The sequence below is a fragment of the Erpetoichthys calabaricus genome, chromosome 3 (assembly GCF_900747795.2).
Source record: "Erpetoichthys calabaricus chromosome 3, fErpCal1.3, whole genome shotgun sequence".
Taxonomy (NCBI): domain Eukaryota; kingdom Metazoa; phylum Chordata; class Cladistia; order Polypteriformes; family Polypteridae; genus Erpetoichthys; species Erpetoichthys calabaricus.
In genome coordinates this window covers 2,921,536-3,187,183 of record NC_041396.2, presented here as the reverse complement: position 1 = coordinate 3,187,183, position 265,648 = coordinate 2,921,536, and the positions used below count along the sequence as shown (strand labels likewise).

The 265,648-nt window shown below is 43.2% G+C and overlaps 3 protein-coding genes and 1 long non-coding RNA gene across 9 annotated transcripts; 2 read left to right on the top strand and 2 right to left on the bottom strand.

The window, feature by feature from the left end:
* Nucleotides 1–40,734: 40,734 nt before the first annotated feature.
* Nucleotides 40,735–46,211, bottom strand: LOC127527277 (uncharacterized). Its single transcript, XR_007934579.1, has 2 exons — nt 46,066–46,211; nt 40,735–41,241 (listed from the first exon to the last, which is right to left on the bottom strand). It is a non-coding gene; the product is annotated as an uncharacterized LOC127527277 (long non-coding RNA).
* A 9,567-nt stretch (nt 46,212–55,778) lies between these two features.
* On the top strand, nt 55,779–101,902 carry LOC114647644 (ankyrin repeat domain-containing protein 7-like). Its single transcript, XM_051924229.1, has 5 exons — nt 55,779–55,984; nt 72,448–72,562; nt 85,356–85,531; nt 95,321–95,423; nt 101,804–101,902. The coding sequence occupies exons 1-5, from the start codon at nt 55,842–55,844 to the stop codon at nt 101,900–101,902; spliced, it is 636 nt and encodes a 211-aa protein (XP_051780189.1). The 5' UTR covers nt 55,779–55,841.
* Nucleotides 86,421–133,347, top strand: LOC114647712 (polyamine-modulated factor 1-binding protein 1-like). Of its 5 annotated transcripts, none has more exons than XM_051925405.1 (18): nt 86,421–86,524; nt 86,721–86,858; nt 95,321–95,464; nt 100,488–100,558; nt 101,804–101,938; nt 102,121–102,206; nt 115,175–115,330; nt 119,933–120,069; nt 120,540–120,678; nt 121,813–121,979; nt 122,096–122,162; nt 124,885–125,028; nt 125,103–125,257; nt 125,380–125,470; nt 125,555–125,707; nt 132,240–132,373; nt 132,461–132,554; nt 132,992–133,347. In XM_051925405.1, exons 5-18 carry the CDS (start codon nt 101,917–101,919, stop codon nt 133,166–133,168), a joined length of 1,722 nt encoding a protein of 573 aa, XP_051781365.1. In that variant the 5' UTR covers nt 86,421–86,524; nt 86,721–86,858; nt 95,321–95,464; nt 100,488–100,558; nt 101,804–101,916; the 3' UTR covers nt 133,169–133,347. The 5 variants fall into 5 exon arrangements, with proteins under 5 accessions (XP_051781365.1, XP_051781366.1, XP_051781364.1 ...); XM_051925406.1 differs by having other exon boundaries at nt 86,718–86,858; XM_051925404.1 differs by having other exon boundaries at nt 86,421–86,554.
* A 1,300-nt stretch (nt 133,348–134,647) lies between these two features.
* On the bottom strand, nt 134,648–265,447 carry ephx2 (epoxide hydrolase 2, cytoplasmic). Of its 2 annotated transcripts, XM_051925408.1 has the most exons (19): nt 265,179–265,447; nt 250,141–250,225; nt 241,857–242,016; nt 217,297–217,487; nt 201,268–201,390; nt 195,293–195,367; nt 191,936–192,031; nt 191,545–191,623; nt 173,733–173,767; nt 172,430–172,456; nt 160,820–160,905; nt 158,805–158,916; nt 153,091–153,165; nt 150,222–150,267; nt 143,354–143,456; nt 143,198–143,267; nt 140,219–140,299; nt 137,801–137,859; nt 134,648–134,835 (listed from the first exon to the last, which is right to left on the bottom strand). In XM_051925408.1, the coding sequence occupies exons 1-19, from the start codon at nt 265,280–265,282 to the stop codon at nt 134,751–134,753; spliced, it is 1,692 nt and encodes a 563-aa protein (XP_051781368.1). In that variant the 5' UTR covers nt 265,283–265,447; the 3' UTR covers nt 134,648–134,750. The 2 variants fall into 2 exon arrangements, with proteins under 2 accessions (XP_051781368.1, XP_051781369.1); XM_051925409.1 differs by lacking the exon at nt 172,430–172,456.
* Nucleotides 265,448–265,648: the final 201 nt, after the last annotated feature.

Here is a 265,648-nt window from a genome sequence, read left to right as displayed (position 1 = left end):
TTCTGCCTTGTGCTTCATGACAGTTAGAAAAATGAATGGATGGATGGATCCGAGTGTATTTGGTATCCCAATGAAAGGCACCATATATAGGGTGGTCCAGATCTAATTATTCAATTTTCATTACGCTATAACTTAAGTTTATTACATAGAGAATTCATAGCACCTGCCCTGCACATAGAGATTTCACTTAAAATTCTTTTTGTTGCTGATTGATGGCAGCACCTGCCCTGCATTCCAAAATGGCGGGGAGACGGTTGCCAGTCAAACAGTTGCATAATTAGATCTGGACCACCCGGTACGTACTGAAAGAATACAAAATACACAACTAGAAAGGTTTTCGCCTGTCCATTTACTGATCCCATTTAATCCAATTTGAAGGTTGAATGGAGTTATAGTCTACTTGGTCTTGATGAGCCACATGAATAATATACACGTCCGCAGACTCACTGAGCGTCACATTTCTAAACCAATTGGATGCCTCGTGACAGTGACTTAGAAATGCAAGGAGTGCTACTGCTCTCATTAACCTGATCCAACAGAGAACGAGCTTCTGGTTACGATAAACCATCTAGAGCCAAAATATCTACCAAAAAGAGCCCTAATAAACATACTGTACATACAGATGAGAGAGTGGGCATCAAACTAAAAGAAGTGGCAGTTCAGGGTGATGTTTTTAGATTGGTGCAGAATTGGCTCAGACACAGGAAGCAGAGGGTGATGGTGTGAGGAACCTCATCAGAACTGGCTTATGTTAAGAGTGGTGACCATCAGGGGTCAGTGTTAGGGCCGCTGCTATTTTTAATATATATAAATGATTTAGATGGGAATATAAGGAACAAGCTGGTTAAGTTTGCAGATGATACCAAGATAGGTGGATTAGCAGATAATTTGGAATCTGTTACATCATCACAAAAGGACTTGGACAGCAGACAGGCTTGGGCAGATTTGTGGACGATGAAATTTAATGTCAGTAAATGTAAAGAATTACACATAGGAAGTAAAAATGTGAGGTTTGAATACACAATGGGAGGTCTGAAAATTGAGAGTCCACCCCATGAAAAGATTTAGGAGTCATAGCATTGGGTATGACAAGGATGGACAAGATTAGAAATGAGGACATTAGAGGGTCAGCTCAGGTTGAACGGTTGAGAGACAAAGTCAGAGAGGCGAGATTGCGTTGGTTTGGACATGTGCAGAGGAGAGATGCTGGGTATAATGAGAGAAGGATGATAAGGATAGAGCTGCCAAGGAAGAGGAAAAGAGGAAGGCCTAAGAGAAGGTTTATGGATGTGGTGACAGAGGACATGCAGGTGATGGCAGTGACAGAACAAGATAACGAGGACAGGGAGATATGGAAGAAGATGATCTGCTGTTGTGACCCCTAACGGGAGCAGCCAAAAGAAGAAGAGTGGACCATAAGCTATCGACTTCCAGACATTAAGGCGGCTAACAGAATGTCAGGTTATATAGCGCCTTGATGTGTGGAGTACAAGTCACAGGAGGTTCTGCTCAAGCTTTATACCACACTGGTGAGACCTCATCTGGAGTCCTGGGTGCAGTTTGGATCTCCATAAGGACATAGCAGCACTAGAAAAGGTCCAGAGAAGAGCGACTGGACTGATTCAGGGCTACAGGGAATGAATTATGAGGAAAGATTAAAAGAGCTGAGCCTTTACAGTTTATGAAAAAGAAGATTAAGAGGAGACCTGACTGAAGTGTTTAACATTATGGGAATTAGTCCAGTGGATCAAGTGACTTTAAAATGAGTTCATCAAGAACACGGGGACACAGTTGGAAACTTATGAAGGGTAAATTTCACACAAACATTAGAAAGTTTTTCTTTACACAAAGAACAACAGACACTTGGAATAAGCGACCAAGTAGTGCGGTGGACAGTAAGACTTTAGGGACTTTCAAAACTCGACTTGATGTTTTTTTAGAAGAAATAAGTGGATAGGACTGGCGAGCTTTGTGGGGCTGAATGGCCTGTTCTCGTCTAGAGTGTTCTAATGATCTAATGTACTGTAAATGTGTGTTATGTGAGCACACTGCACATGTTAAAAATAAACATAATCTGATGCAAACGAAAAACCGCTCTGCATCATCAGATTACACAGCAGCATCAACGGATGAATGGTAAAGGTGAACAATTCGTTGTCACAGGTGCCATGCGTGCTCTCTGTTGTTCACAGCTATGACGATAGTGTAGGAGTCGATGTAAACTTGAAAGAACTGACACGTATATTCATGAAAATATGAAACTGTAAAATATGCATTTGAACGAAACTCTGTTTCGAAATCCATCAAAAGGACTGTCATTAAAACAGCGGAGAACGAGGAGCCACCAGACATGCAGATTTCCGTGCTCAAAACGTCCAAATCACAAATCTGCCTAAGGACACCAGTAGATACACAGACGACGCTACACAACATTCACATTCTGACTTCACATCTAGACGACCAGCTGAAGGAAGTTACCAGGGCTGTCTGATTGGGAATCCAAACACGACAGGCCATCTTATCGTGCTATATACCCATAGACCACAGTGCTTATCTAAGATCCATTTGCTGTTGCTATGCCATATAGTGACACAACAGTCAAAGTGACACAAAGTGTGGGTCCAAGTAGCTGCGGTGGTCTCCTCTGTTGCAGCACTCACTGTCACGTACAAATAAATCATTAAATAACCTTTGTGGTACTGAACTCCTGAATTGAGAACAGCAATTTTAGCTTTTTATTTTCATTCGGTTTCTTTTGTTCTCTTTCTGAAACCCCAACAGCTTGAAGTGCACGGACCGGAGGACTGGGGGTCGAGAGATTTAGAGCCCTGCCAGCGGCAGATTTCTAACGCATTGTCCCCAGATGTGTACTCTCATTTGCTCACAAGACTACAGTCTGCTAAAACAGCCCTGGGCACAATGCTGGAATCAACCCTGGAGGGGATGCCAGTCCATCACATGGCACAATGTAATTCAGCTACTATGAAAAACAAATAGAAAAAGTCAGGAAGTTAGTGAGCGAGTTTGTTCCCTGCTCTGAAGCTGTAAGGTGACTTTCCCGACGTCACCCAGATGCAATCTGACAGGTGTGAGACGTCCATTAACATGCCGGGCCGTTCACCTTCATTCAGGCTGGCAGTGGCTCTGCTTGCGAGATGCCAGCTCTCCTCTGGGTGCCTTTTGCTTGTTAGCTCCCTGTCACTACACAGCTCTGTGCCGCGTCTCTTCTTCCCTTTAATTACATAGATAAGGCACTCAGTGGGAGATCCAAGCCATGTGATCTTCTCACATCTCGTCTCTTGTGTCCCTGAAGTCATCCTTCACCGTCACCTGGTCACCTTTATCTTGGCTGGCACCACTGACCCGTTGCTCTTCTCCTTCTTTTTTTAGTTTGTCGATTATCTTGCAGTTCACACTGCTGCGATGCATTGTAGATCCTTGGCGTGTGCCGCTTGTGATTTATAATTGAGGAGGCTGCTGTTTGGACTCCTATGGGACTGCAGAGTGGGCTGACCATGCAGAACAGGACTTAAGGAACATGTCCTATAAGGCAGGTCAGGATTAACACCAATATGGAAGAATATACCGGACACAAAATAAAATAAAACAAACATGTATAGTGAAATGTGACAATAAATAAATTACAAGAGAACATGCGAGAATAAATAACTGGGGAATTGGTGAAATGAAGGCTCAAAGCTTGGAGAGTGTGCATGTGTGGTGGATACGAGTGCAATAAGACGATGACCAGCATGACTGCGTGAGGCAGACACTTTAAATCAAGAGGCTCTATACATCAGCAGTCTGTGTCTGAAGTGACCAGAAGGGTCCGGCTGCAGACATCCACTGTGACGCCACATCCACAGAGAACACTGCGTTCATGCGCTCTTGGACAGACGGTAAATTCGAGTTTCTGAGTCTTGACATTCCCTTAGAACGCCCAATAAACTTGGAGCTCCATGTCGGACAATTTGAGGAAAACGACCCAATTGTCTGAGTTGTGATGAAATGCTGATCTTTCATTTTGGTCCATTATATAAAACTAAATATTTAATCCCGGTCAGCCTGAAATGCCACAATTTGGTAAAATTACATTTGGAGCATAATGATACGGTCACACACACACACACACACACACACGTGTATGGGAGGCAACTAAAGGGCTCAATTGAAGTTAACTCCATGCCAGACCAGGGGATGGCAGTGTGCACTAACCCTTTCAATTTTCATCCGCAGACCGACCACTTCCTGAAAGACACAGTTGTCCAAATGGGGTGGGTTTGAGGATACGACTGTAAGTGAAAGCAAAGATGGAACTCTGGAGAGAGGCCGGGGAAGCGGGCCCGAGAGGTTTCGGGTCCTAACCGTCCAGCAACGGGTCGGCACAACCGGTAACGATACTTCCGCAGGTTCACCTACGGAACCCGTGTTAGGACATTTACATCCTCTAGATAGGCAAGTTCGATCGTCTGACGCCCATTCCGCCTCTGCCATTCTAGTCTGCCGATTTCTTAAGTCATCTCTTAGTCATTGTTCAGTATGCACTGCCTGCTCATGTGTCCGCTCCCAACTCCTCACCTGAATTGCTTTCGTCTGTGTACAGTCCACATGCACTTGTGAGTCACGTTGACTGTTCATTTTCCACACACCGCCTCAGTCGCATGCACCTGTGAGCCACGTTCGGGCCGGGTGAGGTTTCCCGTGTTGAATCCAATTAAGCCAAAGGCTCCACACCTGGTGGTGCCCTTCCGTCAATTCCTTTCAGTTTCAGCTTTGCAACTATACTCACCCCGGAACCCAAAGACTTTGGTTACCCAGTTGGCTGCCCGGCGGGTCATGGGAGTAACGCAGCCGGATCGCCAGTCTGCATCGTGTATGGTCGGAACTACGACGGTATGTAATCTTCTTCGAAACTCCGACTTTTGTTCTTGATTAATGAACACTTTCTTGGCAAATGCTTTCGCTCTCGCGCCATGGTCGGCTGTTTAGTGAAATGTTGGTGGGCGGGGCTCTGTGAGCTGGCAAGCGTGGCTGTCTTGTGTGCGTCTTGCTTGCCATGGACTTAGTGAATTATATATATAGATAATAATAATAATAAATTTTACTTAAAAGTGCCTTTCAGAATACTCAAGGACACTGTAGAACAATACACATAAAATCTAACAGTCCAATACACAAACAAAATGAATGAGAACAACAAAAGGCAACGTTAAAAAGATAAGGCTTTAAGTCTACATTGAAAAACAGAAAATGAGGTACAGGCACTGATCTCCACAGGCGGGTCATTCCATAGCCGAGGCCCTGATACACTAAAAGCCCCGTCGCCCATAGTGAGCAGTCTGCACAGTGGAATGGTTAACAGCCAGGAGTCAGAAGAACAAAGTGGGCGTAATGGAGTATATGGACATAATAAAGAAGAGACGTAAGGTGGGGCCCGACCATGAAGAGCCTTAAAAACTAAAAGGAGAAGTTTATATCGAATGTGGATAGAGCAGGTCACCTCTGTGTAACTTTAGATAGATAGATAGATAGATAGATAGATAGATAGATAGATAGATAGATAGATAGATAGATAGATAGATAGATAGATAGATAGATAGATAGATAGATAGATAGATAGATAACTTTATTAATCCCAATGGGAAATTCACAAAATCTGCACATAGTGTAATTTATTTAGACTCGAGCAGGGATACCAAACAGCACTGCATTGCAATAGTCAAGGTGACAAAAGCATGAACAAGCGTCTCAGTATCAGAGAGCAATGGACACAGCCCTGAAATTTATTTGAGGTGGAAAAAGGCAACCCTGATAATATTAATATGAGGATCCAGAACACCAGCAAAATTTTTAATCCGTGCAAACAAGGATGTATTAAAGCCAGGAATGTTTACTGAGGAATTGTCTATTTTCTTTAAAGTGCCTAGAGAGGAAATAATCAAAGCCTCAGTTTTATCATCACTATTTAGTCTGAGAAACTTTTCAGACAACCAGAGATTGATGTCAGCCAAACAGGCAACCAATGCAGGAGGAGGTGATGTGTGCATAAGCCCCATGTGTAAATAAATATGTGAATCATCAGCATAACAATGAAACAGTAAACCGTGATGTTTAATAAGGGCACCGAGAGGAAGCATATAAATGATAAAAAGCAGAGGGCCAAGAATTGATTCCTGAGGGACAACCAGGAGCAAATATGATGGGTCAGACCTAAACCTACCAACGGCAACAAACTGCTGACGGTCCTTAAAGTACGATTTAAGCCATGCAAGAGCATTTCTAGCAATATTTAACTCATTCTCAAGTCTAAACAAAAGAACGTCATGATGGGCCGTATCAACAGCAGCAGTGAAGTCTAAAAAGATCATTAATGTTAAAAGACCACAATCAGCAGTGATTAGGAGATTATCATTAGTTACCTTGACGAGTGCTGTCTCCGTGTTGTGATCGGCCCTAAATCCAGACTCAAATTCCTCAAACAGGTCATTAGAGGTAAGATGGTCTTTTAAATGGCCAACAACAGCACGTTCTAGGGCAGGGGTGTCAAACTCCAGGGGCCTCATGTATAAACAGTGTGTAAGCACAAAAATGTTGCATACGGCCATTTCCACGCTCACATCACGATGTATAAAAACTAAACTTGCCGTAACGCTACGCACATTTTCACACCAGCTCAGTCCCTGGCGCATGCAAGTTCTCCGCTCGGTTTTGCACACTGGTGGCACTCAGTGTCAAAGCAGTGCTTTTGTTCCTGTGTGGTTTCCCTTTCTTTTTTAGATCCACCTCCCTGACGTGGCTTTATCAAATACATTGAAATTAACCACATATCGTTTTATTAGTTTAAGGCATCTGATTGTAATCAACCTGTAACCATATATTGGTGCACAGAATGTCCAAACTATTCCAAATACCATAACTGTTTTAGCATTGTTACTGTCAGTGCACCACTCGGAGTATTTATCCCACTGTATCTGAGTGTGGAATCACAGCTCTGCAGCAGCTGATCAGAAAGAGAATTATCAGTATACAGCTACAAGCACGCGCTGCCTCAGCCATGTACACAGTCTATTTGAACAGCTCCCATATGGCAAACGCTTCAGAGCCATTCCTGTACGGACCTCGCGGTTCAGAAACAATTTCATCCCAAGAGCTCTAAACGCACTTAATCAGTCCATCAAGTGCTCCTGGTAGAACTGTTTGTACTTATAAGTACAATCACCTCACTGTACACTTGCACTACAGTTATAATAATGCACAACCTGAGCCACTTATGCTTTCATATTGTATATTATTCATTGTTTTTAATCGTATAGTATATTTTTCACTGTTTTTTTTATCATTTTATTATTATTATTGTTGTTGTTATTTTACCATTTTATAGGATTTGCATATTGAATCTCATTGTACCATACAATAACAATAAAGGAATTCAATTCAATTCAATAGAAGAGAGCACGTATTTACAGATGATGACAACTGGCTTGTAAGTCGATTCAGATTTCCAATTGTTATCTTCTTGGAGCGCTTCATATCATTTTTAAGATGAAATACAGTAAAGTATATATATTACATTATACAGATACATTTTAACTTCATTGTGGTAGACGGATTGTTCCTGCCTCACACTGTATGATTGATGGGATTGGCGCGACCCTGGATGGAGAGATGGATGAAATAATTAAACACGAAGATATTTCAATGTTCCTTAAAAGTTTTGAAGAATCTGCATTCTAAGCTTACAGATGGCTTTACGTCTATTACAGAGCTGATTGTGTGGCGACTGGTTACTTGGAGAAAGAAAAGCAAGGACAGGAATTGGGGGTTAGTACGTTTGAAAGAGAAAGTACTGCTGTAATAAATTATTTCATCGAAGGTCACGCACAGCGCAGCAAGCATTTTGTGTGAGGCATGAACAATCTCTGGATGGGGCGCCAGCTCATCACTATCACTGCGCCACTGTGCCCCCTTGTTTAATACAGGCTTTACTTCATTTCACATGAAAATGATACCAAGTAAACATCTTAGTATTTAAATTGTTCAGAGAGCTGTAATATCATGAATGTAATGGATTCCATGTCCTGTCGGCGTAAGAGAAAGCCTGTTTAAGAAGCACGCAGTGATTCACACACATACAGGACATAGAAGAACACACAGAATATGAAGCATTTAATGTGCTACTTTAGTTACGATGGTATCTGAGAAACTGTAGTAAATTAAACATTGATTTTAAGATAAACTTTACGATGTTCTACTTTAATGACAAAATAAACTACGAGATTGAAATGGACATTTGACCTTTTTCCCCACTGTGTCCTTATTTTTTTTTTCCTTTTCTCTGTACCCTAATATGCTTCCATATGACATTCAGACAGTGTCAACTTGCAATGACTCGCCTTTTCGTGGAAACTTCGATATCCGACCATTTATTTTTTTTATTTCGGGCACTGTGCATCTTTCTGAACTTGAACATTCGAGTTTCTCTGTACACTGTATCACTTGATCGACTTCCTTTTGTTGTTTATACCACTGCTTAAGCTAACAAATTGTATGTTTTTCCTTGCCTCAACTTCGCATTCGCTGGAATTCTTTTTTTTTTCACGTGCCTTTTCCATTGTCTTCTAACCAAACACTGAACGGAAAGGGCAATTTATATTGATTTGTAGATTAACATATGCAAAATTCTGGGAGGAGTCGGGGTGGGGCGACAGACGTGTGCATGTGCGTTACTTTTCACGCTGGCAGGGATTTATGGAGCAGAAGAACGTGGAACTTGACATACGCAGATAATGAATATGGATTTTTTTCATGCGTACGCACATTTCCACTTTTGTCCGTACGCCATGTTTTAGTGTGAATTTGTAGCGGGGCTACATAGTTAGTGTTGTAAAATGTCAGTACTGAGTGCGTCTCATTTCCATTGTCCCGTTTGCTCTTTATGTGTGTGTATCAGTAAATAAAGTCCGATGATGGAAGAAGACCACAGCCTCTAACCTGGAAAACACCTGTTCATTATTAATTAATTACAGCCGTCACAGGACTATTTAAGCAATCAGAGAAAAGGAGAGAGAGGAGAGGATGGAGAGGAGAGAAGGAGATTTTTGACATTCACGACCACGAGCCATCTGTACCTGTTGTATTCCACATCGCGCATTTCCATCCAGTTTGTTTTTTCTATCCGCCGGACTTAATTCAATAACCTCATCACGAGAGACCCCGGGGTCGGAGTTCATCATCCACCACACGCCGAGGATTCACGGTGAGGCTGCTCCATTTTGTCCGGGAAAATCAAACGACTCATTTTTCGCTAGTTCAGTCAACCGCATTCAGGACAGTTTTTATAACCGGACTCAAGTTCACGATCATTCCGTATATCATTCATTTTTTGTTATTCGTGTTGTTTGTTATATGTTACAGGGGCAAAGGAGGTTTTTGTTGTATTTATATATGGTGGTGTCTCGTTGTTGGTGTGGTGGAGGGATATTTATATTTATATGTTTATCTTTTTATTTTTGCATTTGTCTTGTTGTTTCAAAAATATTTTGAAACAAGGGGGATGCGGCTCTTGTTGTCTTTGTTTTTATATTCCAGAAGGTTGTTTCTGGGTATGGCAGTAGCTCTTCTTATTTGAGTGTCTGTTGTTTTGGGGTGTAATCTTGTCTGATGAAATCTTGTCTGAGCTCCTGCAGTTGTTGATCCCGGTCTGTCGGGTCTGAGCAAATACGATTGTACCGTATTGCTTGGCTGAAAATAATGGAGCACCTTATATGCTTGGGGTGGAGGCTATCACTTTCAGGTAGGTCTGTCTGTTTGTGAAAAACAGAAGTTACAAGGGTGTTGTCTTTCAATTGAACAGTGGTGTCAAGGAAGCTGACTTCTGTTTTTGAGTAATTCAGCTTCAGCTTTATGGTGGGGTGAAAACAATTATATTCATTATGAAAATGGAGGAGGTCCTTCTCACTGGATCCCCCTTGTTGTCACCTACAACCCACATCTTGAAACACTTCGAAAAATTATAAAAGAACTTCAGCCAATACTAAACAATGACCAAACACTGAAAAATGGATTTCCTGAACCTCCCCTCCTGGCATACAGACAACCACCAAACCTTCAACAATTAATAGTCCGAGGCTCCCTAAGTGAACCAACAGAAAATGGCACATCTCCATGCCTACAGAAAAGATGCAAAACATGTGCCCACATCTATGATACAGACCGTATAGTTATACCACACTGCCCACTTGAACATCACATAAAGGGATCATTTTCTTGCAGATCATCTAATGTAGTCTACCTAATTTTCTACATGAAATGTCCTGACACTGCACTCTATGTGGGAGAAACTGGACAAACACTCCGCCAGAGAATGAATTTACACAGGTTCCACATTAAACATGGCAACACAGATGTTCCTATGGCGGCCCACTTCAACAGCCATGGACACTGTGAGAAGGACTTTAAAGTCACAGTGCTTATGGGCAACTTCAAAACACAGCAAGAGAGAAAAGAATGGGAAGTTAAACTCATGCTAAAATTTAATACTTTACAACATGGATTGAATAGAGACAAGAGTTATGGCCAGATATGAGGATTGTTTACATCTCTCAGAATGACAGACAACCTGTCTACAGACCCACATTGTTTTGGAAAAAACTCATTACAAACTTCAAAAGACTTTGTTGGACAGTTAACTTATCCAGAGATCTTGACCATACTTTGTTCTTTTCTCTCTTGTTAAATTAACCCTAGCCTGAATGAATCTATTAATTTTTTACATTTAAAATTTCTCATTTAAAGATTTACCAATGTTGATTCTTGTCCTAGAGTGTGTATATAAACATAGGAAACTTCAGTTTCTGTATTACATCTTGCCTGAAGAAGGGGCCTGAGTTGCCTCGAAAGCTTGCATATTGTAATCTTTTTAGTTAGCCAATAAAAGGTGTCCTTTTGCTTGGCTTTTCTGTAAATAATGTATAATAAACATGTGTTGGGTGAACCATCGGTGTCCGCCTGTCTGTGTCCGGGCCAGTGTCCACATTAGATATAATGATCATTTCTAATATTTGGTTGAAAGTCCTTTATAGTCAATGACTACCTGAAGTCTGAACCCAAGGCCATCTCTAAGTGCTGGGTTCCCACGTGAGTGATGCTCTGCCAGACTGTTTTCAGGTGCTGCTTGTTTGTTGGACTTTCTGCCTTCAGTTTTTTCTTCAGTAAGTGAACTGCGTGTCCAGTTAAGTTGAGCTCAGTTGATTGATTCGGCCATTGAAGAATACAGTAATCCCTCCTCCATCGCGGGGGTTGCGTTCCAGAGCCACCCGCGAAATAAGAAAATCTGCGAAGTAGAAACCATATGTTTATATGGTTATTTTTAGATTGTCATGCTTGGGTCACAGATTTGCGCAGAAACACAGGAGGTTGTAGAGAGACAGGAACGTTATTCAAACACTGCAAACATACATTTGTCTCTTTTTCAAAAGTTTAAACTGTGCTCCATGACAAGACAGAGATGACAGTTCTGTCTCACAATTAAAAGAATGCAAACATATCTTCCTCTTCAAAGGAGTGTGTGTCAGGAGCAGTGACTGTCATAAAGACAGAGAAAGCAAACAATTCAATAGGGCTGTTTGGCTTTTAAGTATGCGAAGCACCGCGGCACAAAGCTGTTGAAGGCGGCAGCTCACACCCCCTCCGTCAGGAGCAGGGAGGGAGAGGGAGAGAGAGAGAGACAGAGTTTGTTTTTCAGTCAAAAATCAATACGTGCCCTTCGAGCTTTTAAGTATGCGAAGCACCGTGCAGCATGTCGTTTCAGGAAGCAGCTGCACAAAAGATAGCAACATGAAGATAATCTTTCAGCATTTTTAGACGAGCGTCCTTATCGTCTAGGTGTGCGAACAGCCCCCCTGCTCAATCCCCCTACGTCAGTATCAGAGAAAGTCAGCGCAAGAGAGACAGAGAAAAGTAAGTTGGGTAGCTTCTCAGCCATCTGCCAATAGCGTCCCTTGTATGAAATCAACTGGGCAAACCAACTGAGGAAGCATGTACCAGAAATTAAAAGACCCATTGTCCGCAGAAATCCGCGAACCAGCAAAAAATCCACGATATATATTTAAATATGCTTACATATAAAATCCGCGATGGAGTGAAGCCGCGAAAGGTGAAGCGCAATATAGCGAGGGATCACTGTACTCCACTATTTTGCCTTGAAAAGCACTCGGTTTGCTGTCCCAATGTGTTTTGGCTCATCGTACTGTGAAGCGCCATCCTGTCAATTTTCCAGCATTTGTCTCAATCTGAGCAGACAGTATTAGCGCCCTGAATACTTCAGAATTCATCCTGATGCTTCAGACAGCTGTTACATCATCAATAAACTCCAGTGACCAACTTCCATCTGCAGTCACGCACGACCAGGCCGTAACACTTCACCTCCACCCCATTTCACAGACGATGTGGTCTTCATCAGATCAAGAGCCATTCCTTCTCTTCTCCTTCCATCATTCTGGCAAATATTGATCTTAGCTTCTTTTGTTCCAGAACTGGACAGGCATTTAAAAAGTGTTTCCTGACAAAGTTTAATCTGTCCTTCCTGTGCTTGAGATTTATCTTAGGGTAAACCCTCTGTCTTTACTTTCATGAAGTCTTCTCTCGATTCTAGACTTTGGCAACCTCCCAGAAAGTGGTCTTGGTTTGGCTAAATGTCGTGAATTGGTTCTTCATCACCAAGGACAGAATTCTGTGACCATCCAGCACAGTTGTCTTCTGTGGTTTTCCAGACCTTCTGGTGTTGCTGAGTTCATCAGTGTGTTCCTTCTCTTTAAGGTTGATTTGACCACACCGGGTGTTTCTCTGGTCTCTCTGATGGGTTTGATTTTAGGGGTAACTACTGACTCTGACTTGAATTTTAAATCACATCTTAATCAGATTACTAGTTCAGCATTTTTTTCACTTAAGGAATATAGCAGAAGTTAGATCTCTTATAACTCTGAAAGATGCTGAGAAATTAGTTGACGCTTTTGTTTTTAGTCATCTAGATTACTGTAACACACTCTTCTCAGGACCACCAAAGAAAGACATCAATCGATTCCAACGAGCGCAGAATGCAGCTGCTAGAATCTTAACTAGGAAAAGAAACTCCAATACACATCACCCCAGTCTGAGCGTCACTTCACTGGTTTCCTGTGTCATTTAGAATTGACTTTAAAATACTGCTGATGGTTTACAAAGCCTTCAGTAATCTGCACCATCCTATATTTCAGAATCTCTTTCACCTTACACTCCAAATCGTAACCTTAGATCTTCAAATGAGTGTCTGCTAAGATTTGGTGAGGCGGCCTTCTGCTGTTATTCACCTAAAATCTGGAATAGCTGACCGATAGAAATTCATCAGGCTAATATGGTGGAGCACTTTAAACAAACTGCAAAAACCCCATTATTGTAACATGGCTTTCTCATAGCTTCATTTTAGTGTAACCCTGATATTTTGTGAATTTCCCCTTGGGATTAATAAAGTATCTATCTATCTATCTACCTATCTATATTCTGTATATGCATTTAATTATCAATATCATTCCTGGTGGCTCTGTAATCCGTACTAAGCCCTACTTTCTCTGCTGTTCTTTTTCTGGTTTTCTGTGGTGGTGATCTGCACCATCACCACCCAATCAAAGCACCGTGATGTCCCTACATTGATGGATGGAAGGTCAGAAGTCCACATGACCATCATCATCAAGTTCTTCCATGTGAACCCTAAATACCATGAGGACTGATTGAGATCATTGATGTTACGTAGAATGCCTAGAGGGGTCTGGGTGGTTTTGTGGCCTTGGACCTCCTGCAGATTTTGTTTTATTTTCTTCAGTCGTCTGGAGTTTTTTTTAATGTTTTTCTGTTCCCCCTGGCCATCAGACCTTACTTTTTATTCTATGCTAATTAATATTGCCTAATTTTATTTTTTAGATTTTGTCTTTTTTTTCTTTCTTCATCTTGTAAAACACTTTGAGCTCCATCATTTGTATTGACACATGCTATGGAAATAAATATCGTTGTTGTTGTTTTGTTTTCTCTGCCTAATGATGGCCTGTTGTTACTTTCATAGACAGTTCTGTCCTAATGCAAATTCCACACTTGGAATGAACTGCAGACCTTCTACCTGCATAATAGTTAATGAGGGACCTGCTGACACCTGACTACAGGGCAGCTTGTCCGTCAAATGCCCAAATACTTTTGAGCGACTGGAAATGGGGGGCTATGCAGAAAAATGGCTGTCATTCTTAAAAGGCAATTATTTTGATACCCCCCTTACATGAAAAGTGAAAGTCTGCACTTCAGTCGCACTTCGATTGCTTTCGTTCAAAGCCACTGTGGTGGCGTACAGAGCCAAAATTATGAAAATTGAATCACTGTCCAAATATTCATGGACCTGACTGTAATTAACATGATAATTTGTAGGCCATCATCTCCCGTACACATTACACAAAAACATGCTTAACTGAAATAAGACGTTTAGTTGCAGAATAACAAGTGAATGAGAATTGTGCAACTCGTAATAATTTCTTTGCGAATCAAATAAATGAGAATCAGTTAGACTGGCGGTGACTGACTCGCGGTGGTTCATGCAGTTCTTATGAATTAGCTTTAAACATTGTGGACGCTGAAAGTCGGGAACGATAAGGAAACGGACACCAATATAAAATAAAAATCAGTTTCTTTTATTCTTGGTGAGAGGAGGCTGCTGCACACCCTGTCACCTTCCAGTGTGCTACAAGCCGTCAGCCTGCTAGTAGGAAGCCGAGACTTCCTTTAATACTCAAGAAGAAAAAAGAAAAAACGCGGCAGTTCATTTTGAGGTCCTACATAGACCGTTATAGCTTGCGGTCACACCCTGGATTGCAACATGTAGGAGCACACAGTGCTTTTTACAGATAAAAAGTGGTCAGTATTTTCACAATTTTAAAAAATACACTTCTGCTAACTTCCACGTACATTAAGACCAGTTATAGCAAGTTTTGTCCTAATGGTTATAGGGTGTATGCAACTCAGCGGTTTTAGACAATGCTCACTTCCTTATTCTTCTGCACCATCAAGGTTACAACACTTCAACGGCTATGTGGCAGTTACAATTTAAGAATCTTATTATAGCTTACATTTCGCACATAATGATCATCACCCATAATAATTGGTTATACAATATCAAAAGCTACTGTAAGAGCCATTTTCCTAGTTCTAGAAGATTTATGAATATTTCTTAGATGACAACGCATAATCTATGCGAGGTTCCTATAACCCCCATAAATAGAATTGTATTGGTATATTCTTGCCATTTCTAACAGCTTGGAGTAAACATTATTCTTCAGTTAGTTAGTGACAGCCTTGCCATGAGTAAGGTTTGGAAGGCATAAGGTTTTAAACCGTGCCTGGGCACATGCCTACAGTATGTGCCAACCAGCTTACAAGCCTTTTGAGTGTGTGAAGTAAATATGTAAGAAAACAGCACTTCATTTATGTGTTGTGCCGTACGTAAAGCGTACAGGAGAAGAAGCTAAGAATCTTTAAGTAGAGAAGAAGAAATTAAGAACCTTTAAGTATAGAAATAACTAGTTTTTCAAGAAAAGCTAAGTTTATAGAAGATACATTTTTCCCTTTTTTTTGCCTTTTATTCTACATGTGTAACAATTTTTTCTTTTATTCTTGTGTGGATTATTTGCTTTCAACTTTCACTAAATATTTTTAAAATGAACTTTTGGACTTTGAGATTTCTTTCGGCACGTGTTTTACCCGTGCTTCACCATACCTATATCTCGGCAGCTACAGCTACCTTAAAAGTTCGTTTAGTACATTTGTCTTACAGGAATACACTCTTATAGCTTAGTGTCTGTATTAGATTACATGTGTTCAGTTAGCTTTAGCACATTCTTATTTAATATATAAGTGTCACGCTTCTTATATTTCTATTAGCATCATACTTTTATCATTTGGAAAGACTGACGCACCTTAATTCTAAATTTTCTTTCTCATCTACAAGCGTCACCCAGGACACGTGCGCACTTTCCTCAGAATCTATTTGTTTGTGCTCATGAACTGATTCATACGACTCATGAAAAAATCATTCAAAAGGACTGAATCATTCATGAATCGCCCTTCACTACTTTACTGCCAGATAGGACGCCATCACCGCATTGGATTTCCGTTCTTCCATACTGTCCTGCGCGTGTGCTCTGCCACCACTCTCCTTTTCCTTTTCTCTCAGGACCTTACTGCACCCTGCCCCGTGGCATCACACTTCTTTTTTTTTTTTTTTTGATCCCTAACTTTTCCATCCTGCATGACCGCAGTTTTAACTCCCACAATTTAAATCTCTGCCCATCTTCTCCTGTTGCTGAAACTCACCACAATAAGGGGCTTCAGCTGTGGTGACTTTGAAATTCACTGTCATGATCTGAATGAAGCATTTGAATTTCATTACCGACCTATCAGGGCTGTTAAATGCCACCTTGATGATAATGCCTGAACACGGAGAGAATGAGTGCCCTGTGGCCCCTGGCATTTTCGTCTAATTAACGGCTGTCTTGCAGGTTGCAGGTCATCTGATGTGAAGCTAATCTGCATGGTACACAGCATCATTGAGCAGGCACGGGATTAGACAGAGCCAGAACACTGATTTAAATGGCAGCTACTGTAGAAAGGCGCCATCCGAGTAAATATCGAGATGTTAGATGATAATTCTTTACATATTATATGGTCCTTTCCTTGCTACTCAAAACACTTTAGTGAGTGGGGAGCCACTTCAACTACCACCTGGCAGCCATTTTTGCGCCAATACGCTCCCCACACATTGGCTCTCTCTTTCTCACTACTTCAACACCAAACAGCCAATTAGAGACAGGGGATGATTTGGGGGCCAGTCTATGGTGGGCAACTTAGCTAGGACATTGGGATTCATCCCACTCTTTCCAAAGGAGCTTTAATGACCACAGAGAGTCAGGACCTCAGTTTAATGTCTCATTCCAAAGGACGGCACCATACTTACAGCACAGTGTCCCCATCACACATACAGACCACAGGGTAAGCGTCCCCTGCTGGTCTCACCAACACCTCTTCCAGAAGTAACCCAAGCTTTTCCTAGATGGTCTCCCGTCCAAGTATGGGCCAGTCCTGAACATGCTGAACTTCAGGTGGATGACTTGTTCTGAAGCACATGTGTATGGCTGTTGTCATCATCCAAATGGGCCACCAGGTCCTGGCATGGACTGCAAGGGTCATCTGTATGCCTAGCCACCCCAAGAGTCAGACTGGCATTTGATTTTTATGAGGTGGTGATACAGTAGGACTATTAAACTTTCACTATTCTGAGAAAAAGGGTAAAAAAAAAAATCCTTCAGTGCAACGTTTCTCAACCTTTAAGTATTTGCGACCCGAGTTTTCATAACAGTTTTAATCGCGCCCCCCCCTAATGTTTTTTTGAAAGGAGCCCACTAATACCAATTTGTTCTTTTTTAATTAATGATATATATCATAGATGCATATTTTATTATACCTACTTAACTTTTATCGACATTGTCTAACTCTCCATTTATTTTTGTAGTATTAGAATGCAGTTTAAGTTAATTTGTTTTGGTTTCAATAGATGTATTTTTCATATTTTTGATTCTTGTTTTCTTTTGTTCACATCTTTGCCCGCCCCACAGATTGAGAACCACAGCTTTAGTGTGAGCAAAAGCTTGAGGGCACAGGACAGGCCAACTTGAAAATGAAGAGGGGCTCTGGTATCTGCCAGCTTGGAGCCCACCTTCCTCTTCTCACTCGGCTTTCAGGGTCTCCTTTATTGTGGGGTGTTCTTTTACTACCCATTTGTATCTTCAGTTCCAAAACTCAACTTGATGTTACTTTAAAAGAATGAATAACATTTTAGAATAAGTATTTTAATTGAGGAAGCAGATTCTCTCCCCTTTTTTCTCTAATTCTATTTATTTTCATTCACTAGAGGGCTTTGCCCCCTGATAGCTTCGCTCGCCCACCCCCTGCCATCCCCCCCAGGCACGCTACGCTCCAGCCACTTTGCGTCTCTGCCGCTCGCGTTGTGAAGGGGAGCTGAACACACGCTAAGGAGACGCGGTCTGATCAGCTGCTGCCGAGCTGCGTGTTCTGTGCGTCGATCATTTACATTTACATCATTTAGAAGACGCTCTTATCCAGAGCGACTTACAACAGTGCGATCATTTAAAAGCCTGTACAGGAGCTGTCCTTTTGTCTCACTTCCTTGTCCTCCAAGATGATCACGTATCGTCTCCTGGAAAGCCTTCCAAGATTTGATTTTTTAATTTAATTAAATTTATTAAAATTTGATTTATTAATTTAATCTATTTATTTATTTCTACTAGTTTAAAGTCTTACTCTGCTGGCCTAGCTCTCTTTCTCGAGGGTGGGGGTTGATTTGTTTCGAACCAAGTCTTATTTATATGGAATGTTATTTGATTTTAATAAAAGCAATAAAATCCACAAAACAAAAGAAGAATTAACTGGATAACACTGGTGAGCTTTGCTGGGCTGAATGCCCAGTTCTGGCCCTGGTTGTTTTAATGTTATCCTCAATTGTTAGCTGAATGAGGCAGATGGGAAAGCAAGAGGCAGGTAGGACTAGGGCATTGGCCATGGACGCCCAATGAGTTTAGCTTTCTTATTTATCTAGCACCATTTTCATGTAACATGATCAGAGCGCTGGACAGACTTCAATCCAAATGTTACCTTTAAACCCTGTGATAAGCTGCCCAGACACAGACAGACAGACACCATGTTAAAGTCCACCACACGTTTATTATACCTAATCACATTCCAATAAAGTTCACAACCCAGTGCCTCAAACACCAAACTCCCCCAAGGTCCAGGCCTCTCTCAGTCTCTGCCTGCTCTTCAGGCCGCCTCCACTCTCAGGCACACAAACCTTGTCCACTCCTCCTTTGCAGGGAGGCGGCCCCTTTTATAAGTACCCGGATGGGCTCCAGGGGATCCCCGACACTCCCTAGACACTCCCTAGTGTGGCGGAAGTGCTGGCTGTGTTCCCGGAAGCCCTCCAGGTGTTCCCAGTCTTCTTCCCCCCAGCACTTCCTGGTGTGGCGGAAGTGTTGGGGTTCCGGGTCCTTCAGGCATGGGGAGACCACGGGCCCCTACAGGGTTGGGCTTCCAAGCCCTGCACCCGTGGCCCCCAAAGGAACCAGGGAAGTCGCCCCCTTGTGGTCTGGAGGAGGCATAAGCCCTCTGTGGTGTTATGGGTCCACAGCTCTCCATCAGAGGCTGTTTTATTTTAAATAAATAATCGCCGCGCTCGTGGCTTAGCGAGGGGGCGTGGTGGCTGTAGCAAGCCGCAGGGCAATCTGCAGTGTGGGCGTTTTTTCACCTTAGTGCACAGGTGAGAAACTGCCCACATCCATGGTTGTTCCTGTGGCTAATGAGCTGCAGCTGCTATGTCCTCCCGGCATATATAGCAAAGCGAAAGGTGAACGAGGTGAAAGAAAGATGGAGGTTATGGGAGGAAGCGAGAGAGAGCATGCGCCGGTACAGGAAAACGAGTGAGTAAAGGCTTACAGCAGCTGGGATGGTAGCATGGGTGTTAGGCCGACACCTCGTGCGTAGTAGTTGTTGTCACTCCTGCAGAGTTTTGTTTGAAGGACGGGAGTGACAGGAAGGCGGAAGATTCTCCGCGGATGGCAGCGGGAGTCTTAACATGGGATAGGGTGTCCTCCACGTGAGAGCCGTGGCCGTGGGAGGGAGTCCCACGTCGTTGTCTGGAGGAGCCGACTGGAGCCAAGGATCGGTGAGGCAAGTCGGACAACTGTGACAGGAGTAGGCAGAAGGCCAGCTGCAAAAATGCGTCTCGTCTGTTGAGTAGCCCAGACGGGTGTAGCAGGGGAGTCGCCAGTCTAAAGTGAAGAAGCACCAGGTTTATCGTTTGTTTTTTAAAAGACTGCTTCCAGTGACATTTTACCTCATTGTTTTAAAGGATTGTTTTGTTTGGATTTTAACCTCCACTTTTCATTTAATGGATTATTTATTTATTGAACATCGCACTACTGCACTTGATTTGAACACCTGTTTTGATTGGTATTTTAATAAAAGCACTTTGCACTTTTTAACCATCCTCTTGCTCAATTGTTTATTGCCTCACTGACTAGCTCATCTGTGACATTACCGACGGTGATGGGTTCAAGGGCTCCCTAATAGAAGAGGAGCATGGAGCTGAACCCGCATCGTCACACCCTCCTCCTGTCTTTCTGGGCATCCTGGCTGGGTGCCACACCCAGCCGCGTGCCACAACCCTAAGATTGTCCAGGTCAGAATCACCTTGGGAATTTCATCCATCCATCCATTTTCCAACCTGCTGCATCCGAACACAGAGGTCACGGGGGTCTGCTGGAGCCAATCCCAGCCAACACAGGGCACAAGGCAGGAACTAATCCCAGGCAGGGTGCCAATCCACCACAGGACACACACAAAGACACCCACACACTAAGCACACATTAGGGCCAATTTAGAATTGCCAATCCACCTAACCTGCATGTCTTTGGACTGTGGGAGGAAACCCACGCAGACACGGGGAGAACATGCAAACTCCACGCAGGGAGGACCCGGGAAGTGAAACCAGGTCCCCAGGTCTCCCAACTGTGAGGCAGCAGTGCTACCCACTGTGCCACCCCTTGGGAATTTCATTTATATAAAAATCATATAAACAATAATTATAGAGAGAAAAGCACTATGAAATATGGAAAGATGAATGTATGCAAATTGGGTTGGCAAATCAACACCACTGAACCTATCACTTCCAAATTCTGCATAGATTCCCCATTTGTACAGGTGAACATCACACGCTATGTTTCAGTACCCAAAAATCAGGCTGCATGATGCACCCCAGCTATCCACCCCCTCACTCCTGTCGACTAAAGGTTCCATTCGGCTCCAGATCACGTTTCCACCTTCCCCTTTAAAAGACACTTGAATCAGGCACAAACCCTAAGGGAATTCTTAAGACAGCAGAATTTACAAGAAAAACAACACAGATGTAGTTAAGTCTGTCGAGGACTGTCTTTTTTTTTTTTTTTTTTTTTCATAATATTGTCAGCTGATCTATTTATATCATTTTCGAAAAATAATAAACAGATGAATAGATTAAGGGTAACCAGAAGGCCTCTTTTGTAATGTAACACAGGGAGAAAAACAACAACAATCCCTGGCCAGATTAGAAAAACGTATGTGTTTTGGCTTGGTAGAGTATTCCATTCCTCTACTTTCTCCTTTTGTATTATTAATATGTAGCCTTTGTCAGAATGCCTCAAATCTCCCAGACTTACCACTGTTTATAAGGTACTGTACCATATAACTTCTCTCCACCTTCCCTTCTACATCTATAACCTCTGGCAATTAGGTGTAGTAAAAGACAAGCAGAAGTTACACATAAAATAATGTATTATTGATAATATTCATAATAATATGCAAAGTACACTTGAATATTGGCAACCATACAACCTGATAAATGGTGATGTGTACTTCAGGCGGCACACAGACTTGTTAGTTACTTAAAATGTCTCTAGTTAAGGCATCATTTTGTGCTCAGCGTTCTTCAGAACAGGCCGCATGCCTGTCTCAATATGGCTGCCGAGCTGTGGTCTCCATTGTGTTGTCCTTTCAGTTCATCAGTTTGGTCTTCATCAGATGTTAGAATGTGGTTGAGCAAACAGATTTATAGATTCTCTGTCCAACCCCTAGAGCCAATAGGACATCATGGTACTTAAAGGCTTCTGATACAAGCCAGTTCGAAACAGCCATACTTCAGTCCAATGGGGGGATAGAACATCTTCACACCTGCCCCCCCAAACCATATCTTATGGTAAAGATTTTAGAGAAACATTTACCAAACTTGTTTAAGGCACTTCCCCCCAACTCTGTCGTAAAATTCAAGGAGACCCATTCCTAAACTGCAGAAGTAAACATGAATGCTTCTCACTAATATTACATTTGCTTTGCCTAAATTACAAATAAAGACATACAAAATATTTATCAACTTGTATGCAAAATTTCACATCACAACAGTATGACAGAAACTCATCCTGAGGTTTACTCAACGCACAGTCAAGGCAGCCACACGTTCAACCTGAAGGTGGCACCAGGCTATCCGAGCACACACTCACTTAAGGGAATAGTGACAGTCTTCTTTTAGAGGTGACAAAAAAGCCTGTAAGAACAGAAAGCGCCATGACTCCACCATTAGGTCCCAAAGGCAACATTACCCAAAACCCTGGTGTGCCTCACCTAATGACAGATAGGGGGGCTGGCACCCTAGGGAATGTGCCCTGGGATAGTCCACACTGTCCCTACACACATTACAGAATCCATAAGGCGTGTGAGTCAGGGACTGCCGTCTCAGCATGAAGCCTCTGGAAAGCTGCCATCACTTTCACTAAACAGACAGACGCGGCTTAAAACGCCAAAGGTGTTCAGCTCAAGTCGCCCATGTGGAGCTTTGTGCTGAGAATCAGAGCGGCGCGGAGATCACAGAGATTCCTGTCTTATCGGGGAGCTTCATTTGAATTCCGCCTTTGAAGGATGCCGTTTCACAAAACGTTAATCTGCAGACTCATGAGGCTTTGAGTGATTGATCTGCAGGAACAAAATAAATAAATAAATGAAAAAGTCCAAGTTTACGGCTTAAACGATGAAAATCAAAAGCAATTGGAAAAGAAAAAACGTTCAGGGAGGCTTAGCGTTCTGAAATAAATGATGAAAAGATTTAAAAAAAAAAAAAAAAAGGGCCATACTGATAAAGTGCAGGGCTGTATAGCGCCTTAAAAGTACCTCTGACTATCAGCTGTATCTGCTATCCTGCTACCTACAGCATTTAGAGCCATCAGGTTATAGGTGGTACAGTGATCAATATTGACACCTCATAGACTCCGTGTGCTGGATTTAAACCTCCTGCCTGGACACCGTCTGTGTGGAATTTGAATGCCCTCCTTGTGCCTGTGTATTTATTTAGTTATGTTTGGCTGGGATTGGCTCCAGCAGACCCCGTGACCCTGTGCTCGGATTCAGCGGGTTGGGAAATGGATGGATGGATGGATGGACGGATGTTTGACGGGGTTTTCTCTGCTTTCCAAAAATGAGAGTTTCAGGGTGAATGACATTTCTAAGCAGTCCCTGCCACCCACACCACTTTCTGTGGTGGCATCTGATCCTACTGGATTAAGCAGGTGACAAACTGTGGGCCCACGTTAACCTGAGTCAGGGTGGCACACAGACCAGGGTACCTTTGAAGCGGCCTATTAATGCTGCTCCATTCAAACCTCAAATGATATGAACAATTTAACTTTCCAGCACCACATTTCTTTCACTACCTCCAAATTTGAAACTTTGTTAAACAGAACCCACCCAGTTTTCCTCACCTCCCACCTCCCTCTAATATCGATCAGTCTCAAGGACACAGACAGCATTTCTGCAACATAAAAAACCATACAGCCCCTCCCTTTCAAAGATCCAACAGGACAGTGGGAAAAGGATCTCTTAATATCTCAGAAAAGGAGTGGAAGGCAGCAGTGCAGAGAATTCACTCGAGCTCCATATTTGCAAAGCATACAATTATTCAACTCAAAATTATATATCAAGCTCATCTGTCTTGTTTAAAACTGTCCAAAAAACTTTCCAGGGCGAGATCCAACCACGAACGTTGCAATCAAGTTCCAGCCTCACTGGGCCGCATGTTTCGGGCCTGCACTAAACTAACATCATTCTGGAGGAAAATCTTTAAGTGCCTTTCAGACAGCCTTGGTGTCCCAATCCCTCCTGATTCACTAACAGCTGTGTTTGGTGGGCTACCAGAGTGGCTTAAAGTGGAGGACAAACAAACTGTAATGGCCTTTACTACACTATTGGCACGTAGACTTATCTTGCTATTCTGGAAGAATCCTAACTCTCCTATTCTAAGTCAGTGGGTCACTGATGTTATTTACTATTTGAAATTGGAAAAAAATCAAATACTCACTTAGAGGATCTGTGCAGAACTTGTTCAAAACCTGGCAGGATCTAACCAGTAACATTTTAAAATAAGCATTTAAATTGAGGAGGAAGGTTCTCTCCCCTCTTTTACTCCATTTATCTTTATTCATTTATTATTTTATCTATTCACTTGTCTTTACAATACAATAGTTTATTTTTGTATAGCCCAAAAATCACACAGGAAGTGCCGCAATGGGCTTTAACAGGCCCTGCCTGTTAAATACAATACAGTACAGTACACAGAACAGAACAAATCCTCAATAAAAAATTAAAAAATTTTTTAGAAGTACGGAGCAGAATTTAACAGTAGATGATATAACTACTAGCATAAAGTCTTACCCTGCTGGCCCAGCTCTCTTTCTCAGGGGTGAGGGTTTGTTCGTTTCGAACCATTTTTTTTTTTGTAAAACTTGAGTTGTGTATGAAATGTTATTTGATTTTAATAACTTCAATAAAATTTTAAAAAATAAATAATTAAAAAAACCCTCAAATTATAATTCAGGTGTAAATGTTCAGAACATCACGATAGAGGCTCTTGCCTGATCCTGTGTTATTTAAACTAACTCGGACATAGAGTGTGGTTTGAAGTGTGTGTGTGGGTGTGTGTTATCATCCTGTCTAGACTGAAAAAGCTCTCCAAGATCTTCACAAAGAAAGTTATAGATGCCTGGGAGTCAAACAACTGAAAAAGAAAAACACACACCATTCCACTGTCCAGAAGATTACCTTGTGGCGGTCCAGTGCCGCTAAGATTCACACCGTGAAGATGACAGCGATTTATTTCTTTTTTATAGAGGATCCCAGGGACACTCCCAGACTTGGCCTGCCCGCACACACTCAAAACAAAGCACACTGAAGAATAACAACAATTAAAGAATGTAATGAAATTAAATAATATAAATAATACCACCCCTATACCCCTATGTAAGAACTGTACGCTGCTATGCTAACAACAAGCCATGGATTACAAGTGACATCAAGGGCCTTTTGAACCAGAAGAAAAGGGCCTTTAAAGACGGTGATCAGCATGAGCTCAAACGCGTGCAGAAGGAACTCCGGGTCCAGCTCAGGGCGGCGAAAGAGCAGTACAGGAGAAAGCTGGAGCAGAAGTTGCAGAATAACAGCATGAAGGAAGTGTGGGATGGGATGAAGATCATCACTGGCTGCAGCTCAAAGCGGGGTACCACCATCGAGAGAGACGTGAAGAGAGCAAACCAAATGAACAACTTCTTTAACAGGTTTGACCACCCTAACCCACTCTCACCTCGGAGTACTGCACCCTCCACACATCCTTCTGCTGATACCAACATAGGAGAGACATCCCCACCCACAATTACAGCAGCGCAAGTGAGCAGAGAGCTGAGGAAACTTCGTGCCAGCAAAGCAGCAGGTCCAGATGGAGTATCGCCACGACTGCTAAAGGTCTGTGCATCAGAGCTGGGGAGTCCTCTACAGCGCATCTTCAACCTGAGCCAGGAACAGGGGAAAGTCCCGAGGCTTTGGAAAACATCTTGCATCACCCCAGTCCCAAAGGTATCACGTCCTGGTGAGCTGAATGACTTCCGGCCTGTCGCTCTAACATCACATGTGATGAAGACCATGGAGCGGCTGCTGCTTCACCACCTGAGGCCACAGGTCCAACACGCCCTCGACCCTCTGCAGTTCGCATACCAGGAGAAGGTGGGAGCGGAAGATGCCATCATCTATAGGCTACATCGATCCCTCTCCCACTTGGACAGAGGCAGTGGCGCTGTAAGAATTATGTTTCTAGACTTCTCTAGCGCCTTCAACACAATCCAACCTCTGCTCCTTAGGGACAAGCTGACAGAGATGGGAGTAGAGTCATACCTGCTGGCATGGATCGTGGACTATCTTACAGACAGACCTCAGTATGTGCGTCTCGGGAACTGCACGTCTGACATTGTGGTCAGCAACACAGGAGCGCCGCAGGGGACTGGACTTTCTCCGGTCCTGTTCAGCCTATATACATCGGACTTCCAATATAACTCGGAGTCCTGCCACGTGCAAAAGTTTGCTGACGACACTGCTATCGTGGGCTGCATCAGGAATGGGCAGGAGGAGGAGTATAGAAACCTCATCAAGGACTTTGTTAAATGGTGCGACTTAAACCACCTACAACTGAACACCAGCAAAACCAAGGAACTGGTGGTGGATTTTAGGAGACCCAGGCCCCTCATGGACCCCGTGATCATCAGAGATGACTGTGTGCAGAGGGTGCAGACCTATAAATACCTGGGAGTGCAGCTGGACGATAAATTGGACTGGACTGCCAATACTGATTCTCTGTGCAATAAAGGACAGAGCCGCCTGTGCTTCCTTAGAAGAATGGCATCCTTCAACATCTGCAGTAAGATGCTGCAGATGTTCTATCAGATGGTTGTGGCGAGTGCCCTCTTCTACGCAGTGGTGTGCTGGGGAGGCAGCATTAAGAAGAAGGATGCCTCACGCCTGGACAAACTGGTGAGGAAGGCAGGCTCTATTGTTGGCATAGAGCTGGACGGTTTGACATCCGTAGCAGAGCAACGGGCACTCAGCAGGCTCCTATCAATTATGGAGAATCCACTGCATCCATTAAACAGTGTCATCTCCAGACAGAGGAGCAGTTTCAGTGACAGACTGCTGTCACTGTCCTGCTCCACTGACAGACTGAAGATCATTCCTCCCCCAAACTATGTGACTCTTCAATTCCACCAGAGGGGGTAAACGTTGAACATTATTCAAGTTATTGTCTGTTTTTTTACCTGCATTTTTTATTACTCTTTAATTTAATATTTTTTGCTGCTGGAGTATGTGAATTTCCCCCTGGGATTAATAAAGTATCTATCTATCTATCTATGGTGATATTATAATAAACATATAAACAAAAACACCACACAGAAAAGTCCATGGAATACCACACCGGATGTAATGAGAGATGACGAGAGTAAGTCCAGAGATCTGTATGTTGTAAGGGAATGAAAAACTGTCCTACTGGTAGACACTGTATGGATGGTTCAGGAACGCTCCTATACTTGTGGGAAAGCCGTGAATTCACAAACGTCCTCAGCACACAGGTAGACAGACGATCCAGACCCCAACAACGAATACAATCCAGGACACAGCAATTCAATATGGCTTAACAGAGGTAGTCCAGCAGGTAAATGCAACACAAAATATAACAACAAAAAATACTTTTTTTCTTTTTCCCTTGGCCAACTTCCCTCCTTTTAAACTCCTCTGACCACCTTTGACCCCAACAGGGACTGCTGGGAGATGCAGTTCTAACTAATAGTAGCACTACTACAACCTACAAGTGGAAAAGACTTCCAACAACTTACCCAGGATAGGCCACTTCAGCAAGCTGAGCCCAAGAGCAGATCAAGAGATGCTGACAGAAATCTCAGAGAAGCCAAGAATTTCATCAGAGGACAGGTAGCTCTTGAGACTGCTGATGTCAAAGTGTACGAGTCTACCATTAGAAAGAAAAGAGGCCGCACAAATGAGATGAACATGGGAGCTGGGCTAGGAGGGAACAAAGAATATCAGGGCAAGAATAACATTTGCCCGTGAAGACCAGGACTTCCGGAAAACATGAGGAAAGTGTCCATAGTACCAGATGGCAAGTTTGGTGAAAATCAAGCACATCATTTGGACAGGTGAACCCATAATCAGCTGTAAAGCATGGTGGTGGAAATGTTCTGGTTTGGAGCTGCTTAAGGGGCAGGGCAGCTCACCATCCTTAACCCCACTGAATGAATTCTTCATTGTACCACAGAGTGTCCAAGGATAATGGGACATCACCTGTCAGATGACTGAAGCTTAACCGAAAGCAAACCTTACAACATGACAATGACTCAAAATGGAGCAGTAAATCCACTAAGGAACAGAAGGGGGAAAAAAACGAAAGAAATGGAGAGTTCTGGAACGGTCAAGTCAAAGCCCGGATTGGAGATGCTGTGGGGTGAGGGGGTGTGCACACAAGGTACCCGTCAAACATCACACAGCTGACAGAATGCATGGAGCAGAGGAAACAATACTGACAGTCAATGTCAGAGACTGAAAGAAAGTTCTAGAAAATAAGGGGGCAACACCAGCTATTAGAGCCAGGGGTGGACTTATTTTTTTTCCCCCACAAACGGATATGGAATATCTGTTCATTTTTCATAGAAATCATTACCATAAGGTCAAGGTTTTATTGTTTTCTTTCAAATTACATGCCCTTTATCTAAAGACACAGTTGAAATGAAGATCCAATCTTGGCACGTCCACATGCCGTCACACAGAAAATTATTAGGAACAGTTGCTCTTCCATCCATTTCTCTAATCAGCCAATCTTGAGGCTGCTAATCTTGCAGACACATCAAGCACCACAAATATGACCCCAGTGATTTTGACTGTTTGAGTATTTCTGGAACAGCTGATTTCCTGGGATTTTCACACACAAGTCTCTAGAGTTGACTCGGAATGGTGCGAAAAACAAAAATCATCCAGTGAGCGGCAATTCTGGATGAATATGCCCTGCTGATGAGGGGACAGCGGAGAATGGCCAGACTGGTTCAAGCTGATAGAATGGCGACAGTAACTCAGATAACTACTCTGTAGAACTGTGGCAGAGACAAAGGCTGGATAGGAGATCTTGTTTTTTCAAACAGGCTGCCCACACAAGGCACCCCCCTCAAACATCATTGAAGGAACTCTGCATGGACGCCAGGGAAAAAACTTTAAGACAGTTGATGTCTGAGACTGCTAGACATTTTTTTAGAATGCACAACATGTCGAAGCTCGAGGCGGATGGGCTACAACAGCAGAAGACATCATCGGGTTCCAATCCTGTTAGCCAAGACCAGAAAGATGAGGTTGCAGTGGGTGCAGGATCAACAACACTGGAAAGATGAAGACACTTTGTTGGGGAATGTAGCCTGGCCTGAAGAATCTCGATCTCTGCTGAGGTTCACAGGTGGTATGGTCAGAATTTGCTGCCAGCAGCATAAATCCATGCGCCTAACCCATCTTGTGTCAACAGTCTCGTCTGGTGGTGATGGTGTAATGGTGCGAGGAATGTTTACTTGATACACTTTGAGCCTGTTAATACCAATCATCGCTTGAATGTTATGTCCTATTTGAGTACCGCTGCTGACCATGTGTGTCCCTTCCTGGCCACAATTTACCCATTGTGGGGGATCAGGCCGGACACAGACAGGTAGACATCGTTGATTGCACCACGTTTATTTACAGTTACAGTATTTACACCGATGAACACGCACAAACCCAGTGCCACAGCACCAATCACCCCAAAGTCCAGGCCTCACAATGCCTCTTCTATAAACCTCCACTCCTCCGAGCTCCGTCCTCTTCCACCTGACTCCAGCCATCGAATGGAGGGAGGTGACCCCTTTTATAATCACCCGGATGTGCTCCGGGTGCCTCCCTACAATCTTCCACCGGCACTCCCCAGTGTGGTGGAAGTACCGGCGCTGCACCCGGAAGCACTCCGGGTGTCCCTGATCCTCTTCTCTCCAGCACTTCCAGGTGTGGCGGAAGTACTGTGGTCCAGGGCTCCGTAGGCATCGGGGCTCCCCCTGGCGGTGACCATGGGCCCCTACAGGGCTGAGCTTCAAAGCTCTGTACCCATGGTCCCCAAAGCCACCAGGACGGTCGCCCCCTTGTGGTCTGGAGGAGGCGTAAGCCCTCCTCCTGTCCTCCTGGGTGTCCCGGCTGGGTACCACCCCTAGCCGCGTGCCACACCATCTTCTAAATACCGAGTGTCTAGGCATGAGTGTCCTGGATAAAAAACCAAGATGCAGGCCTTTAATGACCTCCTGGGCGCAGCCATCAGCAGTGTGTGTTTACAGAGAGAGTGTCATCGAGAGGTCTACTTACCTCGGCAGTGACATTCATGACTCTGGTGACTATGAAGTCATTAGTCTGATTGGGAGAGCAAGGGGGTCATTAGGTCGCTGGAAAGGGGTTTCTGGCACTCCTGATATCTCTGTAAAAGGACAAAGGTCCAAGTCTTTAGAGTCCTGGTACAATATAGCAAGAAATGGACGCTATCCAGTGACCTGAGATGAAGACTGGACACTTTTGGTACTGTGTCTCTTCAGGGAATCCTTGGGTACCATTGGTTTGGCTTTCTGTTACTCATAGAGTCCCGAATGAGGTACATAACCTGAGGTGATCTGACTCGAAGGCTCCTCTTTGACCCAAGTGCCTGGACCAGGCCAAGGGGACACCCACGTTAACACCTGGCAGGTCATTTCCGGAGGGTGAGACTAGACCATGCGTCTGCCTGGGGGGTTTCCAACCAAGATCTTAAGCTGTTTCGTCGTGTGGTGGGTGTGGCAACATGCTGTACCAGTACATGTTCCCTAACTTGACCTGACCTAATGACTACTTCCACCATGATAACACACCACACCACACCACAAAGCATGAACAGGACAATGAAGTCAGTGTTCTTCAGCAGACTTCCCGGTCACCATATATGAATCCTCTTTGGAATGTGGTAGAACAGGAGATTCACAGTGTGAAAGTGCAGCATTGGTCAACATGCACCAGAATCTCAAAGGAATGTTTCCAACATCTTGCAGAATCCAAGAATTGAGGCTGTTTTGAGAGCAAACCGAGGTTCTACTTAGTATTGGAACATTACAGCAATCAAGACGAGAACGGACCAGTCAGACTAACAAAGTTTGCCAGGTCTCTCCACTTTGTTCTTCTAAAATAACATCAAGGCTAACCACGAGACTAACATTAGATTTGATGTTAGTAGTATAGTCTTCTTAATAAATTGTCTTATGTGGGTATGCTTACAAAAATCATGGGACACAGTTACTTTTTCACAGGACTATAATAATATGAGATTCTTAGTATTTTGTAGGCAGTGGTTATATTCCAGTTAATGGAAAGTGCAGTAGGTTATTTGTTCAGAGTTTTCTTGTTGTATTCATATTTTTGTGTGTTTTACTCTGGTTTTTTGTTGCTTTTTAAACTTCAGTTGCTTTGTATATCCTGCATTTATCTTTATTTAGTATTTATGCAAATAATATTTGCAACGGGCGGCATGACGGCGCAGTGGTAGCGCTGCTGCCTTGCAGTAAGGAGACCTGGTTTCGCTTCCCGAGTGTGCATGTTCTCCCCGTGTCTACATGGGTTTCCTTCCATAATCCAAAGACATGCAGCTTAAGTGCATTGGCGATCCTAAATTGTCCCTAGTAGGTGCTTGGGGTGTGTGAGTCCTGCGGTCGGCTGGCGCCCTGCCCAAGGTTTGTTCCTGCCTTGTGCCCTGTGCTGCCTGGGATTGGCTCCAGCAGACCCCCCCGTGACCGTGTTAGGCTATAGTGGGTTGGATGATGACTGACGGAGTCTTTGCTTCCAATGTTGCACATGGCTAATTGCTCTTTCTGAATTTCTGTGAAGCGCTATGAGTATGTGACAGGCCCTACATAAATAAAATGCATTATTATTTATAAATCTGGTCATCCAAGATGATCATACAGTTAGGTCCATACATATTTGGACAGAGACAACTTTTTTCTAATTTTGGTTCTGTACATTACCACAAGGGGGGCACGGTGGCGCAGTGGGTAGCGCTGCTGCCTCACAGTTGGGTGATCTGGGGACCTGGGTTCGCTTCCTGGGTCCTCCCTGCGTGGAGTTTGCATGTTCTCCCCGTGTCTGCGTGGGTTTCCTCCGGGCGCTCCGGTTTCCTCCCACAGTCCAAAGACATGCAGGTTAGGTGGATTGGCGATTCTAAATTGGCCCTAGTGTGTGTGCTTGGTGTGTTTGTGTGTGTCCTGCGGTGGGTTGGCACCCTGCCCAGGATTGTTTCCTGCCTTGTGCCCTGTGTTGGCTGGGATTGGCTCCAGCAGACCCCCGTGACCCTGTGTTCGGATTCAGTGGGTTAGAAAATGGATGGATGGACATTACCACAATGAATCTTAAATGAAACAACTCCGATGCAGTTGAAGTGCAGACTTTCAGCTTTAATTCAGTGGGTGAACAAAACGATTGCATAAAAATGTGAGGCAACTAAAGCATTTTTTGAACACAATCCCTTCATTTCAGGGGCTCAAAAGTAATTGGACAATTGACCCAAAGGCTATTTCATGGGCAGGTGTGGGCAAGTCCGTCATTATGTCATTATCAATTAAGCAGATAAAAGGCCTGGAGTTGATTTGAGGTGTGGTGCTTGCATGTGGAATATTTTGCTGTGAACAGACAACATGCGGTCAAAGGAGCTCTCCATGCAGGTGAAAGAAGCCATCCTTAAACTGTGAAAACAGAAAAAACCCATCTGTGAAACTGCTACAATATTACGAGTGGCAAAATCTACAGTTTGGTACATCCTGAGAAAGAAAGCAAGCACTGGTGAACTCAGCAACGCAAAAAAACCTGGACGTCCACGGAAGACAACAGTGGTGGATGATCGCAGAATCACTTCCATGGTGAAGAGAAACCCCTTCACAACAGCCAACCAAGTGAACAACACTCTCCAGGGGGTAGGCGGGCGTATCGATATCCAAGTCTACCATAAAGAGAAGACTGCATGACAGTAAATACAGAGGGTGCACTGCAAGGTGCAAGCCACTCATAAGCCTCAAGAATAGAAAGGCTAGATTGGACTTTGCTAAAGAACATCTAAAAAAGCCAGCACAGTTCTGGAAAAACATTCTTTGGACAGATGAAACCAAGATCAACCTCTACCAGAATGATGGCAAGAAAAAAGTATGGAGAAGGCGTGGAACAGCTCATCATCCAAAGCATACCACATTATCTGTAAAACACGTTGGAGGGAAGCAGTGTGATGGCCTGAGGGTGCGTGGCTGCCAGTGGCACTGGGACACTCGTGTTTATTGATGATGTGCCACAGGACAGAAGCAGCTGAATGAATTCTGAGGTGTTCAGAGACATACTGTCTGCTCAAATCCAGCTAAATACAGCAGTCAAATTGATTCATGATACAGATGGACAATGACCCAAAACATTCAGCCAAAGCAACCCAGGAGTTTATTAAAGCAAAGAAGTGGAAAATTCTGGAATGGCCAAGTCAGTCACCTGATCTTAACCCAATTGAGCAGGCATTTCACTTGTTGAAGACTAAACTTCAGACAGAAAGGCCCACAAACAAACAGCAACTGAAAGCCGCTGCAGTAAAGGTCTGGCAGAGCATTAAAAAGGAGGAAACCCAGCATCTGGTGATGTCCAGGAGTTCAAGACTTCAGGCTGTCATTGCCAGCAAAGGGTTTTCAACCAAGTATTAGAAATGAACATTTGATTTCCAGTTATTTAATTTGTCCAATTACTTTTGAGCCCCAGAAATGAAGGGATTGTGTTCACAAAATGCTTTAGTTGCCTCACATTTTTATGCAATCGTTTTGTTCACCCACTGAATTAAAGCTGAAAGTCTGCACTTCAACTGCATCTGAGTTGTTTCATTTCAAATTCATTGTGGTAAAGTACAGAATCAAAATGAGAAAAAAGTTGTCTCTGTCCAAATATTTATGGACCTAACTGTATAATTGTCAGTAATGACAGGCAGCATGGTATAGTTGTTAAGGCTTTGGACTTCAAACCCTGAGGTTGGGGTTTCTAAATTTCACTATGGACCCTGTGTGACCAGGAGCAAGTCACTTCACCTGCCTGGACTCCAACTGGAAAACAAAACCAACTGTATCTCAATTGTTGTTGTCAGTCAAATAATAAGTAATAACTAGCCCTGTGTTGGAATCCCCTTCTCTGCCACCTATTTAATTCAAGTTCTGACCTGTATGTTTTTTTACAAATTGAAAGCATAAAAATTGTAAGCTTTCTAATTTTTATTCCATATCAAACCACACTGTTGTTCATACATTAAAATATGCAGGGTTGCACACATATATATATATATAACCTTTAGTTATACTTAATATTTAAGACTGAAGAAAAAAAAAAAAAAAGTACTTTAAAAGATTGCAAAGGGGAAAAAAAAAGGAGGTTAAGAACCCCTGCGTTATATTTCTATATATTTATAGAACTGTGTAAAATGTACTCCGCGGCAGGGTCTTGTGGCGCCCCCCCCTGTAGCCTTGATAAGTGTGCGGTGTTCAGCAGATTTTCGTCAGACCGTTTCAGACCGACAGCCACTTTGCCAAAGTCAGATATGGTGGACAATCTACAAGCAACCGTCACTTCTTAGCTTTAATTCTGTGTTACAATCTCCATACTTTATTACTTGTATTTATTTGCAAAACACTGACATTCAAATCCAACATTTCTGAATTTGCAATTTAAAGTTCCGGATTGCAGCCAGTTATCCGTAATAATCCCTCGGCATTAAAGACGGTATAAAAACAGGCAGCCAGACAAAACTGATGAAGCAGAAAGGGTGTGTGGAATTATGGGAAGGGATGATGAACTAAAACCTAAAGAAATAAATGGCAAGTGTGAAAAAGGGAGGACCAATGGAACAACCGCTACTAATAATTTTATAAATAATTTGCATTTATATAGCGCTTTTCTCACTACTCAAAGTGCTCAGCAATTGCAGGTTAAGGGCCTTGCTCAAGGGCCAAACAGAGCAGAGTCCCTACTGGCATTTACGGGATTCGAACCGGCAACCTACCGATTGCCAGTGCAGATCCCTAGCCTCAGAGCCACCACTCCACCCATAATAATTCTTTACATTTCTATAGCAGTTTTCTCACTACTCAAAGTGCTCTCCACACAGGGAGGACCTGGGAAGCGACCCCACAATCTCCTTACTGCAAAGCAGCACCACTACCACTGCGCCACCTACTAGATAAAGAGGTGCACAGTAGGAAGGAGAAGATGTCACCATGAGGAATCAGACTGGATGGAGTTATCTATTCGTTGTGGCCTCCCACGCATAAGATGTGTTGGTGACTCTAAACGAGTCCAGTGTGTGTGTGTTGCCTGAACTGACACTGGCATCTCATCTAGAGTTGGTTCAGGTCTTGCGCATCAGTTTGCCATCATTCCTGTAGTGAGAAAATCCGCCGGAGTTGTCATAGTGAGGAGTGCACCGGGCCGCTTCTAAACATTTTGAGGCTCTAGGTAAGTATTTTCCCCTTATCCCAACCCTCCTCTCTTTTCCCAGTGTTGGTGGTAGGACCCCATACTGGCTCCATGGCCCTACATGATCATTTAACTCAATTCTGCCTAGAAAGGGCTTGTTAAAATTTAGACCCAAAGTCTTTAACTGACAGTGAAACTTGACTTTAATCTGTGCCTACAAACCTGGAGCTGAACTTTTAAATGTAAAGTCAAGAAGATTGATGATGTGCAGTTACCCACTTGGGAATCTGAATCATCAATCCACCAGCCTTCAAGGCCACTTTATTGCCTTTAAAGATGAAGGTCCAAGTAGGAGTGAACTGATGAGAGGCTTGGCTTTTATTACATCCCATCATTCCCTCCAGCACTTATAGCTCCTTTCTCATTCAGAAACATGGCTTTAATCATCCCGGTTTTAATCATGTCAAACATTTCCCATAATACCGGACCATCGCTGAAAACACAATAAATTTCATCAGAACTTAATGGTCCTCAGGTCATCAATTCAGACTGCTAGGTTGTAAAGGACTGATGGGGAGAAGTGATAGTTATTTTCAGATCTTTAATAAAGCCGGTGCTATCCTCCCCTTTCTGTCATGTTCCCTTGCTCCTCAGCATCCCTCAGTCCTTCACTCTTTGACCTTTTTGAGGTGTATTGGCATATAATGTCTGTTTGCCTGTCCACGTGAAACAACTCGGCCCCCCGAGTGGATCACTTTTGTTGAAATGTGTCACGCTTATTCTTCAAGTAAATTTGTTGAGACTGTTTCAATTGTCCATCGAGATATCTCTAACAGAGCGTGATGAACAAAGTTCTGAAATTTCAAAACCTCCCTCTGAGAAGCAGTGGAAGATCTGCAGTCTCCCTTGACTTAATGCAGAGAAGAATTCTGTGTGTGCTGTGCTCAAGCTTCTCACAGAGAAATCCACGCGTGATGAACGGGAGAGGAAGAAAATTATGAAAGCGTTGTTCAAAAAGCATAGACTAAAGAAACAAGTCCTCATTATTGCTGTTACAGTATAAAGTACCTCACTGCTGCATTATCTGCACATTATTATTGCGAAAAACAAATGTGTTCAACCTGCAACTAAAAGGTGTTTAAACTATTTAATTACACACGAAGGTGCAGCTCCCCTGTGTGACATAAAGACAGTATGGACTTAGAAGGGGAAATGCAGCCGAAATAAAGGACGAAGATCAGCACGTAAAATGGGTATAAAACAAAGACTGCACCTCATGTAACAGTTTTATTGGGGCACAAAAGGCAGTGTGCTGCTAATAGCAGGATGGAGCAGAACTACAGCTGGCGCTGTTGTCAAAGAGTTGCTTAAAGGTAAAACATAAAGATGAAGTTGGGGTTTCAGTTGGTCAGTGCCCGAGAGCGACTTTCAATTCTCGGCGTCTTGGGACTGAAATTAATATCTTGTCACCTTTGTTATTTTCATTATACAATAAATCACTTTGTTGCCAAGTCCTTAGAGTGAAAGGCTCTATCTACCTATCTAATAGATATTTGCCCCTAGGATGTAGTTTGGCTTTTATAGAAGCTCTTTAAATAAATAGTTAAAACAAAACATTTACATACACACACACACACACACATATATATATATATACACATATATTGTCATACACATGCGCATGGGAGGCAGCTAAAGAGCTTGAGTAAGGGCAATTCTGAATCAGGCCGGGATGTGGCAGAGTGCACCGACTCTTTTTCTCCCTTTCCTGCAGACCATTCACGGCAGATTCCAACTGGCCCTCTTGACGTCACTTCCGGGTCCAAGCCTATGGAAGAAGACCTTGCCAGCTCCGGCCCCTGTGATGTCACGTCCGGGCTCGAGCCTATGATTGAAGACCCTAATGAGCCCGACCCCTTTGACCTCAGTTCCTGTCTTCCCCTTTAAAAGCCTCCACCTTTTTCCCTATTCCCTCAGTTCGGTTTTGTGCACATCAGTGCGGTTATACATTTTGCAACTTTGCAGCCAGGATACCAATATATGGGTGGCTGCCCCAAACCTTTTTATGCCTCTTATGTCTGGTGTTTGTGACAACACACTCCAAAATAAATAAAAAAGAAGAAGATCAAAAAGAAAAAACTTTAGACTTGGCAGTCCCAGTGGCACTACATAGGCATATTGCTGTTGGTCTAAAGAAGTCCCAGTCAAGTTTTCCCAGACACATTTATGCTGAATGACCTCATAGGTAGTGTGGCAGAGAGAGGAAGTTCAGCATTGTTCAGAATGGCCATCAGTTTTTATTTCTCATTCTCACCTTTGCTACCACCTTCAAGGAGTCCAGAGGGCATCCCGTAAATAAGCCTGCCCCTGAAATTAGATTTTGGATTGGGTGGCTTTCTCTTGAATGATGTTACCAGCACAACACAACACACTGGTGATCACAGACTTGTAGAAGATATGTGGGTAATGAAATCCTTAGGGAATCCATTAGGGAAATGTAGCCTTCCAAGGTAAAAGAGCCTGCTCTGTCCTTTCTTATACATTTCCACTGTGTCACCAGACCAGTCCAACCTGTCATCGATTCAGACCTCAAGTACTTGTATTTACATAGATTTAGACTATTACACTCGGTCTAATCCCTTTCCTTACCAATACACCCCATAAGTCAGACTCAGACCTGATGTTATATTTATTGTCACGCACACATTTTTTTTTAGTGTTTTTTATTTTTTTTTTTGGTAATTTCACTTTATTTTTCATACAGTATTAGTTGGGCCACTAAGTGGTATGTCATTGTTACCAAGAGGAGATTGCATTTACTGCACTAATTATAATACTTGTGTGATTGACATTTTGATTTTTCTTATTTAAAAAAAAGACACCACCTATACAGACCCTACACTACTATTAGCAGCACACTAACCAATGCCATTTTCACATCACTTGAACTGGAATCTTCTGTGAACGAATGCTACTGAGCCATCATGAACAAACTATGCTCCATTTTTACTAAATGGCATAGTGAAGTACTGTTGAAAAGATAATATTTCAATTTAGTCTATACTAAATGCATGTAAATCACTTTATTATCACTTATTTACTGGGAGGAACGGTGGCACAGTGGCAGTGCTGCAACCTCATTGTAAGGAGGCTGACGTTTGTTTCCTGGGCCCTCCCTGCTTAAAGTTTACAAGTTTTCCTCTGGATGCTCCAGTTTCCTCCCACAGTCCAAAGACATGCAGGTGAGTTGCACTGATGATACTAATTTGGTCCTTGTGAGTGTGTGTGTTTGTGTGTGTGTTCACCCTGCAATGAACTGGAGCCCTGTTTAAGATTTGTTCCTGCCTTATACCTTATGATGATATGCTATGAAAGCAAGAACCGTGTTCAGGTCCAAGCAATTTTGAATATGAAGCTTTGTTATGGAAATTAAACAAAAATGTGCTGACTATAAAAAGATAGAGATAGACAAATAGATATATGAGAAAGGCACTATACAAGACAGAAAGATAGGTACTATATAATAAAAGCAAAACTTCCCCCTGGGGACAGTTCTTAACAGAAGGTCTTCGAATAAATACATAAATAGGTAGATAAGTAAATAAATAAATAAATATACACACACTGGAATTACTATAAAGCTCAAAAAAATTCAAAAGAAAGAAAAAGTTCTGACTTGGCTGTCCCAGGCAGAGTGAGGCATTATGCAGGCATATTGCTGATGGTATAAAGAACCACCAGTTGCGTTTCTTGACCCACTTCTGCTGAATAATTCACTGGCTGAAAGTCCTTCATGTCGGTGCGTCAGAGAGAGGATGTGCAGCACGGTTCAAATGGCACTCAGTTTTGTTTCGATGCTCTCATTTGCTACTCTGAGGGAGAGCGTGGAGGCCACTCAGCAACAGGCCTTTTAAAGCCACTAAAGCTGGCAGGATCCTGTCTTACTGTCTTCCTCTAGTGCAGTGCTTCCCAAACTCAGTCCTGGGGACCCACTGTGGCTGCAGGTTTTTGTTCCCACCTGCTTTTGTTTTTAATTGAACTCCTGAGCTACTTAAGTGAACCGTTACAGTAATCCCTCCTCCATCACGGGTGTTGCATTCCAGAACCCCCCGCGAAAGGTGAAAATCCGCGAAGTAGAAACCATATGTTCATATGGTTCTTTTTATATATATTTTAAACTCTCCCACACTATTATAAACATTTCCCACACAATTATACAGCATAAACCCTTTGTATTCTCTTAGATATTAGGTAAGATTCGTTGAAATTATGTATGTAAACACAGTTTATATACAGTAAAACCTAAATATTACTTTAAAGATATCGAGCGTCTCCGATATCATATATGTTACAGCCTTTACGACAGACAAGCCACCAGCAATAAATACGTACAATGCAAGAAAAATTGTATACAGTAAAATGTGTGTACAGTGACACTAAACTATGTACATGTAATAAGTACTGTACGTAGATAATTAATTATGGTTACTCACCAACAATGACACGACGACTTGTCCGATAACGATGAGTTTAATTTTACTGCACAACAAAGGAGAGCGTTACAGCTCTTCTAAAGGAGCCTCTTCAGGCGACTGTGTAGCACCACCGTCCTTCTTCCATCACTCTTCAATCCAAATCCCTAAAGCAGATACCATCCAGACTGCTGCCTTATTACGTCCACTTGCAACTCGTTTTGCGCCCTGGTTAAAGGACACTGCGGCTGTAGACCTTATATGCTTTTCCTCCTTTTTAAATAAAAAGAATCGTGGACTCATTTATGCTGTAATGGTGTCCTGCAGCGGTGTAGCTGTTCCCTTCCTTCAACATATCCAAAACTTTTACCTTTTCTGCAATCATTTGCATCTTCTGTTGGTGCTTGGACACGGCCCCTGAAGCAGTAGCAGGAGCACGTTAATGCTGAATGAGTGAGATTAGACTTCCTGGTTAATGCAGCACTCCGTTGCTGAGCCAATCAGCACACAGGAACTTTAGCTGTGTGCTCTGATTAGGCAGCTTCTCAGTCATCCGCCAATAGCGTCCCTTGTATGAAATCAACTGGGCAGACCAACTGAGGAAGCATGTACCAGAAGTAAAAAGACCCACTGTCCGCAGAAACCCGCGAAAAATCCACGTTATATATTTAGATATGCTTACATATAAAATCCGCGATAGAGTGAAGCCGCGAAAGTCGAAGCGCGATATAGCGAGGGATTACTGTACTTCCCAAGTTCTCTGTTTTGGGAACAATATAGAAATTAGAAAAATAAGTTTGCTAAAATATATTAAAAGGAAATTACTTGGTTTTTCTCATACGCCTTGGGGTCAGAGCTTGTACAGCGCCCCTGGAGCAATTGAAGGTTAAGGGCCTTGCTCAAGGGCCCAGCAGAGTAGCATCTCTTTTGGCAGTGACGGGGATTCGAACCGGCAACCTTCGGGATGCCAGCACAGATCCTTAGAGCCACCACTCCGCCCTATGAAAATTTCACGACACACGTATTTCGCCCTAATTTTGGGCTCATCAGGCGTACACACTCACTGCACCCCCTCTCGGAACCTCGGATGTCAGCGTCAGAGGCAAAGCCTCTTTACATTGCGCCACGGCGTGTGGTTCGTATACACACACATATAGTGGCAAAGGTGCTATACAGGCGTCGACCCGACACAGACTGACAGCAGAGGCACATATAAAAACAAACAAAAAGGTTTTTATTTTTTCTTCAGCTGTGGGGCACATCTTCCCCATGTCCCACAGGCCCTACACAGTCCCAAAAAGAAAGTCACCACAACACACATAAACAAAACACCACCACAAAACACTTCTTCCTCCAATCCTTCCAGGCGGCTTTGTTGTTGTTGTCGTTGTCGTCCCGACTCTGGCACCTCAAGTAGACGCTGCAAGCTCCTTTTGTAGCCCTCGTGGAAGTGCTCCAGGTGGTAATTGACCTAATTAGGCTGCACTTCCGTGTGTGACTGCATTCCAGCCGACATGGGCTCGTTAAGCCATGCAGCTCTTCCGGGTGGTGGCCACGGAGCCCAACAGGTTTGAGCCCTGAAGTTCCACACCTGTGGCCCCCCAATGTAACCCAGGAGGGTTGCCACCATGCGTTCCGGGGGACGTAGAGTGCATCCCATGACTGCTCCCCTGGATCCAGTATCAAAAGGGCATCCTAACCAGGCATGGGTCCGGGCCATCTGCCACAATAAAATGTACCAAGCAGTTATACGGGAATAATGTTTTTTTCTTTTTAACAATATTTTCATCTTGATTTTCGTTCTACTTTTCTAGGTGTTCTTATTGTTTTATTAATCCATTATTTACTAATTAGTGGGTCTGGCACTAAAGTAGTTGCAGCCTCTGATTATTCAGTGAGCTGTTAGCAAGCGTGTCCGCTCTGCTCGTGTTTGTCAATGAGATAAAATGAAGGGGGAAAAATACACAAAGGCCGAGAAAGAATGAAATCAACAAAACAGAGTTCAGCATTTTTAATCTCTAGCAAAAGCAGAAATATTTCTAAATGTCTTATACATGTAAAAATCATGCTGCTGTGCTTTTCTGAATGTAGAAGAATAATAATCTCAGTTAATTAAATGAGCTCAGTGTTATCAGGTGTTGTCACTGATGAGGAAACTGATTGGAACAAAAACCTGCAGCCATTAGGGTTGGGGGGGGGGACCGAGGTTGGGAAACACTTCTCTAGAACAGGGGTAGGCAACGTCGGTCCTGGAGTGCCACAGTATGTGCAGGTTTTTGTTCCAACCCAGTTCCTTAACGAGAACTCAATTATTGCTGATGAAGCACATATTGCTTAAGTGTCATTTTAATGCTTCATTTTAGTGGTCTCGCTTGTTAAGGTTCTCCAACCTTAATTGCTTATTTCAATCTTAAACTGCTGCTTTCAGTGTTTTAATTGCTCCTTATTAGCAATAAGATGTAAAAGACAAAGCAGCCAGCAGTTCTCCAGCTAGCTTTTTTCCAATTACATCTGTGTGTGTTCATCATTTGTGAATTTCCCATCGGGATTAATAAAGTATCTATCTATCTATCATGCACGGTTTGATTTAATAAAACACTTAATAGAAAAATGTGACAGACTGAAAATGATCTGTTTTAGGCTTCAAATCATTTGGATGATATCCTTGGAAAGGAAAAAAAATCTACGATATAAAAGCCTTACATTGCACAGACTAACAAGCCATAAAATTAAATAAGGTCTGAGATTGGCAATGATTGGTTTCTAATTAAGCAATTGGGTTGAATGAAAACCTGTAGCCACTGCGGCTCACCAGGACCGACATTGCCTACCCCTGTTTTACATCTTATTGCTAATAAGGAGCAATTAAAACACTGAATGCAGCAGTTTAAGATTGAAATAAGCAATTAAGGTTGGAGAACCTTAACAAGCGAGACCACTAAAATGAAGCATTAAAATGTCACTTAAGCAATATGTGCTTCATCAGCAATAATTGAGTTCTCGTTCAGGAACTGGGTTGGAACAAAAATCTGCACATACTGTGGCACTCCAGGACCGACGTTGCCTACCCCTGCTCTAGAAGATAAACTGGAAGTTAAGCACCATTTTATTTTTAACTTACTGCCTTGACACTTAATTACTTAATATTACAAGATACACACCCTTCAAAAAAAATTCACCTCCTCAGAAATGCTGTTGTACAACTTTGAATTACAGAGGAGTGGATATGACAAAGACTCTCTAATGTTAAAGTTAAAACAAACAAATGTCTGAGAAGTCAATAGAGAGAATGTTACCTTGAAATTCAGGGAAAACTTTCTTTGTCCCCAGCAAGAGTTTAATTAAATTGATAGATGGATGTGAAAGGTATGTGGGTTATCATTTTTATGGAGATGATACTCAGCTCTACTTCAATGTTAAAAGTGGAACTTCATCAGAGCTTTCTCAGCTCACAACCTGCCTTAGTGAAATTAAAACCTGGATGGAGCAGAACTCTTTAAAATTAAATTGCAATAAAACTGAACTCCTGCAAATTGGGACTAAAATGCAACTTCATAAAATGAGCTCCTTCCCAGTCCATCTTGGCAGTGATCTCATCAGACCTGCCTCTACTGTAAAAAATCTTGGTGTCATTTTTGATTCCTCCCTCACTTATTCCGCCCACATAAATCACATTAAGAAACTTTCTTACTTTCACCTCCGTAACATATCCCATGTTCACTCCTTCCTCTCCTTCTCTAATGCTGAGAAACTTGTCCATGCTTTTATCACATCCCGCATCGATTATTGTAATTCCCTACTGGCAGGTGCCCCTTCTAATCTTATATCACAGCTCCAGCTTATTCAAAACTCAGCTGCAAGAGTCCTGACATGAACCAGCAGCAGCGAGCACATCACACCCATCCTGCTCCGTCTCCACTGGCTCCCTGTGTCCTACAGAATCGAATATAAAATCCTACTAATAACCTACAAAGCTTTAAATAACCTCACGCCAAACTACATCAGTGACCTTCTCCATCACTATGTGCCTGCCCGCCCACTAAGGTCCTCTGATTCTGGTAATCTTGTTGTGCCCCTCACTAATCTACACTCCATGGGTGACAGGGCCTTCAGCTGTATAGCGCCCAGACTCTGGAATGACCTACCAAAATTAATCAGGTCAGCTGACTCCATGAATTCTTTTAAAAAACAACTCAAAACTCATCTGTTCAGGAAGGCTTTTAGCTCTACTTGACTTTATTACCTTTCTCTCAGTTTACTTCTCTGTCAAGATGCTAATGTAACCTGTATGTGTGTGTGCGACCATCAATTATGTTGTCTGTTTTTTTTTTCAGAATTTACTGTCTTAATCTTCTTTATTTATTTATCTGGTTTGTACAATGCTATATACTGTAAATTCTGCCGTTCTTTATTATATTCTTAAGTGCCTTGAGCATGGGAAAGGCGCTATATAAATAAAATGTATTATTATTAAAGGTACTGTATGATTGATAGATATTTGTCCTCAGGGGGAAGTTTTGCTTTTTACAGAAGGTGTTTAAATAAATAAATACATATAGGTAGATATCCATCCATCCTCTTCCGCTTATCCGAGATCGGGTCGCGGGGGCAGTAGCTTAAGCAGAGATGCCCAGACTTCCCTCTCCCCGGCCACTTCTTCTAGCTCTTCCGGGACAATCCCGAGGCATTCCCAGGCCAGCCAAGAGACATAGTCCCTCCAGCGTGTCCTGGGTCTTCCTCTGGGCCTCCTCCCGGTTGGACGTGCCCGGAACACCTCACCAGGGAGGCATCCAGGAGGCATCCTGATCAGATGCCTGAGCCACCTCATCTGACTCCTCTCGATGCAGAGAAGCAGTGGCTCTACTCCGAGCTTCTCACCCGATCTTTAAGGGAAAGCCCAGACACCCTGCGGAGGAAACTCATTTCAGCTGCTTGTATTTGTAATCTCGTTCTTTCGGTCACTACCCATAACTCATGACCATAGGCGAGGGTAGGAACATAGATCGACTGGTAAATGTAGAGCTTTGCCTTACGGTTCAGCTCCTTTTTCACTACGACAGACCGATGCAGAGCCCGCACCGCACCTGTCGATCTCATGCTCCATTCTTCCCTCACTCGTGCACAAGACCCTGACATACTTGAACTCCTCCACTTGGGGCAGGATCTCGCTCCCAACCCTGAGAGGGCACTCCACCCTTTTCTGGCTGAGGACCACGGTCTCGGACTTGGAGGTGCTGATTCCCATCCCAGCCGCTTCACACTCAGCTGCGAACTGATCCAGAGAGAGCTGGTGATCACGGCCTGATGAAGCAAACAGGACAACATCATCTGCAAAAAGCAGTGACCCAATCCTTAGCCCACCAAACCGGACCCCCTCAACGCCCTGGCTGCACCTAGAATTTCTGTCCATAAAAGCTATGAACAGAATCGGTGACAAAGGGCAGCCCTGGCGGAGTCCAACTCTCACTGGAAACGGGTTCGACTTACTGCCGGCAATGCGGACCAAGTTCTGACACTGGTTGTACAGGGACCGAACAGCCCTCATCAGTGGATCTGGTACCCCCCACAGGATTCCCCGAGGGACACGGTCGAACGCCTTTTCCAAGTTCACAAAACACATGTAGACTGGTTGGACAAAACTCCCATGCACCCTCCAGGACCCTGCTAAGGGTGTAGAGCTGGTCCTCTGGTATAGGTAGATAATTAAGTGAATAAATATATACACACTTTGGGCTGAACACAGACACTAGAATTACTATAAAGCACAAAAAATTCAAAAGAAATAAAAGTTCTGACTTGGTTGTTTCAGTCACAGTGAGGCATAATGCAGACAGATTGCGGAGGGTATAAAGAACCACCAGTTGTGTTTCTTGACCCGGCTCTGCTGAAAGTCCTCCATGTTGGGGCATCAGAGAGAGGGCATGCAGCTTTGTTCATAATGGCACTCAATTTTATTTTAATTATCTTGATTTTATGGGGCGCTCATGAACTTGGATAAAATAACTAAAAACAAAATTGAAAAATGAGGCCTTCTTCGACTTTCATGATCAGTGAACTTTGTCGCTGAAGGACTCGCCATGCGGACGACTCACTTGTTGTTAAGTTGCTTTCGTATATAACGGGAGAGAAACACCGCAGTAGCCATGTCAGTTTGTTTAAACTTTTCACACTCTTAAATGAAGTTCTTATTGAAATATTTTGAATACAGTGCGCTGTACACATTCCTGAAATGTCTGAATCGCCCATTGAAAACCACTGTTTTTTATTTTTTTTTGGTTCTTTTTTTATTTCGCCTTATACAATTTCTTGTATTAAGAATTTGTTCATTTTCGCATAGGGTCTGAGCGCAGGGTCAGACATTGTACAGCGCCACTTCGGCAACTGCAGGTTAAGGGCCTTAGGCAGGAACCGGGATTTGAACCAGCAGCCTGCTGGATACCTACGCAGTTCCTTAGCCTGGGAGCCACCACTCCATCCTAATTTGCCAGCTTGTCTATTTTAAAACAGAACATTTGTTTTGCGACTTTAATACGACTTAGCTTACCTTGAAAGTGGTTATACAGTATTGACGTGTTTCTACTGCATATATTATTTTTCTTTCTTTCGCCTACTCGACAGCCGCTTCTGATGGTAAAACAGTGAAAGACTTGCAGCCGCTCGCGCTGAAATAAACACAACTCGGGAAAGTGCGAAGTCAGTTGTGGGCGGGGTTCAATGATGGAGTGTTACCATATAAGGAAGGAACAAAGTTAGCAGAGTGTTTATTCAATTCGCTATTAATGCTAATTCTTATTCAATACGGCAGTAATGATGTTGTTTATTGGTTATTCGTCGTGACAAACAAGTACCTCCCCTTACCGTCCCAGAATTCAGCGGGAGGTCTCGTTAAACGATAAGCGGTCAATACACATGCGCGAGCGAATCGGGCTGGCACGAACAGGGCGCGAAAGTTCCTTCGCTACCTCCCGCACTTGTCTTTGCGGCTGCGCTGCGTTTTGGCGCGCACTTCAGTCACGGCGGCTTCTTGAAATCAAGGCAGGGTAGTGGCATGGCGTTCGTGTCTATAAAAGTCAAAAGATAAATGCAACTTAGTGTTTTTAGAAATTAATGAAAGATGGTTTTGTCGACACGATACTCTACTGTAGACAAGTGAAGGGGGATTACAAAATCGTGCATGTACACCTTTAAGGATGCGAGGTGCTGCGGTGTGCCAACACAGGCGCGAGTGCGGCCAGCTGAAGGTCCTGACAAGGCAGGAGCAAGTGAGACGTAATGGAGATGCAGGAGAACGTTTCCTCAAAGTCTACCGGTAACTCTTAATATCCTATTATTACGGTTTAAGATATTGTTAGTGAATAGACTTGCATGATTTTGTTTTGTTCAAAGTAATAACATAATGTTTTAACAGTCATATGAAGCTAAGGCGTGTTTGGTGCTACATAGCGTGCAGGTTTTCGACACATGCTATGTAATAGTATACTCTTTTAAAATGTTCTCCATTTAAAGTTGTTGTATTTTTAAGACTTTAAACAAAATCAAGATAGATTGCAACTGTTATAGTTGTAGGTTTATATTGCAATTTTTGATTTATTCTGGCTGTTTTTCACATGCTGTAAATAAGAATAAGTTAAGCATCACAATTTCTGTAGGCCAGTTTGTTGTCACCCAGACTTGTTGTTGATGGTTCTTTAATATATACATAATATAAAATTATAATCATTGTCTTGCAGTTTACTATAAAAAGAGTGGGATTTTCTGTGTTTTCTGTGTACTAAGAGCTCATTGCCGTATGGTTTGTGATTTTGATTTGTTTCTTAATAATAATAATAATAATTTATTACATTTATATAGCGCTTTTCTCAGTACTCAAAGCGCTATCCTCACAGGGAGGAACCGGGAAGCGAATCCACAATCTTCCACAGTCTCCTTACTGCAAAGCAGCAGCACTACCACTGCGCCACCTGTGAGGTAGTTCTTAATTCAACAACTGATGTTCCCCCACTTTTAAGAGCTTCCATTGCTTAACTGAGAAGACATTAAGACTTAATAAGTGCTGAAAGTGAAATAAGAGATGAAAACTTACCTTGCTTATGTGACAAATAAGTAAAAAAAGTTTTACATTGATATGCTTAGCAGACACTTTTATCCAAATGACTTACAAAAGAGGTAAACAATTGAGTAACAGAAATAATAAAATAAAGAGCTTAGAGGTTATGGGTTTATTATACACTAGCAAAATACCCGTGCTTTGCAGCGGCGAAGTACTGCCTTAAAATTGTTATTAAGAAGAAAAGTAAACATTTTTAAACTGAGGGAAAATATACAAATAATTATTTGTTAAGGATCTGATTGTATACCATGTTGTCAGTTCGGCCCTCCGGTTGTAATATGACCAAGCTGTGTGCTGAGCTTACTCTTGAGCATGCAACATACAGTTGGCCATGTGAAAAGCAATCTTGCCTCAAATCAATGCCAACCTTTTGTAGGGTTTGCCCCTGAGACTTATTAATTGTCATTGCGAAGCAGAGCCTTACTGGATATTGGAGGCGTTTGAATTGAAATGGGAGATCAGAGGGTATAACAGGGATGCGAGGAATAAAAACTCTCTCCCCTGAGCCACTGCCAGTAAAAATAGTTGCCTCAATTAGGTTCTTTTGCAGACTCGTGACCTGAAGTCTCGCGCCATCACAAAGTTTCGGTGGCTGTACGCAAATCCACAATCGACTTTTTTGAGCCAAACCTGTTGTTTTCATATGAGCCGCTTTTTATTATTGGGATCGTACATAGAAACAGAAGCTCTACTAACTTGTGGATTTGCTTGCAAGTATTTAGCGACAGCATCTCTATGAACTTGTGGATTTGCCTGTGAGTATTTAGCGACAGCGTGTCTATTAACTTGTGGATTTTTCTGCGAGTATTTGCCGGCAGCGTCACAAAGTTGTTTCCATCTAGCTGCATCAGAAAATGTACCACAACGTCTGACACACCTCCTTTTTACTGTTTTCTCACAGCTTGGATTGCTGCTGTCATAATTGGTTTGAGTTTCATGGTTTGTTTCAATTACGTTAGTATTTGCAGGACTTGTTGTGTTGAAGTGACATTCGGCATCTGTCAAGCGTTGTAAGCATACAACCGGTTTCATCGATAACTTCGCATCCAGCTTTTGAGAGTTGAAACATTCATAAACATCAAAGTGTCCACTACTCAAATTGTCACCTGTGAATCTAAGATGTTTAAGAGGCATTAGCGGTTCTCCAAACATGTAAAATAGGCAGGCAGCCAACTACGTGGGAGGCTGGGGGACGCAGGACGCAACCCCGCCTCACACGGCGACCAAGCTGCAGGCTATGGACGTATATATGTACGTAAGTAGGATTCAGTTATGACAGTTACGCGTAGAATTTCGAAATGAAACCTGCCTAACTTTTGTAAGTAAGCTGTAAGGAATGAGCCTGCCAAATTTCAGCCTTCTACCTACACGGGAAGTTGGAGAATTAGTGATGAGTGAGTCAGTGAGTGAGGGCTTTGCCTTTTATTAGTATAGATACTGGCTGGTGAGTTAACTGCTCTCCAGAACAAGCCAGCTGTTTTTACGTTCGACAAAAGTGAAACTCTTACACCATGGGATGGGAACAAATGTGATATATGACAACATCTTTAAACCAAACTTTTTAATTTTAGCCACTGACTATGCAAAAGTGATATTTTGACTTTCTTGTATACAAAGTATAGGGAAATTATTGTAATCGTCCACAAAATTCGATGTCGAGGTTTTGATGAATCTCGACATTTTAGACCTCCCTGAGTCTGAAAATACCATTTTAGGGATTGTCTGTCTGTGTGTGTAAACACGATAACCTGAGTACGCTTTCACTTTGGCCAACCAAATTTTGCATACAAGTAATAGGTACAAAACGTAGATTTCTGTCAACTTTTGGGCTATTTCCACTGACCAGAAGTGGTACTTTACCTGAACACGTAACTCTATTTATTTATTTTTTATTCATGCAGCCTCACAGTCTGATTTATTCAACTTTACTTCTATAATAATTGTTCAGTGTATTATTAATTTGATTTGTTGTTGATGTTTCTTTAATGTGCATAATATAAAAACTGTAATCCTTGTCTTGCAGTTTACTCCTGAAATATCCATCCCCATATCTGAGTATATGAGCAAGTCTAGGGGAGACCACTCCCGATTTTTATTTTAGTAGTGCAGAATAAAGTCAAACATGGCAAGTAAGGTTGGGAGCTTGTACTGATAGAGCATTGCCGCACCCAGCACATGCTGAACCACCAGGATTGGGACCCGAGTGCAGCAGGTGACACTTCAGTACCACACTGGAGCAGTGCGAGGTTTTTTTTGTTTTTTTTTTTATAGTGACTGGAGTGCCAATCGTGCCACCAACCCCAAAGTTTTCCTTGTAGATTGGAGGACCTGCTTGCAGGGCTGGATGCTGGTTAAACTCCTACTCCGGATGAAGCCATCCCTAGCCACCACTCTGCAAAAACCTGTTAAAGTTGAGTGTGGTAGTGAAAGACTGAGGAGCGAAGCTCTGTGGTGCCCCCTTTCATTGGTGCCCTGAGCACATGCTTATTTTGCTTAATGGTTAATCCAGGGCAGGTTGTGTTGTTGAAGCAGACCTCTGAATCAATTTGGACACAGCCTGTTTCTCACATGGACAACTTTATGTGGCATTTTCAATGGTACAAAGTCCTAAGAACCTTTATATATTGGCTAAAGATGGAAAAACTTACAACATTGTATATAACAAGGCACTTCAATAAACAATACAACCACATTCAGCACTTTGGTCAGCGGCTGTTGTATGTAAAGTGCTTTATAAATAAAGTTGACTTGACTTGACATTAGTGAGTCTTCATTGTTTGTTATTTTTTTATGTATTTTTTTTATTATTTTTATCAAACAATTAAATAAATAAAACACTTAAGTTTTCTTCCGTGCAACGCCGGATATTTCAGGTAGCTCCCAATACATGTTACACTAATGTTGGAACAGACATACATACAGATAGGTGCAAGCCACTGGTACATCCACTAAGGTAGCTGTAAAAGTCACAAAATAAAAAAGCAAAAAGTCATTTATGTAGAAATGAATGTAAGCCGAAAGAAACTATGTAAGCGTTGATGTGTAAGCATAGAGTAAACAAATACGTCCTTAGCATTTACAGCACGTTACATGAAAAATAATCTTCTGGCTGCACTGTTACGTGCAAATTGTAATGATTCAGTAATATTGTTTTTTATCAGTATGCTGCTGCTGGAGTATGTGAATTTCCCCTTGAGATTAATAAAGTCATCTATCTATCTATCTATCTATCTATCTATCTATCTATCTATCTGATAGATAGATGGATGGATGAAAGGCACTATCTATCTATCACCTTTCATCTATCTATCACCTTTCATCTATCTATCTATCTATCTATCTATCTATCTATCTATCTATCTATCTATCTAATAGTGCCTTTCACTTCTTTCTTTCTTTTCGGCAAAGCACCAGACCTGTTCTTCATTAGAAGCCAAAGCAGGCATCAATTTATCCTTCAGCCATAAATTTTGCATCTCCATTGGGTACTCCTTTCAAGCGTGTTCTGTTTAAGAAATTTAAACTGTAGTAACTCACTGACCCTCAACAGCACATCAATTGATGACATTTTTACATCCCTTGATTTGGATTCAACTGTCTGTGAAAGCTTTTTGAGGCATCTGCTTGGGCTCCGTTTTATTTTAATTCCGTATAACTTCTTTCTTTCTAAAAGAGTGAACCTAAAAGGCAAAGAGAGACGCGAATGGGTTACTGCAGCGTTGGTTTCTCTGACCCCCTTTGCTTCTCCAACCTGCCTCGCTTTCTCCTCCCCACCGCAAACCTCCACGCAGCATCCTTTTGCCATCCCAAACCGCCCCTTCCTTTCCATGTCCCCTCCTTTTCATTTTGTGTTTTTCCTTACCAAAAAGAGTCCTGTCTAAAACCAAACCCAACTCGGAATTTGGTGTTAAAGGTAAATAAAACAAGGCCACTGTACATATGTGACACTTTAAAGTGCTGTTAAAAAATGTGCGTTTAATGGGGTCTGTGAATCTACGTAATTAAATTGTATTATTGCTGTATATATTGTTGAACATCAACGAAAATGTAATATCTGACAATGAAACATCTCAAAAAGTTAAAATGCTATATCTTTTAAATCAGTTACTTAAGCCCCCGAATGCACCGGATTGTTACACCATACCCATATTTTCAGGTTTTTTTTCTTTCCTTTTATTAATCAAGTGACACAAATCGAGGTGTTCTGAGATCAATTGGCTGAGGACAATAAGGCCAGATCATCGGTAGATAATTGTGAACAAAACTCCTCAGGGACACTCACTCTTTTAATCAAGAAGCTGCCATGCCAGAATCTTTAAGCGGACACCTTTTCAGATTGGACTTAGACTGTCAAGGTGGCCAACAAATGTCACTTGTGTCACTGGAAAGGCCCCCGCCTGTCACACACTGTATTCAGCTAATAACAGCGGCATTTCGGCCACCTCTTTCTTTTGGGCCCAGATTTTGAAGGTCATTCTTGGTCATTTAATTCTATTGGCCTCTTTCATTTGATTGACTGAACGGTTTGTATATGCCCGGGAGCTGTACGAAAATGAAGATTGGAATATTGATGGAATGACTGATTAATGGATGACACCGTGGCCAATGGTTAGCACAAAGTTTACACAGCTCCAGGTTTCTGGGTTCAAAGCCCATCTCTGGCCACTTTCTTTGTGGTGGAGTTGTCATGATTTTTGTTTCTCTACACCAGGGGTCTCCAACCTTTTTTTCCCCTTAGAGTTCCTTTTACAAAATGAAAATGGATGAGAGCTCCTCATGTTTTCTAACGTTTCTTCTCATCGCTTATTTCAACACAAACAAACTGAATACGCTTGTTTTGCCTGAACATTTACAAGATGTTGGTGTCCACAACTCACATTTTGCATTAAAACATCACAAAAAAAAATTTGTTCATCTGCAAGTGCATTTTGTATGTCTGTATGCATTTTCTAGTGTATCTCACAATATTGAATTAAAACATGAATGTTGTCAGAACAAAACAATGCAATTCCAAATCCACAGATGTGACTTCTTCATTTGTCATTTTGTCACATGTCACTTTATTCACAGGTCCAGTCGCATGTGTGATGTGTTTTTTAGTGAGTCAGATGACTGGCACTGAGGTGTCTGGTGGAGTGGAGCCCCTCAGGTTCACTCTTATGGAGTCATTTAAATGTTCGTCTGTCAGTCTTGTTCTGAACTTTGATTTCATGACATTCACGTCAGACTCACAGAGATATGGAGACCCAAATAAAGCAGACATTTTCAGAGCTGTTTGGTGAAGATTCTTTATAGTCATCTGGCACTACTAAGCTCCAGAAATGCTGAGAACGCTGTTGAGACTTTAACTACACATTATTTTGAAGGTTTACTAATATATAATATATAAAATACGATGTCTGTCTGTCTGTCTGCTTTAAACGAGAGAACTACTTAATGGATTTAGATCGTGTTTTTTTTCTCTAATTTGCTTGAACAATCTGGTTGATTTTGTGACTTCTCTCATTTCGCTATGTATCATTATTCGCTTGTGGTACTGGTTTATTAGCACAAATCCGAGATCCACACAATGGGCCGTGGGGTGGGGTGTTTTGTCTGTCCTCACTCACTCGCCAGCTTTGGGGCATGTTCCTTAACTCCGTTTAACTAGCGAACAAGAGAACAATTGAATTCAACTTTGCTTGATATTTAAAATAAAGTGTTACTTAGGTCTTGATGAGTTTGAGTCTGGTGTCACACACGTGTGTTTAGGAGACAACTAAAGGGCTTAACTACATGTAATCCCACGCCAGACCAGGGGGTGGCAAAGTGCACTAATTCTCCCTCTCGCTCTCTTACGGACCATTCTAGGGAAATCCTGCCCGGCTCTGGGGCAGCCAACAATGTCACTTCCGGTTCCGGTCCTGATGACATCACTTCCCCTACTGGCCTTTAAAGCTGCCATCTTGTGTATACGAAGTCAGTTCTGTTTTGGACTCAGTTGTGTGAATATGTCTCTTCTATTGAACCAGTTTTGCAGCCAGGAAAATTTAAAAGTTGGTGGCTGCCCCAAACCTTCTCAACATCTTATGGTTGTTTTTGTGATACCGGATGTTCTCTTAAGTGTGTGCCACATTGAAAAGATAGATTACATTTCAGATTGTGGATCGTGATTTTGTGTTAAAAGGTTCGAGATGTGATTTTTTGCAGAGATCGCCCAACCCTAATTTGACCAATCAAGTTTTCAAATTTATGTAGGATTCATTAACCCTTTGGTGAGCTACAGTACTTGGAAAGGGGTTGTGAGCTAACAGTAGCTTGCGAGCGACGTGTTGGAGACCCCTGGTCTAGACAGATAGATACTTTATTAATCCCAAGGAGAAATGCCCATACTCCAGCAGCAGCATACTGATAAAGACAATATTAAATTAAAGAGTGATAACAATGCAGGTATACAGACATACAATAACTTTGATAATGTTAACGTTTACCCCCCCAGGTGGAATTGAAGCGTCGCATAGTGTGGGGGAGGAATGATCTCCTCAGTGTGTCAGTGGAGCAGGATGGTGATACCAGTCTGTCGTTGAAACTGCTCTTCTGTCTGGAGATGATCCTGTTCAGTGGATGCAGTGGATTCTCCAGGATTGACAGGAGTCTGCTCAGCGCCCGTCGCTCTTCCATGGATGTCAAGCTGTCCAGCTCTGTGCCTACAATGAAGCCTGCCTTCCTCACCAGTTTGTCCAGACGTGAGGCGTCCCTCTTCTTTATGCTGCCTCCCCAGCACACCACCGCGTAGAAGAGGGCGCTCGCCACAACCTAGATTCTTTGCTTTTATTCCCACATCCCAAAAAGATGTCAGTTAGGTTGACTTCTTTGTAAGTGTGCCCTTCAGTGGACTGGCATCCTGTCCAGGGTTAGATCTTCTGTTCCAGGACAAGCCCAATTGCCATGTGATCATATTTTAGAAGGCTGTAAGTGCCTCATTAATATCTATTATGTGGCAGAATTTGCACACTCCTTCCCAAATTTGCATCTCCAGTAGGCAGGATGTCTTCATCATGGGGCACCTCAACAGACATCTTAGGTGACACTGATCTCCCATCTAAACTCCTAGACACTTCTTTTGAATGGTGTGGTATTTGAACTTGTTAGTTTAAATTGATTATGAGCTTGGTTTGTTAAAAAATGTGATGTTTCAGAGCACTAAATGACATAAAGATTGATGATGGGACAGGCAGTTTCTAATGGCACCACAGGGGTGTCAAACTCCGGTCCTGGAGGGCCGCAGTGGGTGCAGGCTTTCATTCTAACCATCTCCTTAATTAGTGATCATTTTTTGCTGCTAATTTAACTTCTTTTGTCTTTGGTTTAATGGACGTGACTCGGACCCCTTGTTTCTTTGTCCTTAATTAGCAGCCAAACCATAATGAGACACAAAACAAGCAACCACATGACCAGCTCCCCTGTGCCCATCGCACAATAGCTGAAAATAAAGAAGGGTGAAGGTCTTAGTAAAACAGACGATCAACAGTTTTGGAAATGTCTGCTGTGGCAGAACGAGAGCAGCAACAAGCCATGGAATTAAATGACGGGTTCAATTAACAAGAATCAGCATCTCATTAAGAAACTGGTTGGAGTTTGAATCCCCAGTTTAATTGATAATCTGTTGGCTCGTTTCACGTCTAATTTCTGTTTGACTGTCATTTAATGAAGTAAAGAATCAATTCAGGGGACTGAATCCTTAAAACAGGGCTAAAGAAAAGAAGTTAATTAGCAGTGAAAACTGGTCACTTATTATGAAAAAGGTTAGAATGAAAACCTGCAGCCACTGTGGCCCTCCAGGCCTGGAGTTTGACACCTGTGATTTAGGGTCTAATGTCGCGGGCCAACTGAAGGTGAAGGAATGTCCTCTGCAGAGGACTGGCACCCTGTCAAAAAGTTGTTTTCTCTCTTGCATCCAGTGCTGCTGGGACAACCTGCAAGCCCCCAGTCTGAGTAATGGAATTAAGTGGATTGAGTAACTGAATATGTGGACCAATGAACTTCTGTCTAATGTAAATTTTTAAGCTGCCCCTGAACTGAATGGTTTGTGCTAACCACGCCTTCACTATTTAACCAATCAGAATGTGGCCAAAGAGCTACCCGCCCTGTAAAACACCCTGCCTGCCATCAGCTCAGTGCTTTGCTATGCCAGCACTGCATAGACTGGCCAGCATGAGTCTGGGGTCAACATGAAGAAGTTCCTCCATTATCTGGGACTAAAGGACAATGAGCTGCACGCTGCAGCCAGTGTGGGCGACCTTGACAGGCTTGAGCAGCTCCTGAACAGAAAGGGGAAGAAGGCCAATGTGAACAAGGCCGACAAGGAGAACAGGTAAACATAACGGCTTGTCCGTCTTCCTCCTTATACCTACTGAAGGTGGCTCTTTGTGGGCTTATTTCATCATCACTGCTGTTTGACTTGTTTGTGTGATCTGAAGCAGTCAAGGCCTTGGAAATAAGGCCTTCTTCTTGCTTTACACTTTGGACAAACTAGTAAATTGAATGCTCCACTTGTTTCTCTGCCATTTTGAATTGCTGCCCTCCAGAGTTGCCAAGTGGTATTGATTACTGATGACTGCGATGTCATGTCTTGCTATTTTCTAATCTGTTTAACTCAGGGCAAGGATGTCGTGGGCTGGAGCCCATCTAAGATAGTTTAGGGCACAAGGTAGGAAAAACCCAGGACCAGCTGCCAGTCCATTGCAGTGTAAAAACACAAACACACACCAAAGTCACACACGGGTCAGTTTAGCGTCTCCAGTTCCCCTGCTTGTCTTTAGATATTGGCAGGAAACATGCCAACGCCACACAGGGAGGACCACGGGCATGGACCTTGGTCTACTTACTGCGAGGAAACCGCGCTGCCACTGTACCACAATGCTGCCTCTGACTGCTGTGTATTATCTGCAATTAATAATATTGTAACTATTTGGCATTGCAAAATGTTCATTAACTAAGAACTGTTCACCCACATCTGCAGTGGTCCCTGCTGGTTATATTTCAGTGTAAAGGTCATTGTACCTAGTCACCTTAGGCAAAAAAATGTAACCATTTCATTTTTAAATTTAAAACATCAATGCATCCATCCACTTGGATTCTAGAACCATTAAGTGAATAAAAAAAGAGCTCTTTTGGGATATATGGTGCATTCTTTCATAAATGTTTCTGTACATGTTCGTATTTTGAATCCATTGAGATGGGTTGGCAGCCTGTCAAATGTTGTTCCTTCCATGTACCCGATAATTGTGTTGATAAGCTCCAGCTGCCCAATGACTATACCATGGATAAGCCGGTTATAATCCTTAATGGATGGATGGGTGGAATCCACTTTGCCTGTTACCCAGTTAATGGGGTGCTAACCCTGTGTGTCCCAAGGCTGAAACCAACCCCTGGATGAGATTCCAGTCCCTTGAAAGGCACAGTCAACAATACACACACCCACTAAAACTGGATAAATGAATGAAATCTCCAGTACTTGAAACAACAATGAGATACAGTGGGATGTGTAATCAGTACGGCCTTTGTCTTCTCAATTTTCAAGGAGAATTTTCCAGCGTAAGGCATACAGTGACCAGAGAATGAGAAGGGAATGTGCTCATCCTTACTAGAGAACACCCCTTTCTTTCTGGCATCTTAGTGGACTTCTGTCTCTTTATGATTTATGAAGGCATCATATACAGTGTCTTTCATATTAGACCATCATAAGTTCTGTATTTTAATACATTCTTGTTTATCGTGGCACCAGAGAATGCTGTTTTTTTGTTTTGTTTTGAATTTCACACATCACAACTGTCCTGTAGTGCCATTTATTTCTATTTATTAAATAGTGGCTTTAATACAGGGGTCTTCAACACGTTGCTCGTGAGCTATCGGTAGCGCACAACCCCTTTCCAAGTAGCTCGCCAAAGGACAATGAATCCTGCATACATTTGAAAACTTGACTAGTTAAATTAGGGGTGGGCGATCTTTCCAAAAAATCATATCACGATCCACAATCTGAATTGCAATCTCTCTTTTCAATGTGGCATACACTTAAGAAAATATCCAGACTTAAACTCATCAAGACCTAAGTAACACTTTATTTTAAATACCAAACAAAGTTGACTTCAACTGTTCTCTCATTCACTAGCTAAACGGAGTTAAGGCACATGACCCAAAGCTGGCAAGTGAGTGATGAAGGCCCCACTCCCCTTCCCCTCGGCTAGTTGTGTGTTTCTTGGGTTCGTGCTAATAAATCAATACCGCACGCGAACTCTGATACATAGCGAAATGAGAGCCGTCGCAAAATCAACTGGAATGTTCAAGCAAAATATAGAAAAAAGCCGATCTAAATCCGTCAAGTAGTTCTCTCATGAAAAGCGAACAGACAGACATTGGATTTTATAGTTTATATATTAGTAAACCTTCAGGGCGGCACGGTAGCGCTGCTGCCTCGCAGTTAGGAGACCCGGGTTCACATCCCGGGTCCTCCCTGCGTGGAGTTTGCATGTTCTCCCCGTATCTGTGTGGCTTTCCTCCGGGCACTCCGGTTTCCTCCCACAGTCCAAAGACATACAGGTTAGGTGGATTGGCGATTCTACATTGGCCCTAGTGTGTGGGTGTGTGTGTGTGTGTCCTGCGGTGGGCTGGCGCCCTGTCCGGGATTGGTTCCCTGCCTTGTACCCTGTGTTGGCTGGGATTGGCTCCAGCAGATCCCCGTGACCTTGTGTTCGGATTCAGCGGGTTGGACAATGGATGGATGGAGTAAACCTTCAAAATAATGTGCAGTTCAAGTCTCAACAGCCTTTCTGGAGCTTAGTAGAGCCAGATAACTCTAAGAATCTTCACCAAGCAGCTCTGAAAATGTCTGCTTTGTTTGAGTCTCCATACCTCTGCAAGTCTGACATGAATGTCATTAAATCAAAGTTCAGAACAAGATGACAGACGAATATTTAAATGACTCCATAAGAGTGCACCTGAGGGGCTCCACTCCACCAGACACCTCAGTGCCAGTCATCTGACTAACTAAAAAACAGATCACACATGCGACTGGACCTGTGAATAAAGTGACATGTGACACAATGACAAATGAATAAGTCATATCTGTGGATTTGGAATTGCATTGTTTTGTTCTGACAGCATTCATGTTTTAATTCAGTTGTGTGAGATAAACTAGAAAATGCATACAGACATACAAAATGCACTTGCAGGTGAACTCAATATTTTTGTCATGTTTTAATACAAAATATGTTATTTGAATAAACATGTGAATTTCCCCTTGGGGATTAATAAAGTATCTATTTATGAGAAAACATGAGTAGCTCTTGGCCATTTTCATTTTGTAAAAGTAGCTCTCAGGGGAAAAAAGGTTGGAGACCCCTGATTTAATATATAACTTTTAGTGCCTGTTATACTGTATCTATCAGGTATATAGTGCCTTTGATATCTGTCTCTAATTCATTGTTGTTCATCATAGTGTATTAAAGTGAATTGTACTGGCCTCCCTACAATCCAGTTAATGTGACAGTAACATAGATTCCTGGCCTTGGGGACTTGTGCTGCAAAAATCTCAACCTCCTTCTTCTCCACTAATCTGGTCTCACTTACACCCCTGAAGTCTTTATGCTGATGTTTTTGCAGTTCTCATCAGCAAGGATAAGAATGGCAATCCTGCACAAATATTGATAAGTGGAACACTAAGATAAGTCTGGTCCCGTTCCAGCTGGTCAGTGGTCCCCAGAGCAGCCCTAGTTTTAATTGCATTGTTGTGGCCTCCCCCATTATATTGACTACACAGAGCATCTAGTTTATTAGGTACACCCCCACTTTCATTCCAACATGTCCTTGCTGTCCACACAGAGTTGACAGTTGTAAGAGACTTCTGTTTTGAATACCAGAACTATGAAGAGTGCTGTTCAGTTTATGACGCTTTCGTGAATAGGTGAAAGTCTGCACTTATTCTTATTGACTTACTAGAGGGCTGCTTGCTTTGCTCGCCAACCCCCGTGCGGGCCCTACGCGCGAAGTCATTTCCTGGATTTGCCGCTTGCAACGAATCGTGCTGATCTTTTGGATGAACACAAATATCAACTCTGTCCTTGATATCTCCGTCTTTCAAAATTATTAACAGTGACAATTCGTCACATGTTGGTTCATTATCTATGCGAGTGTGATCTTTTTGATTCATACAGAAATCCAAGAAAACTACTTTGTCCGTGTTTTTCAGATAAATTTTGTGTAAAATGTGATACTTTTGGATGTATGGATTTGTTTCCATTATTGGCTCTAGAATTTGTAATACGTCTGATCGTTTAACTCTTTCGATTCTATGTTGCATCGCTTCTCCGTAATCATAAATATAAACCTGACCAAATTGTGGTTTCTTTGAAATTAAACTTTTAGCTTTAATTGTTGTGGGATCACAGATTCTCATAGCGTATGGTCCTGAATCGTGTAAATCTTTGTTTTGAGGACTGATTGATGCAAACACGAACAGATAATTCTAGGTTCAGATATTTTGCCTGTAGTGTTTGTGGATTTCACTTTCACCTAACAACAAATCTTTTATTTCTTACTGATACGCCTCTTCATTGGGAAGAAACACTTATTTTCCTTGATGGCAACACAAATTAGACAATCTACAAGCCTCTGACATAAACTTTAAAGGCGAAAAATATCTACAGGTGTCATATCACCTATGTCCATATATTCGATCTCTTTTTGCTGTTCCGTAATTTCACCAAGTAATAATTTCCATTTGTTTGCTCTAATGCAATCTTTACTACCAGCCAACCCGCGGCGTAGCATACGCCGCATAATTATGTATTGATGGGTGAACACTTCCTGAACGACACAGTTGTCCAAACATTAGTGAAAACAAAATCGAGGCCGGTGCATTCTTTAACTGCCTTGTAGCGCAGTGGTAGTGTTGCTGCTTTGCAGTAAGGAGACTGTGGAAGATTTTGGGTTCGCTTCCCAGTTCCTCCCGGTGTGGACAGCGCTTTGAATACTGAAAACACTGGTATATCAATGTAATGAAGTATTATTATTCTTATGCGTCCAGCGCTCTCTCTCTCGCGCACGCACCTGTATGTGTGTGTGTGTGTGTCGCTCACTCTCTCTCGCTCACTGCACGTGTTCCTGCAGGCATAACAGTAAATGAATGAAAAGATGGAACTCTGGAGAGAGCAACATACAACTGTCCGTGACTGAACACTGGTTTTGGCAGATACATGCATATCTTTTTGAAAGTTTGGCCCTGTGCATTATTAATTGTCATCGCAAAGACAAATCTAACAGGAAATTGTTTGTCGCGGATAATTTGCCTTTTACTTTAACACGAAGACAAACTGTTTTACATGCTGCATACCAACCGCATAATCACGCCGCTTTTTTATGTTTTTTAAGTAGAGGGAAAAAAATTAACATTTGCAAAATTCGTAATGCTGCTTTCAGTAAGTACAATGCACACGCATTTAATTTGTCGGCCACTTTTTGCCAGCCGTCTTTTCAGGTTTGGGCTGCTTTTGCAGTGTTACCGCTTGTGCATATTAAATCTTGAAATCCTTCGAGTAACTAATTAACTAACTAACACCCACCCAGCTTGTGTGAAAAAAATGCACCCGTTATTTCATCATTTTGTTGCAGCCTATCAAAGACTTGCTGCCACAAACTCCTCACCTGAGTCGCTGTCGTCTGTGCACCTCTGGGCCATGTTGTCCTTTCATTGTTCTTTGCAGTTCCGGCTGCTTTTCTATATATAATCCTCCAAGTCACCCGACTATGGTAGTGGGGGGGAGGGGTGGGTGTGTACACAGGGCAGGGACGTGTTCAGAGGGAGCGTATGACCCGCACTCACTGGGTATTCCTCGTTCGTGGGGAACAATTGCAAGCCCCGGTGCCCATTACGAATGGGGTTCAACGGCTTACCCACGCCTGTCGGCGCCGGGTAGACACACGTTGATCCATTCAGTGTAGCGCGCATTCAGTACCGGACATCACATACCTGTTAATGCTCAATCTCACGTGGATGAAAGCCACTTGTCCCTCTAAGAAGTTGGACGCCTACCGCTTGGCAATCGCGTAACTATTAAGCAGGAGGGAGTCTCATTCGTTTTCAGAATTAACCAGACTAATCGCTCCACCAACTAAGTACGGCCATGCAACGCCACGCACAGAATCGAGAAAGAGCTATCAATCTTTCAATCCCCTCCGTGTCCGGGCAGGGTGAGGTTTCCCGTGTTGAATCAAATTAAGCAAGATTTGTGTGTGGCGAGTTGTTGAGTTCGAGCACATGAGCAGGCACTGTGAATGTCTTGAGAGCGTGGGTGGACGCATGCCGGGGAATAATGAGTATCTATATATCTTCTTAGATATAGACAGCGTCTGATAGTTGTGATGGTTTTACACTCCAGTACATTGCGGTGAACGCTGGTAACAGTCAGGTGGGCAGGCGTATTAGAATTGGTGGGTGTGTCTCTCAAGCTGTTCGAGTTCTTGGGCGGTGCTCTGTCGTTTGTATCCCACAGTCGGATAACTTGGTGGATTATATATGGAAATGCAGCTGAAACCGAAAAGAATAATGAAAAGTCAACGTGGCTCAGTGGTGCATGTGTACTGTAGCAGAGACGAAAGTGAGTTGTTCCATCCGGGCACATGAGCAGGCACCGTGAATGCCTTGAGAGCGTGGGTAGACGCGTGCTCGAGTTGGTGGGCTGGGCTTTGTGAGTTGACTGCTTTCAAAGCGCTGCGTGCTTTCATGGGTGTCTTGCTTGCTCTGGCGGCGGCTTAGTGAATTATATATATCAATACACAGCCTCTTCTTAGATGGTCCTGCCGCGTCCACCCTTGTTCTCGAAGCATACACACCGCCTGGTCATGGGCGGGTAAATGTCTTCCGTGTTCCTGCAGGACCATCTAAGAAGACGCATGTTTGTCGCAGATGCGAATTGCTGTATGTAGCGTGTAAAACAGTTTGCGATGGTGCACGCGGTCGTGCGTCATAACCGAAAAGTCAACGTGGCTCAGATGTCCATGTGTACTCTAGCACAGACGAACATAAATGACAGCGTTTTTTCCGAGGCGTCATGTCCGAGTTGGTGGCCGTGGCTCTGCGAGTTGTCGTCGTATCCAATGGTCTTAGAGCTGGTGAGCGTGGCTCCTTCCTGCATGCGCCATGGGTGTCTTACTTGTCGGCGGCTTAGTGAATCCACGCCCCTTCCTGCGTGCTTTCATGGGTGTCTGGTTGCTCTGGCGGCGGCTTAGTGAATTATATATATAGATCCTTTTTTTTGAGACTTTTCGATTTTACTACTTTCATAAATCTCTAACCTGCTCTGCATGTGTATCGCTCCAATGTTTTTGAACCTCTTTATGACATTCTACTTTGTCTTCTTCTGTCTTTTATTTCCAGCCACGGGCATGGTTAAATCTCTTGGCACAAAGTCTCGTCTCGTGGGACTTGAAATTATCTCTCTAAAAAAAGTCTCATCTCGTCCCTCGATTTTTTAATATAATAGAGAGATTTAGGGAGTGCTTTTATCCGAGGAGACTTGGAACATGTGAGATACAATTGGTTCCATTTCTTTTGTTCTTTCAGTTGGACTACAGGCAGGTGAAGTGACTTACTCAGGGTCACACAGTGATGTCAGTAGTAGGATTTGAACCCACACCCTCAGGGTTTGAAGATGAAAGCCTTAACCACTCTGCTGCCCTCCCTGTTTGTGGTTCAGATGTGTTTTTACTTTCTCATATACAAAGTATTTGAAAAGTATGGTAATCATCCACAGATTCAATGTTGAGATTTTGATGAATCTTGATGTTTTAGATCTCCCTGACTTTCTCGTATATGAAGTGTAGGGGGAAGTATTGGAATCCTCCAAAAACGACATTTTGATGAATCTCTTCGTTTTAGGTTTTAATAAAATGTTTGGAATTATATCTGTGTGTGTAAACATGATAACTTGAGTTTGCTTTCACTTAGGTCAACCAAATTTTGCATACATGTAATTAGGCACAAAATGTAGATTTCTATCAACTTTTGGGTTATTTCCGTTAAACGGAAGTGATACTTTACCTTTTATTACTTTACCTTTTATTCATACAGCTGCAGAGTCCAATTTATTTAACTTGAGTTTTATAATAATTGTTAAATATGTTATTAATTTGATTTGATATTGAAGGTTCTTTGATGTACATAACATAAAAATACAATCCTTGCCGTTTACTCCTCAAATATCCATCCCCATATCTGAGTATACGAGAGAGTCGAGGGGAGAGCACTCCCGATTTTTAAACAAATAACCCAAACATGCTTGCTTCAGTTTATTCATAACATGCAGGTGATAATCAGTGAGTGTGCACAAGTATATACAGACAAGGGACAGCAGTGAACAGCACAAGACATAAATCTGCATTAAAAAAAAAAAAAAAACTTGTGAATTCTATTTACATAATTCTTATCTGAACAATTGAAACAGGAAACGTTATTCCATTGTTTGCTCAGGACAAGCTTTCATAGTGCCTTCAGAACGTATTCAGACCCTTTCACTTTTTTCCATATTTTGGTTTTTTTTTTTTTTTGGATCCTTTTGCTGAAATCAATTAAACTCATTTTTCCCTCATCAAACAAAAGTTTGTACCCAAGAATGACCAATCGAAAATAAGATTTTAGGAATTTTCTGCAAATTTACTAAAAGTAAAAAAAAAAAAAATAAACCTGAGAATATCACATTGCCACATGTATGCGCTTTGCCTTGGGTCAGGTGCATCCTGTTGTATTGATCATCACTGAGATATTTCTGCACTTGATTTGGGGTACACCTTTGGTCACCTTGATTGGGCTTGATGAGGAAAGACACAGCAGTGTCTATATAGAAGGTCTCACAGCTGACCAACAAAAATAGACCATGAGGTCAAAGGAATTGCCTGCAGAGCTCAGAGACAGGACTGTGTTGAGGAACAGATCTTGAAGACCAAAAATTAATCCTGTAACACTGGAGAATCTAAAGATTACAGGGGCCGCCATAATTATTAAATGGAAGATGTTTGGAGTCACGATGACTCTTCCATAATGAGCCATCATGGGAGAAGGGTTTTGGTAAGGCCGTACTCTGGCCATACACTGGAGAAAATGTATGGTGGTGAGAGAAAGTTCCAGGGAAACAACCATTAATGCAACACTCCACCAATCTGGGATTTATGAGAACTATGGTACACAGCTAAATGAGAGATGTCGCAAAATCAACCGGAATGTCCAAGCAAATTATAGAAGAAAACTCGATCTAAATCCGTTAAGTAGTTCTCCCATGAAAAGCAGACAGACATTGGATTTTATATCTCTCTATATATAAAAGAAAATCCTTGAATGGAAAAGCAAGGCTACGATACGTGATCTTCTCAGAAGACATTTTAAAGACCCGCAAGACCTAAGACGCCCTATTTACAATCTATCAAATCCATATTACTAACCGAGAATGCTAAACCGGATGATGGACGCAGGCACATCCGGCCATGGGCCGTAGCTGCAAAAAGACGTACTGCGCAGGCGCAAGAAAGGGCGGACGGGATACACACCAAGAGGGGGATTTAACAAGCCCCTGGAACACAAAAAAAAGAACACAAAACCACCCCACACACCCTACAAGCAACGGACGGGACACACACAAAGAGGGGGATTCAACAAGCCCCTGGAACACAAAATGAAAGAAGACGCTCGCGCAACAACAATCCTCACCCCCCCAAATCAATAAGAAGTGACACCCAAAGCCACATATCTAAAGGAAACGTCCATATTAAACATACGTCATCTCAAAACCTTCACACTAGGCAGCATAGGTGGATCTCATTAAAATAAAGCACTATTAACCGTTCAACTGGAGAAAAGGCTCCATATTAACAGTGAGTGCGATTCTCCTTATTACTTATCCATATTTCGCACGCTGAGGAACAAACAAGTCATGCATACATGGTCACGGGTACAAAACGATTCGGATCGGATAACGGGACCAAACACACGAACACGAATGAAACCAAAAAAATACACGGCAGCGCATACAATGCGCTTCGGAAAATACGTGAGAAAAAATGTCTCGGATCAAAAAACGCAAAGCTCAAGTAACCCCGTTACAGAGACGTGCCCAAATGAACAGACACAATGAACGTAGATGCATACAGTGTGCGTCTCAAAGTGCTGCATCAAAACAAGCACGATTTCAAAAGAAAGAGCTCGCGTCTCAGACATACAAAAAAGGGAGCAAAGCAACGCGCATATGACCGGCCAGAAAACAAGCAAGCAGGACTCAAAAAGCAGAAAGCTCAACTGACCGACATACAAAAACGGACAAGGCACGATACAAACAATGCACGACGTAGAGTGCAACGGACTTTGCGCAAAGCGGAGGCGAATCAATTAAAAATCAAAAATAGCGCGTCACAAATAATGGACATGCAACAACGCGGCACTCAAACACCACAAGCAAAACATGCCCGTCGCAGACATCAACACCAGATGTCTGCTAAACGCTTACGCCAGTTGGCTGACAACGCTTTCAATAATGAGTCCACTATTGAGGAAAATTCATTGGGATTAATGAATGTCATTTGCAATCATTGTCATTCACTTAACTTCACAGAAGAAACAACTGGCAATACAAATAATGAATTTACACGTTGTTGTCAAAAGGGGCAGATTAGACTGCCTCCTTTACATTCATATCCTGAATATCTACAGAAGCTTCTAACTAAGGATGTGCCTGAAAGTAAAAACTTTATGAACTGCATTAGATCCTACAATAGTTCATTTGCTTTTGCATCTACCGGAGTACATATCAGGCCACCAAAAGGCAATGGCCCATACTGCTTTCGCATATGTGGTTAACACAACGCACTATATTATGTCCAAAAAATATTAATGTTAATCACATTATTAACCAGGTCATTTCAATACTTCCTGGAGAGACACTGCTCTTTCTAAGCTCTGACAAAGTTGACTCTGATGACGACAATGAACATCTGAATTTCCCATTAGAATATTTGAACACTATTAACCCGGACGAATGACCACAACACAACCTTACCCTTAAAAACGGAACAATAATCATGCTATTAAGAAACCTTAACACTAAACAGGGTTTATGCAATGGCACACGGTTAGTCGTCAACACCATAACACACGATGTTATTCAAGCTACAGTTCTTTCAGATTCACATGCTAACAATACTGTTCTCATTCTTGGAATTGACCTTACGAGTTCTGACCTAGAATTACCTTTTACATTGAAACACCAACAGTTCCCCATTAAACCTGCATTTGCCATGACCATCAACAAATCACAAGGACAAACCATGGACAAGGTTGGCATCTACCTCTCTGAACCCGTTTTTGGACATGGACAAGTTTAATTTGCCTTCTCATGTGTTCGACGTTCATCTCACATTAAAGTTAAAATTAAAAATGATCCATGCCAAGGAAGACTCATTCAAAGACAAGACACCATCTTTACTACTAATGTTGTATACAGAGAAATATTCCAATAAAACATTACTCTATGCCAAACACTCTATTTTGTATTTATATAGGCATCATCCAAACCTGCACACTATTCTATATCTAATTCATACATCTCACTCTTTGTCATGCCCCAACGCCAGGGGTTGGCGAGCGAAGCGAGCAGGGGGCGGAGCCCCCTAGTAGGATAATAGGCAGCAAAACATTCAGTCTTGTGAAGGATTTGAGCACACACACATCCAGTGCTCTCAGCGCATATAAAGCGTATAAGGACAGTACGTTTATAAATGAAATGTCGACATCTAAGCGAAGAAGAAAACAGCGCAAGAGAGAAAAAGGAGCAAAAAAGAATAATCGAGGTGCAAATTCAGAAAATAAGGAAAGTAATTATCAGCCCGGAACAAGTGGAATTGATAAAAAAGCATGTCCAATCCAGCTCAGAATTAAAAGACAATGAGTAAAAGACAAAGTAGAACTTCATAAAGACGTTTATAAAAGGTGGCGCTAAACACATTCAGAGCAGGTTAGAGACTATGAAACCAGTGAAATTCGAAAGGCTCAAAAAAAACGTTGGTGCTATACATGTGGAGAAAGTTACTTTATTCACATAATTTTACTTATTTATTATGTTCCACTATCCTGTTATCTTTCAATCTATGACTTTTTGTTAATCTAACTGATATTCTTCAAACTTTGCACAGTTTTTTGATAAGTGGATCAGGATTCATTTCACTACATGTTGTCCTGTATAACTATGCATGTGACAAATAAAGAATCTTGAAAATTTCAAAAACGGAGTTTACCGCACATGCATTTATTGGTTACTTTGTTAATGTATATATATTTATCTGTCTGCTTATTTAAAAAGCTAAATTTACCCCAGGAGTCAAAAACGTTCTGTCTAGCCCTTGTACAAAAACCTAGACAAAAGCCGGAGTTTCACCTTGGTAACCCCATGTACTTTTAGAACTGTGAGAGGAAAATAACACGACTTTACAGACGGGAGTCCAATGCAGAACTCTACTTACTTTTTTACTTTTTAAAAAAAAATTATTCACTGCTGATGATTCCAAACAGAGAAACCTGTCCTGATCTCATTAAAAAGATTCAGCATATTAGGACTCGCAAGATTACAAAAATAGTTTTTACAAAAGTTCTGAAATAAAAGTGAAACTAATGAAATAGCAACAATTCAAAGAAAAAAAAATCTTAAGTGTGTATCCGGAAAACCAAACACGGGGGTTGGCGAGCGAAGCCCCCTAGTATTATATATTAGTAAACCTTCAAAATAATGTGCAGTTAAAGTCTCAACAGCATTTCTGGAGCTTAGTAGAGCCAGATAACTATAAAAATCTTCACCAATGGGCTCTGAAAATGTCAGCTTTGTTTGGGTCTCCATACCTCTGTGAGTCTGACATGAAATCAAAGTTCAGAACAAGACTGACAGAAGGACATTTAAATGACTCCATAAGAGTGAACCTAAGGAGCTCCACTCCACCAGACACCTCAGTGCCAGTCATCTGACTAACTAAAAAACACATCACACATGCGACTGGACCTGTGAATAAAGTGACATGTGACAAAATGACAAATGAATAAGTCACATCTGTGGATTTGGAATTGCATTGTTTTATTCTGACAGAATTCATGTTTTAATCCAATAGTGTGAGATACACAAGAAAATGCATACAGGCATACAAAATGCACTTGCAGGTGAACTAAATATTTTTTGTGATAATGCAAAATTTGAGTTGTGGACACCAACATTCTGTAAATGTTCAGGCAAAACAAGCTTATTCAGTTTGTTTGGGTTGAAATAAGCGATGAGGTAAACGTTAGAAAACAGGAGTAGCTCTCGGCCATTTTCACTTTGTAAAAGTAACTCGCAGGATGAAAAAAGGTTGGAGACCCCTGGTCTAGACTTTATAAACATGTTGATTAGTCTCCACTCTGGCTTTGTCTTTTTACCCGTATGACCATTGAATGGAGTGGCAAAAACAGGCAATACAAACAGCGTGGCCAGTCTGAATAAGCCAGACGACAGAATGAGAGTTTCTTTGTGTTAGTCCGGCTTTCTTCATGTATTTCCTAGACTAGTGGGATATCATAGTGCAAGCTGACTTCCCATGCTTCTTCATTCCAGTACCGTTTAAGCATACCTCCGTCTCCATTCCAGCCCATACTTTTATTTCTAAATGTCCGCCCCACTTCCTTAGGCTCCTAACCTCCCCGTCTCCCTTCCTCTCCAGGCTAACTGGTTACAAGTAGATCAACAGGAAGCCTTCAGTCCTCAGTCCATCTGCCAGTCAGTTAACCTAGCGTTGTGTTTACCCCTGGAACAACAAGCTAAAAACGCAGAATTGTTTTCAACAAAAAAAAGTGTTATAAAGTGTATCAGAAATATGTAAATACCAAAACATCAAATATAAACACAGGAGGACAGATGAGTCTACTTCAGCACTGGTGCAGATTTAGTACCCATCTTCTGTTCTGAACAGTCATCAGCGCACAGCCCAGTGTTACAGTTGGGACAGTAGAAGTAAGTTACTTTTCTTGCTGTTTTTTCTGTTGCTTGCATATGAGAGGGTGGACTGTCAATGCCTAAACTGTGTGACTGATGACACTCTTTGTGTTATTGTGGGCTACCAGAGTGCAAGGCTTACTGACGTCCACATTTCCCCTGACACGTACAGTACATTGACAGTTACTGCATTGTGAGCAGTGCTTAAGGTGTGACGTATTTCTTGTCCTTCCACTTGATCATAGTTACTTTGTCATGCAGCTACTTGCATCACAGTGAAGCTTTACACAGCAAAATTAACCAGGCGTATTACTGTAGTTTGGATGTACAGTGCTACATGTATTGGATTCATCCTTTAAAGACCAATTCACATTGTCTTCACTATTACTTGATTCAACTAATGGTTCAGTTTCAGTTTGTTCTAAAACTGGCTTTACAGCTAGCTGTTTACATGCCATTTTGTGTTTTGGTTGAAGGATCCACCCCACCCCACTTATACTGTAAATATTAATGAGTTAAGATAGAGTGGTAGAACACATAGAAAAATGAATGCTTCTTTTGCAGCATGATGTTATTTCAACCACAAGATGGCAGCAGAATACTATCCCAAGAGTTATCCATGCTTAACACTGAGCTTACTTGGGTTTGACCATTTTTACTTAGCATTCTGAGCCCTAGTGTCGTGTGGGATTATCACCAAGGACATTAATGGCCGTTCATCTCACCCCACCTGTAGACAGTTTTATCTTTTCAGCCAGCACTGGTGATGCTCCCGCTGTGGACATTTACTGCCATCTTGAGGTAACAGTCCAATACCCAGCAACACCTCAACCATCTTTTACAACTGAGGATGATGAGGAACTGGACATATAGATAACTAGCCAACCCGCGGCGTAGCATTCGGTGCATAATTATTTATTGATGGGTGAACACTTCCTGAAAGACACAGTTGTCCAAATGGGGTGGGTTTGAGTATCGACTGTGAGTGAATGAAAAGATGGAACTCTGGAGAGAGCAACATACAATTGTCCGTGACTGAAAACTGGTTTTGGCAGAGAGAACCTCGTAATACCCATGTGTTTTGGTATGCTTGTTGAGAAGAAATGACGTTTCTAATGATTTAGTGCAGTGTTGACACTGAAAGGAATTCATCAGGGAATGTGTTTTGAGATGGTTAGTAAGTATCTGCGTGCGTGAAAGTGTTTGTTTGTCGCAAATTTTGCATACAAATGTTTGCACATGGTTGAGGAGATCTATCTCAGCCGTGAAGTCCTTGTTACAAAATGTGCAACTGAAGGTGTGAGTGGAATGAGTTTGTAAGTTGGTTCTTGAAAGCGCGAGTTGTTTTGAAGCATTGCTGGCATTGTTCACATTGCATCATTCGTTCAGTGGAGGGTGTTTTTAAATGTGCATTGAGATATCTCTGTAGTCGGAAGGTTTTGGGGCAAATGTTGCATTGAAATTCCGGTGTGAAATGCGTTTGTAAATGTTTTTCAGGAAGACGATAGTGGGCAGGTGACATCACATCAGTGTAGCGATCACATGGGTATGTACTCTGTGTGCACATACCGACATTGTCAATAGATGGCACCAGAAGGTCATCACATGTGTATTTGAGAGGCAAGAGAACTGCTAAACTGCTAAAGAGCAGGGATATGGAGAGACGTTGGGCCAGATTATAAACTCGAGGAGAGGCATGAGGACGTTCTTGGAAGTGAATGGTGATAGTAGCTGGAAGCATTTGGGACATTGCCATAATTTCTGCCTTGCCACCATAAACTCCGGAAGTATTCATGTAGTCAGCGTATTGTTGAGCAGAGTGTATGACTATGGTTCCGTGACTAAGAACAACGAACAGCACGTCGCCGAAGTTATCCCAATGTTGGCAAACAAAGGTTACAGCCATGTTGCGAAGTTCAAGAGCAACAGTTTCGTCAATGACATTTTTCCAGAAAAAACCGACTGACAGAAAGAAACAGTTACCTGATGCAGGAATTTGTATAACATTGAAAGAAGTGTTGTGTCCATGAAATACATTTGAAGCGGTGGCCATGGTAAGCAAATGAACAGTCAACGTGGCTCACAGCTGCATGTGGACTGTAGCACAGACCAAAGCGAGTGAGGATGTGTTTGGTGAGGTGTTGGGGGCGGGCACTTGAGCAAGCAGTGCCTCGAGAGCGAGGGTGGACGTGGGAGAAGGGTTATAGTTGGCAAGCGGGGCTCTGTCGTGCGTTCTCCATGACGTGGGAGGAGGGTTAGAGTTGGTGGGCGGGGCTCTGTCGTTCGTATCCCATGGTCAGGTGATTTTGTGGATTATATATAGAAAAGCATCCGGAACCGAAAATAACAATGAAAAGTCAACGTGGCTCAGAGGTGCATGTGGACTGTAGCAGAGACGAAAGCGACTGAGGCGGTGTTTGGTGAGGTGTTGCATGCGGGCACATGAGCAGGCAGTGTGCATGCCTCAAGAGCAAGGGTGGACGTGGGAGGAGGGTTAGAGTTGGCGGGCAGGGCTCTGTCATGTGTTTCCCATGGTCTTAGAGTTAGTGGGTGGGGCTCTGTGAGTTGGCGGGCGTGGCTCTATCGTACGTATCCCATGGTCTCTGTCATGCGTACCATGGTCGGCTGCTTAGTGAATTGTTGGCGAGCGGAGCTCTGTCGTGCAAATCCCAGGGTCTCTGTCTTGCATGCCATGGTCGGCTGCTTAGTGAATTATATATATAGATGGATGAGTGAGCTGCGTTCTGAGCGTCACTAACATGCTCTCCTGTATTTTTTTTTCCTCCAGGACCCTTCTACACGTTGCCTGCGCTGGAGGACACAGTGACGTTGTTTCTTTCCTTGTGGAAAATCAGGCTGAACTTGACCCCATTGACGATGAGCACCAGACACCCTTAATTATGGTAGGTGGTGATTTATCATGACCCATCAAGGCAGATTTACTAATGGGGCTGTGAAAGTTGCACAAGAGTGAAATGGAAAGAATAGCTGCCTGCACCCAGTCAGAAAGAGTAAGAAGGCTTAATCGATCAAAGCTATTGCCAATGCACAATGCTTTACTGTTTTGTCTTGGTAGAGAAATATTTTGCTCTATACTTTCCCATTTTATATTATTATGTAGCCTTTGTCAGAATGCCTCAAATCTCCCAGACTTACCACTGTTTATAAGGTTTTATAGTATATATCATTTCCCACCTTCCCTTCAGTCTCTATAACCTCAGGCAATTAGGTATAGTAAAAGACAAGCAGGAGTTAAATTACAATTTAAACAATGTATTATTGTAATATTCATAAATAATAACAATATGCAAAGTACATTTGAATATTGGCAACCATGCAACCTGATTAAATGGTGATGTGTAGTTTCAGGCGGCACACAGACTTGTTAGTTATTTAAAAATGTCTCCAATTCATTTGTGGTCAGCTTTCAGCCACATGTCCGTTCAATATGGCTGCCGAGCTGTGCTCTCCATTGTGTTGTCCTTTCAGTTCATCAGTTTGGTAAAGATGCTTCTTCATCAGATGTTAGTAAGAGAGATAGTGTGAGGTTAAGCAAGTAAATTTATAGATGTTCTGTCCAACCCTTAGAGCCAATAGGACATCATGGTACTTAACTCTTTTAGGGTGGATGTCGACTTTTGTCGACAGGAGGGGTTGAAGGCGAATGTCGACAAAAGTCGACATCCAGGGATAGGGGGCGACAATCAGCTGTTAATGGCGACAAATCTCACTGTCACGTCACAGGCATTCCCTCTGTGCTTGGAGGAAGGCTAGACTCATTGACTCAGCAACTTAACCTTGCGTGTGCGTGAGTTGAGAAATGTAAACAAAGGCAAGATGGCACCGACATGTGAAAAGGCAGCGAAGCAAGTGCAGAAAAGAAAACACTCGGCAGACAATGTTTTGCGCATTATCGCGGAGTCGGACTCTTGATTTTTCAGAATCGGATTTTATTGGCAGTGATCAGGAGATCGAGCAAGAGAGTGAGAAGCAGGCATCAGCTGATCAGACACCAGCCGATGCCGCGCCAGCGGATCTGCTGCCAGTTGAGTGCCTTCGCGCAGCCGATGCATCTACGGCAAGGTTCGCATGGGATAAATACACAGACATTGATCCATTGAGAGCTGATCTGGCTACTGGAGTTTACAAGACGGCATGGCTTGCTGTTGGACACGACAGATCACCAGCTGCTGTACTTCAGGCTGCTCTCTCCTGATGCTGTTTTTCAGCTACTGTCAGATGAGACAAACGGGTAGGCAGAGATTTTTTTGAATCGCGGGCTGCGTTTGCATCGCATTCTCGTTTTTCAAAGTGGAAACCCACAACGAAAGACGAGATGAAGCGCGCTGTGGCATTACAAATAGAGATGGGACAGAACTGGTGATATAACTTCAGGGAGCATTGGTCCAAACGTGTTTTGTCCTCTGGTGGCTTAGGTACGTGCTGCTGCAAAGTTTTATTCACTTCTGTAATAAACAGAAGCAAATCTCATGGGGTGAGCCAGGCTATAATGCCATACATAAAGTTCATAAAGTTTCAGAAGATGAAAAGAGGTGACAATACGGTTTTCATGTAGGCAGAAAACTTGGTGGCAGTGGCATGGCACGATGACAAATGGGTGACTTGTCTCTCTACAGTACACACTAACAATATATGTGAGAAAGTGCAGCAACAGACAATTGAAAAATAGGCACCAAAGGAACACACATTGTAAGGAGTACAATGTGGCAATGACTGAAATTGGCTGCTTTGAGCGAGATCAGACTTTGCTGTGTAAAATGTATGTGATATGTATGTGAAATCATAGAGTATGCAGGCTCATACAACATGCAAGACAGTAACATTTGTCAAAAGTAAATATTTTTTGTTGATTTGATATGTTAAACAATTGCTTTGTGTTCTTTTTTAAAAAATGTTAGTTTTTGGAAAAATATTCAGCCCTGGGAGAAAAGAAACAAAAAAAAAATTAGCCCTAAAAGAGTTAAAAGCTTCTGATCCAAGCCAATTCCAAACAGCCATACTTCAGACCAATGGGGGAAAAGAACATCTTAACACCTGCCACCCCCCAAAACCATATGTTGAGGTAAAGCTTAGCAGTTAGGCAGCCTGGCTTTCTTGTGGGGGTTGAAAGACTTTACACTCACCAAACTGATTTAAGGCACTTCCTCCCCCAACTCTGTCATAAAATTCAAAGAGACCCATTCCTAAAGGGGGGTAATCATGAATGCTTCTCACTAATGTAACATTAAATTACATTGCTTTACCTAAATTACAAATAAAGACATATAAAATATTTATGAACTTGTATGCAAAATCTCACAACACTCCACCCCGATAAATCTTTTGTGCAATGTCCTTATACTATAATTAAACAGTCATAATTGTATAAAGAGTCTGTTGAATCTTACATCACAGCATTTACTATACTGGAAATTCAATCAGAGGGTGGTCTATCAAAATCATATACTGTAAAAATGTCAGTACATGTAACAGTAAAAATACTGTAAATGGTGAAAGTAAAATGCCTTTTCTGAAAAAAGGAAAAGTTACCTTATGTTCTACTAAAAATTACCTGTATATCTTAAACAATCCATTTCCTTATTTTTTTACAGCCAAGTTCTGTAAAGTCTATTTTTCTACCTTCAAAATATGCTACATACCATTTACAATTACACACTGTTAATTTTACCATGTAAAACTGTTAAATAGCAAAGGTGAACAACTGTAAAATGTAAAACGGTAAAGACCTGTTACAATATTTACATAAGGACACGCCCCTTTTTAGAGTATTGTTCCTAGTGATCCACATACCTTTTAATTTTATTGGAATCACACAACATTCCATAAAAATAGATCAATTTTTACAAAAATAGGGTCGAAAACAAATCAACCCCCACCCCTGAGAAAGAGAGCATGGCCAGCAGAGTAAAACTAAAGCTAGTAAAAATAAGTAAATAGACGAATTAATAAGTGAATACAGATAAATGGAGAAGAAAAAGAAATGGGGAGAGAATCTGCTTCCTCAGTGCTTTAAAAGTTTAATCTAAAATGTCATTGATTAGATCCTGCCAGGTTTTGAAAAAGTTCTGCACAGATCCTCTGAGAATTAGATTTTTTCCAGTTTCAAATAGTAAATAACATCAGTGACCCCACTGACTTAGAATAGGAGAGTTAGGATTCTTCTAGTTTAGCAAGATAAGTCTTTGTGCCAATAGTGTAGTAAAGGCAATCAAAATTTGTCCTTCTCCACTTTAAGCCCCTCTGTGAGCCCACCAAACACAGCTGTTAATGGGTTAGGAGGGATTGGGACACCAAGGCTGTCTGATTGGCATTTAAAGATTTTGGTCCAGAATGATAATGTTAATTTGGTGCATGCCCAAATCTTGTGACCCAGTGAGGCTGGAACTTGATTGCAGCGTTCGCAGGTTAGCTCTTGCCCTGGAAACATTTTGGACAATTTTAAACAAGAGAGATGTGCTCGATATATAATTTTGAGTTGAATAATTGTATACTTTGCACATATGGAGCTCGAGTGAATTCTCTGCATTGCTACCTTGCACTCCTTTTCTGAGATGTTGAGTGAGAGATCCTTATCCCATTGTACTCTTATATCTTTGAAAGGGAGGGACTGTAAAATTGTTTTATATATTACGGAAATGTTGGCAGAGTCCTCGAGACTGATCGATATTATAGAGGTAGGTGGGAGGTGAGGGAAATTGGGCAGGTTCTGTTTAACAAAGTTTCTAATTTAAAGGTTGTGAAAGAAATGTGTTGCTGTAAAGTTTAATTTGGAGTGTAATTGTTTGTAGGATGTGAAAACGTTGTCTATATACAGAACTCTAAGTGATTTAATCCCAACTGTTTTCCCAGACATTAAAAACTGCATATGTTTGCAAGAGTGGAAAAAGTTGGTTCTCGTGCAGAGATGCTGTACATGATCCACGTACAGTACCTTTGAACAGTTGGGGAAAAAACTTAAATTACAAAGTTAGCAGACTTACATTTCCCTGAGTGCTGAAGGTTTTTTGAGGTTATGGAAGCTGATGTACGGTGGGTTATATTTGATAAGCTGGCACACCTGTAGGGCACCATACACCACAAAAGCAAACTTTGCTTCTCCATCAGACAATGTGCTATAACTTCCTTAAACACTGAGTTCTTTTCAATGTATATAATTAAATGATACGTTTGCTATTGATTGTTGTTACTTTACTGATATTTTCTAATGGTTTATTGATTGGTATATTTATTACAGTGCATGGATTTCAGTTTATGGTTAAACATTCACTTCTGTTTGAATGTGTTGTAAAGAAAAACCAGGTGTTTACTGCAAAGTTTTACCGTAGACCTAAAAATATTATCCCCTTCATTTTTAGGGTAAAATTCTGGCAGCCACAGCTGCTAGTGCTTTACCATAAATGTAACATTATTATTTATTTATCTTTTTACAGTGTACCAGTTAATGACACACTGCTTAAGGATCCAGAAATCCTGGTTTGATTGCTGATCAGCCAATGAGGATTTTGAACATTCGACTGGCAGTTGTTTGCTGTGCACCCTGAAGTCCTGCAAGTTCAGTTCGTTTGTGGCTGAATGTGTGCAAGAGGATGTTTTGTCATCCCACCAGGGGTCAGTACCTGCCATTCACAAGATAGATAGATAGATAGATAGATACTTTATTAATCCCAATGGGAAATTCACAGATGAACTCAGAGAAATCTTTGCCATGTAATTGAGCATCTTAAAGACAAGGAGAGCTCTTGATTTGTTTTCCAAACTCAGTAATAATTCCATGTATCCCAAAACCAAGACTGCTTTATTGGTCAAAAATAGAAAAGAAGGGATGAAAAGAGGGATAACACAAAATACTCGGAGGAACAAAATTATAACTGCTGCTTCCTCTATGGGCCTACCTTATTAGTTTTTGGTCACCTGTCTATTATGTTAGGTGCCTTATCCACCAAAATGTATCAAACCACAATGATCCCTTTAGCGCCCATACATCTTAATGACTGCTGCCTTCTGTCTTCCTCATTCCATAAGAGATCTGGGCAAGAACTACTTCCTGGAGTATCTAAGAAACAACGTCTGGAGTCAGAAATCTCTTGAGGAACCCCTAGGGTCATTGTCATCAACGGTGCTTGATGAACCCAGGGCAAGTTCCCATTGAATTAGGCCAGATACATCCTCCCCCAAAAAACAGGTCTCCTGTCTACCAAATCACATATCGGGGTTCACATACTGAACTGGGGTGCTTCTTTTAAATTACCAGGTGTTCCCAGTTGCACTAATCCTATCTCTCTGTCACCAGAGGCATTCGCTTAGGGACAGACTGACCAGAAGATTCCGACTAGGAATCACTTCATGGAGCATTCCAAAATTAACATAAAAATCATGTAAACATGTTTTCACTTTGTCATTCTGTGTTATTGAGTGTAGATTGATGGCCAAAAATGTCAAATGTGTCCATTTAAATTAAAATCTACAACATAATAAAGGGTACAGAAAGTACAGGGGTCCGAATACTCTCTGAATAGCCTAACCTACGTAGGGTCTGCTTGTTCTCATTTATTAGAGACCAGTAACGACGCACTACACAATAACGTGCAGTGAATCCACTTGACTTGACATTCCTAGTTTTTTTCCTCTGTATGTTTTTATCATTCGTTTGCTCAGAGGTTGACGCGCTTGTTGCTTCTTGAGCAGCTCTTCTCTTCTCCACCCTAGTGGCCCGGTCCTTCTCTTCTTTCGTCGGCATCTTTTCGTGTTAAAACTGATCAAGTCAGTGTTTGTGTAGCAATTACTTACTACGTTTTCTTTAATTTTTCACTTAAGCTGGCACTTAAATCATTCTTGAGGCAGATTGAAGACATAAGATGTGAAGAGGGAGGGGAAATGACGGCGAAGGTGGTAGGGAATGAGAACGGCCCCCGTATGCATGCGCCACACGGCCTCCCTGCTGGCCACTGCCGAGAGTTGGTTCTACAATAAAATAAAATAAAAAGAGGAATAGCCTTGGAGGTCAATCACCCTGAAAGCGAATAGTAGACGTCACGTAGTATATGTGTGCCATATGTCAGGTCAATAGTTCAAACGGTTTGTGAGCTGCAGGTGATTCAAAATCCTGGAAAGACAAACGAACAGCCATGGTAGCGTATTAAATACCAGTAACGGTGCACTGCTATGATGATAACGTGCAGTGAATACATTTCACTTATGGTTTTTAGACTCTTTCTCTGTACGTTTAGCATTCGTTTGCTCAGAGGTTGACGCTCTTCTTTTTTCCACCCTAGCAGCCTGCTTCTTCTCTTCTTTCATTGGCATCTTTTTGCATTAAAACTGATTAAGTCAGTGTGTTGCAATTACTTAGTACGTTTTCTTTAATTGTTCACTTAAACTGACACTTAAGTCTTCAATCTGCCTCAAGAATGATTTAAGATATGAAGACGTAGGGGAAGTGACGGTGAAGGCAGTAGAGATGAGAACGGCGCCCGTACACAGGTGCCACACCGCCGCCCTGCTGGCTGCTGCTGAGAGTTGATTTTACAATAAAATAAGAGGAATAACCTTGCAGGTCAATCATCACCTCGAAAGCAGACAGTAGACTTCATGGAGTATATGTGTACTAAATGTCAGGTCAATGGGTCAAACAGTTCGCGAGCTACAGGTGATTTAAAATCCTGGACAAACAAATGGACAGCCACAGTAGCGTATTATATATAAGGATTAGAGGTCCTTATTGTAACATGCACTACGAGAGCATATTGAAATTTGTGTGCCTCACTGGGTTTGTGTAGGAAACTATTAACAGGCAATCAGGTGATGATATGTAAATAAATACAATAAATAAGATTAGCCTAATTCTCATAGTGCAATACAGAATTGCATAGTTACATAGATTGTATTAAACAGTAGTCAGTTGGGGGTGGGCTGGTGTGAAGAAGGGAGCCCAGGTGTATCATCCAGTGCAATTAGATCTAAATTAGCAGGTGAATGCAGTATGGGGCAGGTATGTTCTGGTTACCAAGAGTTAAGTGACCTTATGGACTTGGGGATGAAGCTGCCTCTGAAGCAGATAAAGCACATGGTGAGACTCTGGTATTGCTTCCCAGAAGGGAAAGCTGGGGGTGAGGATTCAGCTGTCCTTGGACATCTGGTGGAGATGATGATGATGATGTGCAACTGTGGAAGATCAGCCCCAATAATTTTAGAAACTGTACTGACACCCCTTTGGAGGATCTTTCAGTTCTGACAAATCAAGTTACCAAACTACACCGTGATGCATCTGCTCAGAAGATTATGGCTTCCACCCCAAAGTTCTTTAGCCTGCGCTGTTTGGGTTTGGGAAGTCTTTGCTGAGCCAGTTTAAGAATGCAGGTGGTTTTGACAATTCATGAAAAGAAGTTGCAGATCTGGACGCCCGGGAACCCTGAAGCACCTAACTGTTGGGACGGGGTAGCTGTTGATGTTATTTCTGAAGTCAACAATGACCTCCTTTGTTTTGTTGACCTTCAAGGAGAGATGGTCATCATTGCACCATACAGTCATGTCTTTTACCTCTTACTTCCATCCTGTAGGCAGCTTCATCATTGTTGCTAATGAGGCCAGTCATGTTGGTGTTGATCCATGAACTTGATGATGCTGTTGCCCCCTAGCTTTGCTACACAGTCATAAGTAAACAGTCTGTATATCTGTGGGCTGAGGCAGCACCATACAGGGGATGCCAATGTTGGTGAACAGTGTGGAGGAGTTCTTGTTGCCAATCATCACTTACTGGGTCTATTTTGTCAGGAAGTCAAAGATGAATCTGCTCAAATCAAGGTCTCTGAGCTTTAGAACCAAGCTGGAGGGCTCAATGGTGTTAAAGGCAGAGCTACCGTCGATGAACAGTATCTGACATAGGTGTCCCAGAGCAGTGTGCAGGGTGAGGGAGATGGCATCCTCTACAAGTCGGTTGTACAAAGTGTAGTGGGTCCAGGATAGTAGGATGATGTGGTTAAAGTGGATCATGATCCGCTTTAACCACAACACTTAATCACCACAAAAGTTATCATTATGGGCAAATCACCACAAAAGTTATCATTATGGGCAGGAAACAACAGATTTCTTTGGCACAGGCATGATTGTGGTTTTCTTAAAACAGAGGCACGGTGCACAACGACAGTGACAAGTTGAAAATGTCTGATGACACTCTTAACAGCTGGGCATGGAACAGATTGACATCAGGGCCTGCTGCTTTGAGGGGTTTAACCCGTTTATAGGTTTTACTCGCATAGTCTGTGAAATCTGAAGAATTACCTCCAATTTTTGGGATTATATGAGTTTTCAAGATCTTCGTATGAAACCAGTTTGCTATCCAGAGTCACATCTCCATCATAGCGGCATATGAATTTTTCAACATTTGCTGCTTCTGCATTTGTCATTCTATTTGATCCTTCACCTTCTATTGCAACACTAGGTCATTTTTGATTGTGAATTATATAATTTACGTGCTTTCTTTATGAGATATTTCTTGATTACATACACCTTCCTAAGCACCATACATTGTCCCTGTGACAACATAAGTTGCTGTATCCTGCTCAAACACATACTGTAAGGGACCTTTCAGCATCAAGACCGGTGCTGTGTATTGTGGATTACAGGACACTTCCAGTCAGCCGGGGTTGTCCACAGTGCCCTTATTAGTGTGTGCTCAATGCTCCACTTCTTGGACTTGGTCTCATCTCATTCTTGTTCCACAGACCAGAAATCCCAAGTTTTTATTGAACAATGACCGAGGATGGATGGAGTAGCTGTCTCGCTGCCATTGCTGTCACATGTGCTATTAATACCATACCATACCATTTTTATTTGTTAAGTGCTTAAAAACACAGCATTACAACTGACCGAAGCGCTGTACAGTTAAATCAAGCAAGACTAAAAGCAAAATATTAAAAAACAAACATTAAGAGAGAATTAAAACAGAGACACTAAAAACAGGTCAGGGGACCCAATAAAACAGAAATAGCAAAAAGCAAGTGGAAATAAGACAGGTTAAGAATTAAAAGCCAATGTGAAGAAGTGCGTTTTTAGGTGTGATTTGAATGTGGCGACTGAAGCGGCTTGCCTAACCACTAAAGGTAAGGAGTTGCAGAGCCTGGGTGCACAGACGGAAAAAGCCCTTTCACCACGAACTTTAAAGTGTGCCTTGGGAACGGTTAGGAGCAGCTGATCTGCGGATCTAAGAACACGAGGGGGATTGTGACGATGGAGCAAGACACTCAAGTAAGCAGGGGCTAGACCATTTAGTGCCTTATAGGTTAAGAGGAGTATCTTAAAATCAATTCTGAAGCTAACCGGCAGCCAGTGTAGGGTTTTTAAAATCGGTGTAATGTGTTGGCTTCTGCTGCTTCCAGTTAAAAGCCTTGCAGCCGCATTTTGAACCAATTGGAGTCTAGAAAGAGTGGCTTTACTAATACCATATAGGCAGGAATTAGAATAGTCGAGCCGGGACGTAATGAATGCATGGATTACTGATTCCAGGAGGTGGTAAGGCAGAATTGGTTTGAGTTTGGCAATTCGCCTGAGATGGAAAAAGCAGGATTTTACTGTGCTGTTGACTTGAGCATCCATTTTCAGGACCGTATCCATTTTGATTCCAAGATTGGAAACAGACGAAGTTACTGGAATGGGAAGAAAGTCGAGGCCAAGGGGTAGGGTCTGTTTGCGGTCAGGACTAAAAACAATGACCTCAGTTTTTGAATCGTTCAGGTGAAGGAAGTTTACAGCCAGCCAGTCCTTAATGTCAGATAAGCAGTCGAGAAGATGTTTAGTGGAGTCAGTTGACTTGAGGGAGAAATAAATTTGGCAGTCATCAGCATATAGGTGATACGAGATTGCATGTTTTCTAAAAATTGCACCTAAAGGCAGGATGTAAATTGAAAAAAGTAGTGGCCCCAAAATGGAACCCTGGGGGACACCACATGGGAGTGGGACTGATTCAGATGAAAAATCGTCTAGCATGACTCTAAGAGTCCTGTTGCAGAAATATGACCTGAACCAGTCGAGGGCTAAGCCAGATACACCAGCCCAGGATTCGAGTCGGGAGATCATGATGTCGTGGTCGATTGTGTCGAAGGCAGCAGATAAATCAAGAAGAACCATAATCACGTAGAGTCCTGAGTCCAATGCCAAAAGGACATCATTTAGGACACGTAAATGCGCGCTTTCTGTACTGTGTTGGGGCCTAAAGCCTGACTGAAAAAGGTCCATTACCTGATGGTCTTGTAGGTGATGAATTAATTGCTCATAAACTACTTTTTCGAGTAATTTTGACAGGAAAGGTAGTTTGGAAATTGGACAAAGATTGGAGAAGATGGCAGGGTCAAGATCAGGTTTTTTCACGATTGGATGTACAACTGCGTGTTTGAAAGCACGAGGAACTATAGCCAAAGATAGACTACTAGTTATGATCTTTAAGAAATTATATCGAATCACAGGAAAGACATCTTTCAGCAGTCTGGACAGCACCACATTGTCCGGAGAGCCCGAAGGCTTCATTGAGGCGACGATTTTTTCCAGATGGGGGAGCGAAATGGGTTTAAAGCTGGTGAGGGAGCCGTGTACAGGAACGGCTAAATCAACAGAGCCAGAAGAAGAAATGGAGATCTGGGATCTAATGTTGGTGACATTATCCAGAAAAAACGGAAGGATCTGATTACAAAGAGCAGTGGAGGGAGAAGAGAAAACAGTTGCAGCTGGAGAGAGGACAGCATTCAGTGTTTTGTATAAGACACGTTGATTGCCAGAATTTTTTGAGATGATGTCAGTGAAAAAACGGTTCCTTGCACCTCTGACTGCTCTCTGGTATTGAGACCACATGTCTCTCATGCAGTCAAAGGTAACAGTGAGACCATCTTTCCTCCATTTACGTTCTAGCCGCCTACAGTTTTGCCTGATGGAGCGAGTTTGTTCATTTAGCCATGGGTCATGCTTGACTTTGGATTGTCTCCGTTTGAGTGGGGCTACAACATCCATCACAGAACAGCAGGAAGTATAGAAGGTTTGCAGTAAAACATCAGCATCCGTGGATTCACATGATGTGGAGATTGATGAAAAAGCAGCTGCAAAATCTTCAGCAGCAGAAGGGGAAATGACACGGAAGGGACGGGTAGTGGTGGATTTACCATGCTCAGCAGAGACCAAATCCAAATTAAACAGAACAGGCGAGTGATCAGAAAAACTGGGAGGCAGAATGTCCAAGTCACTGATTCTGAGACCGCGAGAAAGAGCCAGGTCCAGTGTGTGAGCCTGTCCATGTGTTGGTCCATTGACTAGTTGAGAAAGACCAAAGGAGTCAATAATGTCCAGAAAGTCTTTTGCTAGAGGTTTAACGGGACAGCAAACATGGATATTAAAATCACCCAAACAAAGGAAGCGATCATATCTGCAGGTAATATCAGCCAAAAAAGCTGCAAATTCGTCTAAAAAGTCCTTATTATATTTTGGGGGGCGATAGAGGAGTGTGCACAGCAGCGGTTGAGAACAGACAAGTTCAAACATACTGAGCTCAAAAGTTAAAGGGGAAAATGAAAGCGGAAGGGAAGGGCGTTTGCAGATAAAATCATATTTAAATAAGGTCAATAAGCCCCCGCCGCGGCGCTGCGCTCTCGGCGTGTTGATAAAGGAACATCCCGGGGGCAAAACTTCAGTGAGTGAGAGCGTCTCGCCCGGTAAAATCCAGGTTTCAGCAGCACATAAAAAATCCAGGCCATTGGAAAGAAAAAAGTCTTTCAGGATGAAAGTTTTGTTCACGACCGATCTGGCATTTATCAGCGCAAAACGAACCGGCTGGGACGACGTTAACAAAGACGCACCAGCCGTGGCGGCTGACATTGTTGTGATGCGGCGTAGGTTGTTAAAGTTCACCCCCCGGCGGCTGTGACGGAGCGAGGCAGGGAGGTGTACCGGAGCATCCGAGGGCAAGAGGCATTCCGGGAGCATTGACTCATAGTGGGAGCCAGGAGAGTTGTTCCTAGAGAGGATCTGGGAGGCTCAGAGCCGAGCCCTGGTGCCTCCACGCTTCCCCCGGCGGCGGCGTTTCCATCGGCGACCGGCCAAGCCGTGGACAGTGATGAGGAAGGCCGGGACTTCCTCAAACAGTCGGCCAAAGGTTTGACTGAACTCCGGAGTCAAATGTCGAGAAACCCCCGCACTCGTTCGTAGAGCCAGAAGGGTGAAGCGATCATAACAAATCATCGAGTCAGGAAGAGCATCACAGGAGCAAGTAAGCCGAGAAAAAAGCAGGACTAACGAGAAACAAAAAAGCCAGAGCGGCTGACGGCGTGCCTCAACAGTCGGCGCCATCTTGGTACCATGGCCAATTGTTTCCCAAACTGCCATGTCATCCATTGAGGAGGTGACAAATTGGAGTCTTACCATCAAAGAGGGCCCCTTGAGTGTTGGCTGCATTGACCCCCGTTAGCTGATTAGCATTTCCCAGATGGCACCCCTCACTTGTGCAGCACCAAAGTGGACATGGCGGACTTTTGGTAACCCTGAAGCAATTTTTGCTGCTTAAGACTTGGCATTTTAAATTGCATAAATGTGAAGAAAAACCAAGGCAGGGCTCCCTGTCAGCAGGAGATTTCACTCGTCCTTTGGTTTGCTTATTGGCTGAGGATTCCTCTGTTATTAATGTCATCCTTCCATTTTCAGGCAGTCCAACACATGAGAGAGGAATGTGTCCTCATTCTCCTAAAAAACGGAGCCAATCCATGGCTGAAGGATATCAATGGAGATACTGCTTTGCACCACGCTGCACTTGTTTCTGAACTTCCTCTGGGCCAGACACCTGCTGGACTACAATGCGGCAGTGGACACCCCCAAACAAGGTGAGATTTACTTGATTCAAGTCCAGGCCAAAGAGGCAAGTGTCATGTGGCTCAGCCTTGTTAATAGGGCCGATGTGGATGGCAGGATAACAGAGCGTGAGAGGAATCTGATAGGAACAATGAGATAAACAACCCAAATTTAGGTGTGGCAAAGCTTCCATGGACTTGCCCAAGAAAGCTCAAAAGTGGAATTGCTGTTTTAGGTGTAGAAATGTCAAATGGATCCATTTAAAGTTAAATCTACAACAGAAAGCATGCAGAAAATGAAGAAGTCTGAATACGTCCTGAATGTTTGGGTGGCTGGACCTCTGGATGTTTGCTAGGTTAGATGGGTGGATTGACAAACTCCTGTATCTGTGAAATGGATGGGTGGGATGGATGAATGGATCAGTTGTTGGTGTGGTGGATGAACAAATGGCTGCGTTTGATTGCTAGATATATGAAGGGTGGATGTAGAATGGATGAATGAAGAACTGGATATTTGCATGGCTGGTGGAATGGATAGATGGGTAAGTAAATTGTGGCTGAATAGGCAAATACAGGGGGATAGACAGTAAATGGAAGTTGAACTGGATGGATAGATGGATGTCTCAATAGCTGAAGTTCAGCCGGAGTGGAGACTCCTGAGGCTAAGGATCTGCCACGGTATCTGGAAGGTTGCAGGTTCTCTTAAGCAAGGCCCTATACCCGCAATTGCTCCAAGGGCGCTGTACAATGCGCTGTGCGCTGTGCTCTGACCCAAAGGGATATGTGAAAACTAACAAATTCCCAATACAAGAAATAAAACCAAAAACAAATTATGTGGATAGTTGAATGGTGGTGTGTTTAATTTTCTGGGTCATTGAGTTAAATTTATGAATAACACCTCCAGCTTCCCTCTTTGCAGACTGGCTGTACCCCCTTGATGGTGGCTGTTGACAAGAATGACCAAGAGATGGCCACATTCCTCCTAGAATGCGGAGCTGATGTCAACGCCAAGGGCAGGACCGGGCGGTAATGGAGCACTTCTCGTTTTATGATTCGGTAATAATCAGTGCTGCCACCAGCCATGTATGTTGCAAATGGGGTTCAGGTCCCATTTAGCCTTCATGTTCTTTTCACAGACTGGGCCGAGTGGCTGAATTGAGCCTCATCTCCGTGCCCACCAGTCTGGAGAACGACAAATCTGAGTTGTTCTTCTTTCCAGTAGGACATGCCTAATGTTTGCTGCCAGAAACGGTTCGGTGGACATGACCCAGCTACTCCTGAGTTACCATGCAGATCAAAGTGCCATGGACTGGCGAGGCTGGACGGCGAAATCCTATGCCATGCGCTATGGTCACAAGGAGTAAGTACAGCAGGACATGTGCCTCCAAGAGGCCTCCATTGTAGATGTAAGTGTGGTGTGCTTTCTGAAATCTTTTATATGATCCCTACCTTTATGGACATTAAGGGTCAAATTGTCGCCTTGGCACCACTGAGTTTGCAGGTAGACCTCTTCTCTATAAGCCTTCTCATCATTGTGGGCAATCGGGCCTATCATGGTGATGTCATGAGTAAACTTAATGATGTAGTTGGAACTATGAACTTGGAGTACAGAAGGGGGCTCAGTTTACTATTTGGTGAAATGCCAGTATTGAAGGTGATTGTGGATGATGTGATTCTGCCATCTGCACATGCTGAGGTCTGTTGGCTAGGAAGTAACAAGTCCATTACATAAGGTGGGAATTAGTTCTAAATTGAGGAGTTTGGTTGTCGGCTTGTCTGGTCCAACAGTGTTAAATGATAGTGAGCAGCAGGGTGGTTTCATGCCAAGAAAGAGCACCACAGATGCGATGTTTGCTCTGAAGATGTTGATGGAGAGTTTAGAGAAGGCCTGAAGGAGTTGCATTGCGTCTTTGTGGGCCTGGAGAAAGCAAATGACAGGGTGCCTCGACAGAAGCTGTGGTATTGTTTGAGGAAGTTGGGAGTGGCAGAGAAGTACATAAGAGTTGTACAGGATACGTACGAGGGAAGTGTGACTGTGGTGTGGTCTGCTGTAGGAGTGACGAGGTGGGATTTACATCAGGGATTGGCTCTGAGGCCCTTACTTATTTGCAATGGTGATGGACAGTTTTGACAGATGAGATTAGACAGGAGACCCGTGGACTGTGATGTTTGCTGATGACATTGTGATCTGTAGAGACAGTAGGGATCAGGGTGAGGAGACCCTGGGAGATGGTGGAGATATGAGAGGAGAGGAATGATGGTCAGTAGGACCACCATTACAGAATACATGGTGTGAATGAGAGGGGGGTCAGTGGAATGGTGAGGATGCAGGAGTACAGTTGGCGAAGGTGGATGAGTTTTAAATACTTGGGAGCAACAGTACAGAGTAATAGGGCTAGTGGAAGAGAGTGCAGGCAGGGTGGAATGGGTGGAGAGAGTGTCAGGAGTGATTTGTGACAGACGGGTATCAGCAAGAGTGAAAGGGGAAGGCTCTACAGGACGGTAGTGAGTACCAGCTATGTCAAATGGGCTGGGAGACGGTGGCACAGGAGACGGAGCTGGGAGGTGGCAGAGTTAAAGATGCTTAAGATTTGCATTGGGGTGTGACGAGGATGGACAGGATTAGAAATGAAGGACATTATAGAGGTCAGCTCAGGCGGGACAGTTGGGAGACAAAGTCAGAGAGATGAGATTGCGTTGGTTTGGACATGTGCAGAGGAGAGATGCTGGGTATATTGGGAGAAGGATGCTAAGGATAGAGCTGCCAGGGAAGAAGAAAAGAGGAAGGCCTAAAAGAAAGTTTATGGATGTGGTGAGAGAGGACATGCAGGTGATGGGGGTAACAGAGCAAGATGGCGAGGACAGGAAGATATGGAAGAAGATGATCCGTTGTGGCAACCCCTAATGGGAGCAAGCAAAAGCAGATAATTAAAGTAACATCCTATAACAGGACAAATCGGTAATCTGGCAGGAGAAAAGCTGTTCATTGTATCTTTTAATTACTCTATGGCAAAATGCCTTAGAAGGAGCATCCTTCAAAAGCAGTCTGTTACAGTCTGGTCAGAATGATCAGAGAAACAAAGAATAGAGGTTTGTTTTATAAACTATTGAATTTACATGCAGTATCAATCAATGCATACATTTATTCTGGTTGGTTTACACCCAAATGACTTGTATAACAAAAAAGTCTATCTCTTATATATATTTCTCCTCTGGTTTCATCCTGCTTCTACATCAAAACCCGGTCCCGCCCACATGCAGCTGACAACGGCATTTCTCGATTGCTATTCGTCGTCTTCCATGTCATGCACTATACTGGACTGCTGAGCGTAACACAGCCAACAAGTACTTGAGGTGCTGCCCACAACGGTAAAGTAGCTTTACACCTTTGCGGGAGCCACCTGTGTCTTTACAACAGCTTCTTACACAGCAAACATCAGAAGCTAAAAATTATCGTGAACACATTCGAGAATACAACTCTTCTCTAGCGTTTGCTTCCATGGGTGCACAGATAACTCAACCTCCTGGCCGCGGACCATACTGTTTTAAAATACACGGGCAAATTTATCACCAAATCTCTCCACTATACGCCAACACTTCTACCTCTCCAGGATATGGACAGTTGTATGTTTTTGACACAGCGTAAGCTACTGAAGTACGCTTACAAAATAAAGCAAACTCTGCATGCAGCGAAAATGTACTTCTCCAGCTAGATTCTATGCTCAGAACCATCAACCCCTTCGCTATTATATTATATTCTGGTTCTTCTTATACCTTTTGAGTTGAGCCACCATCATTGAAATTTCTGTGCATATAACGACTGTCCATTCTAGTTTATAGGACATCTGCTGATTTCTTAAGTCATCCTTCAGTACATTTTGTGTATTACATCAACCTTTCTTCTGGTACATTCTTTATTTACTTGACCATTTCAGTATTTTCCCTAAACCAATTCTTATATTTCAGCGTACATTTTGTTGCTCACTTGACCTTTATTTGGTTTCCCACATTTATTAACCCTTTATGCTATTTCTTTAAGATGAATGCTATGTTACCCTAAAATTAGTGGTCATTCAGACAGGCCACTTTTGGTTTCTTGGTTGTAAACTCTCAGCAAAGTATTAAAGATATTCCTACAGGTTTTTTAAATGCACCTTGTACTGAATGCCTTGTGGATGTGAACTTGTTTACATGTCCTCCTTACATCAAGTGCAGAGACAGGGAAGGATGAATCATGCGAGGGCTGCGGGCATTTAAAATGGTGGACTGCTTGTGGTGACAATCAAAGGGGCATACAAAGGCATTAAGTTCATCAAGAAGAGAATAAAAAACATAAAACTGAATAGTCATTACTTTTTAGTCAGTAAGCATCTCTAATCTCTGCCAACGTTTAGGTGAATTATCATGGGCTGCTATAGTCTGTCTCAATCTTATCCTCATACTGACGTTTCCACCTTTCTGATTGAGTTCTTACCTGTCATTTCGTGGATGTTACCAATTTGAATTGCATCACTACTTGTCCTTCAGTAAATTCCTGAAGTCATTGAATTTTTTTGCATTAGAAAATAAGCAGACTGTTTTCATAGGCATGCAGTCATCCACACATTTTTGGAAGAATTCTCAGTAGGTCAGCCGATTGATTTATATATGATGAGGGGTTTCGAGCAGCATCACTGTTTACATAGTCCAAACAGTCCTGGAGCTTGTGCTGTTTCTTTAGTTCAACCAGCACTGTGGCATGTCTCCTGCTGTCTCTTTACATTTCAGCCTTCACTTGATAGCTGACAGCAGGAGTGCAAGACGGTGATGTAACTGTCCGAGATGGGGGACGCTATAGCAGACAGTAGCATCTTTTGTTAGGATGTAGCAGTGATTCAGAGTACTAGAACCCATCGTGTAGGCATTATGCTGATGATATTTAGGATAGATAGCATAGCTTGGTCACACACACCTCCATTTTTGTAATTTATGCTCTTTATGTATGGGTGGGATCACAGTCCACGTTGTATTCCACTTGCGTGTCTTTCAGATGTCTGGAGCTACTATTGGAATTCATAAAGGAGGCCATATTACTTTTCATTGACTTCTTCATCTGCCAACTTGCTCATATCTCTCCTTATTTTAATTTAGGTTCATATTTAATTAACACTCTTATTTACACCATGGACTTCACAGTCTGTCACCCACTGTCATTTGCGTCATTGCATTCACCTGCTCTTGGTCAGATTAGTGTTCAGCTTGTATTCCACTTTCATGTTTGTTTGGAGCTGCGGTGGAGCCCACAGAATGAGTCCATACTACTCTCGACTGATGTTCTACTGAACAACTTGGTCACACACACCACACACACCTCTTTTTGCTAATTGAGGCTCCCGTTTAACTTTGTTACCAGTTCCTTAAACTAGAGACTTTTGTGTCGCTCCCTTTCATCCATATTAGTGCATTCAACTATTCTTTGGAGGGTCAGATTCCCACCTTGTGTGCTGCTTGGATTTCCAGATGTCTGGAGCGAACTCAAAAGAAGGTAATTGCTTCCCATTAACTTCTTCTCTGCAACCTGGTCACCCACCCACCTCTGTTTCACTCATTAAAATCTCTGTCACCAGCTCCGTGCCCTCCATGCCCTGGTGTCACCCACTGTCACTCATGCCATTGCATTCTCCTGCACATGATGGGCTTACATTCTGGCTTAAACTGAAGATCAATCCCCAGCCCCCAAAGGTTCACAGACCAAGAGTCAATTCAAACGTGTCACCCCATATGATAGGGCTTCCTGGTTATGGTTGTGTACCAGAGGAATCCATTTTCCAGTATTTTAGCAGAAGATGCATGAATTTTGCACATTTTGAGTAACGTGAGTTTTATTTGCCAAGGATGATATAATATTGGAGGGCGGCACAGTGGGTTCGCCTCCCGGGTCCCCACTGCGTGGAGTTTGCATGTTCTCCCCGTGTCTGCGTGGGTTTCCTCTGGGTGCTCTGGTTTCCTCCCACAGTCCAAAGACATGCAGGTTAGGTGCATTGGCAATTCTAAATTGGCCCGTGTGTGTCCTGTGGTGGGTTGGCGCCCTACCCGGGATTGGTTCCTGCCTTGTGCCCTGTGTTGGCTGGGATTGGCTCCAGCAGACCCCCGTGACCCTGCGTTCAGATTCAGCGGGTTGGAAAATGGATGGATGGATATAATATTGTTTGCTTTTGTCCAGTGTTGGTTCCATTAAAGCATAAACTTTGATAGCTCCATTCTGCATGAAAACATGAGATTAAAATGTTTTACGCCATCATTATAAACCACACAGGGTAAGTAACATTTGTAACGTTTTAAAACAAATGACATTTTGGGGTGTAAAATTCCTTTAAGGTCACCACCCAATGTACAGAATCTTTCTTTGACGATGTCGCAGCCATGTTTTGAGTCCATCCTTCTTGATATGGGGTGGAGTGGTGGCTCTGAGGCTAGGGCTCTCCAAAGGCAATCGGAATGTTGCTTGTTCGAATCCCATAAACGCCCAGAGTTAACTCTACTTTGTTGGGCCCTTAACCTGCATTTGCTCCGTCCTGGGTATGACGCTAATCTGCATCCAGCCCTGCATGTAGGCCCTCCAACCTGCAGGGAAAACTTGGGGGTTGGTGGCAGACTTGGCACTCCAGACACCATTAAAAAAAACTCGCCCTGTTTCCATTCCACTCGTATGGTGCCGAGGTGTCACCCATTGCATGGCTGCACTCGGGTCCTACTCTGGGGTCCCGAGTTGGTTTGTCATGTGGTGGGTGCGGCAGTGTGCTGTATCCGCGCCTGCTCCTAACCTCTCTCTTATAGATACGCTTTGATGAATTCTACTTAAAATGTCTTTGAGCTCACCCCTTTAAAATCTTTCACGAACCTTACCTTAAACATCATCTTCCTAGATCCTCTTTAATGGCTGTTATCTATACATTACTCTTTACTCACCTTTGAAGTTATTCTTTAATGGCCCATTGCATTACCTTCACCCTTTACAGTATCTGTCATAGGCCATATTTCAGTGATTCTTAAACTGTGGGGCAGGCCCCCCAAGGGGGCATGAAGTAACAAAAAGGGGGGGCGTAAAGTTGTGAAAAAAAGAAAACAAGAATCGAAAATATGAAAAATTCATCTATTGAAACCAAAACAAATTAACTTAAACTACATTCTGATACTAGAAAAATAAATATAGAGTTATATAAATGTCGATAAAAGTTAAGTAGGTACAGTGGTGTGAAAAACTATTTGCCCCCTTCCTGATTTCTTATTCTTTTGCATGTTTGTCACACAAAATGTTTCTGATCATCAAACACATTTAACCATTAGTCAAATATAACACAAGTAAACACAAATGCAGTTTTTAAATGATGGTGTTTATTATTTAGGGAGAAAAAAAAATCCAAACCTACATGGCCCTGTGTGAAAAAGTAATTGCCCCCTTGTTAAAAAAAATAACCTAACTGTGGTGTATCACACCTGAGTTCAATTTCCGTAGCCACCCCCCAGGCCTGATTACTGCCACACACCTGTTTCAATCAAGAAATCACTTAAATAGGAGCTGCCTGACACAGAGAAGTAGACCAAAAGCACCTCAAAAGGTAGACATCATGCCAAGATCCAAAGAAATTCAGGAACAAATGAGAACAGAAGTAATTGAGATCTATTCAGTCTGGTAAAGGTTATAAAGCCATTTCTAAAGCTTTGGGACTCCAGCGAACCACAGTGAGAGCCATTATCCACAAATGCAAAAACATGGAACAGTGGTGAACCTTCCCAGGTAGTGGCCGGCCGACCAAAATTACCCCAAGAGTGCAGAGACGACTCATCCGAGGAGGTCACAAAAGACCCCAGGACAACGTCTAAAGAACTGCAGGCCTCACTTGCCTCAATTTAAGGTCAGTGTTCACGACTCCACCATAAGAAAGAGACTGGGGCAAAAACGGCCTGCATGGCAGATTTCCAAGACGCAAGCCACTGTTAAGCAAAAAGAACATTAGGGGCTCGTCTCAATTTTGCTAAGAAACATCTCAATGATTGCCAAGACTTTTGGGAAAATACCTTGTGGACTGATGAGTCAAAAGTTGAACTTTTTGGAAGGCAAATGTCCCGTTACATCTGGCGTAAAAGGAACACAGCATTTCAGAAAAAGAACATCATACCAACAGTAAAATATGGTGGTGGTAGTGTGATGGTCTGGGGTTGTTTTGCTGCTTCAGGACCTGGAAGGCTTGCTGTGATAGATGGAACCATGAATTCTACTGTCTACCAAAAAATCCTGAAGGAGAAGTCCGGCCATCTGTTCGTCAACTCAAGCTGAAGCGATCTTGGGTGGCTGCAACAGGACAATTACCCAAAACACACCAGCAAATCCACCTCTGAATGGCTGAAGAAAAAACAAAATGAAGACTTTGGAGTGGCCTAGTCAAAGTCCTGACCTGAATCCAATTGAGATGCTATGGCATGACCTTAAAAAAGGCGGTTCATGCTAGAAAAACCCTCAAATAAAGCTTAATTACAACAATTTTGCAAAGATGAGTGGGCCAAAATTCCTCCAGAGAGCTGTAAAAGACTCATTGCAAGTTATCGGCAAACGCTTGATTGCAGTTATTGCTGCTAAGGGTGGCCCAACCAGTTATTAGGTTCAGGGGGGCAATTACTTTTTCACACAGGGCCATGTAGGTTTGGATTTTTTTTTCTCCCTAAAATAATAAAAACCACCATTTACAAACTGCATTTTGTGTTTACTTTGTTATATTTGACTAATGGTTAAATGTGTTTGATGATCAGAAACATTTTTTTGTGACAAACATGCAAAAGAATAAGAAATCAGGAAGGGGGCAAATAGTTTTTCACACCACTGTATAATAAAATAAGCATCTATGATATATCATTAATTAAAAAAGAACAAATTGGTATTAGTGGGCCCCTTTCAAAAAAATGTTAGGGGGGCACGATTTAAACTGTTATGAAAACTCAGGTCACAAATACTTAAAGGTTGAGAAACACTGCCATATTTAAACCTTTTCTTGAAGAACATCAATCATTTCTTACTTCAGATTGTTCTTATTAATCTTATTCTTGCTTTTAAGGTCACCCCTCAGATAATTGGTGGGACAGGAATTAACCCATGCTTTGAGGTCGTTGTCCAATGAATCATTTACACCTGTCCATTGTAATGAGGATGGCCCACCAAAGTATTTTTTGATAAGCAATGACGTATTCCCTACCTCGTGTTTAGGTTACACCAGGCCTGGGTATTGATTTATAGATAAAAATGGTTGAGGGGGTGCAACTCCATATTGATACCTTGATAGTTTCGGAATGGGATGTCAAACAAGCTCATATTGAGCTGATGGTCAGGTGTCCACAAGTTTTTGGCTATAAAATGTATCTGGATCCATTCCTGAAATTGAAAATGTCCACGGATAACTTATTTGACAGATCTGGTCACACACACACCACCTCCCTTTTGCTAAACGAGGGTCTTGTTTAATTCTGGTATCTGCTCCATGGATTCCATGTTTTGGTTTCACACCCACCAATGCATTTAGTTGCTCCTCATGAGCTGACAAACCAGCTTGAATTTCTGTGTCTTCTAGACCTCTTAAGGAGCCGCAAAGAACTTTCCAGTAACTTTTTACTTGGCCAAACTGGTTAAAAGCCTTTTTTATATTTTGCTAATTAAGGTTCTTCTTTAACTCTGTTGTTGACACCATGGACTCCTCACCCTGATGTCCACCACTATTGCTCACACCATTGTATTCGCCTGCTCTAAGTGGGCTCACAGTCTAACTTGTGTGTTCTGTTTTGTGTGTCTTTCAGATGTCTGGAGCTGCTCCTGAAACAGAGATCTCAAATGGAGTCTGAAGCCTTCCTCATGTATGACAGTGAGCTTTGCACATCGGAGGAGGAGAATCGCAGCCGGGTTGTGGCATGCTGCTGTAGAGGGAGACACGTGTGTTCAAGGTAAAGAATGGAAGGCTCTGCAGATGATGTCTTTCAGTTGTCGTCTGCTTGTACAGATGGTCACGTCTCAGGGTTTAAGTTCAGGTGACTGTCAGATTCCATTTGTAGCCCGTGTCCATCGGCCAGAGGTGCTGATGCTGCTATGCTTGAGTCTCTTCACCCAGAGAGTGGATCCCAAGTCTCAGTCATCCCATCACTACACCACATCACTGCCTGCTTTCCCTCACAGCCTCAATATTCATTTTCTTGGCACTTTCACAGCAGGAAGAGCTCCGTACAAAATAAAAGTGGGACAAATGATTCTGGCTTTGTGCACCTATGAAGTTCTGCCTGACACCTGCTAACTTGTCTCACTGTGCTTATTGGAATGGCTTTCTTTATAAGGGACCTACTATTTGGTTTTGTTTCATCCAGGTGTTTTTATTTTAGATAACAAAATGTTTGAAGTGAATAGAATTTCACATGATGGAGTCTAAAGTAGCGTGGCCAGCACTGAACTGAGAATCTTCTGTGTGGACAACAGGCAGTCAGTTTAGAGTCTGTGTGTCTTGTTGGGGTTAGCTGCTGGGAAACTGCCCCCCCCCCCCCCCCCCCCCCCCCCCCCCATTGTCTCATTCAACAGCTTCATAAATGGACACCCATTCAGAGTTGGAATACATTTATTAGAGGAACCCACAGGAATGGTGGTGTGGTGCATATACTGTAGCAGGGGTTCCTTTTAAACCTTTTTATTATGAGGGATAAAATAAAATAAAAATCAGTGCCATTCTGTTTCTACACTTTGGAGTCCCAGACATGTTGAAAAGGATATAAGGCCTTTCTTAGGACCTACAAAACCACACTGGGCCTTCCCTAGCCTACTCAGAACAGACCTGACGCCAAGGTGCTTTACCTGAAAATCGAATATGTTCTACTGTCAATCTTATTAAGTATTTCAATTAGAAATCCCCTTTTTCTGATTAGAGTGAAGGTTTGTTTTGCACTTTAGTGGTTACATTTTGCTTAACAACACCCTGTTGGTTTTGTATTTAGTATACTTGGATTTATTAGAATTATCGTAGTATTAATTAATGAGAGTAATCCAAGTAAATGTGGTATATTTTTGTTTCTGTTGTTGTTTTAACCTGTGGAAAGCACCTTGAGTTGTATGTACGCGTATGAGTTGGTTGGTGGTATACAAGTAGTTTTGTTTTTGTGTTTATACAGGCCAACAATGGGGATTAGAATTCCACTTCACAGCATGTCTCACCCTTTTGATATTTTCTGGTGGTGTTGCAGTTCTTATTAGTCCAACAAACACGTCCTTCAGACTACCAGTTAATTTAAAGTTTATTGACTCACTTTAGGGCGGCACGGTGGCACAGTGGGTAGCGCTGCTGCCTCGCAGTTGGGAGACCTGGGGACCTAGGTTCGCTTCCCGGGTCCTCCCTGCGTGGAGTTTGCATGTTCTCCCTGTGTCTGCGTGGGTTTCCTCCCACAGTCCAAAGACATGCAGGTTAGGTGCATTGGCGATCCTAAACTGTCCCTAGTGGGTGGGTGTGTGTGTGTGCCCTGCGGTGGGTTGGCACCCTGCCCGAGATTGGTTCCAGCCTTGTGCCCTGTGTTGGCTGGGATTGGCTCCAGCAGACCCCCCGTGACCCTGTGTTTCGGATTCAGTGAGTTGGAAAATGGATGGATGGATGAATCACTTTATGATAGAGTTTCAAGGAGGAATTCATCCTTGCCAAGGTACATTAAATTTAATTCGAATCTTATTTGCACATCTGTTGCGGACTTAAAATCAATGCATGTGGTAATGGTGAACACACAGTAAGGTACTGACCAGTTGTCCATGACCACTGAAATTGCATTTAGCATGACACTATATGTACCCCCATCCTATTGACTCTGCAAATATCACCCACCATAACACCCAAAAAATCATCGCATCCTTGTGCCACACCCATTACTTTAATTTCCAACTGGCGTCACAGTCCCTTCGCCCCACAAGCTCATCAGTCTTTCCTTCTTCACTCCCCATTTGTTATTCTTGTGTTTGGCAGTCTTAGTTTCAATGGTTGTGAGAGGAGTTATGGTGTCACAGGGAATATTTCTGTAGCACAGAAGCAAAAGCTCTCTGTAATACTTGAACAGCGTTGTTTATAGGCTGCATCCCAGATTGAATACTACCCCAATAAATGTTATTCTAATAGAAGGCAGCGTGCCACTTGCTACTGAATTCCAGCTTGAATGAACTCCTCTTATTTCATTACACATTCAGAGGGGTGACACACTACTGACATTTCTGCAATTTAATTTGGGTCATGACTCCCTAGTTTTAACAACCACTGGTGTATGGGGCCAAGGGCGACCAACCTCCACTTTCTGTCTACTGCCAACGTCTGTTCTGTCTACTAAGGACTAATTGCCAAATTATTCCCTGAAAAAATCCCCGTGCGCCTGGCTTAAACAATCCCCCCCAACCCCAGCACTTACTGATGCTTTGCAAGGCCAGCGTGACATCCCAGAGCTCTAGCAGTCATGTTGGATGGGAAATGTTAGGACTCAATCTGCACTACCTGCCCAATCTGCATTACGACTGTGCAGAATTTACATGCACTTATACCATTAGCATACTCCACCTCACACATTACAATGCTGCTTGCTCTGATTTCACGTAGACGTGAATAATTAACAGTCCATACACTTGTGTAATGTCACTACTCGATTGGTACTCCAGCTGAATTTGAAGCCTTCGTGCATTTATTAAAGAAAGGGGAAAAAAAATAACACATAACAGTATTTTAATTTGAGTGATATGTTAGTTTTAGACCATAATGAGTAAGCTGACCAGACAATCCTAATTTCAGGCAATACATACCACATAATGTTTATTGTATTACAAAATGTCCAAGTTTTAACAGTCTGACCATTTCATAAAGGAATATTCTGCCATAAACGCAACTCCACCAAGCTATAGCGTTATGCATGAAAATTGAAGGGGAGCCCATATTTGATCTCTTGACTGATAAGTTGTGTACCATTTGAGACTGTGAAAATCTGGTTACCCTAAGAATGAAAATATTATTCCAATACTTTATTGTTCTGAATAGATTAATTGTAAGTTGTTTCTTCATTAATGGATGAAGCATGTTAAGCTCCGCACTATTTAGCGCAGAAGAGGAAGTGACTTCCATGCATTTTGTCAAGTTGATCAGAATTTCAGAATAGTTCTGTGTTTTCACTGAACTTTAATTCAGAAAAGGTTTGCTCATCAGGTACTAAGCACAGAGATGGACCTAATTCAAGTGATGGGAACAGAAGATAAAATGTAATCAAGTGAAAATAACTACATTTTTAAACCAGAGCGCCGTCCTGTCATTCATCAAACACTAAACAGTAAACTGACAGTCCAAGAATCTTAAACATAAGATATCAATACAAATCAAATTCACACAACAATCAAAAGTTTTTCTCCGTAATCTCAGATAAACAGGAAGTGCACAGTGGTGATGTTAATGCTTAAAAAAACTCAAGATGAAAAAAACAGGAACACAATAGCAAAACGGCATCACGGAAACTTCAAAAACATCCCACATTATAACACTGCCATCATAATCTAATACTTGGTGGGCTTTTCTCACCATTAGTGTTTCTGACCACTCTGTCATTGTTTGTTAAGGTGGTCCAGAAAATTAAACAAAGCCAAAATACAAAGCATGGATATAAATTGAAAAACAAGCCTGTTAGTTGTCAAATCAAAATGGAACAAAATTGAAGTCTGTATTCGGAAATGAAGGCGGTTGCCAGAAAAGCTTTTTAGAAAAATAGTGCAAAATATTTACTAAGCATCCACAAACATGGACAATGAGGTCTATGTGGCACTGACGACTAAACCATAGCGCTAGCGGCATCATTCGACGCGACTCCTGAGGGCACACACCTAGCAACTCTCTCTTGAATCTTAACAGGACCAGAAAATGTCAACATGCTTGACAAACTAAGAAAAGTGGCCATAAATCTAGAATCTCTGATATTTTAAACCTAAAACATTGCTAAAAATCAATCCATTATCCAACCCGCTATATCCTAACACAGGGTCACGGGGGGGTCTGCTGGAGCCAATATCAGCCAACACATGGCGCAAGGCAGTAAACAAACCCCAGGCAGGGGTGCCAGCCCACCGCAGGACACACACACACCCCAAGCACAATTTAGGATCGCGCAGTGCACCTAACCTGCATGTCTTTGGACTGTGGGAGGAAACCAGAGCATCTGGAAGAAACAGAGCATACACAGGAGGACACAGGAAGGGAACCCAAGTCTCCTTGCTGCAAGGCAGCAGCGCTACCACTGCGCCAACCGTGCCGCCCCTAAAACACAATGATGAGGAAAATTCATCAAGCTGAGGCAAAATTATAAATGGGACAAAATCAGAAACAACCTGACCAACTACTTCAAATCCTCTCTGGCCACTCACCTTCACTCGTGCCAACTTGAGTTCAAAGCTAAGCTTGCTATGTGAAACCACTTACGATGTTCTTTTTTATGATATCTATAAAATACAAGATACAGTATTGTTGCTTAAAATCTCATTAATCAATCATCATCAAATAGTAACAGATTTTTTCAGAATTAAAGCATACAAAGAAAGAAAGCAAAAAAAATGTAATTCAATATTTGATGATAATGCACATTATTCACCAAAAGTGTGTCAAGAAAACACTACAGGCGCTTCTTTATACCAACAACAATATACCAGTATGGTGCCTCACTGGGACTTTTCTTTCTTTTTAAAATTGTCTTCATTTTTAAGTCATTCTGGTGTGTGTTCAGACCACAGTGTGTGTAAAAAATATTTATCTATTTATGTATGTATTTATTTTAATAACTTCTATAAAAAGCCTAATTTCCCAGTGGGGACAAATAAAAATATCTATCTATCTATTATATAGTGCATTTCACTCTGTCTGTCTAACTATGTGCATCATTGTCTTCTCAGGATTTGTTTCAGCTCTTTTTGGTACAATGTGCTTCTTTTCAGAGTTCAGACAAAACCTGCCACCTTTCAGATGGAATGAACAAAGTGCTTTGTCTCTTGGGGCAGGACCTCAGGTGGGTCAAGGACTACCTCTGTCAGTTTCATCTTGGATTTAGAGCTTCTCTTCTTGTATAAGTCATGAAATTCAGTTTTGATCATTTCTGCATAACTTTCTTATTTTAAAAAAGTTGTTTCTTTATCATTTTAGTGGAAACACCCCTTTTTCCTCTTTTTTTTGTTCTATGGCACCCACTAATTTGTGACTGTCTTTGCTTGGCCATTGTCATATTGTGAATGGTTGCTATGCTTGTTGTCAGTGAGGATAATCTATAAAGATTTCTTGCACTTCAAAAAGTAATTTGTGCTCTTGTACCTTTTGATTTTGAGCCCTCTGAGTTCAGGGACCTCTAAATGAATGCCCTTTGGGGACACTAAAATCTATGTGAAAATATGTTTTTTAATTTGTCAGTATGTGTTATTGAGCCCAGATTGATGAGGTAAAAAATGGTGAATTTATCCATTTAAAATTAAATAGTTAATTGTGCAAAAAGTGAAGAGGTCTAAATACTCAATCCACTGTTGCATGTGTGTGTGTGTGTGTGTGTGTGTACACCAGTAGATGCATCATGTGAAATTCATAAAATGCATTGCTGTTTTTACTTCAAGAGAAGGTCCATACAGTGTCACTCTGGCCACATAAAGAAGATTTTAAATTAAAAAAAATAAAACAGAAAATATATAAGCAATAGAAAGTCTGTGCCAATCCCATTGGAGCTCATTGACTGTCAGAGAGTGAAGTCACTGATGGTCTGACTGCTGGAGTCTCAGACTCGGGTCCTGGAAGGCCAGTGTGTGTCCTCTTTATAAAGGAGTTGTTAAAGGAATTTGTTATTTATTTGCAAAGAGCTCTTCGTTTTGCATCATCAATGATGGCAAATTGCAAGAATGGCTAAAGGAGTGAGGTGAAGTTCTTACTTTTTATTTCTTGTGTCATTTCTAATAGTGTTTTCCGTTATTACATTATCATGTTAGTTTTTTATGTTTATGACAGTTATGCCAGCGTTTGCTGTTGGATTCTTATCAGCAATGGTAATGGCTGTGAAATGTCATTTATTGCAATGAAAACCTGCTACATGTAATTATAAAATGCAATCCAGTAGAAGTCTCTTTGCATTTGTCAAGCTGAATACACCCAACAGAGTGTAAATATATTTAATAAATCCTCTTTGTTCAAGGCAAGGCCAATGAGGCCTGTTATATGCCACCTTAGCTTTTGCCAACACTCATGCTTTTCTCCTCTTTCCTACTCGTATTTCTAGGAGGCTGAGCAGAAACCAACTGATGGCATGGGGCTCATGCCATTCAATGGAATGAAATTTGGTAAAATGGAGACGTCAGAAGAGTTCTTCTTCATCTAGTAAATTTTGGATGGATGATACTGAAGATTTGCAGAGGTACATCTTGTGTTAATCTGTAGCTGAAGTGATCTGCCAGTTCTTGAAGGTACTGCTGTCCCCGTGCCAATCACGATGAGTGGCAGAGCAGTTTTTCTAAAAGGCTTGTAGGTGTGAGTGCAGAATGGAAAGTTGTGAGCTCTGATTTACTCTTCTTCTTTATTCTCTTTCTCTAACTTCAGATGTGAAATTGAAAGTCTTGGTCTGGTGGCAAGGTGCTCAGCGGCAGGACCTCCAATGTAGACATTTTCAGAATGGCATCCAGGAGGTGAGAATCTGTTTTCTGGTTGTATTCAAGTATGCGTGTGGACAGGCAAGTGATAAAACTTCACTTTGGTGTCCTTTGCTTGTGCAAGGCCTCCCTCTCACTGCTGCCTCTGTCTCCCTCCTCTTTCTAATGATGGCTTCATTTATTTTTTTCTCTGCCCTGTCAGCCCTTGCATTCTCTCTTGACTACTTTTCAGGGCTCAGGTGTCTTTTACATAAATCGTCTACATACTACTAATAGTCTTTGGTCCATTTTCAGTCAAGAAACATTTATCAGTAAATTTTCCCGTTCTGCCAACTATGCCCTTAATAATTTTAACCAGCTAGTGTCACCAGTTTGACCACAAAGGTAGGGAATATTGGGCAAAACTTTGTCATATATTTCAATTAATACCTTTGAAAAGTTGTGCTATACAGATGTGACTGAAAACCTCTGACAGATAACTTATTTATGCTTTGTAAGACAGTTATCAATTTTACAAACTTTAAAAATGTAGATTGTCACAATACCTCGGTATATTTTGCGTTTGCCAACCTATTCACTAGAAGCGTTATTTATTATGATGAGTCTTATCTCCATCCATCCATCTTCCAACCCGCTGAATCTGAACACAGGGTCACGGGGGTCAACTGGAGCCACATTCCAGCCAACACAGGGCACAAGGCAGGAACCTCCCAATCCCGGGCAGGGTGCCAACCCACCGCAGGACGATAGTAAATTATTCAGAGAGTAAAGACAGAAGAAAGAACAAAATTAGTAAAATAAAAAACGGGTCCACACCAGCAGACCTAATAATAGATCATCAGAATACAAGGGCAAGATTGAAAATCATAGTCAAGAAAAACTCCAAAGATCAAAAACCAAAAATAAGCAGGGAGAGTCACAAACTAAAGTAAAAATGCTATCCCAAATCACAAAATGTTTGAACAGGTCTAGGTGGAACTTTTAAATAGTCGTGCTAGTGATGTCTTTGTCACTCTATCCAGATGCATCCTGGGATACAAACATCAAGAAAACAACCAGTGTGAAGCCCACAACATTGTGGTGCATAAAACCAGAACCAATTGGCGTTGACAAAGACATGAAATAAAAGTGAACTTTTAAATGGAGGGCTCCGATCTTTAAAAAAAAAAAAAAATCCACAAATGATACCCAAGAACATTTTTATACTTGTGGAAAACCTCGAGAAAAAATTAATAAAAATCCCCAATTACAATAATATGGGAGAATGCCCTATTGTATATGAAGAAATGCTAATGTTGGTAAAGGCAAACCTCAAAGTAAACAAAGCTGGTCTGTAGTCCAATAATCAAAATCCTAAAATAAGGTCAAAGTCCATAAACAATTTCTATCCATTAGAGTAAGTTGCTGAACAATAAATAATAAGGATTCAAATATTTTAACATAAGAAACTGTATAAATATATAATACTTTGTGATGGCCAAGGGCGCGTACAGCCACCCTAACATCAACACAGACAGGCAGCAGGACACAAGTGCAAGCAAACACACTTTATTTTCCTTTGTTCTCTGTGGAAACACGCCTTTGCCCTGTTTCCCACCCGAGTACACGCACAGTCCCAAGCACATGTCTGTACATAACCTTCTCTTCCTCCCCTCTTTTCTCTCGACTACCACTCCTCCTGGTGAGCTTCGTCTTCTCCCTACCCAACTCTGCTCCCGGAGTAAAGGCTGCTGGCTCCTTTTATAAGGCACCTGAAGTGCTTTAGGTGCTCATTGAATTACTTCCGACAGCATCAAAGGGCTCAACAGTTCTCCAGGTACCCCCTGTGGGGGGGCCAACGGGCCTCAACAGGGTTGAGCTTCCATGCTCCCAAAACCTGTGGTACCACCAACGCCAAATCCCCCTGTAGCCCTGGAATCAGCTAGCTGCTCTCTCTTGACATTTCTTGTGCTGTTTTTCCTTTTAGTAGCCTGGAGACCTAAACTGCACACAGGACTCCAGATGAGGCCTCACCCAGTGTGTTATAAAGTTTGAGCAGAACCTCCTGTGACTTGAACGCCTCACATCAAGGCGCTATATAACCTGATGTTCTGTTTGCATTCTTAATGGCTTCTGAACACTGTTGGGAAGTTGATAGAGTCCACTATGACTCCTAAATCCTTCTCATTAAGGTGGACTTTCGTTTTCAGACCCCTCCCCATTGTGTGTTAAAACCTCACATTTTTACTTCCTGTGTGTAATTCTTTACATTTATTAACATTAAATTGTCATCTGCCACAAATCTGTCCAAGCCTGCCTGCTGTTCCAAGTCCTTCTGTGATAATATAATGGATTCCAATATTATCTGCTAATCTACCTCTTAGTCGCAGTAGAGGCTTTTGTCCACCTCTTGAACCCTCAGGTACCCACTCCAAACACGAAGTAAAAGCACAAGAACTCTTTATTTTTCTTCTTGTACCGTGCACAAAGCACCCTTTCCACCACACTATTCATAAACAAAAATACTCTCAATAAACCAATACAATCCTCCACTCCAGACACTTCGCCCTCCTACCTCCCAGCTTAGCTCAGGTGTACTGGGCTTCCCACATTCCTTTTATTGCCCTGACCCGGAAGTGGTTCCTGGCACAGCCCACAAGGTCCGTTTCCTTCCGGGTCAGGGCAAACAGTCCTCTTCTTTCATCCCAGGAGCACGACTTTTTCCTCCAGTCACGGTGACTGTGATGCACTCCCGGGTTATAGGGCACGCAAGAGCCCACTAGCCCCCCCTACAGTGACTCCCGGTGGCCCCCAAGGGTATCCAGCGCCCCCCAGGCGCAGGGGCTGTGTGTATAAACTACAAAGTCCATGATGCCCTGCTGGAACTTCGGGCAACATCCACGGCTGCTGGGAGAGCTCCTCCTGGCGGCCTGGGGGTGAGGACCGGAGTAAAAAGCCGGCATTCCTTCACACACTCTTGTATCATCTGCTAACTTATCCAGCTTGTTCTTTATAGTCCTATGTAAAGTCATTTCTATATATTAAAAACTGCATCGGCCCAAGCACTGACCCCTTTGGAACACCACTCTTAACGTCGGCCAGTTTCTGATCAGGTTCCTCGCACCATTACAAGCATAAAGGTTTGGGGAAAGTGACCCTGTATACTTGAAGAATGTGAAAGAATGTGTAATAGCAGCAGTCTTTACAGACTGGAGTCCAAAAAGGAATGGAGTATGTTAGTAAAAATGGTGGATTTATAGTCGAGAAACAGGAAGAGGAGGAATCTTGGGGCCAAAACTGGAAATGATGTCATTAGGCTGCGACTTGTTGGGAGGCACAAATCACATCATTAGGAGGTGTGATCTTCTGATGGTCTGCAGAGGGAGAAGGGGAAGAAGCATCAGAGGACAGTGCCAATCCCTGGTTCAGCGGAGAAACACTTACATATCAGTCTGCAAACTGTCTCACCATGCACACGTGTGACGAGCTTTTGAATACTGGAGTCAACAGGATATTTCAATTTTTTATATTTAAGTTCTAAAATACGGTTTATTCTTTGGCGTTCTGGGGTATTAAGTGTTGCTTGAAGAGGGGAAAAATACTTTAAATGATTTCAGCACAAGTCCACAACGTAATAAATTGTTAAAAAAGTGAGGGGGTGTGAATATTTTCATGCTATGTGTACATATTTATGTATCTTTATTCATGTTTTTTGTATTGGATGTCTCCTCAAAACAGTTGAACCAAAAATGCAAGTACACATGTCATTGTACTAAAGACACCTGACATAAGACCTGACTTGAGAATGAAGTAAAGCACAAAAGCAAGTTAACAGCTGAATGGCTCAGAAGTCCTGGAGTGGCTCAGTCAAAGATTTGTCTTGAACCCAACAACATTTATTTCCATAGCACATTTTCATACAAATAATGGAGCTCAAAGTGCTTTACATGAAGAAGAAAGAGAAAAAAAGGCAAAGTAAGAATTAAAAGAAGAGAACACTAATTAACATAGAATAAAAGTAAGTCCGATGGCCAGGGAGGACAGAAAAAACAAAAAACTCCAGACGGCTGGAGAAAAAAAATAATAAAATCTGCAGGGGGTCCGAGGCCACGAGACCACCCAGCTCCCTCTATGCATTCTACCTAACATAATTGATCAGTCCTCATTGTATTCAGGGTTCCCATGGAAGGACTTGATGATTGACGGCCACATAGGGACATCATGGTGATTTGATTAGGTGGTGGTGGCGCAGGTTGCCACCACAGAAAACCGGAAAAAGAACAGAAGAGAGAGTAGGGGTTTGTATGGATTTTGGAGCCACCATGAATAGTTATGATAATTAATTGAATATGCAGAGCATCGGGATTAAATTAAAATGAAGTTATGAGAGAGCCATGTTAAAGTAATGTGTTTTCAGCAGTTTTTTTTAAAGTGCCTCCACTGTATCGGACTGGCGAGTTCCTATTGGCAGGCTATTCCAGATTTTAGGTGCATAACAGCAGAAGGCCACCCGCCTCACCACTTCTTTTAAGTTTAGCTCTTGGAATTCTAAGCAGATCCTCATTTGAAGATCTAAAGTTATGATTTGGAATATAAGATGTCAGACATTCCGATATACAAGATGGAGCAGATTATTTAAGACTTTGTAAACTATAAGCAGTATTTTAAAGTCAATTCTGAATGACACAGGTAACCAGTGTGGTGACTAGAGGTGGGCGGTATGACCAAAATTCTATATCACGTATTTTTCTAAATTCTGCCGGTTTCACGGTATTCGACGGTATTTTTTTCCCCATGCCTGAGTGGATGTTAACCACATTTTCCACTGCAATTACTGCAGTAGACTGGCTAAGAATAACCTATTAGACTGTTATGAGAATTGTACTTCGTACAAAAACACATTTTAATTTGCACACAAGTATTAATTCAGGTTTGCATGGCCCCATAAAGTGATAGTTTTCAAGGGGGTGGCACTAAAGAGAAGGAATCACATGGCATGACAGATGCAGTCAAAATATACTGTAGAACCTTTTAATTGAACAAATTTTGCAAAAGCTTAAACTATGATTTTTACAACATATTTTCAAACATCCAAAGAGGCATTTAGACTTCGTAAGATATCCAGAGGTGTTTGTCAAAAGTTGGACTGCACTGAACACATCTTAGAAAAGGAATAAATAGTAAATATTTTTTGTAAACCAACTACACTTTCTGTTAATGTTAACAATCTCTGTCCATTGACACGTTAAAGTGACTTTTTAAACAATTTTACCACCATTAAACTGCATAATATTTAAACTAATAAATAATAACAATAAAATACATAATAGTATTATTACTGATAGTTGCACCATTACTTCAAGGCTTCAAGCCCAGGTGCATTACACAGTATTCACCAAATTAAAATAAAATAAAACAAGTGCAAGTTGGTGATGACATCTTACCAACTGTACCATCATTTAGGCAAACTGCATTAATATGGACCTTGCTTCAAGCTAAGCTATATACATAAATAATAAAACTGCAACTTGCATTTATAATGCTGTTTGTGGTATAGCCCTATGGAAGCGCATTAGGGCCACTGTGAAGAAAAAAAAATATGGACACGGAAGAAAAAAACAAACTATATGTCAAGAATAAATTCGACATGTTGACTATGTCAAGATTAAAGTCGACATTTCCACTTTATTCTCATAGTTTATTTTATAATTAAAGTAGAATGTTGTAAACTAAACTTCATCCTAAAATCAATGTTTAATTTACTAGATTTTCTCAAACCCCATCACAAGTTAATGCAGCACATCAAATACTTTGTGTTAAGTGTTCCCCGACCCAGTCGTTAATCACTACGCTTCTTAAACTGACTTTCTCCGCACGAAGAGCAGGCGCCTGCAGCAATCACCGCACAGAATCCATTCACTTCATGATATTCCTGCTCTCTACCAAAACCCCAGTTCCTATCTTTCTTTTTTCTTTCTCCACATTACGAATCACCGCACAGATAAACGTCTTTGTGAAATTAAAACTAGTTATTAACTTAGCCGACGGAGTGTTCAGAAATTTAAAAATATTGTGACGTGTCTTGCCATTGCATGAACTATAGGGAAGGGAATCAGTGTTGGGGTGGAGTCTTGAGGGAACCCTGTTTGTAAGGGCTTGGGGCACCTCCCTAGAGAGAGATGAGTGACAGGGATATGGGTTAATTAATGGGGCGTGATAAAAAGGTGTGTGTGGCCAGAAGTTGGAGTTGGAGGCGGAAAAACAGTATAAGGTGTAAGGAAGGGAAGTAACTGTTTGGAGAGTAAGAGAGGTAGATAGGACGAAGGTGATTAGTCTTTGTTATTTTGGAGGTGTCCCCGTGACCCAGACAACGGGCGGCTGTAGGGCACCGTTTATATCGCGGCTGATTGAATAAAAAGCCAGTCGGCATTTTGGAAGGCTTCCCCAGACAAGCGGCTCCTGAGTGTGTTATTCGACGGGACGTCACATTGGTGATCAGAAGTGGGATTTGGTTATTAGACAAACGGAGTCGCGACAGTGTGGAAATGAAACGAAGTAGCAGTCAAAGTCCGGGTGAGAGTGTATTTAAAGAAGTGTTCACGCCGAATATAAGTTCGCCTAGGCAGTTAGCACTCATGGAGGAGGGCGGGTTTTCAGCCCGCGTGAAGCAAGAGGGCGACTTCGAGCCTCCGTCGGAGCAGTTTGCATTTATGAGGCTGAATGCTGTTGAGCCTGCAGCGCGACCCCATTTTATGGAAGACGCTCAATTTAAAGCGAGGCCGGATGGAGCGATAGAAATGAAAGAATTGCAGCGCTTCCCGAGTGTGTTGGCGTGGACCGAATTTAAACAGCGCTTCCTTTATTTAGCAAATAAGTACGGATGGGCGGAGGATTATGGAGCAGGGCAGTTATTGGCACATGTAGATGGAGAGGCAATAAACGTGTTGGCTGAAGGATTGCGCGAAGGGCGCCGTGGCTACACAGAACTGTTATGCTGCATGGACAACACGTGGCTGAGGGCAGCTAGGGAGGCGGTGCATGTGAGTGATGAAATAAAGTCACAACGGATGGGTGGGACTGTATTGAAGATTGGCAGATTTGATGGAACTGGGTCTTGGGAAGCATACAACACTCATTTTCACATGATTGCCAGGGCAAATGGCTGGAGTTTGGAGGACCAAGCTGTACAGCTGGCTGCAGCATTAGATGGTGATGCATTGGTGGTTCTGACGGATGTGCCAGAAGATGAGCTGTTAAATGCCCATGCTTTGGAAATTGCATTGGAGCGACGGTTTGGCCATATAGAAGCTGTGACTACAATAAGACAACAGCTGGAGCAGAGGGTTCGCTGGACAACTGAGGCCCTGGGGGCATTTGCAGCAGATGTACAGTCTCTGGTGCGACGGGGTTATCCCCATTTTGACAGATCCGTGCAGGCAGAGTTGGCTAAGGAGGCATTTCTGCGGGGTTTGAGCCCACCATATCTCCGACAGCAGGTCCGTTTCGCTAAGCCTGAGACCTTGGAACAAGCTTTGTCTGCAGCCCAGGAGGCAGAACAAATACTTAAAGAGGGTTACAGCCAAGCACCTCTCGCATCAGCAGAGTCGACCAAGGGGAGGAGACCGGAAGCTATCCACCAAACTAAGGCCATAGATGTAGAACAAGAGTATGAGGCAGTGGCTCCAGTGACTACCGTACAGAAATTCAGGAATCCTTCACGCCTAATGCGCCCACCCCGCTGCTGGTACTGTGGACAACATGGACACTTACAACGTGACTGCCCCAGTAGGGCTAAACAAGAGGACTCCCAACTAAGCATTGTACCGGGGAAAACGACATGGGACCAGTGTAGGAGGGACAACGCTGGCCCCAAGAACAGTCCCTGTTGGTCAGTTGGGTGAGGGAGATTACTGTCACCTTTCAGTTTTGGTTGGCGGCCATGTATGCAAGGCACTGGTGGATACAGGGTCAACTGCATCTATTATCCATCCTGACATGTTGGATGTGGCGGTCCTATGTGCAGCCGATTCTACTAAGTTGATGACAGCGACAGGTGAGATGACCCCCATGTTAGGCAGAGCACAAATAGACATTTGTATTGCTAAGAAGCAGTGGGTGCAGGATGTCTGGGTGGCTAATATCAACAACTCCTGTATCTTGGGACTTGATTTCTTACAAGCAGTTGGAACGCGAATAGATCTTCAGATGGGGACTCTGTATCTTCAAGGCATTGGGACACTCCCCTTGTTAGGGCACCAGCAAGGAAGGAGGGAACCACCAGTGGTGGCTCCCCAAGAAGAACATGTGCCTATTTTCACTAACGTCACTCAAACCGTACCAGTAATGAAGGTTGTCCGCACTGTTTGGAATGCCAACAGGGATGGGTTAACACACAAGCAACAGCGCCAGCTCTGGCAGTTGTTACATGACTTTAGGGACCGTTTTGCTACCTCTGCAGATGATGTTGGCCAGACATCAATACTGGGAGTGCTTTCCCTATCAAACAGCGCCCCCGCCGTATGCCACTAGCTAAACAGACAGCAGCTGAGAACATTCTACAGGAAATGAGACAGGCCGGAATTATCGAACCCTCTGAGTCTCCCTGGGTCTCTCCTGTGGTCCTTGTCCCTAAGAAGGATGGCAAGTGGCGATTTTGTGTTGATTATCGGCAGGTAAATGCTGTAACCATCAAGGACTCCTATCCGTTGCCTCGCATTGATGAATCCCTGGACTTGGTGGCAGGATCAGCCTGGTTTTCATCACTAGACCTGCGCAGTGGCTACTGGCAGGTGCCGCTAACACCTGAAGCTCGACCTAAGACTGCATTCTCCACAGGAAAGGGGCTCTGGCAGTTCCGAGTTATGCCTTTTGGTCTTTGCAGTGCTCCAGCTACCTTTGAACGGTTAATGGATAAAGTCTTGGCAGGTATGTCTGGTACTCAATGCCTTGTCTACTTGGATGATTTACTGGTTCATGGCAAGACATTCCAGGAAGCTCCAGAGTCCTTGAGGGAAGTTCTGCAGAAGCTTCGTGTGGCCAACCTTAAACTTCATCCTGATAAGTGCCACCTTCTCCGGAGAGAAGTGTCATTTCTGGGTCACCGTGTGAGTCAAAGAGGTGTCACCACAGAGAAAGATAAGGTGTCTGTTGTGCAAGAGTGGCCAGAGCCACAGGATCGAAGGCAGATTCGTGAATTTCCTTGGACTGGGCCTCTTACTATAGGCGATTTGTACCTGAATTTGCCACTATTGCTGCACCCTTGCATCGTTTATTGAGCCCAGATGAAGCATTCCAGTGGGGGGAGGACCAACAAACCGCCTTTTGTAAATTGAAAGAAGCCCTTTGCGGTGCACCGATCTTAGCTCCACCCAATATTGACCTGCCATTCCTCCTTGACACCGATGCCCAGTGATGTGGGTTTAGGGGCTGTGCTGTCACAGCGGCACCCAGAGGGAGAGCGTGTGGTGGCTTATTATAGCCGTGCTCTCAGAAAAGCTGAGAAGAATTCTTGTGTGACTCGGAGGGAGCTCCTCGCCCTGGTGGAATCTGTTCGTCACTTCAAGCACTACCTGTGTGGCCTCTCTTTTGTGGTCCGCACTGATCATGCTGCTCTTCAGTGGTTACTGTCTTTTCGAGAACCTGAGGGTCAGATTGCTTGTTGGTTGGAGGAGCTTCAGACTTACCACTTTCAAGTAGAGCATCGACCTGGTGAGCAACACAAAAATGCAGATGCTCTGTCTCGACGACCCTGCGCCGATCAGGGATGTGCCTATTGTGAAAAAAGGGAGCGTCAAGATCAAAGCTGTGAGGATCTTGATAAGGTTCAGTGCCAAGCTCTTTCAGTGCCAGGTTGTACCCAAGAATGGCGAGTTAGTCAGGAATGTGATCCTGGGGTCAAGAAGGTTCTCCAGTGGAAAGAGGAACAGCATCGTCCCTGCTGGGAGGAAGTGTCACTTGAATCACCTGCAGTCAAGGGTCTATGGTCCCAGTGAGACAGCTTGGTTGTGGAAGAGGGGGTATTGAAGCGACAATGGAGGGACCCTGCAACTGGAGAAGGGAGGTGGCAGATCGTTGTACCACAACAGCTGCGTGAAGAGATCCTGAGGAACATGCATGGAACGCTTGGAGTTGGTCATTTTGGAGTCACCAAGACCTTAAGGCGGGTGAGGCAGGCGTTTTATTGGGGACAGTGCAGGCGCGATGTAGAGGACTACTGCCGCAGGTGTGATTTATGCACAGCCAGGAAAGGACCCCAAGGAAGGTCTACTGCCCCACTACAACAGTATCAGGTAGGGGCTCCAATGGAACGGGTGGCAATTGACATTCTTGGGCCATTTCCCTGCTCAGCTATGGGGAATCGGTTTGTTTTAGTCGCAATGGACTATTTTACCAAGTGGCCCGAGGCCTATGCACTACCTAATCAAGAAGCTGAGACTGTTGCTGAAGCCCTAATTACAGGATTCTTTAGTCGGTTTGGGATGCCTGTCGAACTGCATTCAGACCAAGGGAGAAACTTTGAAAGCCAGGTCTTTCAAAAAGTATGTGAGAGACTTGGCATCCAGAAAACCCGAACCACCCCTCTACACCCCCAGAGTGATGGGCTAGCCGAGCGGTTTATCCAGACTCTGACTACACAGCTGGCTCTTACCACCTCTAAGGATCAAAGGGACTGGGACCAACAGCTGGCTCTGGTTCTGATGGCCTGCCGATCTGCTGTGCAGGAATCCTCTGGATGCACCCCTGCTTTATTAATGCTAGGACGAGAGCTGCGAACACCGTCTGCACTTGTATATGGTGTTCCCCCTGACACCCCAGCTGAACCTCCAGGCCCTGACTATGCTCGCAAGTTGCAGGATCGATTGGAGGTGGCACATAACTTTGCAAGGGGCCGGATAAGAGTAGCAGCAGAGAAACAGAAGCGCCACTATGACATTAGGGTTCGGGGGCAGCCTTTTCAAGCAGGTGATCAAGTTTGGGTGTATGGGCCAAAAAGACAGAAGGGACGCTCTCCAAAGCTGGACAGTCCTTGGGTGGGACCCTGTCAAGTATTGGAACGGGTGGGGGAGGTTGTGTACTGGGTCCAGTTACCACCTCCGGGCAGGAGAGTGTTTTTGCATCAGGACCGTCTGGCCAGTTACAGAGGTTGTGCTCCTTCACAACCTGCACCCATGACTGCCACAGCACCTTCCACAAATCCTGGCTCAGACGTTATACCACTTGCCCGGCCTGACTCCACTAACAGACGCCCACGCCAGCGAAGACAGCTGCCAAGACATCTGCATGATTATGTGCTTCCTCGGGGACGAGGAGCTGAGGAGGGGGGCAGTGTGACGTGTCTTGCCATTGCATGGACTATAGGGAAGGGAAGCAGTGTTGGGGTGGAGTCTTGAGGGAACCCTGTTTGTAAGGGCTTGGGGCACCTCCCTAGAGAGAGATGAGTGACAGGGATATGGGTTAATTAATGGGGCGTGATAAAAAGGTGTGTGTGGCCAGAAGTTGGAGTTGGAGGCGGAAAAACAGTATAAGGTGTAAGGAAGGGAAGTAACTGTGGGGAGAGTAAGAGAGGTAGATAGGACGAAGGTGATTAGTCTTTGTTATTTTGGAGGTGTCCCCGTGACCCAGACAACGGGCGGCTGTAGGGCACCGTTTATATCGCGGCTGATTGAATAAAAAGCCAGTCGGCATTTTGGAAGGCTTCCCCAGACAAGCGGCTCCTGAGTGTGTTATTCGACGGGACGTCACAATATCTTCGTTATACATGTTTAATTATGCCATCCATTCAGAGTTGCGCCCATCTCTGAACGAGTCGCCAGCACATTGCAGGATGAATACAAGCAAAACATACACTAGCAAGTACAAAAACAAGTACAACTTGGCTTACAGTATTATCCAGTAGTATAGAAACAGTATTTACACATCTGACCTTTTAAAACTAAAGTATCTCCAAGCAACGGACGTGACTCCTTTTTTTCGGCAAAAGTTCTTCTGTTCATCACATGTTCAACTTTACTTTTAGTTCAGTTTCGGAATGCTCTCTGTCCATTTTCACCGCTCAGCACACCTATGCTACCGCCCACTATTTGGTGGTGTAGCAGTGAAAAAGAGCCCTAGTGCAACAAATCTGTGTTTAGCAGTGTAGCAGTGAAAAAGGTCCCCACTTGAACAGTTTCCCGCTGCGCCACGTTCCGAATGTCGTTTAGGCAATTTAAACCGGTGTTGCGGTATAAGAAAAATCCATATCATAAAAAAAACAAAAAACGGTTTTCGGTACGAACCGGTATACCGCCCAGCACTAGTGGTGACATCAAAACTGGAGAAATGTGCTCAGATTTTCTTTCTCTAGTTAGGATTCTAGTAGCTGCAGTCTGCACTTGTTGCAATTGATTGATGTCTTTTTTGGGTGGTCCTGAGAGGAGTGCGTTACAGTTATCTAGTTGACTGAAAACAAAAAATAGGACCTGAAACGAGCAGCTGATGCTTGCTAAGCTACCAATGTGTCTGAGTAAAAGGAAAGCGAAGTGGGCTAAAAATTCTCAAAAGCAATATGAATGACTGCGATCAAATTATAGGAGGCATTGTATTTGTGATTATTGCTAATAAATGTGCTTAAACCAAGTACTTTAACTATGGGGGTAGTTACTTTTTCACATAAATGACTGGAATTTAAATACAGGTAACTGTTCCCTGAATAAAGAAAGTTGTGCTTTAAAACTGTATTGTGTGTTTCCTTAGTTCCCTTTCTCTAATAATTTCATTTCTTCTGATTCAATTTACTGTGTGATGTACGCATAAACAGAAGACAGCAGGAAGGGGTCAAATACTTTTTCACAGAATTATTTTGTATATTTTAGTGTGTATGACACATATATTGCACTGTATATTTATTTGGCATGCTTTTTTGTGTTTTGTCTCTGTATTGCTATTGTTATTGTAAGCTATTCTGAGAAGATAGTAACAGTTTCATTGTGCTACGTACTCATGTCAATAAACCTGATCTTGACCATGATCATTATCTTTTGATTCAGATGGCAGTGCCACCAAACCAGCAGCACAATAACAAGGACACAGCAACTGTGGGCAACTTGAGAGCTGCTTCAATGAATGCCAGAATCCAACAGCTTGAGGACCTCAGAGACCAGGATGAAAAGCTGCCAGTAGAAGTCAAGGACCTGAAGGCACAGGTGTGGTGAGCTGTGGTGTTCAGGCATCCAGTATGAGGTTGTTGAGAATGTGGGGGTTTGTGGGGGTCCTGTTACTTTGAGAAGGAACAACATTCAGTCATTTAAAAAGAAGGTAGCATTGCACAGTCTGTGACACTTTGGTGGAGCTGTAAGGACTTTGTTTGGAGTGGAGACTGGAGGTGAGTGTCAAGTGATATCATAATAGCTTCTGTGAGACATGCCATTCTTGAGGGACTGCCTGGCCTGGCAGTGTTTGTTTTTTTTCCCACTTCTGTTTGGTGGACTGCACTGAGGTCTGAAGTCTTGACCCATTCTCCAGATCTGTGCTCTTCTTTGAGTCAGGCACTGACTTATTCTGAATGCTTTCTTGTCTTCATTTTGGTCTGGTCTCTACTATACTGTTGGTCCTCAGCAAGAGTAGAGAAGTTGAGAACAGGTCAACAAACTGGGGGTGTTGGTCAGGTGATGCACAGCACTGAGAATTGTGGGGGGGCTTTTGAAATTTCTCCATTTGGATTTAAGGTTTTTAGTTTATTTCATTTGACATGACATGATGGAGACTGCTTTGTGGATCTGCTGGAGAAAGTCTTTCTTCAATAAATTTGTAAGCTGTATTGTGTTTTAATTCATGTCCATAGTTCGTAACTAAAACCAAAGCAAATGTTTTACATTTTGCTTAGTGGCTGCTCAGAGTGTATTTTGCATTTTCAAGCGCAGGCATTAATCCTACCAAAACTGAATGTAATTAAATGAACGATCAGCATCAACAGTTACAGTGAAAGACGTTTCAGTCACTTCTGTGTTCACCCAACCCTCAAGATGGGGAATGGGGAGTTGATAAGGCAGGGAATCCGATGTCTCATTGAACAGGTGAAAGCTGGCGAAGTAAACAACGACTTCTTTCTCTGCTGTGTCGAGCATTTCCTGGAAATGGCTGGCATAATAGAAACAGCAACAGAAGAACAATTTCCATCTGCTATATTAGGAACCTTAGAAGACTTTCAAGAGTATGCGATTATTTAGGTTATCAACTGGGGTGTCCATACAATGACATTCCCATCAAATATGGTTTTAAATACCAGCAGATGGGGGTGACCTTATTGGCAATTACTAAACATCTCGATGTGTTGATCAGGACTTTCAGAAGAAGAATGAAGCAATATGATAGAAGGCAAGCATAGCACAATATTTAGATAACATACAAGTAAACCTTTTCAGTGAGACTTCAGGCTCCACATTGGTGAAATTGATGCTTTCCTTCAGAACACAGAAAGGTTTAAAAGTGGACCTCATCTTACCCCAGCTGTTGACTCTCCCTGCTGCACTTTTGACACTGATTGGGTCATTTACACTTGACAACATGATAATTAGAACATTGGAACACTCTAGCGGAGGACAGGCCGTTCAGCCCAACAAAGCTCACCGGTCCTGTCCACTTATTACTTCCAAAAAAACATCAAGTCGAGTTTTGAAAGTCCCTAAAGTCCTACTGGCTACCACACAACTTGGTCACTTATTCCAAGTGTCTATTACTCTTTGTGTAAAGAAAAACATTCTAATGTTTGTGCAAAATTTACCTTTAACAAGTTTCCAACTGTGTCCCCATGGTCTTGATGAACTCATTTTGAAATAACCGTCTCGATCCACTGGACTAATTCCCTTCATAATTTTAAACACTTCAGTCAGGTCACCTCTTAATCTTCTTTTTCTTAAACTGTATATGGTCAGCGCTTTGATTCTTTCCTCATAACTCACCCCCTGTAGCCCCCCATAATCAATCCAATCGCTCTTCTCTGGACCTTTTCTAGCTCTGCTATGTCCATTGTATAGCTGCACACAGGACTCCAGATGAGGCCTCACCAGTGTGTTATAAAGGTTGAACATAACCTCCTGTGACTTGTACTTCACACATCAAGGCGCTATATAACCTGACAGTCTGTTAGCCTTCTTAATGGCTTCTGAACACTGTCTGGAAGTTGATAACTTAGAGTCCACTACAACTCCTAAATCTTCTGATAAGGTGGACTCTCGATTTTCAGACCCCCATTGTGTATTCAAACCTGACATTTTTACTTCCTATGTGTAATTCTTTACATTTACTGACATTAAATTTCATCTGCCACAACTCTGCCCAAGCCTGTCTGCTATTCAAGTCCCTCTGTGATGACATAATGGATTCCAAATTATCTGCTAATCCACCTTTCATGGTATCATCTGCAAATTTAACCAGTGTGTTATTTATATTCCTATCTAAATCTCATATACTGTATGTATATGTGTGTGTGTATATATGTGTGTGCATGTGCGTGTGCGTGCGTGCGTGTGCGTGTGTGTGTGTGTGTGTGTGTGTATATATATATATATATATATAAAATATAGCAGCACTGCCCCCTGCTGGTCACCACTCTTAACATCACCCAGTTCTGATGAGGTTCCTCTCACCACCACCCTTTGCTTCCTGTGTCTGAGCCAATTCTGCACCCATCTAAAAACATCACCCTGAACTGTCACTTCTTTTAATTTGATGCTCAACCTCTCATGTGGCACCTTATCAAATGCTTTCTGAAAATCCACATCAATAATCTCATCTGCTCCACTTTGATCGTATCCTTTTGTTGCCTCCTCACAGAATTCCAGCATGTTAGTAAAACACGACCTCCCTCTCCTGACGCCATGCTGACTGTTCCTAATAATTTCTGTCCTTGCCAGGTGTTGCTTAGTCTTATCCTTAATAATTCCTTCCATTAATTTTCCTGTGATGCCCGTTAAGCTTACTGGCCTATAGTTGCTTGGATCTGCCCTGTCACCCTTTTTATAATAACGGGATGATTTTTGCCATTTTCCAGTCCTTCAGAATCTCTCCAGTACGCACTGACTTCCTAAAAATATAAGTCAAGGGTTTATATCTGTACTCGCTAACCTCCTTAAGAACTCGAGGACAGTAAATATTATCTGGTCCTGGTGATTTGTTTGACTTCAGTTTATTTAATCTGAGCAGCTCTTCTCCCTCCACAATTTCCAAATCCCTCAGTACCTCCTTAGTAGTCCCTGTTACCTCTAGCAGGTTATCCACTTGCTGACTTGTGAACACCTCAGAAAAATGTAAGTTTAGGGCATCCGCTATTTCACTGTCTGTATCTTTTAAAAACCCTTTACTATTTCTTATGCACTTGACCTCCTCAACTGTTCTTTTACTACTAAAACAGTGAAAGGATCTCTTAGGGTCGTCTTTCTCCTTATCTGCTATATCCCTCTCTAATTGTCTTTTAGCCTCCTTGATATCCTTCTTAATGGTTGCTCTCATGTTCTCATTCATACGCTCTACAATTCACTTTGCAGTCATTAGTCTTATATGCCTTTATAAAGCAGTATTTTCCTTTGCAACTTCTTTTTTACATCTTTATTAATCCACTGTGGAGTATTTTTTTTTTAATTTCCTATGATTAATGCTTGGTCATTGAATCAAAATGCAATAAACTCAGACCGGCCGCTAAGCAAAATGCAACCCATTGGCTTTGCTTTTAGTTATGACATGTGATGTATGGAGGTGAATTAAAATGTGGTTTGCGCTTGCATTGAGTTTTAAACTGACACAGAAAATATGTGCTGTACTGAAAAGCAATCGAGGATTTGGTTGATGTGTTTTTAATTATGACACGATTTAAAACATACCAAAGTTAAAGGCGCCACATGAATACACATTGAATTGGATTGTAGCTACCACCTTGGTTTGCAATCAATTTTGGTGCAAGTACATTTTTTTGATCTTTTATTGAATTTATTAAAAACATAACATTCTATACAATCAAGTCAAAACTAAATTCAAATTCAAATCATTTTGATTTGAAATGTTTTCACATCAAGGAGATTTGTGGGTGGTATCGTGTTTAACTTTAAATAAAGTCAGAATATTCTCATAATCTCCACATCAACCTGCTCTGCTGCTTTGTTTTATTAACCAGAAACGTCTAAGCAAACCCTTTATTCGTTCTGTTTTTTCTTAACCTTTACGTTGCGGTTGATTTACCTCAAGTGGCAGGAGCAGTGAGCGGCCGGTTTACCAGCCTCTTGTGCCCGTGTGTGTCTCCTGCCATTTGACTAACTTGGATTGAGGATGGGCTATCAGATGGAAATCTACCAATTATACCAGGGAAAGAGACCTCTCAAGATAAATGTGCAACATTAAACTAATTCGTGGTTAAAGTCGCACAGAACATTTCTCTGTTTTTTTGTTATTTTTAAAAGTCAAGTTTGCAAATTCTCCTGTCCTTTTCAATGTGAAGTTTAGAAATTTCATAGCTTTGTACAGTGTGCTGTATGTGAGATAACTAGGAGATAATTGAACTTCTCAGACAAATTTCCTTGGTGAATAATTGCCAGATTTTTTTGGTTTGGTCCACTGAGAGCCGAGTTGTTTCATAGATAGATACTTTATTAATCCCAAGGGGAAATTCATGCAGGCCACCCGACAACGGCAGTCACAGGTGGTGCTTTGTTGAGCCTCTTGTGGCTTTCCAACGATGTCTACAGTCAGCATGTTTGTATTATCAAGTGTTTGTTAATTCCTCATCTTTCTTCTTGTTTCTCAACTATTATTGACAGGATGTGACATACATGTCAAGGACCCAGGAGCGAAGGACATGTCAGAAGAGCAAAGAGCACAATGAAACGGGAGAGAAGAAACACAAGGGGCGCTCCACATATGGTGAACCATGGACTGGCGCTGCATGTCTGCACGGGTACCGAATGCCTCCTTATTCTGTCCTGCAGTGTCAACAGGAATTGGCATATAGCTTGAGGTGCCATGGCAATAAAAAAGAGAAACTTGGGGGGGGGGGGGGGGGGGGGGGGTCTCAAATGTCATGGTTGACTGTTGAGTGTTAAGTTCACATATGCGCCCAGTAGCTTTGAGGGCAATCCAGTCTATAAAGCTCCAGACAGGCAGATAATGTGACATCAGAGCACACTATAAATATTACCCTATGGCCGCCATGCCTTTTCTCCTTTGCACTTTGGTTTTTAGTGCCCATTTTCTGAAGCAGTGTAGCTCAGTCTGGACCAGATGTCACCTATCTGTGTGCCCACAGAAATGGTGAAGTACCCACATATGGCACCCCTCAATCAGCCCAAGTTCACAAGGCATTTCAGTGACACCTGGCTCTCTGCTCCAATCCCCAACATAACTTGACTCTTCCTTATTCTATTTCAGACTGGAAATTCAAAGTGACATCAAGATAATGGCTGCCGGTGACCCAGGAGGCTACCAGCGAAGAAGTGTGCATGAGGGAGGTGACACGATACACCGGCTGAGAGAAAGAGATGGAGAGAGAGAACTACAGCAGAAAATGGTTAGACTTGTGATGAAAGGAACTGTATAGTGTTAACTCGCCTTGGGATGGCAATGAAGGATGATCTATAATAGATGTGAAGGGAGGGTGCTATATAATAATTGATGGATGGATATAAAAGTCGGTGCATAATAGATTGATTGATTGATTTAAATTGAAAGATGCTATATAATGGATAGGTAGATCAAAGTTTAAGGGGCTGTATAATAGCTTGATAGATCAACATCAAAAACACTACACAATAGATAAGACAGACAATATATACTGGATATATAGATCAAAGGGAAAGGCACTATATAATGGATAGTTAATTCTTCACAGCTGGTTGCTTATCCCTGTGATGAAGATGGACATAAAACGCACTACATAATGGATAGATAGTTCTTCACAGCCAGTACCTCATTCCAATGATGAAGACAGACATGAAAGTCACTATATAATTGATATGAAGGGCACTATATAATGGATAGTTGGTTCTTCACTGCTGGTAGCTGATTCCCATGATGAAGACAGATATGAAAGGCACTGTTTAATATAATAGCTGATTCCTCACAGCTAGTCAGTCGTTCACTCCCATTATGAAGATATGTATCAAAGGAACTATATAATAGATGTATCAAAGTAATGGGTACTATATAATGAACAGGTAGATCTCTAATTCTTCACAGTAGGTAGCTCATTCCAATGATGAAGAGATCTCTCTAATGGATGGATAGATATGAAAGGTACAGTATAATGAATAAATAGCTTTTTGATGCTGGCTCATAATGAGAGGTTGCTCTTGATTTGATGCACGTTTGAAAGTGAACTCGTGGGCATACCATTCTATATTCTATAGAGTGCCTTAATCAAAGCAGACCATCTCAAAGTGCTTTGTAACATAGTACTAAACTGAACGCAATACTGATAGGCACCTGGTAGCACCGGGAGGTGGGAAGTCTGTCATCAACCGTCAATGTCATGGCACACATTGCTGCCACTGTGCCTCTATGTCTGCACAGCTGCTGATCTTCTCACAAGTGCTCTACAGAGTTATGGAGTTTGACACAAGGCGCACTCTGCGACTGAAGTAAGTGCCTCTGTAAGCTCTTCACCTCTCCGGTCAATGTCAGATGTTATTTGTTCACTGTGCAGGGGGAGCAGGTCAAGCCAGCCTCCTTGGAGTCCTGTGCAGACTGGATGAGCCTGGTGAGAGGCAAAGTGAAGGAGATGTTCAACTTGTCCCCGGATCTGTCTGATGAACTCTCGCATGCAAACTTTTCCACTTCAGATACTGAAGGCTCAAAAGAGGATATTCAAAAGTAAAGAAAGCTGATTGAGAGTGGGCATAGCCATCTGCTACTCTGCTACCTGTGCCATATTGGGGAGCTTTTGACTTGCTGCATTTTCTTCTTTCTTTGTTTCTCTTTGTCATCAGGGGACGCATTGAGGGGATTGAGGAGCTGGCCAGCCAACTGCGGAGCCTTCACACTCAGTTTCGTGATGTAGGTGTCTACATAACCTTTTGAACCTCAGTATATACAGTAATTTATATAACTGATAATATATAATAGGTAGCTATAAAAGGCACTGTATCATAGATGTGAAATGAAATAGGCATAAGGGAAATGCCATAGTAGATATGAAAGGTGCTATATAATAGATATGTAGGGCATTGTTTGATAAATACATATAAGTGAAAGATTAACTGGTAAAGGTTGATCCCCAGCATAATAAATAGATTTGAAACGCAACATATAATTGATAGATGTAAAATGAAGAGATGAATGATACACTGTACCTGTATAATAGGCAGCTATGAAAGACATAATGTAGATATGTAATACATTTTAAAGGCACTATATAATGTGAAAGTAATGAAAATAGATGTGAAAGACACTGTATAATAGACAGATGTGAAATAAACTATAATAGGTATTAAAAGAATTACATAATAGATATGAAAGGCACTATATCATAGATGTGAAATGAAGTCTATAGCAATGAAAGGAATTATATATAAAAAAAAGCACTATATAGTGCATAGATGTGAAAGGCACTATATAATAAATACGTACAGTCATGGCCGAAATTATCAGCACCCCTGGAATTTTCCTTGAAAATGCACCATTTCTCCCAGACAATTGTTGCAATTACAAATGTTTTGGTATACACACGTTTATTTCCTTTATGTGCATTGGAACAACACAAAAAACACAGAGAAAAAAAGCCAAATCTGACATCATTTCACACAAAACTCAAAAACCGGGTTGGACAAAATTATTGGCACCCTCTACTTAATATTTGGTTGCATGCCCTTTGGAAAAAATAACTGAAATCAAGCGCTTCCTATAACCATCAACAAGCTTGTTACACCTCTCAATTGGAATTTCCGACCACTCTTCTTTTGCAGACTGCTCAAGGTCTCTCAGATTTGAAGGGCACCTTCTCCCAACAGCAATTTTGAGATCTCTCCACAAGTGTTCAATCGGATTTAGATCCGGACTCATTGCTGGCCACTTCAGAACTCTCCAGCGCTTTGTCTTCAACCATTTCTGACTGCTTTTAGTGGTACGTTTGGGGTCATTGTCCTGCTGGAACACCCATGACCTCTGACGCAGACCCAGCTTTCTGACACTGGGCCCTACATTGCGCCCCAATATCTTTTGGTAGTCTTCAGATTTCATGATGCCTTGCACACAGTCAAGACATCCAGTGCCAGAGGCAGCAAAACATCCCCTAAACATCTTAGAACCTCCACCATGTTTGACTGTAGGTATGTGTTCTTTTCTTCATAGGCCTCATTCTGTTTTCTGTAAACAGTAGAAGGATGAGCTTTACCAAAAAGCTCTACCTTGGTCTCATCTGTCCACAAGACGTTCGCCCAGAAAGATTTTGGCTTCCTCAAGTACATTTTGGCAAACTCCAGTCTGGCTTTTTTATGTTTCTGTGTCAGCAGTGGGGTCCTCCTGGCTCTCCTGCCATAGCGTTTCATTTTGTTCAGATGTCGACGGATAGTTTGAGCTGACACTGTGGCACCCTGAGTCTGCAGAACAGCTTGAATATGTTTTGAAGTTGATTGGGGTTGTTTATCCACCATTCGGACTATCCTTCGTTGCAGTCTTTTATCAATTTTTCTCTTCCATCCACGTCCAGGGAGATTAGCTACAGTGTTAGCCATGTGTTGTGAACTTTTTAATTATGTTGTGCACAGTGGAGAAAGGAATATGAAGATCTCTGGAGATGGACTTGTAGCCTTGAGATTGTTGATATTTTTCCACAATTTTTGTTCTCAAGTCCTCAGGCAATTCTCTGCTCTTCTTTCTGTTCTCCATGCTTAGTGTGGCACACTCGGACACACAACAGAAAGGTTGAGTCAACTTGTCTCAATTTTAACTGGCTTCAGGTGTGATTGCTGTATTGCCAGCACCTGTTTCTTGCTACAGGTGAGTTCAAACGAGCATCATATGCTTGAAATAAAACGATTTACCCACAATTTTGAAAGGGTGCCAATAATTTTGTCTGGCCCATTTTGGAGTTCTGTGTGACATGATGTCAGATTTGGCTTTTTTTCTGTTTTTTTGTGGTGTTCCAATGCACATAAAGGAAATAAACATGTATATACAAAAACATTTGCAATTGCAATAATTTTCTGGATAATTTCGGCCATGACTGTAGATATAAACTGGTTGATTCCCAGTATGATAAATTATAGATATGAAAGGTACTATAATAAATAATGGATCGATATGAAAGGCACTATACTGCATATTTCATAGATAAATATGAAAGAAAAGATACAATAGTTATGAAGGGCACTATATTATAGGTACAAAAGTATGAATGACAAATTCTGAAAAGCACTATATAATAGATTTGAAAGGATCTATAAAATACCTAGGTAGCAAATTAATGAAAGGAATGATATATAATAGGCATGAAAGGCATGAAAAGTTTAATCCCCAGCATAATAAATAGAAATGAAAGGCCTTATATAATATATAGATAATGTTAAAGGTGCTACATATTGAATAGATAAAAACTATATTTAGATATGAAAGGCACTATATAATAGTAAAAGACAATTTTGAAAACTGTATTCCCTCACACCCCCCCACTATTAACAGACCTCCACCCCAAGCACACCCTCCTTCCAGCCTCTGTAGAAAATCACTGATGTCCCACCAATGGCACAGTCCAGGCAAATGTGCTCTTTGACCCATTTAGGTCACCCACGGAGATGCAGGCGATGAGAATACGAAGAAGGCTGGTCACCCAGATGTGTGCTTGAAGGACAGCACTGGACTGCACACACTGCAGCGGGAGCAGAATGAAGCTCTGGAGCAAGAAATGAAGGAGCTGAATGAGAAGGTTGGTGAGCTGAGCTTTCTTGTTGTTGATGGCCTGCCTCTCTAACTGTTTGTTTGTTCTTCTTCTTCGTTTAGTTGATGGAGTCTGAGACACACAGGCTGACCTTGGAGCAGCAGTGTCAGGACCTACGCCGCACACTTGAGAACAGAGAGGTGGAGATGAAGGCCTCCTCATGTCTTCTGCAGGAGGCACTTTTTGCAGGCAGTGGGATGAAGGAGCAGCTACGAAGGTAAAAACTGGGAGAAAGTGAGATGCCCATTCCAATCCCTTTCTCCTACAAGGACATCAAGTCAACCTGAAGTCAAGAGCAGTCGGCCAAAGAAACAAGTCATTAACTCTGCTGCCCTTTAGACTGCAGATGGAGCACAAGAAGCTGAAGGCCTCCTTCCGAAAGAGCAGCAAGATGCACGAGCGGCAACGGGAAAAGGAGAAGTCAGTGGAGGTAAGCACAGATCTCCGCAGCTGTCTCTTCAAGTCCAAAAATGCGGGAGAACAAAGCCTCTATTGATGGGTCATCTCCTCCCAGGCCGCCGCAGAGCAGCTTCAGCGGGACGTGATGGACACACTTGCCAAATTCAAGGAAGCTCAGGCTCTGCTGGAGGAGAGCAACAGGCAGCGGCGACATCTGGAAGTGGAGAACCACGAAGTGAAAATGGACAACAAACAACTGAAGAGAGAGGTACAGGCATCAGTTGTTGGGATGGCTTTCTTTCTGCATGTCTCTTGCCAGTTGGCTGCTAGGGTCATTCTAAAGGTTGTCACCTTGTTGTGACAACTCTCTTGTGCCATTGGCACTGTAGGACAAGGAATTCCTTTCATTTTGGCCTTGTCCTAGCTCACACATTGGCCTTATATAGTGCCTTTCACCGTTATGTACCATTGCCTGTAGACGGGTAACAGAGGGCATTTTAGCACTGTGTACCAAATGTCAATATAGATGGCGTTTTTTTAATTCTAGCCAAAATAGACAATTACATTTATATAGCGCAATTCTATACCATCAAAGTACTAGTAGGGGAACTTCTTCAGCCACCATTAATGGGCACCAATGTGCAGAAGAGCTATAGTGGCTGATTGTGCTTCTAACTATGAGGAGCTCCTTACAAGGCCTATATAAATGTTTACCCTGTAAAAGTTTTCACATTTTATTCCGTTACAACTTCAGTTGATTTCTTTTGCCTTTTTTGACAGTTCCACAGAAAAAGACTCATTAGTGTCAAAGTGACAACAGATGTCTGCAGAGTGCTGTAAACTAATTCAAAAATCCATCCATTCCATCCATTATCCAACCCGCTATATCCTAACTACAGGGTCACGGGGGTCTGCTGGAGCCAATCCCAGCCAACACAGGGTGCAAGGCAGGAAACAAGCCCTGGGCAGGGCGCCAGCCCACCGCAGGTCTCACACACACACACACACACACACACACACCAGGCACACACTGGGGACTATTGAGGATGGCCAGTGCACCTAACCTGCATGTCATTGGACTGTGGGGAAAAAACCAGAGTACCCGGAGAAAACCCACGCAGACACAGGGAGAACATGCAAGCTACACGCAGGGAGGACCTGGGAAGCAAACCGGGTCTCCTAACTGCGAGGCAGCAGCGCTACCCACTACGCCACCATGCCGCCCTAATTCAAAAATATAAAGCACAAAATAATTGAAGGCGTAAATATTCGTTCTCTTCAAGTTAGTGTTTACTTGATGTTCTGGAGTCTGTTTGCGCAGGTGTCTCTCACTGTCAGCTTGGTCATTTTCCCCTTCATTGTCAGGTGTCATGAGATCAGGAGAGAGCAGCCTTTGTCAGGACCGTCCACCAGTTCTCAATTGAATTGAAAATCTGGACTCTGACTCCATGACTCTAGGACTTTCACGCTGTTCTTTTTGAAGTTATGCCTGCGTAGCTTTGGTTTTATGCTTAGATATGCTGCCTTCCCCAAACTTGCAGATTTCTTGCAGACTTTAACAGGTTTTCCTCCAAGATTTCCTTGTATTTTGATGCCTTCATTTTACCCTCACAAGCTTTTATGGGCCTACTGCAGAGAAGCATTGCCAATACATGATCCTGTCACCACCATGCTTTGTGATGGAGATGGTGTGTCTGTGATAATGTGCAGTTTAACATGGGGTGTAGTCTGATGTTTGGCTTCATCAGACAACAGAACCACCTTCTTAGCTGACTTCAGAGTCCCCCATGTGTCCTCTGTGTGTTGTTTCTCCTTACAACATTCCCGTTAAACTGGGATTGGTGAAGCACTCAGGCGTGGGTGTCGTCTGCATAGTCCCTCTACAGTTAGTGTAGCTTGGCATTCCTTCAGAGTCCATCAAGGTCTCTTGTAGGCCTCCCTCACTTGTTTTTATCGATGGCCTACTCTAGTACATTTTCACCTCTGCTGTGCTTTCTCCGTTTCTTCATGATTGATTTACCTGAATATTCTGTGACTTGGAGATTTTCTTGTTTCTGTCCCGACTTTTGTTTTCATGGAGTTGCTTGTCATGTTCTTTTGTCTTTATTGGATGGGTTAGGCCACCGCACTGACTTGCCTCAAGTTGGACTTTCCAGAAACAATCAAGTGAAACCCCCTGCTCTGCCGTAAATTTAGTGTTGCCAAACAATAAAATACGAAAACTTCAAAGAGGTTGAATACTTTTTATGGGCCCTGCATGTGGTAGCAGTCTCTCTCGCTCTCCTCTCTCTTTCAGCCTTGCTACACTCATCCTGATCACAACACCATTTGTCTCAGCACATGAATTCACTCAGAGTGACACACACCTTGTTGGTCCTGTCTAGCAGCTACAGAATGGTCTTCAGATTACAAGACTGCCATTCTTAGCCAGCATGGCTAAAACAAAACTCTAAATTTTTCATTGGCCAATGAGGTTTATAACTGCAAGGGTGTCCGTTACAAAGCTCTTTCTCAAAATTGAAAGTCAGCACGGCTAACCCTAACCATAGCTTTCGTAAGAAGACACTGGCAATACCGTCTCTTAGCAGCCGTATCGCTGGCATACGAGTCCTGTTAATCTTTGTCTCAAGAAAATACCTCCAGATAGTCAATGTTTTTTAGTGAAAACTTCAAGCCTTGCCCTCCGTTGCTGAGGTGTTTCACTTGCATGTTGTTCACCTGTGGCTTTTGCTTCATTTCGACGTTGTCTCTTCATCCGTGTCGTTAGCACAGTGGTGTTTGCTGCAGACAGTTCCTTCATAGTGAGAAGTGAGGTGCAAGCGCTGAATTAAAAGTGCATGCATGTTGCATCTAGTGGCTGTGGTTGAGTGCCAGCAGAGCGGACTACTCCATACACACACAGGTCTTTCGTTTATACTGTAGATGTCTAATGGTCTTTACAAGACTACTCTTCTGAACCAGCAGAGCTAAAACAAAAATATTTTTTTCATTGGCCAATCAAGTTTATTAATGCATGGGTACCTGTGACAAAGCAGCAAAATCTCTCTCTTTTTTTCCTCCAGATTCAAAGTCAGCCTAGATAACAAAGGACTTTCTTTGGTTAAAGTGGCTAATTGTTTAACATTTGAAGAAGCCTCTTATGTCATAGGAGTCTTCTCTCTCTTTCTCTCTCCCACCCTCTCCTCCTGTGTCTTTCAGCCTTGCTACTCTCGGTTCTCCTCTCAGATAATCCTGGTCACACTATCTTTTGTCAGAGCTGAGCAATTCGCTCAGGACAATGCGCCCCTCACAGCTTTTCTTCTCTCTCTCTCTCACTCTCTCTCTCTCGTAGATGCTGAAGTTAGAAAATACAACAGGAGACTAAAACCAATTTAAAATAAAAAGCAATTTCTTTATTCTTGGTGAGTTAAACAGACTGCCTGTCGATAGCTCAGTGCAACTGATTTGGGATCAGGCAGATTGCTTAAAAAGAAAAAAAAATTCCTCTCTTTTATTACCTAGCTTGTTCATTAGCCAAAGAGAGAAAAAAACATAGCAGTTCATTTTGAGCAATACCTAGATTGCTGTAAGTTATGGTAACATCCTGATTTATTACATACAGGAGTGTACCAAAATAAAGAGTTATCAGGCACTCACATTCCTAAGGAATACACCCTTCTCAATATATACACACAAGACCAATTTAAGCAGTTTCTTATTGTTCATTACATCTTAATACATAATTCGCCTCACTCACTCACGTACGTCCGTCCGAAGCCGAATGCGCAGCTGCCCAAAAAACCTTACGAGACCGATATCCAACCCCAACATCGCAGCAGGCGGCTGATTTACAGCCGCAAAAATTCAAACTTCGATTAAAGCTCTAGAGGCCTGAAAGACGATTTCGACTACAGCTCGAGGCCTAATTACTCATTCTGATTCAATTCCGCATTCATTCAATACACCTATATCAGGTTTGTGGTGCTTATACTTATTACTATACAGTAATCCCTCCTCCATCACGGGGGTTGCGTTCCAGAGCCACCCGCGAAATAAGAAAATCCGCGAAGTAGAAACCATACGTTTATATGGTTATTTTTATATTGTCATGCTTGGGTCACAGATTTGCACAGAAACACAGGAGGTTGTAGAGAGACAGGAAGTTTATTCAAACACTGCAAACAAACATTTGTCTCTTTTTCAAAAGTTTAAACTGTGCTCCATGACAAGACAGAGATGACAGTTCTGTCTCACAATTAAATGAATGCAAACATATCCTCCTCTTCAAAGGAGTGCGCGTCGGGAGCAGAGAATGTCAGAGACAGAGAGAGAAAAAAAAGCAAAAAAAAATCAATAGGGCTGTTTGGCTTTTAAGTATGCGAAGCACCGCGGCACAAAGCTGTTGAAGGCGGCAGCTCACACCCCCTCCGTCAGGAGCAGAGAAAGAGAGAGAGAGAGAGAGAGTTTGTTTTTCAGTCAAAAATCAATACGTGCCCTTCGAGCTTTTAAGTATGCGAAGCACCGTGCAGCATGTCGCTTCAGGAAGCAGCTGCATAAAAGATAGCAACGTGAAGATAATCTTTCAGCATTTTTAGACGAGTGTCCGTATCGTCTAGGTGTGAGAACAGCCCCCCTGCTCAATCCCCCTACGTCAGGATCAGAGAAAGTCAGCGGAAGAGAGAGAGAGAGAAAAGTAAAAATCAAAAATCAATACGTGCTGTTTGATCTTTTAAGTATGCGAAGCACCGTGCAGGAAGCATATTGCTTGATAAAGCAGCCATATGTAAGCCCAGCAAAGAAGAGAGCAATGTGAAGGTAATCTTTCACCGTTTTTTTGAGGAGCGGCCGTATCCTCTAGGGGTGCGAAGAGCCCCCGTGCTCACAATATATTTGAGGAGTTTTATTTAATACGTAATACGCGCTCTGGTTGGGTAGCTTCTCAGCCATCTGCCAATAGCGTCCCTTGTATGAAATCAACTGGGCAAACCAACTGAGGAAGCGTGTACCAGATATTAAAAGACCCATTGTCCACAGAAATCCGCGAACCAGCAAAAAATCCGCGATATATACTTAAATATACTTACATATAAAATCCGCGATGGAGTGAAGCCACGAAAGGCGAAGCGCGATATAGCGAGGGATTACTGTATACACTGCTGACACAAACTCGTGCCCGTTTCATCTTATGTTGTCGAAACGGGCTCTTTGTCTAGTTAGTTATAAAGAGATTACATTCTTATAGTTTGAATATCTTCATTAGATTATATTTGTTTGGTTAGATTAATAATTCTTATTTATTAATCTATAAGGGGCATGTTTCTTATAGTTTTAAGTAACAATTCAGAAAACTATCACATTGATTTATAATATCACAGGGTGTTCTGTTAGTATCAAGAGATCAGCATTTTCTCATAAAGAATGCAAATTAGTCCCTTAAACTGTGCACAAGCTTAATTCTTTTTCATCCTAAATGAAGAACAAATCATATCCATATTACTAACCGATAATAAACCGGATATGGATGCAGGGACACGGCGATAGGACCATGAGACGTACTGTGCAGGTGCGCGTCTCATAGACCCGCAAGCAAAGTCGTATCCACCGCGAACGAAGGAGTCACGGACCAAGAACGAAAGAGCTCAACTAACGTGAATGAGAAATGAAGCAACAACGTGCCCATAGCTACCACTAACGACACAGCCACACAAAAAAGAGAATTCTGCGCTGCACCACCCCCCATGAGTCACACGTAAGAGGCTACGGAGGCCCCACAGGTCCACAAAGATAGTATGGAAGCTGCAGACGTCACTGCCATATTGTGAGTGGCACTACTGCGGAGTGAAGTTAGGAATAATGTGCTGCTTGGGATTGTACAAACCGCTGAACGCTTTACACCAAATTCAAACACAATACAGCTCAACGATACAAACACAAGTCCACCTCGATAAGATCGATGAACGCAGGCGCCTACAACGCGCATCTGAAACTGTGGAAGCAAAGCAGGCACGGGTTCAAAACGAACGAGCTCGACTGACGGATATACAAACACGAGCCCACCTGGATAAAATCAATGAACGCAGGCGCCTACAACGCGCGTCTGAAATGCCGTGGGCAAAGCGGGCACGGCTCCAAAACGAACGAGCTCGACTAATGTATTTCAGGATACCCAACGCCGTGATTAGGCGAGCAAAGCGAGCAGGGGGCGGAGCCCCCTTGTAGAAATAATAAATCATATAGCTCTCTGCAGCATGATTAATACAAAATACAGTCCTTGGTATTTGTGAGTTAAAAACTTATAATCATTACAGTTAATAATGTTTTTTCTTCCTCAATCTCTCTCACCCAGCCCCTATCCTTAATTCTGGCCACAGCACCATTTGTCTCACCCGCAGACTTATCTGATTGTGACATGCCCCCCCACAGCTTGCATATTCTCCCTGGCACCTGCAGGACACAAGCACTTTGTGTTTAGATTACACAAACATCGTCTTGGCCAGCATAGCTAAAGGAGAATTCCTTTTGTTGCAGAGGCCATTTGAGTAAGCTGTTTCGGTGTCCACTACTCTCAGCCCTCTTGCTGTATTGTGTGACTTTAGATCATAACTGCCTTAATAGTCGCATTCCAGTGGTGGGGCAGCTCACTGCAGTGGGTCATCTGGGCTGAAGGTGGCAGTGTAGTTTCACCCCATGCACATCACTTAGGTTATATAGTGCCTTTTAGAATTAAGTTTCTCTAATTTACAAAAGAGTTGAAATGAGTGGCCTTGTGCTTCATAATCCTGAGGCACTACTCTGCAATGTTTTCCTCTTCACACTTTTAGTTTCATCAGGTAGTTAAGTTCCTGAAGAAAAGTCAAGATGACATTCTTGACCTGAAGATGTCCGTGATGAAGAAGGACGGGGAGATCCTGGCCTCTTCTGCCAGGCTGGTGAAGATGGAAGAAGAGAACCGCAGGTAAATCACAAATCTCTTCATGTAGGCCTCTTGAGGAACAATTTTAAGGGCCCCACAAGGCGTTTCACCACGTCTGTCTTCTCGCAGGCTTAAGCTGAGAGTGGGAAAGCTGGAAGAAGTTGGGAAGAAGCTCAGCATGCAGAAGAAGCATCTACTGGAGCAACTGTCCAATGCAGAGTCGGTAAGATGTGGGAATCTCTACAAAGGAATGACTGTGGATCTACTGTACTCAGAGAGTGAATGAAGTGTCCAGACCAAATAGGTTATCATTCAAAAGATAAAACCAATGGGAATCAGACACAGCCATCCACCCCAAATTTATTCTTATGGTTGCAACATCATTGGGTGGAAGAGAGGAACCAACACTGGGTGGGACACCAGTAATAAGAGATGCGTCTCTTATTAATTTTATAGGTTAATAGGCTCATCATTGTCACATTTACAGGGTTTAGTGAAATTCTTGCCTGAATATGCTATTATTAAGCAAACATCTTAGGTGCTATATAACTCAGAGTGGTTGGTGTGTGTGAGTGTTATGAGACTTCCATTTGAAGGAGAGCATGTCTTGCTACCACTCATTTCACCATCTCTCCCAATTCTCTCCTCTCTTTCTCAAAGATGCTGGTGTCTTTATGGAGCCATGCCAATCTGTCCGGGCTGCACTCCAGGCGTACATCAGCGAACGCGCCATTCTGGCAGAGCCGCACAAATTCATCTTATTGCCTTAATAAAAATATGTCGAGTTACCCCGACTCTTTGTCTTTTCCTATGCCAGGATGCCAAGCCCAGAAGTGAAACATCTGCTTGTTAGAAAATAAAGTGCCCACCTGAGGGCAACTCTTGAACTGCATGTGTGCTTAAAATGGTTATTAAAATGAGGGTTTAAAAAAAGGATGGGCAATTCAGTTCCTCCTCCATGCCACTCTAAGATGTGATTACGTGATGCCACACTTGCAGAGTTTCATGGCATCATATTTCAATTAAAGTGCAGTCCACTCTGTATGTTTAGCTGCTGCAATCCCTCACATCTCCCGGGAATTGGGTTCAATACCCAGCTCAGTCCTTGTGGAGTTTGCACACATCTTCTGTGTCTAAGTGCCCATGTGGCTAGGCTTTCCTTCTACATTCAAAAGATTATTTCCCCATCTTACAAGAGTGCATGAGTGTGTGTGTGTGTGTGAATGAGAGTGCCTGCCTGTCAACCTGGAGTCCTATGCTGGTCCGTAAAAGATCTGTTTTTTTAAGGATTGGCATCCTGTTACTGCCAGACACTGAGCCGATGAGTGAGACAGCTTGGCACAGAATTAATCACCACCCCAGATTGACCCTGTGACGCCTGTCTTTGCATAGCGCAGTTGCTGTGTGTGTGTGTGTGTGTGTGTGTGTGTGTGTGTGTGTGTGTGTGTGTGTGCTCGTATTGACTTTATATACTGCCTTGAACTAACAAGACTGCGTCCACTGCTTCACCTCTCATTTTTATCCACCATCAGCTCAGTAATTCTATGATGGCAATCAGTACAGCAGCTCATCCGAGTCTCTTATTTTCCATGGATGATGACCTCATTCAGGAAAGTCAGTAAAATTGTGTTGAAACTGATGTGAAGATTAAGATTCCTCCTGCATAACATTCCGTTCAACTTATCACTCATTCCTCAAGGGGCCATCATCCACTTGGCCTCACCAACCCTCGGGGCTCATGTAGGTTCTTCTGTTTCCAGTCCAAACTCCATGACCCCCCCCCCAACCCCCCGCCATCCCCATTTCTTGTGGTAACTGGTAACTACTGTATGCACATGTCTGGAGAACAAAGAAGACTTTGGTCCTTCTGCCCTTGGTCCAAGACGCAGGCCTTCACTTCTGAAGCTGGACTCGCTTATTCTACTCATGGCAATGATGGCACCTGAGTGGGCTGCGTTTCCCCAGTTTGTCTCTTTAAGGCAGTGAATGGCAATGTGAACTCAACAGCTGCTACCTGATTCAAAAATAGGAAATAGTGGACCTCTACAAGATGGAACACATCACTGACAAAGCTATGTTGTCCAGAAGGTTGTATGGTTTGAGCCATGAGGCTTTTCTAAGTTAAAACTGGAGAGCCAGATGATGCCATTTATCCCAGTTCTGAGGGCCTGGCATCGTCCAGCTCTCACATAGAACACCTTTTATAATTTGGAGATGAGGATGGGATATGTGGGCTGTGCACCTCGGAATCTGTAGGTGGTCCGTGATGGCAGTGAGGCAACAACTGGCCTCTGAGGATAGCAGCAGTCTCTCTGGTACTGATTGGTTCACCTTTATTAACTACTTGGATTCACCCACACACTGTCTCACTGAAGGTTTGTGCCAACAGTATATTAACGATGGTCACCCCCTTTCTCTGTCACAGTCTTGTCTTCATTGGCAGGGTCACACTCTTGTGGGTGTCCTTCAGCCACTGGATGAGGATTTTATTGACCTCGGCAGGCCTAGAAACAGAAATGAAACCATTAAGGACAAGTAAAATGAGAGGACTCTAAATGGAGGACTTGAGGGTATTTACAGTGGGGCCTCCCTGGAGAGTTTCCTGTCATTTGTGAGGCTTTCACAGCAAAAATGACCAATAAATGAGAATGAGCTTTAGCAAAAAGCTTTGGGAAAGTTTGACATCCAAGTCATGGAGACATGGAGGTACCATAAAATGAGAGCAGCCCCCTCTCCAGAGCCAGGTAAGATGAGAAGAATCCAGCTGCAGACCTCAGAAGCTCAACAGAATGACCAATCAGCTTGCACAAACATGCCAAGAAGTTTATGGCTATGGGCTCCAGAACTACACAACACACGCCCAGCCCACCACACTCCTACTGAATGAAGTGGGTACTACAAGTAACATCCATCTTATTTAGACCATACGTCTACTACAAAACATCCCCAGCCCATCACACTGCACTTACAGGCCACCACAAGCCACATCCAGTAAACTACACTCTTACTAAATGACACGCCCACATCAAGACCCACCCACCACAAGTAATGCCCACTGCAAGCCACTCCTACTTGATGACATGTCCAGTGTAAGACACACCTACTACAAGCTCACTCACTACATGACACTCCCACTACAAGGCGGTTTTCAACATGACACTCCCAACTATACAGTACGCCCACTACAAGCCATGCCCACCACACGACACTCGTACTAGTCCACATGACCACCGCATGACCATCTTACTAGACAATACATCCACTAGAAGATGAGCCTCCTACACGACACCCACTCAATAGTTGACCTTACTCCTATAAAGCCCCACCATAGCCAGTGTTGAGGTTATTTTAGTAGAAGGTAATGCGAGGTACGTCTTGAGAATGGCATGTCGTGAAAGACAAAAACTGACTGGGCGTGTCACGCCACAGGACTGACATACATTGCAAAGTCTACCTAACATTATCAGATGTCTGCAATTTGAGTTGTGGAGGTCTGCAGCTGGACTCCTTTTCCCAAGGTGGCTTCAGCAGATTTCTATCAAGCTTCTATTTTGACATCAGCAAAAAGGGGAGGAGCAACTACTGTGAGTTAATGCTGATTGGCCCTTGGAGGCACTTACAGAGGTGAAGGTCCAAACCATTAGTGGCAGCACCTCAATGGGATGAGGAGGAACATCACAGAACTGACAGAGCAGCCATTGACAAGGAGGACCTTCCAGACACAACATTCAAAAAGAAGTCCAAAGGAGACAAAGGCAAATAGAAGAAGAGTAACCTGGCAATCCAGAATGACAATACAGGATGTCTTTAAGAGTCTCTGGTGGGACTTCTGGAAACATCATTATATGGCTACTTGAGTGGTGCAATGATGGTCATACAAGAGGCACTCAGAAGGACTGGCATGTGAGCTGTAGATATGAACAAGTGATCATCTTCAACTCTGGTCCAGAGGCCATTACTTCTAAAGTCACATGGGGACACTGACAGTCTTACATAGAACACATTGAGCCCTGAAGTGACTCCCAGGAAAAAGAACTTACAGCAGCTTTGCACAAAGGATGGTATCACTTGTACTGGAAGCTGGATGTAAGAATATATGACAGAAATCTTGGGTTTGAAAGCTGACATGTAGGAGAGCTTCGGCAAAGAGTATCAGTCCATACTGGACAGCAGACTGGCAAAGTCAAAGAACTGCACTATAAAAGTGGTCTCATGAGGGAGCAGCTACAGGGGCTGCCAAGTCTGCTAGGACCCCATAAAACAAGTTTATTAAGAACATGAGGACTTCCACGTTGTCCAGCTGTTGTTGAATGACATCTTAGGACCATGAGGGAGAATCGCAGATCAGTACATATCTGGAACGTATTGGGTGTTCAGGAATTGAAGAAATGTGCTGGGCATAGGAAGAGCAACAGCTGACCACATTTGAGTGAGAGGAGGGGCTTGTTGGTCAAGGAGAACGGCTTAATTAAACACCTCAGAGAGTTGGGAGTCGTTAAACGAATGAAGTTTAGGGACTTGTACTGGAATATTATGAAAGACCCCAGAGGAAGTGACCAGCTCATTGGGACTGGTCAATGTTAAGGGTGCAATAGGAGTTGTGCCTGCCAATCTGGAATCAATCTGGGATTTTAGGAATCAACATTGCATGGCTAGTTGAGTGGAATCAAGGTTGACACACAAGGGGCATCATGTCAGACTGGCATGTGAATTATGGATATGAGTGAGTGACCACCTTTACACTCATACTCATCTAGAGGTCGTAATTTTTGCCCTTTTAAACAAATTCAAGTCTTAAGCCAAAAACTGGAGGACACTAGAGGGTGCAGTTACCCATTGGCATGCATGTGGGGCTCAACCATTTAAACAGATGACCACTGGAATTGAAGAATGACCCCTTAAGTGACCTAGAAAAGGACCTCCGATGGGAGCCTCCTACAAGGAACTGGTGGGTAGATAGAGTGCATGGCACATAGTAAGAGATATGACAACCAGAAACTGGCCACTGGCACCTAGAGGTGCATCAGAAAAAGGTGTTACTGACCGCCATATTGGACAGTAAACTGGCAAACCTTAAAAACAAAGAACATTACTACACTATAAAGGAGTCCTATAGGGGAACAGCTGAACAGACTACCAAGTGTCCCCCAAAAATTAGTTAATAAAAAAACGTGACTTTCCATGTTCCTTAAGGTAACAGACAGCCTTCACTGCTGCTGTCGAGTGAAATGTTTCCATTGTTCCTCCCTGTGTGAGAGTCTGCTGCCAAGTGTATGGCCAGTGCCCACCAGATTCTCACTGAGCCCCATACTGCTTTCAAGTTCCATTAGTGGGAAATTAGAGTGGGGGGCCTTCACCAATGGCTAAAAAAACTGAATGATAAAATAGCAGGACGGGAGATAACACAATTGACAGCAAGCCACCAATCCCACCAATTCAAGGGCCAACCCGAGCACAGCCATGGCACACCTGTCCATCTGTGTCCAGTGGCTGCACTCTTCAATGTGACCTCTGGTCAGCTTTGGAATCTGAAAGACAAAAAAAAAAACAAAACAGTGGTCAGCACCAGATAACGTGATTGGATAAAAGCACATCATGGGTGTGGCCATTCTGTTAGTGATTGGATAAAAAGGACATCATGGGTGTGGCCATTCTGTTAGTGATTGGATAAAAGGACATCATGGGTGTGGCCATTCTGTTAGTGATTGGATAAAAGGACATCATGGGTGTGGCCATTCTGTTAGTGATTGGATAAAAAGGATGCCATGGGTGTGGCCATTCTGTTAGACACTCATATTTCAAAGTAGTTAGTAAAAGTGGCCGAGATTCCTTGGACATTACAAGCGCCGCTCTTTGAGTACAGGCTCGGGTAACAAACGCCGGATTGAGACCCTGTCACTTTCTTTACATTTTATTGTGTGGTAGATGTCATTTGAAATGGTAAAATTTGTCCCTTTCATCCTCCAATTTATAACCCATTATGACAAAGTGACAACATGTTTTCAGAAGGGCTTGCAAATTTATCAAAAATCAAAACTGAAATCTGTCATTCCTGAAAGTTTTCAGATTCTTTGCTGTGTCACTCCACATTCTGCTCAGGTCCATTCTGTATGCTTTAGTTCTTCTTGAGATGTGTTGAGAACTTGATTGGGGCCCACCTGCGTCCAACTGAATTAACTGGATGTGGTTAAGAAAGGCACACGTATACACAGAAGGTGCCACAATTCATAATGTATCTCCAAAAACCAAGCCATGAGCTCCAAGGACCTCTTTGTTGACCTCGCTGATCAAGTCGTGGTGAGGCACAGATCAGGGCAACCATTAAACTCTTAAGTTTCCCCAGGAGCAGGAGTGACCCTGGGAAATGGGAGACTTTTGGAACCTCCAGGACTCTGCCTAGAGTTGGCCGGCCAGCCAAACTGAGTAACTGGGCAACAAGGGCTTTGGTCAGTAGGGTGAACTGAGACCCCCACGGTCACTCTGACAGAGCTTTAGAAGTTGAGGCTGTCAGAAGGCCAACCATCTCAGCATCACTCCACCAAAGTGGCATTTATGTTGAAGTGGCTAAATGGAAGGTGCATGACGACATTTCAAGTACGCCGAGAGCCTGAGGGAAAAGATTTGTTGGTCTGGTGAGACAAAAATGAAACTCTCTGCGCAGAACTCCAAGAACAATGCCTGTGGTGAAAACAATCACCTGCCTAATGCCATTCCTACGGTGAAGCACGGTGGTGGTGGCAGCATCACGCTGTGGGGCCAGGGAGACTGGTCAGAACTGAGGGAAGGATGAATGCAGCAAAATGCAAAGAAGTCCTTAAAGAAAACCTGCTGCAGAGTGCAGAGCACCTCAGACTGGGACAATGGTTCAATGACCCAAAGCATGGAGCAAAGACAACACTGGAGTGGCCTTGGGACGAGTCTCTGAGTGACCGTGAGTGGCCCCATACCACACGTGTGGAGAGACCAGAAGATGGCAGTTTACAGATGCCTCCCATCCAGAAGATCTGCATGAACTGTGCCAATCCAGGTGTGCAAAGCTTGTAGACACTTAGCTGAGGAGACACAGAGCTGGAATTGCTGCCAAAGGGGCTTCTCCAAAGTACTGAATGAAGGGTCTGAATACTTGTATGAAGGAGAGAGTTCAATTTTTGACTTTTAATACATTTACAGATCTTAATGAGGACATGCTTTCACTTTGTCATTACGGGCTATTGAGGGTACAGTACATCAATGGGCAAAAATGTCACATTTCTCTGTGTCAGGTGACATCTACAACACAAAGTGTAAGAAAGTGAAGGGGTCTTAATTCTTTGGGAATACCCGTTTGCACAAATGTCAAATCCCTTTTAGGACCTGCTGCCTTACTGCTTCAGGACCCGGGTTCAAATCCTTGGTCACTCTGAGTTTTTAAGCTCTGCTTGTATCCTTGTGGGCTCTTCTCCCAGATCCACATATGCTTGTGGTGGGCTGGACATTCACCGACGTGACTCTTTTGAACAAGCTGTGAGTCGTTTCTTTTGATTCATCACTTTGTGTCTCTCTTCTTTAAGCCTCCACCCCCCATTAAATTTCCTCCAATCTAATTGAGTGGCCAAGCTGTCTATCTGCTGCCCCAGTGCCAACCTGGCCCTCCTATAGCTTTACACCAAACACAATCTCACCGCTTATACTAGAGTGGAGTGAAGCTGTGAGGGTCTGTAGATAGGCTGGAGCAGGATTATGATGGGGGGCATCGCTTCCTTATTTGCTTGACATGGACTAACAAATACCATGCTGGATTTTGGGTGGGATTGGGAGTGCAATTGAACTATAAAGTGCCTGTCAAATCTGGCAACCCTTGCCGCCAGCTGGGCACCGATTCACATCCAATCTATAAATGAAACTTACGAGATCCTCCATCCCTTTGGTGAATATGGGCAACAGCACTATGTCCTTCCCCGCTGTCACCATCAGAGCAGGCATCTGGATCTGAAAACAAATGGGGACACGTTAGAGTGACACACGGAGGGCAGATGGCAGAGAGGAAGAATTCCTGCATTATTTCTAAAGACAGTTGCGTTTGTTCATTATTGATGAATGGGTCACATACCCTTTCTTGCCACCGTAGCTAATTTGTGTTTGATGATTAGGCACACCTGGAATTCAGTTGTCACTGCCAAATGTGTTCTTTAAATGTCTTGTAAAATTTAGAAGTCCTCATCTTTCAAAGTAATTTGACCCAAAAATGAAATAATGCAGTGTCTTCTGCTCAGCTGAAATGGCCATGCACTACTGGATCACCAGTATGGGGGGCACACACAGGTGAAGACTTATGAACACTCACATGCATACAAAGACAGACACAAATTCAGATTGTTCATAGCTAACACAAGCTGGGCCCACAGGTGTACACGTGCTGCCAGCAGCCATGACACCGGTCACCCACCTGAAGCTAAGCATTTTCAGGTCCAGCCAGTACTTGCATGGGAAACCATCTAGAAAAAGCTGGGATTGCAGCTGGAAGAGGGGTGGGTGAGGTCCGCAGGGGGCATTTACTGCCCTGGGGTCTGTGTGCAAATCCCAATGCTTAGGTGCAGTGACGGGGACACTTTCCTGCCAATATGGTGACATCCTCCAGATTAGACTTAAAAGTGAAGTCCTGACTTTCTGTGGTCATAAAAGATCCCTGGGCATCCTTCCTAAAGAGTAGGGTGTTTCCCCATGTCCTGGCTAAATTGTCCACCATGGCCTGGTCATTTTGGCCCCCTAATCATTCACTGTCCCTTATTGGCTAAATGTCTCTCACACCCCTTCACCAACCGGCAGCTAATGTGTGGCGAGTGCACTGGCTCAAAATGGCTGATGTCACATCGTCTAGGTGAATGCTGCACATTAGTGGCGGCTGAAGTGGCTCCACACTCTCTGTGTAAAGCACTTTGAGCAGTTAGAGGAGCACTATAGAAATATGGCTTCTTCTTTTACATGCACATAAACATACAAGGATACACACATGCAAATATATGAAGGCACACACACACACATAAAGAAATACACTTACACACATCAATGGCTACATGGGGTGTCTGGGCTCTTTAATTAACTCCATAGACACCATAGAGAGGTTTAACGTGTGGCCACACCCACCACATGACATACCACCTCAGGATCCCAGATTAGCACCCGAGTACAGCCATGCGACAGGTGACACCTCAGCACCACACTAGTTCAGATAGAAATGAAACAGTGGGAGGTTTTATATGGTGACTGGAGTGCCAATTCTGCCAACGACCCCCAAGTGTTCCCTGCTGGTTGGAGGCACAGACAGCATGAAAACCTAAAAATCAACATTGTAGGGGGTCTCTAAAAAGCCTTTTTTTTCTATTATGCCAGAGCATGATAAATCACTCATTGCCTGTTACTGAAGAAGCAAAAAAGTGTTAGGGAAGTCTGAAAGTGCCAGGCTGGGCAGACTTAGATGCTTGAGTGGCAGTGGCCTGGGCGGGGCTAGAAATGAGGGGCGGTGAGCTGGACAGAACTAAGTGTTTCAGTCTCAGCGGGCCAGGTGGGCTAGATGGCTGGGTGGGGCTATATACTTGAGTGACAGCTGACTGGGCAGGGCTAAACAGTTGAGTAAAAGTGGGGTGGGTGGGGGTAAGCTGTTGAGTGTCAGCAGGCCAGATGACTGCTTGAGCGACAGCCAATTGGGCTAAAAAGTGGAATGGGTGGAGCTAAGCTGTTGAATTTCAGCAGGACAGGTAGGTCTGGATATAAGAGTCTGGGCAGGGCTAGACCCTTAAGTGGGAGTGTGTGTGACCAGATAGTGGAATGGCAGCAGTCTGGGTGGGAGCTAGATGTTTGAGTGGCAGTTGATTGGGAAGGACTAGACATTTAAATAGGATTGGGCTGAACTGGGGCTAAGCATATGAATTTCAGCAGGGCAGGTGGTTCTAGATGGCTGGGTAGGGGCTAGATGCTTGAGTGACAGCTGAGGGGGCAGGGCTAAATAGTTGAGTGGCGGTGGGCTGGGCAGGGCTAAGCTTTTGAATTTCTGCAGGACAGGTGGGTCTAGATGGCCGAGTGGCAGAGGGTGGTTGGGGCCAGACAACTGAGTGGCAGCAGTCTGGGTGGGGGCTAGATGCTTGAGTGACAGCTGACTGGGAAGGGCTACAAAATTAAATAGGAGTGGGTTGGGTGGGGGTAAACATTGGAATTTCAGACAGGTTTAGATGTTTGAGTGACAGCAGGCTGGTCAGGGTAGCATGCCAGTCACTGAGATGGGACTAGACTGGGAGAGTGAAGAAAGACCCAGATACTAAAGGCATGATATTTTAATTAATTCATTCTTGTGGGGTGGTTTGATATACAGTATTTGATATGTTCCATTGTGTGGCAGCTGTGTGGCCTCCCATGACCTTGCTGCCACTGTGTCTCAAGCTTGGTGACAGTGTCCTGTCCCATTTTTCTATCCAGGGCTGATCCCACCTCAGTGACCCATACCCTTTTCTGTGGTTGTACCATATTGGAACAGCAATGTATGACCAATGTGTGACCAGGCGTCATGAGACCCTGACATTTTAGCTGATGAGATTAAGTGGCACCCATGTGGGCAAATGGTCAGTGGTGTTAAAGAGGCACAGAGATGCTTGTTTTGTCAGACAAGCCTCCACCATCCTGAAGTTAGCACAGGAAGTTCTTTCTCACCTGGCATGCAACTCCCAGGAATGAACATCAAGCTGCCTGAAGCATAAAGAAACAGAAAGGGCAACAGGAAAGAAATGCCACTCGAGCGCCGCTGCCCCTCTTAGTTAAGTATAGACATCGTCAACGGAGCCCAGGCCCGTGCTGAAGAACAAGGAGAGAAGGAGATGCAGCACTGGAGAGACGCACCTTTCCCATGGGCTTCGTACAAAGCCACTGCCAGTTCCTCCTCACGTTCCTGTACCAGTTAAGTGGGCCTCTAGAAACGCAAACACAAAAAGTTTATATTTTTATCGTGCCGTTACATGCAAATAAATAAATAAATAAGACGGATGATATGCTCACCTGAAGCCAGACTTCTCGTATTGCTCGACGTAGACCTGGAGAGCGGACTCACTCAGTATGCTGCTCCTTGGGATATCTTCAGGGAGACCAACCAGCAGCCCACCTGCAATAAAGTCAACACCTCGTTAGAACAGCTGACGGGTCAGAACGAAACGTTTGATTGGTCTGCGCATCTCATCCCCATCGGAGCACGTGATTGGTCAGATCAGCAACTCTGATTGATCAAAGCATTATGGGGGATCAGAGCAGATGATTGGTCAGAGCATCACATCACAGTTTAAGAATCAGCAGCGTATGTATGGGGGGGGTGGTGGGGGGGATTAAATAAAGTCTTTGTTCCCTAGCGGAATTTTTAAGTTTGCTCAAAAACAAGCAAATGAAGAGTCTCGAATTTTTATGGTAGTTTCATGTTAATGAAGAGAGAGACAGCCAGTGTTGTGCAAGTTCACATCTCACAAGAACTCCCTCAAAGTTCAGTTCGCACAGATTCAAATGAAGAAATTCACGTTCACAGTTCACCATCTCAATTCTGAACTCGTATTTTTTAAGGAGTGACAATAAATGACCCAGGAGTTTACTTTTGTCAATTTTGCATGCCTTATATTAGGCTCTTACAGTGTTTTTGAATAAAATACAATAATTATGAAGACTTTTTTATTTAAATACACTGCCCACCCCTGGGTTTGGTTAACCAGATATACAATTTTAAGAGATTGCTATTTTCATGGGAAATGTTACGTATGCATTATTTTCACTTTTACTTTAAAACTTTAGTTAAAACAATTTTTTTGAATGAACTTTTCTTCAAGATCGCATTGAATTTTGATTCCGTGTTGGACTGACATCGTGACAAAGCAATGTATAACTGCCCGTGAGTGAATATCGTTTCTTTCTCTCTAATAAATAAAACGACTTTTTTGAATGTTTGTCCATGCTCTTTCTTCTTCGCTTAGTTGTTGACGTGTCATCTTGAACGTATAAAATTATTGTCCTGATAAAATTTATAAGAGCTGAGAGCGCAGGAAGTGTGTCTGACAAAAGCATTCACTCGACTGAGAGGTTAGATGACCACGGTCTTGTTTGACAATAGTTGTAAGTATGGCGTGACTTGAAAGAATCTCATGTTAAAAGTCTCCGTGTCACGAGACTAAACACTGCGCCAACGTTTTTGGAATCTTTTAATTCTCGCTGGCAACCCTAATTAGACGATCTACAAGTCACCGACTTAAAGTTTAAATCTGAACAATATATTCGATCTGTTTTCGCTGTTCTGTAATAATAAGCGTTTTTTTTTTTTGCGAATTTTCATACTTCCATTTCTCTAACCTGCTCTGCATGTCTGCGGTGGGTTGGCGCCCCTGCCCGGGATTGGTTCCTGCCTTTTTTTTTTTTTTGCTTTGTTTTTTTTTTTTCTTCTTTATTTCGCCTTATACAATTTCTTGTATTAGGAATTTGTTAGTTTTCTCATACCCCTTGGGGTCAGAGTGCAGGGTCAGCCATAGTACAGCGTCTCTGGAGCAATTACAGGTTAAGGGTCTTGCTCAAGGGCCCAGTAGAGTAGGATCTCTTTTGGCAGTGACGGGGATTCGAACCGGCAACCTTCTGGATACCAGCGCAGATCCTCAGCCTCAGAGCCTTGTGCCCTGTGTTGGCTGGGATTGGCTCCAGCAGCCCCCGTGACTCTGTGTTTGGATTCAGCGGGTTGGATAATAGATGGATGGATGGATGTTCTGTCTCCAGTGTTGTGCGTGAACGAGTTCAGAAAAACGACTTCATTGAATGATCTCATTATTCTAAGAACGGTGAACTTAACGTAACGTATCTGTTTGAATTCAGCGGGTTGGATAATAGATGGATGGATAGATGGATGCTCTGCATGTGATTCGCGCCAACATTTTTGAATTCTTTACGACGTTCTACTTTGTCATCTACTCTTTGTCTTTTATTTCCGGCCTTGGGCGTGGACTCGTCTCGTGGGATGTATGAGTGTCTTTCCGAGAAAATCACGTCTCGTCTCTGTCCAAGATTTTTTGTTTATAATAGAGAGACTTTATTGAGTTCCACCCAGCAAAAAACACGTAGAACCATGTATGCTAATATCCTCCCGTTCAAAAAAGAAATGAAACAAATGCAAGTAGACATCTAAATGGCCGCTCTATTTCCAACCGTGTGACACAAATGGTGACTGTGGAGCCAGCGTGTAGGTGAACTAACCTGTTACGCCGTCGGTCAAAATTCGCGTCACATATTGCAGGTCCAACAGGGGAAAAATATAAAGTGGCCTTGAGAAGTCCAACGTTTTCCTAAAAGTGAAAGCAGAGCTTCACCGTGTGCTCGTGTCAGAGAGGATGCAGCTTAAGCACGAGCAGGCAGACAGATTTGACGTTATTTTTTCCAAATACAAATAAATGGCAAAAAATTTGTATGAAATAAATATTTCTAAAAATCCGCTCTTTGTGCTTATCTGAATGCTGTATTCGGATTCGGCTCCACCCCTACATTACAGGGTAAGGCAAAACGTTTAATCTGAACCGTAAAGCAGATCCAGAATGTCACCTAACGCTGAACTTGCTGACGTTCAAGTTCTTCACTTGCAGATACGTTACGTTAAGTTCACCGTTTTTAGAACAATGAGATCGTTCAATTAAGGCACTCTTCTGAACTCGTTCACGCACAACACTGGAGATAGAACATCCATCCATCCATCCATTTTCCAACCCACTGAATCCGAACACAGGGTCACGGGGGTCTGCTGGAGCCAATCCCAGCCAACACAGGGCACAAGGCAAGAACCAATCCTGGGCAGGGTGCCAACCCACCGCAGGACACACACAAACACACCAAGCACACACTAGGGCCAATTTAGAATCGCCAATCCACCTAACCTGCATGTGTTTGGACTGTGGGAGGAAACCCACGCAGACACGGGGAGAACATGCGAACTCCACGCAAGGAGGACCCGGGAAGCGAACCCGGGTCTCAGAACTGCAAGGCAGCAGCGCTACCACTGCCAGCCGCCGAAGACAGAACATCAAATGAAAATCCAGAAAAAAAAAACACATTACATAAAAGTTAATAAATTGATTTGCACGTCATTGAGAGGAATTGAGAGAAGGGCGACTGCGAGGGCTCCGAGGGCAGATAAAGAGGCGTTTGTTAGAGGAATCTGTGAGCAGGTGACACACCATCTGTGGTCTAGTGACACAACGTCCTGCTTACAGAGGAATCGAAGCATTACACACATCTGAATCTGTTCCTCGGAGAGTCGCAGTCGGGGCGGCTGATGGAACGGTCCTTACGGATGACACTGCAGTTGTGACCCGCTGGGCTGGCTACTTTGAGCAGATGTTCAAAGCTGATCCTCCGGCGAGGACGTTGGATATCTCTGGGTCCATGGTTCTTGAGGCTGATCCTCCAATTAGCTGTGAACCCCCCAGTCTCACTGAGATGGCACAGGTGTTGAACCAGCTGAGGGGGGGCGGGGAATGCTGCAGGGATCTGTGGTGTCTGGGGTGAACTTCTCCAGGCTGGTGGTAAGGCTGTCCTCCTGGCATTGCAAGCAATCTTTGCTTCCATTTGGGAGACTGGCATCATCCCAAATGACTGGAAAACGGGACTTGTCATCCCTATCTGGAAAAGGAAGGGTGATCACCTGGACTGCAGCAACGACAGGGGGATCACCCTGCTCTCGGTGCCGGGTAAGGTCCTTGCTAGGGTCATCCTCTATAGGATCCGTGATCACTTGCTCACCTACCAGCGACCAGAACAGTCTGGTTTTACGCCTAAGAAGTCTACCATCGACTGCATCCTGGCACTGACTGTTCTCAGAGCACAAACGCGAATATCGGCAGAGTTTCTTTGCAGCCTTTGTCAATTTTCATAAAGTGTTCAACTCAGTTGATCAAGGTGCCCTGTGGGACATCCTGAGGGTTCATGGGATCCCCTCGAGGTTGCTGGCTATCATGGCCGGCCTGTACACTGGTACTGTGAGTGCTGTGCAGAGTGGAGGCAGAACCTCTGTGTTTTTCCCAGTTGATTCTGGGGCTCATGAGCAGTGTGTTCTGCTCCTACTCTGTTCAATGCTTGTATGGACTTGGTGATGGACAGAGTCGTGGGGTCCAGCGGCTGTGGGCCATCTGTTGGTGAAGAGGGATTCACGGATCTTGACTTTGCTGATGATGCTGTGATCTTCACGGAGTCAATGGAGGCTCTGATCGGGGCGCTCGAGAGACTGAGTGAGGAGTCTGAGTGTCTGGGCTTACGAGTGTCCTGATAAAAACAAAGAACCAGGCCTTTAATGACCTCTTGGGCACGGCCATCATCAGTGTGTCTGTCTGCAGAGAGAGTGTCAACCTCATCGAGAGGTTTACTGACCTGGGCAGTGACATTCATGTTTCTGGTGACTCTTCCTGTGAAGTCAGTAGACGGATTGGGAGAGCTTGGGTGGTCATGAGGTCACTGGAAAAGGGTATGTGGCACCACCTGATATCTCTGCAAAAGGACGAAGGTCCATGTCTTTAGAGTCCTGGTGCTTCCTGTCTTGCTATATGGTTGTGAGACATGGATGCTATCCAGTGACCTGAGATGAAGACTGGACTCCTCGGGTACCTTTGGTTTGAATTTGTGTTGCTCATGGAGTCCAGAATGAGGCACATTACCTGCATTGTGAGGGAGAGTCAGTTACGGCACTACGGCCATGTGGAGCGTTTCCCCGAGGGTGATCCAGCTTGTAAGATCTTCATTGTTGGGGACCCGAGTGGCTGGACCAGGCCAAGGGGTCGCCCACGTAACACCTGGCTGCGGCAGATAGAGGGTCATTTCCGGAGGTTGGGACTGGACCGCGTGTCTGCCTGGGGGATTGCCAACTGGGATCCCAAGCTGTTTCACTGTGTAGTGGGTGCGGCAACACGCTGTACCAGTGCAGGCTCCCCAACTTGACTTGACTTAACTTGAGAGGAATGAGGATTTGATCCCTTACGACTCGGTCAGAATTCTGGCTCCCACAGATTGGCTGTGTGTCACAATCATTCAGTCAATCAATCACAGATACTCCTGACCTCAGCTCGTGATGTGTATGAAACCCACCTGTCCACAGAATCAACTTCTTCTATTCCAACCTCTCCACCACCATGAACTGTCAAAGAACATCAGGGACAAGGCTGGAGTGGGCTACAAGACCACCAGCAAGAAGCTTGGTGAGAAGGTGACAACTGTTGGTGTGATTATTCGGAAATGGAAGAAATAGAAAATGACCATCACTCGCCCCCAGTGTGGAGCTCCATGCAAGGTCTCACCTCATGGTGGTGAGCAGGCCCCACAGTGTGATGTGTCCACCTCTGTCCTCAACTGTGCGGATGGTGTTCTTTGGGTCACTCTCAGCATTTCTCTTCTTCCAAACATGATGGGTCGAGTTGATGCCAAAGAACTCGGTTTTTGGTTTCATCTGACTACAGCATTTTCTCTTAAGCCTTCTCTGAATCATTTAGATGTTCACTGACAAACGTAAGGTGGGCCTGTGCAATACGTCTTGAGCAGGGGGACCTTGTGGGCACTGCGAGATTTCAATCTATGACAGCATAGAGTCTCGATGCATGCTCGATAATCCAGATAAGGAAATTCTTGAAAGCTGATTCAGTTCATCTGGACATAGTTCTTTTCCAGGGAAATACGTTACATCACTCATCCAAGTGACTTCCTCAGGTTTCTCCAACCTTATAAACAGTACCTTTGCATAATGTCAGAAACTAGCACCATTGACTAACAATGGGCCATGTGGTCAATGATATGTAAATTGTCCATTGATCAAGGGCCATGAGTACCATTCACTGTGGTGGTCCCAACTACCTTCAGATCATTAATAAGCTCCCCCCATGTAGTTTTGGGCTGATCCCTCACCTTTCTCATCATCATCAGCCACCCCACAAGGCAAGACCTTGCATGGAACTCCACACCAAGGGCGATTGATGGTCATTTTCTATTTGTTCCAGTTCTGAATAATCGCACCAACAGTCGGCACCTTCTCACCAAGCTTCTTGCTGGTGGTCTTGTAGCCCACTCCAGCCTTGTCCCTGACGTCCTTTGACAGGTCGTGGTGGTGGAGAGGATGAAATGGAAGAAATTGATTCTGTGGACAGGTGGGCATCATACTCATCACGAGTTGAGATCAGGAGTGTCTGTGATTGATTGATTGATTGATTGATTGTAATCTGTGAGAGCCAGGATTCTGGCTGGGTTGTAGTATTTCAATGACATGCAAATCAATTTCTAACTTTGATGTCATGTGTCTTTTCTGGATTGTTGCTCGATATTCCGTCTCACTCCATTAAAATGAAACTCCATTAAACATTCCAGACTCTTCATTTCTTTGTTATTGAGCAAACTTACAAATTCAGCAGGGGATCAAAGACTTATTTCCGCCTCCTGTAGTATTGTGGTGGACAAGGGGGATGTCAGGGACCTCTAAGACATGATGTGATGTTATTTTGGAGAAAACCAGTGGGTAGGACTGGCAAGCCTTGATGGTCTGAATGACCAGCTCTCACCCAATGTTCTGTGGCATAACAGGGGCATCAGGCTCACACTTGACTGGCACCATGTTGCTTGTTGTGACTTCTGAGGTCTCCTGTTGTGTTACACGGGTGGATCCTCCAAAACATTTTTCCATTTTTTTAAACCCCAATGACCCCCTGACCCAAGGTGAGGTTCTCATTTTGGGGAGAGAAAGATGGACGTGGTGAGGTCAGGTTGATCTTGGAGCACATGCTGCATGTTGGTAAGCACATGCAAGTTAAGAATTTCACCAAACTGAGCACACGTGACGATATTGACGCACGTAAAAGCCCCCCTAATACCCTGCAGACATCTTTACCTCTTTTACAGACGCCACTGGTGGTCAACATGCCTCTGCTCTGTTCCTGAAAGTAAATAAATAAAAGTTCACCGCCTGTCACAAGAAGGGTTTGTCACTGCAGTTTTAAACATAACAACAATTTCTTATTATTTTTCCACAATTTTTGTCTGCCCCACCATTTTACTATCAATACTGACGTTCTGCGTCTTTAATCGCCAGTTGCCACTCACTGGACGTCCCGCACCCAATCTACAAAATACGCCAGCTACCCTTTCTCCATGTCCAAGTTTCTGGATTGTTGGTAAAAAAATGAATTTCTGTGGACTCGCATCACAAAACACCTCGAAATGGAAGATCTGCAGTGCGGTGAAATGTCTGACTTGGGAGCCGTCAGCAGGGTGGAAAGGAATGGCAGGAATTATTAAGGAGGAGCACATGGCCAGGACAGGAGTGTCACTGAACAGTCAACATGACCTCAGATAAGGGGGGTCACGTTGTACTAACAGGCTAGAGGGAGCAATAAAAGGAGACGACCAGAGTGGAGCCGATGAGATTATTGATGTGGTGCCACATGAGAGGGTGGGCATCAAACTAAAAGGAGTGACAGTTCAAGGTATGGGGTGTAGATGGATGCAGAATTGGCTCAGACACAGGAAGCACAGGAGGGTGATGGTGTGAGGAACCTCATCAGAATTGGCCAATGTTAAGAGTGATGACCAGCAGGGGGCAGTTCTGGGGCCGCTGCTATTTTTAATATCCATAAATAATTTAGATAGGAATATAAAGAACAAGCTGGTGAAGTTTGCAGATGATACCAAGAGAGGTGGATTGGCAGATAATTTGGAATCCATTATATCATCACAGAAGGACTTGGACAACAGGCAGGCTTGGGCAGATTTGTGGACGATGAAATTTAATGTCAGTAAATGTAAAGAATTACACATTGGAAGTAAAAATGTGAGGTTTGAATACACAATGGGGGGTCGGAAAATCGAGAGTACACCTTAGGAGAAGGATTTAGGAGTCATAGTGGACTCTAAGCTATCGACTTCCCGACAGTGTTCAGAAGCCATTAAGAAGGCTAATAGAATGTCAGGTTATATAGCGCCTTGATGTGTGGAGTACAAGTCACAGGAGGTTCTGCTCAAGCTTTATAACACACTGGTGAGGCCTCATCTGGAGTCCTGAGTGAAGGGAATGAGTCCAGTGGATCGAGGCGGTGACTTTAAAATGAGTTCATCAAGAACACGGGGACGCAGTTGGATGTTTTTCCTTCACACAGAGAACCACAGACATACTGAATAAGCGACCAAGAAGTGTGGCAGATGGTAGAACTTTAAGGACCTTCAGAACTCGACTTGATGTTATTTGACAAGCCTACGAGAGCCAGTTGTCACTTTAAGGATAGCGAGCCACCACAAAGAGCCGTGTAAAGAGCATTCTGGCATTTGGCATTGGTGTCAGAAGTGGGATGAACAGAAGATCATTTAACTTAGCAAAGCCACCGAAACCCAATTATGGACTGCTTTGCCTCTTCAGAGGAGCTGTCAGATAGTGTCGAGGTTGAGGCTCAGGATCTTCAGTGCCGTTTACAGCACTTCGGTGTGCTGCAGGAGATGACTGAGGGACGGCTGCCCCTCCAGCACCAACATTGCTTGTCCATCTGCTAAAATGCACTGCCCTGGGTTTGCAGGTACCAGCAGAGCTTTGGGTTCAAGGAGATGGGAAAAAGTGTGGCAGACCTAGTTGCCTCTGAGTCTAGACGAGCCATGTGAAGAAGGGCAAAGGATGAGGAAGCTGAGGAAGACCAGGGAGGGTGTTTCCAGTATCAGGTCATTGAAGAAAAACAGCTGAGATAGTGGAACATCTGCAGCTCCGGTCCAGGAGGTTCACTCAACAGACCACTGGACAGACGTGAAGTGATTGGCACTGGCGATATGCTGCCACCCCTCACACTTTTATTTATTTTTTTAACCAAAAATATTAAAGACATAATATGCACTTTGTGAGTACCACAGTGGATGGACAGACATCCTGAAGGGGATCGAGGAGGATTCCTTGCCAGGTCAAGGGTGCAATAATAAAGGAAAATGGATGGATGGGCTTTGCAGTCGGGAGGGAACAACAATCCGTACCCAGCTGGGAGGCCAATATACTGGAAGAGACACCAATATATTTGGACTCTTGATCCCCCAGTACACTAGATAGCAGCATTCCAAGGTTAGGATTCCCACACGGACAATCGCAGGGCATGCTGGGACCTGTAGTCCCATGGGGTAGCCATGTTGGGCCACAAGGGGGTGGGGCTGCTGGGATTGATAAGCCCTTCTGTTCAAGGACTTCGGATTGACCCCGAACTGCTCCAGGGTCATAGATAAAGGACGGCGCTCGACCACATCCAAGCGAGTTGTAAGTCAGTGGTAGCTTGGAGGAAGAGGAGGAAAAATCTTTATTGTTGTGGTGTTCTGGATGGAGGATTCTAGAAGGGCCTGGAAAGATAACTGGACAGAATAAAATCCTCACATTTCAACCTGTGACTGTGCCTGGGGGGGTCAGTTGTTTCCAGGGTTTGCGGCTCAGTGACGCCCCCTATGTTTCACAACACAAATATTTATATATTATGTGATTTTACGTGATCCAAATCATTTTCAGTATTGTTTTGTAATATCTTTGGTTTACTTGTCGTTTACGCGATTCTACGATCTTTGGGTGAGCTCAACAAATATTGACATTTAATGGTTCATAAATAACGAAAGCTGCGAATGCAGAGGGGTTGCTGTCCCCATTCTGTCCTCAGTGAAGTTTGTGTTCGGATCGACTTGTCTGTCTCTGCGCTCAGTGAAGTGCGCCACACAAACACAAAGCAGACGGGACAGAGATTCCTTACCATATCTCTGTGGCCACGGAACATGATTTTGAAGGTCCGCCTCAAGTCCTCTTCCAGCTCGGCTTCGGCAACTCCCTGAAAGTAGAAAGCCAACACAGAGCTCATCCGGGGCCTTGGAATTCAAGATGGCTTCTGGCTTCCTGCAATGAGAAAGTCTGAGCGCATAACCCCTGTCCTGGCGTCCTTACCCTGGCTGCCAGTTCTAAACATCTAAGGCTTTAAACGGTGAAAGGCCCTGCTTACTTAGCTGAACTTATGATTGACTATAAACCAGAGTGGGCTTTAAGATCTCAAAATGGGGGCCTACAGGGAGTAACAAAATAACAGAACTGGGCCTGCTGGTGTGAATGATTTGTTAGCTAAGGAATCCATTGCTAACATTTTGATGCTCTGGCTTATCTGTTATTTATTTATTTTAGATTTGTAAGAAGTGACCAGGCAGGGAGACAATCCAGAGAATCAAAGAAAGGTTGAGGTACCACCCCTTTAAATTATAATAACAGCTGATGATGACTCAAACACAAATAGAATTAGTCAATGGAAAATGAAGCTCCACCCTCTGCATTAGTCAGCTTAGCATCTGACATCATTGACCAGGAGCGGCCCACCTTTATGTGCTGGGGACTGCAGGGGAGGGCGGGCAGGGTCAGATGTCTCTCTTGGGTGCTTTTTCATGGTTGTGGAGGAGAATGGAGAAGATAACCTCAGGTCTCTCTGACCGCCACGCTCCACGAGGAAGCCATTCTGTGGTGGATTGACTCTGATGGGCAGGGTCCTGGTGTTTCTACTGAGCTTCAACTGGAGAACAGCCACCCTGACATTACCCTGTACGATGCCTTGGTAAACTTGGGAATTCATCGTTCACCCCTCAATGGTGATAAACTGTCATCAAAGCAGGCCCAGATATTGATACTTCCTCCAGCATTGGGATGAATTTTCATGTCGGTATGTGCTGCCCCTCTTTACACCACGTGTACTGCTGTGTACCCCTCCAGTACATGTCAAGATCAGCTTCATCAGTCCACAAAACATCTTCATAATGGGTGTGGTGGAGTGTCAGGGTGGACTTCAGGAGTGGAACAGCGTTCTTTTGGCGAGTCATGGGACACCAGGCCTGCTCAGTCCTTTGTGTAAGGTGGCCTTATGAATGGAGAACTTCACTGCTCAGAGAGTCCTTCAAACCTGTAGGTCTTACTCTGTAGCTCTTTGTGACCTCAGCGAGTATTTCTGTGCCTTTTGAGCCGTCTTGGCAGGTCACCTTTTGGGTTGAGTGAAGTGGCTGCCACCTTTCAGAGATCTGCCTGTCTGTCTGTCACTCTTTACTTCTAACTTCAATATTATAAAAATAAGAGACACGGTGACCAACAGAGGATGCTATGACAGATTCACAAGATCATGAAATGTCCTGAAAGTAAAATCCAAACAAACTTTTATTAAAAGACTGTAGTGAAGTGGGATTTTAAAGATTCTGACAATGCTGAGGACCCCCGTGATATCCTCTGGGAGAGTCAGTGCACTAGAAAGGCAAAAGGCTGTGGAGACGTCCGCCAGTCCACTAGAGGGCAGCAGCGAGTCCATTACCAAAGCTCAGGACCAGTGCTGGAGGTGAGAAAGACAAGAATCGATCTATCAGTTATATAGCACCTTTCAAATCTATCTATCTATCTATCTATCTATCTATCTATCTATCTATCTATCTATCTATCTATCTATCTATCTATCTATCTATTATATAGTGCCTTTCACATAATCTGTCTATCATACAATGCCTTTCATATATATTATAGTGCCTTTCATCTATCTATCTATCTATCTATCTATCTATCTATCTATCTATCTATCTATCTATCTATCTATCTATTATATAGTGCCTTTCACATAATCTGTCTGTCATATAATGCTTTTCATATATATTATAGTGCCTTTCATCTATCTATCTATCTATCTATCTATCTATCTATCTATCTATCTATCTATCTATCTATCTATCTATCTATTAAATAGTGCCTTTCATCTATCTATCTATCTATCTATCTATCTATCTATCTATCTATCTATCTATCTATCTATCTATCTATCTATCTATCTATCTATTATATAGTGCCTTTCACATAATCTGTCTATCATATAATGCCTTTCATATATATTATAGTGCCTTTCATCTATCTATCTATCTATCTATCTATCTATCTATCTATCTATCTATCTATCTATCTATCTATCTATCTATCTATCTATCTATCTATCTATCCATCTATCTATTAAATAGTGCCTTTAATCTATCTATCTATTATATAGTGCCTTTCATCTATCTATCTATCTATCTATCTATCTATCTATCTATCTATCTATCTATCTATCTATCTATCTATCTATCTATCTATCTATCTATTATATAGTGCCTTTCATCTATCTATCTATCTATCTATCTATCTATCTATCTATCTATCTATCTATCTATCTATCTATCTATCTATCTATCTATCTATCTATCTATCTATTAAATAGTGCCTTTAATCTATCTATCTATTATATAGTGCCTTTCATCTATCTATCTATCTATCTATCTATCTATCTATCTATCTATCTATCTATCTATCTATCTATCTATCTATCTATCTATCTATCTATTATATAGTGCCTTTCATCTATCTATCTATCTATCTATCTATCTATCTATCTATCTATCTATCTATCCAACCCGCTATATTCTAACTACAGGGTCACGGGGGTCTGCTGGAGCCAATCCCAACCAACACAGGGTGCAAGGCAGGAAACAAACCCCGGGCAGGGTGCCAGCCCACCACAGGGCGTCTATCCATTTGTCTATTATATTGTGCTTTTCATGTCCATCTGTCCATCGTCACCATTCTGCCTGATTATGTTTCCTATAGAGTGACAGATTCATGCAGTGAGTGACATCGGACTGAGGGCTCGTTCATATGCGGTGATTGCTGTCACCAACCCTCTCAAGGTCCATATAATATAATTAAAGACAATTTGTTTCATTCCCATTTTTAAATAAATTAAATTGATGAAGTTTGCCTTTTGGGGGCATCGATGTTGAGGACTGAAAGGAGGGCCTCAGGGTTCTCAGTTCCCACTCCGGCCATTAGGGGGCAGCACTTCCTGCCGTTATTTCCATATTTATTTTAAGTGGCAGTGTCCTCTTCCTCCTCCTCCTCCTCCTCCTCCTCCTCCTCCCCCAGGCTCATTAAAAGCGCTATATGCTCAGGTGCCGTTAGCTTTGCTCTCTAGCACAGTGGACCCCCGTGCCGTGTCACTGTTACCGCCACTGTCATGCGGAGTGGAGGCCAATGAAGTGAGGTCTGTCAAGATGTCAGTCAGGGAGGAAGCTTTTTCTGCTTACAGGTTCTGCTCCATGAAATTGGCCAATTTGCGCTAACAAGCTGTGAAGACGCAGCCGTCGCTCACTCTGTCATTGGGGGGCTCATGAAAGTGAAGATTACAGGAGGCGAGAGACAGTGAAGCCGATCCCTGACGCCTCCTCATTTTTCTGTTGATCGTTTTGATTTCTTTTCATTTTTTCTCCTCATTTGTTCAACACAAAACTACAACCACGGAATCGGCACAGGAATCCATGGACACGTCTTTGGTGCCTGCCAAGAATATTAAAATTCAAAACGTTCTTTTAAAAAACACCAACCTCATGCCCACCGTAAAATGTCCAACCACCTCAAACATTTATGAAACCAGTAAGTCAGCATCCCTCGTTTCCCAATCTAAACTGGTGAGGTGGTCCTTTTGTAAATGCAGCGCTACCTAGAGGACACTTCAGCCATGTGGGGACACCACAAGCCCACCGCATCCTCTATGGGCCCACCACCCTGGTATGCAGTGACCCCCTGCACTGACACCTCAAAGATCTGAGGGTGCACAATGGTAGCAGCGCCCCTTAGTGGCCACCGAGTTACATCAGCAACTGTCAAAGATCAAGTCGTGCCCCGTGACATTTTATGGTAAAACCTGAGATTGAGATGGAGCCATGCACTCTGCCAGGTGGCACTGTGGGGTTTTACTATCAAACACAAAAATGAACTCAAGCCATGCACTGTGACATTTTATTGTAGAACACGGGAGTGAGCTGAAGCCATGCCCTGTGCCAGCTGATGCTTTGGGATTTTATTATCTTACACATTCTTGAGCTCAAGAAATGCCCTATGCCAGGCAGCACTATGACATTTTATTTTAGAAAATAATTGTGAGCTTTAGCTCTGCCCCACGCTAGGTGGCAATGTGACACATTATTGCAGAACACGACAGTGAGCTGAAACCATGCCCCACTACAGGTGGCACTATGTGATTTTATTATATGGTAGAATAATGAGCTCAGGCCATGCACTATGCCCGGTGGCACTGTGACGTTTCGTTATAGAACATAATAGTGATCTTTAGCTATGCCTTATGAGTGTTGGCACTATGACACATTAGTGTAGGATACAACAGTGAGCTGAAACCATGCCCTACTGCAGGTGGCACTATGTCATCTTATTCTAGAACAGAAATAATGAGCTCAAGCTATGCCATGTGCCAGGTGGCACTATGACATTTTTACAGAACATAACAGTGAGCTGTAGCCATGCCCCAGGCCAGGTGGCACTGTGACATTTCATTGTAGAACACAATACTGAGCTTTAGCTATGCCATATGCCAGGCAACACTATGACACATCAGTGTAGAAAACAACAGTAAGCTGTTGCTATGCCCTATGCCAGGTGGCACTATATGATTTTATTGTATACCATAATAACTGTGGACTATTAAAGGTGGCACTGTGACTTTTTTTTAAAAAAAACTAGGGAGCTCTGCCCCCTGCTCACTTCAGTCGCCCACCCACGGGTTTGGTTTACCGGATATACCATTTTAAAAGATTGTTAGTTTCATGGGAATTGTTACATATGCCTTATTTTTAGTTTTACTTTAAAACTTTTGTGAAAACAATACTTGTCCTTTATTTCCGGCCCCGGGCGTGGTTACATCTCTTTCTCGCAGGACGTATTACACTGCTCGCATTGTGAAGCGGGTACTGTAGCCTATTAAAGGTGGCACTTTGACTTTTTTTTTTAACAACAGAACAGTGAGCTGTAGCCATGCCCTGGGCCAAGTGGCACCATGACATTTCATTGTAGAAGACAATAGTGACATTTAGCTATTCCCTATGCCAGGTGGCACTATGACTATTTTAGAACTGAACGGTGAGCTGTAGCTATGCCCTATGCCAGGTGGTACTATGACACGTTATTGTAGAACACAATAAAAAGCTGTTGCCATGGCCGACTGCAGGTGGCACTATGAGATTTTATGATACACTATAATAGTGAACAGTGGCCTCTTACAGGTGGCACTGTGCCATGTTATCGCAGAACACAATCCTAAGTTCAAGCCATACTGTACGGCAGTTGATGCAGTGAGTTCAAGCTGTGCCCTATGCCAGGTGGAGATGGTACTAATAGAACATAAGCCATGTCCTTTGGCTGGTGGCACTGTGACATCATATACTGTAATGAACATTTCCAGTCCATCTTTATTCAATGCAGGGTGGCAGAGAGACACAGCCAGTACCACAGAGTGTAAGGTAGAGGGTCTGCTGCAGTGCCCATTCAAACCACAACGGCCCCACGGAGCCAATAATGAGCTGCTACAGCAGGAGAGAGAGAAGAGCTCTGGTGCTGGCAATGGTGGCCGCCACTTACCGGCTCCTGGAAGTACAGCTGATAGTCAAAGATGGGGAGAGCACGGAGACGCTCCATTGGATCAGCGTTGGGGTCCACCGGGAACAAAGGGGTGTTTAGTGAAGCCACCGCCCTGCAGGAAAATAGAAAGCACAAATCAGAGAACAGGGATGACCGTCGAAAGCAGCCGAGGGATAAACACACTCAAGTCTCAGATGACTGGGCGGGGCTAGACACTCAAGTTTCAGCTGATTGGACAGGGCCAGACACTCGAGTCTCAGATAACTGGGCGGGGCTAGACACTCGAGTCTCAGATAACTGGGAGGGGCTAGACACTCAAGTCTCAGATAACTGGGCGGGGCTAGACACTCAAGTCTCAGATAACTGGGAGGGGCCAGACACTCGAGTCTCAGATAACTGGGTGGGGCTAGACACTCAAGTCTCAGATAACTGGGCGGGGCTAGACACTCAAGTCTCAGATAACTGGGAGGGGCTAGACACTCGAGTTTCAGCTGATTGGGCGGGCTAGACACTCATGTCTATGATGACTGGGCGACGCTAGACACTTGAGTCTGAGATAACTGGGTGGGGCTAGACACTCCAGTCTCAGACTATTGGGCGGGCTAGACACTCAAGTCTCAGATAACTGGGAGGGGCTAGACACTTGAGTTTCAGCTGATTGGGCGGGCTAGACACTCATGTCTATGATGACTGGGTGGCGCTAGACTCTTGAGTCTGAGATAACTGGGTGGGGCTAGACACTCCAGTCTCAGACTATTGGGCGGGCTAGACACTCAAGTCTCAGATAACTGGGAGGGGCTAGACACTTGAGTTTCAGCTGATTGGGCGGGCTAGACACTCATGTCTATGATGACTGGGTGGGGCCACATTCTTGATTCCCAATGGATTATTATGGAGTCTCAGCTGATTAAGCACAGTTAGATAGAAGAGAAGCAGCTGGCCTATCAGGGCTCGATGCTCGAGGCTCAGCCAATTGGGTCTCCCTGGATGCTTAGGACCGCTTAGCTAAACAAATAAGTGAGAAATGGTAGAAATGGTCTCCTCGTGTTTGTCACCGTTCTGATGTTCTGGAGTGGCAGCAGTCTGGGCGGGGCTTGATGCTCAAATCTCACCTGATTGGGCGTTGTGAGGGCATTGCAGATGGGGCCACGGCCAACCCAGGATCAAACCCGAATCGGATGATTCACAGTGGTGCCATCACGGGCGGATCGCGGCCGATCCTGGGTGACCTCCCCAACTCCGGCACTGATGATCACATGCTGGTGATCACATGGGACACCCCCCCACCCCCACTTTTAAACCAAGGGGGACCACCCCAACCCCCCCTCCCTTACAAGCATTGTTTTCATCCATCAGGGACCCCATCTGCGTGTCCTTGAGTGACCCTGCCAAAGCCCAGGACTGCACGCCAATAGAACATTCTGGAGAGACCTGAAGATGGCAGTTTACAGGTGCATGCCACCCATTCTAACAGAGCTGCCAGGAAGAACAGGAGAACAATGCCCAACTCCAGGTGTGCCAAGCATGTAGAGACTCAGCAAGAAGACAAAGTTCTGAATTCAAAGTCAAATCTTTAATAAATCTGCAAAACCTTCTAAAAACTTTTTCACTTTGTCATTATGGGTTATCGAGGGTAGATTATTGGGCAAAACTGGCAAATGTGTACATTTAAAATTAAATCTACAAGACAATAAAGCGTGTGGAACATGAAGGGGGGAAGTTCAGTTCTTCATTGCCATTGTGTACCGACCCCAAATACCCAAAATGGAAAAGCTCAGCTTGTTCTTCATGAGCCACCTTGATATGAGGACAGCAGGTCTGCGTGTTTCACTTGTTTTTATGTTCTGTACGTCTCTGTGTAATTTTAACTGTCCCACAGCGAAAGGCGCTATATAAAAAATGAACTAAAGGACAAGTGCTGTGAACGAGCCCAACAAGCGCCAATGCCACCAGCTTCACAAGTGCTACCATTACACGGGCCACATGCACACATACACACCACAACAAGGAGGTACCTGACTCTTTCGGGATAGAACTGTGCCATGTTCCAGACAAAGGCGCCACCCCAGTCATGTCCGATGAGGGTCACCTGGGGCAAACCCTAAGGAAACAAAGAAACAAAAAGTTTAGCGTGTGGCGGCCATCGTCCGGTGACCGTTCTGTCCCTGTGCTTTTAGACGCTGGCGTCAGGACGCCCCAAAGTCCTGGGTTCATATTCCAGCCCCTTTAGCACTTGCATGTCCTCCCCGGGTCCTTGTGCCCCAGCGTCTTTATTCTAATCATCTGTGCCCCTATAAAGTGCCCTGCGCTGTTGTAAGTTTCTCATGGCATCAAATAAAATAAAGAGTGACTGACGCCAGATTCACCTGTGAGAGGGGGTGTTGTATTTAAGTGTACCCTGTGATAGACTGGCATCCTTCCAGGCTGGGATTTATCTTCCAGTGACCCCATAATGCATTGAGTGAGTACAGAATATGGCATTGTCTTGGGGCTGCTGGCTTGTGCCAATGTGTGCCAATGCTGCCAACTGGCACTTCAGGCCTTGGGGTGAGTGGCCTATATTTGTACTGACCGACACCTAATATCAGATATCTGTGGCCCATGCTGTGCCATGATGCCGTGTGGCAGGCTTTTGATTGAAAGCTTTGAGATCTTGGTGGCATTTAACAGAGGGCCTTGCAGAGTGACTAACTGGCAAGACTGTACCTACCACTGTCGTGGCGAAAAATTGTCACCAAAAGGCTTTTTACCTGAAATGAAGGCTATTAGGACTCAGAGGACAGGCAAACAGAGTCTATAGATTTATTGCAATAAATAACAACTAGCCAACCCGCGGCGTAGCATACGCCACATAGTTATGTATTGGTGGGTGAACACTTCCTGAACGACACAGTTGTCCAAATGTGGTGGGTTTGAGGATACGACTGTAGGTGAATGAAAAGATGGAACTCTAGAGAGGGCAACATACAACTGTCTGTGACTGAAAACTGGAAGACCGCCGCCGCGCCTCCACCTCCCAGAGCGAGGGACGGGGCTGGACGGCACACTGGCGTGGAGGGCAGGACGCCCATTCTGCCCCCTCCGCCCCGCCAAGCCATTCTAGTCTGCTGATTTCTTAGTCATCTCTTAGTCATCGTTCAGTATGCACTGCCTGCTTATGTGCCCGCCTCAACTCCTCACCTGAGTCGCTTTTGTCTCTGCTACAGTCCACATGCACCTCTGAGTCACGTTGACTTCTCATTGTTCTTTGCGGTTCTGGCTGCTTTTCTATATTTAATCCACCAAGTCATCTGACCACAGTAGTAGTGACAGGGGGTGCGTACAAAGGGCAGGGACGTAATCAGTGCGAGCGAGCGTATGACCCGCACTTACTGGGAATTCCTCGTTCATGGGGAACGATTGCAAGCCCCGGTCTCCATTACGAATGGGGTTCAACGGCTTACACACATCTCTCGGCGCCATGTAGAAACACGTTGATCTATTCAGTGTAGCGCACGTGCAGCACCGGACATCCAAGGGCATCACAGACCTGTTAATGGTCAATCTCACGTGGCTGAAGGCCACTTGTCACTCCAAGAAGTTGGACGCCGACCGCTCTTGGGTCGCATAACTATTTAGCAGGAGGGAGTCTCGTTCGTTATCGGAATTAACCTGACAAATCACTCCACCAACTAAGAACGGCCATGCACCACCACCCACGGAATCGAGAAAGAGCTATCAATCTGTCAATCCTCTCCGTGTCCGGGCCGGGTGAGGTTTCCTGTGTTGAGTCAAATTAAGCCAAAGGCTCCACAGCTGGTGGTGCCCTTCTGTCAGTTCCTTTAAGTTTCAGCTTTGCACCCATACTCCCCCCCAGAACCCAAAGACTTTGGTTACCCGGTTGGCTGCCCGTCATCATCGTTTATGGTCGGAACTACGACGGTATCTGATCGTCTTTGAACCTCCGACTTTCGTTCTTGATTAATGAAAGCATTCTTGGCAAATGCTTTCACTCTCATTCGAATTGTTGGTGGGCGTGGCTCTGTGAATTGGCGGGCGTGGCTCTGTGAGTTGGTGGGCGTGGCTCTGTGAGTTGGTGGGCGTGGCTGTGTCATGCGTATCCCATGGTTGTCTTGTGTGCCCTGTCGGCTTAGTGAATTATATATATAGATAATAATAACACGGACTCAACCCAATACGGCCAAATTGAGCCAAGCCCTGAACAGTTCTGCACCTGTCCTTACTGTCCATTGTTCATCTCTAGTTACTGTTTTGCTTATTTTTGATTGGTCTTCGGCCGGGCAGATGTTTTCCTTTTTTCAACTTTGGCCTTTCTTGTGTCATTTCCTTTCCTAGGCCTTTCAAACTATTTTAGAAAGGTGGCTTAAAGCTCAACTTTAATTAAAAAGAAATCTGGCACGTGCTTTTATTTAATCACTAGGGGGCTCCGCCCCCTGCTCGCTTCGCTCGCCAACCCCTGGTCTTGGGTAACCCGAAATAGATTTGAAAGAGATTATTATCGGCGTAACCCGAAATACATTGATGAATGTATGCGATATGTGCCTGCATTGCTTGCGGCATTTCAGACGCGCGCTGTAGGTGCCTGTGTTCATTGATTTTATCCAGGCGGGCTCGTGTTTGTATCTCCGTCAGTTGTGGTCTTTCGTTTTGAACCCGTGCCTGCTTTGCTTCCGCAGTTTCAGACGCGCGTTGTAGGCGCCTGCGTTCATTGATCTTATCCAGGTGGGCTTGTGTTTGTATCTCCGTCAGTTGTGGTCTTTCGTTTTGAACCCGTGCCTGCTTTGCTTCCGCAGTTTCAGACGCGCGTTGTAGGCGCCTGCGTTCATTGATCTTATCCAGGTGGGCTTGTGTTTGTATCGTTGAGCTGTATTGTGTTTGAATTTGGTGTAAAGCGTTCAGCGGTTTGTACAATTCCAAGCAGCACATTACTCCTAACTTCACTCTGCAGTAGTGCCACTCACAATATGGCGGTGACGCCTGCGCCTTTCGTACTATCTTTGTGGACCTGTGTAGCCTCTCACGTTTGACTCTGGGGTGCAGTGCAGAATCCTCTTTTTTGTGTGGCCGTGTCGTTAGTCGTTAGCTATGGGCGTGTTGTTGCTTCATTTCTCATTCACGTTAGTTGAGCTCTTTCGTTCTTGGGCCGTGACTCCTTTGTTCGCGGTGGATACGACTTCGCTTTTGGTTTATGAGACGCACGCCTGCGTGTACCTGCGTCCATATCCGGTCTATTCTCGGTTAGTAATATGGATTTACTTGGCAGTCCAGACTTGCATTAGTATTTTCACTAAGGTTAATGCTTATATAGTTCTCTATATTTATTTATGCTAATACATGAATACACTAATTCTACTTTCCATACATTACATCATCTCCCTTTTGCTGTTTCTGCCTTCTCACTGTTCCAGCTGGTTGCTCACATGCCTACCGTGACCATTTTTTCCTGCATTTTGTTACTGGTATCGTTCCTTGTTTTCTGGCCTTCAAGCAGCAGGTGTTCTCATTCCCCCTGATCCTGTCCTCGAGTAGTTTCTGTACGTCATTCTTTTCCTGTTTTGTCCTTCCTTTCTTAATACTGGTAAATTTCCTTCAAGCTTTACTAGAAAACGCAATATGAATAATGTCTTTTACTTAACTACTAGACATTAAGCCTGTTACAATAACGGGCACTAGAACAGTAGTACATAAACATTAGTAGGTACAGTCTATATTAAATGGCACGGGACTTTGACCTCATTCTTTTTGTTGGTCGTATTTTTCTTTCTTTCAGCCTTTCTTTTGTTGATGTTTACTTGCTGAGCTGACCGTTCTAACCAGTGTATTGTGTGTCTTTAATTTTCTGTGACAGTAATACTGTCTTGTACGGCTCTATTCAATAAGGGCGCGCACAAAAAGGCGAGCATCAAAAGGGCGACCTCAATTGAACGCGGCAAATAAAGGTGTTCATAGATAATTTAGTTCAAATGGCTCCGGAATATGTGAAGAGCAACAAAGGTGCAGATCTTTATTTACGCGCGCCTTTATTCGCTGCGACCAATTGAGGTCGCCCTTTTGAGGCTCGCCTTTTTGTTCGCGCCCTTATTGAAGGATACCGTCTTGTACGTCCGCTGGCTTGTACGTTCGTAATATACCTTTAATTTTCTCTGGCGGTAATATAGTCGTGCGCGTCGGTAATATGCCTTTAATCTCCTCTGACAGTAATACTGGCTTGTATGTGGCTGTAATATGCGTCACTGTATCGTGTACCTTTAATTTCCTCTCGCTGTAATACTGGTTTGTATTTCTGTAAAACGCCTCTAACTTTCTCTGACAGTAATATCGCGCGTCACACCGTGCCCCGCGCATGCACACTTCACACACACGGACACCTGGACGCACACAGGGATTTTATTAAAGACGATTTGCTTGTCATATCTTATTAGCTTGTCATGTCTAAATTAAGCTAAATCTAATGCTTTTAGAAACTGATAATTACTTTTACGGCTATTAATGCTAATATATGCTATTTATGCTTAATGTATACATTTTTTACCTTCCATACCACCTACCCTCTACTGGATGGACCCATGCGGGGCAGTGCCATGGATCAGAAAATGTAAAAAAAAAAAGCTCAAACTAATTTTGATGCCAGTCATGTCCCGAGATGCTTGAATGCCCATTATTACATTTTGGGAAGAGATTTTCTGAGTAACAATTGACTACCAGGAGAGGAAATGGCACCAATCTGGCACAGGACAAGACAAAGGCCTTGACACAACCCACATTTTGTAACATGTGGTCTCCTTAGAGTCACCTGAACAAGGACATCTGGAGACGTCCATCAAGGAGTAAAACACTTAGAGGATGGCCAGCAGGTGCCAACTCCCCGCAGGGCACATAAAGTAGAGAGCTTCATCTTCTGTCCTCTCCAAGGGCAAAGCAGAAACTGTCATAACAATGTGAGGAACAAACTCAGAAGCATTTTCAGAAAACTGGCATAAGACAGGATCAACACACAATTCTGAGACTCTGTGCCAACACACAGCAGTAGTTAAAATTTAAATTTAACAAACAAAGCAGGGCACAAAGGAGCTGGCAAATGTAAAGGGTGCAGCCTGGATGTGGCAAAAAAAAACAACCTCTGCTCTGAGGTGGGCACTGGAATGTGAAGTTCATAAAATGGGCATTGTGATGGGTCTGCTCCACACTACCAGGTGCCACCAGGACCCTTTTGAACTCGCCACTGCCAATAACATGTCAAGTGCTCAGTGCCTTTATTAGAACAAGTCCAAACAAACGGTGCTCAAAAATCGCACTGCTTAGTCAAATAAATAATCCATCAAAGTGAAAGTGGAGGTTAGAATTCAAATAAATAAAACCATTAAACACGAGCTTAGCAACCATCTGGGAATAAACGGGCCTTCTCTAAAAACCCGGTGCCACTTTCTTAAGATTGATGTCTCCATTACGGGCATCCTGCCGACAGACACAGCCGACCCTCCACGGCCATAGCAAGGCTCCCACTCCAGACCCAGTCAGGGGGTCCCCAAAAGCCATGGCGCTCACATTGGAGCCCCCACTCAGAGCCTCGTCGACCCCCACTGCCTTCCCAGACTTACACAGCGAGTCGTTCCCTTCAACGCTCATCACTCGGACTCCCTAAGCAGCTCAGCCGGAGAGATCGCCACGTCTGTCCCTGGGTGTCAGATAGATAGATAGAGTGAAAGGCACTATATAATAGATAGATAGAGTGAAAGGCACTATATAATAGATAGATAGATAGATAGATAGATAGATAGATAGATAGATAGATAGATAGACAGAGTGAAAGGCACTATATAATTAAAAGATAGATAGATAGAGTGAAAGGCACTATATAATAGATAGATAGATAGATAGATAGATAGATAGATAGATAGATAGATAGATAGATAGATAGATAGATAGATAGATAGATAGATAGATAGATAGGCACTATATAACAATTCTTTAAGAAAACTAAAAGTGATTATAACAATAATTTCACAGAAGTTAACAGATACAAAAGGCACAATATGACAGATGCAACGCTGACAGACAGACAGACCGACCGACTGACAGACAGACCGACCGACCGAGTGACTGACCGAGTGACCTACCGAGTGACCAGAGTGACTGATTGAGTGACCAGAGTGACCAGAGTGATCGTCCCTGAGCTGTTGTAGCGGACCACAGGGGGCCGTCATGGCAGGCAGGCAGACCACCAGGTCATTAATGAAGCTTATCAGGCGTCTCATTTCTTGAGCTCCCCTCTAATGAGGCCGCCCTAAACGTCCCTGAGGATTTCGACTTTTACTCAGGCCATCGATCGCCTGTCCGTCAGCCTGCTTATTCTCCAGCGGTCCCTCTCTATTCATGGGCTGCGCGGCTATTGGCTGTTCAGATAAATGGCTGCTACGGGACAGAAGATGAGCCCCAAAGTGATGGCCACACGCAGGCCTGCTCCACTTCTTTTTATTCCCTGCTCTGCTCCCCATCGATACCCTAATAATCCAAGTGCCCTTCGTTGTCTCGTGCCAATGCGTTGGGCACCGCCACCCGTCAGCCGCTCTCTCTCCCACACTGACACCCGCTATTTAATGTCTGGGATTCAAACACTCGGAGACTTGACTGCAGATTGCGTCTTCATGTCCTTTGAACAAATGCGCCTCAAAACCAACTCTCCCTCCCCTAAAGCTTGAAACTTTGCTGAGCTGAGTCTGCCCAGTTCTCCTCACCCGCCGCCCACCTCGCTCTGTGCCAGTGGACATATTGATGAGTCTTCAGGACTCGGACAGCATTTTAAAGTCCCTTCCTTTCAAGGACCCCAGGGCGCTGTGGGGAAAGGGTCTGTCACTTAGAGAGGGGATGGCAGCCATGCACAGAACCCACTAGAGCTCCACAAGTGCCAGTCCTTCGACTTTAACTCTTTTATTAATCGCGTTTACCTCTTTAAAAATTTGTCCAAATTGTTTCCAGGACGGGACTCCAGACCTGTGAGCATTGCACTCGAGCTCCAGCCTCACTAAGCCTCATGTTTTAGGTGGGCACCAAATTAACAACATTGCATGCCAATCGGACAGCCTTGGGGTCCCAATCACTGCTGTGTTTGGTGGGCTACCAGAGGGGCTTCTAGAGGAGAAGGACAATCAAACTGGAATGGCCTTTACCTCCCTATTAGCACAGTGGACTCGTCTCGCTCAATTACAAGACTCCCGGACCACCTCTGTGAAGTCTGTGGGTGTCAGATGTCTAATATTACTTAAAATTGATGAATCAAACTCTCGCTCAGAGGGTCTGTTCCTGACGTTTCTTCAAATCTGTCAGGATGTAATCAATGGCATTTCAGAATGAGGATCATTTTCTCCCCTTCTTGCTGCTTTTAAAGATTTGCTCCGGTCGTCGGCTCTCCTCTCTTTCTCTTGGGTTGAATTTTGCTTTAGTTAAGTTTGATTTGATTGTGTGGATTGTTATTTAGGCTTTGAATGAAAATCAATAAAATAAAAAAACAAGAAGACGAGCCCCTGTCGATGTGGGTGGTGTGGTGGCGCAGCAGTCAGCCCAGCGACTCTCCGTCTCAGCTGCCCGTCTCTGTGGTTCTTCCTCGGGACGTTCCTGAGGTTGATGGCTGATCATGAGGAGGCTGTCTTGTGATTCAGTCTCCTGGGTATGCTGGGTGCCCAGTGATGGACTGGTGCCCGGCGTCTGGCTGGCATCTGCTCCCCTGGCAGGCTGCATATGATCTTCAATGTCTTATTACCATCAGCACAGTTGTGGAGGCCTCATCCCGCGTGTAATTCATTAGGATGTTCTCCGTTTGTAGGTTTCATGGTAACATTTTTGTTTTTTGGACCCCCACCCCCCATCCCCCCCCCCCCCCCCCCCCCCCCCCACTCCATATTGTGTTTTCTTCTGCTGGTGCTCAATAAACAGTTTTTTTTTTGGCATTGTATTAACAGATTGCTTTTTATTCTCCATCGGGTTGATTACTTCATGCCGTGTTAATGGGTCCTGCCAACTACGCCGCTGAGCCCCATGCCGTTGCTTTACAAGCCTGCTAATCAGCCTAATGGATCTGAAGGTCAGAGTCGCGTTGTGTTTCTGCCCTCCTGTCAGGAATATCTGAAAATGACAATAAATCACGAGGGCAGAGAAGAGCAGGACTCGCTAGGAAGGCACTTCACTTTCCTCTTCTCTGACTCTGACTCTGCCTGGGTGAAGATCCACCAGTGGACAAATAGATGGCATCTGCACAAGTTGGCCTGGCACAGAGAAGATGAGTCAGCTTAGGGAGACACTTGGCAGGTTCAGGAGGACAGCCTGGCACATCAAGTCTTCTCGGCCTGTTGGCACGTAAGCCACCCCTGATTTCTCAGTCTGTTGGCTGCCATTCACAACGCTGAGATCTAAATCTCGGGGTGCCAATATTGTGGGCACACAAGTCACAGTGCCAGGGTGAGAGGGAAGGCAGCCTTTGGTGGAGTGGGACACGTACAGCACTATTACTGCTGCAGAACCCTACAACTTGGTGTTGGCTACGTGAAGACCTGGGAAAAACAGCAATGGCGTGAGTGACATAACCCAGGTGGTCCCTGAAACCTGGAAACCCACCACACAAACAGCTTTGACACCTCAGTCTCACCTTCCTCAACAGCATGTGCCCCTCACCATTGAACCGCATTACCTCTGAGGCCCTCTCACACCTGCAGGCTGGCACACCTGTGGTCTGCACTCCTCAGAGTGAACATCAGCTTCCTGCAGCCCACCATTACAGAGGGACCACTCTGCCAGCGGGGAAGCACAGGATGCCATGGTGCTCACATCCAGGTACTTCACTGCACATCTCCTGCTGGATGAGTTAACAGCCCAGGAGCCTGAAGTGAGGCCAGTGCCACCACGGGGTGACTGACAACTGGCAACGTCTGTGGAGTGGCATGAAGGGGACAAGACCATCAGCATCATGAGCTTCTTCAAGACCTCAGGATGAAGGCTTCAAGTTCAATTCTGACATACAGAAGGGTGTGTGTGCCCTTTATGATGTCACTGATCAACTGCCAGCCACGGAAGGGGGCATACTGTTCATGGCACTACATAAAGCAAAGAGGGACTGATGACAAAAATGACTGAAAGAAAAAAACGTGAATTCAGAAAAAAAATAAAACGGCAGATGATTGGTAAAATAAAAATTGGACAAAAAAAAGATCAATGAACACAGAAAGTCAAAGACATTCATTTAAAGATTTACTGATTAACTAAAATAAAACATGAAAGAGAATTTAGTTTAAAAAACACTGAGGTAATAAAGGCTGATGAATTGAATGATAACATAAAGATGGATTGATTATATAGATGTAAAAGGCACTATATAATAGATAGATAGATAGATAGATAGATAGATAGATAGATAGATAGATAGATAGATAGATAGATAGATAGATAGGCACTATATGAGATAGATAGATACTGTATGAAAAGTGAAATATACAAACAGGTATTTTTGCAACATCCTGCAAACAGTTAAGATGGATATCAAGTCACTATATAATATAGATAGCTAAATGAAAATGAAAAGCTCAATATAAGATAGCTATATGTGAGATGTACTAAATATAAACACATACTGTAGATATGAAAGTCACTATACTGTAAACTGATGGATATTAAAGGCACTATATAAGACAGATATATATTGAAGGCACTACATCATAATTATATATACTATCTATACATATATATGTGTATAGTATATTTATAGTGACGGACGGCCAGGGCCCTTACCTAGCCAGGATGCCTTAATAATGGAAGGATCAGGGGAGAAAACAGGCACAGGGCATTACCACCCCCAGAAACTAGATGGCAGCTCACCCGGCTTGCTGCTGTGCCTCAGATTCCCACAGGGCTTTATGGGAGTTGGAGTTTGGCACAGATCTGTTGGGTTCCATGGATGCCACCAGGGGGTGCTGCAGGGACTGCGGAGCCCTACTTGGTTGAGCTTCCAGACCACATTAATAGGCTACTGGAAGTTCTCCTGGTATTGGATTAAATAAAGGAAGAGAGACAGACAAAGAGAGAAAGAAAGAAGAAGAAAAGAAAGGCAGCGCTGTGTGCCGCTCTTATTATTGCTGTTTGGCTGTACTGTGCTGTTTGAAACAAATGAAAATTTCCCACTGAAATAAAAGCCCGTGTATGTGAAAGAACTTGTGTCTGTGTCACTGGGCAGAGTGCCAACCCACCGCAGGACACACACAAACACACCCACACACCAAACACACCCTAGGGCCAATTTAGAATCGCCAATCCACCTAACCAGCATGTCTTTGGACTGTGGGAGGAAACCCACGCAGACACGGGGAGAACATGCAAACTCCACGCAGGGAGGACCCGGGAAGCGAACCCAGGTCCCCAGATCTCCCAACTGCAAGGCAGCAGCGCTACCCACTGCACCACCGTGCCGCCCATAATCAGAATGTGATTCAGAATTAAAAAAGAATACGCTGATATACTGTGTATACTACAATAGAAGTAGAGAAAAAAATCATTTTAATGATTACATGAAAGTGACTCTCTGAGGCCTTGGAGACTGACGATTCATTGCATAATATTGATTGATTGATTGATAAAATAAAGATTGATTGATTGATTGATTATGGGATGAGCCATCTAGATGTCAGTAGGTCTTTGTTCAGTCTAAATGACTGTTTGGCCTGGTGGCCTGCACTGAATAGGATGCTCTAAATGTGCACTCACTGGCGCCATCTACAGGATGAGCTCATTTCTGACCTGGGCTCACATCTTGTACCCACTCCCATTCTCCCGGTGGCTGTGTGGTTTTACATTGGGGGCTCTTGTCTTTCTCCCCCATCCCATAGACCTGCCAGCTCAGGTTACTTGGTGCCTTTAAACCAGCCTAACTGATGTGTGAGTGTGTGTGTGTGTGTGTGTGGGTGGGTGTCGATGTGTGAGTGAGATTACCCTTTGAATGCTGAGTGATCCACCCAGTGTCAGTTTCTGTCTTATACCCAATGCCACCAGTTTAGTTTCCTGTTCCCTGAAACCCTTTAATTACAATCCAAAGGCCTGGGTTCAAGCCCCCCTCCCTGTGGAAGCTGCACCTTCTCCCGTTGTCCGTATGGCTCATTTCCAAATATTCCAGATTCCTTCCAAAGTTAAACTGATAACTCTAAACGGGCCCACTACATGTGTGGCTGTGTGGGTGAGAGTGACCCTTGCCAAATATGACTCCTGCCTTGCACTCTGCCCCTTTGAGATGGACTTCAGCTTCCATCACCCTGAACAGAACAGAAAATGAATGAGTGGATAAATGAAATGACCAACTGGTAAACTGTTAAAAGTGAGGGGTGCAGCCACTAGAGGGCAGTCTAATGAAGAGCCCAGTAAGCACCAGCGTCTAAAGGAGGACACTGGAATGGAGTGGGGAGCTGAATCTGAAAACCCCGGGAGAGCAGAATGAGAAAGTCTGGAGGGTGAGGAGGGTGGACATCAGAACACCCACCCGCCCGCCACCTCAAGTGGGGCAGCAGAGCAAGCAGCTTCCATTTCATTTGAAATTTAAAGTTAAAGTGCATCTCATTTTCAAAAACACATTTTACAGAAGTTCATCTTCTTACCAGTTTATCCAGGAAGGCGACAAAATCCTGAAAGAAATAAAAAGAAAAAAGCTTAAGTGTGACGGCCATCAGACAATCAACACCCAAAACATCGAAAAGCAGCCAAAGAGTAAAGAGGGGCAGGTGGCTAATCCACCTGACGGACAGCGGGACACTCGGAGTTAAAGACCTGGACAGACAAGCAGAGCAGCGATGACGGTTACAATCTCTGTCTGTTATATAGTGCCTTGCACATCTATCTATCATGTGGTGTATTTCACTGACTTTGTTATATAGTGCCTTTCATATCTATCTATCTATCTATCTATCTATCTATCTATCTATCTATCTATCTATCTATCTATCTATCTATCTATCTATCTGTTATATAGTGCCTTTCATATCTATCTATCTATCTATCTATCTATCTATCTATCTATCTATCTATCTATCTATCTATCTATCTGTTATATAGTGCCTTTCATATCTATCTATCTATCTGTTATATAGTGCCTTTCATATCTATCTATCTATCTATCTATCTATCTATCTATCTATCTATCTATCTATCTATCTATCTATCATGTGCTGTATTTCACTGACTTTATGTTATATAGTACCTTACTTCACGTACCTGCCAATCTCTCCGTTAAGCAGTGCCCGTTTATCTGTCACATTCCGCCATTCGTCATTTATTTCTTACTTCACGACTTTCCTGTCTGGTGTTTCACTATTTCTTACATGCTGATGTTCACTCTCTCTCTCTTATATTGCGCCTTTCACTCTCCATCTACTGATCTAGCTGTATAATCGCACCAGCGTGTCTGTCACCACCATTTTGCTGCTGACGTCACTATTTCTTGTCCTCTTCCGTCCTCTGCTCCGTTTCTGTCACTCCGTTTCGAGTCCCTTTGTGCCCCTCTGTGTCTCTCGTCTCCACCTTTATGTGTCGTCCTTATGGATTTAAGGTTTTGTCAAGTTTGTATCTGCATTCACCTGCGAATTCGTCACAGAGCTCTGAGCCGGCACTCGGTGAAAGGCGCTATATAAATATATTGGATCTAGCTGAGTGGAGCGCCATCAGCCGTCTGTCTATGTGTCTACTATATAGCGCCTTTGCTCTCCCTCTCTGTCTAATATTCTCTCTCTCGGTGTCCCTCTCTCCACAGATGCCATCCTGTCAGAGGGACAGAAGGACAGATGGACGAGTGGCCCTCATGCTGTCACTGCCTTCCCCACTCATTCCAGACGAACTTCACAGCCGCCATCTTTTCCCTGAGCTCATCCAGGCCCATTTTATTGACTTCTTTCTTTCCAATCCTACCTTGCAGATTTCTTCCTGGCCATATTCTTCAATATCTGAAAAAGACAGCAAAGGAGAGCGGGTGAGAGTTAATAAGCACGGCGGGCCATTCCAGTAAGTGATAAGTGCGAAGCCAAAGCGCCGCCGCGTCCCGTCAGCAGGTTCGCCGCTTATCTCCCCGGCGCAGCGGTGGGCGGGCAGGCGGCTCTCCGGGGTTTTCTCCGTTAATGAGATCCTCCACATCAGACCGCTCGGTTAGCGCAGGTAAAGCGAGAGCCGAGCTGGGGAGGCGGCCGACAGGCGGCACATTCTCTCAGTTCAATTTCCCGGTTTGATTTGGGCGCTCATCGCCGTTCGCACGAGTCAGCACGAAAACCCAGCATGTCTGCCATGGCACCTTCACACTGGGCAGTCGGCTGGCGCAGCGGTTAGCGCTGATGACTCACAGCCCCTAATGTGCCCACCCTTCAGAGCCCAGCTGTGACAACTGCCCCCCGTGTGAAGGTGGCGTGCTCTTTGTATCTCAGTGGGGGATTGTTCTCCATTTATTTCAAATGTGCTGCCACGTGCCCATTGGGTAACTGGCTCTACTAAACGGGTGGGGTGTGCGCGAGTGGACTGGCACACCACAATGGACTAACTCCTGCCCTGCACTCGCTGCTGCTGCCGGTGAAGGTGTATGCCACCTAACAGTTCTGGATTTTAAGCAGGTTTGAAAACTTTGTTACTGTCCTCAGGCAGCAGGCTGGCACCTTCGTTTGCACTGCTGGTTAAAACTCCAGCTTGGTACCCATTTCCACAAGATCTGCTCTGGCAGTAGTCTAGCTTACCTTTCAGACTCTAAAAGATGTTTTCCAGTTTGACACTGGGCACCCGTATGAATGCAACTGGCATCTCATGCACGGTTGACTCCTGCCTTGTGTTCAGTGCCGCTCGCAAAGGCTCCACCACCACGACCCTAAACTACAGAAAGCGGATTCTCCAGTCTTATTTTAGGGTGTAATCTTTGGACAGCTGCCTGGCACAGAGGTGCACACCGATGCCTAAGAGCTCCAGACTCCCAGGCTCAAATCCTGGCACATGTATGGAGTTGGCGTGTTCTCCCAGTGTCCACCTGTTTTTTTTTTGTCCTGGGCAGCTCTGAGCAGACTTTGGGTGACACTGGGCATGTGTGCCAGCGTACCCTGCGACTGGATGGCATGGGCTTCACAGGTAATGTCCCTGCCTTGATCTGAACTTGGGTCTCTGCCCTTAGGCATTAAATGATCGTTTGCCGCCAACATGTGCTCAGTGATGAAAGGCGCTTTATAAAGCGACCGTGGATTGCCTTCTGTCTTGAGTGGTGGTGACTTTGTGGTGGTGGCACTATATCAAATCAAGCTTGGTGGATCGTTTGCCTTTTACCGATGCCCATTGTGATATGAAGAGCTGTGATTGGCTAATCAAGGCCCTGAATTGTTATAGTGGAAAATGAGAAAGGCGCTATATAACCAAAAGTTTGATGGATTGCGCAGTTTGGTGTTTTCATTTTTTTTATACAATCTACTTTGTGATGGTCGTCAGTAAACAGATTGTCTGCCATGAAAACCCCATTAGGGAGCAGCCGAAAGAAGATGAAGAAGAAGAAGAAGACTGTGATGGTTGTCACTGTCAAGGGAGCTATATAATGTAAAAGTGAGTAGACTCGGTGTCTTGTATTATTATTATTATTCTTTTACTTTATATAGTGCCATGTATAAAGACACAGCATGGCATTAGGTGGGTAGACTGATTGCTTTCTACTTCCCTCATGGATTTTCACACACATTTTTAATGGCACCCACTCTGCCTCATATAAAGATGTGCTGTGGCGCAGTCCTGACTTATTTAGATTTCACCTCCATGACAAGAGGATTGAATTATTAATGAGGCTCTCTATGAAAGGCGCTATATAATATACAGACTGATGGGAGGACTACTCTCTGTTTTCTATTTTCTTATCTTTATAAAGAGTATTGTATTGGTGTTTTTAGTGAAAGGCACTATAAATTATGAATCGGACAGATTGATTGTCTAGCGCTGTTTTCTTATTTACATTAGAAATGAAAGGCACTAAAATATAAATATTTGGATTACTTACTATTGTTATCTTGATTGTAGTATAAAGGGTCCCATATTGGTGCCAGCTGTGCAAGGCACTATATAGTATGAAGTGGGACAGACTGATATGCTGCATAGCTTTACACTTTAAACTATTAGGTGAGGAAGACTGCTTTTCCTTAAAAGTGGAATTAATGAGGCTGTCTGTGAAAGGCACTATATAACACATAGGCGTCTGGTCCAGTGGTGCTAACAGTGGACTATTACTTACTAATGATGAAAGGCACTATATAAAATATATACTGTTTGGCACTTTTGTTGGCTAATTTCTACTATTAGTGAAAGGAACTATATAATAAAAGGAATAGTGGATTAAGGATTTTGGTAAGGGCAGCATGGTGGCGCAGTGGGTAGCACTGCTGCCTCGCAGTTAGGAGACCAAGGTTCACTTCCCGGGTCCTCCCTGCGTGGAGTTTGCATGTTCCTCCCACAGTCCAAAGACATGCAGGTCAGGTGCATTGGTGATTCTAAATTGGCCCTAGTGTGTGCTTGGTGTGTGGGTGTATTTGTGTGTGTCCTGTGGTGGGCTGGCACACTGCCCGGGGTTTGTTTTCTGCCTTGTTGGCTGGGATTGGCTCCAGCAGACCCCTGTGACCCTGTGTTTGGATTCAGCGGGTTGGAAGATGGTTTGGTAAGTGTGTGTTTGTGTGTATGTGCCCTGTGGTGGGCTGGCACACTGCCCGGGGTTTGTTTTCTGCCTTGTTGGCTGGGATTGGCTCCAGCAGACCCCCGTGACCCCGTAGTTAGGATATAGCAGGTTGGATAATGGATGGATGGATTTTGGTATTTTAACTAGTGGTCATAGTGAAAGAATAAAAAAACTAATGGACAGGGTACCTTGTATATTTTGTAATGCTCTGCCATTCTTATTTGCTGATTTCTGCCAGCGCTCGCAATGAAAGGCACTATATAATACAAGGACTAGTGGATTAGGAAACTCGTTTGTCTGTTTCTACTACTGTTAACAATGAAAGGCACTGGCGGATTAAGGACCTTGTCTGCTATTTTGTTTGCTAATTTCCACCAGTGATGACAATGAAAGGCACTATATAATAAAAGGAATAGTGGATTGGGTGCTTTCTTAGGTTTGTTGGCTCATTTCTAGTACTGCTAGCAGTGATATAACACAAAGACAAGTGGATCAGGAATGGGGTCTGCTGTTTTGTTGGCTGATTCCAGTTTCTACTAATGCTTACAATGAAAGGTGCGATACAATCCAATGAGCAGACTCTTGTTTGCTGATTTCTGCTAGTGCTCACAATTAAAGTCACTATATAATTTAACAACTAATGGATTATGTACCTTCTTTGGTACTTTTGTGTGTTGATGTTTACTAGTGTTCAAAGTGAAAGGCACTATATAGCGCTGTGATATTTCAGGATTCTTATTGGATGATTTCTGCTGGTGCTCACAGTTAAAGGCACTATATCATTAAACAAGTAACGGATTATGTACATTCTTTTGTAGTTTTGTGTGCTGATGTCTATTAGTGTTCACAGTGAAAGGCACTATATAATAAAAAGACTAGTGGATTAAGTAAATTGTTTGGTATTTGTGTTTGCTGATGCTAATCTCTGCTACTGTTTACAAAGAAAGGCGCTATATAATAAAACAGCTAGTGCTTTACGCCCGTACCTTCTTTGGTATTTTTGTTTGCTGATCTCTACTAATGTTCACAGTGAAAGGTGCTAAACTATTCCAACAGTACGTCGTAGATGCGTATGTTAAAACAGAGGGCACGAATCTCAACTGTCTCAGATTACATCAACAAGATCTGCGCGTCGAACTATCAGACGCACTGCAAGTAAACGCTGAAAATAACAACATACTGTACGTGTAGGCAGAATGATCAGATCACCGTCCACATTTCCAGGAAGTCCAAGATACATGCAACAAAACTGTCAGGATGCCATGGCCACAGTACATACTGTAAATTCGGAAAGCCTGATTTATTTATCACTTTCACATGTAAATCCTGCTTGGCCAGAAGTTCTACACACACACTGCGTCTTTCAAGAAGTATTTATTTCTTCTTGATTTTTGAATTCCTTTCTCACCGTTTTCCGTTCCAATTCTTACACCGCCGTATGTTACGGCGGGCATCAGCTAGTATAATAAAAAAGACTAGTGGATTAGATACGTTGTTTGTCTTTTTTACTTGGCGGATGCCAGTTTTTACAAGTGCTTACAGTGAAAGGCGCTATACAATACAAAGACAAGTCGGTTGGGTCCTTAGTTTTGTGTTTTTGTCTGCTGATTTCTAACGGTGCTCACAGTGAAAGGTGCAATATAATAAAAGTCTCGCTTTTTGGTCTGCTTGTTTCTATTGGGTGCTCATGATGAAAGGCGCTATATACCATAATATGTGCCGTCACACCCCGTTTGTGGATTTCTTTCTTCCTGTTGTCAGATCAAGAGCGCCTTTCTCCTTAAGCCCAAAGCTCCTCTTTCTTCATTCCCTGACTGTCTGCGATCACACAAGTCACCCCTCAGCCTGGCACAGCAGCCATGACTTCTGACTGCCACTTTGTGAAATAGAAAGATGACAAAAAAAAAAAAAAAAAAAAGAAACCAAGAATAAATCCCAGAAAAAATTCAAAATGACATCCACCTCCAGGGCAGCACTGCATTGTCATTTCTGGAATCCATCAACTGAAATCTCATCAGTCATCACCGGGACCGCAGGCCACATGCATACGGTCAGTTATGAGTGGGCCGCTGGGGAGGATTGAAACTCCTGACTCCCCTAATGGGGGGATAGATAGATAGATAGATAGATAGATAGATAGATAGATAGATAGATAGATAGATAGATAGATAGATAGATAGATAGTGAAAGGCACTATATAATAGATAGATAGATAGTGAAAGGCACTATATAATAGATAGATAGATAGATAGATAGATAGATAGATAGATAGATAGATAGATAGATAGATAGATGTGAAAGGCACTATAAAATAGATAGATAGAGTGAAAGGCAATATATAATAGATAGATAGATAGATAGATAGATAGATAGATAGATAGATAGATAGAGTGAAAGGCACTATATAATAGATAGATAGATAGATAGATAGATAGATAGATAGATAGATAGATAGATAGAGAGATAGATAGATAGATGAAAGGTGCTATATAATAGATAGATAGATAGATATATAGTGCCTTTCACTCTATCTATCTATCTATCTATCTATCTATCTATCTATCTATCTATGTATCTATCTATCTATCTATCTATCTATCTATCTATCTATTATATAGCACCTTTCATCTATCTATCTATCTATCTATCTATCTATCTATCTATCTATCTATCTATCTATCTATCTATCTATCTATCTATCATATAGTGCCTTTCACTCTATCTATCTAATAGATAGATAGATAGATAGATAGATAGATAGATAGATAGATAGATAGATAGATAGTGAAAGGCACTATATAATAGATAGATAGATAGATAGATAGATAGATAGATAGATAGATAGTGAAAGGAACTATATAATAGATAGATAGTGAAAGGCACTATATAATAGATAGATAGATAGATAGATAGATAGATAGATAGATAGATAGATAGATAGATAGATAGATAGATAGATAGATAATGAAAGGCACTATATAATAGATAGATAGATAGTGAAAGGAACTGTATAATAGATAGATAGTGAAAGGCACTATATAATAGATAGATAGATAGATAGATAGATAGATAGATAGATAGATAGATAGATAGATAGATAGATAGATAGATACTTTATTAATCCCAAGGGGAAATTCACATACTCCAGCAGATGTCCTCCCTCTAATGTCCATTTCCTTTTAATAAGTCACGGGGGGCATGGCAAGCACTGCAGACTCCAATCCAGTGCCCAGTTAGGGTCTACTTGGACTTGTCTTGTTCTCTCCATTGTGTCCTTGTGGCTTCTCCTCCTGCAGCTCAGAAACATGCAGGGTGGCAACTCTTACCTCAGATTGTATTTTTGCTTTAGAAATGACATTAATGAGGCTCTCTGTGAAAGGCGCTATATCATATACAGAATGGTGGGCCGACTACTCTCTGTTTTCTCTTTTCTTATCTTTATAAAGTACATTGTGTTGTTGTTAGCTGTGAAAGGCACCAAGACATTTCATGAGTAGCAGTTGGCTGTAAAAGTCATGGTGACACTTCCCTGGGATACAAAGGGTGCTCTGCTGTTGGCACTCACGCCCATCACTGGAGGAAGCTGCGCTTCCACAATCACAGGAGCCCATCACACCCTAAGGTCATGGGACACCGCCAGCAGGTGGGTGGCTGCTTCCCGTCCCACAAACCCCAAAAATTGAATACTTCTCTTTTGAAATTGTGGCTCCAGAGAGCTTCACCATTGTCACACGTGTGCAAATAGGGGACAGTTTAAGGGCTCGGATAATTGTACTGTACACCTTTGGAAAGCCAGAGGGCACTGTGGACAAACGCCCCGTCTCTTCCACTCTCTGCACACCAGAAGATTGACAATCGTGACCCCTCTGATGTCTCTTCCGGTTTCTGCCTGCCTGGACCCGCCTCTTCCTGCCCAGGACCTTGACCTCCAGCAGCACCGCCATTTTGAATCAGTCTGATGACAGCGACTCTCGTCGTTTCAATGTTTTTTTTTTTCTTTCCTAGCGCCCTATGCCATGAGTTTTACTTGAATATAAGGGGTTGGCCCAAAGATTTACAATCTCTGTTTGTCACTTTATTACACCATTCATTGTACAGCCCTGACCTGGGGCCTCATTTATAAAAATTGGTGTGAATTTGAGCTAAAAATGTGCTTACACACACACAAAAAAAGAAGTGTACCCCAAAAACAAAATCCGTTTTTTAAAACCTGCCATATGCACACTTCTACACAATTTAGTTTTTAAATAACAATCACCTTATAATGTGCAGAAGTGCAGGCGCCTCAATCGCCATTCTGCGGCATCTCGATTGCATATGTATGAGGCTGATTAGCATAGGCCATATATGGTAGGTTCAGGGTGGAAACTGGGCGGAGTTGGGGGCGTGTCCACACATACACATTTACAAGAAGATTGTGACTTCGGACATAAATTGCACGCGAACGCGCACTCGCTAATTATTTTATAGCAGATTTTATTTTTGGTGTGCACTTGGAATTGTCCCAACGGACAGCTCACCCCTGAATACACGGGTTTTGCCATCAGATGTCACATCGGTGTCAATTGTCAATGTCACATTGACTAGGCCACCAGATCCTGTCATTTCTGTCCCCTGCGCCCACCCAGAGTCTAACTGATGCCGTTATCTGCCGCCCCTTCCTATATGCAGATCATGCATTGTGTGCGGGGCCCCTTAGGGGGGGCTTGGGGGTTCGCAGATGTTTTGGTCGCTTGGATTACTTGATTTGTTTCAGATTATAATCCCCCCCACCCCCCAACCCTAAACTTAACCACCACAGTGTTTCAAATTTTTATTGTAAAAAACGTATTTGTGTTTGACGTTAAAAGTTTGAGTTAAGTTTGTAATGTGTGCTTATTTGTTTAATTTATTATCTATTGCTTAAACTAAAGGTGATATAAGAAATAATGAATTCGGGGGGGGGGGGGAGGGGTAAATGGGATCAAGATGATTCTGAGTGGGGTCCCAGTTTAGCCTTTGCGCCACTCATCGCGTATTCTGCACACAAGTCCCCAGAGTGCAGCTGACACCTTGAAGGGCTCGTGTGCTGCGGTGGTCGACCACACCCAGGCGGGCAGCCATTCCTCGGCGCTGCTGCTGTTGCTTCTCATTAGGGTTAGCGACAGGTCGAAACCCCCGCCGTGGGCATCCCGACATCAGCGCGCACAGCACGCCGCGTTAAACGAAGGTTAATTAAAGCCGCTTGTTAATTAGAGGAACGCCGAGAATGTCACTTGAAGTGCTTCTTGTCATTTACTCATTTGGGTTGTAAATGAGATGCCACGTGGGAGCTCTTCATTAACCTCTCCTGCCCCCCCTGTGCTCTGGGACGCCCGCTCGGAGCTACAAACCATTCATTCACGAAAAGCGAGTGACCCCCACTAAGACTTGATAGGATGTGGCGGAGAGCGGCGGCGCACTCCTCAAATAACGAACGGGGCTGTCGTGGTACTTACCGGCTTGTGTGCTACCTCATTGAAACATCGCATGGCAAAGGACCACTTCATTTGGGGAAGGGCTCTTTGAATATATATATCATGATTTAAAAAGTTTCTGTTATGTCCGCGCTATGGACACCGAGGACCACCGCGGTCCACCAAGTCTACTAATACTAAAAGCAAAATTAGATACGGAGGGGCGCCGATTATGTAACTCAAAGGATGCGCGCTCCGGACCTTTCCGTTATATGGACAGCAGGGGGCGCCGTTTCAGTAACTGAATATGAACACCCTGGGTAACGGACCCCGGTCCCAGAAGTCATATAATACTGAAGGCGCTACGGACACCGAGGGCCTTTCGGGACTTTTCCGCCGCCGCCACCCCTCCGTTCACAGTTTAGACACCGAGGGGCACCGTTTTGGTATCTCAAGGGGCGCACGTGCACCCGGCTGGGACTCCATACTGGTTTCGATGGGCGCTGCTCTTAATCTCCCTTTCAGACAAAAGAAATGAGAAGATGGTGTATAGACTTTCTGATTGTTTGTACATCACTCATAAAATTGTTTTTAAGTATTCTTTATAAGTTTAAGTTTAATGTAATTATTTGGTTAAATCTGGGGTGGCACGGTGGCGCAGTGGGTAGCGCTGCTGCCTCGCAGTTAGGAGACCCGTCTGGGTTACCCCCTCCCTGCGTGGAGTTTGCATGTTCTCCCCGTGTCTGCGTTGGGTTCCTCCCACAGTCCAAAGACATGCCGGTTGGGTGCATTGGCGATCCTAAATTGTCCCTAATGTGTGCTTGGTGTGTGTGTGTGTGTGCCCTGCGGTGGGCTGGTGCCCTGCCTGGAGTTTCTTTCCTGCCTTGCGCCCTGTGTTGGCTGGGATTGGCTCCAGCAGACCCCCGTGACCCTGTAGATACAGTGGGTTTGATCTGAAAAGTGTCTCGTCTGGCCCGCAATTAGCGAAATAAAGAAGAAAAGAAAAAAGCGCAAAGTCGGCGTCCTATCGCATAAGGCGGCACTTAAAAGTCCGATTCTTAAAGAAAATGCCGGATTAGGTTTAGTTTGTTGGGATTTTGTTATGTAGTAGTTAGACATTATTGCTGATTGTTTAATAAGAAGAAACAACAGGTGTGAAAAATCTCGAAGTAATATGTAAGGCCAATGAAGGACAACAGTAATTGAATGTGATGTTATGAGATTATTTTGCTGTCAGATTTTTATAAAGCAGAGGACAATGTTGAGCGAAGAGGATTTCATGCACGCACGGATTTCAATGTATGGCCATTTAATGATAAGACTCAGCAGAGCTCCTCCAGTGTTGGCTTCTCTTTCCGCTAGTTGGGTTCCCTCCGTCAAGGCCTTGGTGGTCTTTGGATGTCTAAAGCAACTCCTACCGAGTCATTTCAGTTTCAGACGGAGTCCCCTCAGCCTGCCAATGCAGACACCAACCCCAAACCTCGGACTTCTCTGCCTCATCTTGTCTGCACCTCCGATTTATTGCAAGTGCCATTCCGCTTCTTGCGATTGGATTCACTTGGCCATTGCTTTGGCAGATTATGATTGCCGGATGCCCCCTGCACCACATGGTGTACAGAATCTGAGGGCACAGACGGCAGAGAGACTCCATCAGCTGGCACTCCTGAGGCTGAGCACATCCATCTTATCAGAGTTCTCTTGCCAAGTCAATGACTGCCAGCTTCATGGTCATTTCCCTGTGAGGAGCAGCACTAAAGGCATTTAGGGGGTCTAAAATATGCTCATTTGATGTCATTCTACCTAAAAGAGTTGCAGTCAGCAAGAACAAGTCAAAAAAGTGAACTTCTGAGGACTGAGACCACCACTATCCCCTCACAACTTTTAGATTTCACTCTCTGTATATTTATTTATTTTATAGCACCTTTCACATTCCTCTACATTGTGGCCACCAGGGGTCACTCCAGCTCTCCAAACACCCAATACACACAGGCTTGTGGTCACAAGTTGACACAAACAAAGGGTTTTATTTCCTTTCGTAGGAAACTCTTCCCTAGCAAGTGTTACACTGCACATCACAAACACGAGTACAAAGCACAGGCAATATTCTTCGTCATTCTCTCTGCCTCCTCCACTCCTCCCAGCAAGCTTCATTTTCCTCTTCCTTTGGCTCCTGAGGAACTACTTCTGGGGTTCCAAAGGCTTGGCCCAGGAGCAACTCTGGGTAAGGCGGGAGCCCCACCAAGTAAGGCTCACAGGTGCCCATAGCACCCCCTGGTGGAACCCAAGTAACCCACAAGGGCTGCGTTAAAGAACTTCAAATCCCATGATGCCCTGTGGGAATCTGTGGTGCTGCTGTAACCCAGTGTGGCTGCCATCTGGTGGTCCAGGGAAGGTAATGGCGTGTGTAGGCTATGTCCCCCAGTTTCTTCCAGCTGAGGGTGACCCAGCTGGGTAAGGATGCCGTCTGTCCCTCACAATATATTTATTTCTCTATTTTACCTTTCATATTTATCAGTTAATCAAACTGTGCTTTTTCTCCGAGGGTATTTGGGGCAGTCATGTTAGTGAGGGGACTGATAAATGAACTGTCAGATAAACTTCACTAATGACGCTGTGGCCTGTCCTGCATGATGGCCTCTTATAGATAGATAGATAGATAGATAGATAGATAGATAGATAGATAGATAGATAGATAGATAGATAGATAGATAGATAGATAGATAGATAGATACTTTATTAATCCTAAGGAGAAATTCACAAATAAAAAACACTTATAGTGCCTGTCAAAACCATCTGTTGTCTTCTCATCATGGCCACCATTGCAGGATTCAATTAACAAGAAACGAGACTATCATATAGCGCCTTCTACAGGACCAACACATCTATCTATCTATCTATCTATCTATCTATCTATCTATCTATCTATCTATCTATCTATCTATCTATCTATCTATCTATCTATCTATCTATCTATCTATCTATTTAATCTTGCCTACTACAGTAAATTCTATCTATCTATCTATCTATCTATCTATCTATCTATCTATCTATCTATCTATCTATCTATCTATCTATCTATCTATCTATCTATCTATCTATCTATCTATTATATAGTGCCTTTCACATCCATCTATATATCTTTAAATGGATATTTTATTACATAGAACATTCATATATACAATGCCTTTATTTTGTTCTCCCTTTTGTATTTAACTCTTTTCATTTTATTCACAAAAGCAAAAAAGTATTGCAATATAAGACTGCCACAATGCATTTCTGTCTTTCTGTTGTATATAACGCCTTTCATTGTGACAACACCTATTTACATTGTAATATACAATTCTAACAAAGCATTACTTTCCTTCTTTATTTTGGATATAGTACCTTTCATTGTACTCACTTATGCTTATAAAAAATAAGATATTTGCTTTTCACCATATTTTTTTTATTGTATATAGTGCCTTTTATCGTGATCACAAATGCTTATAAATATCCATCCATCCATCCATCCATCCATTTTCTAACCCGCTGAATCCGAACACAGGGTCACGGGGGTCTGCTGGAGCCAATCCCAGTCAACACAGCACACAAGGCAGGAACCAATCCCGAGCAGGGTGCCAACCCACCGCAGGACACACACAAACACACTCACACACCAAGCACACACTAGGGCCAATTTAGAATCACCAATCCACCTAATCTGCATGTCTTTGGACTGTGGGGGGAAACCCATGTAGACACGGGGAGAACATGCAAACTCCACGCAGGGAGGACCCGGGAAGCGAACCCAGACGGGTCTCCTTACTGCGAGGCAGCAGCGCTACCACTGTGCCACCGTGCCGCCCACTTATACATATTGATATTTCATTTTGTTTTTTATCTTTAGCCAAGTCAGAACATTTGTTTCTATCTGTTAGATAGATAGGCACTATCTATCTATCTATCTATCTATCTATCTATCTATCTATCTATCTATCTATCTATCTATCTATCTATCTATCTATCTATCTATCTAAGGTATATAGCACCTTTCACACCTATCTACTTACTGTATCTTTTATATAACGCCTTTCTTATTTGTGTAATTAATCATTGGGTGCCTGTGTACTCAAGCGTGTCTGTCTGTCTATGATGGACCCTTTTCATTTCTATCTTTCTATCTGTTTGTACTCAGGACCCCCACTTAAGATGCCCACTAAGGCTGCTACAGCGAGCTGATTAAACACACAGATGTATCGGGACAGTTTCCTTTGCACCGTCACAAAGAGAACGAAGACCCATCAAGAGCGTACTCTCCAGTATTCTTTACTAAATGATTGTGCTGCTTTCAAATAACACCTTTAACAGCGTAGTAATGGTGACTGGCCATTTTGTCCTGTCAGATATTCGTATAAACCCGCAACACCTGTAGCTTAGTCACGAACAATCATAACATTTATATTTCTGCTTTAAATACAACAATGAATTGCAAAAACTGAACTTAACTCTGCGGCACCACGCCACCCGCCGCCCGCCTTGCACGTTCACTGCATCCGCAATGCTGTACGCAAATGTGAACGGCTCTGCCTTACTTACGGACTTACGCCTTATTGCTTTGCAATTACGGCTCTCCACGCCATCACCGCAGGGACGAGCGGTCAGGGGAGGCAGGTGAGGGTCATCACGAAAAGTTAAAAAATAATAATGATAACATAAAATAAATGTGTCCACTGGTCTGTGCTATAAATTTGTTTTCTGTATGATTCCAATAAGTTTGATCGTTTTTACAGTAAAAATCGCTGAATTGCCACATTTCCTGTTCAAATAGAGAAGAGAAACGCGAGATGGGACAGTGACGAGCCTCACCTCCCCTCAGACTGCGCGCGATTGGCGCGTGCCTGCCGCTGTCTCTCTGTATGTCGCCAATATATGGTTTGCAGACACGTTTATTACACACCCTGACTTTCCAGAGTCTGCCTAATATCTTTAATGAATGTGTGTGACATATTTAGTCTAGCTGATTGGACATAAAGCCGCAGTGAAAAGGCACAAGGTGAGTGAGGCGGACAGTACCGTGACGTCCTGCAGGGGGCGCATGTGAGCCCAACAGGTGCTCATGGCTGCTGTTCTTCTACGCAGAGGCGCCAATACAATACTATCCACCTGCAGAGCCACAGCACCATACGTCACTGCAGTTGTAGAAACGGAAGTGATGTCTCCGTCGTTTCAGGACTGACTTCGTAAAATTACTTTTGGAAAGTTTCGGCAAAGCCCGGAAAGTAACGTCGGGTCCAAACAATACTCATCATTGTGAAGTTCAGAGGGTTTCTGCCGTCATGTCGTGTCACACATCAAACTAAACAATGCGGATCGTTTCTGTGAAATACACTGTTAACGTTTATGTTGTGTTCGGGTCTTTCTGAACCATTTAGCATGTCGACAAAATTAAAATCATCAAGATCTGTGTTAATTGAAAATAGTTTTTCATTTATATTCATGAAACGAAGTATACAATATAATTATAATGTTTACACCACGTTAGAGTTTAGTAAAACGTTAATAATAAAAGTGATTACGTTTTTTAAAATGTACTATGCATGTGTGCAATATTGTTCTAAACCAATTTAGAATAAACATTTAAGCCAATCTAATATTTTTAAACATGTATGTGAAGAAAACTGTAATACATGTTATACACTAAATTATGATATACAGTGATCCCTCGCTATATCGCGCTTCGTCTTTCGCAGCTTCACTCCATCGCGGATTTTAAATGTAAGCATATGTGAATATATATCGTAGATTTTTCACTGCTTCGCGGATGTCTGCGGACTACGGTACGTGTGCTTCCTCAGTTGATTTGCCCATTTGAATTCAAACAAGGGACGCTATTGGTGGATGGCTGAGAAGCTACCCAATCAGAGCACGCGGTTAAGTTCCTGTGTGCTGCTGATTGGCTCAGCAACGGAGCGCTGCATTAACCAGGAAGTCTAATCTCACTCATTCATCATTAATGTGCTACTGCTGCAGGAGCCGTGTCCAAGCGCCAACAGAAGATGCAAATGATTGCAGAAAAGGTAAAAGTTTTGGATATGTTGAAGGAAGGGAACAGCTACACCGCTGCAGGACACCATTACAGCATCAATGAGTCCACGATTCTTTTTATTTAAAAAGGAGGAAAAGAATATAAGATCTACGGCCGCAGTGTCCTTTAACCAGGGTGCAAAATGAGTTGCAAGTGGACGTAATAAGGCAGCAGTCTGGATGGAATCTGCTTTAGGGATTTGAATTGAAGAGTGCTGGAAGAAGAACAACGGCGGTGCTAAACAGTCGCCTGAAGAGGCTCCTTTAGAAGAGCTGTAACGCTATCCTTTGTTGTGCGGTAAAATTAAACTCATCGTTATCGGACAAGTCGTCGTGTCATTGTTGGTGAGTAACCATAATTAATTATCTACGTACAGTACTTATTACATGTACATAGTTTAGTGTCACTGTACACACATTTTACTGTATACAATTTTTCTTGCATTGTACGTATTTATTGCTGGTGGCCTGTCTGTCGTAATGGCTGTAACATATGTGATATCGGAGACGCTCGATATCTTTAAAATAATATTTAGGTTTTACTGTATGTAAACTGTGTTTACATACATAATTTCAACGAATCTTACCTAATATCTAAGAGAATACAAAGGGTTTATGCTGTATAATTGTGCGTGAAATGTTTATAATAGTGTGGGAGAGTTTATAAGGACTTAAAATATATAAAAATAACCATAAAAACATATAGTTTCTACTTCGCGGATTTTCTTATTTCGCGGGTGGCTCTGGAACGCAACCCCCGCGGTGGAGGAGGGATTACTGTATATGAATTGCCTTATATAGAACTGCTCTAATTTTTGTCACTTATTATTATAAACGATGGGCCATCAAAAGAAAAAAAATAAAAATACTAATAAGAACACAATTTATTTATGTAGCACCCTACCCAAAATTCAGAAAGAACAACAGGACCGAAATAACATTGGCTACAAATAATATCTTCACTAAATAAAGATAAATACAGGATATACAAAACATTCAAATAGAATAAAAGACAATAATGCAGACTAAAATACAACATATAATACTACAAAAAAATCTTGAACAAATAAGATAAGTTGTGAAATTCAAACCCTGAGTACCTGGACAGATAGAGGGGGTAAACTGACAGAAGGGGCCGAATATCAGATCTGTTTAATGTCATCCTAAACAAATGAGTTAAAACAAATGAATGAAGTCAGCTGATCTCATTAAATTTGGGAGGCCCTCGGACGAAGACCCTTTACGCTGCGCCACTGTGTGTGGTTCATTTATTTGACAGCCTGTAGGTCCAGAGTAATTACATTCATTGCATTCGTAGTCTGAGTCTTGACGACCTGAGGTTCGATTCCCCGAGAGAGGAGCAGTAGAGTGTGTACGCCTGATGAGCCCAAATGAGGGGGAAACACGTGTTGCGTACTCTTTGCATTATTTGACAGTAAAACTATGCAACATTCCATGATCTGCTTCTCGCAACTGAAAGAGGGCACCGTGGCAGATGTTTGCCAATGGCAGACCAACCACAAGCGTTACCTGGTAGGTAAACCACCCACATAATTCAGGTCGTCGAGACTCAGACTACGAATGCAATGAATGTACAGTGCATCCAGAAAGTATTCCCAGCGCATCATCACTTTCTCCACATTTTGTTATGTTACAGCCTTATTCCAAAATGGATTAAATTCATTTTTTTCCTCAGAATTCTGCACACAACACCCCATAATGACAACGTGAAAAAAGTTTACTTGAGATTTTTGCAAATTTATTAAAAATAAAAAAACGGAGAAATCCCATGTCCATAAGTATTCACAGCCTTTGCCATGAAGCTCAAAATTGAGCTCAGGTGCCTCCTGTTTCCCCTGATCATCCTTGAGATGTTTCTGCAGCTTCATTAGAGTCCACCTGTGGTAAATTCAGTTGACTGGACCTGATTTGGAAAGGCACACACCTGTCTATAGAAGGTCCCACAGTTGACAGTTCATGTCAGAGCACAAACCAAGCATGAAGTCAAAGGAATTGTGTGTAGACCTCCGAGACAGGATTGTCTCGAGGCACAAATCTGGGGAAGGTTACAGAAAAATTTCTGCTGCTTTGAAGGTCCCAATGAGCACAGTGGCCTCCATCATCCGTAAGTGGAAGAAGTTCGAAACCACCAGGACTCTTCCTAGAGCTGGCCAGCCATCTAAACTGAGCGATCGAGAGAGAAGGGCCTTAGTCAGGGAGGTGACCAAGAACCCGATGGTCACTCTGTCAGAGCTCCAGATGTCCTCTGTGGAGACAGGAGAACTTTCCAGAAGGACAACCATCTCTACAGCAATCCACCAATCAGGCCTGTATGGTAGAGTGGCCAGACGGAAGCCACTCCTTAGTAAAAGGCACATGGCAGCCCACCTGGAGTTTGACAAAAGGCACCTGAAGGACTCTCAGACCATGAGAAGGATCATCACCAGGCCAATACCATCCCTGCAGTGAAGCATGGTGGTGGCAGCATCATTCTATGGGGACTAGGAGACTAGTCAGGATAAAGGGAAAGATGACTGCAGCAATGTACAGAGAAATCCTGGATGAAAACCTGCTCCAGAGCGCTCTTGACCTCAGACTGGGGCGACGGTTCATCTTTCAGCAGGACAACGACCCTAAGCACACAGCCAAGATATCAAAGGAGTGGCTTCAGGACAACTCTGTGAATGTCCTTGAGTGGCCCAGCCAGAGCCCAGACTTGAATCTGATTGAACATCTCTGGAGAGATCTTAAAATGGCTGTGCACCGACGCTTCCCATCCAACCTGATGGAGCTTGAGAGGTGCTGCAAAGAGGAATGGGCGAAACTGGCCAAGGATAGGTGTGCCAAGCTTGTGGCATCATATTCAACAAGACTTGAGGCTGGAATTGCTGCCAAAGGTGCATCAACAAAGTATTGAGCAAAGGCTGTGAATACTTATGGACATGGGATTTCTCAATTTTTTTATTTTTAATAAATTTGCAAAAACCTCAAGTAAACTTTTTTCACGTTGTCATTATGGGGTGTTGTGTGTAGAATTCTGAGGAAAAAATGAATTTAATCCATTTTGGAATAAGGCTGTAACATAACAAAAGGTGGAAAAAGTGATGTGCTGTGAATACTTTCTGGATGCACTGTATGTATAAAATATGAAACATAACCAGTAGATAATGTGAATGCTGCCAATTGAATAGTCAATAAGCGACTCTTTTGGGTTGATAGATTTGTAAATCGGACTCAGAAGGAGTCACCAGCCATGAGCCTCACCGCACGTCACTGCATGATCTGAGTCGTGGACTGGAGTCTCTCCACCATCGTGTGGCGTCACTGTACCTGTAAGGCAGAGTGGGACCAGCCTTCCTTCCAATTGTACCATTAATTTCTTGCTGTCAGGCCCCTAAGATCCAGCATGGCAGACCCCCCCCCCCCCCCCCCCCCCCCCCCCACTCCGCTGCGCACTGTTTAGATGCACTGACTGACCCACCCGACTTCTACTTGCTGGCTGGTGGCTCTGAACTTCTGAAGAAATCACAAATCCTGAGTCACTCACCAGGGGGAGCTGTTGAGTCTCCATAGCCCTTCATGTCCAGCGCCAGCACTCTGAAGCCTGCAGCGGCCAAGGCGGGGATCTGAGAGGAGACAAGGAGAGGAGCGGAATGACATGGAGCTCTGCCTCAGTTTCCCTTCTGCGTGTCGAGTCTCCTTTAAAGTCTCACGACTTGCCTGAAGCCAGCAGTGTGACAGGAGACAAATCTGGGATAGCACTTGTGCTCAGCGTCAGCACCCGACGACACTCTGCCAGAGCCGTGCCCTTGAAAGAAGGAGCTTCTGTGTCTCATCATTCAAGATGAACATAAAAGAGCAGCCGAGGAGGCCACACGTCTCGGGTCTGCATGTGTGCGCTTGTGCGGGTGGCTTTCTATTCTAGAAGTGTTTCTCACCTGGTATCTCCAAGTAAACCAGGATTCTGGAAATCCGTGGCAGAGGCACAAGGGGGGTCCATCACCCAGCTCCACATAATGAATCTGAACTCCAGGCTGAAAAGACAAAAAAGAAGGAGTCAGGACTGGGCAGGAGTGGACATCTCTAGACAATTTGTGTCAAAACCAGTAACTTCTTTTCCGAAAAGCTGCTCCCTTCCAGCCCACCCCAGCCCACACCTCACACGGACCTCTCATGACCTCTCAAGGCCCGCCCCCTTCAGAACACCTGTGTCCCACCAGGATAGACACATCTATTAAAGTTGTCCTGCGCCACCATCCATCCATCCATCCATCCATCCATCCATCCATCCATCCATCCTCTTCCGCTTATCCGAGGTCAGGTCACGGGGGCAGCAGCTTGAGCAGAGATGCCCAGACTTCCCTCTCCCCGGCCACTTCTTCTAGCTCTTCCGGGAGAATCCTGAGGCGTTCCCAGGCCAGCCAGGAGACATAGTCCCTCCAGCGTGTCCTGGGTCTTCCCCGGGGCCTCCTCCCGGTTGGACGTGCCTGGAACACCTCACCAGGGAGGCGTCCAGGAGGCATCCTGATCAGATGCCCGAGCCACCTCATCTGACTCCTCTCGATGCGGAGGAGCAGCGGCTCTACTCTGAGCCCCTCCCGGATGACTGAGCTTCTCACCCTATCTTTAAGGGAGAGCCCAGACACCCTGCGGAGGAAACTCATTTCAGCCGCTTGTATTCGCGATCTCGTTCTTTCGGTCACTACCCATAGCTCATGACCATAGGTGAGGGTAGGAACATAGATCGACTGGTAAATTGAGAGCTTTGCCTTGCGGCTCAGCTCCTTTTTCACCACGACAGACCGATGCAGAGCCCGCATTACTGCGGACGCCGCACCGATCAGCCTGTCGATCTCACGCTCCATTCTTCCCTCACTCGTGAACAAGACCCCGAGATACTTGAACTCCTCCACTTGGGGCAGGATCTCGCTCCCAACCCTGAGAGGGCACTCCACCCTTTTCCGGCTGAGGACCATGGTCTCGGATTTGGAGGTGCTGATTCCCATCCCAGCCGCTTCACACTCCGCTGTGAACCGATCCAGAGAGAGCTGAAGATCACGGCCTGATGAAGCAAACAGGACAACATCATCTGCAAAAAGCAGTGACCCAATCCTGAGTCCACCAAACCGGACCCCCTCAACACCCTGGCTGCGCCTAGAAATTCTGTCCATAAAAGTTATGAACAGAATCGGTGACAAAGGGCAGCCCTGGTGGAGTCCAACTCTCACTGGAAACGGGTTCGACTTACTGCCGGCAATGCGGACCAAGCTCTGACACCGATCGTACAGGGACCGAACAGCCCTTATCAGGGGGTCCGGTACCCCATACTCTCGGAGTACCCCCCACAGGATTCCCCGAGGGACACGGTCGAATGCCTTTTCCAAGTCCACAAAACACATGTAGACTGGTTGGGCAAACTCCCATGCACCCTCCAGGACCCTGCTATGGGTATAGAGCTGGTCCACTGTTCCGCGACCAGGACGAAAACCACACTGTTCCTCCTGAATCCGAGGCTCGACTATCCGACGGACCCTCCTCTCCAGGACCCCTGAATAGACTTTTCCAGGGAGGCTGAGGAGTGTGATCCCTCTGTAGTTGGAACACACCCTCCGGTCCCCCTTCTTAAAGAGGGGGACCACCACCCTGGTCTGCCAATCCAGAGGCACTGTCCCTGATGTCCATGCGATGTTGTAGAGACGTGTCAACCAAGACAGCCCTACAACATCCAGAGCCTTGAGGAACTCCGGGCGTATCTCATCCACCCCCGGGGCCCTGCCACCAAGGAATTTTTTGACCACCTCGGTGACCTCAGTCCCAGAGATGGGGGAGCCCACTTCTGAGTCCCCAGGCTCTGCTTCCTCATTGGAAGGCATGTTAATGGGATTGAGGAGGTCTTCGAAGTATTCCCCCCACCGACCCACAACGTCCCGAGTCGAGGTCAGCAGCGCACCATCCCCACCATATACAGTGTTGACACTGCACTGCTTCCCCCTCCTGAGATGCCGGACGGTGGACCAGAATCTCCTCGAAGCCATCTGAAAGTCGCGAGTTAGAGCGACCCGAACAGAGGCTAGCATGTGAATGAGGAGGGCCCTGACCCATCGGCCCACAGCCTGTCTTTCTCAGATTTGCATCAATAAATTGGTGCCACAAGTGAACTACAATACTTAAAGCAATGAGAGAAGTGGCAAAATCAACCGGAATGTTCAAGCAAATTTTTGAAAAAAAACTCAATCTAAACCTGATAAGTAAAAAGCGGATTTTTCATATACATATATATTTATAGTAACAATAGAGGGCGCTGTCGCTCATCTAACCTGTCAGACAAATGCTCAGGACACCATGTAAAAGTACTCAGATGAGTTTGAATTTGTAATCTGCTTATTAATATTGTTCCAAGCACCACATCCACCATACACAAGTAAATAAATAACAACAATAAAGCACACAAATTTCTCCTCCGCACCTCCCAACAAGCTTTGTCCTACTACCTCCCAACTCCGGCTTGCTTGCTGGGTCTCCACCAGTCCTTTATATAGTTCTTGACCCAGAAGTGCTTCTGTCCGTCCATCCATGTGACTCGTCAGCACTTCCAGGTCAGATGGAGAATTGTATTTTTCCTCAGCCCAGAAGGACGTCTGTGCTTCAGTCTCGGGCTATGTAAACAGTAGGGAATCCCCAGTGTCCTTGCAGCGTCTCCTGGCAGCACCCACAGTACTCAGCAGGGCTGTGTTGCCGAACTCCAAGTCCCATAGTGCCCTGCAGGCATTTGGGGCACCGCTGCAGTCCAGGGAATCTGCTATCTATTGTCCTGGGGGAGACAGTGTCCCTGATACTGGGGTGTCCCAGCCCGGATAAACTGCCAGCTGTCCCTTACAATATATACAGTATATAGAGATAGATGTGTGTGTGTGTATGTTGTAAGAGATCCAATATTTAACAAGCAGCCAGCATATGGATATCAAAGCAGTGGTTGCGTGTTATAAACGCTTAGCGCGTGCTCAGATTCTGCAGCACTGAATGCCACACCACAGCAGGTGAGGTGATCATTTTTGACAGTTGCCTTGATTTGTGGTAACAGGGTGATGAGGAAGGTTGTAAGCGCAGCTCATCAAGTCACAAAAATGACAGGGAGATAATAAATCACCACTAGAGGGCGCATTTCAATTTGTTGTTATACTCTCATTCCAGGCGGGTCAACGTGTGGTGGGTGTGGCAAAGCGCTATCACCTTACAGTCCAAAGCACACACATACATGAACACTCGCCATCCCCTCCATGCGAGTGCCCCCTTACCTTGATCTTCACAAATCCATGAGTCACATCCTCAGGGTGGCAACAAGGAGGCAGCGGCTCTTCAGGACTCAGGAGCTGAAATGAGAAAATAAACCAAGAAAGAAGAAGGTCAGTCAAGCTTGGATTTGTGCCCCCCCCAAGCACAGACAGTCACGTGGACACTGCCACAGAGACGTGCATACACACATGCAAAGTGACTCCATGGCACGGAGGGCCACGCCCACAGACACACCCACCTGTGCACATACAGTTCACAAGCTCGATTTCATTTGTGTGTGCCACTGTCACTCACCAGAGTATTTTAGCCAAATAACACGTGTTTGGGACGCTGGGACATTCAGATTACATGATTACATGATTCACGGGCAGTCATTGGCTGATCTATCTATCTATCTATCTATCTATCTATCTATCTATCTATCTATCTATCTATCTATCTATCTATCTATCTATCTATCTATCTATCTATCTATCTATCTAATCCTGCCTACTATACCAAATTCTATCTATCTATCTATCTATCTATCTATCTATCTATCTATCTATCTATCTATCTATCTATCTATCTATCTCTATCTATCTATCTATTATATACTGCCTTTCACTATCTATCTATCTATCTATCTATCTATCTATCTATCTATCTATCTATCTATCTATCTATCTATCTATCTATCTATCTATCTATCTATCTATCTATTATATACTGCCTTTCACTATCTATCTATCTATCTATCTATCTATCTATCTATCTATCTATCTATCTATCTATCTATCTATCTATCTATCTATCTATCTATCTATCTAATCCTGCCTACTATACCAAATTCTATCTATCTATCTATCTATCTATCTATCTATCTATCTATCTATCTATCTATCTATCTATCTATCTATTATATACTGCCTTTCAGTATCTATCTATCTATCTATCTATCTATCTATCTATCTATCTATCTATCTATCTATCTATCTATCTATCTATCTATCTATCTATCTATCTATCTATCTATTATATACTGCCTTTCACTATCTATCTATCTATCTATCTATCTATCTATCTATCTATCTATCTATCTATCTATCTATCTATCTATCTATCTATCTATCATATAGTGCCTTTCACTATCTATCTATCTATCTATCTATCTATCTATCTATCTATCTATCTATCTATCTATCTATCTATCTATCTATCTATTATATAGTGCCTTTCACTATCTATCTATCTATCTATCTATCTATCTATCTATCTATCTATCTATCTATCTATCTATCTATCTATCTATCTATCTATCTATCTATCTATCTATCTATCTATTATATAGTGCCTTTCACTATCTATCTATCTATCTATCTATCTATCTATCTATCTATCTATCTATCTATCTATCTATCTATCTATCTATCTATCTATCTATCTATCTATCTATCTAATCCTGCCTACTATACCAAATTCTATCTATCTATCTATCTATCTATCTATCTATCTATCTATCTATCTATCTATCTATCTATCTATCTATCTATCTATCATATAGTGCCTTTCACTATCTATCTATCTATCTATCTATCTATCTATCTATCTATCTATCTATCTATCTATCTATCTATCTATCTATCTATTATATAGTGCCTTTCACTATCTATCTATCTATCTATCTATCTATCTATCTATCTATCTATCTATCTATCTATCTATCTATCTATCTATCTATCTATCTATCTATCTATCTATCTAATCCTGCCTACTATACCAAATTCTATCTATCTATCTATCTATCTATCTATCTATCTATCTATCTATCTATCTATCTATCTATCTATCTATTATATACTGCCTTTCACTATCTATCTATCTATCTATCTATCTATCTATCTATCTATCTATCTATCTATCTATCTATCTATCTATCTATCTATCTATCTATCTATCTATCTATTATATACTGCCTTTCACTATCTATCTATCTATCTATCTATCTATCTATCTATCTATCTATCTATCTATCTATCTATCTATCTATCTATCTATCTATCTAATCCTGCCTACTATACCAAATTCTATCTATCTATCTATCTATCTATCTATCTATCTATCTATCTATCTATCTATCTATCTATCTATCTATTATATACTGCCTTTCAGTATCTATCTATCTATCTATCTATCTATCTATCTATCTATCTATCTATCTATCTATCTATCTATCTATCTATCTATCTATCTATCTATCTATCTATTATATACTGCCTTTCACTATCTATCTATCTATCTATCTATCTATCTATCTATCTATCTATCTATCTATCTATCTATCTATCTATCATATAGTGCCTTTCACTATCTATCTATCTATCTATCTATCTATCTATCTATCTATCTATCTATCTATCTATCTATCTATCTATCTATCTATCTATCTATCTATTATATAGTGCCTTTCACTATCTATCTATCTATCTATCTATCTATCTATCTATCTATCTATCTATCTATCTATCTATCTATCTATCTATCTATTATATAGTGCCTTTCACTATCTATCTATCTATCTATCTATCTATCTATCTATCTATCTATCTATCTATCTATCTATCTATCTATCTATCTATCTATCTATCTAATCCTGCCTACTATACCAAATTCTATCTATCTATCTATCTATCTATCTATCTATCTATCTATCTATCTATCTATCTATCTATCTATCTATCTATCATATAGTGCCTTTCACTATCTATCTATCTATCTATCTATCTATCTATCTATCTATCTATCTATCTATCTATCTATCTATCTATTATATAGTGCCTTTCACTATCTATCTATCTATCTATCTATCTATCTATCTATCTATCTATCTATCTATCTATCTATCTATCTATCTATCTATCTAATCCTGCCTACTATACCAAATTCTATCTATCTATCTATCTATCTATCTATCTATCTATCTATCTATCTATCTATCTATTATATACTGCCTTTCACTATCTATCTATCTATCTATCTATCTATCTATCTATCTATCTATCTATCTATCTATCTATCTATCTATCTATCTATCTATCTATCTATCTATCTATTATATACTGCCTTTCACTATCTATCTATCTATCTATCTATCTATCTATCTATCTATCTATCTATCTATCTATCTATCTATCTATCTATCTATCTATCTAATCCTGCCTACTATACCAAATTCTATCTATCTATCTATCTATCTATCTATCTATCTATCTATCTATCTATCTATCTATCTATCTATCTATTATATACTGCCTTTCAGTATCTATCTATCTATCTATCTATCTATCTATCTATCTATCTATCTATCTATCTATCTATCTATCTATCTATCTATCTATCTATCTATCTATCTATCTATCTATTATATACTGCCTTTCACTATCTATCTATCTATCTATCTATCTATCTATCTATCTATCTATCTATCTATCTATCTATCTATCTATCATATAGTGCCTTTCACTATCTATCTATCTATCTATCTATCTATCTATCTATCTATCTATCTATCTATCTATCTATCTATCTATCTATCTATCTATCTATCTATTATATAGTGCCTTTCACTATCTATCTATCTATCTATCTATCTATCTATCTATCTATCTATCTATCTATCTATCTATCTATCTATCTATCTATCTATCTATTATATAGTGCCTTTCACTATCTATCTATCTATCTATCTATCTATCTATCTATCTATCTATCTATCTATCTATCTATCTATCTATCTATCTATCTATCTATCTAATCTATCTAATCCTGCCTACTATACCAAATTCTATCTATCTATCTATCTATCTATCTATCTATCTATCTATCTATCTATCTATCTATCTATCTATCTATCTATCTATCTATCTATCTATCATATAGTGCCTTTCACTATCTATCTATCTATCTATCTATCTATCTATCTATCTATCTATCTATCTATCTATCTAATCTATCTATCTATCTATTATATAGTGCCTTTCACTATCTATCTATCTATCTATCTATCTATCTATCTATCTATCTATCTATCTATCTATCTATCTATCTATCTATCTATCTATCTATCTATCTATCTATCTAATCCTGCCTACTATACCAAATTCTATCTATCTATCTATCTATCTATCTATCTATCTATCTATCTATAATATACTGCCTTTCACTATCTATCTATCTATCTATCTATCTATCTATCTATCTATCTATCTATCTATCTATCTATCTATCTATCTATCTATCTATCTATCTATCTATCTATTATTTACTGCCTTTCACTATCTATCTATCTATCTATCTATCTATCTATCTATCTATCTATCTATCTATCTATCTATCTATCTATCTATCTATCTATCTAATCCTGCCTACTATACCAAATTCTATCTATCTATCTATCTATCTATCTATCTATCTATCTATCTATCTATCTATCTATCTATCTATTATATACTGCCTTTCACTATCTATCTATCTATCTATCTATCTATCTATCTATCTATCTATCTATCTATCTATCTATCTATCTATCTATCTATCTATCTATCTATTATATACTGCCTTTCACTATCTATCTATCTATCTATCTATCTATCTATCTATCTATCTATCTATCTATCTATCTATCTATCTATCTATCATATAGTGCCTTTCACTATCTATCTATCTATCTATCTATCTATCTATCTATCTATCTATCTATCTATCTATCTATCTATCTATCTATCTATCTATCTATCTATTATATAGTGCCTTTCACTATCTATCTATCTATCTATCTATCTATCTATCTATCTATCTATCTATCTATCTATCTATCTATCTATCTATCTATCTATCTATCTATCTATTATATAGTGCCTTTCACTATCTATCTATCTATCTATCTATCTATCTATCTATCTATCTATCTATCTATCTATCTATCTATCTAATCCTGCCTACTATACCAAATTCTATCTATCTATCTATCTATCTATCTATCTATCTATCTATCTATCTATCTATCTATCTATCTATCTATCTATCTATCTATCTATCATATAGTGCCTTTCACTATCTATCTATCTATCTATCTATCTATCTATCTATCTATCTATCTATCTATCTATCTATCTATCTATTATATAGTGCCTTTCACTATCTATCTATCTATCTATCTATCTATCTATCTATCTATCTATCTATCTATCTATCTATCTATCTATCTATTTTCCAACCCGCTGAATCTGAACACAGGGTCACAGGGGTCTGCTGGAGCCAATCCCAGCCAACACAGGGCACAAGGCAGGAACCAATCACGGGCTGGGTGCCAACCCACTGCAGGACACACACACAAACACACCCACACACCAAGCACACACTTGGGCCAATTTAGAATCGCCAATCCACCTAATCTGCATGTCTTTGGACTGTGGGGGGAAACTCACGCAGACACGGGGAGAAAATGCAAAGTCCACGCAGGAAGGACCCGGGAAGCGAATCCAGGTCCCCATGTCTCCCAACTGCGAGGCAGCAGTGCTACCCACTGTGCCACCATGCCACCCTCTATCTATCTATCTATCTATCTATCTATCTATCTATCTATCTATCTATCTATCTATCTATCTATCTATCTATCTATCTATCTATCTATCTATCTATCATATAGTGCCTTTCACATCAATCTATATAAACAATTGCATTTAATGGAATTGAACATACTTTAATAAAAACACTTTTATTATGACAGTTGTTACTGTATATGTGTATGTATGTAGATTTTATAGAGCACCTGTATTTGTCTGATCCCCTTATATATTACATTTTCAGTGTATTTCCTTATAAATCACCTGTCAAGGCCAAAGCCACACCAAGGCAGGTCCTTGTACAGATGACTAGGCAGCAGGGGTGCAGTGAAGCCTCCCTGCCACTAGGGGTCCTCATCATCAGGCCTGCATACCTGAACTCCAGTGAGCCGCTGCAGTTCTTCCAGAGCTTTCTTCGTGTCGTCCACCAGCACGGTGCTCATCCCCAGCTCACGTGCAGACTTTAGGTTGGCACCAATGTCATCCAAGAAAATAACCTGCAAGAGACAAAAGACAAAGCTGAGAGCCGCTGGCAAGGTTGCTTTTAATGTGTTGTCACTTTCAAGCTCCGTTGACAAGGGGATGGCAGCTGCCAAAAAGAAGTGACACGATCAACGCAGAAATTCACAGCCGTGGATCCCCCCCCCACCCCTTGAACACACACCCAACAGGGTCAGTTTAAAACATCCTGTCTACCTAAAGTGGATGTCGGCTAAAAACTGGAGGACCTGTAGAATAAAATTCATAACAAGGACAACGTAAGCATGGGATTTGAGCCCAGGACCCTGGAGCCACAAGGCAGTGATGCAGACCACTGCACCTTCCCCAAGCTAATTGAAACCTCCATCAAGTAAAGTTTTGAGGTCAAGCCAGCTGAACAGATTAGGTGACCTGGCAGTGCCACAGCTCTGCCATTGTGACAAGTCACAACATAGTAGCAGGGGGGCATGGTCCTTCGTTTTATTCATAACTGTGGAATAGAAGGAGTGCCATCTAAGAAGCCTATGTCTATGCAGCTTAAAGAAGGACCACCACAAGGCCTCGGGGGGGGGGGGGGGGTCATAAGAGGGAGACTCACTGGGGGTGAATGGGCAGTTGGGGGTCATTAGAATTCCTGACTCTACGTTTTACTCCTTATCATGCCAGACTCTGGGGGGAAAAAAACAACTGGGCCTCCAGTAGAGCACACAGAACGTCTTTGGTCAGAATTAAAAATAACAAATTAGTCGAGCAGACTGTGACTCAGAGAAATCCCCACCGGGATGAAATATTTTGACAAACAAAATGTGGCAGCAATTCAGAATTAATAAGATAAGTCTCGTGTAAGTGAGGGCCGCCATGCGATTTGAGACGTTAATGAAATGAAAGCAAGATGAAGAACGTTGAGGGTGACTTTGGGACAAATGAGTCACACCCTACAGGGGCCATAAAGTCACATGTTGAACCTCCACCTTGATGACTGCTCTTGCCGTGCAGTGGCTGCATACACTTGGGGAGGTGACTGTGGTAAAGGAGGGCATGGACGGGGGCTGGATGGTGCCTCCTTACCCAGATGGGGAGCCTCCCAGGGCCATTTGCTCCCCAGTACACCAGGTGGCACCATTCATCTCATGGGGGCTTCCATCTGGACACCCACAGGGCAACGTGGGAGTTGTAGTTCCGGTGGGCAGCACTTGGTGTAAGAAGGTGTTTGAGGAAGACCAAGAAATGAAATAAAAGCACAAAAGCTGTCAACCCAGAAAGAGATGGGTGGGTCAGAAGTTCAGAAAGTAAAGACGCTTACTAGAAAAATCTTTGAAGGAGACGTCACAGAGAGTCTGAAAGCACTAAAATGACCAAAACAGAATGGTTCACAGTTTCTACCAAGAAGATTTTTATTTTTAAAAACACTAGGGGGTTCTACCCCCTGCTCGCTTCACTCGCCAACCCCAGGGCGGGCACTATGCGCCCGCCACTTCACAGCTCTGCTGCTCATCTTTCTTTCCGTGATAAATGTGTTGTTTGTGACTAAAACCAGGAAAGCCAGCCTTAGTCAGATCTGTTGAATTAATAAAATTTCTTTAATCCCTTTATACTTTGGAGTCCCAACATACTGAGTCTTTTAAATGAGGTCCATGCGACGTGTGTTTAATGACTTTGTAACATAATTCAGGATGAGTTTCTCTGTTTGGAATTTCAGCACAGACAAACCAATTGACATCATCAGCAGTTAATCGTTAATTTTGCAAAGTAACCAATAAATGCATGTGAGGCAAACCCCGTTTTTGAAATTCGATTGTGTAAATATATTCTCTGATTTGACCGAACACCGATTCGAGTTCTTTCAATAAAACTAAGACTTTCTGATAAAACAATCCACTTACAAAAGTTGGAATATCTAGAACCGAAGTAGCCGGTTCTCAAGAATCGACGGATTTCTGGCCACTGTGGATTACACGTCATTGTAATAAATACATCTGGCTGACCGATAGTTCGGGATATTGCCATTGCCTTATGATATAACTGTTGCAATGCTCTGGGACAACCTTGATATGATGAACATTGAGGAGGTTGTTGACTGCACTACTGACTACATCAACTTCTGTATGGACATTGTAGTTCCAGTAAGAACTGTACGCTGCTATGCTAACAACAAGCCATGGATTACAAGTGACATCAAGGGCCTTTTGAACCAGAAGAAAAGGGCTTTTAAAGGCGATGATCAGACCTGAGCTTGAGCGCGTGCAGAAGGAAGTCCGAGTCCAGCTCAGAGCGGCGAAGGAGCAGTACAGGAGAAAGCTGGAGCAGAAGTTGCAGAATAACAGCATGAAGGAAGTGTGGGATGGGATGAAGATCATCACTGGCTGCAGCTCAAAGCGGGGAGCCACCATCGAGAGAGACATGGAGAGAGCAAACCAAATGAACAACTTCTTTAACAGGTTTGACCACCCTAACCCACTCTCACCTCGGAGTACTGCACCCTCCACACATCCTTCTGCTGATACCAGCATAGATGAGAGTTTACCCCAACCCACAATTACAGGAGCCCAGATAAGCAGAGAGCTGAGGAGACTTCGTGCCAGCAAAGCAGTGGGTCCAGATGGAGTATCGCCACGACTGCTGAAGGCCTGTGTGTTGGAGCTGGGGAGTCCTCTACAGCGCATCTTCAACCTGAGCCTGGAACAGGGGAGAGTCCCGAGGCTTTGGAAAACATCTTGCATCACCCCAGTCCCAAAGGTATCACGTCCTAGTGAGCTGAATGACTTCCGGCCTGTCGCTCTGACGTCACATGTGATGAAGACCATGGAGTGGCTGCTGCTTCACCACTTGAGGCCATAGGTCCGTCACGCCCTCGACCCTCTGCAGAAGGTGGGAGTGGAGGATGTCTTTATCTATATGCTACACCGATCCCTATCCCACTTGGACAGAGGCAGTGGTGCTGTAAGAATTATGTTTCTGGACTTCTCTAGCGCCTTCAACACCATCCAACCTCTGCTCCTTAGGGACAAGCTGACAGAGATGGGAGTAGATTCATACCAGGTGGCATCAACAACAACAACAACAACAACAACATTTATTTATATAGCACATTTTCATACAAAAACTAGCTCAAAGTGCTTTACATAATGAAGAAAAGAAAAATAAAAGACAAAATACAAAATTAAAATAAGACAACATTAGTTAACATAGAAAAGGAGTAAGGTCCGATGGCCAGGGTGGACAGAAAAAAACAAAAAAAAACTCCAGAAAGCTGGAGAAAAAAACAAAATCTGTAGGGGTTAAAGGCCACGAGACCACCCAGTCCCCTCTGGGCATTCTACCTAACATAAATGAAATAGTCCTCTTTGTAGTTAGGGTTCTCACGGAGTCACTTGATGCTGATGGTCATACAGACTTCTGGCTTTTAATCCATCCATCATTGTTGGAACATCATCGTGCTTTGGGTAGATGGTGGTGGCGCAAGCCGGAAAAGGAAACAGGAGAGAGAGTAGGGGCATGGATCATGGACTATCTTACAGACAGGCCTGCGTGTGTCTCAGGAACTGCAGGTCTGACATTGTGGTCAGCAACACAGGAGCGCCACAGGGGACTGTATTTTCTCTGGTCCTGTTCAGCCTATATACATCGGACTTCCAATACAACTCGGAGTCCTGCCACGTGCAAAAGTTCGCTGACGACACTGCTATCGTGGGCTGCATCAGGAGTGGGCAGGACGAGGAGTATAGGGACCTCATCAAGGAGTTTATTAAATGGTGCGACTCAAACCACCTACAACTGAACACCAGCAAAACCAAAGAGCTGGTGGTGGATTTTAGGAGACCCAGGCCCCTCATGGACACCGTGATCATCAGAGGTGACTGTGTGCAGAGGGTGCAGACCTATAAATACCTGGGAGTGCAGCTGGATGATAAATTAGACTGGACTGCCAATACTGATGATCTGTGCAAGAGAGGACAGAGCCGGCTATACTTCCTTAGAAGGCTGGCGTCCTTCAACATCTGCAATAAGATGCTGCAAATGCTGGCGAGTGCCCTGTTCTACGCGGTGGTGTGCTGGGGAGGCAGCATAAAGAAGAGGGACGCCTCACGCCTGGACAAACTGGTGAGGAAGGCAGGCTCTAATGTTGGCATGGAGCTGGACAGTTTAACATCCGTGACAGAGCGACGGGCGCTGAGCAGACTCCTGTGAATCATGGAGAATCCACTGCATCCACTGAACAGGATCATCTCCAGACAGAGGAGCAGCTTCAGCGACAGCCTGCTGTCACCGTCCTGCTCCACTGACAGACTGAGGAGATCGTTCCTCCACCACACCATGTGACTCTTCAGTTCCACCCGGGTGGGGGGGGAGGGGGGGTTGTGGGGGGTGTAAACGTTAACATTATACAAAGTTATTGTCTGTCTGTATACCTGCATTGTTATCACTCTTTAATTGAATATTGTTTTTTGTATCAGTAAGGTGCTGCTGGAGTATGTGAATTTCCCCTTGGGTTTAGTCTATCTATCTATCTATCTATCTATCTATCTATCTATCTATCTATCTATCTATCTATCTATCTATCTATCTATCTATCTATCTATCTATCTATCTATCTATCTATCTATCTATCTATCTATCTATCTATTCTATGATGGTAATATTATTGCTCTACCGACTTTGAATTATTGATATTTGAATTATAGATGTTATCAATGAGCCCTTGCATATGTTCAGTTCCAAGTTTTGCTTGATTCGATTTAATAAAGAAGAGACGATTAGCTTTAACTTTTAGATATGCATTAATAATGTAATGTTGACGTTGAGATGACAGAAATGGACTAAATTCATTGGAGCGTAGCACTAATTTTGACTCGAAATATTGGGATTGAGCCGCTGCACTAGACTAGCCTGCCAGCGTCCATGTTGGCCTCTGTGTGCTCGCGTGCAGCCACTTCAAGTGCCGTCGGCTCGGTGATTTACTGAATTTCATCGATGGCGTCAGTTGCACCTTCTACATATCATAATAGATTGTTGCAGTAGTTCTTTTTATAGTTTTTACAGTTCATTGGCAGTATGTGAAATGATCAGTGTTGCAGTAATCGTGATGCTCTTTGCATGAAAAAAAATGTGTTACATTTAAATTTCACTTTTTCTTGGTGAATTGTGACATTTCCTTAAAAAGTGCACCAAAAAAGTATTTGGCTTTTGGGGCAGCATTAAGCCCCCAAGCCCGAGTATGTGGTGGTTTAAGGGTTAAAAAATAAATAAAGCATCACTAAAAGCGAATGACCAAAAGGATGAAGAGAGAAGAGAAGAGAGGAAGACAAAATGGAATAGAGAACATTTGGGGTGTTGGTGGCAGGAGGGAGGCCTTCTGGTCACATTGACGTGCCACCTGACCTAGAAGTGCTTCTTGGCCGTGGCACTGACATGCCAGAGGTATTTCTGCTGAGGGTCGGCTCTAAAATGGGAGCCCCTCTACTCACCTCTACAGGTGAGCCACAGTCTGGAGTGGAGCTTACCTGGAGAGGACTGGAGGAGAAAAAGAAGAGCATCGTGTTGTCTAGTTGTTGTGGAAAGATGTTTGTTTGAAGGTATTTGTGTGGAATTAAAGAGTCTTTTTGAACCTGGAACATGTGTTGTTCTATTTGTGGTCTGATTCTATGGTCAGATGTCTCCTATCATCCAAAGTGTCTGCCCTGTCACCAAGTGGCCATCCTAGCACAACTGGTCTAGGACAGGTAAAACTGTCCAGCATCAGATTGGTCCACCAAAAACACCTAAATAGCAGACTTCCAATTCCGTTGATCCAAAAGAGTCCCCTGATCCCACTGTTCCCACCATTACATCTCCTGATTGTTAATTCAGTAACATAGTAGTGAGTAGTGAAAGCTCGGTTAAGAAGTGAGGTGATGATTAGTGAGCAGCAGGATGGTTTCATCCCAAGAACGAGCTCCACAGATGCGATGTTTGCTCTGAGGGTGTTGAAGAGAAGAAGAGAGAAGGCCGGAAGGAGTTGCATTGTGTCTTTGTGGATCTGAAGAATGCAAATGACACGGTGACTGAGAGGAGCTGTGGTATTGTATGAGGAAGTCGGGAGTGGCAGAGAAGTATGTGAGAGTGGTACAGGATATGTACGAGGGAAGTGTGACAGTGGTGAGGTCTACGGTAGGAGTGACGGAGGTGGGATTACATCAGGGATCAGCTCTGAGCCCTTTCTTATTTGCAATGGTGATGGACAGGTTGACAGACGAGATTAGACAGGAGTCCCCGTGGACTGTGATGTTTGCTGATGACATTGTGATCTGTAGTGAGAATAGATAGATAGATGAATAGGGAGCAGGTTGAGGAGACCCTGGAGATGTGGAGATATGAGAGGAGAGGAATGAAGGTCAGTGGAATGGTGAGGATGAGGGAGTAGAGTTAGTGAAGGCGGGTGAGTTTAAATACTTGGGATCAACAGTACAGAGTAATGGGGATTATGGAAAAGAGGTGAATAAGAGAGTGCAGGCAGGGTGGAGTGGCTGGAGAAGAGTGTCAGAAGTGATTGGTGACAGACGGGTATCAGCAAGAGTGAAAGGGAAGGTCAACAGGATGGTAGTGAGACCAGCTGTGTTATATGGGCTGGAGACGGTGGCACAGGAGACAGAGCTGGAGGTGGCAGAGTTAAAGATATTAAGATGTGCATTGGGTGTGACGAGGATGGACAGGATTAGAAATGAGGACATTAGAGGGTCAGCTCAGGTTGGACAGTTTGGAGACAAAGTCAGAGAGGCGAGATTGCTTTGGTTTGGACATGTGCAGAGGAGAGATGCTGGGTATATTGGGAGAAGGGTGCTAAGGATAGAGCTGCCAGGCAAGAGGAGAAGAGGAAGGCCTAAGAGAAGGTTTATGGGTGTGGTGGGAGAGGACATTCAGGTGATGGGTGTGACAGAACAAGATGGAGAGGACAGGAAGATATGGCAACAAATGATCTGCTGTGGCAACCCCTAAAGGGAGCAACTGAAAGAAGAAGAAGATTGTCAGATGAGTAACATCCTCTCTGCATAAAATTCCTGTCACACAGATAATGCCCTGCAGTCACAGGAATGCATCCAAATAAACCTTAGAAGAGCCTTCTGATCCCACTTCTGCCACCATTACATTTCAAGTTCTCCATCCTACAGATCTGCAGCCGTGACTCTTTTTTTCAAGACTGTTCTCTGGTCCCACCGTTACATTTTCCACTTCCCGGTCATTCAAACAGTTCCCTACAGCTTCAAGAATAAAACAAGTCTTCATTTAAAGGAGCCCTCTGTTTTCACCGCTCCCTCCATGGTGTTTTTTCCGTTGCCCTATCATGCAGATAATTCCCTGCCTCTAAACAGACAAACAAACTTTCACAGCCCCACAACCTCACCGCTGGGACCGTTTCAGTGTCTGCTGCCAGCGTCAAGTGCTGCCTGCCTTTCCTTCAGCACTCAAAGACAATCCTCTGGAGACGCACCTGCCTCGGCATTTTGATTCTGAGCAGGACGTATGGTGGCGTATCCCCCCGAGTGATTCTTTGCCTCGGCACCGATTCTGCTTTATCAGATCTCAGCTCTGTTAATAAGCCGCCAGCTCCTGCGTTCAGGCGTCTCCCCGATAAGACCTCGGCCTCCAAAATTTGCATCACCTTGACTGAATTTCATCTTTGAGATAAATTGGCATTCCACGTATTCTTTAGCAGAGCTTCACAAAATGTCGCTTATCGTGTTCATACAGATCTCTGGCTTTTTGTTTAAGAATGTAAATGAACGAATTCATTATGTAAATGAAAACTGTAATAAAGCTACAGAGCTGTTGTTGTCAGTTTTATCTTTTCATTTTCAAACTGATGGGTCTTTTGGAGAAAAACTTCAGAAAGGACACGCCATTCACATCCAATAACCTCGCAAATCCTGTTCACCTAATTTCTCCAAAATAACATCAAGTCAAGATCCAGCTTAGGCATCCAGCTCTGCTTCATTTAACTTCATTTCAAGCATCCAGCGATGCTTCAAATGTCCAAGTGTCCCATCTCAGATGTTCATCCCCACCTCAGTGCTTAACCGAGCCTCAAACAGCCAGTCTCATCTCAGTCATCCTGCTCCACCTTAAACATCCAGCTCCACCTTAAATATCCAGCCCCCCCCCCCACCCCGAAATGTCCAGCCCTGTCTCAAAGCTTCAACCTCAAACAACCAGTCACACGTTAAATGTCCATTCTTGCCTCAAATGTTTAGCCCTAACTCAGACTCCCACACCCACCTTAAAGGTCCAACCACACCTCAAATATCCAGCCATTCTTCAAGTGTTTAGTCCCAATTTAAGTGCCAAGCCTCCTTCTGAAAAATCAAACACCACCTCATACATCCCATTATGCTTCAAATGCCCAATCCAGTCTCAAATGTCCAGATATTCCTCAAACATCCAGTCCCATCTCAGACATCCTGCTCCACCTTAAATATCCAGCCCCACCTGAAATGTCCAGCCCTGTCTCAAAGCTTCAACTTCAAACAACCAGTCACACTTTAAATGCCCATCCTTGCCTCAAATGTTCAGCCCTAACTCAGACTCCCACACCCACCTTAAAGATCCAACCCCACCTCAAATATCCAGCCATTCCTCAAGTGCTTAGTCCCAATTTAAGTGCCAAGCTCTGTCTGAAGCATTGAACACCACCTCCAATATTCTGTCATGCTTCAAATGTTCAGTGTTACCTTAAATGTCCAGGTGTGCCTCAAACATCCAGTCCCAGCTTAAACATCCTGCTCCACCTTAAATATCCAGCCCCACCTTAATCATTCAGTCCCACTTGAAATGTCCAGCCCCATCTTAAAACTTCAGCCCCACTTTGACTATTCAGTCCTGCCTCAGACAACCAGTCCTACTTTAAATGTTCATCCTTGCCTCAAATGTTCAGCCCTAACTCAAACATCCAGACCCAGCTTAAAGGTCCAACCCCACCTCAGATATCCATCCATTCCTCAAGTGCTTAGTCCCAATTTAAGTGTCAAGCTCCTTCTGAAACATTGAACACCACCTCAAAAATCCCATCATGCTTCAAACGTCCAGTCCAGTCTGAAATGTTCAGTTTCACCTCAGATACCCAGCATCACTTCAAACGTCCATACTGAGCTTAAACGTCCAGCTCCACCTCAAATATCCAGTCCCACTTCAAATGTCCAGACCAGTCTCAAATTTTCACTTTCACCTCAAATGTCTAGCCACATTTCAAACATATGTTCCCCCCACCCCAAACATTTAACACCACCTCAAAGCTCCAGCCCTGCTTCGACATTCCAGTTCCATCTCAATGTCCAGCTCCTCCTCGAATCTTCAGCCCCACCTCAAACATCGTGCCCCAGTTTAAGCCTCCAGCTCTGCCTTAAACATTTCACTTCACTCCAAACAACCAGTCCTACTTCAAAAGTCCCCGCCCACCTCAAATGCCCCGCCCCAGTTTTAACTGCCAGCTCCACCTCAAAGAGCTAAACATCCAGTGCCATCTCAAGGGTTTTGCCCTCTCCACCTGCAGGCCGCAGCAAGGTGTCATTTTAGTGTGTAGCGGGGCTACATAGAATTAAAATCTGACGTGCCTCCTTCTGGCTGCCGGCACTGTCATATTGCAGGAACTTGAGAATCCATTCAGGCATAGCAGTCGACAACTAAGTTTTGGAGGACCCCACTTGGTAGGACATCCAGCTTCCTAGGCCAGGCATCATGCTACTATGGGACTATAGGACATTTTAGAGGATACCTTTTTTTTAAAGGCCGACCACTAACCAAGAAAGAGGGGAGAGGAAGAAGAGAAGCAGCAAAGCAAAGGGCTTGACTATCTAAGCCGAGGAAGATGGCGGAGGTGAACTTCACCTGGAGATGTCCACTATTTGTGGAGTGGACAGCCAGAAGAAATAAACAGCGAGGTGAAGACCCAAGAAGATGTGGGGGGTTTTGGTATATGACCCGATGGTTGATCCTGCTGGTGACTCGGACTCGCTCGCTCTATTCCTCTGCTGATCATTCAGTGAGAAACTATAAGCCAGGATTTTCATCGTCATTTCATACTAACTGTTATTTCTCATTCTGCTTCTTGTTTTGGTGCTATTTTGAATATTTGTACCTCTTGCTGTTTGTATATTGTGACAAGTAATTCACTCCTGACATCATCAAGGTTTGGAGCAGCCACCCGTGTATTATATCCTGGCTGCAATTGAAAAGAGATGTTCACGAGTCCAAAACATCTGTCAGACTGGAGGTAAGATGGTGGCTTTAAAGGCCTGAAGAGGAAGTGACATCATCGGGGGGGGGGGTACCAGAAGTGACATCATCCAAGGAGTCAGGACTGGTTGTGACATCATCAAAGGCACTGGAACCTGGTGGGGATTTCCCGGGAATGGTCTGCAAGGAACTGAGAAAAACATCCTGCCGCCCCCTGGTCTGATGTGGTATTACAATTACTCAAGCCCTTTAGCTGCCTCCTACTTGCACGTGAGTGACATTATCATCCCAGGAAAGGAAAGGATGAGGTGTTTGGTCTTGATCCGCGGGAAATGGGTTGACTAAACAAGTAGCCCGTGTGATAAAGGGCGCTTTATTGGCGCCGACCCGACACAGACTGACACCAGAGGCACGGGTAGAACAAACAAAAAGTCTTTATTTTCTTCTTCAGCCGTGGGACACGTCTTCCCCGTGTCCCAATGGCCCTAACACAGTCCCAAAAACCAAAAGTAAATCACACCCCAAATCACACTCTTCTCTTCCTCCTCCTGACTCTGGCGCCCTGAGTAGTAGCTGCAGGCTCCCTTTATAGCCCACCCTGAAGTGCTTCAGGTGGTAGTTAACCTAAATTAGGCTGCACTTCTGGGTGTGGCAGCGTTGCCACCTACACGGGCTCAGGAAGCCTTGCAGCTCCGCCTGGAGGTGGCCATGGAGCCCAACCAGGATGAGCTCCAGTGTTCCATAAAACAGGCCTCAATGCAACCCAGGGGGGCTGCCACCAAGTGTTCCGGGGGGACATAGCGTGCATCTCATGGATCCAGTGTTGAAGGGACGTCCACCACACCTGTCACCTTTAATGTACGTTGTCACACACGTGTGCTTAGGGGGGCAGCCAAAGGGTCCAAACGAGCGTGAAAGAACGAAAGATGGAGGACTGGAACAGAGTACAGAGTACTAACACCTCTTCTCCTTTTTCAACAGAAAAAAACAAAAGATCAATAATATCGAGATACCTCAACTCCACACAAATACGCCACTTCCGAGTCCCTGTGTCGAAGACGTCACTCCCAGTCCCGTGTTAATGACTTCACTGACGATGTCACCTCCGTCCTTTCCGTCCTTTTCTATCAACATCATTTCCTGCCAACTCATTTCCGTTTATTTCATTTCCTTTCATTTGTACATAAAAGATACTGAAGATGTAACTCTGCTGTCAAATATCGTTTTTTGCATAGTTGTTAGACCTGGTATCAGTCTCTCATGACTACTCTACGTCCCCAGCATTACACAGGACATTCCCCCAACACTTTATCTTGTGTCTGTGTGTTTTGATTATTGTTTGCATGATCACAATACACTTTCAGATTTAATCAGTTGCACCATCAGCTTTTTTTGAGGATTGGCAGGAGCAGGATGGTGGAATTGGGGTCTAAGACCAAATATTAGAATGCTAGTATATCTTTTGAACATTGTCCACTTCCCTTACGGGTGGCTTTTGTACCTTTGATAAGTCGATTGTTACACGGGACTTCACAGATGATCTGTTTTTAGCTTTGAGGAAGCATTTTCTAAATCATCCTGGACTTTGTGGTTCGTTGTCTTGAACATTTTGCAAAGCTATGGCTCTGCTGTGCCCACCTGGTAAATATCAGGAAAAGAACTTGGCAGATGGACCGGACAAAATCATCAAAGTCAAAACTGAAAGAAACATTAAAAACAAAAACCAAAACCCAGTAACTAATTTCCTAAGTAAGCCCTGAATGATGGACTCCCTAACTCCCTCACTCTTCATCGACATTGTGAAAGTTGGACAACAAGGGGGTCTGCAATGCTAATACTAGGCAGGATTTTGGATGACGGGGCAGCATTGTGACGGTGATTGGGCTGTGAAATGTGAGGAGGCCATCAATGAAGGTGGACTTGGGGGATCACGAGTGAGGCAGACTCAGGGAGGTGCTGTTAGTGAAGCAACTGGAGGGGCGGCGGGGGGCATATAAAGGAAGTCTGAACAACAGAACGGCAAAGGGATGTTAGTAAGGCAGACACTGGGACTAGGGGGACCATACTGTTAATACAGTGGTGCTTGAAAGTTTGTGAACCCTTTAGAATTTTCTATATTTCTGCATAAATATGACCTAAAACATCATCAGATTTTCTCTCAAGTCCTAAAAGTAGATAAAGAGAAACCAGTTAAACAAATGAGACAATAATATTATACTTGGTCATTTATTTATTGAGGAAAATGATCGAATATTCCATATTTGTGAGTGGCAAAAGTATGTGAAGCTCCAGGATTAGCAGTTAGTTTGAAGGTAAAATTCAAGTCCGGTGTTTTCAATCAATGGGATGACAATCAGGTGTGAGTGGGCACCCTGTGTTATCTAAAGATCAGGGATCTATCAAAGTCTGCTCTTCACAACACACTTGTGTGGAAGTGTATCATGGCACGAACAAAGGAGATTTCTGAGGACCTCAGACAAAGAGTTGTTGATGCTCCTCAGGCTGGAAAAGGTTACAAAACCATCTCTAAAGAGTTTGGACTCCACCAATCCACAGTCAGACAGATTGTGTACAAATGGAGGAAATTCAAGACCATCGTTACCCTCCCCAGGAGTGGTCGACCAACAAAGATCACTCCAAGAGCAAGGCGTGTAATAGTCGCCGAGGTCACAAAGGACCCCAGGGGAACTTCTAAGCAACTGAAGGCCTAATGTTCATGTTCATGAGTCCACCATCAGGAGAACACTGAACAACAATGGTGTGCATGGCAGGGTTACAAGGAGAAATCCACTGCTCTCCAAAAAAAAACATTGCTGTTCGTCTGCAGTTTGCTGAAGATCACGTGGACAAACCAGAAGGCTATTAGAAGAATGTTTTGTGGACGGATGAGACAAAAATAGAACTTTTTGGTTTAAATGAAAAGCGTTATGTGTGGAGAAAGGAAAACACTGCATTCCAGCATAAGAACCTCATCCCATCTGTGAAACATGGTGGTGGTAGTATCATGGTGTGGGCTTGTTTTGCTGCATCTTGGCCAGGATGGCTTGCCTTTATTGATGGAACAATGAATTCTGAATTATATCAGAGAATTCTAAAGGAAAATGTCAGGACATCTGTCCATGAACTGACTCTCAAGAGAAAGTGGGTCATGTAGCAAGACAACAACCCTAAGCACACAAGTCGTTCTACCAAAGAATGGTTAAAGAAGAATAAAGTTAATGCTTTGGAATGGCCAAGTCAAAGTCCTGACCTTAAACCAATTGTGGAAGGACCTGAAGCGTGCAGTTAATGTGTGGAAACCCACCAACATCCCAGAGTTGAAGCTGTTCTGTACGGAGGAATAGGCGAAAATTCAGGACTGATCAACAGTCACCGGAAATGTTTAGTTACAGTTATTGCTGCAAAGGGGGGTCACACCAGATACTGAAAGCAAAGGTTCACATACTTTTGCCACTCACAAATATGTAATATTCGATCATTTTCCTTAATAAATACAGTAAATGACCAAGTATAATATTTTATCTCATTTGTTTAACTGGTTTCTCTTTATCTACTTTTAGGACTTGAGTGAACATCTGATGATGTTTTAGGTCATATTTACTGTATGCAGAAATATGGAAAATTCTAAAGGGTTCACAAACTTTCAAGCACCACTGTAATTGTAATAATAATCTTACATTTTATTCATATAGCGCCTTTCACATGTGTTGGCCGACTGAATTGGCTGTCATTAAAGCTGACACCAGGGGGCGCTCTACATGTTCCGCTCCACTCCCTGCAGTGTCAACCTGTTCTCCTCAGTATGTGGAGACTGAAGCCCCCTTGTGAAAAGGCATCTAAGAGCTGTAAGGATGAAACCTGCTCGGCGCTTTAGAGGTTTTCAGATCTGTCAGATTTTCTCCAAACAAATCTGGGAATACAAGCAGGGTTGCAGGCACAGACTCCAGGATGTCATATGTCATTTTCCCTCTGATCTGACCCACAGGGGGTGCTGCACACAATACTCGGCACGTTATCTGCTCTTTGGTCTCCAACCAGGCCAAACTACCGGGGGTTTCCCAAGACACAAAGACACAATCCATTGTGACTAAATTCCAAATAACCACCAGGGTCACTCCCATCATCCTCTTCTACTGGAGACCACTGGGCCCATTGATCTGAGAACATCAATAAAACGTCTAATTCAGGTCATGTTAGAATTAGTAAAGGCTTCATTCTTAGGATGTGCTCATGGGACGCACTAAATTCAGATAAAATCACTTGAAAGATGCACGGCTGAGCTTCAAATATTCAGATCCATCAAAGGAGATGCAGACTTTGCATGTTCTCCCCACATCTCTGTGGCGTTCCCTCCAGACCCTCTGGATTCCTTTCACATTCCTAAAGATGTGCAGGTAGACCAAACTGAAGACTCCAAAACTGACCCAGTTAGAATATGAGGGGGTGTGTGAGTGGGCCCTCTGGTGGTCCCTGACTGGTCCATCTGCCTTGTATGAAAGGTACAAAACACAGGGGGCTCCCTAATTAACACTTAGCCTGCCCTGAAATCCCGAAAATTCAAGTCCCTGATGTTGTAGTAAAGCCAGGATTACACTCCCGGCTGATATTTAATAATTTATTTTTTGTTAATTTCATTCTAAGCCTGTTATTCTGTTCTCTTATGTTTCTTGTATTTTGGGGGTTAGAGGGCACCAAGAGGGCGGAGTCACCGGTCCACTACCATTAAGGGACCACCCACAGTTCTATAAAAGGAAACAGGGAAGTGAAGTCCAGTGGGGTTCATTACGAATGCTCTCCGGTCTTGGTGGTCTTATAATTGTCTTTGTGATTTCTGATTTTTTGGATTGTCTGTGGACCTTTTCGCTATGGAACTTGGATATTCCTACGGATTGTGTTTTTACTTCATTTCCTAGGATTGCTTTTTTCTTTTTTGTACTTTTTGTTGTATTTTTGTCCATTTCTTCATTAAAGTTTATTGTGGCCTTGTTCTACACAACCCAGGGGTTTATGGTTATCCTCTCCCTTGTGGGGTATTTTGTGTGTGTTTTTTGGCTTTACTGAATATATTTTTTGAAGCTTTGAGACTGAAGCACAGTTTGGCCCTTTCATCCACCTGAGATACACATATTCTAACAGATGGCATTCTCCATTATTAATGTATAGGGTAGTCCAGATCTAACTATGCAACTTTTAATGCAATGCAATGCAATAATTGCATAATTAGATCTGGACCACCCTGTATGGTATATTCCACAGGAAGATGTAAGTGTTCAGGAAACACTGGAGCACTGATGGGACACCCTGCTTACTATGGGGCATTTCACGTGCTGCTTGAACCCAGTAGCTCCCTATAACCCTGAACTGGATTAAACAGGATTAGGATTATGATGTTATGTTTATTAGGAGGATGTGTTTATGGAAAGTCCAGAGAGCTGATCTCTGCAAGAACACAAGAAATAAAAGACAAAGCCATTTGGCCTAAACAGGCCCAATGATGCAAAATCCAAGGAGATAACACCAAAACCACATCTGATTTGAACATAGAAGCTGCAAAAGTGCCATCTGGTGGATTTGGACTGTAACGACACATTTAAAGACGCCTTCCAGTGGTGATTTTTCTTTTTCTCCTGTCATTTGCGTGATTCGACGAGCTGTGGTTACGACTCCTGTCATCACTCTGGTACCACAAATCATTGCAAATATGAAAACGGTCACCTCACCTGTTCTGGGGTGGCATTCAGTTTTGCCAAGGCCAGGGTGTAAATGTCACTCTGGGGCTTCCTCAATCCGACCCTGCAGGACTCCACGATAAGGTCAAAGTGCTGCTGCAGGGTGCACAGGAGCTGGGCCTGCACGTCCCTGTGATCTGTGTCATCCACCCAGTTGTTGGTCAGGATACACGTCTTGAAACCTGCAGATGAACGGATGGGTGACAACAAGATGAGTGACAAGTCAAACTGAAATAAAGCCAGCTAGTGGCCAGAACTGAGCAGTGCAACAGCCAAAATCTACATGTACTTCAAATCCATGCTTGTTCTACCACTCTTGAAACAGAGGCGACTGTAACAAAACAGACAACTGTGAACTGTTGGGGCCCCCGTAGGCACACCCCGTATAATTCAAAGAAAACGTGAGTCATAAAAGCGTTACAAGAAAAGAAAAACGTTGTTGTAGACGCGAGTCTCCAAACAGACCACTCACGATGGTCCGGCAGGAAGAGGCGGGTCCAGGCAGGTGTTAAAGCTGTCAATCTTCCAGCCTGCAGATTGAGGGAAAGATAAGGTGTTAGTCAGCAGCGCCCTCTTGTGGTCCAGCAAGAAGTTACCATCATCTGAGCCTTTAAGCCGTCCCCAAATGCGCATGTGTGTGACACTACCTTGGCAGTAATGGCTGCAAAGCACACCCCAAACGATTCACGAAGACTTGGAAAAGTTCTAGAACAGGAATAACACTTGGAAAATGCAGTTTGATGTAGAGAAAAGTTACACGTGGGCAAAAGGGACATCAGTTATAAGTACAAGATGGGAGACACTGAGCTACAAGAAGAGACCTCTGAAAAGGATTTAGCAGCTTGGGCTGACCCAACGTTCTCAATTAAAAAGGCAAAAAAAATGTTGGGTTATATCATACAAACCGTTGAATATAAAACGAGGGACACTACACTTAGACTACTGTCGCACACGTATGCATGGGGGGCATCTAAAGGGCTCGAATGAGGGAAATCCAGTGTCAAACCCAAACGTGAGTGCATTTACCCTTTGTCTTCTCTTCCTACAGACCATTCTCTGGAATTTCCACCTGGCCTCAATGACGTCACTTCTGATTCTGGGCCTCAATGACGCCACTTCTGGTTCCGACTGCTTCTGCCTCTCCTTAAATACCGCCATGTTCTGTTTTGAACTCCATAAAAACCAGTTGCGTTACTTCATCTGCATCCTACTGCAATATACGGGACGGCTACCCCAAACCTTTGTGAGTCTCCTTCGTCTTCTCGTTATGACACTCCATAATGCATTAGTGAGACTTCATCTGGAGTGTTGTGTGCAGTTCTGGTCACCACACTACAAGAAAGACAAAGCAGCAGTTGAAGCTGTGCAAGAGGAGAACAACCAGGTGGGACTTCAGGACACGTCGTACTCTGGCAAGCTCAGAGAATGCATGGGGACCTCGTGCAGGTTTTCAAAATCCTCAAAGGCATTGATAGAGGAGATCCAGCAGAATCCCATCACATTAGACTATGATTAACTTTAGGGCCCCATTACACTGTGGTTAAGATTAGGGTTGTGGGAGGTTTATCTGACTCAAAGATCGTTTGGTGACTGATGTTGTGGGCCTTACCTGACGCATGTCATAGGTATTGCAGGCTAGACCCTTCTTAATAAACCTCTCAATTCTGCTTGCTCCTGACGTCACTTCCGCCCCCTACAGATGACCTCATAGGACATCCTGCCTGACAACACACCCTTCCTGCTTTCCTGCTATAAAATCAGTTCAGTTCAGTTCACCCCACCCATTCACAGTTGACCACCAGTATCAATACAATGCAATACAATTTATTTTTGTGTAGCCAAAAATCACACAAGAGGGGGCCGCAATGGGCTTTAACAGGCCCTGCCTCTTGACAGCCCCCCAGCCTTGACTCTCTAAGAAGACAAGGACAAAATGCCCCAAAAACAAAAATGGAAGAAACCTCGGGAAAGGCAGTTCAAAGAGAGACCCCTTTCCAGGTAGACTGGGTGTGCAGTGGGTGTCAAAAAGAAGGGGGTCAATACAATACAATACACAGAACAGAACAAATCCTCAATACAGTATAAAAATAAAAATTTTACAAGTATGGAGCAGAATTTAACAAGAGATGATATCCCATAATAGGATTTGGATTTGTTTAGAGTCCTGGAGACCTCGGCCATCAAGCTGCCTCCCCCATTGGCCATTCCACAGCTGAGTCATTGCTTTGCCAGCCAATCAGATGAAAGGACCCCTCTACCCTACGATTCCTGCCATCTTCCATCAGGGATGACTTGACCTTAGGCAGGCAAAATAACTTGGCAGATGGGCAGTGGCACCAAGTGGCACATTTGAGTACCGAGAACAGAAACAGAACTGGTGAGGGTTAGTAACAAATTCTAACTATCATGTTACTTATGTTTTAGTGCTAATGACTAACAACAGAGATGAAGTCTGTACAGTTAATCAGCAGCTCTAGTCAGGGTGTGCTAAACTGAAGTCGTGAGTCTTCAGCCTGAGAGTGAAGGGGCATCTCTTATAGTAGCAGGCAGACCATTCCACAGTTTAGGGGCCCTGTAACTAAAAGCTCGACCTCCCACTGTTATTTTATTAATCCTTGGAATCATAAGCAGACCGGCATCTTGAGATCTTAATGTGCGCTCAGGTTTGTAAGTCATGATAAGTTCAGACAAGTAAGCCGGACCTCGGCCATTTAATGCTTTATATGTTAAAAGGAGGATTTTGAAATCTGCCCTAAACTTAACCGGGAGCCAGTGTAAGGATTTAAGAACTGGAGTTATGTGTTCATATTTTCTTGTTCTTGTAATAATTCTTGCAGCAGCTTTTTGTATTAACTGGAGGCTGTATGAAGAACAGTTTGAATATCCAGTGAACACCGCATTGCAGTAGTCAATCCTACTAGAAACATCTATAGGAGTCTCTAAAGACTCCTCAACTTACAATATTCGGGGTGGAAACGCAAAAATCTTCTTCTTTGTGTTTTGTGTTCCATGCACAGCTTGTTTTGTGTTGTGGTCTGTGTAAAGACTCAATGCACTCAGTGTAAAAAGTCCATACTAAAGTCCAGCTGAGCGCAGGAGCGCAAAAGCCTTTCCATTAGCACACTGTTTCAGCTTTATGAAAACCAGGGCACCGCCATCACTCCCAATGATTGACGGCAGTGCTGCCAGTCCCGGTCCGTAGACATTTTGTGATATTAACGCTGTTATCACCAGTACTGCTGGTTTGTGAAAAGCTGGTTATGAACTGTCACCAGTCTACCAAGCTCCTCTGCTAGTAAAACTGGAAAGAAAGCTGCTTCTCTACCTCATGTTAATTGATCGAGCCGCTCAAAATCTCATGGGGGATCCAGAGCCGTCTTAAAAGCATTATAGCCCACGAGGGCAAAGCAGTGCACTGGGACCCCTATCTACAAAACCACTCAGCAAGTCACAACATACACACAGTCATAGGAAAAAGTTTGGGAACCCCTCTCAGCCTGCATAATAATTGACTCTCCTTTCAACAAAAAGATAACAGTGCTATGTTTTTCATTTCCTGGTAACATCTGAGTACTGCGGTGTTTTACGAACAAAGATTTTTAGTGACGCAGTATTTAGTTGTATGAAATTAAATCAAATGTGAAAAACTGGCTGTGCACAAATGTGGGTCCCCTTGTCATTGTGCTGATTTGAATGCCTGTCACTGCTCAATGCTGATTGGTTGATGAACTTGTTAAGCCTTGAACTTCATAGACAGGTGTGTCCAATCATGAGACATAAAGGGATTTAAGGTGGTCAATTACAAGTTGTGCTTCCTTCCCTTTGACTCTCCTCTGAAGAGTGACAGCATGGGATCAACTCAACTCAACTCAACTCAACTCTCCAAAGATCTGAAAACAAAGATTGTTGAGTCTCCTGGTTTAGGAGAAGGCTACAAAAAGCCATCTCAGAGGTTTAAACTGTCAGTTTCAACTGTAAGGAATGGAATCAGGAAATGGAAGGCCACAGGCACAGTTGCTGTTAAACCAGCAGGTCTGGCAGGCCAAGAAAAATACAGGAGCGGCATATGAGCAGGATTGTGAGAATGGCGACAGACAACCCACAGATCACCTCCAAAGACCTGCAAGAACATCTGGCTGCAGATGGTGTATCTGTACATCGTTCTACAATTCAGCGCATCTGTATGGCAGGGTGATGAGAAAGAAGCCCTTTCTGCACTCACACCACAACCAGAGTCGCTTGTTGTATGCCAATGCTCATTTAGACAAGCCAGATTCATTTTGGAACAAAGTGCTTTGGACTGATGAGACAAAAATGGAGTTATTTGGTCAGAACAAAAAGCGCTTTGCATGGCGGAAGAACACCACATTCCAAGAAGAACACCTGCTACCTACTGTCAAATTTGGTGGAGGTTCCATCAATCTGTGGGCTGTGTGGCTAGTTCAGGGACTGGGGTCCTTGTTAAAGTCGAGGGTCGGATGAATTCAACCCACACTGTAAACCCTGCAGTCCAAATAAGTTAATTCTCTTAAGTTGTATAAACTTAAATCTTTTTTAAAAGTTCCACTAACTTAAAAATGTAATGCTGTTCTAACTGGCAATATAATTTTGAGTTTTGTAAACTTAATTTATTTGATGATGTGCAACTTAGTATTGGATTAAGTACCTAATACTCAGAATTATAAAAGTCACTGTCACTGTGAATTCTCGAGTTATGACTTTAAAGTCTCTGCATTTTTACGTCTGTTCTATGCGCCTCCACCACTGTGACGCGGGAAAGGAAGACGGGAAAACGCTGAGTAAGCATTTATCATAATAATATATAATCTAAACTAAAAAATAACCATAGTCTTGTTAGTTTGTTGATATGTATGAGTCCAGTGTGTAAAACTGAATTTATGTGTCTTTATTCGACGACCTTGTCGTTGCAATAGCTCCGTGTTATTTCTGTGGTAGAAAAATGACAAACTGAGGAAGTGTGGATGAGCAGCCAACAAACTCCGCTAATTTACTCTGCTCATTTTAACGGTATCACGTAAGTCACGTTATAACGCTCATGCAACTAGTAGTTCAAAGTTTCTTTATGGTTATCGACAAGTGGTTTACTACCAGCAACACGCTGTGACTTTCGAAGGGTACTTCTTAATGACATGCATTAGATGTTAGTGGCGAGGTGGTGTGGTGTCGTTCTTGAAAGCGCGAAAGCTTGTTGATTTTCTTCTTTATTTTCTACTTTTTCTAAATACTTGTTGGAAGTGGAACGTGCATTTTGAGAAGTTCCGATACGAACTGAAGTGGATCCTGCTAACCGTTTATGTATTTTTAAGATCTGAAATGAAGGTGTGGCTATTACAGCAGTAATGGCATTTAAAGGTATGGATTGAATGCTTTACTGAGGAAATTTCAATATTTTATGTATTTCAGTGAGGTGCAGTTGAAAACATTGCAAAAACTGTTTTATCCATCCATCCTCTTCCGCTTATCCGAGGTCGGATCGCGGAGGCAGCAGCTTGAGCAGAGATGCCCAGACTTCCCTCTCCCCAGCCACTTCTTCTAGCTCTTCCGGGGGAATCCCGAGGCGTTCCCAGGCCAGCCGAGAGACATAAAAATTTAATTCCATTTAAAACTGTTTTAAAATCATTAAAACAGAATCAACTTGTGTTCAGCTGAGTCACAGAGCTGCCAGTGCTTCCGTGAACAGGTTTGATAATTTGATTACATTGATACATTTTAATAGTAACTGTACATTTCAAACTCTTTGTTTAATTTTGTCAATTATTAATATCATACTCAAAAATAATCTTTTTTAATATGTTTTCAGGCTGTGGTATCTAGAATGGCTTGGGGCTGTAAATTGTGTTCAGATGTTTTGAGCTCCAGAACCCAATTATTTAAACATTATAGACTGGAGCACAGTCATTTTTCAAGAGTTTAGCCCACTGCCATGCTGTATGATAATTGCATGTGCACATTTCAGACACTAAATGCTTTGAAAACTCATTTGTCAAGATATCATTAAACCAGCAGTTACACACACAATGAGCGTGCAGTATTCAGCTGTCCTTAGATAGATAGATAGATAGATAGATAGATAGATAGATAGATAGATAGATAGATAGATAGATAGATAGATAGATAGATAGATAGATAGATAGATAGATAGATAGATAGATAGATAGATAGATAGATACTTTATTAATCCCAAGGGGAAATTCACAAATTGTGCACATTTCAGCAATCTTTTTCTGAATCTGCATTACTCTGTCACTACAAAAGACATTTAAAAAACCATGAAACAGGGGTATGTCCATACAGGGACTGTAACTATAATACAAATGTGTACTCTTCATTGAATTCTCATTAGAGTAGAGTACATCAACATAACCTTGCATCAGATTTCTGCAGTGGCATCATCAGCATTGAAGAGTCAAGTGCTTTGGAGAAGGACTTGTCTTCCCAGAGCACAGAAATACAGAATGATTATGACAAACAGGATGATAATTATGACAAACCAAGAAATTAACTGAAGCTTAATTTAGCTTCTTTATTTTTAAAGATGCAGTCTATACAGTAATCCCTCCTCCATCGCGGGGGTTGCGTTCCAGAACCCCCCGCGAAAGGTGAAAATCCGTGAAGTAGAAACCATACGTTTATATGGTTATTTTTAGATTGTCATGCTTGGGTCACAGATTTGCACAGAAACACAGGAGGTTGTAGAGAGACAGGAACGTTATTCAAACACTGCAAACAAACATTTGTCTCTTTTTCAAAAGTTTAAACTGTGCTCCATGACAAGACAGAGATGACAGTTCCGTCTCACAATTAAAAGAATGCAAACATATCTTCCTCTTCAAAGGAGTGCGCGTCAGGAGCAGAGAATGTCAGAGAGACAGAGAGAAAAGAAAACAAATCAATAGGGCTGTTTGGCTTTTACGTATGCGAAGCACCGCGGCACAAAGCAGTTGAAGGCGGCAGCTCACACCCCCTCTGTCAGGAGCAGGGAGAGAGAAAGAGAGAGAGAGAGAGAGAGACAGATAAAAGCAAACAATCAAAAATCAATACGTGCCCTTCGAGCTTTTAAGTATGCGAAGCACCGTGCAGCATGTCGCTTCACAAAGCAGCTGCCCAGAAGAGAGCAAAGTGAAGATAATCTTTCAGCATTTTTAGACGAGCGTCCGTATCGTCTAGGTGTGTGAACAGCCCCCCTGCTCAATCCCCCTACGTCAGGATCAGAGAAAGTCAGCACAAGAGAGACAGAGAAAAGTAAGTTGGGTAGCATCTCAGCCATCTGCCAATAGCGTCCCTTGTATGAAATCAACTGGGCAAACCAACTGAGGAAGCATGTACCAGAAATTAGAAGACCCATTGTCCGCAGAAATCCGTGAACCAGCAAAAAATCCACGATATATATTTAAATATGCTTGCATATAAAATCCGCGATAGAGTGAAGCCACGAAAGGCGAAGCGCGATATAGCGAGGGATCACTGTACTTCATGTCTCAGACATAGGTACCCAAGAAATAGTCGACCACTTGAATCAATTTTTTTCATTGTCCGAGCCCTTGATAAAGTCATCAGTTAATGACATTTTGCTGAGGTAGGGTCATAATGTTACAGAATCCACTCTGAATGAAGTAGTCGAAGCAGTTATGGATTCAAGCATTATACTTAGTTCTACTTTAGAAGGTGCAAAGCTGTCGTCTTCTAAACGAAGGAGAACAATTATTGAGAATAGATACCCATTTGTAAGGCCAGTTGAGTATCAGCTAGAGAAACCTGGTCATACAATAATGTATGTTCCAGTTCTTCCAATACTTCAGGACTTGTTTAAAAAAAACAGACATTCTCAGCAAGATCAGAGAACATAACACCGACCTTAACCATTATAAGACATACCAAGATGGCTCATATTTTTGTGACAACGTCTTACTTTCAAAAGAAGAGTTCAGCTTTTCCCTTCAGCTTTATACTGATGATCTTGAAATTGCTAACCCTCTTGGGACATCTCGTAAAATTCACAAACTTTGTGCAATATACTGGGTCCTAGCCAATTTGCCCCCAAAATACAGGTCAGCATTGCACACTACACAACTAGCTTTGCTAGTAAAAGTGTTAGACCTTCAGAAGTATGGGTTACTCAGCAGCACTTGCACCATCGGTCCGCGATATTCGCACTTTGGAAGAGGATGGTGTCTTTATTGAATCTCTTGGTCAAAATATAAAGGGCACCATATTATGTGTTTGTGCTGACAATCTAGCTGCCCATGGTTTAGGTGGATTTCTACAGTCATTCAGATCAGAATATGTTTGCAGGTTTTGTATGGCCGCAAGTGAACAGTTTCAAGACACAGCAGTGAGAAGGTCAGTTTACTGCACGAAACAGGGACAGTCATGACCTTCATGTACAGACTGTGTTACAGAATGACAGATTAGGAAGCCATTTGGGTGTGAAAGGAAAATGTGTCCTGCGTGAGTCGTTACAGTACTTCCATCCTATCACAGGGTTTCCTCCGGATGTACTACTTGATCTTTTGGAGGGAATTGATCCATTTTAACTTTCTTTTTGTATAAAAAAGATTATCCAGTTGAAGTACTTCACTTTAGAGTATTTAAACCAAAAGATTATATCCTTCCCATACCAGCACACTGAACAAACCTCATCCAATTCCCAAAACATTTCTCTGTCGAAGAAAAATGGGAGGTAATGGACATGAAAATGCCACTCTACTAAGACTGCTTCCACTGTTTGTAGGTTGTGCTGTGCCAGAAGGTGTGCTATATGGGCAGTTTTGAAGGATCTGAAGAAGGTGGTGGAACTGGCATTGTGCCCATCGTTCACCGATGAAATGTTAGATTACTTTTGATGCAAAATCAGTGACCATAGACAGGCATTGCAAGAGGCCTTCCCTAACTGTAGGCTGCTTCCTAAACATCACCATTTGGAGCACTATCCAGATCTAATCAAGTGCTTTGGACCACTTGTGCATGTTTGGACCATGAGATTTGAGGCTAAGCATCCCTTTTGTAAAAGAGCTGTACAAGATGTGCACAATTTTGAAGACACTTGCAGTTAGACATCAAACCATGATGAGATATCATCTTCATGCACCGTCATTTTTCAAGCCAAAGAAAAACACATGTGTAGCAGGGCTACATAGTAGTGATAGTGTCGTCAGTGTTAGTGTGTGTTTTGTTTCCATTGTCCCGTTTGCTGTATATGTGTGTGTCAGTGAATGTCGTCCCCGTAAAAAGAGGGACGGATGATGGAAAGAAACCACAGCCTCAAATTGGAAAACACCTGTTAACTATCAATCAATTATATCCGGCACAGGACTGTTTAAGCAATCAGGAGGAAATGAGGAGGGGAGAGGAGAAAGAAGGAGACCATTTTTTTTCACGACTACGAACCATCTGTACCTGCTGTATTCCACATCGTGTATTTGCATCAGTTTTTTTTCATTTCGCCGGACTGACTTCCATCCCTCATCACCAGAGACCCCGGGGTCGGATCATCATCCACCACGCACCGAGGAATCACGGTGAGGTTGCTCCATTTACCGGGAAAATACAAACACTCCACATATCTGTTAACCAGTCATCTGCATTCAGGACAATTGTATACTCGGACTCAAGTTCATGACCATTCATTTCCGTATCTCATTCATTGTTGTTGTTCGTTGTCTGTTATATGTTACAGGGGCAAGGGAGGGTTTGTTGTATTTATATATGGTGGTGTCACATTGTTGCTGTGGTGGAGGGATATTTATATATATTTTTTCAATATATTTTGCATTTTTTGTTGTTATTTCATTTAATACAATTAATCATCTATTTTTACATATCTGCTTTTCTTTTGTGCTTATATTTACACCGTCGATTGGGGGGGAAAGTTTATTTGTTAGAGGTATGGCTTGATATTTAGATTCAACCTCATTAATTTATCCAGGCCACAGGTCTCGGAGGTCGGCCATTACACATCAAGAGTTGACTTGGTTTTGGTGTCATCACTACCCCAGATAGCTCAGATACATGTAGGAGATGAAACAGATAGTGACACAGTCTACAGTACCAGAATGGTGACAACTGATGGCACAGACTACTCCTGTGGAATGTTTGTATCTGCTGGATTTAATGGGGGACTACCAAAATTTACCAAAATTGTTGAGATGTACATTATAATGATAATAGTAATAATAATAATACATTTATTTAATAGGTGCCTTTCTTATCACTCAAGGTCACTTTTCAATAAAGTTAAACAACAATTAATAAAATAAAAATAAGAAAGTGATAAATCACAAAGCAATAATTAGTAAACAAACAAATATGACAGGCAGTAACAGTGTAGAATTCACAATTGGTATACCAGCTTGAAAAGATAAGTTTTGAGGGCAGTTTTAAAATGTGTTATTGAATCGAGCTGACGGATATGAGAGGGAAGAGAATTCCTGAGTTGAGGAGCACAATGAGAGACACTCGAGCTCCCATAGCACTGAGTCTGATGTGCGGTACAGAAAGTCGAGCTGAGGATGAGGATCTGAGTGAGCGAGATGAGCGCAAGTCTGGAGGAGATCAGTGAGAGTGTGGAGAGCTTTAAATGTTAAGAGTGGTATTTAGTATTGTAATCGGTAGTTAATAGGGAGCCAGTGAAGTTGGGAGAGAATCGGTGTGATGTGTTCAGTGGATTGTGGATTACACACAGACTGACATATTTAGTCTTGCTGAGTGGACATAAAGCCGCAGTGAAAAGGGCTTCAAAGCAGTGCGCAGGTCAGAGGCCGGCCGGCGTTAAGACTTCGATCAGGTACAAGGGGCTGTAGGAGCAGATAAGGGTGTAAAGTTTGATTGATTTGTTTATTTTAGATTAAACAGTCCTTAGCGGTCCAAAGGTAGAGCAGTTAAGTGGGCCACAGGGTAAGGGTTCATTAATATAAACAGTGCGAGTGGAGAACTTATACAGGTGCTGGTCATAAAATTAGAATATCATGACAAAGTTGATTTATTTCAGTAATTCCATTCAAAAAGTGAAACTTGTATATTAGATTCATTCATTACACACAGACTGATGTATTTCAAATGTTTATTTCTTTTAATGTTGATGATTATAACTGACAACTAATGAAAGTCCCAAATTCAGTATCTCGGAAAATTAGAATATTGTGAAAAGGTTCAATATTGAAGACACCTGGTGCCACACTCTAATCAGCTAATTAACTCCAAACACCTGCAAAAGCCTTTAAATGGTCTCTCAGTCGAGTTCTGCAGGCTACACAATCATGGGGAAGACTGCTGACTTGACAGTTGTCCAAAAGACGACCATTGACACCTCGCACAAGGAGGGCAAGACACAAAAGGTCATTGCTAAAGAGGCTGGCTGTTCACAGAGCACATTAATAGAGAGGCGAAGGGAAGGACAAGATGTGGTAGAAAAAAGTGGACAAGCAATAGGGATAACCACACCCTGGAGAGGATTGTGAAACAAAAGCCATTCAAAAATGTGGGGGAGATTCACAAAGAGTGGACTGCAGCTGGAGTCAGTGCTTCAAGAACCACCACACACAGACGTATGCAAGACATGGGTTTCAGCTGTCACATTCCTTGTGTCCAGCCACTCTTGAACAAGAGACAGCGTCAGAAGCGTCTCGCCTTTGGACTGCTGCTGAGTGGTCCACAGTTATGTTCTCTGATGAAAGTAAATTTTGCATTTCCTTTGGAAATCAAGGTCCCAGAGTCTGGAGGAAGCGAGGAGAGGCACAGAATCCACGTTGTGTGAGGTCCAATGTAAAGTTTCCACAGTCAGTGATGGTTTGGGGTGCCATGTCATCTGCTGGTGTTGGTCCATTGTGTTTTCTGAGGTCCAAGGTCAACATAGCCGTCTACCAGGAAGTTTTAGAGCACTTCATGCTTCCTGCTGCTGACGAACTTTATGGAGATGCAGATTTCATTTTCCAACAGGACCTGGCACCTGCACACAGTGCCAAAGCTACCAGTACCTGGTTTAAGGACCATGGTATCCCTGTTCTTGATTGGCCAGCAAACTCGCCTGACCTTAACCCCATAGAAAATCTATGGGGTATTGTGAAGAGGAAGATGCAATACGCCAGACCCAACAATTCAGAAGAGCTGAAGGCCACTATCAGAGCAACATGGGCTCTCATAACACCTGAGCAGTGCCACAGACTGATCGACTCCATGCCACGCCGCATTGCTGCAGTAATCCAGGCCAAAGGAGCCCCAACTAAATATTGAGTGCTGTACATGCTCATACTTTTCATGTTCATACCTTTCAGTTGGCCAACATTTCTAAAAATCCTTTTTTTGCATTGGTCTTAATTGATATTCTAATTATCCGAGATACTGAATTTGGGACTTTCATTAGTTGTCAGTTATAATCATCAACATTAAAAGAAATAAACATTTGAAATACATGAGTCTGTGTGTAATGAATGAATCTAATATACAAGTTTCACTTTTTGAATGGAATTACTGAAATAAATCAACTTTGTCATGATATTCTAATTTTATGACCAGCACCTGTACACTGACCACATTAGAAAAGACCAAACAAAAGTTGCATTACTTACTATTTAAGGTTCCTAATCTTGCTTGACTGGTATTAATCTTTTTGGAATCAACAGCAGCAAACGTTCAATTGTGTATGCAGAGAAGGTGACTGTATCGTTGAGATTAGAGAGCAGGTGAGCAGACAAGCCTGTGGGTGAGGCTGACAGCTCATACAAGTGAAAATGTTCTGAATACCATGAATCAAAATCATGACAAAGAAAGCAAACTACGTGGTTCACTATGTGAACATATATAACATTTCTTCCCAAGATAAGAGCCTGGGCGTTATTCTTGACAGTACTCTCTCTTTTTCTTCCCATGTACCATTTCTCAGACTGCCTTCTTCCATCTCCGAAACATTTCTAGACTTCTCTCTGTTCTTACCCAGCATAATACTGAAGTATTGGTTAATGCCTGAGTCACCTCACGTATAGATTACAGCAACGCTATTCTATCTGGATTTCCACAAAAATGCATCCATCGCTTACAACTTCTTCAAAATTCTGGTGCCGGGATAATAACCTGCTGTTCTAAATCCACTGAACACTGTGTAATGAATGAATCTAATATACAAGTTTCACTTTTTGAATGGAATTACTGAAATAAATCAACTTTGTCATGATATTCTAATTTTATGACCAGCACCTGTAAGTAAGAGGAGCGGAAAGTTAGGAGAAGAAACAGAGAAAAATAAAATTAACATCACAGAAAGACAAACAGCAGGCAGCTGAGAGGGAGAACAGTACAGGAGCGTAAGAGGACAGAAGGTGTAAAATATCTGTAGCAGATCTTAGTGTTACACCCTGCCCGGGATTGGTTCCTGCCTTGCGCCCTGTGTTGGCTGGGATTGGCTCCAGCAGACCCCCGTGACCCTGTGTTTGGATTCAGCGGGTTGGAAAATGGATGGATGGATCTTAGTGTTACCATTTAAGTTAAGGATAGATAGATAGATAGATAGATAGATAGATAGATAGATAGATAGATAGATAGATAGATAGATAGATAGATAGATAGATAGATAGATACTTTATTAATCCCAATGGGAAATTCACAGGAGCAGCCGAATGAAGAAGAAACTTAATTTTAAGAAAAAGTTAAGGGAGTTTTACTAATCCCACATCAAATTTAAATAATGAGGAGTCCTGTTGGATGTTGGACTTTTTAGATGATGGTTTGGAAGAGCCATTTGTCTATGAGGGCTACATCTGCAAGAGATGCCAGCTGATCCAGCACCTCGAGCTCAGGGTCGCTGAACTGACCTGCGTTGTAATAGAGAATTGGCGGACTTGGCCCAGGTGTCCTTTAGAGAGATAGTGTTCACCCCCAAGGTGGCACAGGAGGAGATTCCAGACCAGAGAGGTAGAAATAGGTGTGTCACGGTCACAAGGCATAAGGTAAAGGGTGCACACTGTCTGGGGGCATCAACCCCAAAATTAGAAGTGTCAAACCGTTATCATGTCCTTGTGGAGCTGGACGGTGTCTCTGATAATTCTGAGGTTGTAGGCAAGGATGAGGAGCCCCAACAGGCCACCTCAAGACCAGTTCCCAAAAAGAGAGAGGTAGTGCATAGTTGGGGACTCAATCATTAGGGGGATTGAAGCGCAGGTCAGCTACAGAGAGAGAGAGTCTTGTACGGTGTGTTGCCTTCTGGGAGCACAGGTGGGGGACCTCCATGGAGGGGTGGATAGGCTCTTGGCCAGAACAGTGGTGGATCCAGTTGTCATTGTCAATGTTGGAACAAATGACATACATAAGGGTAGTCTGTCAGTTCTGCAATCCAAATTCAAGGAGTTAGGTGCCAAGCTGAGGAGCAGAACTGACAAGGTAGTCTTCTCTGAAGTTCTGCCTGTGCCACGCGCCAGTCCAGGTAAGACTGAGGAGATTAGAAGGCTTAACGCATGGCTCAAATCTTGGTGCAGGGTAGAAGGGTACAGGTTTATGGGGCATTGGGACTCCTTTTGGAACAGATGGGGCCTGTTCCACCGTGACGGGTTACATCTGAACTGGAGGGGCACCAATGTATTGGGGAGGCGTATGTGTAGGCTAGTCGAGGATTGGCGGGGCAGGGAGTTTAGGACAGGCCAGGTTTAGATCAATACATGGAGGAACAAACAATGGTGTAGAAATAAAAATGCATAGTAATGTAAATTCTAAGCAAACATTTAAATGTAGAAGGAGTAACACATTAAAAATAGCTTGCCTTAATGCTAGAAGTAAGTGAGCTGGAGTTATATGTAGCAGAGCATAATTATGATATTACAGCATAACGGAAACCTGGCTAAATAACAAAGATAGCGATGAGTGTAACATAGAGGGATACACATTTTTTAGGAAGGATAGACAGAACAGAAAAGGAGGTGAGGTTGTTGTTTATGCCAAACAGAATTTAAATGTAAGTCCTTTTCAGTTGGATGATGAGCCCCATCTTAGTGAGGACATCTGGCTTCACCTGGAAAATATTAGGGAAAGAGGTCTTATTTTAGGAGTGTGTTATAGACCACCCAATTCAGACAGTAATTTCAACACACATCTTTTTAGTAATATCAATAAGGCAAGTTTACACAGAGATATTATAGTCATGGGGGACTTTAATTATCCAAATATTAACTGGGATAACCTTGCAGATGGAGGAGCACAAGAGCAGCAGTTTTTAGAAGTAGTCAATGACTGTTTGTTAACACAGCATGTTAAAGCACCAACACGGGGTGAAGCCTGTCTGGATTTAGTGTTTCATAATAATCAGGATAGAATTGAGAGTCTCGAGGTGATTGGACCAGTAGGGTCACATGACCATAATATAATACAATTCTCAGTATTTTGTAAGAGTGCAGATGCAAAGACTAAAATTGTTAAACTGAACTTTGGTAGGGCTAATTTTGAGCAGATGCGACAAAGTCTAAGTAGGATACACTGGGATAAGCTTATAAGTGTGGAGACAGTGGAGGAGCAGTGGAACAGGTTTAAAAATGTTTTACATGTAATGCAGGACAGATACAGACCTAAATTTGGAATTAATAGGAAACTAAAAAAAACCCATGGTGAATTAATAAAAATTTAAAAAAGAAGTTGCAAAGGAAAAAACAGACGAATAAGATGTATAAGACTAATGAGTGCAAAGTGAATCATAGAGCGTATGAGAACATGAGGGCAACCATTAAAAAGGATATCAGAGAGGCTAAAAGACAGTTGGAGAGGAATATAGCAGATAAAGCAAAAGACGACCCTAAGAGATTCTTTCAGTATTTTAGTAGTAAAAGAACAGTCAAGGAGGAGGTCAAGTGCATCAGAAATAGTAAAGGGGAATTGAAAGATACAGACAGTGAAATAGCGGATGCCCTAAACTTACATTTTTCTGAGGTGTTCACAAGTGAGCAAGTGGATAACCTCAGAGTGGTAACAGGGACTACTAAGGGGGTACTGAGGGATTTGGAAATTGTAAAGAGAGAAGAGCTGCTGAGATTAAATAAGCTGTAATCAAACAAATCACCAGGACCAGATAATATTTATCCTCGAGTTCTTAAGGAGGCCATTGAGTACAGATATAAACCGTTGACACATATTTTTAGGAAGTCACTGCGCACTCGAAAGATTCTGAAAATGTAAATATCATCCCATTATATAAAAAGGATGACAGGGCAGATCCAAGCAACTAAAGGCCAGTAAGCTTAACAGGCATTACAGGAAAATTAATGGAAGGAATTATTAAAGATAAGATTGAGCAACACCTGGCAAGGACAGGAGTTTCTGAACTGTCAGCATGGGTTCAGAAGAGGGGGGTCGTGTTTTACTAACAGGCTGGAATTCTATGAGGAGGAAACAAAAGGATACGATCAGTGGAGCAGATGAGATTACTGATGTGGACTTTCAGAAAGCATTTGATAAGGTGCCACATGAGAGGGTGGGCATCAAATTAAAAGAAGTGGCAGTTCAGGGTGATGTTTTTAGATGGGTGCAGAATTGCTTAGTGCTAAAATGGTTTTACAGCCTGGGAAAGGAAGACTGAGCTGATACTTCAAGCTATTGATTACTTTATGTATGGACATCTGGGACAACAATTTGGTTTACAGTCTGGGAAAAGATAGATTAAAGAGTTTGAACAAAATTCATCTATCTATTAACAGCCAGCCAATCAGGTGCATGCAACAATCATATGTTGTGAAACCACTGCATTAAACTTTATAATAAAATTTGCCTCATTTGAAAGCAACGTCAAAGTAAGAGAAACAGCGATGATGGCAGAGCAACATCAGAAAAGAAAACAAAGACATGTATGAACAGTTTTCATCCAGATTGTCAGTTAACAGCATTTTTATGAACATTGATTGCTAGCTCGAACACCTCCTGGGACATTCATCCTTGTCATCTGTAACTTTTTTGTAAGCTTTTTTTAAGACTATTTTATCCAGACTTTTCTATCAGTCCTATTTTCTATTATTCTTTGTTCCAGTGGTATTATTATTATTATTATTCCTGTGTTAGGTTGGATGATGGCTGACTGATTGATTGACTGTAATAAATACCATCCTGCTTTTAACTTTCTATGCCTTGTCTTCATGTCTATAGAGTGATTGAAGTAATAAGTTGGATTTCTTTGAGCACCTGGTGCAGCAGAGATTTGCCATACGCTTTGTGCTGTGAGGTTTGTTAAGGCTGAGGGTGAGAGCGCCACTCAATAGTAGGGAACATGACGTATAGTAAGGTATTCTTGGCTGATAAATGGCCGATAGTCAAGAGTGCTGAGTCTTTGTACGTTTAAATGTATTCTTGTAGACCAAAAGTAATATTTAGGTCTGAGATATCATTAAAACATCGTATGTTGTTTGTGCCGATAATAAGGAAGTCTCTTGAAGTGCTGAGAGAGTGACAGGCTGTGTTATTCCTAAGGTACTTGTGTGGTTTAAAGTGCTAAAGGTTAACCAGCTGTGTGTGTCACTCATGGGGCACTGTTGTGGTGAGGGTCTGTGTGTCTGTATATATCTATGTATGTGTGTGTTCATCTTAAAGTGCAGCAGTAGGCCAAGCCGATAACGAACTTGACGAGTACACTTACCCTTGAGGGAAAACAGGTAAAGGGGAAGAAGAGGGAAATATTACGATAATACATAGCCTGACTATTTCACTGATGTGGGGACTTTAAGAATGTGTTTTAATTTCAGTGACACTCTGGGGCTTCCGTATAAAAGGATATTTAAGTCAAGGCGGTAACTGAATTAAGACAGTTTGCTGTACTGATTAAACAGTGCATGCTGTCACCATGCTGCAATCCCAAGAAATGCAGTCATTTGACAATGTCCCGGTTTTAACAGGCTGCCCATAAAGTTTTTTCAGTGTTGCCAACATTGTTTTGCCAAAACATCGTCACAAGATATTGATGACAACATGCAGGAAACTCCAATATTGAACCCAGCTTGATTAACAACTTGTGTTATAAACGACATCACAACGAGGAACAAGAAGCAAACAACACAGCAGGGACGTGTGGTCAGGGGATTTGTGAAAAGTAAAAAATTAAGAACGGTAACATAAAATAAATGTGTCCACTGGTCTGTGCTATAAATTTGTTTTCTGTATGATTCCAATAACTTTGATCACTTCTATAGTCAAAATCGCTGAATTGGCGCATTTTCCTGTTCAAATACAGCGGAGAAACGCAACTGCATACTTCCATACTGTGTGCAATTGGCGCATGTCTGTCACTGTCTCTCTCTATGTCGCCAATATAAGGTTTGCAGACATGTTTATTACACACCCTGACTTTCCACAGTCTGGCTAATATCTTTAATGAATGTGTCTGACATATTTAGTCTTGCTGATCGGACATAAAGCCGCAGTGAAAAGGCACAAGGTGAGGCAGACAGTACCGTGATGTCCTGCAGGGGGCGCATGTGAGCCCAACAGGTGCTCGTTGCTGCTGTTCTTCTACGCAGAGGTGCCGATAAGTTAGAGACATCAGAAAGTCAAGAGCACTGCAGTGCGCCACTTATTTTTATTTTTTGTTATGACTGACTGCCAAAATGGAAGATTAAGATTTTTAAAACTAAAGGAAAGTAAGGAGGAATTTTAAAAGAAATTGATGGAGAAGGATAGGCGCATGGACTTCATTTACAAATAAAGGTAACGACCATAAATGGTTTTCCATTCTATACAAAATGGGATCACACTAAGAAAAAAAACAATCCAATGTTTAAAAACTAATTTTTGACATTAAATAAAATATTCTTTTGTTGAAGTGTCTGTGTTAAAATTGATGAAAGCATCAAAATTAAAAGAATTTAAAAACAACTAAATATTTCAAATTGAAATCCGTTTTTTTTTGTCCACCACTCAGTACTTTCCTTTGTATTGAATGAGTATGAAATATGGAATTGCAACAACAAACACGTGGAGGGTGAGGAGCAAATGTGCTCTCTCTGCTCTCGGTCTTTCTCACTGCTATAAATGTAATGTTCATTCTTAGCCAAATATGCGCTTTACCTGTGTGTGTAAAGAATGCCACACATATATATATATTGTCGCAAACTCGACTCAGAGAGAGTCATAGAAAGGTTTGGGGCAGCCACCCGTATAATTGGTTTTCTGGCTGCAAAAGTCGTTTTAAGTGAATACAGCAGTGATGTGCACACAACCGAGTCCAAAACAGAACTGAGGGAACACGGAAAAGGTGGTGGCTTTTAAAGGGGAAGACAGGAACTGAGATCAAAGGGGTCAGGATCATGAAGGTCTTCAGCCATAGGCTTGATCCCGGAAGTGACGTCAAGAGGGCCAGGTGGGATCTCCTGTGAATGGTCTACAGGAAAGGGAGAAAAAGAGTCAGTGCACTCTGCCACATCCCGGTATGACTCGGAATTGCCCTTACTCAAGCTCTTTAGCTGCCTCCCATGTGCACGTGTGTGACAATATATATATATATCAAATGAGAACACCATCAACAGACACTTGGACATAAATCCAGCATATGCAAACTTAAGAACATGTTCATAATAAATAAACTGTACACCCAATACCCCCCCTCCTGATCACACTGACTTAGCCAGCCCCACGTAATTTTTTGCTATATATTGCCTTTGATTATTGTAAGTCTAAGCATTATCCTCTGATGGCAGGAGTTGAAAGCTCAGGAATAAAAACTACTTTATGATACGTGATTCATTTTTCTCCCTTTGTGGATCTCCAGCTGCAAACATATATATATATATTCACTTGCAGTCAGTGCCGGACCATTTCGTGTATCGTATTCAGTCACTCATAGCGCTAAAGTTTGACTGTCAGAGAGTGAGAGACGCGCTTTTAAAATATTAAAATAAACTAAAAACCAGACACGTTCATGAACAAACTTATCCATCCATCCATTATCCAACCCGCTGAATCCGAACACAGGGTCACGGGGGCTGCTGGAGCCAATCCCAGCCAACACAGGGCACAAGGCAGGAACCAATCCTGGGCAGGGTGCCAACCCACCGCAGAACAAACTTATCATGAAATAAAGAACAACGGGTACATTTAAAAACACAAAGCAATCCACTCACATACGTGTTTCATTCATAAAAAAAATAAAATAAAACATTTCGTGTAGCCTACTCAGTCATGGGCGGCACGGTGGCGCAGTGGGTAGCGCTACTGCCTTGCAGTTAGGAGACCCGCTTCCCGGGTCTTCCCTGCGTGCAGTTTGCATGTTCTCCCCGTGTCGGCGTGAGTTTCCTCCTGGTGCTCCAGTTTCTTCCCACAGTCCAAAGACATGCAGGTTAGGTGCATTGGCGATTCTAAATTGTCCCTAGTGTGTGCTTGGTCTGTGTGTGTGTGTGTGCCCTGTGGTGGGCTGGCACCTTGCCCAGGGTTTGTTTCCTGCCTTGCGCCCTGTGTTGGCTGGGATTGTCTCCAGCAGACCCCTGTGAGCCTGTGTCAGGATATAGTAGGTTGGATAATGGATGGATGGATGGATATTCAGTCACTCTGAGGGAAAAATTAACAAAAAAACTTTAAAAATGCGACCATACGCTACACTTCCTTAAAAGCTGAACCAAAAATAAAACCAAATAAGTACACAGTAACAAATACCCTAACCCATACAACATCCAAATATAATTCAAAGTGTATTATAAATTTTTAAACGATCTTCATAAAAGCACCAGACATACGCACCTCTCATCATGGCGCTCCTGTTTAACTGTCAGAGCGCGAGACGCACGTGAAGTCAAAACCTGACTTGAACAAAAACAAAAAACCAGAAAAGAGACCCTCTGACGTTAAAACGAAAGGATTTGTGCTCACTACAGAGCCATAACGCCTGCTCGTTTACCAGTATAATAACATTATATAATTTCACCGTTACTTTATTTCACTAGTTGCTCTGAATGCCAGGCTAGGCCATGCCAGGCAGCAGGCCACCCAGAAAGCTCCCGCTGATTATAAACGTCAGTCCGGCTCTGCTTGCTGTAATAATGTTTGCCTTCCACTTCTGTTATTCCCTGAAATTAACAGTATAGCCGTGCCACTTAATCAGACTGCAATTCCCAGCAGCACCGGGAGGTGTGACGCCATTGGGCAAGATCGGATTTGCGCAAGGGTTGCTGGGTAGACACATGATGAGGCGCTTCTTTTGGAAGGAGTCGTGATGGTTTATATTTATTTGTTTCAATGCTTCACCTTCAATCGGATTACAGTTTTTTTTTTCCTTTTTCTGGATTTTTGTTCTTGTCCTCTGCCAGCTTGTTCGTGTGATTTCATCTTAGATGCGTCTTCATTAGTGGAGCGCCCACCATCCCTTCAAATCTTCAAACAACATCTGGATCTTCGTAGGTTAAAACTTTCATAATATTCAAAGAGAAGGCTGCAGTTGATCAGCATCATCACCGTGGCACACTGGACTGTATCGTGAGTGTTTACCGGTTTGTCAATCTTTCTTAAACATTTATCACCGGCGGAGTAATTTGGGTGGGGATTTGCATGCACGACATTTGCTATTATCCCTATTGTTCACTTCATTAGTTGTTTAATCTGCGTCTTTTCATTGATTTTCTGAGCAGCTGTTTTATGTGTTTCAATTTGTGAGTGTGTGAACCGCGTCAAGGCCGAGTGTATTCCTGGGGCTGTGAAATTCCAAGGACAACTTGCCACAATATCTCTGAAAAGGATGTTTAATGATTACATCCATCAATCCAGGGATGCGCCCATTCCAGCAAGCATCAGGAAAGAGGCAGAAACAATCCCTGGAGTTTTTGCTGGCACTGCCACTCGAGCACACATGGCGTTCATTTCTGAGGACCTGCTCAGAGGACGCGTCAAATGAATGCTGGGAACGCGTGGCAGCCATGATGCGTGTGCATACCCTTTTTAGATCTCATATAGACTTTTAATAAGAAATTTAATTTCAACTGTCTTAATTATGCAAATTTGAGTATATCTTTTATGCAAATTTTGAACAGTTATTTATAATTTATATATAAAAAATTTGTTTTTAAGGAAATTTTTAGGCAATTATCTGGGATGTTTTTAGGTATTTCTTAAAGCTGTTTTTATTCTTAGTAATAAGTGGTTAGGTACGGAGATAAAGTAAGTTATTACTGTACATCCACAGTCTGTGTTCCAACGCATTGGAATGCATTGGGACATAAATCTCTACAAACCCTAACCCTAACCTAATTGCAAAGTTACAACCTGTTTACAGAAAAGTCTGCAAATGTATTAAAATCAAAAACTGAAATGTCTCATTTATAGGAGTTTTCCGAATTGAATTGAATACTTTTATAGAAGCCCTCTTTGGCAGCAATTCCATCTTTACATCTTCTTGGGTTAGTCTCTACAAGCTTTGCACACCGGGATTGATCGGTGTGTCCCATTCTTCCTGGTAGATCCTCACAGGCTCCATTAGATTAGATGGGAGGTGTTGGTAAACTGCCACCTTCAGGTCTCTCCAGATGTCATGTAGGCTTTGGCCGGGCCACTCAAGAATTGTCCAGACTTGTCCTGAAGCCACTCCACGGTCGTCTTGGCTGTACACTGTGGCCACCAGAGGGCGCTCCAGCCATCCAGATGCCGACACAGGTTTGCCACACAATACACATTTATTCATGTGGGAAATGCTTTTTCTTGCTCCCCAGAATACTGCACAGTTCCCAAGCTAAAAAGGTACAATGGATCACAGTCCATTTCCTTCCTTCCTTCTCTTCCTTCCTTCCTCTTTGTTATTCTGCCTCCACTCCTCCTCTGGCAACTGTCATCCTCTTCCGCCTGACTCTGGGTCGTCCTGAATGAAACGAGGTGGCTCCTTTTAAGCTGCTCCTTGGAGTGTTCTAGGTGGCTCGTTCATCAGACCTGAATCCCTCCCAGGTGTGTTGAAAACCCATTTTAGGGCTCTGCAGCTCCCCCTGGCAACCCCCATGGAAACCAACATGGCTGTCCCAAACTCCAACTCCCAAGAAGCCCTGCGGGATTCCGTGGAGCCATAGCTACCGCTTGTTTGGTGAGTGTGCTGCCTTCTAGCACTCTGGGGGAAGGCAGTGTCCTGTGCATGTCTGCTCCCACAATATTTCCAGTATGTCAGCCTCGGACCACAGCCATCCATCACAACGCTTTGGGTCCTGGTTATACTAAGAAGTGAACCAGTCTGAGCTGGTGTTCACTCTGGGGCAGGTTTTTCTTCAAAGACCTCCCTCAGTTGTGAGCAGTGTCTTTGTCCCCATAGTGTGACACTGCCACCACCAGGCTTCACCGTAGGGTTGGTTTTAGGCAGGTGATGAGCACCTCCTCGTCTTCAACAGTTCTGCCCACAGCTTTCCATTTCTGTCTCGTCTGGCCCGGACATCTCTCTCCTCATCCTTCCATCCTTCCATCCTGTCCCTCTTACTATAAACACCTGGTTGTCCCTTTGACAGGTTCCTCTATCTCAGCAGAGGACGTCTGGAGCTCTGTTAGAGTCACCATTTGTGTTCTTGCTCACCTCCCTGACTAAAGCCCCCTTGCCCAGTTACTCCGTTTGGCCAAACAGCCAACTCTACTGACCTGGAGCTGCCAAACGTCTTCCATTTCACACATCTTGAGACCTTTGTGGTCCTGGGAACTTTCCAGTCTTCACAAACGGTTTGATCCCCTTGCCCCCTTCCCTGCCTCACCATAATTTGAGGGTCTCCAGAGAGTTCCTTGATCTTCAGGGCCTGGTGTTTGTCCTGACATGCAGTGTGTGAAATGTGAGGACCTTCTCTACACGAGGAGACATGTGCCTCTCTACATGGTGTGCGGTCTCTTCAATTTACCACAAGTGGGCTCCACATCTCAAGGAGAACTAAAGTGAACCCCAATCTGGAGAGGCGTAGCAAATGGCCAGAATATTTCTAAGAGATTTCAGTTTTTGATTTTGATTATATTTGCAAAACATTCTTCACGTTTGTCACTTTGTCACGATGGGTTACTGAGCAAAATGTCACACTTCTCCATTTCAAATGAAGTCTGCAACACAATGTACTATACGGAAACGGAAAGGCTCTGAAGGCTTTCTCAATCCATTATACATTAGTCATGAATTGAAAACAATGGGGGGGCGTTATCTGTAATCGCCATGAAAGTCTGGTGCACCCCCCTTCTGCAATGCCAACCCCGGCTGCCACCATACCACAGTTTCTAACTTGTGCCCAAGCAGCCCTTTAAAGTGAAAACACCAGACAAGCTAAGGCTGTGCCACCCTGCTGTCACCAGGAGGGGGCGCTGTGGAGCTCGACTTAAGTAATCTTCAAGTTCACCGCCTTAATCTCGCTGCTGCACAGGAGAACAAAGCGCGACTTCAAACTCCATTTGACGGATTTTCTTAAACGCTTTTTCTCGTTCTTTCTCTTTTTTTTTTTTTAATCGGCGCTAAGCTCCTTAGGCTGTGAACTCCGCGGCTCTGCGGCTCATCCTGGGATTCTGTCGGGACAACAGAGGGCTGCAATTATTCCTGTAAAGCTAAAAGCCTTTATCCTCGACCTCCACCCCAAATCAGCCTTTCCGCCACTCACCGTTATTGTGCAGTTTTATCGAGGCGTTCAGCATCGGCTCGTTGATCCTGAAGGAAGCAGCAATTTCTTCAAACAGGTGTTGGATTGAGAAGTTAGCTGGCAGGCTGACCTTGGAGTTGCTGGCATAATCTTTACATTCTTGTTCAAATTCAGAGAGAAACTAAAAAAAGGACAAAGAAACACACAAAACTAGAATCAGGAAGGACAGCAGGGCCACTAAAGAATGGAAGAAAAGATGGACCACTACCAGGATGAAAGGCCTGGAGATATCTGAACATCAGACTGGACAGGACGCCAGTTCAAGAGTCGGGCTCGATAAGTGGTCAAAGAGGAGGGCTGGGATGGACCACAGCCCAGCCAGGAAGCCAAGGAGCCATTCAAGCCCTTCTAGCCATTGGGCAGAATCAGTGCCAGTATGGCGGGCCAGTGCATTGATCCAAGAGTCATTTTGGACCACTTCCTGGACAGGACTCCAGGAAGGCAGTCTAAGAGGTGGGCTGCACAAGTATGTATCTAGAGAAAAGGTGCTGGGAGCCTTCTATGAGCTGGGATGGACCACTGCCCAGTCAGGAAGCCAAGCAGATGTTCAAGACTTTGGGCAGAACCAGTGCCTGGATGTCAGGCCAGTGAGTCAATTCTAGAGTCATACTGGACTACAGCCTGGATGGGACTCCATGAAGACAGGCTAAGAGGTGGGATGAGAGCCATCTAAGAGTTGGGATGGACCACTGCCCAGCCAGGAAGCCAGGAAGCTCAAGACATGGCTGGAAAATCATGCCTGGATGTCAGGCCAGCAAGCTAATCCAAGAGTCATGCTGGACTACAGGCCTGGATGGGTCTACATGAAGACGGTCCAAAGTGTTGGGCTGGACGAGATTCCAGAGAGGAGGGACTGGGAGCCATCTATGAGCTAGGATAGACCACTGCTCAGTCAGGAAGCCAAGGTGACGTTCAAGACTTTGGGCAGAACCAGTGCCTGGATGTCAGGCCAATGAATCAATCCTAGAGTCATACTGAACTACAGGCTGGATGGGACTCCATGAAGGCAGGCTAAGAGCCATCTAAGAGCTGGGAAGGACCACTGCCCAGCCAGGAAGCCACGAAGCTCAAGACATGGCTGGAAAATCATGCCTGGATGTCAGGCCAGCAAGCTAATCCAAGAGTCATATTGGACCATGGCCAAGATGGGACTCCAGGAAGGCAGTCTAAGAGGTGGGCTGCACAAGTATGTATCCAGATAGGTAGTATGTACTGTACATACATACAAATATGTATCCAGAGAGAAGGTGCTGGGAGCCATCAATGTGTTGGGATGGACCCTGCCCAGCCAAGAAGCCAAGAAGCTCAAGACATGGCTGGAAAATCATGCCTGGATGTCAGGCCAGCAAGCTAATCCAAGAGTCATATTGGACCATGGCCTGGATGGGACTACATGAAGACAGTCCAAGCATTGGGCTGGACCATATTACAGAGAGGAGGGACTAGCAGCCATCTATTAGCTAGGATGGACCACTGCCCAGTCAGGAAGCCAAGGTACCATTCAATTCATTGGGCAGAATTAGTGCCTGGATGGCAGGCCAGTGAATTGATCCAAGAGTCATGCCGGACCACGGCCTGGACAGGATTCCAGGAAGGTAGTTTAACAAGTGGACGGGAAGCTAGGGAGCAGTCCGGCAGGTGGAGGGTCCTCACACTCCACATGGAAGGCTAAGAGCAGTAACGTCTGCCAGTGGATGTCAGAATGCCAACAGTTAGTCATCCCGGCCACTCGTGCGTGGAAGAAGGCTGTGCTTTGTCTACAAGTGTGGAGGTTTGGTCCTTTAAGGAGACGGCTAAATGATTCTGAAGAAGTCAAGGATAACATGGAATCATGTGATAGTCTGTCTACTGGACGTGACTGTAGAAATGTTCTCGGGTTGCCTCCAAAAAGGACCTCCATTCCCAAAGCAAAAGGAGCTTGAAGACGTAAGACAGGCTGAGGTGATAGGGACATGGAGGAGCCGACCAGAGGGTGACAAAGGATGAACTGGAGATGAGGAAAGTGCACTGGGAGCACCAGGGGCCTCGGCACAGGACATTTCATAAGTTTTTTTAGACGTCAATGCTGAGTAAAGCACAAGGGGCAACTACAGCTTTGAGTTGTTTTCTTGTCCAAACCGTCACCCTCAATGTCTTCCTTTCTTTATATCTTCTATTGGACAATTTAGTTTGTTTTTAGATAGATAGATAGATAGATAGATAGAGAGATAGAGAGATAGATAGATAGATAGATAGATAGATAGATAGATAGATAGATAGATAGATAGATAGATAGATAGATAATAAAAGGCACTATATAATACAATAGATAGATAGATACATAATGAAAGGCACTATATAATAGATAGATAGATACATAATGAAAGGCACTATATAATAGATAGATAGATAGATAGATAGATAGATAGATAGATAGATAGATAGATAGATAGATAGATAGATAGATAGATAATGAAAGGCACTTTATAATAGATAGATAGATAGATAGATAGATAGATAGATAGATAGATAGATAGATAGATAGATAGATAGATAGATAGATAGATAATGAAAGGCACTATATAATAGATAGATAGATAGATAATGAAAGGCACTATATAATACAATAGATAGATAGATAGATAGATAGATAGATAGATAGATAGATAGATAGATAGATAGATAGATAGATAGATAGATAGATAGATAATGAAAGGCACTATATGATAGATAGATAGATAGATAGATAGATAGATAGATAGATAGATAGATAGATAGATAGATAGATAGATAGATAGATAGATACTTTATTAATCCCAAGGGGAAATTCTCATACTCCAGCGGCAGCATACTAATAATAACAATATTAAATTAAAGAGTAATAACAATGCAGGTATACAGACGGACAAGAACTTTGAATAATGTTAACGTTTACCCCCCCAGGTGGTATTGAAGAGTGGCATAGTGTGGGGGAGGGTGTAAACAATAACCACAATGACGTGTCCAAACTCTCTGGACAAGTAATAGGGATGCAGACTTACAGCCAACAGTTTGATGTCCCTGCAGCAACTGGAGATTTTAACGTTAACATGTTCAGAGTTGCACCATCCTTTATTGACAGAGAGTGCAAGTCCTCCTCCTTTCTGCTTTCCGCAGGTACTTGCGTCTCTGTCTGTTGTAACTGTGCTAAACCCGGGTAGCTCCACGTTAGCATCTGGGATGTTAGTTGTTAGACACGTTTCACTTTAGAGGTGTGCAGACTTACTAAAACTCAAAAACTGAAATTTAGTCTTCTTTGAATATTTTATAGAAGCCCCTTTGGCAGCAATTACAGCATGGAGTCTTCTCAGGTACAGTAAGTCTCTCCAAGCTTTGCACACTTGGATGTATCAAAAGTGTTGTCATTTCTACACGGTGCAACTCAAATTTATGGTAATCCGTTTCAATAAAATCTGCAATGTGCACTTTAATGAGGTCTCAATTATTTGAGTTGTAATTTTAACTGAGGAGCAGAAAGGGAAATAGAGAGGAAAATGGGTCTTTGTCTCAAAGGTTATGGAGATCATTGTATGTTTAGATAGTGCTTTTCATATCTAACAGTGTATTATAGCCAGATGTGAAAGGCGCTATATAAATACACTGGAATATAAATGTTAAAGGCACTATGTAAGTATAATACAGTGATTGACTGATATACTGTATATATAATATACAGTATATTAGTCACAGATGGCTGGGGTCCTTGTCTGGCCCAGGACGCTTCTTCACAGTATGGACCGGGGGAGCAAGCCTGGCCAGGGCAGTACCTCCCCCGGAACGCTAGGTGGCAGCCCCCCCTGGGTTGCAGCAGTGCCTAGGACTCCCACAGGGCTTCATTGGAGTTGGAGTTTGGGGCAGCCCTGTTGGGATCCGTGGGCACTGCCAGGGGGTGCTGAAGCTGCTGCTGAGCCCTACAGAGCAGCTCTTCCACCACACCCGGAAGTGCTGCCGGAATTAGGTCTTCAAGCACCTGGAGGACTTCTGAGTGCATTATAAAAGGAGCCAGCAGCCACCACTCTGGGAGCCATAGTCGGGAAGAGGGAGATGAAGCTTACCAGAGAGGAGTGGAGGAGAAAGAAAAGAGAAGGAGAAGAATTGTGTGGTACTGTGCTTGTGGGACTGCGTTGTGTAGGCCTACTCGTGGGCATGGGGAAGACGTTCTCCACGATGGCAGAATAAAAGGAAATAAAAGCTCTGGGTGCTTTGAACTTGTGTCCTGCATCTGTCTGAGTCAGGGCTGGCCTTTACAATAAAATATATATATACTGTGAAAAGGTGCGTCCCGGACACAGGCAGGCAGACACGTTTACGACCATCACCACACGTTTATTTACACAAAGTACTATTTACAAAGTCTTAAGTGCATCGCCAACAAACCCCCACCGTCTCCCAAAGTCCTGGCTCTTCTCTAGCCGTCTCTCTCTCTTCCAACACACTCAGGGTCTCTCCTTGCCACCACCTCACCTGACTCCAGCCTTGATTGTAGGGAGGCGGCTCCTTAAATAGGCAGGCGGCTGTGGACCACACCTGGCCACCTGCCACAATACATATAGATATACAATAGATTTATATAGATATAGATATACAGTGCATCCGGAAAGTATTCACAGCACATCACTTTTTCCACATTTTGTTATGTTACAGCCTTATTCCAAAATGGATTCAATTCATTTTTTTCCTCAGAATTCTACACACAACACCCCATAATGACAACATGAAAAAAGTTTACTTGAGATTTTTGCAAATTTATTAAAAATAAAAAAATTGAGAAAGCACATGTACATAAGTATTCACAGCCTTTGCCATGAAGCTCCAAATTGAGCTCAGGTGCCTCCTGTTTCCCCTGATCATCCTTGAGATGTTTCTGCAGCTTCATTGGAGTCCACCTGTGGTAAATTCAGTTGACTGGACCTGATTTGGAAAGGCACACACCTGTCTATAGAAGGTCCCACAGTTGACAGTTCATGTCAGAGCACAAACCAAGCATGACGTCAAAGGAATTGTGTGTAGACCTCCGAGACAGGATTGTCTCGAGGCACAAATCTGGGGAAGGTTACAGAAAAATTTCTGCTGCTTTGAAGGTCCCAATGAGCACAGTGGCCTCCATCATCCATAAGTGGAAGAAGTTCGAAACCACCGGGACTATTCTTAGAGCTGGCCGGCCATCTAAACTGAGCAGTTGGGGGAGAAGAGCCTTAGTCAGGGAGGTGACCAAGAACCCGATGGTCACTCTGTCAGAGCTCCAGAGGTCCTCTGTGGAGAGAGGAGAACCTTCCAGAAGGACAACCATCTCTGCAGCAATCCACCAATCAGGCCTGTATGGTAGAGTGGCCAGGCGGAAGCCACTCCTTAGTAAAAGGCACATGGCAGCCCACCTGGAGTTTGCCAAAAGGCACCTGAAGGACACTCAGACCACGAGAAAGAAAATTCTCTGGTCTGATGAGAACAAAGATTGAACTCTTTGGTGTGAACGACAGGCGTCACGTTTGGAGAAAACCAGGCACCGCTCATCACCAGGCCAATACCAACCCTACAGTGAAGCATGGTGGTGGCAGCATCATGCTGTGGGGAACTGGAGACTAGTCCGGATAAAGGGAAAGATGACTGCAGCAAAGTACAGAGACATCTTTCAGAGGAAAAAAATGAATTTAATCCATTTTGGAATAAGGCTGTAACATAACAAAATGTGGAAAAAGTGATGCGCTGGGAATACTTTCCGGATGCACTGTAGATAGATATATATATAGATATGTAGATATAGAGATATTATCTATCTATCTATCTATCTATCTATCTATCTATCTATCTATCTATCTATCTATCTATCTATCTATCTATCTATCTATCTATCTATCTATCTATCTATCTATCTATCTATCTATATCTATATATATATATATATATATATATATATATATATATATATATATATATTCACGGCATTCGTAGTCTGTGTCACAATCTGATTGTATGGGTTGTTACCTACCAGGTAACGCTTGTGGTTGGCCAGCAATCTGCTAACATCCGCCACGGTGCCCTCAGTTTGTGAGGAGCAGATCATAGAATGTTTTTGAAATAGTTTACTGTCAAATAAATGCAAAGAGTACACGACACGTGTTTCGCCCTCATTCTGGGCTCTTCAGGTGTACACACTCCACTCCCTCTCGGTTATATATATATATATATATATATATATATATATATATATATATATATATATATATATATATATAAAGAGAGAGAGAGAGAGAAAGAGATAATATATATATATATAGATATTACATTCATAGCATTCGTAGTCTGAATCTCAGTCTGATTATATGGGTGGATACCTACCAGGTAATGCATGTGGTACGCTGTGGCGCAGTGTAAAGAGGCTTCGCTTCTAATGCTGAGGTTCGATCCCCAAGAGGGGTGCAGTAGAGTGTGGACGCCTGATGAGCCCAAATAAGGGTGAAACATATCACATGTCATGTACTCTTTGCATTATTTGACTATATATATATTTATATATTTGCATTATAACTATGTAATATATATACAGTATATTACTGTATATATAGATATATATATAGATGTGAAAGGCACTATATAAATAAACTATGTATTAATATATTCACATCTATCTATATATATATATCTGTGTAGTCCGGGTGTCCCAGGTCTTCTTCCCCCCCAGCACTTCCGGGTGTGGCGGAAGTGCTGAGGACCAGGGCTTTCCAGGCATCGGGGCACCCCCTGGCGGTGACCATGGGCCCCTATAGGGTTGAGCTTCCAAGCTCAGTTCCTGTGGTCCCCAAAGCCACCAGGACGGTCACCCCTCGTGGTCTGGAGGAGGCGTAATCCCTCCTCCGGTCCTTCAGGTCATCCCAGCTGGGTGCCACCCCCAGCCGCTTGCCACGCTATCTATCTATGAGCCTTTTGCATCTGTTTTTAATGTCTTTTGATCGCTCTGTTTTCTAGCGCCTTTCCTATCTGTATATCTATTAGTCTTTCATATAATGCAGGACTTTTGAGCTGGGCACGTCCACATCTCTAAATCATGCAATCTTACTGGTGGGCCTTCTCTTCCTTTGTGGGCACAGCCACATCTCTAATTCAGCTTTTCCTATAGGAGTGATTCCAGGCCCTTCACAGCCTTTATGTTTCCACACACAAGCAATCTGCATCCTCCTAAACTCCAAGATAAACTGCAGCTCCTAAACCCAGAGGCCATTTTGCTAAAGTGATGTTCACTGATTTCCGCATGGTCATCATTTGGTGTGACCAATCAAATACGCTTCTGGATGTGTCTGGCAACATCACCACAGCTCTGCTGAGTCCAGTATTTTACTAATTATTTTACAGCAAGTGGTCAAAAACAGTGGCAGAGAGATCTTATATAAGGGTGATCCTTAAATATTGGTGACGCTGTTATGAATGTTTGTGACGGTCCCCTAAATTCAAAGCTGACGAGGGGCCACGCGCCACTGTCATTAGAAACATAGCAAATTGTGATCCACGGGCGGCAGCCTGCAGCCGATGGTTTGCAAACTCCAAGTGGATTTCTATTTGCTGTCTGGCTGCTCTACCATAAAGCTCTGATTAATGGGACTGTTGCAGTGATAGTTGCCCTTCTGGAAGTTTCTCCCAGCTCCACACAGGTTCCCTAAAGCTCTGCCAGATTGATCATCTCCCTTACCAAGGCCTCTGATGGTTGGTGTGGCTGGGCTTGCAGCTCCAGGAATCCCCCCATTTGTTGTAAATTTGTTTCATTTAAGAATGATGGTGGTCACAGCGCTCTTGGGAACCTTCAGTGCAGCAGCCCCCAAGATCTGTGCCACAACACAATCACCGTCTCTAAGCTCGGCAGGAAAGTCCTTCCACCTTCTGTACAATGGTGTGGGGGTCTTTTGTAATCTGTCCAGTGCATCAAATTGGCCGGTGGTGGGCTCCTAAACAAGGTGCACAAACCCCTAAACGTGGCCAGACATCAAGTGTCACAGCAGAGGGTCTGAACACTTGTGGTAAGGTGAGAGTTCAGGTTCTCATTTTTAATTAAGTTTCTGAAAATTTCTAAAAATTTCAAAGGGGTATTCAGTGTTGCCTGATGACAGGAAAAAGACGAATTTAAATGATTTTAGCTGAAGGCTGCAACACAGCAAAAAGTGAAGGGGCCTGAAGACTTTGTGCAGGGGCTACAGACCGACGGAGTAGACGGTTCCATATGGACGTCATCGTGACTTACCTGACTAAGTGTCATTTTCCCAAGTTCAGCTCTGAAGAAGGCACCATTGGGACCAGAAGTAAGGATTACACTTTGGAGGAAACCCCTGCAGAAATATCAAAAATAAAGACACGGTAAGACATAAAATAACATTTAGCTGTCATAGAGGGGATAATAAAAAGACAAAACAAAAGTAAAAGTCTCTTTTAGCCAATTAAACCTGCACAGGTCAGATAATTAGGTACGGCCGATTCTACAAGGTGGTCAGCAGGACTTTACGACAAACCAACCTAAAAGATTTTTGTCAAACAGACCACTGCAGGAGCTGCCAAAGTCAAAGCTCCCGACTTTCACAAAGCCTTCGACTCGGTGGGACCCCGAAGATGAATTCTGAAACTACAGGCTGATGGCATTAGAGGTCACCTACAAGACTGGAGCTCAGGAGACAAGGAGGCTAATGGAGTGGGGTCTGCATTTACGTTAATGAAGATGATACCAAACTTGTGAAATTGTGCAGGTGACACCAAACTTGGAGGAATGGTGGTCACTGTGGATAATTCAGAAACATCTGAGAAAGAAACGATGTTCACTCCCGAGCTGTTATACGTTCCGTTGTCACGATGGAATTCCAAACACAGAATCAAAATTCAATGCGATATTGAAGTAAAGGTAAAAGCGAAAAAGAGATCGAATATATGAACATACAGTAGGTGATATGACAGAAGTATGTAGATATTGTTCGGATTTAAACTTTAAGTCAGAGACTTGTAGATCATCTAATTCGTGTTGCCATCGGGGAAAAGTCGTGTTTCTTCCCAGTGAAGAGTCGTATCCACGAGAATTAAAAGATTTGTCGTTTGGTGAAAGTGAAATCCACACATGTGAGCAGCAGAGACACGAAGTGGCCTGAGGGGGTTGGCGAGCGAAGCCCTCGAGTATGTGTGTGTATGTATGTATATCTTTATATATAAAATACGCTAGCGTGGCTGTCCGTTTGTCTGTCCAGGATTTTAAATCACCTGTAGCTCACAAACCGTTTGACCCATTGACTTGAAGTGTGGTACACATGCAGCATAGTACGTGACGTCTACTATCCGCTTTCAGGGTGATGATTGACATCCAAGAGTATTCCTCTTTTTTATTTTTATTTTATTTTATTGTAGAATCAGCTCTTGGCAGCAACCAGCAGGATGGCCGTGTGGCGCATGTGTACGGGCGCCGTTCTCATTCTCCACCACTTTCACCGTCACTTCCCCTACTTCTTCATATTTTAAATCATTCTGGAGGCAGATTAAAGACTTAAGTGTCAGTTTAAGTGAAAAATAAAGGAAAACGTACAAAGTAATGGCAACACACATCAACTTTAACGCAAAAAGATGCCAATGAAAGAGAAGAAGAGAAGAAGTGGGCTGCTATGGTGGAGAGAAGAAGAGCTGCTCAGGAAGCAACAAGCGCATCAACCTCTGAGCAAATGAATGATAAACGTACAGAGAAAGAAAGAGGATGAAAACTAGGAATGATCAAGTCAAGTGTAGTCGTGCAGTGCACCATTACTGGTGTGTGTGTGTGTGTATACAGTCATATGAAAAAGTTTGGGATCCCCTCTTAATTCTTTGGATTTTTGTTTCTCATTGGCTGAACTTCCTTTTAATATCTGACATGCCTTATGGACACAGTAGGATTTCAGCAGTGACATTAAGTTTAGTGGATTAACAGAAAATGTGTAATATGCATCATAATAAAATTAGACAGGTGCATAAATGTGGGCCCCCAAACAGAGATATGACATCAATACTTAGTTGAGTCTCCTTTTGTCCTCTAGACGCTGTCCTCCTATAGCCTCTGATGAGTGTCTGATTCTGGATGGAGATATTTCTGACCATTCTTCATACCAAATCTGTCCAGTTCAGTTCAATTTGATGGACGGCCTGCTTCTAATCATCCCATAGATTTTCGATGACATTCAAGTCAGGGGACTGTGACGGCCATTCCAGAACATTGTACTTCTCCCTCTGCATGAATGCCTTTGTAGATTTCCAACTGTGTTTTGGGTCATTGTCTTGTTGGAATATCCAACCCCTGCGTAACTTCAACTTTGTGACTGATGCTTGAACATTATCCTGAAGAATTTGTTGATATTGGGTTGAATTCATCTGACCCTCGACTTTAACAAGGGCCCCAGTCCCTGAACTGGCCACACAGCCCACCCCACAGCATGATGGAACCTCCACCAAATTTGACAGTAGGTAGCAGGTGTTTTTCTTGGAATGCGGTGTTCTTCTTCCGCCATACAAATTGCTTTTTGTTCTGACCAAATAACTCCATTTGTGTCTCATCAGTCCAAAGCACTTTGTTATAAAATGAATCTGGCTTGTCTAAATGAGCATTGGCATACAACAAGCGACTCTGTTTGTGGTGTGAGTGCAGAAAGGGCTTCTTTCTCATCACCCTGCCATACAGATGTTTGAATTGTAGAACGATGTCCAGATACACCATCTGCAGCCAGATGTTCTTGCAGGTCTTTGGAGGTGATCTGTGGGTTGTCTGTCACCATTCTCACAATCCTGCTCATATGCCGCTCCTGTATTTTTCTTGGCCTGCCAGACCTGCTGGTTTAACAGCAACTGTGCCTGTGGCCTTCCATTTCCTGATTCCATTCCTTACAGTTACAGAAACTGACAGTTTAGACCTCTGAGATGGCTTTTTGTAGCCTTCCCCTAAACCAGGAGACTGAACAATCTTTGTTTTCAGATCTTTGGAGAGTTGAGTTGAGGATCCCATGCTGTCACTCTTCAGAGGAGAGTCAAACGGAAGAAAGCACAACTTGCGATTGACCACCTTAAATACCTTTATATCTCCTGATTGGACACACCTGTCTATGAAGTTCAAGGCATAATGAGCTCATCCAACCAATCAGCATTGAGCAGTGACAGGCATTCAAATCAGCACAATGACAAGAGGACCCACATTTGTGCACAGCCAGTTTTTCACATTTGATTTAATTTCCTACAACTAAATACTGCGTCACTAAAAATCTTTGTTTGAAAACACCGCAGTACTCAGATGTTCCTAGCAAATGAAAGACAGACCACTGATATCTTTTGTGTTGAAAGGAGAGTCAATTATTATGCAGGCTGAGAGGGGTTCCCAAACTTTTTCCTATGACTGTATATATTGTGGCAGACAATATTCAGGGGGAGCAGCCCTGGACGGTGCAATACCTCCCCCTGGACGCTAGATGGCCGCCCCGCTGGGTTGAAGCAATGCCTCAGTTTCCTGCAGGGATCCATGGGAATTGGAGTTGGGTGCAGCCCTGTTGGATCCCACAGGTGCCACCAGGGGATGCTGCAGCTGGGACTCCTGAGCCCGTATGGGCAGCATATTCACCACACCCGGAAGTGCAGCCGGAACTCGGCGATCAACCACCTGGAGCACTTCAGGGTGGACTATAAAATGGCCCAGCAACCAGCACTCAATGGCCAGAGTTGGGAGAAGGAGGACGAAGCTTGAAGGAGGAGTGGTGGAAGAAGAAGAAAGGAGAAGAGTGTGTTTTAGGTGCTTTATTTGTACTGGGGACTGTGTTGTGCCTGTGGGGATTACGGGGAAGACAGGTGAAAAAAAATAAAAGTGTATTTATTTTAACGTGCTTCTGTTGTGAGTTTGTGTCGGTCAGGTGCCCATATAGCGCCTTTGTTGTATTTTTTAAAAATGTTTCTGAACTGTAGCTGTGATATCTTTCACTTGGATGTCATAGATTGCATTGAGTAAGTAAAGCTGGGAAGAAATATTTTTGTGTGTGTGTTTTCATTTAATGCTGTAAAGCAAAAAAAAGGGAATATTTCAAAGGGGGGGAATCTTTTCTATACCACTGTACATACACACATATATACAGTGTGTGTGTGTGTGTGTGTGTATAGAAACACACATACAACTCACTGGCCACTTTATTAGGTACAGCTATTCAACTGCTTGTTAACACCAATATCTAATCAGCCAATCACATGGCAGCAACTCAATGCATTTTAGCCTGTAGACTTTGTCAAGAAGTTCAAACCGTGTATCGGAAGGTGAATGGAGAGGCATTGAACGTAGCGTGGTTGTTGGTGCCAGACGGGCTGTTCTGAGTGTTTCAGAAACTTCTGATCTCCTGACTTCTCAGTATCCTTGCTGACCATGTCCTTCCCTTTATGACTTACGTCCAGCAGGACAACGTGTTGTGTCACAAAGCTCAAAGTGGTCTCTTGAATGTCACAATGAGTTCACCGGACTCAAATGGCCTCCATAGTCACCAGGTCTCAGTCCAGTAGAGCACCTTTGCGATGTGGTGGAAAAGAAGATTTGCATCATGGATGTGGAGCCGACAAATCTGCAGCCACTGAGTGACTGTCATGTCAATATGGACCAACATCCCAGAGGAATGGTCCCAGCACCTCGTTGAATCAATGCACCAAAGAATTACGGCAGATCTGATGGCAAAAAGGGGTCCAACCCGATGGTAGCAGGGTGTACCTAATAAAGAGGCCCGTGAGTGTATATATTGTAAGAGAATAGACAGACCGTGATAAAGAATTGGGGTACCACCCTGGTGACTCCCTGTAACTGGAATGCAGCAGTGCAAAGAAAAACGAGCAGTAATTACAAAAATGTCTTTTCAGACGCGAGTTCCAAAGTGAAATGTTTTCAAAATGGCTACACTTCCAGTCGTAAGTCCTTCTAGCAGGAAGAGGTGGTCCAGGCAGACGGACACCAGAAGTGACACCAGAGTGTGTGTGTGTGTGTGTTACCGGAAATGTATGAAAAGCAGGCATTGTATAGATTGTTTAGGTAATATGTAGAACGACTGGCGTTTTTGGGCAAAGTATGAAATATCTGAATTATTTCAATATTATATATACTTTCCCTAGGCATTATATAGAATGACAAATGCTATTTAGGCAAAGTATTAAAAGAGAGTCATGAAAAGGCTTTTATTGAAAAGACGTATATAAAAATGAAGTAATACAAAATAAAGTATAGGACTTTCTTATTGAGGAAAACAAGAGAAAATAAAATATGAACCTACTTGTTGCAACAAGGAAGGAAAGAGCTCCTCCACCAAACTATGTGACTCTTCAATTCCACCCGGGGGAGGTAAACGTTAACATTATACAAAGTTATTGTCTGTTATACCTGCATTGTTATCAATCTTTAATTAATATTGTTCTTATCAGTATGTTGCTGCTGGAGTATGGGAATTTCCCCTTGGGATTAATAAAGTATCTATCTATCTATCTATCTATCTATCTATCTATCTATCTATCTATCTATCTATCTATCTATCTATCTATCTATCTATCTATCTATCTATCTATCTATCTATCTATCTATCTATCTATCTATCTATATAAAATACAGAACTTTCTTACTGAAAAAAATAAGAGAAAAAAAATTAACCTTAACATTAGAAATGTCATTATTGGGAGTATTTTATACTTTTGCCAGTTTGCCTTTTGGCATTGCATAGAATGCCTAGGAAATGTGTGGCATATTAAATGATTTCATACTTTGACGTCCAATTTTCAGCATTCTATATATTGCCTGCTTTTATACATTGCCGATAGCATATACATGTACAGTATATGTGTGTATACTATATATGTATTTGTATGTGTACATAGAATATACACACATATATATATATCCATACACACACTTACATAAAGTATACAATGTAAATATATATGTGTGTGTGTGTGTATACACACTGTATATGTAAAAACACTGCAGATTCAGTAAGTTTTCAGACTTCTTCACATTTTCACATTTTCTTATGATGCAGCTTTGTGTTAAAATCATTTAATTCATTTCTTCCCCTCTTTGAGCAACACTCAATACCCCAGCATGACAAAGCAAAAACCCAGTTTTGGCAATTTGTGTTAAAAATGAAAATCTTCATGTCATTGACCCATCAGGTATTGAGAGCCTTGACGGTGACACTTGACATTGGGCTCGGGGGGCCTCATTCTCTTGGTCATCACTGAGACGCTCCGATGGTTTGTTTGGAGTCCCCCTTTTGTTCAGTTCAGTGGACTGATTAGGAAAAGGCACACACGCCCGTCTACAGAGGGTCTCACAGGTGAGTAAAAACCAAGCCAGGGGGTCAAAGCAGTTGCCTGCAGAGCTCAGAGAGCAGACTGTGCCAAGGAAGACGTTTGTAACAAGCGGGACTGTGTCCTGAGTTGGCCACGCTGAGCAGTTTTTGTTCTGAATTCTTTCTGCATGCGCTGCGTCTCCTCAAAGTCAAGTTCAGACTTGGTGCCAGGAATCGCTCGCTTTTGTTTTCTCACTTCCACTGAAATGCCTCAAAGCTACTGACATGAACTAAATTCTTCACAGAGAATCGTTCCAGTAAATGTCAAGCATTTCCTGTTTCAATCCTTTCATTATTTAAACTTTTTTCCATTTTGGGCTCAGGAGGAGTTGTGAGTTTATCACAGCGGCATTACGTGTAAGAGCAGGCAAGTCTGTAATGTCATACCATCCATATGGCGCATTGCAGCATACAGTGGCATGGAATGGCATGACCACCGTAGTGCAGCAAATACATAAATACTGAGCCAAGTGAGTATACTTAAATAAATAACAACAAGAACAAAGAGTAGTAACAAGTGCAACAAAGTACTGTAGCGGTCTGGAGCCGCTAAGATTGACACCGTCAAGATGACGGTGATTTATTTATTTTTGTGGAGGAGATCCCAGGGACATTCTCAGCCTTGGCCCAACCTGCACACACTCACAAACAGAGACAAAATAATACACACTGAAATCAAACAACAATTAAAGAATATAATGAAATTAAATTAAATAAATGGAAACAATGCCACCACTGTACCCCTACGGTGAAATTACATTAAACACATAAACACAAACAACCCCCCACAGCAAAGTCCATGGAAAACAGCACCGGATGTAACGAAATGATGACGAGAGTAAGTCCAGAGATCTGTAGGCTACATTGAAAGGGAATGAAAGGACAGTCCTACTGGTAGACACTGTAAAGGTGAAGACGGGTGGACGGTTCAGGAGCGCTCCATGAATCCACCATCAGTCCTCAGCACACAGGTAGACAGAAGACCATCCAGACCCCGACAACGAAACAATCCAGGACACAACGACTAAATATGGTTAATCAACAGAAGGCAGGCAGCCTTGGACACCTGCCCTCTTTAAAATCCACTCCGACCACCTTTGACCCCAACAGCCCCTGCAGGGACTGCTGGGTGATGCGGTTTTAACTAATAGTAGCACTGCTACAGTACTGCATATAAATAAATCACTAGGAGCAGATCTGAGGTTATGGGGGCAGCAGAGTTCAGAGTCCGGACCACCAAGGACTGGAAGCTGTTGCAGGACCTGACAGAACTGGTTTGGATGCCAATGAAAACATCTTCCTGAATTTCTTCTTAATGCTCATATCATACTGGAACACTTTTGTGAATGCAAGAAGGGTCTCAGTCAAGGAGTTGATCCAGAAGTCAATGGTGACTCTAACAGGGCTTCAGAAGTCCTCTGCTGAGATGGAAGAACCTGTCGGAAGGACAATCAGCACTTCATCAATCAGGCGTTTATGGTAGAGGGGCCAGACTCTTGGGTTAAAGGCACATGGCAACCTGAGACTATGAGGAAAAAGATTCTCGGGTTTGATGGGACAAAAACTGAACTCCATGCACGATGAGTGGAAATGGCCTAATGCCATCCTTATGGTAAAGTATGGTGGTGACAACATCATGCTATGGGGGGACAGGGAGACTGGCCAGAATTGAGAATTGGTCAATGCAGCCAATTCCAGAGAGGTCCTTGAAGAGTGCCCACCACCTCAGACTGGAGTGACAGATCATGTCACAGCAAAGGACCTGATGTTTACAGTCAAGACAACACTGGAGTGGCTTTGGGACAAGTCTCCGAGTGTCCTTGAGTGGCCCAGACTTAAACTCCACAGCAGATGTGAGTTGGGACCTAAAGATGGCAGTTTACAGACGCTTCCCATCCAATCTAATGGGGCTTGAGAGAATCTGCCAGGAAGAAGGGGATTAACTGCCCAAATTCAGGTGTGGAGACTTAACCAAGAAGACTCGGAGCTGGCACTGCTGCCATTGCGGCTCCTACAATGTACTGAATGAAGGGTCTGAATGTCAGATTTCACTTTATCAGTTACCCAAGGAGACTTGAAGCTGGCAACTCTGCTTTGACAAAATACTGAATTGAGGGTCAGGAGTGCATGCAGTGGGCCGGTGCTGGCATCTCCTCCAACTTCACATTTCCGTGGTGTACTGACGCCTTTTTGTGAATCTTTCATGACAAATCCCATCACTGATCTTTGTTCGATTGTTCATGTATCCCAAAGCTCGAAGCTTTCTGCTGTGATATTAGATTGCGATGACTGATATTTCACCGTATCTGTTCTTAGCGTGCCGATGAGCACCGGAACCTTCTTCATGGGGGACCCCCCCCCCACCCAGCTCTTTGATTCGATTGTCACTGTATCGCCCTTAAACAAACAACCATCAGTGATTTGGATCCACTTCAAGCCCTGAGGGTCACAATATATAAAAGAATGAGAGATTTCACTTTTTGATTTTAAATAAAAGGAATAAAACGTCTTCACTTTGTCATTATGGGTTATTGAGTGTAGACTGAGGGGCAACAATGGCAAATTCATCCAATTAAAATTAAATCAGTAAGACAGCAAACTGTGCTGAAATCAGGGCCTCGATGCATTGTGATGTTTTTTGTATGTATATTTATCTATATGTTCAGATATGTAATATACACACACACACAAATAATGTGTATTGTCACACATGTGCCACTGGGAGGCAACTTCAAGGCTAGTTGACTTGCAGTTCCACCCCAAGTCACAGGGGGGCGCTGCCTCGTAATGCCGGTTCCTCTCCTTCCCTCTGCAGATCTGAAGAATCAAGCTGGGCTCGGCTGCAGATCTCCACAGCTCCACAATTCAGAAGATCCATTGGACAGCCAATTGGATTGCACTTTTTTGTCACCTGGTTTACTTGACTTGAGTCTGCATTATAAATCCACCACCCTAATTTTAGCTATAGTGTAACCAGGCTGACATAAGGTGACAACCTCCTTAATGGAGTGGAGCTCTGGAGGTCAGTAGCTACCGTCTGTCGATAGAATCAGGGGCTGACAACTTTCAGGTCTGCGGTATCTGAACCCACCAGTTCCACCTTATGGACTTCATAACCATCTTCCATCTTTTTGTGACTTTTCTTTTTATTTTTATTTGTATATAACAATATTTGAGGATCACCACTTTGTCCCCAAGCCCTTCATCCATATTTCTGTTTCTCATTACAATGTACTGTATATATCGTGTCATGCATCTGTGCCTGGGGATCACCTTCCTGGCTCTGGTGACGTATGCCCTTCCACCTCAGGGTGAGGGGGCGCTAACGCTAACATTGTCATCTTCTTCTTCCTTATTCACAACCAGGAAAAGACGCCCAATGAGAATGCCTAACCCCGCCCAGAGATGGCTCCGCCCCTTACAGTCCCAGCCCTATAAAGCCTGCCAGCTCGCCGGAAGGTGCCGTTTTTAGGTAGAATGCACAGAGGGGGCTGGAACCCCTACAGATTTTGTTTTTTCTGTCCCCCCTGGCCATCGGACCTTATTCTTACTCTATGTTAATTAATGTTGTGTTATTTTAATTCTTACTTTGTCTTTTATTTTTCTTTTCTTCATCATGTAAAGCAGGCATGTCAAACTCACTACCATTGGTGGGCCGCTTCGACTGCCATACGTGCGTCAACGGGCCGCACTGTAACAAATACTATTATACTATTATATAAAGTTACTGTAGCTTTCTTTCCAATACTGAAAACTTTAAAAAATGTAACACTTAAAGTTTAAAGAAAAGCAATTTATTTCCATACAGTCTCCATACAACAGTGTAGAATTAGAGTCTTAGCCTCTTAGCTAGGTCCTTATTATATTATATTCATTGCTTATATAGGAGTCTTACAGTGTGAGATTTATTTCTTTTGTCCTGACACTTGGCATCTCTTGTTAGTAACCAGTTCGTCAATATCAGGCTTGAAATCTTGTGCAGCTGCGACTTTTATGACGTATGAAAGGCGCTCGACGGTAAGTCTCGAGCGATGTGGGGTTTTGGTAGCTTTCATTAACGAAAACAATTGCTCATAAAGGTAAGAGCTTCCAAACATAGACAGTACTCTCGATGCCAACTTATGGATCTGCACATACGAGGGGGGCAGGTAAGCATACAAGCCTGGCACACCAACTTCGTTGTATTTTGCCTTCAGAATAGAATCTGACTGCAGTTCAATCAACTCCATTTGGATATTCTCAGGCGCATTCTCAACGTTGTAAGAGAACAGCGCAATGCCCTGTTTGTGTGAACTGAAATCACGAAAACGCTCACTGAATTCATTGCTCAGTAATTCAAGTTGGAAAACAAATCCTCCAAAAATTAAATTTTACTTTATTAAGTTTACTTCAAAGTTTATATTGTAAAATAAGCCGACATGCAAAAAGCCCCCTGACCTACCCTAATTTTACAAACTCAAAATCGCAAAAATATGTTAATAAACAACTCACTAACTTCTCACGTCCACTTCAGATCTTCAGCTGTAGTCTGCACTAACTGCTCGTTTACAATACTAGCACAAAATGACATGAAACTAGAGCAAGAAAACGTGAAAATATGCGGGCTATTACTACACGTGATGGTCAGTTCTGCCCAGTGGCCAGTCTCAGCAGCCCAGCCAGTAGTGTAGTCTTAACAGGGGCGGCTCTAGGCTCGTGGCGGCCCTGGGCAGAGAAAGAATCGGTGGCCCCTTCGCCTGGCAATGTCAATATGGTATCTTATGCACGGCGGATGCCCACATCCGTTGCGGACACTGCATAGCTGCCTTGTGCTCGTGACACACTTCTATATACACGTGTCCGTAACTTGAAAACCAAGTGGCGGCCCATGATATTCTCATTACGGCAGAACGTTATAATACTACATATAGCTTACTGCTTCGACTCTAGCGACATTTGTAAATACAGCGCACTAATTAACAAGAAACACAATGTTTTTCGGCCACATTGCCATCAGCTGTGTCGTTATTTTCTCTTTCTGTTTTATATTCAATATATATTGGCGTGGCGGCTCTGTGGGGGTGCACAGTTTGCACAAGCCTAAGGCCACCCCTGCTGCAGCCTAGCACTTCAGTTGCGATGTCGCGGCTCATTAACTTTGGTCAAGGCTCGTGGCTATACTAGCAGATGATGTTTCCGGTACCGTAATGCCATGGGAAAACACGCTTTTGTCAGAAGGCAGAAGTAAGAAAAGTCAATAAGTAACACCGAAGATTCAATCACAAACGATAGTAACCATTTTGTACAAGTTCAGTGCTAACTAGGATCTGTCACAGATTTCTGTTGCGGGCCGCATGCGTGTTTGACATGCCTGATGTAAAGCACTTTGAGCTCCATTATTTGTATGAAAATGTGCTATAGAAATAAATGTTGTTGTTGTTGTTGTCAGATGTCCAGCTGCCCTGTTTATTTTGCTGTCTCCTTAGAAAGACAAAGAGAACGCTGATTTTTAAAAAAATTTTTTTGACCCATTTTAATGGCTGTCTTTTCAGATCTCATCATTAAAGGGTTTTATACCAGGCTGGTACCACAACCTTTCTTGGTTGTCTCCAGCAGCCAACTTACAATATACAGTATACTGTATACAGTATATATGTGTGTGTGTTTATGTATTTGGAAATGGGGTGCAAAAAGGGGGTCTGTGGTGCACTTATCATCTTATAGAGAGACAGAAAGCAGGGCCGTTCTGACAAAACATCGGGCACAATCCATGGCCGGGGCGCCAGTCCATCACAGGGTGAACACACACATCAGGGGCCAATCTGGCATCGCTAATCCGTGTGACTTGCAGGTCTTTGGACTGTGGGAGGAAGCCAAAGCACCCAGAGGAACATGTGGAGAACATGCAAACTCCACACAGAGATCACCCAGGACTTCATCCCAGTTCTTCTTGTTGTGAGGCAACAGTGCTGGTCAGGGCCATCTTAACAGCATTATAGTGCACTGGGGCTCCTATACCTACACAACCATTCAGCAAGTCACAACATTCATAGATTAGCTTGGGGCTCTTATGCTTGTGGGACCAACTGCCCAGCGTGCCCATGCGATAAGTAGGCCCTGGTACCTTAACTTGTATTTGACAGTTGCTGAGCTGTAATTCTCAATTTCATTGAAACACATTTGCACCAAATGAATCACAAAACAAAAGCAGTATAACAGGAGAGACCATAGCCATGACAGACAGGGCCGGATTAAGATGAAATTGGGCCTGATGCTGCAGCGCAAAAAAAGACACTCACCGCACATGCGCACTCAGACCGACCAAAGGAGCCTTAATTGCTTGCGACTCAACCAGCCAGCCTTTATTTGAACACAAGTAAACCCGCGATTCTCTAGAGAATTGTAAATCCAAGAATGGCAATCAGTTTCTGTTCCGTCCGATATTTGGATGCATGACATATCATGGAGGGTAGGTGTGTCTGGGGAAATGTCATTTAATTAAATAAGCATATCTGTACTAAGGTGGTTTCGTTTTGTGGAGACGTGATTCCGTTGCCTTTGCTGACACCGACTGCCGGCAGAGTGGAGCACAGCAAGTTTAGGTGTCGCGTCCGTGCGGCTGTAGAACCTGGCGTGCACGCTTTACCTCATGTTTAGTTCACAGGTCGTGACGTGGGCGCCACCTACTGACTCTGGGAAGCCGCTGCGTTTTACTCTGGGGCGCCGCGGCGCATTTGTACTATAGCAGATTCGTTGTGTGGGCGCCTTCGTTCATTGTTGTTGCGTTCATTCATTGTGTCTATCCATACGGGCTCGTTTTGTATTTCCGTTAGTTGAGCTCCTTCATTGGGGAGCCGTGACGTGTTAGCTTCTGGTGTGTCTGAAGCGGGCGCCACATACTGACTGTGGGAAGCCGCTGCGTTGGAGCGCAGTGCGCATGCGTTTCGGTGCGTCCGTGCATAAATTAAAGCTGTGGTTTAGTAATATAGAGTAATAATAATAACGACGTAGTATGGTAACAACTCGAGATTAACATCAAACTATGTAACATCAACATTCAATAGCAATTGTCTGAAAAGTGCACTTAATGCAGAAAACCTAACAATGAAATACACAAAATCTCGCATATTCTCTTACGAAACAGAGTAAGAAAAAATGGATTTGCAGAGACATTGGGTCAAAGTGACTCCGTTCAGGCTCTTGAGGGTAAAAATTTGTCCACAATTTAAATTTCATAATAGACCAGAATCCTGTCGAGGATTTTAAAAATTCTAAACATCCATGCTGGGCCCACGGGTTGGCTTTTAGTTTTACTTTTACAGATAACCATTTAAATAGCCATCGAGTTTTACTGTACAACTAACTTTCAAGGTGAAAAATTTACTACGTGGCACTTACCGAACAATAATAAAGTGGCAAGAATCCCCAAGATATTGCAAAAAAACGCAGCTAAATTACTAAGTAAACTGTTTAACGTAAAACTGATAGCATTAACTTGAAATCTTCGGTTAACAATAAACACAACGACATTACAGTCACGTCACAGCGCCAACAACAGTAGTAACTGTATAATAAGTAACGCTGTGTCTAGGTGTCCAAAACTCAGACTCCAAAATTTAATTCTAAGAATTATTTTGAGATTAATATAGCAAAGGAAAACTGTTCAGCTTCTGGAAAATTCATGTTTTTATCTGGGCCTATTTCAGGAATGGGCCTAATGCTGCAGCATCAATAGCACCCACCTTAATCCGGCCATGATGACAGGGCACACTTCACAATTATAGCAACAAGCAGGGCCATCTTAACAGCATTATGGGTTACCAGGCAAAGCAGTGCACTGGGACACCCCTAATTACACAACCACTCAGCAAGTCACAACATTCATAGATTTGCGTGGAGCCCCCAGGCAACTGCCCAGCGTGCCCAGTGCGTTAAGATGGCCCTGGAGGCAAGGTGAGGGCCCATGAGGTTCCCATACCAAAGCCCTAATCCCTGGGCTGCAGGCCCCATCCATTTTCTAAACCTACACATTTCATTAGGGGGTCTCCAGTAGGGCAAAGTCATGCAGCACTTCTTCACAGGTGGCGCAGTGGTAGTGCTGCTGCTTTGCAGTAAGAGACTGTGGAAGATTGTGGGTTCACTTCCTGGTTCCTCCCTGTGTGGATAGCGCTTTGAGTACTGAGAAAAGCGCTATATAAATGTAATGAATTATTATTATTAAGAGAGGGGGCAGCCCTATAAGACGCTTGCACATCTGGAGGGGCTCTCTTGGTTATATTCCTGACATTTAGGATTTTTCCCAGCCCACCTAAAGTTCACCCCTTCGGAAAGTGTGATGTCCTCTGGAAGTTTGAGTGAGCTGCGCTAAGAGCTGCGCCACCCCGCCGCTCTTTCAATAACGACATCCCCCAGGTACCGAGCCAGAGGAGTTCACATTTTGAAGTCTGCGTGTTCCCCTCGTCTGTTTTTCCTGCAGATCCTCTGACTTTCATCTAACATCCAATATACGTCTGAGTCAGGCTGATTGCCAGCTCTAAATGTGTGTGTGTGTGAGGAAGTGGGAACGCGTCCAGGAAGGAAGCCTGCTTATTACTTTGCCTAAATATGGGATCGTATTCAAGCTCGTTTTAAAAACGCTTTAAATAACGTCGTAACAGAAGAGGATGGATGGAGAAAGAAAAAGCAGCCGCTTTAAGGCGATCGATCGCACGACCTGGAGACTGTGACTGTTAGTCCCGGTGTGTCTCCCGGAGCGTGTGCGGCTGAGCCATCTCGTGTCTGTCTGCTCGACGTCTGCACTTGGTGAAGTGACCCGTTAGCCTCCGTCACTCGGAGCTGATTCTTCACTTCAGCTCACGCAGTGTGGCCACAACTTCCCCCCAGAAAACTCCACAGAAACCGCGTCCTCTCCACCCAACCCCGTTTTCATTCGCGGTTTCACGCCGCTTACCCGGGAAGATTCAGTCTTTCTTCATATTCGTGGAACTTCTGCTGCGGAGCCGGGCACAACAAAACGCCCCCGAGATCAAATACCACCACGCTTTTGCTCGACATGTCTAAACTCTGCTGCAGCTGCTGCTTCAAGCTCAAGTGTGCGGAAAGTCCAGCGCTCCCCTGGTTTGTCTGGCAGAGTCAGGTGGTCCGCTGCAAAGTCCTCTGAGAGCCCACTGAGCGACTGGGAGGCGCACGATGGGACAGCGGAGCCGAATGAGCGAGGAGCGGAGCGACAGGACAGCAGCGCGAAAAGGAAATGGAAATGAAGTTTAAAAAGAGCGGACATTCCGAAGAGTGCAAGCCGTTTCAACCCCATAAGACCAGCGATCTGAGCAGCGGAAAGGCGCTATATAAGTACAATGTATTATTAGCGTACCGAATTTACATTTGAATGGTGGCGTTATTTGATGCTAAGAGTTTCCCATA

What these genes read in the sequence shown, in the direction of transcription:
- LOC114647644 (XM_051924229.1), top strand. Translation starts at nt 55,842, where the DNA reads ATGAAGAAGTTCCTCCATTATCTGGGACTAAAGGACAATGAGCTGCAC. An exon ending in ACCAGACACCCTTAATTATG is followed by an intron (nt 72,563 to 85,355) that starts GTAGGTGGTGAT and finishes TTCCATTTTCAG; the next exon opens with GCAGTCCAACACATGAGAGA. An exon ending in AGGAGGAGAATCGCAGCCGG is followed by an intron (nt 95,424 to 101,803) that starts GTTGTGGCATGC and finishes TCGTATTTCTAG; the next exon opens with GAGGCTGAGCAGAAACCAAC.
- LOC114647712 (XM_051925405.1), top strand. Translation starts at nt 101,917, where the DNA reads ATGATACTGAAGATTTGCAGAG. An exon ending in GATACTGAAGATTTGCAGAG is followed by an intron (nt 101,939 to 102,120) that starts GTACATCTTGTG and finishes CTCTAACTTCAG; the next exon opens with ATGTGAAATTGAAAGTCTTG. An exon ending in GGCGCTGCATGTCTGCACGG is followed by an intron (nt 120,070 to 120,539) that starts GTACCGAATGCC and finishes ATTCTATTTCAG; the next exon opens with ACTGGAAATTCAAAGTGACA.
- ephx2 (XM_051925408.1), bottom strand. Translation starts at nt 265,282, where the DNA reads ATGTCGAGCAAAAGCGTGGTGGTATTTGATCTCGGGGGCGTTTTGTTG. An exon ending in CAGTGGCGTCTGTAAAAGAG is followed by an intron (nt 143,457 to 150,221) that starts GTAAAGATGTCT and finishes ACTTTATTGCAG; the next exon opens with GTGGGCTGCTGGTTGGTCTC. An exon ending in GTACGAAGCCCATGGGAAAG is followed by an intron (nt 140,300 to 143,197) that starts GTGCGTCTCTCC and finishes ATTTGTTTTCAG; the next exon opens with ATCCAGATGCCTGCTCTGAT.